At 42.5% G+C, this 288,358-nt stretch overlaps 1 protein-coding gene across 1 annotated transcript; it reads left to right on the top strand.

Annotated features, from left to right (window-relative positions):
- The first annotated feature begins 260,839 nt into the window (after positions 1 to 260,839).
- On the top strand, positions 260,840 to 263,761 carry LOC127547166 (60S ribosomal protein L34-like). Its single transcript, XM_051973986.1, has 2 exons — positions 260,840 to 260,857; positions 263,444 to 263,761. The coding sequence occupies exons 1-2, from the start codon at positions 260,840 to 260,842 to the stop codon at positions 263,759 to 263,761; spliced, it is 336 nt and encodes a 111-aa protein (XP_051829946.1).
- Positions 263,762 to 288,358: the final 24,597 nt, after the last annotated feature.

The following is a 288,358-nucleotide window of genomic DNA, read 5'->3' as shown; positions in this document are numbered from 1 at the left end:
AGGGTGTATAATCCCATTGATTCAGCAAAATCAGATATGATAATTACATTTATTCTGAGATGGGTTGATTTGCAGTATAAATTTCACTTATTTTATAGTAGATGGGGATACTGTTCTCTTGGTTCTGTTTTCTTTGCTCAGCAAGTTACTTTGTGACTTTCTGAATTCTTTTTGTTACCTTATAAAGTCTCAAAACTGTTGGTGAATTAGGGGAATGTCTACCCAAGCATATGAAAATTTTCCCTGGCAGAAGAGTCAGATAGCAATTTGTTCCAGGTTGAAGCAGGCACTATGGAGAGCTTAAAGACTGGTCAGACACTGAAAGACTCCAAGGTCATCCACTGCATCTTGGGCTATTGCCAGTTAGCCTCACTTTTGGGTTGCCATTGGACTTCAATCACTGTAGAAGAAAGAGTGAGCTGACAACTTTATGCAACTCTCCATCACTTAACTCCCATTCATGTATGAATCAAGACATTACCCCATCATTAGTTCTCTTCAAAAATGAAGGATGAATAACAACAACGATAAAAGATGCTAAGATTCCATTATAGTAACATTCTATAATTTATCAATCAATAGGTCCCCATTTTCCTTCCCAAGGCTTTTAGCTATTACAAAACTACACAAGACTTTTTCCTGTGTTTTATGTTCAGTACCAGTATTAACAGATCAAAAGTTATGAATAGTTTAGTCACTTTTCTAATATAGTTGTGATCTGTTTCCTTTATTTCTTTTTTTTAATTAAAGCTTTTTATTTGTAAAACAATGCAGTAATTTTTCAATATTGACTCTTGCAAAACCTTGTGTTCCAAACTTTCCCCTCCTTCCCTTCACTCCCCTTCCCTAACTAGCAGGTAATCCAATACATGTTAAATATGTTAAAATATATGTTAAAGCCAATATATGTATACATATTTATATAGTTAGCTTGCTGCACAAAAAAATCAGATCAAGAAGGAAAAAATGAGAAAGAAAACAAAATGCAAGCAAACAACAACAGAAAGAGTGAAAATGCTGTGTTGTGATCCACACTCAGTCTTCACAGTCCTCTCTCTGGGTGTAGATGACTCTCTTCATCATAAGATCATTGGAACTGGCCTGAATCATCTCATTGTTGGAAAGAATCATGTCCATCAGAATTGATCCTCATATAATCTTGCTGTTGTGTACAAATATCTCCTGATTCTGCTCATTTCACTCAGCATCAGCTCATGTAAGTCTCTTCAGGCCTCTCTGAAATCATAGACCATAACTTATTCAGCCATTTTCCAAACTGATGGGCATCCACTCACTCTCCAGTTTCTTGTCACTGCAAAGAGGGCTGCCACAAACATTTCTGCCCGTGTGGGTCTCTTTCCCTCCTTTAAGATCTTTTTGGGATACAATCCCAGTAGGAACACTGCTGGATCAAAGAGTATGTACAGTTTGATAATTTTTTGAGCTTAGTTCCAAATTGCTCTCCAGAATGGTTGGATCTGTTGTGAACTGTTTTCTAAAACAATGATTGATCCACTTTATATCTTGACCAGGGATGTATTCATGTACTTAATTTCTTATAGTCCCTCCAACACTATTTCCATCTTTGCCAATTTAATGGGTGGGAGATAAAGCCTCAAAGTTGTTTTAATTTGTATTTCTCTAGAACGTTTAAAAATGTGGTTGTGGGTAGTTTGCATTTCTTCTTTCAGAAACTCTTTGCTCCTATTATTTGACCACTTATTTTTTTGGGTGGGAGAATGGCAGTTGGCCTTATATATTTCCTTTTATGTCTTTGACATATTCCATATTTAAAATGGATGATTCAGCCTTCTATTTTATTGAGAATATTGAGATAATCCTATGTGAACTCATAGGGTCAAAGGGTTAGAACTGGAAGGGACCTTAGAGATCCAAGTGTAACCTTCATATTTTTAAGATGAGGAAACAAACTAAGGCTCAGAGGGAATGACTTGCCCAAGATCACACAAGGGATAAGTGGTAGAGGTCAGATTTAAACCTTGCTGACTTTAGAGGCAACCTATTTCCTAACCTTTCTCATTATTGCCAACCTCTTTCTTCTCTCTCATCAGAAGTGAAGAATATCCCTACTTATCTCACCCATTAAAATGTAAGCATCTCATGAGTACAAATTGTTTAATTTTTTTGTACTTGTGCCCCCAGTGCCTGACACATAGTAGGTGCGTCATAAATGTATTTGTGGCTTTCTATCTATCCATCCATCCATTCATCCATCTCTCTGTCATCTTTCTATTTACCTACTTATCCATCTGTTTGTGTCATTGTCCAAATCACCCCATCTCTCTGGCCTCAGTTTCCTCATCTGTAACATGAAGGGGGTCAGACCAGATCATTTCAAAGACCTCTTCCAACTCTAAATCTTAGGTCACATAGGATTTACAACTGCCTGCAGGCTACACCCACCAGGCTGCCTGAGTGGGACCTTACGTTCAAAGCCAAATCAATTTTCTTTCTTGAAATATTTGTCTTTTTCTGGCTTTGCCATTTCTGTCTGTGACATCATCAGCCAACCACCCCTGTCTCCCATATTTGTAAACTTGGGCTTGGTCTGGATTATTTTCTTCATCATACAAAGGGTGTATGGGCTTAATTCAGCAATACCATTCTTATCCTTCCCCTTCTCTTTATTCTCACTACCTCACCCTAGCTCAGGTCCACAGGGCTACCTGCCTGGACCATTGCAATAACCTCCTAACAGGACTCCCTCCCACCCTTCTTTCTCTGCTCCAAGCCATTCTTTATACTGCTGCCTAATCTTTGCCTAAAAAACCTTCAGTGACTTCCTATTGCCTGCTTAATAAAGTCCAGAATCTTTTGCCTGTTATTCTTCAGCTCCACTATTATTCCAGGCATAGATTACACCCTTCAGGAATTCTACGCTCAGACCAAACTAAGCAAACCAGGAGTATGGTTCTGCTTACTTCTCTTTCTAGAGCTGAGTGGAAACCTCTCTCCCTAGAACCCAAAGACAGAGTGGTGTTTAATGGAAACCCCTCAATCCTTCCCCTAAATTCCTTTCCTGCCTTGGAGACTACGCTTTAAATCTTTTTGGAGGAGAGGAAGCAAGGAAGCAAAGTGACTGAGATTTACACCAAAGTGCAAGTAATTGATGCCAGACCTATTTCCAAGAACAGATTTGAATGTAGCCCTGATGTGGGGTGGGAGTGCAGAAGAAGAGAGAAAACTGATGCAGAAGTCGGGAGAAGGGGGTAGAATGCAGAAGTCTTGTTTCCTTTCACTGTAGAAAGGGGAGGATAGAAAATCTTGTCTATAAGGTTGAATTTGGTTGATGGGCCACTTGCTTTTGCTGAATTGGGTCCTTCTTGCCCTCCACATTATTCTTTATTATAAGGGATAGATCACTGAGAGAGGGGAGAATAGATTAGGCAATATAGGCAATATAAAAATGAAAGATATCAAAAGAAATGCCATTTTTTAAAAAGAGAATGGTTAAGAGGGAAGAATCCGGGGCATCTGTTATTCTTCACTCTGTGACTCTATTGGAGGTTTTCTTGGCAGAGATACTGGGGTGGTTTGTCATTTCCTTCCCCAGTTCATTTTACAGCGGAAGGAAACAGAGGCAAAAGGGTTGACTTGTTCAGGGTCTCGAAGCTAGTAGGTGCCCGAGGCTGGATTTGAACTCGGGAAGATGCATCTTTCCGACTCCAGATTTAGCATTTTATCTACGGGACCATCTGGGGGGCCATGAAGAGGAATCTTGCAGCTCATCCCAGCCTGGATAGATCAGTGAATGTTAGAGCGAGAAAAGAACAACTTAATCCAGATGCTCATTTATTTTAAAGAGGAAGAAAGTGAGACCCAGAGAGGGGAAGTCAGTTCTTCAAGGATACACGGCTAGTCAGTATCAGAGTCAAGACTGATGCAGGGGCCCTGCTGGGTCCCTGGGTCCGGCCGCCTTCCGTCCTGCTCCTCCTTCAGCCTCCTCTCCCCTCCCGCCCTCCGCAGACAGCTGTTAATGCAAAGCATCCCCATCCCCATCAGCCAAAACCTGGCCCCCGGCCAGACGTTCACTTGTACTTTATTGATTTAATTAAGCAGGGGCCTCCGAACACTCCCACCTAAAGTGGGGAAGGCAGGGGGCTGGGAGGGCCAGCGGAGAGCCAGCTGCTGGGTCACTGGCTCCTCGAGAGAGCGGTCTCCAGGATGCCGTGATTTCAGTGACCTTGTCTCCTCCCCTGCACTCCGGTGGGAGAGGAACTCCGCTGTAGTAGCGGTTTAATAGAGGCTTAAAGGGAGGGAGGAAGGGAGGACTATTTTAAGACCTGGCAGCAGCTAGGGAAGGGCAGACGAGGAGGAGGAAGGGGAGAATATAAGGAGGGTGGAAGAGGAGAAGGATGGAGGAAGAAGGGGAAGAGGAGGAAGGATGGAGGGAGAGAAGGATGGAGGAAGAAGGGGAAGAGGAGGAAGGACCCTGGAAACGCTCAGGCCGCTCCCCTCCCTCCTTCCCTCCCTCGGATCTTGCCTCCAGCGACTTCATCTTTTTGCAGGTGACTCCCCTCCCATTCACTTAATACCAGCCCCGAGGCTCCCTAAAGGCCGAGGATTCCCCCCCCCCCCCTTCTTCTTCTGTTTTAAATAGTGGCTGCTATTCCAGTGCCTGGCCAAGCGCTCTCCCGTGTCCACTCTTCCTGGCCCTTCCAGCTGCCATGAGCGGAGTGGGCATTTACTGCGCCGACAGAAGGGGCGGCCGGGACTTTAAGGTGACCCGCGAAGCCCTGGTCCCAGTCTACGTCTGTCCAGCAAGCGGAGGGGGAAGGGAGTGGCCCAAGGAATCCAAACAGCAAAGCAAGGGATTCGGTTCTTAGGAACATCAAGCATCCAATCTCACGTTTCTGACTCTTTACAAATCCTCCACGTGAGCTCCCTGCGAGCTCCTGAAGGATGCACAAGTAGTAGCAGAGAGAACTTTGGGAAGAGAAAAAGGAATCTTGGGCTTTCAGTCAGAAGACTCGGTTCCTTTCCCATCCAGATCAGGTGTGACCTTGAATTTCATGTCTTCCATCTCAGTGTCCTCATCTGTAAAATGAAGGGCTTGGACCGGATGGCTTCCAAAGCCAGGATCCTATTCTTATCATTTCCCAGATGAGGAAAGCGAGGCACTAAAGGGAGGTCACAGAAGCAATGGAGCCAAATTATGGCAAGCCCATTTTTCTGAATCCAAAGTCTGTTGTGTTGTCCAGTTTTGTCTTTCCCAGTTGGACCAACAAGTTCTCTTTTCTCTAACACGGGGATGATCATTTCTGCTCCATCTACTTTGTGTGATTGCTCTGAAAATGGAAAAAGTTGGGGAAACTCGCCTCCTGCCCAAGAGGTGATGGATGAGACACAGTAGGAAATAAACCTTATTGGCCATGGCCAAGGTGGGCTTTGATTCTGTTGGCCCCTGTGAATTTGTGCTGATCGGTTTTTCTTTTTTTTAATTACTCAGTTAGGAAGGGGGGAATAGGAGAATAAATAAATGCAAGATAAATAAATTAATTAAAGATAAATTGCTAGTGAAAATGTATGAGGAAGAACTTTGTAAATGCTAGGGAAAGTTACCAGTTTAAAGTATGATATTGGTTTTCTAAATGCACCTTTTTTCTTCTTCTTTCTTCTTACAGTTCTCCCTCTCATTTGTCCCATTCTATCCATCTCCAAGCAGAGAGAGCCCAATTAAGGGAGAGCAAGCAGGAACCTTCTTTCACTGAGAGGAATGGCTCTTATTCTTAAGCCTCATTTCCTAGAGAGACAGAATCCTGACAATACTGACTTCTTTACATTTTAAGAAAGTAGATGATATTGTTGCTAGAGCATGGGACTTGGAATCGGTGAAATTTGAGTTGAAATTCTAATTCAACATATTAGTTTTGTAAACTTGTAAGCCTAGGTTAGTCACTTAAAAAAATCATCTCAGTCTCAGTTTCCACATCTATAAAATGGGAAATAATAATAGTACCTAGTTTGCAAGATTGTTTTAAAGATCAAATTAGATCATGTGAGTGAAGCATTTTATAAGCCTTAAAATGGTACATAAATGTTGGTTATTATTATTAGCCTGAGTTCTCCATGGCTGAAGGTCTAGCCTTGAATCCTCAAGCACCTTACTGCAGACAAATGCTGCTGGCCTCCAGAGAATCACAGAGCATTGAAAGGGATCTCAGAGCCCAAACCTTTATTTTTCAGGGGAAGGAACCCATAACTGAGCATACAAGATGAAAACTGAAAACGGAAACGGAGCTCATAAGCGATATAGAAGGATCCTTGTGATTGGATTTTGATTTAGAAAACCACATGTTAACATTGACTTTGTGCTAACATATTTTTATTCGTTCTGATAAATATTTTTCAGTTACATTTTATTTTGGTCCAGGTTGTACTTGGAAGCATTCAGGGACAGGGTTCGATACCTCTGCTGACTAGAAATGTTCAGTATTGCATTCTTGACAACTTGACAATCTTTAGTGGTGGGGACTCATTACTTCCCAGACACTCATTTCAATTTCAGATGGTTCTGATCATTAAGAGAGATTTCCTTGCAAACAACTCAAGTTTCCTCCTGAATATTTTCTGCCAGTCCTTCTATGGCATTAGGTGACAGAGTGGACAAAATGCTGGGCCTTTCATGTTGTTGATTCCAACTGAGCTTGCTATCCACTAGAATCCCCAGCTCTTTTTCACACAACTCATCACCTCAACCACATCTCTTTCTGAATGTGTAGGACTTGGCCATGTAAGCAGAACACAGGTTTGGACAGGTCTGACCACGCAGGAGAAGACTGTCAAAGGACTGGCCAATCTAGGCTGGAGAGGTTCATAGTAAAGTTTGTCACTGGGTGATGAACTTGAGAGCTGATCAGATTTCTTAATAGTGGAAGGGATATGATCTGCTTTAGTGAAGAGAGTGCCCTTATAGACAGCACCCCAAATCTTGGAGAATCCAGAATCCAGAAGAGCTGGCTTTGATTCCCTCGTGGGAGGATTTGGGCATATTACTTACCTGCCTGGGGTCTTAAGTTTCCTTATCCACGAACCTTGGAGGTTGGATACTGACTCTGTGATCAAAATACTACAGAAATGTGGGTTTTTTGGTATTCATTCCTATTAAATCTCATCTTAGATTCAGTCTATTGTTCCAATCTGTTGTGATATTTTTTGGACTCAAATTCTATTGTGTGTTGTGTAGACTTTCCCTCCCTGTTTCACATCACCCACAGATTGGATGAGCTCTGCAATGTCTTTGCCTTCATCCAAGTCATTGGGGGAATGGAGGTCGAGTTCATTCAGCAGGGAACTCCAACAATCTTGACTGCTTTGACAGGTCATCAGATGGTTGAGTTGGAAGAAACCATTTTATGGGGACACCTCATCCAAGCCCCTCATTTACAGAGGAGGAGTGGATTGTTGCTCACGTGGACATAGTGGCAGAGCCTGGGCATGGACCTTCTGGTGGCCGGCGCCTCTCCCTAACATCGTCCCCACTTGCTGATTCCCTCCCTTCCTTCCTCTTCCCTGGGAGCCAGGAATCATTCTGGGGTGAGGGAGGCGCGAGGCTTCCAGTAGTATGGGGAGAAGTCAGACCTGCTGATCTTCTGGGGAGGGGCTGCCCTCCACAGAAAGCATTCAACTTGTCTGTCAAGGCAGCGGAACAGAGCTGCTATTGCTGCCAGGGAACTGTCAGCCCGCCGCTGTAGTGTTTGTGTTCGTCAGCATCTCGTGAGTAACACCCCCCACACAGCTGTTGGCGAACATCTGCTCCGTCTCCCACTTTGCCCCCCTCCCTCTTCTCTGACTGTGTCTGTTTCTCCATCCCCTGCCTCCTCCCAGTCCCATCCCTACCTCCCCGAGCTGGGTGGGGTTGTGGGGGCAGGTGCCCATCCCGCTTTGGGGTGCTCTTCTGGCTCTGCTGGCCCTGGCTGGCCCCCATCCTGCTTTGGGGTGCTCTTCTGGCTCTGCTGGCCCTGGCTGGCCCCCATCCTGCTTCTGGCTCCCCTCCTGCTGCCCATCTGAAGACTCCAAGGTCAGATAAGCACCCACAGAGATGTTCTCCACTTCTTTGTCAGAGAGATCGATTTCTATCTACATTCCTTTTTTCTTCCCCCTGTAATTTTCCTTGTCTACATTTCAACATCTACAATTGAGGGGAAATTCCTCAGAGAAGAGTTTTGCTGCTGCTGCTGCTGCAGTGCGTGTGTGAGACAGAGACCAGGGGTGAAGGGGCACTGGATAAGCTTCCCTACACTTCCCCTACTTTTGGGGGGAGGAATTGCATGTCTGAAGGTTGGGGCCAGGATGACAGAAGGAGCATCAGAAGTGGGACTTTGTACAGAAGGTCTGGGCTCTGCTCCCAGCCTCTCTGCCAATGGCTAGCTGGGGGACAGGGGCCAGCTCATTTCCTCTCTCTAGCCCTCAATTTCCTGCTCTGTGAAATGAAATGGTGAGATTAGATCATCTCGGAGGGCTCTTCCAGCCTTGATGCTCTATAGATCCATTCTTCCCTCTCCTCCTCAAGTCCAGGATGGGGTGGGGGAGGGCTAGGTTAGCTCTAGGAGAGACATTTTGTGTGCTGCTCCCTAAAGCCCCGAAGGCCTCCATTTTAGTATGGCTCTCAGACCGGGGTGAACCCTGGAGAGACACTTGAATCCCCTTTGCCTTGCTCAAGTCCCACCTCCATTGGGCTCATTTTTTGATTCCTTGACTTGGTCATCATTGGAATGGAAGCTCCTGGTGGATAAGACTTATTTGCTTGCAAATGTATCTCTAGCATGTAGCATGGTGCCAAGAAAATAATAAGTGCCAAATTAGTACACGTGCTCTCTCTCTTTCTTTTTTCTCTCTCTGCCCCTGTCTCTTTGTCTCTCTCTTTGTCTCTGTCTCTGTCTTTGTCTGTCTGTTTCTTTCTCTCTCTCTGCCTGTCTCTCTATCTTTCTCTCTGTCGCTCTGTCTCTCTTCTCTCCGTCTCTCTCTGTTCCTCTGTCTTTCTCTCTGTCACTCTGTCTCTCTGTCTGTCTCTCTTCTCTCCCTCCCTCTCTCCCTCCAAAGAGAGGGACTTTTTAGAGACTAGCTGATCCAACCTCCATGTTTTACAGACATAGAAACTATAGTTTTTGTCATAGAATGCTGCTGTAGCATTAGAATCTCACTGAAGGGGTCAAAGAGACTTTGGAGGGAATATAGGATCATAGATCCTGTTCTGTGAATTCAATGATTTAGAGCTGGGGACTGAAGTGCAGAATAGTTAGTGACTTGCCCAGAGTCACACAGCTACTAAATGACTGAGGCAGAATTTGAACTCGGGGCTTTCTGACTCCAAGCCCAGCATCCCATCTGCTACACTCTGCCATTTAGTTTATTTTGCTGAGGATAAGAAGGAAGAAGAGACTGGTCTTGTTGAAGGAACTGGGCGTATTTAGCTTGGAGAAGAGAAGGCTCAGTGCAGACAGGAGAGCTTTGTTCTAATACTTGAAGCCCTGCTTCTGCTTGATCCCAAAGAGTAGAATCAAGAACAGTGGTGGAGGGGCCCTATTTCAATCAAACACACTTAGGATTGTCAAGCTGAATGTCCTGAGAATTCAAGCTTCCCCAAAGTGGAAGGGGCCAAGTCAGGAATGAGCCTCCCAGGAGGTCTATATACTGAGTCTGGACGACCTCTTGTCTGCTGTATTATAATGAACATTTCTGGGTAGGAATTGACCTTGACGGTGGCTGAGGTCTCTTCCTACTCTGTGATTCTATGACTCCTTAGCCATGAGAGTGGAGCAAAGGCCATTTCTGGAGAGACTGGACTATTCTCCATTGATCTGGCATGGGGCTAAGGAATGGGATTGGGGACTGAGATAGGAAGGTTAGGACCATTGAAGTGAAAGTCAAGACAGATCTGGAAAGTATATACAGGTGAGTCTGACAGATGATGGAGCTTCTTAGGAAGATGAGTGGGCAACCCAAAGAATCACAGGACTTAGGGCTAGAGAAGCTAGAAGAAACTTTAGAATTAAATAAGTGCAATCCTCTACATTTATACATCAATAAGCAGAGGCTCAGAAAAAGTGAGTCACCAAAGTCATTCAGCCAGGTAATGTCAGAGCTGGGATGAACATGAGTCTTTAGCCTAGTACTTTAGCCTAGTACTCTCTAAGAAAGATGGAGGGGGCTGGGTCCTACTAATTCACTGTGTGCCTTTGGCAGGAGTTCACTTAAATTTCTATGATTCTACTGTGAGATGTCACAAAGGTAGGTGATAAATAATTGCCTCAGACAGTCAGGGCAAAAAGAGATGAGACAAGGGAGCCATCAGAGTGGGTTTGGGGGCAGTCAGGGAAGGTTTTGTGGAAGAGATGGGGCTCAAAAGGACAGACCCTTCAGAAGATCAGAGAAAGACAGGTCAGCCAGCTTGTAAAGGTTTGCTCCTGGCCAGAGGATTCCCTCTTCTCAGTTACCCTTTGGCTCCCGAGCTGGAGAAGAGTCAGGGGGAGCCAGAAATGGCTTATAGGAGATTGAGTCCAGGAAGGGACTGTCAAGATCATTTAGGGCAACTGTTTTTTAAAAAATCTTTTTAGAGATGAAGAATGAGACATGGAAAAGTTACGTGCTCAGGGGCATCCAGAAAAAATTGAACCCAGATCCTTTAGCACCAAAGTCAGCACACTTTCTGCTGAGCCACATTGTCTTCCAAAGGGCTCCTTAGGACCAGACTCTCCTTAAACAGAAATCATTGGAGGAAATGTTAATAACGAAGCTTCTGAGATTCCAGCCTTCCCAAACACAAAGCCTCTGGTATCTTCGAGAAGATGGAGGAAAGAGGAGTGCTCCCATATCTGTTTCACAGTCTCTTTTTGAATCTCTGTTGGAAGGGACTTTAGCCACTATTAGTGGAAAGAACACAAAGAACATAAGGCTGGAAGTCAAAAAACTTGAATTCAAATTCTGATTCTGCCATTTATTGGTTGTGGGACCTTGGATAAGTAAACCTCTCTGAACCTCTGTTTTTTCCTCTCTAAAATGGGCAGACTAATGATCACATTGCTTGCCTCATAAGTTGTGGTGGGGAAAGTACTTTGTAAGCTATTTGTTTGCCATTATCTCATCCGATGGACTTGATGTTAGGAAGATCTGGATTCAATCCTGCCTCAGACCCTACCTATATCACCCTCGACAAGGCACTTTGCTTAACTTTAGTTTCCACATTGGCAAAATAGGCTACAAAAGCACTTGACCTCCCAAGGTGATCATGTCACGTATCCCAGTCTGGCCCCAGACCTTCCAGGCACTGCCCTCCATCCAGGGCACCATCTAGCTGCCTCTTAACAAATGTGCCTAATGCAAAACAAGCTCCCTACCTTTTTCCCATTCCAAAATGTCCATCTCATGTTGTGTCTTGAGTCTGCAGCTTCCTTGCCAAGGGGTTGGTCGAGTCATTGATCCATCCCTGGTTTACCTCGAGCCCTTTAGGATCATAGTGAGCACCACTGATTGAGATTCTGAAGTCTTTCAAAGTTGTTTATCTTTATAATGTGGTCGTTATTGAATACGTTGTCTCCTCAGTTTTGCCTTCTTCATTCTGCATCAGTTCGTCCAAGTCTTTCCAAGTTTTTCTGAAACTGCTGCCATCTTTTCTTATGGCCCAACAGTAACAGACCTTTCATGTAATGGACCTTGATCAGCCATTGCTGAAATGATTAAAGCCATTCCTCTTTGTCTCCAGTCTACCTATCTCCGGGCACCTTTTCTGGCCTTCAGTTTCCCATCTGTAACAGGAGGGGATCTGGTTGTCCTCTAAGTTCCCTCTCATCTCTACAAACAGCCCCAGCCTCAGAAGGACCTGCAGGGCTTTTTAGGTTCAGGTCCAGTGCTTTGTGACTCTGGGCAAGTCACTGACCTGTTATGCTCCTAAATGCAGAAATTGCTTGGGAGGTGCTGATCAGCATTGGTGGAAGGAGTGTCTTCATTAGGAGTTCCCTTTTAACCAGGGAAATCAGAGATCCCATTAAAAAAACCCCCGACCCTATTAATGTCAGAATTTCACTCTTCTTTTGCTAAATGTTATTTGTATACTTGGGTCTTCTGGTTCTCAGGAAACCAATATGGTTCCTAGCTGTTCTTAGAATGTGCTTGCCACCCTTCTCTCCCTGCCCCTTTTCTTCACCCACCCCACCTCCTCCCCCCAGCTAACTTCTTCCTTCCTTCACTCTCCTTCCCATCCCCCGGTTGGCATTCTTAGTGCAAATTGATCTGCTAACTCACCAGTTTATTTTCCCCCTGGCTTGATTCTGCTGAGATGCTTTCTCATGGGTGAATTGTGCGCCTTTTTTTAGTATTCATTTTCCCCCCTTCTTCATCTATTTGTCAAAACCTGGCTTTTTTATGTTCTCTCACTCACAGCGGTGCACTGTGAAGCTGTCAGGAAACAGGGGAAGGAGGCAGGAACTCAGCAAACAAACCTCCTTGGGCAGCGCTTTCCAGCCCCAACAGTCCCTTTGCCTTGTAAAGTTTCTCTGAAGAACTTCTTGGTGTTGGAGGAGAGGAGGAGAGGAGGGGTGGGGAGGGAAGAAAAGAGGAGAAAGAAAGGGAAAGAGAGGTGGGGGGGGAGAGGAAGGGAGAGGAGGGAGGGGAAGCACTTAGTATAATGCCTGGCACATAATAGGAACTTAATAAATGTTTATTGACTGACTGGGAAAGGAGAGAAGAAAGGAGAGAAAAAGGGCAGAGAGGATTGAAGAGGAGAAGGAAGCTCATCTCTCAGGGGAGTCTCATTGGATTAAAATACTGTCTTTTTATAAGAGGAAAGTTATTTTTCTTCCTCTAACCTAGGTTTCAGCTTTCTTACCTGTAAAATGCAAGGTGTGATCTAATTGACCTTCACAGTCACTTATAGTTCAAATAATTAATGAAAGTAGGAAGCAAGGAGATTATTTGAATTATCGTCTTGAATTGAATTATGGAATCTCCTAAAAGGGAAAAACCACAAGAACAGAACCTACAAAAATTTGGAATGAAAATTTTTTCCAGCTTAAGATATAGCAGAAGGACTTCAGGAAAAAGTCTGTGTTAAAAGGGAGCTTGACCCAGCTAGGGAGGGGTGCAGGAAGCCTAGCTGGAGGCTCTTAGCTGTAGCATAGAGCAGACCCCTCAGTCCTAGCTCAATGGGCCAGTAGCTCTCAGCATGCCAGCTGTGATAACTCCAACTCAAGCTCAGAAGGCAAATTGCAAGCCAGTCAAACCCTGGCACTACAAGTGGGACTAGGCGGGTTAACCTCGCACAATGGGAAAGGTGGCAGCACCTCTCTGTCCAAGAGCAGAAAGCCAGGGAAAGGGTCCTAGCCCCCTGAAAAAGAAGCTTGGGTCAGTCTCCCTTGTACCCTAAGAACAGAGCAGAAATGAGCAGAAAAGCAGAAAAAAAAATCCCTGACCATAGAAAGTTATTATGGCAACAGGAAAGATCAGAACACAAACCCAGAAAAGGGCAGCAACAGCAAGATGACTATATATAAAACCTCAAATGGGAATATCAATTGGTTTTGAGTTCAAAAGTTTGTCTTGAAAGAGCTCAAAAAGGATTTTTAAAATCAGGTAATAGAGATAAAAGAAAAGTTGGGAAAAGAAAAAGAAAAGAAAGCTTGACTTTGAATCCTGGCAAAATTAAAAATTCTACTGTGATTTTTTGACTGAGATGGTTTATAAGCCCTTAGAAAAGGGAGTGGTGATCAGTAGGAGCCAAAATGGGTCCATCAAGAACAGGGCATGCCAGATGTTTTTTGACTGAGTTATGAAACTAGTAGATCAAAGCAATAAAAAATTTTAAGAAGGTATTAAAAAAAAACAAACAAACAACCCTCTAGATATAACTGTGGACAAGATAGAGAGATGTGAACTGGATGATACTACAATTAGGACACAATTGATTTAGATCAGGTTGGATAACTGGACTCCTAAAAAGTAGTGATTAGCAGATCAATGTCGTTTAGAAGGATGTCAGTTATGAAGTACCCTAAGAATCTGCAGTTGTTCCAGTCAACATTTTTGTTAATGACACCTGAAATTATTGAAGGAAAGGGAGGAAAAGATAGGCTAGGAAATAGAACTAGTAAAGCAACAAAACCAATCCCAATTGTATCTTAACTGACAGGAACGATAGGCCAATATTTCAATCTCCAATGTTCCAATTCTTCAATAGAGTATTAATATTTAATAGAATGAAATAAATAGTTTTGTGTCTAAAACTCTGTAGTTGAGTTTTAAAAAATCAACTGGATGGGGCAGCTAGGTGGCGTAATAGACAGAGTACCAGCCCTGAAGTCAGCAGGACCGGAGTTCAAGTTTGATCTCAGACACTTAACACTTCCTAGCTGTGTGACCCTGGGCAAGTCACTTAACCCCAATTGCCTCGGCAAAAAATAATCAATTGGATGAGCATTAGATATTGAAAGCATTGAGGGACTTAGATATATTTAAGGTGTCTAAGGAAAGGAAAGATATCAAAAGAATAGGGAAAATGAACAAATAATAAAGATGGACAGAATAAACAATCCATGTCTCCTGTGTGTTTTTAAATCTAGGAACTGGAATTGAGCTCAGAAGTTATTTAGTCTACTGTCCTCCTTTTATCAATGTGGGAATTGAGGTCTAGTGTGGTTAAATGATATATGTCTATTTGGAATTGAGGAATGGAGGCTGGATTGCTTTAAGGGAACTGCAGAATGTCTTTTGTTTGTTTGTTTGTTTTTAACAATCCCAAGTTGCTCTGAGCAGCCAATACCTACTTTAAAGAAATTCATGATTTCCCATCAATGAGGTATGATTACAAATCTTGATATCTCTGAGGAGGCAAGATTGTGGATGCTGACCCAGGGGGCAATGAGATGCTACATGGTGAGCATGAATATGCTGTAGCACATTTCCAGGAATGAGCTACATTCAAGAAGTAGTGGATGAGGATGGAATGGCAATGAGGAGATGTGTGATTGGGGGAAAATGGGCCTGTTATGGGCCAAGGGCCTGAGGGGTCCCCTGGTGCCCAGAAAATATAAGATCTGAGGAAGCCTCCACCAGGTTCTATGGATCTATAGGAGAACAGGGATAAGATCACAAAGGATGAGAAGGTGTGGATGAGTTGAGATCTATATAGATGGAATAGTCCAGCACCCTGAGCCCAAGAGCTTTGGGAAAAGCAGTGTCCGCCAGACTATTACCTCTGCTTCCAGTTGGCCCCCAAGGCCAGTGCTTAGCATAGACTAAATGCATAACAAGTGTTCATTCATTCATTCCTGCTGACTAGTGGAAGTGAGGTGGCACAATGGATAGATCTAGAATGAGGAAGACCTGACTCAAATCCTTGGCACTATTACTTGTATAATCCTGGGCAAATCATTGAGCTTATGTTTGTTTCAGCTTCCTCATCTGTGAGATAGAGAAAATAATAGTATCCATTTCCCAGGGTGGTCGTGAGAATCAAATGAGATGATATTTGTAAAGCATTTAGCAGAGTGCCTGGTGTATAGTAGGTGCTTAATAAATGCTTATTTGTTCCTTTTGTTTCCTCCTTTCTCTCTCTCTCTCTCTTTCTTTCTTTCTTTCTTTCTTTCTTTCTTTCTCTCTCTCTCTTTCTTTCTTTCTTTTTCTCTCTTTCTTTCTTTCTCTTTCTTTCCTTCCTTCCTTTTCTTCCTCCCTTCCCTTCCCTTCCTTCCCTTTTCTTCCCTTCCCTTTCCTTCCTTTCCCTTCCCTTCCCTTGCCTGTCCCCCTCTTCCTTTCATTCCAGATCTATGACAGTATTGAATCATTAAAACATAAGTAAAAGACAGGGGAGGTATAGCCAGAAAGCAGTTCACCCAAAAGAGACCTCAGCATTTGAGGAGGCTGCAAGCTCAATACCACAGGACCTGGTCACTAAAAATGGATTGTTTCCTGAAGGCTGTTTTGACAGAAGCCTGCTCTCCACGGGCAGGGAGTGACGGCCCCACTCACCTGGCCCTGCTCAGACCACATTTGTCATTATGGGGGTAAGTTCTGGGCTCCGTATTTTAGGAAGGGTATTGACAAGCTGAAGTGCAGTGTAAGAAAGGCAGCTTGGATGTGGGGGGGATGTGAAACTGTGACATCCAAAGATTGATTGAAGGAACTTGAGAGGCTTAGTTTGGAGCAGGGAAGACTTGAGGGAGATGTGAGAAGCTGTCTTCAGGTATTTAAAGGGCTGTCATGTGAAAGAGAGATTAGCCTCATTCTGCTTTGCCCCAGAAGGCAGAATAGGGGACACTGGGTGGAAGGTACAGTTAGATTTCTGTTCAAAGTAAGGAAAAATTGCCGAATAATTAGGATCAAATAAAACTCCAGTGTTTGTGATTTAAAGCCCTTCACTCCTTGACCTGATTCTCCAGTTCCTGTCTTTTTATGCCTTTGTGCTGATAGTCCACATACTTGGAACGTTCCCCCCCCTTCTCCCACATCACCTTCATCTTTCTCTTGTGTCCTTGCTTTTGTTAAAAACTTGACTCAAGTACCACCTTATCCACGAGATCCTTCCTAGCGCCCCAACCCACTCCTTCAAATACTTAAAAGAATGATTTATCTTCTCCACTCCTAGCCCCCAGTCCTCTTGTTTTCAAGCTAAATCTTCCTGTTTCTTTAATTGATCTTTAAATGGTAAAAACAAACTTGAGCTCTTTCACCTGGATACTCTCTAGCTTACCAAAACCCTTCCTAAAATGGGGTACCCAGAGCTGAACACAACACTCCAGAAGAGAGTTTGGGTTGAATTCAGCAGACTCTGAATGGCCATAGGATGAATGGCCCAGCTAAGCTAACTCGCCTTTGCTGGGGTTTGCCCAAATGGATGAGGCTTTACAGTGGGAAAGAAAGAAAGTCTGTTGGGAAGATCCCCATGGGTATTATCACTAGAAGGTCCAAGAGAAAGCTTAAAAGTATAGGAGTAGTGGTGGTAGTAGTGGAAATTGTAGAAACAGTAATACTACTAGTAGCTAACATTTATATAATGTTTACTATGTGCCAGACACTGTGCTAAACACTTACAAATACAATCTCATTTTATCCTCACAACAAATCATTAGGCATATTCATTTTACAGATGAGGAAAGTGAAGTAGACATAGTTAAGTGATTTGCTCATGATCTTATAGCTAGTAAGAATAGTAGTAGGAGTAGGAGTAGTAGGAGTAGGAGTAGGGGTAGGAGTAGTAATAGTAGTAGTAGTAAGAGTAGGAGTAGTAGTAGGAGGAGTAGGAGTAGGAGGAGTAGGAGTAGGAGTAGGGGTAGGAGTAGTAATAGTAGTAGTAGTAAGAGTAGGAGTAGTAGTAGGAGGAGTAGGAGTAGGGGTAGGAGTAGTAATAGTAGTAGTCGTAAGAGTAGGAGTAGTAGTAGGAGTAGGAGTAGTAGGAGCAGTAGGAGTAGGAGTAGGAGCAGTAAATAGTGTTGTAGTAGTAGTTGTAGTAATAGTAGCAGCAGCAGCAGTAGCAGTGGTAGCAGTAGCATCAGTATTTGCAGTAGTAGTTGTAACAATAATATTTCTAACAGCTAGCATTTATATAACATTTATTATGGACCAACACTGTGCTAAGCACTTTAAAAATACAATCTTATTTTATCCTCATAACAACCTGGGAGATAGATGCTATCATTACCCACATTTTACAGATGAAAAAACTGAGGCAAATAGATTAAGTGACTGGCCCAGTAATGATAGTAATGATAACAACTATAATAGCAGCTAACATTTTTATAGCACCTACTTTGTGTCAGACACAAAGCTAAGTGCTTTATAAATACAATCTCATTTGATCCTCACGACAATCCTCGGAGGTAGGTGTTTTATTATGTTCTTTTAAAGATGAGGAAAATGAGGTAAACAGATCAAATCATTTGCCCTGGGTCCCATAGCCAGTCAGTCTTTGAAACTGGATTTGAAGTGAGGTCTTTCTTGCTCTACTTCCGATGTTCTGTTCCTTATGACACACAACCAAATATAAATGTCAATTATTAAACGAATGTCATTTATTTTTGTTCATTAGAGGCAAGACTGTGGTGGGAAGAAAGTTAAATTTGGCTTAAGGTTAAATAAGAGAAGTAGGCTTTAGCCCTCACTATGTGAAAGTTCCTCTGTGTGTCAGTTTCTCCATCTGTTGAATGGGGTGAATTATCTCTCCTTCCTCTTGCTGGGTAATTTTAAGGATTCTGTGACAGGAAAGGCTTTTAAAAAGCACGAAGTATTCTGCAAACATTTCAGGACTTTTCTTGAGTCAGGAGCACTGGAGGACTGAGTACTTTTTGATCCTGGGCCAAGGAGATGTGGATAACAGCACAGGGTAAGAGACTGACAATTAGGCTTGGGTCCAAGCAATTCAATTCCATTCAAGGAATAATTCTTGAGAATTTACTCTGCTAGGTCTTGAGAATGCAAAGATATAAGCAAAACAATCTGTTTACTTTCTCCTGGAGTAATACAACTGTGTGCTATGGTGTAAAAAGCACTGGATTTGGAATCAGAGAAGGAGGCTTTGAATCCCATTTCCACTGGCAAGTAATTTCTTCTCCTCAGTGCCTTGGTATCTTCCTCTGTAAAATGAAGGGTTTGGCCCAGATGGTCTCTAAGGGCTTTTCCAGATCTAAATCTTTGATCTTATTTATACAAAATCTCATCCCAAACCAAAGGACACAAAGAGGAAACGGAGTCCCAAAGAAGGAAAAGTGATTTCCTGGGATCACCTAGCAAGTTAGCGGTAGAAGTTTGAGTCTCTTGTCTTCCAGTCAAGTGTTTGTCAAACGATAATGATCGGTCTCCTCAAATGACAATGCCAGCATTTCTTTGATGTTTTCCCCTTTCTGTTCTCCTTTCTCCTCCCACCTGATTATGAAAGTCATTAGCCTTGGAGATGGTGGACTTAGCCACCTCTATCAGTCCTTAGTCTGCTGCTACCTCAGGGCTCTTCAAGAAAAGATTTGAGGGTCAATGAACAGACCCTGTGGACAGTGAATGGACAGTGTATGAACGTAGAGCTGTTCCCCACAATATTAATTCTTACCCCAGCATCCTCTGGGTCTGACCAAGTAGGCTAGAGCCTCCAGGATCAAACTGAGAAGGGAGGGGAGTGGACTGCAGGGGATGACAGCTCCCATTCAAATCCTACACAAATACCTGCACCATAAAGAAGAGAATGGAGAAAATTACTGGCTGGGAAAATTGCTTTCTGTTAGACCGATTCCTTTCTCTCTTGGGTTGGCAAGGAGTGAAAACCTCCTTTCAGAAACCCAGGGATTGGAGGCTGAGGATGGGCCCCATCTGGAGGAGTGTGTAGTGAGGGAGGGAGGCAGGGGGTGGGTCCTCCTCCTCCTGTCTTTCCATAACAGCCATAATAACTGTCCTCAATCCTAGAGTACTCTGCTCTTCAAAACCAATGAATATGGGCTCACAGGAACAGATTTCTGGAGGTAGAAGGAAGCTCAGAGGCCACCTAGTCCAACCTCCTCATTTTAAGGATGAGGAGGCTCAGGGCCAGAGGTGAAATGATTTGTCCAGGGTAATGCAGGTAATAAATATGTAGTAAACTTGGAATACAGTTTAGTGTGTGTGTGTGTGTGTGTGTGTGTGTGTGTGTGTGTGTGTGTGTGTGTTCGGGGGATGGGAGTGCAAGGGTGAGAAGTAATATCAGGAAACTGGTTTTGATAATTTATTATTCAGTGATTACTTTGGGCAGATGACTTAATCTCTTGCAGCTTCAGCTCTCCCGTCTGTAAAACAAGCAGTAGCTAGATGGTGCCTAAGATTCTTCCCAGCTTTAAATTCATTCTCGTTAACCTCATGTCAACTTCGCATTAGCTCTGAATTATTTATAGCAGGTGTCTTTGTCTTAATTTTACATAGGAGTAAACTGAGGCATGGAGCACACAATGGAGTCCAATGTCATTGGAATTAGAACTAGGTATTCAGGCATGTTGGATAAATTCAGGCACAGCACCTGGGGTGGGGGGTTATTGGTGTCTAATGGTTACTACCTTGGGGATGTTGGCACGGGAACGCAGCCCCATGCGAGTCCCTGCTTTATTAAAAAGCAGAGATGAAAAACATTTTAGGATGATCCAGACCAACCTTATCATTTTACAAACGAGGAAACTACTTGGCCAAAGTCACACATATGGATGGATTTTCATGGGACCATAGCCTTACTTCAGGGAAAAGCTAGGATCTAGGTTTGGGCACTTAGCACTTTTAAGCATCAGAGCATCAGTGTAGTGCTAATGATAGAGAAGTGAATAATCAATAATGACACTTCCCAAAGTGTGGACAGGCAGTCGGAGAGAGCTTCAGATTTGGCTTTGACTCCTGAGGGGCTCCAGCCCTGAAATAAAACATACTGCAATCTCACCTTCCTGGAACTAGTTAGCAGGTCTGGGTTCAAATCCTGGCTCTGATGATATTACCCATGGAATCTTGAGCAAGTTTCTTCTTCTGTCTAGTCATTTGGATTATTAGAGAATGAGGTGTTTGAACCCTGGATTCTATGGTTCAGCGTATGGTCACTAGTGGTGGAAGATCTTATTCACTCTTCCCCAAGTGCCCCACTAGATAGAGGTTTAATCAGTTCCGGCAGCCTCTGTGAGAGGCTGGACCCTGTCAGTGAGATCTCTAGATACTTTCAAGAGGGTTTTTGTTTCATTACTCATACACACAAAAGACAGTAACCCTTCCCCTAACCACTTTTCTTCTTTCCTGAGCACAGTGAAGGGGATCCTTGGATGGGGAGGGGTGAAGTGATGGTAAGAGACCTGAACTCCTGGGGTTCAAAGTCTTTGTCCCTTCCCTAACTGAAGTTTGACATGGGGGTGGGGAGTGCTTTCTACCATATCTTGGAAAAATTGTGAAACTGGTCTTTGGTGTCTTTCATTTCCCTTTCCATTCCCTCTTCTCTGTCCTTGCACCCCTCCCTTCTCTCCCCACTCCGCCACGTCTCCCCCACCTTCTTCCTATGAGCACGTAGACTCGCTCAACCAGCTGCCACTGGAAAGGTTCCCATGAGCTCGGTTCCACTAAGGTGTCAGTGACTGATGACTTAGATGTCAGTGACTGAAGGCTTAATAGGTTCTTGGTGGGGGCCCATTTCAACAGATGGTGAAACCTTGACCCAAAAGGAATGAAGCTCTAATGGTAGAATTAAGGACATCAATAAATAGCTGGCAAGGAAGGGTGTTTTGGGGAGAGGTGGATGGAGGGAGTGAATATTTAGGATTCTAATATCATATTGTCAGCCACATTCTTAGTATGGAAGGGCATCCTGAAATGCTTTTGCTGGAACAACTGGGGGAGTTGGATCATGTTTAAAAACTCTGTATTCTCAACCTCTTCCCTCTCCCCAAATAATCAATCAGGGCCAAGCATTTATTAAGCACCCACTATGGGCCAGGCACTATGTTAAGTGTTAAGGGTACAGAGAAAAAAGTGAAACAATTCTTGCCCTTGAGAAGGTTACTTTTCATAAGTGGAGACAATATGTACATGTGTAAATATAAGCCCCACAACTTTCATCAGTCACACTCTCAACGTGGTCATTTCTTTTTCATATTCTGTTAAAACAGCGGGCAGAAGGTATGGCATGTCATAGGAGGCAACAGAATGATTTAACAATCATGCTTAGCTGATTCCCAGCATGAATACATGGGCCCTTTTGGGAAGAAAGCTTGTCTGGTACTTCTTGGATGGTGGGATGGGGAGGACTTGGGGCCTCCTTTTTACCTTAGATCCAGCTACAGTCTGAGCTGCAGCTCTGGAGAGTTTGGCTGGTGGTGGGGGCAGAGTGCGGACATTTTTATGGCTCTAGGAGAGGATTCTTACCCTGGGGAGTAGTAGGGACTTCCTCCTCTGAGGCAGCTGGGAGTTGGAGTCTCCAGGAAAGCAGACCATAGGGTGGAGGCAGTGAAAGAGAGAGGGTCAACCCAGACTCCTGGATTCAGACCTCAGTGCTTTCTCCACAAAGTCCCCTTAGTCTGCTCTATTGCCCCCAATTCTGTTCTTACAGGCTCCAGGATTACAGTTATAACAATAAGAGCTCTTACTATGTTCTAAGTGAACCCTGGAACATGCTAAGTGTTTTACAATTATATCTCAATTCGAGTCTTAAAACAACCCTGGGAAGTAGGTGTTATTATTATTCCTGTTTTACATATGAGGAAACTAAAGCAGACCGAGCTTAAGTAATTGGCCCGGAGTCACAAACGTAGCAATGGCTGAAACAGAACTTAAACCTGATTCCTGATTCTGTCTTCCTGATTCCAAGCTTAGTGCTCCGTCCTCTGAGTCTGCCTAATTGTACACATAAAGAAACCAAGGGCCAAAGGGGTAACAGACTGAATGGACATGGACTAAATGGACACGGACTAAGTGGCAGGACAGGTTAGAATTCAGATCTACCGACTGTAAGTTGCAGTACATGTTCCTTTATTCCATGCTGCCTTGGGGAAGGACAGCATCTGGATTCAGTTGGATCCCAGGCAGGATTGAGATCCCACAGGGTACCTTTGGTGAGCAGCCTTGCCGGGAGGTTCCCATGTGTACTGTATCATGGGAATGCACAGCCAACACCCAGCATGTCTGGCCAAAGGACATGTCCCGAGGGCTCTGAGAACACACATCCATTCGTGTCTCCAAGAGCTTTCAATGCAGAGGAAATCACAGCTCAGCTCAATTATTCAAAAGACAATATTTATGATGATCTTCATTCAGCCCATCCGTTCTCCATAGGAGCATTAGCAAGAGCAAGAGGAATTATGAGGTGAAGATCTTGCCCTGAGCCTAAGAAACCTGTGGCTGACTTCTGGCTCTAGAGGACAGCTTAGAGAAGAGAGGGACAACTGTTTGAGCCTGCTTAGAAGGGGTGGGCTTGAGCTGGGGCTTGACAATTTACTTAGTCCCCAAGGAAGAGTGTTGCAAGGCATTCTGGGTGGAGAACATGACTGTGTCTTAGTTAATGTATACCATGTTTATTTTCATGCATGTTGTTCCTTCTCCAAGAGACTCCTTGGTTCTTGAAAGCAGGAGCTATTTTATTTTTGTCTTTGTGGCTCCATCACAATCCCTCTTGGGAAGAGTAGTGGTTTAGAGACATGACTTCTGATGTTTGTTCTACCACTCTACCACTCTATGATTTTAGAAAAGAACTTATCCTTGGATCTCAATTTCCTTATCTGTAAAATCAAGAGTCAAGGACTTTTAAGCAAGAATTGGATACAAGACATCTATCCTTTTAGTCCATTCTGGGCTTGGGTTGACATTCTACTTCTGAGGTTTCCCAGCTGTCTGACACTGGGATTATGCTTAATCTAAGTCTCAACTTCCTCATCTGGAAAATGGAGATAATAATCTTTGTAGTATTCACTTCACAGGTTGTAAGGAAACCACTTCATTCAAGGCTTACCCAAATGAATCTGTGACTTCATTGATTTGGATGTTTCCTTCAATGTAGTTAGATTATGAGAGCATCCATGACTGCCCATCCTATGTGACTCTTGCCCACATTCTCTCATAAGTGTGACACAGGGAGTTTGCCTAAGATGCTAAAGGCCTTCCTTGATTTCTCCTGACTTGGTGAGGATCAACCCTTGCCCTTGTCACATGACTAGCCTGTCTTCCTGTCATCCTCTTCTTTGATGGCACTTTTCCCTCTCTCTCTCCTTCCTACTTCCTCATTGATTCAATGACACAGTTCACTCACATTCGCCATGTCCCTTTCCATTGTCTTCTCTGTGATTTTCATTTTCATTTTTGTCAGCACTGATATATTCCATGTCTCACAGTCATACCACAACACCTGTATCATGTTGGTAGTTAAAAGATGAACCTCTGTTTCTAAGAGGAATATAGGGCAAAAAGGAACTTCACAGTTTCTTGAAGGCAAATGAGTCTGATTCTCTTTTCCTGATTAAATCTTGGCCCAAATAATTCTTCATTTGTACTCCTTGAACAAGATATGAATGGAAACCGATGGACAGTTTATTAATTAGGTTCCTATCATAATCTGGGCAGCATACATTCTTTATTCCCTTTTCCTGTGTGGCTATTCAAGTCAAATGCTTGCTCATGAATTTCTTTAAGGAAGCTCTGAAATGTTCCACTCTAGTCAGTAATTTTCTCACTATTATTGCCTTTTCATATTACTAGATTGCAGGATCTTAAGCTTTTACTCTGAGTTTCTCATTTACTCACTCTATGTCCATAGACTCTTTCTTTTTCCCTTTTTTAAAGACAGAACATTCCAAACTATTTTATGAATCTTGGGAAGAAATACTGGATTTTGCCCTGGATGTATCTTGCCCCAGTTGTATTAAGACTTCCTGCTATTCATGTACTGACCTCTAGATGGCACCAAGTTCTCTAAGGTTGCTCTCTAAGGTGCTGAAAAATGGGTGGTTTCTAAACACAGGCAGAAGGACTTGGGATCAATTTGGACTTCTCTTATAAGAGGAAAGGAAAACATGATCATTATCAGGCCCAATCAAAGAGGTATCAAGATAATTCATTGACTTCTAGATTGTCCTAGGACTCCCTCTATGAATTTGGGTAAATCTAGAGATAATCTAGATTTAGAATATTGATTCTAAGCCTAACTGTCTAGGAGTTTAGATTTTTCTTTAATGTTTTACGAGCCCCCGATGTCTTCTTACTTACCATTTGTCCAAATTATAAATATCCTAGATTGGAATTTAGGGGGCTAGAGTTCTATTCTTGTTGCTTTATTTGATCTTAGGAACCCTATGCTAACCTTCATGGATGCTACAAACAGGGAATTCCTGAGCTATGCTGGGCTTGTCGTGCTGGTGCTCTGGGAGTAATTGTGAGCAGTTCTACAAGTGAGGTGCTAGAAGGTGCTTTTCCACATCTTCTCACAAACACACATCCTCTCCCTAGATCTACCCATTCTCCCTTCCCTTTCTACAGCTCAGTCTTCCCAGACTCACTCCATCTCTTCACGAATAAATGAATTAACATTTATAAGGTTCTTACCACATGTCAGGCACTGTTCTAAGTGCTGGGGACACAAATACAAAAGAATAACAGTTCTTTCCCTCAAGGTGTTTACATTCTAATAGGGGGAGACGATCCATATTAGGAGTATGACTTGGGAAGGTGGTTTGGTCTGGGAAGTCATTAGAGTATTGAGTGGAGCCAAAGTGGCATAGATTGACATGTGTTTTCTGGAAGCAAGGTTAATAATATGAATTTAAATAGAGATTCTTGAGCAAATGGAGAAGAAGGTGGGAGGACATGTCAGGAAGATGTTTATGAAGAATGACTTTTCAGCAATTATAACAGTTCCTCAGAACTTCCTTATATTCCCATTGCCACTTTCTCCAGACCTTCCCTCTTTCCTAATACTCCAGTCTCCCCAAGATTTCCTAATATTCCCAGGGTTTTGTATCTCCAGATAATTCCTATTTTATTCCCCTTAGTTTCAGGAAAAAGTGGGCTTTTTTTGGTAAGAGGTCCTAAAGAAGAGAACTCAGCTCAATTGGGATTATTTTGTCTTTCACAGCTCAGAAAAGCCCTAAAGAGGGCATGTATAGTTTTCCTTCCTCCTGGCCTCATCTATCAGTGTGCCCTTGATTCCGGATAGTGTTTTCCCCACGGGCTGCAGAGAACAAGCTCCTGAGCAAAGCTCAGAGTGGTGAAGAGAGCAGTTGGTGGCCCAGGAGTGCCCCCAGATCTCATTGTAGATCTGCTATTCTCTTACTTTGTGACCTTGGCCCACTTTGTCCTCCCGTGAAAGATGAAGGATTTGGACAAGATGGTCCCTTGAGGTCCCCTTCAGTTCTAACATTCTAGGTCTGTGAGTTTATGAGCTTAGTTTGTTTACACTGCCCTGTGAGAGACTGACTTGTTCTTTTCTCCAGAGACATTAGCAATGAACAAGAAGAGATGATGGTTGTAGGATGGAACAAAAATAATGGGACCAGAGGTACACACTAATTTTGTGACCTTTAGGCTTTCTAGGCCTCAGTTTCCCCTTTTGTAAAATAAAAGGATTGCCTTTATGGCTTTTGAGATCCCTTTTAGACTCAATATCTATGCTTTTTTTCAAGAGAAAACTCCATTATTGTAAATGGTTACTCTGGTGGGGATAGGATATTAAACTCAAAGGAATGAATTAGTGAAAAGATAGGATTTCAATCAGGACTAGGGCAAATAATTTTTTTGGAGGGGAAATTACTGAGCCGCAACTCTCTATTCTGCCCCAGACAAAACCTGCCCCACCTTCTGCCTCTGAAGTTCCCCATTGCAGTGTCCATGGCCCCACTGAAGCCCAACAGACAGCTCTTACCTTATAATTCTCATTCCCAGATAATCTGGGCATCTTTGGACATAGAAATGACTTGTTCTTCAGGTCTCTGCTCAGCTTTGCTCCTACTGGGAAAGCATTAATAAAGAAGTAGGAAGTAGGGGTGTAACTAGGTGGGAATGTGAGGGTAGCTGCCCCCAGGATAATCATAAAGGGGAGTGGGTATTGGGAAAGCACTTTTATCTTCTGGATACTGCAGTCACCTCTGCTCCTTGCTTCAGTATGAACTTGTTTTCCCTCCTTCCTTTCCCTTTCTCTCCCAATCAAACTTCAGAGATGGCAGAGAGCTTTTATTTCATTGGATTTAGGGCCAAAAAGAATCTTAGAGATCATTCTGTCTAACCCTTTAATTTTATCATGAGGAAGATGAGGCCCAGTCAATAAGCTTGTATTAAGCACTTGCCACGTGATGGCCATTTTGCTCAGCACTGGAAGAGAAATTACTTGTCCAAGGTCACTTAGATAAGATTTGAGCTCAGAACTCTATCTCCAAATGTACTGTTCCCCTTTACACCCATAGGGCAGCCCTCCCCTTTTTTTGAATGAATTTACTAAATACTATGTGCCAAACTCTGTACTAAGAACAAAAGCAAAGTTTGTGCTTGCCCTCGAGTTTACATTTGAATGGGAGGAATAACACACATGAGGGAGCAGTGGCCAAGGAAGCAGCCTTATTTTACAGAAGAAAAAAACTGAGTCTGGGAAGAGCAAAGTCACCATTTCCACAAAGGGAATTCATGGTCTAACTGGGTCTAGAACCCAGGCCTCCTGACTCCCAAGTCGAACATTCTTTCTAATCTGCCCCTTTAGTCCCTGCTCTGTTCCCACCAGAATCTCCTATCTCAATCAGTCCAACATTAGCCATATCATCATAAGGAATATGGCTCCTTCCCATCCCCTAAAGAAATTTCTGTCTCTCAAGGCCCCTGGGAATCTAGCTGATGATGCTATGGGTTTTGAGGTCTCTAGACAGATCCAGGCACAGCACAGAGTTTGGAATTGCTGCTTGCTAAGCAGATGAAGGAGCATCTAATGAGATGGAAAATGACTTTTCCTTATAAGAGAAGACATGCCAGTCAGACACCCTTCTCTTGTCCTCCTCCTATCTCCCAGCTCAGCCTAGCCAAGGATTGTAAGGAGAGAGAGGGAAAAACGAGGGAGGGGAGAGAGAGAGGAAGAGAGAGAAACATAAACAGAGAGATACACAGAGAGAGAGAGAGGGAGAGAGAGAGAGAGAGAGAGAGAGAGAGAGAGAGAGAGAGAGAGAGAGAGAGAGAGAGAGAGAGAGAGAGAGAGAGAGAGAGAGAGAGAGAGAGAGAGAGAGAGAGGAAGAAAGAAAAGGAGAGAGGGAGGAAGAGAGAAAGAAAGAAAAAGAGAAAGGGAGAGAGAAAAACAGAAAAAGAGGGGAAGAGAGAGGAGAGAGAGAAGGAGAGAGAGAGAAAAGAGAAAAAGAAAGGAAAGAGAGAGAAAGAGAGAGGGAAGGAGAGAGAGAGAAAAGAGAAAAAGAAAGGAAAGAGAGAGAAAAGGAGGGAGGGGAGAGAGAGAGAGAAAGAGAGAGAGAGAGAGGAGAGAGAGAAAAAAAGAGAGAGGAGAGAGAGAGAAAGAGAGAAAGAGAGAAGAGAGAGAGAAAGAGAGAAAGAGAGAGAGAGAGAGAGGAGAGAGAGAAGGAGAGAGAGAGAAAGAGAGAGAGAGAGAGAGAGAGAGAGAGAGAGAGAGAGAGAGAGAGAGAGAGAGAGAGAAGGCCCTTGAAAATCTCTAGACAATTTGGTGGCTTCACTTGAAAGACTCTGAAAACAATGGGGTCTAGTGAAAAACAGTGGGTTGAATGAAAAACCCTGCTGTAAGCAAAACACGACATTTTCTCTCTGAAATGAGTCAGATGCTTCATATCCCAGTTCTGCCACTTGCAACCTGTGTGAATTTTTTGTTTTTTAATTACTTCCAGCCATGAAATCTTTGTTACAATCTTTGTGACCCCATTTGGGTTTTCTTGGCAAAGATACTGGAATGTTTTGTCATTTCCTTCTCCAGCTCATTTTACAAATGAAGAAACTGAGGCAAACTGGGTAAAGTGACTTGCCCAGAGTCACACAGCTAGTAAGTGTCTGAGGCTGAATTTGAACTCAGAAAGATGAATCTACCTGACTCAGGACTCATGCACTTAAGCAACTCATTAACTTGAACTTCAGTTAGGAAGATGATCTTTAAGGCCCATGATCTCTCTGGTTTGATGGGTTTGGGAGGCCAACTCTGGGGCCAGGATTGTGTTTGCTGGGATGAAGAGGCTGGACTGGGTTAGAGTAGACCAAGATTGGAGCTGATGGGTGGAGCCTGTGCAAACTTGGCAGGGCTAATGCTTTTTGAAGACCTTTTGCCAGATTCTTTTAAGATATTTGAATTGACTGTCTATCAATCATCAAGAAAAGTGGAACTCCTCTAGAGACTGGCCCGATAGGATACGGGGAAAAGAAGGAAGGAAAAGATGGAGAGACTATTGCAGGAAGTGGAAGCTCTGGTGAAGGAGAGATGATGTGGATCACTGCTTTTTGTCAGAGACAGACTCTTAGACTAGGGGAGCTGGGAAAAGCCTATGCAAAGGCATGGAGGTGGGAAATGTTCTTATGGTATCTAGCTTCAAGAAGATTAAATGTGGGAAATACTGAGGAGAAGTAGAAAGCGAGCTGGACTGAGGATCTGAACCTCAGCCACCAATTAATTAGCTGTGTGACCTTGAGAAAGTAGTTTTAAATCTCAGGGGATTTAGGAGGCGGGGTGGATTCAATGATTGTTCAGAATGTTTTTATCTCTAAGAGCAATGATGGAAGGGGAAATACAGTGGAGCAGTAATGCACAGATGTGACCAATTTCTTCCAATTTTCAAGGCCCAGTGTGAGGATGTGGCCCATCCCTTTCAGAGAGAACTACTCTCTAAATGGATGGGACTAGGTGGGCTTTTGGAGCAAGGCTGCTGAATAAGCCACCTCTGATGCTCAGTGCATGTCTTACATGCTCAACTCAGGTAGCTGCCCCCTTCCATGCAAGGCCAATTAGGACCTATTATGTGCCAGCAACCATGGATTCATTGATTTAGCAAGTGCTCTGTGTTTTCCCTTCCATCCATCATCCCATTATATTTAGAGATGAAAAGGTTCTAAACGCTCATTGAGTCCACCCCTTCTCCAACTGGAGGCCGGCACTTACTCTGGAACTTAGTCTTGGAGCATTTCTAGGGCCACTAAGGAGGATAAATGATTTATCTAGCCAGTCTTGGTCCTCCCCACTCAGAGGATGGTTCTCAATGCGATGCAGTTGTCCAGATGAATATGGCAGGGACTGGCTCCTATATAATCCCCAGATTTGGAGTCAGAGTGGATTGACTTGGATTCTGTCATTTTTGCCTCTGTAAACCTGAGCAAGCCGTTTCACTTCCGGGGCCTCAGTTTCCTCCTTTGGAAAATGAGGGGACTGGACTAGAAGGTGCCTAAGGTCACTTCCGGAGCCAGATCTACGATCCTAAAAGATGATGCTGAAGTGAACAGACCTCCCAGGCTGTAGGTCTGCCTCCCTTCACCTTTCTAGGCAAGATGAGATGAAGCTGCTCTTCTCCTCCCATAGCCTGGTCTCCCGCCCATCCATCTTGCTAGGCAGTGCTAAAACCATGGGTTTGCAAGAAAATTGCTGCTTTCCCAGCAGTACATGAAGGAGGACCCAGCCTGCCCCTTCTGCCCTCCCCCACATTCACTTAAAGGGAGCGAGGAGAAGATTCACGAGACAGGTGAGTTAGTTTAAAGGAACTCGTGGCCCTTCTATCACCTTGATGGGTGGAATGGATTTTGTTTCTGAGAATATCTGTGAGACTTTAATTAAATCAGCACTTCAGTCTCTGCCAGGGCTCCCTGCTGCTTATCAGCTTCTTAAGGTAGTGATTCATTACCCAGGATTATTGTTTTTCAACCCTGAAATAATCTTTAAAGGCCTTCTATCAGGGAGATTAAAGCCATAAGTCATAAACATGGGAATCTCAGCACACGGGAAGTGCTGGTGGGGCCCCTCTCCAAACAGGTGGGGGGCTTGTCATCTGCTCTAATCCCAGTAGGAGGAGATGGCCTGGTCTCTTCATCTGATCTTCTGTCACTGGAAACCAGCCCTCCCTTTCCAACTTAGTGTTTTTTTTTGAAAATTGCCTTCCTTTGCCTGTTTGGGATGGTAATGAGTAAATGACATGGGACTTGTTGCTCTGGGTGGGGACCACATAGACTGAGCTATATGGACACATTCTCTTCTTTCCTGTCCATTCCTCTCAGTAGGAGATAAGCTGCTCGAGGGCCCAAAATGTTCTATGTTTGTCTTGGTATTCCCAGAACCTAGGACAGCGCCGTACCCATAGAAGGCACTTGATAAATAGTCTTTGGTTAATTTGAGTTGAAATGGACCTTGACAAAGAGCCATTCATCTTTTAATCAAGAACTTCCAGTGACAGGGAACTCATTGCCTTCTAACATGGCCTTTTTTCATTTTGGAGAAGCTTTAATTGGAAGCTTTTAGGAAGAGTTTTGGAATTGAAAGCCAGTTCTCTGAAATTCCCTCCCCTTGCTTCGGATTCGCTTTCTGAGACCGAAGCGAACCATCCTCATCCCTTTCCTCTGTGGCAGTCCTTAAATATTTGGATATGTGTCCCATATCTCCCCCTCCCCAATTTTCTCTCCATATTTGACCAATAAGCATTTGCTAAGTGCCTATTCCCCTAGTTCTGGGAAAGCAAAGGAAAAACTGAGAAAGTCTCTGTCTTCCTGAAGATAACATTCTGCTATGAGGATGCATGATGTTCATAGGTAAATTAACTGATGCTCAATGCAAAATAAAGACAGAGTGGCCCCTTCAGAGGAGGGGCTCATTAACAACTGGGGAAAATACGAAAGACCTTTTGTGGAGATGACATGTGCTGAGGCTTGAAAAAGAGCTGGGCATTTCCAGAAGCAGTGAAGAAGAGGAGGCAAGTGTGGGGGAACGGCACAGGATGAGGCATGTTGGGGAGAGATGGAATGCCACGTGTGGGGGAAAGGAAGCAAGCCAGTTTGGCTGTAGCAGAGAGGAAAAACAATCCCAATTTCTTTCACTGATTCTCGTTGTTGTGGCGCTCCTCCAGACATATTCTAGCTTGTTAATGTCCCTCAAAAATGTGACAGTTCTGAAGAATTCAGAACAGGATCGTAGAACTTGATAGCCCAAAACAAGGTTCTTAATGGCCCTAGAAACAGATGTTCTTTGATTACACGAGGGATCCAGCACATCTCCATTGTATCTATTCCACTGGATCCTTGCTATGTAATAATAGCAGACCTAATGCTCACATGATTCAGCACAAAACTGAAACCTGTCAAATCTGGAAAAGGAAGAGGTTGTATTAGATGACCTCTAAGATCCATTTCAGCTTTAAAATTACAACCTTTTTAGCTCTAGGGAGTTTGGGAGACTAAGTCTTGTACGAGGCAGTAAGGAGGATATTTGCTGAAATGAGGAGGCTGGGTTGGGCTAGAATGGACCAGGACATGACAGGCAATCTCTATGCAAACTTGGCAGGGCTAATGCTTTCTGAAGACCTTTTGCCAGATTCCTTTAAGATATTTGCATTGATTGTCATTTCATCAATACTTAAGGAAAGTGGAACTCTTGAGACACTGGTCAGTAGATATAAAGGGAAGAGTTTGACTGACAGGCTGTAAGAAAAAAGAGGAGGAAGCGACCTGTTGAATTAGGTCTTCCAAGTCCTCCTGCACTATATACAGAATAGTTCACATGTCAACTTGCCATTTTTCAAATATTCTAGAAATGTCTTCATAGAGAGCTTTGAGAATTTTTTTTCTTTAACAGTCAGATTTAGGTAGGCTGAATAATGCTTGATCTGGGGACCACATAAACATTACCTAGAGGACGGTTTCTTTTTTAAGGGAAATGGAGGATATTTTGAGTGACATCAATAATCTAAATAGCTTTTGTCTAAGGACCAGCCCTGCTAAATAGAGGCACAGGGTGATGAGTCTTTTAGTCACAGCAATTCATGAGGACCCTCCACTAAGGGGTTGTGATTCATTTGTGGAGGGAGACCCTATATGAATGGGAGGAAAGGCTCTTGAAGTACTAAAGCATGTGAAGGAGAGGCAGGGGATTTTAGATTTTAGGGATTAGGGATTTTACAATTAGAAACACCAAATAGAGAGGCCACGTGCATGGCTGAGTACTAGAAAAGTTAACCTTGGCTGGAGAAAGATTATTGTGTTCATCACTCAACAATTTGTACTAGGTATAGATTTATGGGTTTTGTGTTGGGATATGACCACATGGGAACTGTCCCACTGGATTGTGATTTGCATGGGAAAGATGGTGACTGACTTGGAGCCAAAGATTTCAATTCATTTTTAAATAAGGAGACCAAGTGCATGCTTGATACCGGACCAAACTGGTGATAAGACAGAGGGATTTAATTAATTTTTTAATTAAAGCCTTTTATTTTCAAAACATATCCACAGGGGCAGTTAGGTGGTGCCGTGGTTAGAGCACCAGCCCTGAAGTCAGGAGGACCTGAGTTCAAATATGATCTCAGACACTTAATACTTCCTAGCTGTGTGACCTTGGGCAAGTCTCTTAACCCCAATTGTCTTAGCCAAAAAAACCCAACAACATATGCATGGATAATTTTTTCAACATTGACCCTGTAAAGTCTTGTGTTCCAATTCCCCCTCCCCTTTTCTCCACCCCCTCCCCTAGATGGCTAGTAATCCAATATATGTTAAACATGATAAAATATATGTTAAATCCAATATATGCATACATATTTATATAATTACCTTGCTGCACAAGAAAAATCAAATCAAAAAGGAAAAAAGTGAGAAAAAATAAAATGCAAGCAAATAACAACAAAAAGAGTGAAAATGTTATGTTGTGGTCCACACTCAGTTCCCTCGGTCTTCTCTCTGTGTGCAGATGGCTCTCTTCATCACAAGATCATTGGAACTGGCCTCAATCATCTCATTACTGTAAAAAACTACATCCATCAGAATTAACCATCGTATAATATTGTTGTTGTTATGTACAATGATCTCCTTGTTCTGCTCATTTCCCTCAGCCTCTGTTCGTGTAAGTCTCTCCCAGATCTCTCTGAAATCATCCTCCTGATAATTTCTCATAGAACAATAATATTCTATGACATTCTTATACCATAACTTATTCAGCCATTCCCCAACTGATGGGCAGCCACTCCATTTCCAGTTTCCTGCCACTACAAAGAGGGCTGCCACAAACATTTTTTTCACATGTGGGTCCCTTTTCTTCCTTTAAGATCAAGAGATTTAATTCTTTCAGATTTTCTCTGAGTTTGAGAAATACATCATAGACACATTTCAGAAATTTCCCATAAAGCACTATGGTAGATGATTTGCTTAGTGTCATACAGCTAGTATGTGTCTGAAGACTTGAAATTATCTCTCCTTGACTCTGAGACCCACCCATCTAGACACCATACTATGTTGCCTCTCATAGAATGTGTATACAAAATAAATCTAAGAGAATTTGGGCAGGTTAAAATTTATATAGTCATTAAGCTGTGATTGGGGAAGACAGTGAGGGTATTTAGATTCATCCTTCCTTTCTCAACTGATTTCTGGGATCATCATCCTAACTATATTTCTTTTTTAAAAATTATAACTTTTTATTGACAGTACATATGCATGGGTAATTTTTTACAACATTATCCCTTGCACTCACTTCTGTTCTGGTTTTGCCATTCCCTCCCTCCACCCACTTTCCTAAATGGCAAGCAGTCTTATACATGTTAAATAAGTTATAGTATATCCTAGATACAATATATGTGTGCAGAACCGAACAATTCCCAACTATATTTCTCTAGAACTTTAGAATCAAACTTTTAATATTAGGAAAGAGGATTAGAATTAACGTATTATTCCTACTTCCCCTTTTTATAGAGGAGGAATCTAAGCCCCAGAGAGGGCTTCACAATCATTAGGGGAAAGCTGCCATTTGGGAGAAAAGCATCATCACTTTCTTATCCCCTGAATCAAGAGAAATGGCATGATGATCCAAGGAACCACATGAGCCAGGCACTGTTTCCATAGTCACAGAATTTCAGAGTGATTTGTGATCTCACACTCCATCTAATCCAACCTCGACCTGCTAGAGAATTCCCTCAATATCATCCCCTAGCCTTTGCTTGAAGTCCTTCAGTGATGGGGAATTCACTTTCTCCCAAAAAAGCCCATTCTGATTTTGGACAACTCTAAGCATTAGGAAACTTCCATTTTAAGCATCTCCTTGCCTTTTATTTATTGTTGCTAGCCCTATCCTCTGGAACCAAGAAGGAAGGAAAATACTTATGAATCATTATCTGTCACATACTGTGCTAAGTGCTTTAGAAATATCTCATTTGAACCTACAATAACCATGAAAGGCAGGTGCTATTATTCTTTTTATTTTATAAATGAGGAAACTGAGGCAAAACAAAATTAAGTCACTTGCTCAGGATTACATAATTACTGAAGTGGGATTTGAACTCAGTTCTTTTTGAGTCCAAGTTCAGTGCTCCATCTGTAGTATCATTCAGGTGCCTCATGTATGACACTCATATTGAATTCACTAAAGACTCCATGTTTTTTTCCTTTTCCTTTTTTTTTGCACATGAACCTCATCCTCCTCTTGTGAAGGTTTTTTTCCTTCTCAATATTTTTTCTTTTGAGGGGAAAATTTCACAAAAATTTCACATTAATCTCTATTAAATTTCATCTCATTGAATTTGTTCATCTTTTTAGCTTGTCATGACTTTCTTGCATCCTGAATCCAATGTATTAACTATTTTTCCTGATTTTACAGCATCTGCATGTAACAAACACACAATCTATCCCTCCATCTAAGTCATTGATCAAAAAAAAGTCAGCCTCCAAGCTTACATTCGGCTATTAACAAATGAAAAAAATATTTGTTAAGTACTTATTAAGAGTCAGGTACTATGCTAAGCTGCAGATGCAAAAAAAAAAAAAAAAAAAAAAAAAAAGCAGTTTTTGCCCTTGAGAAGCTTGTATTTACTAAGGGAAAGCAATACATGTAAATGAGGATTTTTGTCTGGGAAGTCAGGTAGAGATGCAGTCTGGTCTTTGGATCAGTTCCTAGCCCACCTAATCTTACTGATGTTGAGACCACACTACTTAGTCACAGACACAAGAAGAGCGTTGAAGATTTTGTCAAATAGTTAGCTGAAATTTAAGGATTCTCTGTATTCCTTCTAGTTAATCTGCCCCCTAAAAAGAACTGAAAAAGAAATAAAGTTAAGCAGGTATTACCTGTTCTGAATGGAGCCAATTGCTCTAGGACTGTTGCTTCCTTTTTTTTCCCCCCATAGCATTTTATTTACAAGTTATATGCATGGGTAATTTTACAGCATTGACAATTGCCAAACCTTTTGTTCCAATTTTCCCCTCCTTTCCCCACCCCTTCCCCACAATGGCAGGATGACTAGTAGATGTTAAATATATTAAAGTATAAATTAGAAACACAATAAGTATACATGACCAAACCGTTATTTTGCTGTACACAAAGAATTGGACTCTGAAATAGTGTACAATTAGCCTGTGAAGAAAATCCAAAATGCAGGCAGGCAAAAATAGAGGGATTGGGAATTCAATGTAATGGTTCTTAGTCATCTCCCAGAGTTCTTTCGCTGGGCGTAGCTGGTTCAGTTCATTACTGTTCCACTGGAACTGATTTGGTTCATCTCATTGTTGAGGATGGCCATGCCCATCAGAATTGATCATCCTATAGTATTGTTGTTGAAGTATATAATGATCTCCTGACCCTGCTCGTTTCACTCAGCATCAGTTCATGTAAGTCTCTCCAGGCCTTTCTGCTTCCTTTTCTAAATGTATATACACTACCTCTTTAATAATATGTCTACACTTTTGTTAAGAATTCGTGTCAAGTTCATTTTTGTAGAATTGATACATGAGTTCTTTTCCTCTTTGAAGATTGGTTCCTTTACCTTTTTTCAGTCTTGCAGAACCTTCCTGAGTCTCTTCCTACCTTTCTGGTCTTCTCACTACATACTCTACCATCCAATGTCACCAGCTCTCTTGCCGGTCCTTGAAGAGCACACATCATCTCCCAATTCTGCCTTTTCCTTGGCTCTCCCCTATGCCTGGAATGATTTTCCTCCTCACTTCTCCCTCCTGGGCTTCCCTGCCTTCCTTCAGAACTCAGCTCCAAACTTCTATTCCTGGTCCTTTGCAGCTAGTATCTCACTTCTGGGATTGCCGTCCATTTACACTGTATATATCATGGATGCACCATGGACCCAGTCCCATTATTGTGTGTGTGACTGTAAGACCTTTGAAAGGCAGCTAGCATGTTTTTGCCTTTCTTTATATTCCTAGCACTTATACACTGATTTTAAGTAAGTGTTTAATAGATGTTTGTTGATTGACTGAGACATTTTCAGAGACCATTGTCATTGTTTATTAATCACACCTGAGGGCCATTCAGTCTCCTGGCATAAGGGATGGCATGTAGTGGGATTTTTTTTTGTTGCCCATAAGAGGCGATTCTTCAGGGTCCGCTGATCTGATTTCATTGAGGGCAGCTAGCTACCTTCGTATTTTTTCCTGACAATTTCTCTCTAACGATTTTGTGTTTTATCCCTCCCAGTCCAAAAATGATTCTCAAACAGAAGCGATAGAAAAGGTTTCTTTTCCAGGAGTTATGCCTTCTCTTCATTGTGTATTATCATCACCTGATCCACCTTAGCAGCGGGCTTATCCATTCTCTGATCTGTTGCTTGCCTCCAACAAAGTTAAACAATCTCCTTGTTGTTGACTCGAACATTTATTGCCAGCCTCGGATTGTACTGAGCATTAGTGCCCCCAACACCGTCCTTACAAGACTGCACCATGCTTCTGTATTAAACCTGTTCCCAGCCCTCCTGCTATCTCCTGCTCACGTCTTCTTTAAATCCAAACTGGCTGATGAATTCCCCATGTCATCTCATCGCTCTCTTCAGACAGCTCCTTCCTTTTCTTCTTCACCAGAATTGTTTCTATTTGTGTCTTCAGAATTTCATTCTCGACAGCTTCCCATCCTTCCCGTGTCGAATTTCCTTGTAGGAATTTAGGCCATGGGATCCTCCCTGGCCTTTCTCCTACCATCTGCCCCGTAGAGGTCTTTTTCTTTCCCTGAGGATACGGTATCCTAGATTTAGGACAATCCAATCCAACAAGGAAGGGAAGAGTGAGGAACAAAGACTTGTAACTTGCCCCTGTTTATATAACTGGTAAGTATCTGAGACAATATTCAAACCCGGATCTTTCTGTGCCCTATCCACCACACACTGCTGTCTCTCAACTTCTCTACTGGGGAAAATGACCACTTCTCCATTCATCTTTAGGGGCTAGAATTACACTCGCAAGTCTCCCTGGTTTCATATAAATAAGAGTATGGATGAAAGAAAGTTCCTTTGTTTCCTAAGGATCCCCAAGCACAGCCCGATGTCCTAGGACTGTTGGGAAGTGGGTGAAGGTGGATTGCTCTGCGCTTGTGTTCGTAATTGGAAGATAAGCTATATCTTTTGCCAGAGGGATTCTCCTTTCACATAGGTGACACAGCAGAGAGAGTGCTGGACCTGAAATCCAGCCTCAGATGCTTGCTCTGTGTGTGTGTGTGTGTGTGTGTGTGTGTGTGTGTGTGTGTGACTCTATGTAAGTCATTTAATGTCTCGCTACCTCATTTCTCTCATCTCTAAAATAACACCTCCCAGGGTAGTTGTGAGGATAATATGAGGTAACATTGGCAAAATATTGCAAATACCACCTGGCACATAGTAGACACTTAGTAAATGTTTTCTTCCTTCCTCAGAGTCCTGGAAGAGTGAAGTCTGGGGAATGAGGTTGAGAGGTAAGGAGCGGTTAGAGAGAGAAGAACATATTGTTTGGGGAAAGAAACATGTTTGCATAGAATCATAAATTTTTATATATGGAAGGACCTGAAAAACCATCAGATTTGTCTTTTTCCTTTTGTTCAGAGGTGGAAACTGAGGCTGAGAGAAGGGATATGATTGCTTTAACATGAAAAAGAAAATTAATAGCAAAGCCTGAACTGACACCCAGATCGTCTGATCTTTTGTCCAACATTTTTTCTCTTATATCCTACTGTATCAGTGGGGCCAGGGACAGGGCATTATAGACTCAGCTTCCTTATTTTTAAAGTGGCAATCATACCATAAAATTGTAGCCCTTGGTGCCCCAGGATTTTGTGAGGCTTAAATAAAACCATGCATTTGTGAATCTTTAAACACTACAGGAAGAGCAGTTATCACAATTCTTCTTCTTCTCCTCCTCCTCCTCCTCCTTTTCTTCCTCCTTCTCCTCTTCCTTCTCCTCCTCTTTCTCCATCTCCTCCTCCTGTTCCTCTTCCTCCTCCTCTTATTCTTCTTCCTCCTCCTCCTCCTTCTTCTCCATCATCATCATCATCATCATCATCATCAATACTTATTTTAACTGACTTATGGTAGATAAAATCTTTCCCTCACAATCACCCCTGGAAGTAGATAAAACAAGGACTCCTTTTTAGAGAGACAGGGATAAGTTAGCATAACGACCTGTCTAGGATTGCTGATCTATTCAATGAATGATTTGGAGTTCAAACTTGAGTCTTCTGACTGCTCAATTTGGGTTCTGCCCACTATTCCCTATTATTCTTCCATCTCACATTATATATATATATAATTTATATATATTATATATTATAAATATATTATAAACATATACATGGGTAATTTTTCAACAATGACCTTGTAAAATCTTCTGTTCCAAATTTTCCTCTCCTTCCCCCACTCTCTCCCCTAGATGGCAGGTAGTCCAATACATGTTAAATATATTAAAATATATGTTAAATTCAATATGTATGCATATTTATACAGTTATTTTTGTTGCACAAGAAAAATCAGATCTAGAAAGAAAAAAATCCTGAGAAGGAAAACAAAAATGCAAGCAAACAATAACAGAAAGAGTGAAAATGCTATGTTGTGGTCCACACTCAGTTCCACAGGCCTCTCTCTGGATGTAGATGGCTTTCTTCATCACTGTACAATTGGAATTGGTTTGAATCATCTCATTGTTGAAGAGAGCCACGTCCATCAGAACTGATCATTGCATAGTCTTACTGTTGCTGTGTATAATGATCTCCTGGTTCTGCTCATTTCACTCAGCATCAGTTCATGTAGGTCTCTCCAAGCCTCTCTGTATTCATCCTGCTGGTCATTTCTTACAGAACAATAATATTCCATAACATTCATATACCATAACGTATTCAACCATTCTCCAGCTGATGGGCATCCACTCAGTTTCCAGTTTCTAACCACTAAAAGAGGGCTGCCACAAACATTTTTGCACATGCACCTCACATTATATTTTTCTTTAACATGGCAGGCTCTCAGTCTCCTCATCTGGAAAATGGGGATGACCACACTTGATTAGCCCATTTGTAGGTGAAAGGGGGGAGGAATAGAGTGAGATTATAGCTACTAAAGAGCATTGGTGAAGTTAAAGGCATTATTCAACCATGAAGGATTATTATGATTACAAGTAAAAATAATAATTTATTTTTCCTCCCCACCCTCAACTGATTCCCCGGTATACTAATTCTACCAGTGATTAACAAAAAGAAGAAAGGAAATCCTGAAAAACACTTCTGGCCTCAAATTATTCATTCCTTCCCTATTAAATTCCTGCCTGCCTTCTACCTCCTGTTGAGGCATTAAATTTGCCTCTTGCTGTTACCCCCCTCCCTTTTCCTGTTGCTCTTTCAAAAGTTCCAAGGCTTTTGTTTGCTTTTTCCTATTTAAAGGTATCATGGCCCAGGAAGGCACCATCGACCTGATCAGGATGGGAGACAGCCTGTGTTGACTCTCAGAGGAGTAGGGACTTAGGTGCCCAAAGATGCAATTCAATTCAATTCAATTCAATTTTGAAAACTGTATTATCTGAGATATAAAATACTATGCTTTGAATTTTTTTCTTGACCGGTGATTTTCTTGTGTAAGGAACATGAGGTGTGGAAAATCTTTCCAAAGATGCTCTGAAGTACTCTGTGTGTGACTTAGAGAATTTCCTGCTTCATATAGATAAGCATGGAGAGGGCAGGATCCAGGGAAATCTTTGGCAGCTGAGGTTAGGGTCCAGGAAGACAGACAAGGGCCAGCAGAAAAGAGACTCTGAGGGATAAAGCAAAGTGCATTCTCTGAAGACTAGAGGGGTAATTAGGAGATCCAAAGGAATGGAAGGGAAAAGGACTAATGACTAGCAGATTATTGAACCCTGGATTCTGAGGGAAAATGTAGCTCCTGCCAGAAGTCTCTTCTCTACTTTCTGTTGGGAAACAAACTGGCCATTCTGGGGCCTGCATATTGGACCTGGCTGGACAGAGTATGAATCTGAAACCTAGTAACTGGAAGGAGGCAGGGGATGTGTGGATGGTGGACGATGAGCCATTTGTCCCCTGTCCCAAATAGGTTGTCTTCCAAATAAGATGTCACCTTCCATCACGTCCCTCTTTTCCTTTAAAATTTAGCTGGGCCATTAGCTAGGTCCTGGACATAAAACTAATTTTATAATTTGTAAACGTAGCTGAGTGGTTTTTATAGAGGAATGTCAGGAAGTGATAAAATATCATCAATAGATTTACAAAGCAGTTGAATGCTGCTCTCTCTCTGGGTCTCTTTCTTACTCTGTCTTTCTCTGTCTCTGTCTCTTTCTCTCTCTGTCTCTCCCCTTCTCCCTCTCTCTTTCTGTCTCTGTCTTTCTCTATTTTTCTATCTCTCTCTCTCTCTCTCTCTCTCTCTCTTTCTGTTTCTCTTCCCTATCTTCCCATCTTCTTTTTTCCCCTCCTTTCCTCTTCTCTCTTCTCCTCTTCTTCTTCCTCCCCCTTCTTCTCTTTCTCCTTTTCCTCCTCCTCCTCTCATTTCCTCTTTCTTTGCCTCCTCTTCTCTCTTCCTGCCCCTCCCACTCCCCTTTGGTTTCCTTGAGTCACATGCTCCTGAAACGAGGGGCTCAGAAAGGCTTTTGTGGCAGATGTCCAGGTCTTTAATTTGGCTTTTACAAGACAGGTTTACAACCTGGAGAAAAATGAAAAATTGGGGTCTGCTGCAGTCCATGGGTAAGGCTGTGGCAGAGAGCTGGCATTGGTCCAAGATAGTGATGGTAGCTCTGGACAGCTTGGAGTGGGTAAGGCTTCTTCCCCCCTAGGTCATGGCACACCAGGGAGGCCCACCTTAAATTCTGGGGAACCTCTGAGGGTCATTACCTAAAGTCTGTACCAAAGGCTCACAATACTAACAATGAACTTGTCTTTGCCACTTTCAGGTTCATTGAGCTGTTTCTCTATAGCAGCCTTGTAAGGGCATTCATGTCCCCATTTTACAGATGAAGATGTTGATGCTTAGTGAGGATCACCCAGCTTGTAAATACTAGAGTCCAGATTCAAAGCTCAGCTAATCAGATTCCAGATCTTGAACTCTTCCTACTCTGTGCTCATCTTTCTGCATAGCCTTCCTTCCAATCACTCCCTTCATTCCTCTTTTTCATTCTCTTCCTCAACCAGCTGTCATGTATGGAGTCATCTATGGCTTCTATTAGCCCTACATTAGTTGCCTCAGTGAACTGGGGACTAAATTACAGGGTCCTGTTTACTACCTACCCAGAAATGATCCCAGGGATACATTTCCTGGAGAGCCAAAGAATGTTTCTAAGTGAATGCAGACGTCACCAACAAAACTTGAAGCACTTTTCTATGAGAATGAAGGTTCTTTGCGATGAATTGGGTGTTAGGATGAATTATTTTTTGGGGGGTGATAAGAAAGAATCTTCCTCAGAGTAGATCAGATGTATACATAGAGAACTGTTGGTTCCTCTATTTTTACAATATCTTCCCAGAAACAATTCTAAAATAATTTGAATCATTTGGTCCATTTGCCCCAGAGGAAGATGGGAGTGAAAAGTCAAGTGAGAAGAGCATGAGACTGGCCTTTAAAGCTTGTGGTTGTTATTTGTTCTTTGTTCCTGAAGAGGATCATGACATCAGGGATATGATGCTGAGACATAAAGTGAACTGGATTTAAGTGAGGGAGGGCTGTACAAGGTTATCTGCCTCATTTTCCCCTCCAGAGCCATCTGGATCTCACGGCCAGATTATGGAGCAAGACAACTGGAGTCCTGGATGCAGTGGGAGATCTGTGAAATCTTAACAGTTTACAGAGAGAGGAAGAAAATGAGACTGACTCATCATGGCGTTGAAAAGAGATTCATTCAAGGGGTGAAAGGAATATTCCAACAGCCTCTTGACTGCCTTTGCTGTGAGAAGATAGGAGATGCTGGGATGCGAGCGAATAACAAAAGGAAGTGGTTTGGCGGAGAGGCGTATTTTGAACTATGAACACATTCATCAGAGAAAAGAAGTTCTGCACCTTCCCCCCCAAATGAGAACTGATCCTTTAGGGAAGATGATGAGCATCATCTGTCAGGGGATGACAAACTTGTGGAAGTCAGAAGAGAAGCTGAGCTATAAGAGGACAGAGCAGAGACCATGGAAAGATGCTCCAGTATAAAAGAAAAAAAATCTGGCTTTCTTTTTTTTCTTGACTTGCTACTCAGGGCAGTACTAGAAGTCTCAAAATTAAACAGGCCCCTAAGCTTGGTGTGGAGGTGTGGGGGAAGCTGGGAGTTTTGTTGCTTGACCCTAGGGATCTATTACTTCTGAATATATTACTTTGTAAATAATACTTCTGTGTTTTGAGCCTTGGAAGTCTGAGTACTTGTATGAGAAGCTCATGGGTTTTACTGAAGAGACTGCCAGATATGAAGTGATCTAGGTGATCTGGGTGCCAATAATGACTCAAAGAAGTGGAAGATTCCCAGAGTATACTGAGGAGTAATAAATCTCCCTTCCATAAACATGAGGATCACAAATGTAGTAATATATATTTTGGGACATCTGTTTCCTCCTCTCTGATTAATCTGTCAATCGATGAATAAGTACTTATTGTGCCAGACCATGTTTTAAACACTAGGAATATAAAGAAAAATTAAAAACAATTCTTGCCCTCAGGAGGCTTACATTCTAATGGTGGAGTCACCATATACATAAATGGGTACATTGGTACATATAATTAAAGAATAGATGGTAGGTAATGTTAGAGGGAAAGATACTTGAAGCTGAAAAGTTCTCCCAAAGGAAATGGTGCTTGAGGTGAGACTTAAAGGAAAGCAAAGATTATGAGAGGCATCTAGGTGGTATGGTGGAGAGAGTGCTAGAACAAGAAAAAGTAAGAGTCCTCTTCCTGTGTTCAAACCTGGCCTCAAATACTTCCTAGCTGTGTGACCTTGGGCAAATCGCTTAACCCAGTTTGCCTCAGTTTCTTCATCTGTAGAATGAGCTGGAGAAGGAAATGGCAAGCAACTCTGCTATCTTTGCCAAGGAAACCCCAAGTGGAGTCATGAAGAGTTGGATATGACTGAACACCACTGCCACCACCACTAACACCTCCAATACCACCAACCCAACAATATTGTTAGAACAGATAGAAAGGGCAGGATAGCGTGCTAAATCTGGAGTCAGGAAGACTCACCTTCGTGGGCTCAAATCTAGCTGCAGACTCTTGATAGTTTTGTGACCCTGGCAGGTTTGTTTCCCTCAGTTTCCTCATCTGTAAAATGAGCTGGAGAATTTGCCAAAAAAAAAATCTCAAGTGAGGTCACAAAGAGTCAGACAAGATTGAAATGGCAGTACAATAACAAAAGGATTTTAAGAGTCAGTGATTTGCAGGGAAAATGTTCTAGATTTCTAGAGAAAATCACCAGGTGCTCCCTTATAATCCTTGGCTTCCCTTAAGTCTTAGCTCAAACACCATTTTCTTCAGGAGACCTTTTCAAATCCTACCAGCTTCAAGTCTCTTTCCCTCTACTACTACTTACTATTTACTCTTAAATTATCTTTTATGTACAATATTATTGTAATATTTTATGTACAATATATGTAATAGTAACTCCATCATTAAAATGTAAGCCCCCTGAGGGCAAGGGCTGTTCTTTCTTTTTCTTTATGATCCTAGTGCTTAGCACACGGTCTGCACAGCAAGTGTAACAGAGTGCTGTTGAGGCGCCAGATAGACTATAGGAGTCTGGGCAACAAAAGCTTATCAATGGTGGCAAAGTAATATTATGTGGTTGGAGCATCAGAACCTTGTCAGCGACTGGCAGCCTCTCGATCAGTCAGGTGTGAGGTGAGATTGTAGATGAGAGGTGGGGGCTGTGTCCAGAAGGACCTCGAGAGATGATCTCCCAGTAGCAGAGGGGGACTGGAGAGGAGACTTCTCATCATTTTGAGAATAATCTTGGGGACACAGGATATGGCACTCAACTCTGTTCAGGGAATTTGAGCTGAACGTGATGTATTAGCCCAATCTTAACCAGGAAATGTTTTGATATGCCTTTTCAATGCCTCCCAACTCTTTATTTCTGAATACTCGTTTTTGGGGGCGTGTTCTCGGTTTTGACTATCCTTCTAGGAAGTGGTCCAAGTAGATCTGTGATTGACCTGTAACAGAGAGCTGCCCTGCACACTGAAGGGGAAATAACAGAGCTAGAATGAGTCAGGGGCAGGCCTCGGACCCTCATTGGGAAGCCAGCTCTTTCCGCAATGCTGATGGTGTCTCTCCTCTGATCATTATTATCCTTTATAAACAAGCGTATGCAGAAGATTCACTGAACTTTGGCAGAGGAGTGACAAGTAAAGAGGGAGTAGGGCTCGGACCTCCAGGACAGTGACAGGGGACTGATACAGGGAGTCAGGGATCAGGTATGATGGTTCTCTGAACTCAAGGAACCATGTGGGCTCAGAGCTTGAAGTGATCAGCGGGCCTGGAGTTTCTAGTCAGTAACTTGGACCACTGAAGATCAGTATATCATGATAAGAAGATTCCCTTTGTCAGATTTTCTCTGCTTTAATTCCAGTTCCCTGAGAAACTGAGACCCTCAAGCTGGGGGATTCAAGTGAATTCTAGTTTACAGCCATGACAAATGGGTGAGCCTCTTACCTGCTGTTCCAAACCGAGGCTACTCCTGAGGCTGCTGATTGTAGGGAGAAAAAACTCATTACACATAAAGACAATAGATGGCCCACTGCCTTGCTCAAGAAACTCCTGGGGCTCCCTAGTACCTAATGAAAAAAATACAAAGTACTCTGACATTTAAAGATCTTCATTTTCTGATTTTAGTCCTTCTTTCCAGGTTTATTGTTTCTTCTTCACTCACTCATGTTCCAGTCAAATTGTATGCTCACTGTTTGTCATGCATGACATTTATTCTCTTATTGCTGCCAGTCTTTTCCCCATGTCCACAATGCTCTCTGTCCTTCCCTCTCCCTTATAGAATTGTTACCTTTTAAAAAATCTCAGCTTAAACATTGCCCCCTAAAGGCTTGTCCTGACTCCTCTCTACCCCATTCCCCCTCACTGATATTACTTGGTCTATATTTCATATATACTTCTCTATATACAGATAATCATTGCATCATTATAATGACAAGAGCTAGTGTTTATATAGCCTTTTAAGCTTTACAAAGCATGTCACATATGTCATTGCACTGGATCCTCACAAGAATTTGCAAAGGTAGGTACTAGTCATCTTACAAATGAGGAAACTGAGATTGAGAGAGACTGGGTGACTTAACAGACTCACACATTAATAGGCATTTAGAGCTGAACTTGAACTCAAATTCCTCTCTCCAAGTCTAATGTTCTAACTATAGTGCCATATTGAGAGAGAGAGAGAGAGAGAGAGAGAGAGAGAGAGAGAGAGAGAGAGAGAGAGAGAGAAAGAGAAAGACAGGCAGAGAAAGAGAGACAGAGAGAGAGAGAGAGACAGAGAGAGACAGAGAGAGACAGAGACAGAGAGAGACAGAGACAGAGGGAGAGAGAGAGAGAGACAGGGAGAGAGAGAGAGAGAGAGAGAGAGAGAGAGAAAGTTGAAAAAGACCTTAGAAGTTGTTGAATAGAATCCCTTCATTTTAGAGATGAAAAATTGGAAGCAGAAAGAAGTTAAGGACTTGTCATGTCCATACAAAAGAAACATTCACATTCAGGTTGCCTGAGTCTTAAAACCAGCACTCTTCTATAATGCAATATTACCTCTTAATCTTATACCCTTCTCATCCCTAACTTCCATAGAATATAATATCTTGAAGTAACAGAATTAAAAACTTACATTACTAGCACCTACTATTCTAAGGATAGAAAACTGTGCTATTCAGTCATTCAGTTGGTCTGACTCCACTTGACCTCATGGATTTTGTCCATGGAGTTTTCTTGGCAAAATCAATGGAGTGTTTTGCCCCAAGAAAACATAGGAGGTGCTTAAGAAGTGCTTGCTGAATGAATGAATGACATCCCTGATGATCTCAAGTAAGCCTTCTCAGGAAGACATACATAATGTACCTGAGATGACTTGTTAGAAAGGACAAAAGTTGGGGGAAGGGAATGAACAAGCTATGGGCAAGAAGCCTCCATTGTGGCATTCTTCCTTGCCTAAAGGAATGGAAGCAGGGAGCAATACCTGTGAACTGAGGTGGTCAGGGAAAGCTTCATGAAGAATATAGAACATCAAAGGATATGAACACAGTTTTCAGATGAAGAAACCATTTCTATTCACATGAAAATATGCTCTAAATCAATATTGATCAGAGAAATGCAAACTAAGGCAATTCTGAGGTACCACTTCACCCTTCTCAGATTGGCCAAGGCGACAGAAAAAGATAATGATGAATGTTGGAGGGGATGTGGGAAAACTGGGACACTGATACATTATTGGAGAAGCTGTAAACTGATCCAACCATTCTGGAGAGCAAGTTGAAACTATGCCCAAAGGACTATCAAACTGTGCATACCCTTTGATCCAGCAGTATCTCTACTAGGCTTATATCCCAAAGAGATCATAAAAAAGAAAAAGGACTCACATGGGCAGAAATGTTTGTAGCAGCTCTTTTTGTGTGGCTAGAAACTGGAAACCAAATCTATTTCTATCAGTTGGGAAATGACTAAGTTATGGTATATAAATATTATGGAATATTATTGTTCTATAAAAATGATTAGCAGGATGACTTTGAAAAGACCTAACATGAATTGATGCTGAGTGAAGTGAGTAGAACCAAGAGAAGACTGTACACAGTAACAGCAAAATTATGTAATGATCAGTTCTGATGGTTGTGGCTCTTTTCAACAATGAGGTGATTCAGGCCAATTCCAATAGATTTGTGATGGAGAGAGCCATCTGCATCCAGAAAAAGAACTATGGGGACTGAATGTGGATCACAATATAGTATGTTCACTTGTTATTATTGTTGTTTGCTTACTTTTTGTTTTTCTCAATTTTTTCCTTTTTGATCTGATTTTTTTTGTGTGTGGCATGATAAATGTGGAAATGTGTATAGAAGAATTGCATATGTTTAACATATATTGGATTATTTACTATCTAGAGAAGGGGATGGAAGAGAGAGAGGAAGAAAAATTTGGAACAATAGATTTTGCAAGAGTGAATGTGGAAAACTATCTTTGCATGTATTTTGATAATAAAAAAGCTATTATTTAAAAGGAAAGGAGTTGGGAAAATACAAAGTGTGTTTGAGAGACAGAGTTGCCTAAATTTGTCTGGGCAGGGGTGCCAGACTCAAAGGGTCACATATCTGATGCTTCTGAATTTGAGCCTCAATTTGGGGAGGCAAGGTTGAGAAGGAAAGTTGGGGTCAGACTGGGAAAGGTATTGAATCTCCTGGCTGAGGCATTCAGACTTGATCTTATGGACAAAGAGAAGCCATTGAGGCATTTGAGTAGAGTGGGATTCTCTGAGCTGTGTATTAAGATTAATTTGGTGGCAGTGCGTAGGATAGTTGTTATTAATTAAATGAGATTTATTAAATACCCCCTTGTGTATATTTGCCATGGCAGGGTGTGTGGGGAAGGGGCTTAGCTGGGCAGTAAGGCACATGTGTACCATGTATCTGTATGATGTATGCATGACATCATGGGTACACTGGTATGTTTTGTTCCTTTGTTTGCTTTGCCCCTGTTCACTCAGGGAAATTTATAGTAGATGGGAGAAGCCAGTTAGTCCCTGGAGAGAAAAGGAAAAGGGAGGAAGGAAGGAAGGCAGCAGCACCGTCTGCTGGGGGTGAATCTTGGGGACAAGGTTCAAGGCTGGAGGGCGTCATGCTCACGTAGCTTCTGCTTTCCTGTCTCTATCCCTCTCCTACCAGGTCAGGTAGAAAAATCAGCTTTATTTCTGCATTGACAATGCAAGGGAGAAGACAGCAAGGAGCCTTGGGCTGCTAGCCACTCAGGTGGCACTTCCCAACTACATTAGCTAATCTGGGTATCATAGACTCTCAGCTTTCAGAGTTGGAAAAGGCCTTAGGAGTCACCCAATCCATGGCTTGGGGGATTTAACAGAAGATGGGGAATTAGGAAGAACTGAGCTCCGCTCTTAGCTTTGCTGTTTACTATCTGTGTGATCCTGGGGAAGTTCTTTGGCCCAAGTTCCTCATTTTCCCCTAGGGCTTTGTGGTTTGTAAAAAGTTTCCCTTCCTGTCATGTCACATGTCACATGGGAAAGGGACTCAATGTCTTCACTTTGCATGCAGGACGCACGCCTGTGTGTGTGTGCCCTGTCCATATGCCTGGATCTGTGTGCATGCATGTGTGTTTCCCTGGAAACAGATATTCCAACTCTGAAAAGTTAAGTAGTGTGCACATAAATAGCCCTTGCATGGAGACGAGGGAGATGAGAATCATAGAACAAGGCCGCCCAGCTTGGGAAGTGAACCAGGCTGTCCAGAATCCATGTCCAGAGAGCTTTTTCCTGGAGCTCGGCACTTCCCAATTAAAAGGAAAGGAAGTGGACCTGAGGTCTCATTAGTCCAGGGAATGCCTGGGGAAGGAAACAAGTCAGTGTGGAGCTTTTTGTAACTTATCATTTTGGAGATGATACACAAGATAAGGTCAAACACCAGCCCAATAGACCCTAACAGACACTCCTAAGGGCAGCCCAAACCAGATGAAAATAGTCTATTTAATAAAATAAAGAATACCAGAGAACATAGAGAATGTGAATTTGTGGTTTTCTAGGTCAACATGGGCCCACAGGGATCTTTAATTGTGGCTCAGGAACCCTGGTTTTCATTGAGATTGCTGTCCCTGTCCTAGATCGTTGAGAAGGCGAATGACTTGGTTGAAGTCACACAGGTAAAATGGGGGGCAGAGTCAGGATCCTTTGAGTTCAATATAGAACGCTGTCCAATGTACCAGCCCCACTGAGCACCATGAGCAGTTACTGAATTCTCATCATTCGCCGAACACCACCTAGGTCAGCTCCTCTCCTCCCTGCCCCCCATGCCCCACATCTACAGCTCTGGCTCAAAGCATATGCAGACCCTCTGCCCTTTAAGCTGATTTCTTCACATGTTTTTTGTTCCATCTGTCTCTCATTGCTTCCCTGAGCCCGGCTGGCAGGGCCCTTACCTGTGCCCCAGCTTGTCTCAGTAACATATATTCCTGTCACTGCCTTCCGGGCTCTTTCCCTCACCCCAGATTGCTGTTGACCCCGGCTCTCTCTCCCTGACAACCAGAGACAGACACCTGGAATGGGCACTGAGGGAGGGCACATCTCTGTGGAGGCTTCACCTCTAGTTGTTAGTGTGTCTGGGGGCTCCGTGACTTGCAGTCTTGAAGCCAAGAGAATTTCTTTTACTTTTCACCCCTTCATTTTCTGGCTCCCAGAACTAAGTGAGGGCCAAAATCACACTGTACCTTGGGAATCTCTGTCAGATTTATGCTCGTAAAATATGTATTTCATTTAATGTTGAGTTAATAATCACATAGAGATGACCTGTTGAACAGCTAAGGATTTTACTGAGGTAAAGAAAGAACTTTTAAATACAACATCCATTTTCTGAGATAATTCAATCCAATAAATGTTTACTAGGCACTTATAATATATCAGGCATCATGCTAAGTGCCAGAGATACAAAAACGAGGCAAAAGGCAATTCTTGACCTTAGGGAGCCTATAATCTAATGGAAGAGACAACATGAAAATAAATATATACAAAGAAAGCTAGATACAAGCTAAATGGGAAATAATAGATGAAAAGCACAGAAATTTAGAGGATTGGGAAAAATCTTCCTGTCAGAGATGATGGGAGCACAGGGAAAGGGAGTTTTGGACTTGGTCACGAGAATTCTAAGGGCTCAAGTACTGCTCCTGCCCCTGTGCCATATGACAGGCTTAGCTTCCTCCTCTGAAAAGTAGGCACAATAATATTCTTGCTACCTGCTGCCCTCCCAGAGTTGTACAGAGAAAGCACCTGGAAAACCCCAGAGCTGTAGAGCAATGTGAGATACAATAATTAATGTTGCTGCTGCCGTTCCCTGAATAAGCTATGCTGTCTCTGAACCTCAGTTTTCCCCTCTGCAAAATGAGGGGACTAGAATAGATGGCCTCCAAGCTCTAAATCTCTACCATCTCCAAAGAATTAGAATTGGGAGGTCACATACAGAATGATGGAGAGATGTATGCTAAGTGTGAGCAGCCTGTAACGTATTACCAAGAATAGAAGCAAGGATAGAGAGGGTGAGAATAAAGACCCAATGAACAAAACCTGGAAGATCTGGTTCAAATCCTGCCTCAGAATCACTAGGATTATTTACCAGCTATATCTATGCCTCAGTTTCCCCATCTATAAAAATGCAGAGATAGGACTCAATATTTTCTAAGGTTGCTTCAAGCACCAGATTCAGTATTATATATGGGAAAAGCAGATGTGCTGGACATGTGTCAAAAGGACTAACAACAGCCTGTGTGATCTAGGGGCACCTGTATGGTCTCAGGAGACCAGGAGAAGGCCCTCAACCCTTTCCCAATGTCTTTCCCCTTCCCCTGTGGGATATAAAGACATATAAAAACAAGAGTCCTGAGACACAAAAACAGGCTAGGGGCCTAAATGTTTGATTAGATTACAGAGCCGAATCACCAGCTACTCCACTATGTAGCCTTTGCTAAGTACCTGTTTGATGGCTGGTCCTACGCTTACCCTCTACAGAGGGTGCAGAGGGAAGGACAGGGAGCAGTAAGTAAGGCAGGAGACCTGAGTTCTAGCCACCAATTGCCATTCCCTTGTTCTGTGACTTGGGTGAATGACTCCCCTGTCCTGAGCCTCAGTTTACTCACTAGTCAATTAGGGAGTTGAGCTAGGTGATCTCCATCTCCTCCAGCTCTGACATGTTGTGATTCTAAGGAACTCACCTGCTAGTTGAAGCACCAGGGGAATACTTATATGTGCACACACACATACAAGTACACATGTACAATGGAGAGACAACTGAGAAACTGCCGATGCGGGCTACTCAGACACTTACTAGCTGTGTGACTCTGGGTAAGTCACTTCATTCTGTTTGCCTCAGTTTCCTCATCTATAAAATGAGCTGGAGAAGGAAATGGCCGGTATCTTTGCCAAGAAAACCCCAAGTGGGTTGGACATGACTGAAAACAACTGAACAACAACACAGAGAGAAGAATCAATCAACAAGCATTTATTAAGCACCTACTACATCCCAGGCACTGTACTAGATGCTGGGGATTAAAAAGACAAATAAAATCCAAAGGAGTCCCTGTCCCTAAGAAACTTACTGAGTTGCATGGTATAATAAGAGAAAAGGATAATGTGTGTTTGAACAGTGTCTGTGTTTCCTACTTTATGAACGAGTTGTGTTCCTAAAGTTTGTAAGCTGGAAAAGCAGGGGCAGGGGGCTGAGGGGTATAGAGCAAATAAAATTGGTGGAGCCCCAGAGGGGTCACTGGGAAACTGCTCATCTGTGAGCCTCTGACCTCTGTTCTCCTTGTCTCCTTCCTCTCCCAGAGTGATTGACGGATGACCATGTTTCACTCTGGCCCCAGCTCAGGAAGACAGACTTATTTCCCTCCAGATATGTGAAAATTCAGGCCATAATTTAAAATCCCTTCAAAAGGATAAGAAAGTTACATGTAGTGAAGAGAGGAAGCAAGAAACCAGAAGAAACCCTGACAGTTTGAGGAGAGGCATGTGGGACAGTGGATAGTGCTCTGATCTGGACATCAAGAGACCTGAACTTTAGTCCTGATTCTGACAAAGACTCACCTTGTGACCTCAGTTTCCTCTTCTGCAAATCATTCTTTTGTCTCTGACACTGTCAGTTTGACAACTAGGCATTTAGCTTACCTTAGATCACCCTGCCTAACACGAAAACTTGAGAACTCTCCTTTGGGGTCTGAGAAACTCCAAGGCTGAGGGTGAGATCCATCCAAAGAGGACAAGTCCCAAGAGGTGAGTGGGACTAAAGGAAAAGACCTATAAAGAAGCTGTGACACTGTGGGCCATTGGGAGATTCTTCCTTCCATTAACAGGTCCCTGGCTCCCTCTATATCAGGGCAAGCCAAGGTGAGGTCTTTTTAGGGCACAATTCTCCTATGCTCAGTAAGTGGGGGATTTGGAATATGGAGAAGGATCAGGCAGAATCCTTCCCTTGACATGCATTCTCAGCCCATTTCCATCAAATCTCCATGCTCTTTAAGACCCAACTCCAACACTACCTGCTCTGTCACAGTCCTGCTAGTTTGCCCAATGGTTAGAGTGTCAGATATGGAACCAGAAAGACCTAAGGCACTTAATAGTTGTATGCTCAGCAAATCATTTTTATTTCATATTTTTAAAGAATGTTTTTATTTTATTTTTTCAATTACATGTAAAAACAATTTTATAATTTTTGAGTTCCAAATTCCCTCTCTCCACTCCCGTCTCCTTGAGAAGGCAAGCAATTTGATATCGATTACACACATGCAGTCATGTGAAACATATTTCCATATTCGCCATATTGCAAAAAAGAACACAGACCCAAAAAAGCAAGAAGAATAAAGAAAGCCAAAATGTCTGCTTCCATCTGCACTCAGCCTCCATCAGCTCTTTCTCCGGAGGTGGATAGCATTTTTCATCATGAGTCCCTTGGAATTTCTTGGATCATTGTATTGCTGAGAATAGCTAAGTCATTCACAGCTGATCATCTTACAATATTGATGAACAAGCCATTTAACTTTTCTGTGTCTCTCTTTCCTCATTTGTAAATTGGGGATAATAATAGCCCCTTCCTCACAGAGGAGTTGTGAGGATCACACACAGACAGAGACAACACACATCTACTGGGAAGATTGGAATTGAGTTTGTTGACTTCTTGGAGGGTAATGGGATAGGAGATCCATCAATAGCTAGAGCTGAGCAGGTGACCTCAGGCTTCTGTGACACACTTCCCTCCCTCTCCTCTCTCCTTCCCTCCCTCTCCTCTCTCCTTCCCTCCCTTCTCTTCCCTTCCCCTTCCCTCTGCCCTCTTCTCTCCTCTCCTCCCTTCCCCTGTCCTTCTTTCCCCTCCCTTCTCCTCTCATCTCTCCTCTCTTCTTCCTCCATCCCTGCCACCCTCCCACAGACCCCATTAAGCACAAACCATTCAAATCCAGACAAGACGTCCAACTGTCTTTCACTCATTCCCCAGGCTCCCATTTAACCACTCAAGGTAATTAGCTAAATCAATTAACTGGGAAAGTCTAGGTCTTCTCCCCTCTTTCACCCTTCATCCTCCCTCCCCTAGCCCAGAGCCGATCATTCATCTTAGCTCAGCATCCGAGCGGAGTTGGAGTGAGTAGAAGCAGCAGCATTGACAGGATGTCGGCCTTTTCATCCCCATCTCCAACCAAATCCTCCAGGATTCCAGAGACAAGGTGACATCCCTTTCCTTCATCGGCAGGCACGGGACTGGACCTATGATTTCATTATTTAGAATTCCCTCTACCAGTGTAGGTCACCACCTTTTCAGAGAATTGCCCAGATCTCAGATACCTTAAGTGACTTTCCCAGGATCACCCAGGGGGACTTGATTTGAGGTTTTCCCAGTTTGAAGGTCATCTTTCTGCCTCTTACTTATTGCCTGAACTTGTGTCTCCACTCCTTTTCACAATGGCACAATTCACATAGTTAACCATCCATTTAAGTAAGTTCACTTTCGTGAGTGTGAGAAGCTGATGATAAAAGGAACTACTCATGGGACCTATCAGTAACATCTCTCTCTCCAAGGGAGCCCACACTCATATATATGTACCTCTAGGTGCCTACAGGAACAACAAACGTATTTGTACCCCTCAAGAGAACACTTGTGTACACCCAAATATGAACACAAACTCCCTCTCGTAGAACTGAGTTTGTCCCTTCGATCCCTACCCTTCCAACAAATGCCCTCTCACATCCATACCCTGATGAACACAGACTCACACCTCCTTCAAAGAAACGTGCATTCTCAAATGGCCCTAAGAACTCATACTTACACACATATAGGAAGGCAAATTTACATGTCTGCTCAAGCAAACAGGCTGTTGCTCTGTCCTCCTTGCTCCTTCCCTCCCTCCCTTTTTCTTTCCCTCTCCCTCTCTTCCTTTCACTCCTCCCTCTCTCCCATGACATCTCTTTCTCAGTGCCTCTATCTCTCTCTGTCTCTCTCCCTCCTATCCCTCTCTCTGTCTCTGTCATACAAACATGCACATCCATGATAGTGAGGTCTTGAGGGCCTTGTGCACAGGAGGCTCCAAGTGGCAGATGTAAGGAGGGCAAGGACCAGGGCTTGGAATATTATGGTGAAAATCCAGCCCTGGGAGATCTTAAGCAGGAGGATAGACTGGGGAGGGTTAAGGAAGGCATATTCTGCAGCATCTTGGGCTAGGAGAAGGGGAAAAAAACCCAAACACTTCTCTCTAGTTCCTGCTGTGGGCTCCCTTAACAACCTCCTAATAGCAACTGCTGGATCCAAGCTGGAGAACCGGGATGACAAAGACAGCAGGAGGGGGTCATGGGGACTTTGTCAGCTGCAATTTGTTTGTTTACTGATTTTTTACTGACTGATGTTAATTTACTCCTGTGTCTCCCAAGAACTCTATTCTTCTCCCATAGCCAATTTGGCTGACCTGACAGATTGAGATGCAGCAAGAAAATCTTGGCTATTGGGATGCTCATCGCTTCCCTTCTGTCAGGAGAGAGGTAAGGGGACCACTGGCCTGGCATATCACATACACTCTCAGTAGTGGCTGCTGTGAAGGTTACTTTTGCTCATTTGCTGTTCTTGGGCAGTAGGATTCTCTTGGAGGGGGCAGTTATTGGGAAGTGACAGGAGTTCATTGAAAAATGGAAAACTTTAAGGAAAAAATGTATTGGAAAAACTCTAATTTGGAATCAAAGGGCTTCAATTCTAGTTCTTATACTTGTCATGTAACCATGAGTAAATCACTGAAATTCTCTGGGCTGTGGTTTTTTTTAATCTGTAAAATTGGAGGTTATGATAATAACACTTTTTACCTGAGAGAGAAAAAGTACATGTACTTTGCACATATTACTATCACATTTGAACCTCATAAGAACTTTATGAGATAAATCTTGCTGATATTATATTCATTTTTACATTTGGAAAACTGAGGCTTAAAAAAGGATGAGTGACTTTTCTAGAGTTACACAGCAAATAAATATTGCAGATAGTATTTGAAACACCTCATCCCGACTCTTCCAAGGTCAGCTCTCTGTTGCTGATTGATTGGTGGAGGGTTGGGGGCAGCTATTAGCTGTTAAATCCTGCCCCATCTTGACACTAATCTAAACAGTCTTAAGCAACATCAAGTCTGAGAATCCCCCAGATACCCCTTCATGGCACTGCCAATTGATCTTCTATGCCAAGAGTTTGCTAATGCTGCCAAGTGAATTGTAACATTCTGCTAGTAGAGAACATGGTGGCCAGAAGATCTTGACTCCAAAACACCAATGATGTTTGTTCATCCTTGGAGGAGGTGGTGATGAGCAAAGCATGAGGAGGTGAAGAAAAAATGGAAATGGAGCCTTGCTCAGGTCACCCCTTCTTCTCCCCTTGTGGACGGAGGCATTTTATTCTAATTCCAACACTTTCCTGCTGTGTGAAGTTTGGCAAACAATTTCACTCTTCTGGGACTCAGATTCTTATCTCTCAAATGAAGGCTAGATAATTTCAAGATCCCTTTAAACGCTAACAGCCTGGGGATGGTACCTCGGCAAATCTGTGACCTCAACAGGCTCTTTTGAGATGCCCCAAGAATCTCTGTCCTCTGCCCCTTTTATGGTGGCAGTCCTGCTACTCTCTGCCAAATTTTACTCAAATCCTTGAGTTTTACTGTGGCGTAAATGATTGGCAGCTTATAGTATTATCCCTCTCTGCAACCTTTGCATGTTAAAGAGTCAAAACTAAACAGATGACGCTTTGATACTAGAGCTTTGGGCTTCAGCCAGCAGAGAGAGGAAGGTTTTTTTTTCCCACCCACTTACTGAGCACTAAAGTCTTTCTCATACCCCTCAAATAACATCTCCTCCGTGTATTTATATGGTTTGCTATGACAATTATGAATCTATCATGATTCTGATTAACCTTGGAGATTTCAGCTTTTTCACCTATAAAATGGGGAGGTATTTCCCTTCATCTTTCCTTATTTATAGGATCTATTTCCCTTCTCTTTCAACAGCTTCTCCATAATCACTGGAGGAAAAAGATGAGACATCCTGATATTGATCAATTGGGTATTTATTGAATATCTAATGTGGGGATGAGGTCTGTGTCAAATCAAAACAGCATTTTGAAAGCTTCATGGAATCCTGAGATCTTAATATTGAAAGGGAACTTTGAGGCTTTATGGTCCAATCCTCTCCTTTTAAAGAATAGAAAAATGGGCAAGAGAAATGAAGTCATCTTTTCCAAGGTGACGCAACTATTGAAGGTCAATGTGGAAAACAACAAAAGAGAAAAGAGAGACAAATATTATGAAATCTTATGGTGCTGGTTGGCATCTTAAAGGCAAATACTAGAATCAAGAAGCTACAGATGGCATCATATATTTAGAGTTAAATATACCTTAGGGTTTCCATCCTGGCTCTGTGTACTGTGTGACCTTAGGCAAATTACAGTCTGTCTCTGAACCTTGGAATTTTCATTGAATTTAAAGCTAGGAGGAAACTCCATCAATAAACCTTTCTATGCACTAGCTATACAAAACAAAAGCAAAAATCTCCTTTTTTAAACTATTAATGTTTAAAACTGGACTAAGACTTTTGGGACACTTTATCCATCTATCATCTGTTTATCCATCTATCTATTTATTTATCTATCCATCCAACCATCCATCTATCCATTCATCTATTTATCCATCCATCCATCCATCCATCTATCTATCATCTATCTATCCATCCATCCATCCATCTATCATCTATTTATCTATCATCTATCTATCTATCCATCCATCCATCCATCTATCTATCATCTATCTATCTATCCATCCATCCATCCATCTATCATCTATCTATCTATCTATCTGTCAAAGAATAACACATAAGGAAATCCTTTAGTCCCCTTCAGGAAAAGTAACTTAACCAAAATCACACTGAGTAAGGAACAGCATTAGTATATGAATTAGTATGTGAGACTCAGGTCTTTAACTTCAAGTCTAGTGCTCTTTTTCATTGATTTCAAGACAACACGTGTTTATTTAGCGCCTCCTGCTTGCATGCATGGTGACAGGTACTGAGTTTGCAACAGTAGAAAGGAAGACAGATGAAGTGACTGACCCTACCTACCTCTTCTGGTTGTTGGGAGTAAGAACTGAATGAGGAGCATTTTATCCCACAAATGTAGGCCGCTGCTGTTACTTTAATTTTTCCCTGAAGGGCTGGGGCAGAGATGAGGAGACTCAGGCCTCATCTGGTGCTGACACCAGGGGAGGAAAAGGGGTGGGCAGTATTTATTGGTTAAAAGGGAATCTATCTGATTGCTCTATTTTTGCCTTGAGTTTGGAGGCGGCTAAGGGTGTTTACTGCCTCCTTTTTTTCTTCAGCTTTGATTAGGCGGCTGGAGAACACAGCAGCGGGGCATGACACAGGGGCTGTCCCTCTCTCTGTTCCTTTGGTTTTCTACAAGGGTGCAATTAAGGGTCCTGAGTGGGGTTCCACCCCAGAGGCCAGTCCCAGAGGGATTGGGATTGGGGGAGGTGCCATTTAGGACCAGCTGCCAGCTTTCTCTAAGATACACCAGGATGGCTATGGCAGCGGAGGGGAACAGATTCAGCCCCTGTCCCAGGTCCTTATCACACTGGTCCAGCCCGATCCACCCTGGAGGTTCAGAGCCCTCTCTGTGCTGACTCTTTTCCTGTGCTATACAGATGCCCCTCATCTCTTAGGGACATTTGCCTCCATCTCTTTTGTCAATCCCAAATGAACAATGATTTGTTATTATTGACAAGTGGAAAGGCACCAGCCTACCGACATACATAAAATGGTACACAAAATTACTGAGTGCTAACCCATTATTAAAAAAACAACAGAGTCCAGAGCCAGAGACATTATTTATATTTTCTCCCTCTCAATACAATTGGTTAGAAAAATGAACTTACCACGTGGGCCTATGCCTGCTCCCTCTTTAGGAAAGGGACTCTCCCAACCGGGCATCTTGCTTTCAGGGAGCCATTGTGTCCGCATCTGCTTTCCGGCTAATTTCCAAACTCCAAAGCCTCCCTGCTCTCTACCTTTCTCTTCAATTCTTCCCTATCCCTCTATTTATGTCAACAGTGATCATTCTCTCCAGGAGATATCACACAAACAGGCTCATGGTGTTATATGACAATACCTCTGCACCTTTTTTTGGTTTTGTTTAGAGGTTACTTCAATTTCCCTGAAGATTTGAAATTATTTTAGATGGAGTTTCAGGGGGATGAAATCTTCCTCAGTAGAGTATGGAGAGTTACCACAGGACTTCACAATTCAATAGAGATTCTAAGAATAGTAGAAACATAAAGCAGGATATCAATAATTGCTCTACCAATAGGTAGATCTTGATCAACTGGTTGGTGGCCCTTCTCCTTGAATATCTGACGGTCTGGGTAAAATATTCTTTTATTCTCACAACCCCGCCCCTCTCCCTACCCTTTCTAGCAGGGGTTGAGACAGGTAGAGATACTGGAGAGGTTACCTTTGGAAAACATGGCAGCTTTCCTTAGTGACCATGGCAAAAGAGAGATGATATTGTAGAGACAATTCATGGAAACAAACCAATGTTTTGATGTATGCACATGTGTCTGATAATGCTTGCTTGTTTGCTGGGTTAGGTCTAAACAAAGCTGTGCAATGGAGTATATAAAGGGCATTCTAGAACTCTATTTTACAGCCTTGCTAGGATCTATTTAAGAGGTCCTGGCAGTAATTTAGGTTTCCTTTATATAGTATTTTAAATTTTCCAAACTACTCAATGCATTTCATTTCCTCTCCAAAACAACTATACACGCTAAGACCAACAGATTATTATTTACATTTTATATTGTGTGTGTGGTCCATGACTTGTTTAAAGGTAGTCCATGGGGAGGTATTGTTATTTATCTTGCGCACCCCTCTTCAAGGGAGGTTTGGATCCCTTTCTGGAAGGGTGATGGAGAAAGGGCAGCAAGGTTAGCTTCTTTGTTCTTCTCTAAGACAGTGGATACTATAATATAGTTACATTTTTTGCCCCCCTAAATAATACTTTTTTTTAAAAGGGGGAGTTTCTACTCAGAGGCTTGACTCATTCCCTTCAAATTCTGGTTACACAGAAGACCATCACAAATAGTGAATGGCAAATGTATTCCTTTACCCAAGCAGATAGCAAAGAGAAATTGGAGCTGTTATACAGATTAGGATATGCTAGAAAATACAGACTGAATGAGCTCTCCCACTGAGAGTAAGATATCTCAGCTCCACCAATAGAGAGCCTCTAGTCTCACCCAAGGGGAAATTCTTCAAAAGTCTCCAGGGAGATAAATTGGAAATCAGAGACATTCAGGATTTGGTTCTTCCCTACCTGGCTTTCTTCTGAAATCTTTTTCCCCTTCTCTCTTTTGAGTCGGCCTGAAAGAGTAGAGAGCTGCAGATTGCTTGTCTAGAAATAGAAATGAAGAATTTCTCTCCTCTTCAAAACCCTTGAACCAGCTCACATAAGCATGCAGTGTCAAGTCATCATTTCCTCCACCAATTAGCTTTATCCAGGCTGAAACCCAGGGAACATTTTGCCCCCCACTCCCACCCTTCCATTAAAAATTTTCATGGTCCTTTGCAAAAATGCGGCTAAACTCGAAACCTATGACTATACAGCGTAAACACAAACATTAGCACTTTAAACACAACAAGGGTGATTTTCCGGGCGCCTCCAGGTAACCAACATACAGTATTATTTCTTCGTTGCTCTTAAAACCAAAATAAAATGAGTTTCTATTAGCAGTATTTAGTAGACCTGGTACTTTAGATTTCCTTCACAGAGAGATCTGTGAAGAGGAAGAAAAAGATACGGGCAGCACCCATATGTTCTTATTAATAGCATCCCTAATTTTGGCAGCTTGGCACAGTGGAGTCAGAGGGCACCAGTGGGGTCAAGCCATGGCTCCATCACTGAGTTTCTCTGGCCACAGGTTTCTCGTCAGGAGATGGGGTCCCTCCGAGGTCCCTCCCAGCCCCATGAAAACATCTGGTCTTCTGGATTCGGTATCCTGGGCTTCTGTGACCTCTGACTTGTGGTCTCCCTCAACTGCTGATTTGCTTTCACTTCATGTTTTTCCTGGCCAGGACGCTTCCCTTCCTGCTTATCTTTGGGTACCCATATAGCTGGACCCCACCTCCGTGAGAGGGGCGTGTGGTGGGGCTGGGGGTGCAGCTGGCTTGGGTCTGCTCTCTCTCCTCACCTTCCCAAGCAAGGACTGAGAAAATGAAGGGCAAAAGCACTCCCCTCCCCCCAAGCCCTTCAAAGCCTGCTGTCTGAGGGGCCCCGGGGAATCCCACAGGACTTTAATCCATTTGGCCTCAGTGTCTCTCTTCTCGACAGAAGCTGACTGCATTAGAATTACGACACTCTGGGGAGCCACTGGCTCACCATCTTCCAGGGGTGAGTAACCAGGGAGAAGGTGTCCTCCAGGCTGGCTCTGTGTAAAGTCTTCTTTCATCGCGAGGGTCATCTGTTCTCACTTCTAGTCCTTCTGGAGACTTGGGATTCCTGTCCCGGTCTGGGGACAGTGGGAAGATCAGGGATCGAACCCGTGGCCAAGGTGACAGGACTGAAAGGGCTGGACAGGGGAGACATTGAGCAATTGAGGAAATCGCCCCCCTTCAGCATGCTGCTGCAGCAGGGACCCCCATAACCCAAGGGAATCAGCTGGAGAGATCGTTGGGGGATGGGATTTCTCCCTGAGTGGGTCAGACTTGATCTGTGTCTGGTAGAATTAGCTAACCTCTGGGAAGGGAGGGCTTTAAGCACTTGGTCCTGATGGAGTCTTGGAGGCAGCTGAGTGATTGGTTGAGAGGCTTCTAAGGAGAGGAAACCAAAGGCCAAGGACTAATGGGAGTTGCTGCTGTGTGATTATGGAGATGCTGGGGGCATTGTGCTCTGAGCTGGAGAGGGGGACCACGGTGGGGAAGCTGGGGAGTTCAAAAGGAGGAGGAGGATAGCGTTGGCTTTCCAAGGGAGAGAGAAATGGGCAGAGTTATGTTGGGGGAGGTGGTGGGCTCAAAGTTAACAAAATAGCCTAGAAATGCCATATTCTAAGCCCTCCCACCTCCTCCTCCCTGCTTAGCCACATCCATCATTTCTCTTCAAGCACCACCTCCAGGAAGACTTCCCTGACTGGTGGTAGCGCCCACATGGATCATACCCTTGCTTTGTCTTCTCCATTGCTTGACTGTGTGATCTAGCTTCTCTTTCTGAATTTCTCCCCTCACTTTAAGGAGAATCACAGCATTTTAGAACAACACCCCTAACTGGGAGCTCATTACTTCAAAGAACAGCACATTCTGTTGGTGGATAGCCCTAAGTGACAAGTTCTTTATAATAGTGAACAGAAATCCTTCTTGTTAATTCTCTCCCTCTGAGATTACCTTTGATTTATACCACACACACACAGACACATGCACAATACACACGCATATATGCAATTTTTGCCGTCTGTCTTCCTCATCTGAATGAGAACTCCTTGAATTTAGGGACAATTCTTTTGCTTTTCTTTAGGCCCCCATGCTTGGCACACAATAAGTGCTTAATAATTGTTGATTGAATGCAACTTTCTGGCACTGGTCTGAGTTCTGCCCTCTGGCACTATCCAGAATCCTTTCCCCCACACGTCAGCCCTTCCAAGATGGAATCACAGCTCTTGGGGTTGGAAAGCCACCTAGTCCAACTCATATACTTCCAAAAAATCTCCACTATGAAATACGATTAGTGGCCATCCAAGCCTTCCTTGAAGGCTGTCAATGAGAGGGCACTCTTGGTCGTTCTTGGACAGTTCTCGGTGCTGGAAAGCTGTTCCTAAGAGCTAATCTAAACTGGTCTCTTTGGAACTCCCTCCCTTCTTCCCTCCCTAAGTCACTCTAGGTTCTGTTGCCTGGAGCCCTACCTGCAAGAATAAACCTTCTTCCCCATGATAGTCTTCCAAATACTGGAAAACAGCTCCTATGTCCCCCTGAGCCTTCTCTTCTCCAAGCTAAATAATCCCCAGCTATTCCAACCTACTAATTTACTGGGGGGAGGGGGGAATAAATAGACCAGAATTCTAGTCCCAGTTTTATTATTACCTAGCTAATGTGAACAAGTAAATCTTTCTCTCAAAGTCTCAGTTCCTTCATGTGTAAAATATGGGGGTTGGATTAGGTAGACTTGAGTGAGAGTGGGGAGGAGAGAGAAATCACTCAAGTGAAAACCAAATCAGTCCCTTGCTGGGCTGAAGTCCACTACCTCTGTGGACACTCCCTGAGTGTGCTGTCGAGGGGAAGGAGAGGTGATTTGGGTAAATGGTGCTTCTGATTCCCTACTGCTGTCCCAGGTTTGCCCAGATGCTATTTTGGAGTTAATCTAAGAAACAAGCCCCATTCCTCTTGGCCTCTCACTACACAAGCTACTTTGTGATTTCCACCTATAATCCTGATGGTTCCCTCAATATTCTACGAATTCTGGACAACAAACTGCTTATTCGTGCCCCCCTTTAATTTGGGACTGAGATGGCTTTTCTCCTATATGTTAACTTTTCTAGGGGAAATGAAAATTTCAAGAGGAGACCTTTTAGATTCCCCCAGGTGCGGAGCTGCTGGATCATCAAAGCAGCCCTTCCCTCTGCCCCTCCACCGTTTTCTCAGTAAGATGAAATGTGTTGAAAAGGATGGCCTGAGTCTGAAGAATGGAGGCTTGCATCTGCCCTGAGTTTCACCATAGTCTGGTTGGTGATGATGAACAAGTCACTTCCCTTCCTTAGACTCCTTTGTCTATTCAATAAAAGAGCCATACTGAGAGGACGTCTAAGGTTCTAACATCCTGTGGTTCTGCAAATGGGGGGAGAGAAAGGATGTGGGGAGAATTAGTGCTGGCAAACAAGGTTACAGAAGAGAGGAATGGCTTTCCTAATGTATCTGGGGAGAAAGGAGACAAGAGGGAGAGCAGAGCCCCTAACAAATGAGATGGGGCATGAAATTAATGAAGACTTGAAAATAGCTGGGATCAGGAACTCATTTTTTAAATCTGTCTTTTAGCAAGAAAAATGAAGGAAAGAAATTTGGGCAATTAGGATGTAATGAAGACTGCAAAAGTAGCTATCGACCTACCACAGGATGGAGAAATGGGATGTGTGGAAAACAAGGGACAGAAACAGATCAGCAGGTCTGGGCTGACCCCTGGCAGCTCAGGGAATGGAAAGAATTAGGAAAATAACTCACCCTCCTGACTCTGTGACAGTGATTTTTGGAAATGACTGTGAGGCATCTCTCTATCCTCTTCTTATAGTCAAGTTTTATGATCCTTCTATCTTCCCAGCTCACACAAGCATGAGTTTAACCCTATGGAATTTCACTTGGTTAGATTTAGCCCAATGCTAGCCCATCAAGATATTTTTGAATCCCAAGTCTATCATCTGGAGGTGGTAAAGAGAAGAAAAGACAAATAGTTGTTAAGGACCTACTATGTTTCAGGTAGTGTGCTAAGCACTTTACAAATATCATCTCATTCAAAGAACAGCACATTCTGTTGGTGAATAGCCCTCAATGGCAACAAGTTCTTTATAAGACTGAACAGAAATCCTTCTCCCTGTTAATTTTATGCCTCTGAGATTATCTTTGATTTACACTCCCCACACGTACACATGCACAATGCACACACATACACATCTTATTTATACAATTTTTGCATGCTGTCTTCCGCATCTGAATGAGGTAGGTGCTATTATTATCCCCATTTTACACTGGAGGAAATTGAGGTAGATAAACTGTTAAATAACTTAGGCTCACAAAGTAGCATATGAATTCAGAGATTCGGGCTTCAGATCCAGTGCTCTGTCCATCATACCTTTTCCTCTCAGCCTCTCTTCCTTGAGGGAGAATGGTATGGTGGAAGGACTCTATTGGTAGTCTGAGAACCTTGATTCAAAACAGCTCTGTTATTTGCTACTCATGTGACTCAGGGCAAACCACGTCTTTCTAAGCCTCAGTTTCCTCATCTGTAGAATTAGAAAATTGAACTATATTCCCCTGAGACCCCTTCTGAATCTGGTCCCCAAATCCCTGCCCTTGCACACACTGCAGTGCAGTAAGCATCAGTCTTGGAGTGAGGAGGGGCTGGGTTTTAGTCCTATCTTGGTCACTAATTAACGCCATAATTTTAGATTAGTTACTTTCTTTCTATGAACCTCAATTTTGTCCCTCTGAAGATAAATGCTATGTTATAAAGTGGCAGTCATCAAAACTATTTGGTACTGGCTAAGAAACAGAGTGATAGATCAGTGGAATAGATTAGGGACACAAGACACAAGAGTTAATGACTATAGTAATCTGCGGTTAGATGAACCCAACGGCTCCAACTTCTGGGATAAAAACTGCTGGGAAAACTGGAAAATAATATGGCATAGACCAACATCTCACACTCTATACCAAGATAAGGTCAACATGGGTGCATTATTTTGACATAAAGGTGATGCCATAAGCAAATTAGGAAGCAAGGAATAGTTTACCTGTCAGATCTTTAGAGAAGGGAAGAATATAAAATCAAGCAAGACATATGAACATTATGAAATGCAAAATAGGCAACTGTGATTACATTAAATTAAAAGTTTTTGCACAGATAAAACCAATGCAACCAAGATTAGAAGGAAAGCAGAAAGTTGGGAAACATTTTTTTTACAGTGTTTCTGATAAATGCCTCATTTCTAAAATATATCAAAAACTGAATCAAATTTATAAGACTACAGGTCATTCCCCAATTGATAAATAGTCAAAGGACACGAACAAATAGTTTTCAGGTGAAGGAATTAAAGCTATCTATGGTCATATGAAAAATGCTCCAGATCACTATTGATTAGAAAAATGCAAATTAAAACAACTCTGAGGTACCCACCTCACACATATCAGATTGGCTAATATGACAGAAAAGGAAAATGCTAATGTGTTATTGGAAGAGTTGTGAACTCATCTAGCTATTCTGGAGAGCCATTTGGAACTATGCCCAGAGGGCTATAAAACAGCACATACCCTTTGATCAGCAATACTATTACTAGGTCTGTATCCCAAAGAGGTCATAAAAAGAGAAAAAAGGGCCCATATCTAGAAAATTATGTATAGCAGTTCTTTTTGTGGTAGCAAAGAATTGGAAATTGAGGGGATGCCCATTGTTGGAATACACGGGAGCCATCTGACAGTGGCTGCTGGAGAGCCAACCCAGACCTGCGGAATGGATTTCTTCATGTGAGAGGATGACACAAGGAGACTGAGAGGCAATTGCTGTTCTCTGACCTCTCTGATTGAGAGGCCGTTGACTTGTCTGACCTCTCTCCTTGTCCCTTTGCCTCCAATTTATCTCATTCCCAATCCGCAACATCTGTGTCAGCAAAGGCTGCCCTGCAACTCCTTCAGATGCTATCATCCACAGATGTGGAGGCTCTCAGAGAATCAACCTGTCCCTTAACAGCCCATCAATTGGGGAATGTCCAAACAAGTTGTGGTATATGATTGTAATGAAATACTATTATTCTACAAAAAATGATAAGCAGATGAATATCAGAAAAATCTGGACAAGACTTCCATGAACTGATGCTAAGTGAAGTGAAATGACCAGGAGAACATTGTACATAGTAACAGCAATGTTATGAGATGATCAACTATGAGAGATTTAGCTTTTCTGAGCAATGTAATGATCCAAGACAATTCCAAGAGACTCATGATGAAAAAATACCACACCTAAGGAAAAAACTATGGAGTCTGAATGCAGATCAAAGCATACTATTTTGTGCTGTTTTTTCCTTTCTCTGGGTTTTCTCCTTTGTTCTTATTCTTCTTTCACAACATGATTAATGTGGAAATATGTTTAATATGTTTAACATATATCAGATTGCTTGCTGCCTTGAATAATGGGGAGGGAAGGAGAAAAAATTCAGAACTCAAAATCTTACAAATGGTAATTGATCCTGCAGGAGAAAGGGAAGCTGTTGATAATCTCTTGCCCAGGTTACATAGTAAGTATCTGAAACTGGATTTGAACTCAGGTCTTTTTTGCTTCATTTTCAGCACTCTATTCATTATACTCCCTATATTTGATAAACACATTTCTGTGTTATTAAATCAAAGGGATTGTATAGAATGAGTGAAGTAGAAGAGGAGTCTCCATTTTTGTAGAGAGGCTCAGACTGGCCTTAGTTCCCCTCCCAGCCCTGTTCTTGGTCTCCAAACTTCAAAATGATGTTAATGTCTCATTATGCCTTTATTAATGTCTCATTGTGCCTTCCAATGGTATCTGTGTCTGTGTTTTGCTGATCACCCTATCTTCTGGGGATAACAGTTGAGGCATCCATGCTATTTTTATTTACCCGACAGCTTTGGTATTGTGATGTTAGCATCCCAGAACCTTTGGAACTATCTTTAGGGAATAACCTCGGAATGATCCTTGATCGGTTTTAGTGATCCAACTATAGATTCTTAGCCTACTATCCCATATCACAGAGGTAGCCAGATTCTCAATGGGTTTGGTTTAGATCAGACATAACTTCAGCTGGGCACCTTTATGACTTGAACCAACCAGAAAATAGTCGCTGGGCAGGCCCAGAGAAGCACCAACCAATTACAAAGTGGGCCTTCCCAAGTCCGAGTAATTTGTGTAAGTTGGCTCCTCAGAGATCAGGGTATGAGCCCTATTTGTCTCTGTATCCTCAGCTCTTAATATGGTGTCTTGCATTATAGCTGGAGCTTAATGAACGTAAATTAAATTGAATGGAATTCACCAGGCTCTACCATATTTCTGGGGCCATGATGAGAACTGTAAGAATCAATTCCCTGGAGGACTGATCTCCCCTCTGCTAGGTCCCTGTGGTCACCACAGACATACATACAGGGCATACCTGGGGTGATTCCCCCTTATCTTCTCTCTGTCCTCCTGGTGAAGGACACCTAAGTCTATGGGGTAATGAAAGAGATTGTCTATGTTACTATGATAAAGATTACACATCTCCAGTTTTCTGAAAGACTCAGTGTAAACTTTTATCATCTGAATTTCAGATGCTCAGGAAAGCACCTGAACATTTATTACATTATTTCAAGGGAACTAAGTGCCCCTTGCAATTATATTTTGCCTTATATCATGTTTTCATGTAACTAATTAATGACATTATTAGAAGAGGATTAGGATCTTGGGTTGGAATAAGCACACAGAGGAGTTCAATGGGAAGCATGTCAAGCAAAAACAATAGACAAGAAGCCTACATTTACTGGATAAGAATGAATGTTTTCAGAGAAGTTGAAATTTAAGGCAAGATATCCAGTCAAGAAGCTGGATTCCCTGATATGTTGACAACTTCACTTTTCCACAAGAGCTGGTCACAGCAAGGGAAAATGGTTCTGGTCAAATACTGGCTGACCAGGACAAAAGGAAGAAGAAGGAGAGAAGAGACAAATGCAGTTAGGAAAAGAAAGGTGTTTTAGAACTTTCTAAAGGGATGTTTTAGCTAGTCAAAGGCAAATTATGTTACTGTTAAGTTGTAAACTCCCAGGATAAAAAAGAGCTTTAAAAAACCAGATTTATAATTTTATTGAAGTAGAGAGCTCCTAATGGGGAGGTGTCAAAGGAGATTGTTACCTGTTCTTTAATCTATACTTTTAGAGATGTTCCCAGGACTTTGAGAGGTTAAATGACTTTCCCAAAATAGTCTAGTGAGTCAGAGGTGAGACTTGAATCCTGATCTTCCTGGCCAAGCAATCATCATATTGAACTATCACAACAAAATGTAGCAGGATCAGAACAAAGGATGAAGAGATACCTCTTCTGTAATATATAATAATATTATATATAACATTATAATATATAATGTATAATGATATATAATACATAATATAATGTATAACAATACAATAATAATATAATAATGACAAGCATTTATATGTGCCAGGAATTGTGCAAAATGCTTTGCAAATATTATTTTATCTGATTCTTAAAACAACTCTGGGATATAGATGTTATTATTATTCTAATTTCACATATGAAGAAACTGAGGCAAATAGATATGAAAATCAATTAGAAATGACTTGCTTAATGTCATACATTTAGTGGCTAAAAATTTATTTGAACTCAGATCTTCCTGAGTCTTGCTCTTTATCCTCCCCACCCCCTGTTTTTTAAATGGGAAGTGCCATCATTTCTACTGGTATATACCAGTATGTAGTAAAGACAGGCTTGGAGAATGGGCTTCTGCCCATAGAGGAGCACATCCCATATTCTACATGCTGACTTTTTCAGGTGTGAAGTTGGAAGGGATGTTAAATCTCACTATCTCATTTTATAGATGAGGAGACTGAAGAGTCTAGAAGTCCAGTGACTTGATCATGATCCCACAACTATACCCCGGGGCTGTGTTGTAACTCATAGGAAACTTAGAGTTTGGAGAGTTGCCACAAAGTACTGAGAAATGGTCAGTCTAATAAGTATTTTTAAAGCAATTACTATATGTCGGGTATTATGTGTCTGGTCTAATATGGAAGTCCTCCATACCCTAAGGGATTCAAAATTATCTGGTCATGTGCATGGGAATGCAAAGAAAGGCAAAAAATGGTTCCTGCCCTCAAGGAGTGCACATTCAGTATGCCGTTGTTGATGGTTAGATAGTTCTCAAGTCATTTCCCTTCCTGAGACCAGCACCTTGGGTACCATGCCATGCTATCTTTCACATCTTACTATAAATTCAGAGGGCTTCTCACCCAATCCCTCCCTCAGATGCAGGGGCTGTTTCTGTAATATCCCTGCCCAAAAGGGATTCAACGTCTGCAATTTGATTTTAAATTCTCTGAGGGCACGGCTGTCTTTTTCTTCTCTTTGTATCCCCAGGACTTAGCACAGTGCCTGGCATATAGCATATGCTTAACAAGTGTTTATTGGATGACTAATTGATCTCATCTCCAGGCAGGGAGCCATTGCCTCTTTAGGTAGCTCATTCTACTTTGGACAGCTCCTCCTTGGGAAGTTCTTACTTCAACTCCAGTAAAATCTACTTCCTGCCAATTTCCCCAACACACCCCTGCTGTCTATTCTGCAGTAAAGCTTTTAAGTACCTGAAGGCTGCTATAATAGCATCTCTAAGTTTTCTCTTAGGGACAACTAGGTGGTGCAGTGGATAGACTGCTGCACTGGGAGTCAAGAAGAACTGAGCTCAACTTAGCCTCATACATACTAGCTATGCAACTCTGGGCAAGTCACCTTACTCTGTTTGTCTCAGTTTCCTCATCTGTAAAATGAGCTGGAGAATGAAATGGCAAACCACTCCAGAATCTTTGCCAAAAAAACCCAAGTGTTGGACACAGCTGAAAAGTGACTGAATAAAGAGTTTTCCTTTTTTTTTTTTCTTTTACTAGTTAACTAATCCCAGATTCTTCAATCGATTCTTTTATAACATAATTTGAGTGATACAGTGGAGAGAGCTGAATTTAAAATCAGAGGGACTGGTTTGGAATCTATCTGTGTGACTTTGGATGATCCACTAAACTCCCTTGGTCTCAGTTTCCCCACCTATAAAAAGAACAGAAAGGGTTAGATGAACCCTCAGATTCATTGCAGCCTTAAATCCACGATCCTGCTGGCCTTAAGAACTTGCAGAGTAGAAGGAGTGGACTTCAGAGGTCATGTGTGGAGTCCTACCCAGGTGCCCGAGGAGTGAATGCTTCTCTGGCTGCACTTCGCACGGACCAGAGGAGGAGAATGCCTTTGTATAGCGCTGCCCATGCAGCTGCTGTTGCTGCCCTCGGGGTTACCGGAGCACCGTGGTCTCAGGTAACCAAAGCAGATGGTGACAGCCGCAAGCAGGAGCAGGACAGCACATCTGCCTGAATCCTGCTCATGATGCTGAGCTCAGTGGCTGGGTTTCTCCCTCCCTATCTCTTGTCCATCTCTCTCATAAATACAGCCTTGGGGAAAACCAACAAGTCTTTGGGATAGGAGAGGGGAGAGGGAAGACACACACTGAAGGTGTGTGAGAGAGAAGGAAGGAGGTGGGAGGGTCGGGGAGGAAGCTGAGGAGGAGCTGGCTGTCTCAGCCAAGTCCCCTTTCCCCACCCGCCCTCCCCAAAGCCGCAATGCTGCCTGTGGAGGAATCTGGCCTGGATACAGCTGATGCATGGACTGGAGAGGCAGTTTCAAAGGGATATGACAGAGCTAAGAATATCAGACCATCCTTTGCCTTCCAGCCTATCCCTAGTCTTGGCACCCTCCGCTCAGCGGGAGGGGCAGTGCAGTCTCTCTTCCCATCCAGGAGACACTCCCCGCCCCCCATTCCTTATGGCCATCTCCTTCTACTTGGCCCTTGGGAAGCAGCTGAGCCGAGACCTTGCATGAACCACTACTGCTCTCTTTCCTTTCTTTTATTTAAAGCAATCTTTATTGCTATCTTTTCCTTTTATATCATCAACATCTCCTAATGTCTCTCAGAGAGGGATAAAACAAAGAGGGAAAAATCAGTTCAGCAAAATAAACATAGTGAAAAAGCCTGAAAACATATGTACTGTTCCACACCCATGGTTCTCCACCTCTGCCAAGAAGGAAGGAAGGAAATGTCTTCTCATTTCTCCTCTTTGAGGCTGGGCTTGGTCTTCATTACTTCATAGCACAGTGTTTGGCTTTGATCTCTCACTCCCACCTGGAGACTTTACCCAAATTCTTCACTTCTTGTTACCCACTGCCCAGCCTGAAGAAATTTCTGCTCCAAGGCCAGGTCTCCTGACTACCATTTTTCAAGGGGCTCCAGCCCTGTTCTTTTCATTCTAAACTCTGCTCACTCAGAACTTCTCCACCTCCTCATCAGCTTCCTTGTCCATGTTTGGGTCCCATTTCCCCCACTCCTTTTCAAATCCCCTATTAGAATGTAATGTCTCTGAAGGTAGGAGAAATATAGCTACATTTGCTATGTTTTTATTCCTACCACTTAGCACAATGCCTGGCATAAAATGCTTAATAAATGTTCTGTCTGCGTCTCTGGGTCTCTTTCTCTCTTTGTTCCTTCCATTTCCACTCTTGTAGTCATCATGTATACTATTTTTCTGGCTCTGCTTACTTCATGTTGCATCATCTTATGTGCCTTCCCCTGCTCTTCTGTATTCATCATATTCATCATTTCTTACAGCCCCCATAATAGTCCATCATATTCATATTGCAAAACTTGTTTAGTCATTTCCTGATTGATGGACATTACCCTCTTTTCACATTCCCCTTCCTGTGGGCTTTTCAGAGGCTCACTGACTAGGAGAGGCTGAAGAACTAAAGAAAATCTCAGACACTATTCCTTTATTCCCTCATCTCTAGGCCCCTCCCCAATGGTTCCTCTTCTGCCCTTAGACCCTCTGCTCTTCCCCTGGCTCAGGGAAAAGCAAAGATTTGGAACCAGAGAAGCTGAGTTTAAATCCCAGCTCTGATGCTCATTCTAATTCAATCCCCTTCTCTAGATGTCAGCCTCCTTATCAGCCTTCTGTTTCTAGAATTCTCTCCCTCCTCACCTCCATTTCATAGAATACACGGCTTCCTTTAAAGCTCAGCTCAAGCATCATCTCCTTGGGAAAGCCTTGTCTGCTCCCTCTGGTGATTTGCCCCCGCCCCCCAATGCTATATGATTTTGTCTATATTTTTCTTTTCCTTGACACTCTATATGTTGCCTCTTTCTAGCAGAACGTCTGCTCTTCGGAGGCAGGGATTATTTTCCTTGCCTTCCAAGCATTTTAGTAAAAGTTTGCTAAATGAATGAGTGCGTGAATTAATGATTCAATGACCTTTCTCCAAGAAAGTTAGAGTTGGAAGAGACTTCAAAGATCTCAATGAGAGGGGGGGGGAGGGAAAGGAGGGTGAGGAGGGAGATAGAGACAGAGAGGGACAGAAGAAGAGAGAGACTTCTTCTAACCTCTAACTCTCAACCAATGGTCCGAGCCAGGGAAATGGAGAGGGAGTTGAATTTCACAAAGCTCAGAGATGAAAGCCCCATCAGTCTTGGGACAGCCCTTTATGATGTATCTGGTGCTTGAATGACTCCGGATAGGATGAGTCTGACCATACCATGATCCAAGTCCAGATGAACTTTGTCCTTTCTCTTCTTAGTGTCCATCTCAGGCACTCCACCAGGTGGGGCCTGCCGTGCTGGCCAGTGCCTTTCTGCTGACCCTGATTACCACAAGCTTGCTCTCAGATGTCACATCCTGGGCTTCCAATCAACAATATTTATTAAGTACCTACTAAGTACCTGAGTGCCATAAAGGATGCTGTAACAGGCACTGTGGGGTGCTTAGAACTTGGTCAGACATTGAAGGCCAAGGTCATCCACTGCATCTTGGGCTATTGCTAATTGTCTTGACTTTGGTTCTGCCATTGGACTTCAGTGATGGTGGAAGAGAGAGTGAAGCTGACAACTTTTTAAAACTCTGCTTCCCCTAACTCCAATTCATGAGAGAATCAAGACATCACAATGTGATTTCATTGGCCATCTTTGAAAGTGAAGGACGAACAATAACTGCAGAAGGCAGCGTGTAAGGGCTGGGGATACAAAAGGAGGCAAAAGACAGTTGTTGCTCTCAGGAAAGTTATAGTTTAATGGGGGAGACAACATGCAGGCATATATATACAAAACAAGCTATATACAAGACAAATAGGGAATAATTAACAAGGAAAGGTACTGGAATTAAGAGATGTTGAGAAAGGCTTCCCATAGAAGATGGGGATTTTAGCTGGTCATTAAAGAAAGCCAGGGCAGTAGTGGGAGCAGAAAAAGAAAAGCATTCCAGGCATGGGGGACAGGCAGAGAAAATTACGGAGCCTAGACATGAGTGTTTTGCTCATGAATCACCCAAGATGTCAGTTTCCTTGGATCAAAATCTCCTTCTCTTTATTCATAAAGCCACTGATCCACCCTCATCCTCTCTTTCTTAGGCTATTCTAATGGATTTTTAATCCATTTTCTGTTCCCACTCTCCCTTCTCTTCAATTTATTCTCCACCAACTGTTAAAATAATTTCCCTAAACCACAAGTTTAATTGTTACTTTTCTGCTCAAGAATTTTTACTGGCTCCCTATTGTGTCAGTGACAAAATAAAGCTTCCTTGGCCTGGCCCTTAAACTGCATCCTAATCTGGAGACTTTCCAGCTTTATTTTTCTTTACTCCCTTTCACTTGTTCAAGTTTCAGCCAAAGTGACCTACTAGAATTCAGCATTCTATTTCCTGCCTGCTTAGGCTATACCATTAACCTGGATGTAGACCTATTGACTGTACTTTCTTAGAATCTTTAGCTTCCACCAAAGCTCACTCAAATGTCACCTTTTACATGAAGCCTTTTCACCTCTCCCTAGTTGTTACAGCTTTTTCCCTCCTCAAATGACTCTGTATTTACTTATCTCTGTCTTTGCATCTCCCTTCCCAAGATTATAAGCCCACTGAGGGTAGATAGTGTTTTTGGTTTTTATTTCTTTGTTGCTCCTATCCCTAGTTCAGTGCTTTGGTTATAAGGCACATAGAAAGTATCTCAAAAGAAAGGAGGGAGGTACCAAAGAGAAATTTTTCTAATGTCACTTTTTGGGTATGGGTGAGTCTTCCCTCTCAGTACTTCGATTACTTTTTATATTTTCAGAAGGATCAGAGCAGGGAGGTCTTAGGTTTGCTGCACTATTGATAGCACCGGGATGGTCAAAAGACATTCTTGGTGTCTGCCCTCAGGTAGCTCACCTACTCATAGGGAAAACCAAACAGACCTATGGGAAATTAATACAAGGATAGAAGTCTCAAGGAGCTTTAAATCTACCACAAACAATAATAGTGAAGATGCAAAATGCATTAAAAAATTAGAGCTACTTGTTAAGGAGTGAACTCCTTTCACAGAGGATATTCAATTGGGACTGAATGTCTCCTTTGTCAGGAACATAGTGGAAGGGACTTTTGCTTTTCTCTGTCTTTTTCTCTGTCTCTTTCCTCTGCTTCCCTCTCTCCATCCCTCCCTCCATCTCTCTCTCTCTCTTTTTTTTCTCTCTCTTTCTCCCTCCCTCTCTCTCTCTCTTTCTCTCTCTTTCTGTCTCTGTCTTTCTCTCTGTCTCTGTCTCTCTCTTTCTGTCTCTGTCTCTCTTTCTTTCTGTCCCTCTCTGTCTCTGTTTCCTTCCTCTCCCTCCTTTCCTTCCCCACTCTCTCTTTCTCATTCAGATCTTTGAAGCCTCTTCCATTTCTAAAACTTTATGATTCCACGTGATTCTCAGATTGTCTCAATGATTTCTATGACTTATGGGCATTACTCACAAAGTTGACGTGCACAGAAAGGCAAGAAGCAGAGGCTGAGTCATGGTGGTGTTCTAAAAGAGAAGGGAGTCAGATAAATCTATGAATGAATGGGTAATAGTTATTGCAAAGGATGCTGAGCATCTGGGTGGGTGTCATTGTGGCTGAGGGCTGGTGGGGAATGGTTTTACCACTTTGATCGCCACCTCCACACTCCCTGGGCACAGGATAAGAAAGCTTAGCAATGCTGCTGTTCCAATCTTATTGTTAGCTGCTACATGTTCTTGTGACAGGATGCCTTTAAAAACAAGACAAGAGGAAATAAAAACTCCCCACAATGCCCAGAATCATAGTTTCTTGGAATTGGAAAGGGCCATTGGGGATCATTTAGAGTAACTTTCATTTTACAGAGTAAGAAGCTGAAATTCAGAGAGGGGCAGGGATTTGCCAGAGGTCACACAGAAAAGTTCCAAATCCCTTCTCTGTGTGCTTAATTTTCCATAGTGTTGGTTCCCTACAGGGAGTGAGGATGGTGGTGGGACTGGGAATGAGGAATTACAGATTTCGCTCCATTGGATGGGGAGCAAATTAGCCTGTATTTTATCTTCCAGTTTCTTGCACCACTAAATGGGAAGAGAGCTGCTCTCTCCCTTCTTCCTTTCTCTGACATTAGCCCTTGAATAACAGAAAGCAGTCCGTCAACAAACATTAAGCACTTACTGTGTGTAGGCACAGTGCTAAATTATGGGAATTGTTGATGTTGGGCCTCCTTTGTGCTTAGTGAGGAATAATGACATCAAAAGGGCTGTCTTGACTTGCCTGAAAATGGGACTCAAGGGAGGCTCAGCAGTACAAAGTCATCAGCCTTACCTTCTCCTCCAGAGTCCTCCAGTGCTAGGCCAAAAGTTAAGATAATGGTGCAGGGTTTTAGTGGGTGGCCTTGGACTTTCTAAGTGAATGTCTTTCACAAAGCAAAGCAAAAACAATCCCTGTCCTCAAAGAGCTCAAAGTCTATCTGAGAGTCAACATTCAAACAAATATGTACACAGACACACACACATACAAACACATGAAAAATTGGAGGAAATCTCAAAGGGAAAGCATTAACATTGAAGGGGATTAGGAAAGACTTCCCGTAGAAAGTGAGATTTAACTGGAACTTGCAGGAAATCCAGGGAAATTACTTCCAGGTATTTTATCTTTATCTTCCCACTGACATGCTGTGTGTCCCTTAACCCAGTCTTTAAATGTTTCCTGTACTTTAGTTTCTTGGAGAGGATTAAAAACCAATTTTCCAGAGTTAACGTGGAAAAATAAGCATCTGAAAAACTCTAAAATTCACTTCTAGATGGTGGCTCAGAGAGGTGGTGCTGGGAGAGATTCTAGAAATGCCCTTCATTTTATTTTGAGGGAAGTCAGGTCCAGAACGACTGAACCCCCTTGCTCATATAGATAGGCAGTGACAGAGTTGAGTTCCGAACTCAGGGCTTTTGGCTCTAATAACAGTTCTTTTTCCTCTTCACCATGCTGAAAATAGCTGTGTTTGCTTCAGCCAACTGGCTGCTGGACTTTTCCTGAATGGGAGATGTCACAAGCTCAATGGGTCTAGAACCCTTATTATATTGCTCTCTAAATCTGTTCCTCCTTCAAACTCCCGTATTTGTGTTGGGGACATTCTTATCTTTGCAGTCAATGAAGTTTGCAAATTAGGAATCTTCCTTTACTTTGACTCTCAATGTACCTCTCCCCAATTCTGATTCTTACTCTCCGGACATAACCAGTGTATCTCCAGACATTGAGGCAATTCTGCCTCCTCAATCTCTCTAACATCCATCGCATTTATTTTTGAATGCCCATGGTCTAGCAGAGTGCTCTGCACTTAGTCAACAAGTCAGTCAAGGAGAATTTACCTCCTACTTAGTATTGCTTACTTAGTATTTAAAGGCAGCCTCTGCCCTCAAGGAGCTTACATTAATGGGGGAAGATGACACATAAAAAGGAAACTAAAAATTGAGGGATGAAGAAGGAAATGGCAAACCACTCCAGCATCTCTGCCAAGAAAATCGCCAATGGGGTCATGAAGGAGTATGACTGAAACTCACCACAAAAATTATGGTGTGGGAGAGGGAGCTGGGGGACCAGGTGGTAAAGTCCGGAGAGTAAGAATCAGAACTGGGGAGAGGCAAAAGGAGGATGGAGGCTCTGGGAGGACCTCACCAGTGGGAGGAGGGAAGCCCACAAAGGGAGGGAACCTTCAGGTTAGAAGGCAGATGAGGCTTGGTAGTAAATGAAACCCAGAGAATCAGAAATAGAGCAAGGAGAGGAAAGAATGATGGCTTTCCTTGTACAGAATAGGTGCTTAATGAGGCTATGCTGAGTTGAATTTCCCCCTAGCAATGAATTATTTCAAAGATCTTGATTTAATTAGGAGAACACTGATAAAACTCCCGGCAGTGTGGAGGCTGTGGTAAGAATGCTGCTGGATTTGGAGGCAAGGGGAGCTGGGTTCCGAACTTGGCCCTGCTGGGCACTTGCTACCTTTCAATCCCAATCTCGGTAGGTTCTGATTTTCTCATCTACAAAATATGGGGATTACACTAGATGACATCTATCCAGTTTCGAATCTATGGCCTCCTGGAAGTCTCCACACCTTGGGCCATCTGTACAAACCATTGAGCCATTTCAGTCATGCGTGACTCTCCGGGACCCCATTTGGGGTCCTCTTGGCAGAGATGCTGGGATGGCTGCCAATTTCCTCTCCAGCTCGTTTTTACAGATCAAGAAACTGAGGAAAACAGGTTGAAGTGACTTGACCAGGGTCACAGCTCGTGAGTGAGGCTGCCTTTGAATTCAGGGAGATGAGCTTTCTGGAGCCCAGACCGGGCACTCTGTGCCCCCTGTACCACCTCCTGCCCTTCTTCAGCGCCCCCAGGCAAACCTTTAGGGCCTAGGTCACATGGCAGGTGAGGCTCTACTTCAGTGGAGGGAGCTCCCTATACCAATGAAGGGAACGTTCCCTCCCTCCCACCAGCCCTAAATGAAAAGAATGGTTGGACCCCAAGCTCAGACCATGGGATTCCACAGCCGCTAGGGCAGGAGGAAGAGGCGAGTGCTGGGTGGGAAGCTTCCATCTCTTCCAACCTGGGGCAGGATTCCCACTTTGGTCTTAGTCTGGACCCTTGGCTCTCATCTGCTTGTGACCCAGCTGGAAGGACTGACCCAACAGTCCTGACAGAGGGACCCCAGCCGCCAAGTTGGCCCCTGGCCGGCTCTAGCCCTGCTGCAGCTCCTGGCCCTTTCCCTCCCTCGCTGTCCCCCACTCCCTACGCTTGGGGTCTCTGCCTTGTCCTCCAGGCCCAGCGAGGACTGGCCTTCTGGGGGGAGATGGCGGCTCCTCCAGGGGCCATTGTACCATCCTGATCCAGCCCCTGCAGCTCCGGAGGCAGAGAGGGGGCCTCCTGCCAGAGAGAGCCGCTTTTCTCTGCACAAAGTGGGGCTATTTTCTCCCCATCCCTGTGCTTCACCCTGAGACAAAGGTGACCCCTGATTTTCAGAGTTTTGTTGTTCTTGAGACAATACGTGCATCCAGAGCAAAACCAGTAATTGTGACGCCATTGATTATGGATTCAAGTCCCAGCTTTGTAATTTACTACGGAAGTCCATTTGCTCCCCCGAGCCTCTGTTTTCTCATCTGTAAAATGGGAGGCATGGGACTAGATGACATCAGACTTTCCTTGCAGCTCGGTATCTAGGATCTTATGCCTTCTGAGCAGTGCAGCAGGAGATCCAATCCAAGGACATCATGCTCTTCAGACCAGCTGGCTTTAGGAAAGCATCCCGAATCCTCAGCTGGTGGCAGATACAACCTGGGGCTGAGATCAGGATGTCAGCATATGGCCGGGACTGAGGAGTCTGCTGGGCTTGAGGAACGAGGGTTAGGGGGTCAGCCAACGGCAGAGATTAGGGGGATCTGTGGCTGGGATCAGGGGTCTGCGTGGGTCGGGGGCTGGGGGTCAGCCTGTGGCCGAGAATGATGGTTCATCCTAGAGAGTTAGCCATTGATAAGGGCTAGGACTGTGTGACTCGGTTAGATCTCATTCGCCAGCCTGGGCCAAACATTCTCAGTGTGATGTTTGGAAATCAAATTATACCTCATTAGTCTCATGCTCTCCACCTCTGAGCTCAATATTTAATGAAAACCTGTTGTGATGGTGGTGCTCGGTCCCTGTCTTGTCCCAGGCCCTGGCAGAGCTTCCCAGCCCCCCACCCCACTTTCAGCGGCCTTAGCAACGGCCCCCCGAGATGGTCACTCATTACTCTGTCATTCCCAGGAGCAAGAGGATAGGATAGGAACATCTAGCCTGTGGTAGCAGGCATCTCACTTGCCCTCGGGGCTCTGGATACCCACTGGGGACTTACACCAATGGCCCCTTCCTCCCCTGGACCCCCAAAAGGCCAAGGGAAACTGTGCTTCCCCCCACAGAGCACCTCAGTGGGAGGCCATCAGAAACTCCTCACTCACTCTCCTGTTAGGAAGCTGACATTGCAGCCACATAAAATTAATTTATTTAGTTAAGGGAGGTGTTAATTAAGAGTTCTCATTTATTGTGTCTTTGCAGACAGCTCTCGGGCCTCTGGGTTGTCAGCTCTGGTGACAGCAAAAGCTAATGGTATCACAAGTTATTAATAGCATGATTCATGGGGAGGGTTGGAGGGAGTGGGAGCCGAGATTTCAGGAAAGATGGAGGGGGGCTGGAAGGAAGCACAAAGGGGTCCAGAGGGGGCCTGGCCAGCTGGTGAAGAGGGCCACACTTCTGTAATTAATCAATAAATTACTTTAATGACGTCTGCCATGTGACCAGTCCTGTACTTGACACCCAAGATGTACAGAAGAAGCATCAGCCCTAGGTCCCAGCCTCGAGGAGTTGACAGTCTGGTTGGGAGGCAAGCACCCGTCAGTGGCAGAGTTACTTACGGAAGGCAGAAGATGGGCTTAGTCACTTCTCTCTGTGAAGCAGCTGAAGATGGCTTCCCGGAGGAGAGGAGGAGAAGGGAATGGTTCACATCCAATATGGCGCCCACTGGCTCTGGAATCAAAGCTCTGGGATGGAGCCTTGGATGCGCCCTTTACTGGGTGACCTTGGGAAAGCAAGTCCACTCTTCTGAACCTCAGCTTCTGAATCTAGTTATCCTCTGAGACCCCTTTCAGCCCCTATTCTCTGATTTACTGGACGGCTGCTTTCTCTATTGCAGGAGCCTTGATGATAAAGATTCCAGGAAGAAAAAAGGACCTCAGGCACAAAGGGAAACTAGTCCAAGTTGCTTGGACTTTTCCATGCTTATCTTACAACCTGTCTTATTATAAGATCATGTGATTTTGAGTGATCATATAGGACTCCCTAATTTAAAGATGGGGAAACTAAGGCTGGCAGAGGAGATGCCATTTGCCCAAGATCACCCGTAACATAAATGGTAGACCTGGGGTTGAAACTCATTAATTTCTTCCCTCCAGCAATGGCTGTATGACCCCTTCCATAGTGTTATAACTTGTCTAAATTGACCAAGATGCTCCCATTCCTTTCTCTAAGGTTATTTCAAGAGTGAGAGATTTGCGGGGAACTCCCCTCAAAAACATTACTAGTATTTATAATGGAAAGAAGCAAAGGTTCAACAGGTTTACACAGTGCTCAGAACTGCTGAGTTTCAGAGCCTAGGGCACCTTTCACCTGGAATTCCTCCTTTCCAAATTCCCAAACTTTTCCAAATTGATCTCCAGCACCTTTATGGTTCCAAACCTGCTTGGTTCCCTGAATTTAGGACCTCTGCTGCATCCAACTTCTTAATTACCCACTCCTCCAGCTGTTGCCACCATCACGACACTTTTTCTTCTAGCAGCCACTTCCTTTTTTTCTTTCTCAAGCCTGTGTCTACACACCCTAGATCACAAGAGTACATTTTTTAGGGTTTATTTACAAGTGTGAAGAGAATATACAAATCCAGGAATATTATACCAGGGTAAGGTAATTAGAAATGTTTATGAAAAAAACCCAACTAAATTCCAAGCTTAAAAGCTACTTCAGCTTTCAAATCTATTTTTTTTGGGTAGGTTTCCACTGATGTTTCTTTTTTTTTTAATAGCTTTTTATTTACAAAACATATGCATGGGTAATTTTTCAACACTGACCCTTGCAAAAACTTCTGTTCCAACTTTTCCCCTCCTTCCCTCCACCCCCTTCCCTAGATGGCAGATAATCCCATATGTGTTAAATATGTTAAAGTCAAATCTCATTTTTAACTTGAGCCTTTTGGGGCCCAGCTTGGCCCACATGACTCTCCTAGAGCAGGCTCAGTCCCCCATCCTGCTTTTTGGCTTTTCTACAAATAGCCTCACTTGAGTATCCCTGTACTGATTGGCGTTTCACCAGGGAGCACTGAGCTGAGTTCATTTGTCCATCATTTCTATGTGTCGATCATTTCCTGCCTGATAATCACCGCCTGCCCCCAGACTTCACCAACCAGGCAAATGGCAAAGAAATCCAAAGAATTCCTGACTTCAAAAATCAGAATGCTTAACCAAATTCAAAGCTCACAAAAGATAAAGCAACATGTCATAGTGGAATGAGTCAGAGGAGCTGAGTTTGAATCCCATTTCCTGAACAAGTCATTTAATTTGTCTTGGTCTTACAGCAGCAGAGTACAAAACTTCTAAAATTGTCGGGGATGCATAACTGAATGTAGGATCATGAAATATCTAAATATCGGTCATCTCTGAAGAACACTGAAGATGCTTTACATCCTACAATATCAAATACCCAATCAAGATTTAATTCTTTGTGAAAAAATAAACAAGCACATCCATTTCAATTATAAATTATTTTTAACCTTTGTCTGCCTCAGTTTCCTCATATGTAAAATGAGAACTCTATGGCCTTCTAAATCTATCCTCTACTAAATTTTCCTACCAGATTTTAAGCCAATTAATTCCTCATTTTCCAGCTTAAAAACCATTTTTGAGACAAATAACAATAAAAATAAACCCTGCATCTACATGTTTTACTCAATCAACTAATAAATGTTTTTTAAGCAACTACTATGTGCCAAGCACTGTGCTTCCTCAATGGAGTCTCCTTCAGTCACTGTTAGTGGCAAGCAGCTGGTCTTCGGTTTTTTAAGGATATGTAAGAACCTGAGCTTTTATCCAAATGAGCCTGTTGTCTAAGAGCAGACCTAGCTAAGGATGAAGTAGCTCATCACTCAGTTGATTGTGGGGAAATTATTTTTTTTCTGCCACAGCAGCTTTCAAAGATCATTTTATAAGAGTGGAAAGGTTGGATCTGCTTTACAAAGAGAGTATTCCCCCCTGAAGAAATCATCGATCTTTGAAGTATTTAAACAGTTAGAATCCAAGGACCTCCTTCCTTCCCAGATTATATATGGATTGCCCCCAACCAAGGTTAGCCCAGGTTCCAAGGACTCTGGGGTTTTCATCTGCCTCCATTAAAAAGCTCAATTCATGATCTCCCACCAATGTATTTACTTTGTTGGTCCACCAGAAGCCATGATTAATTCAAAGTCAGTACATTTAATGGAATAGCACCATAAGTAATAATAAAACATTTCTCATCCTCACCTCTCTCCTTACTCTGAGTAAACATTGGACATGCTTTCCCATAAATACGTACGTTTAGAAGAAGGGAAAAAAGCCTGTGTGGCCAAGGGAAAAGGTGTTAGAAGAGCAAGTGAGAGGGTCTCGCCAAACTGATGCCTTAAGACTTAACTCACTTTTTCAAGATCTATTTCCTGGTACCCAAAGACAAGGTTACCGTTAGAGGTCTCTGGCTAATTGTTTCTCCTTGCTAAATCACCTTAAAAATGTATATTTTGTTTTTTTCTAGTACTTTCATTTTTTAATACATCCCTTCTCAAAAATGCAGGCGGACAAAAATAGAGGGATTGGGAATTCTATGTAATGGTTCATAGTCCCCTCCCCAAGTTCTTTCACTGGGTGTAGCTGGTTCAGTTCATTACTGCTCTATTGGAACTGATTTGGTTCATCTCATAGTTGAAGAGAATACATCCTTTCTCTACCAAGAGATCTATCCTTCATAACAAAGAACAAAGAAAGAGGAAGAAATCTAGTATGATCAGTCAACTCATAAACAGTCTGAAGATGTATGTGATATTTTCTACCCATAGTTCCCCCAGTCTCTGTAGAGAATCTTTGCTTAATTTCTGGACATTCAGATGCTCCTAATCAGCATCTGGTCAGAGGTGACTTCCGTAAAGCTCCAGTGGCTTTTTGGCTTTAGGGTACCTCAGTTTCTCAATCTTAAAAAAATAGTCTTTCATGCCAGAAAGTGAAAAGCAACAGAAATCACTAACCCTAGGAGGCAAAGGAAGCAAGACAGGATTTCCCTGACTTCAAAAATCAGAATAATTTAACTAAATGGACAAATCAAAATGATCCCCTTTCCATCTCACCCAAGATCACAAAAAATGTGCAAAAAGAGAAAAGGTGTAGTGAAAAGAATAGGATTAGAAATCAAAAGTCCTGATTTCAAATCCCCTCTCTGCTGCTTTCTATATGTGAGGTTTTCATGTCTTTCCTCTACCTAGTCGCCTTTTTAGTCACATTCCCACCTTTAATACATATATGGGTGCTGTACATGATTGTATATGTATAACCTATATATCACATTTGGAACTCAAAATCTTACAAGATGTATGTTTACATGTAATTAGAAAAATGTAATTTTACATGTAAATGACATGTAATTAGAAAAAATATTATTAAATAAAAATACATATGAATAATGAAATTAACAGAATTGCTTTATACATATAGTACTTTTTTATTCTAGAAAAGGAAATGATTTAAATGAAATTAAAATCTTTTAAAAACAATCACAAAAAACCAGTCAAATTTAGATTTTAAAATCTTGATAAGATCTTGAAAAACCAAAGCAAGATCAATAGGCTACAAAGAGAGAAGGGGAAATAAACTGAGGGCAGATGAAATGTCAAGTGCCCATTGCCACCCTCCCCCTTCAATGGTTTATTCCAGTGTCTTATGGAAATCGCATAGCAGCGTTCAAATTTTACGGGTGTCCTCCCCCATTTCACTTGCTGGTCAGGTGGACATTATGCATGTAAGAAAGTCAGAGAATAGACTATGGAACTGGAAAGAACCTCAGAAGCCATCTGGTCCACCCCTTTTATTTTAGACAAGGAGACACTGAGGTGCAGAGAAATGACTCATCTAAGGTGACAGAAAATGGCAGTCAGGATTTTAAGTCACATTCTCTGACTCTGGATTTAATGTTCTTTCCACTATATCATTCTGCCACTCAGAATGCACAAATCAAGAATAATATATTATATTTACATAATTTATATAATATAATTATAATATAATGACATATAACACATATAATATGTTATATATTATAATAAACACACAACCATATACACATCTCACATCCATCTATTTATAAAAATCATACATATACATATATTCATATATACATATACCTCAGCTATATATAGTTTTTCAAACTCATAAAACAGCCATATATATTTACATGTAATGCCCACAATGGGATTGTCTTCCTCCAGGATGTACATGAGCCATGAGTTTCAAACTGATTAAGAATTCTCCAGCTAGAATACCATCATAAGACAGAAGGGATAAAAAAGACACGTGATTCATAAAGTTCAGGAAGGTTTGCTCAGTAATGGACAACTTGGCTCAGAAATTAGTAGTTATTTTCTCTTTTATACATAGTGAGATAGTCGTAGGACCTTTTTGGCAACTATTCAGAAGTAAGTTTTTTTTTTCCCCAGGAGGCAGCATTCTGTTGTGGGGAAGCTATCTGGATTTAGGATGCCTTTCCCCATCCAGGAAATTCCTTTTAAGGTTACTTATAAAAAAATAGTAACACACATGCTATATGTAGTAAGAGAAAGGCTATTTCTTCACAGGTACGTTTTCCAGGTCCCTAGATTCATGGGTATTGCAGTGAGGTATGGTTGGAGCCAGCTCTTAAGATTCTCAAACTCACTGCAGAATAAACTCTCTTTGTGCTCTCACCCTGGCCATGATATTCCTCCATCTTTTTAATATGAACCAATGGACAAAGACTCTGAGGAAGAAGTTACTTTTTCTCCTAAGAATGATGTTGATTCACAGAAGTTATTGAGTGAGAGCTCATTCAGTAAGAGACAGAGAAAGAGAAAAGAGACGACAGCTGGTGAGCCCCTGGATCAGGAGCACCGAGGCAGCTCTATGTGACCTGCTAATAAACAATACTCTCTTCCTAGGTCATGTATCTGAGATATAAAAGAGATCCTCCCATGTATCAAAACAGATGTCAACCACCTACTTCTGAAGCTCCACATTTACCCACTTCTAGAAGGAACCCCAAACATTTTACCAGTGATTATTGAATCTTGAGCAAGAAACTAAAGACTAGAGTCTTTAGTCTCCAGAGGAACACAAATTGCTTTTCCCTCCCTGTTGCCCCCAGTGAAGGCAAGGGATGAGGAAGTGAAAAATTAATTTAGGAAGTGAATAGCTGGCTAAGAATATGGTATCAGAGAATGGAATTTGCATTTCTGGATTGCGGCTTACAATAAAAAGTTGACAGATTCCTGGCCAGAGATGGAACTTAGCAAACAAATGCTGGTAAGAATGAATTTGCCAGGTGTCTTGAAAACAAAATCAAAAGGATTTTAAAATAAAAAAAAATGGTTCAAGAATTGGGGTTTGAATTAGAAATAAAATGTCAGAAAACATCCTTTGTATGCTTCCAAGGTTAGAAACTATAGAGAGAAGGTACCAAGAGGTACCTGCTGCTGAGGGAATCAGAAATTCACAGGAGACAATATTCAAGAAATATAGTAAAACCTGTGAGCTCCAGTGTCTATACAAAAATACCCAAAGTTTGGATAATAAACCAGAGGAAATTCAAGGGGGTCAAATTTGACTTTATGGGTCATAGGAGTCATTAAAATTCAATGGGATGAACTCGATGATTGGATTATGGTTCAAGATGGGTATAACTTATTTCAAAAAAAGGGCTAGGTAAAAGGAGGGGGTAAGATAGCATTGCATATCAGGAAGGTATACTTATATGTGAAAATCTGGAAACCACAGGGGGGAAAAACCTGATGGAGAGTATTTGGGTAAGCATCAAAGGAAGGAGAAGGGTCAAAGAGTGAAATTCTACAGGCACACAAAGAGAAACATTTTTGGTAAGGAGGAAAAATGGGATTTGTTTGAAGAGTCTGATGTAGAGCTCCCCATCTTAAATTCTAAAAGGAATGTACAGAATATGGAAACAAGACAAAGAACAGAAGGTAAATGTTAGAATGTGAGCAGTCCTATCAGAACAGTTTCAAAAAGCTCTAAATGAGCTGAGGCCTTAGATGGAAGCCAAAGACAACAAAAAGGATTTTTTGTTTTGCTTTATTGGGAAACAAGGAGAATCAGCAAAGGTCTGAGATCTTGTTTGGGATAGATGGGGCAATAACAATGGAGAAGAGGCATAACTGCTCAATACTCATTATGTTTCTGTCTTTTTTGCAAAGGAGAATGATCTTTTGCACTGAAAATGACAAACTAACAGAGAGCTGATACCCAAAGATTTAATAAGGAGATGGTCAGAGAATATGTAGGTGCCTTTGTTGAATTCAAGTTCCTAGGCCCAAATGTACCACACCCTCAAGATCTGATGGAAGAGGCAAATGTGATGACTGAGACACTCTTATTTACTGCATTTGAAGGCTCATGGAAAACAGAAGAAGTGCCACATGATTGGAGAAGAATAAATGTCCTGCTTTTTTTTTTTTAAATAAAAACAAAGAGAAGTGAAGAGAATAGGTTCCTGAAAAAAAATTCCTGAATAGATCATTAAAGTGATAGTAAACATCTAGAAAAAGAAAGGGTGATAACAAAGAACCAGCAGAGCCAGATGGAAACAGAAGGTTCTATCAAGAACAAGTCATGCCAGACTTTATCCTTGTCTTTTTTGACAAGATTATGGAACATGAAGTACATGAAGGGAAAGTCATGTATATAGTTTATATAGATTTTTAGTAAAGCTTTAAAGAGTCTCATACTATTTTCATGGAGAAGATAGAGAGATTTAGACCAAACAGTTGGGGAGTCAGATACATTCAGAGATGGCTAGCCCCCCAAAATAATTAATACCTCAAAGTCCATGTAGCAGGAAGTCTCCAATGGAGTACTCCCGATCAGTGCTTGACTCTATGTCATTTTTGTCAATGACTTGGATAAAGTCATCATACTCATCAAACTGCGAATGACACAAAACTGGGAGGAATAATTAACCCAGCAGATAACAGCATTAGAATCCAAAAGAACAAACTAGAGCATTGAGATGTAATCCCATAGAAATAAATGTTAAGTCTAATAGTTGTGTACAAAATATCATCTTCACAAATAAAATATGGGCAATGGATGGTCAGAGAGCAACTGTTCTGAAAGAGATCCAGGAGTCAAAATGAGTCAAGAATATGATGTGATGGCCCTGAAGCTAATGAGATCTTGAGCTTCATCAAAAAGGATATTCTAGGAATTGGTAGGAGAAAGTTCTATTGTTCTCTGCCGTTATCAGATCTTATCTAGAATCTTTCACTCAGGTCTGAGAACCATGATTCAAGGAGGACATTGATAAATTGGAGAGTTTCCACAAGAAGGTATCTAGGATGACCAAGTCCTTGTCATATGAAAATTTGCCACTGAAATTTGAAGGGCTGTTACATGAGGAAGGAATCAGAGGACAGAACCAAGAGCAAAGAATGAAGCTTCAAAAAGGCAAATTTAGTCTAGAAGTTGGGACAAATACTCAAGCTATTGGAGCTGATCAAGAACATTGTGTTACTTGGAGAGAAATTCAGTTTTGCTTCCTTGCACAAAGTCAATAAACAGCCTCAGTCTTTCTTCTAGGTCAATGCAAAAGTCAGGGTGACTGGACCTGGGGAAAGACCTCAGCCAGAGCAATATTCAGGAGGGTGAGAGGTCCAGAGGCTGGCTGATGGAGCACTCAGCAGGGGCTGCCCCCTTCTGGATTCGTGCATTTAGTGCCTTTAACCCTGCTCAGGGAAGGCAGCCTAAACACAGACTGGAAGCTGCTGCCCCCCTTCCCTTCTTCTTCTCTCCCCTCCCCCATGAGAGTCAGGATGTAAAAGCCATCTGAGATACATTGAAACCACAAGATGACTCAGTCTGGTTCAGACGTGTGAGGGCCCGTTTCTCTATTTTCATATTTCCATATGTAAATCTCAGGAAGAAGATTTGCTCTCCAATCCCAAATCCAGCCAGTGGGATGACTATCAAAACCTTTGCATTGACTGTTTGACAGGGTAAAGTGGCCTGGACAAGAAGCCAAGACTCTCAGCTCTTCCCTCCAGACACTCCAGAAGTCCCAGCTCTTCCCACGGGACCCTGCTTTTCTTTTCCCCTTTTGTTAAGTAAAGGGATTTAACTAAATGATCTCCAAGGTCCCTTCCGGCTGTCTAAGGTCTTTTCTGAAAGCTCACTGACCCGGGGCACGGATGTTAATCCATGTTAATTTCCCTCCCCGCCTTCTTCTTACAGTCATTGCCATCATCACTGACATTTATATAACGGTTTTAGTTTTGCAAAGTGCTTTGCATATATTATGAAGCCTTTCCTCCCAGATACTACTGCCACCCTCATCCAGATTCCCCCATGTTTACTTATACGCACTTAAATGTGTACATATTTTCATCTGCCTCCCAACAATGGGAGCAATTTGAGGTGTTTTTTCAATTTTTGCCTTTATGCCCTTAGATTCTAGCATAGTCATTGGCATATTATAGCTGCTTGATAAATGTTTGTTGATTGATCTCATTTAGTTGGAATCAACCTTGAAAGGTATTATATACAGAAGAGAAAACTGAGGTTCAGAGTAAAGTTAAGTGATTAACCTAGAGCCCCTCTACTAGTAAGGTTCATGAGTCAGTCTTGCCTGGTACCAAGGTCAGCGTCTCGTCACAAGGTCTCCCAACAATATTAAATCTCCCCAGCCAGCTGAAAAGATAGGATCACAAGGAAAATGAGCAAAGAGCCTTTGGATAGCCCAATGGAAACCCATCTTCAGCACTGTTGTTGGGAAGGAATGGGAACCAGGGCAGAAGAGAGTTTAATAAAGAAAATGCTTCAGACATAGATGAATTTATTGTCGGGTTCCAGGGGGAAATAGAGCTTAGTTTAGGGTTCAGCTGAATCTTACGTTTATCTCAGTTTTCATTTTAAGGGTGAAGTTTGACCTCCGACCTGAAACCTATGACATAATGAGGAGACAAAAGTTTGATGGGGTGGTGATGGTAAAGAGCACCAAAGTAACCTGAGAACAAGGGGTTGGAAAGGGATTTAGTGGAGATAAAATATAAGAGTGGGATCATATATGTGAAGTTTTAGGGAAGGTAGAGAGTGGAAAGACAGAGACAGATAAAATAAACTGAAGAAAATTAAAGAGACATGATAGGAACCTTGAGTGAACAGGGAAGAGAAGGAAGAGAAAGGAATGGGAGGGGAAGGAAGAAGAATGAAGAGAAAAACAGGGAAGGAAAAGAAAGAGAAAGATCAGGAAACTGAACGAGAGAAAAGAAATACATTGAAAAGAGTAGGAAGAAATGAGAGATTCTGATCCCATAATCATATGAATAAAAGACAGAGGAAGAGACATAGTAAGAGATGCATGAGCCTGGAAAGAGAGGAGAAAGAAAGGAGAAAGGAGAAGAGAGAAAAGGAGGAGCAGAAGAGAGAGAAACAGAGATGCACATAGAGACAGGCAGACAGAGACACAAGAGAAAACAAGGAGAGAGACAGACAGACAGACAGAGAGGGAGAGAGAGAGAGAGAGAGAGAGAGAGAGAGAGAGAGAGAGAGAGAGAGAGAGAGAACTGGAAATTCAAGGGTGTGTAAGTGGAGGGGGGAGGTGAGCGGGTAGGGAGCTGAGCTGCATTCCATCCCGGAGGGGCGCAGCATCTGCATAACAGATAAATACCATACAGCTGCGTTTTCCCCCTCCCTTTAATTGACATCTTTGAATCTGTCCCCGCTTGACAAATCAAGCTACTTATTATTAGCGATGACATGGATAAATATCGCAGGCATTCATTTTACATCTGGGCCTCCTGATAATAGAAACCAACATAAAACCTCTCCTCTCCCCAAAGGGACAGATTCCCTCTCTGTCCTTCCAGGTTGGATTATTGGGAGCTCTCCTCGAGCATAGTGCTGAAATTTTGTCTTCTCACTGAAAGTAAAAAGTAATAAGATTGCAGAGGTTAGCATATGTTCCCAAGGCTATATTCATTTCCCATTGGAGCATAAATTTGTTTCTTGCCCAGGATCTCAAAGCACCAGCTGTATCGTGGCTCAAATTCATCATCTATCTGATAAAGAGATAACTTTATCATCTTTATCAACTACCTTAGGACCAGAAGGAACTTTAGTGATCATCTAGTACAATTGCCTTATTTAATACTTTTAAAGGCCTCTTTCCTTTTTAATTCTCTTTTATTCTACACCAATTCCACCCAGAAAAACATTCGATGACTCCCTGTTGCTTACTAGCTCAAACTAGTTAGCCTAGTTCCACAATCCAGTCCCATCTACCATTCTAACCTTGTTTTCTATAACTACTCTACCCACTTTACTTATTCTCTTTAATGGTCCCTCACGGACTCTCAAATGCTATATGTTAACATCCATCTATGAACCTTTGCTCTCACCATCCCATCCGTTGACATATAGAGAGGTAAAATATAATGGAAAGAGCACTGGAATTGGAATCAGATGATGTGAATTTAAGTCCCACCTTTTTCATTTACTAATCACGAGACCTCAGACAATGGACTTAACCTTTTGGGGATTGGTTTCTTCATTTGTAAAATGGACTATATGATCTCAATATCCCTTTAAGTTCTAGATTGTAATCTTTTCATTCTTCTTCTCTCCCTCCCTGTACCCCCAGTCTTGCTCATCCTCCAGGACCCAGTTAGGCAAGTCACTTAATCTCTGTCTGTCTCAATTTTCTTATCTGTAAAATAACTATAATGACAGTACTTATCTCCCTGGGTTGTAAGGATCAAATAAGATATTTATAGTCTGTAGCGTAGTGCCTAGTCCTTAGGAGTGCTTAATAAATGCTTGTTTCCTTTCTCCCTTCCTTTCTCACTTCATTCTTCTCTACTTCCTTACCTGACTTTTCTTTCCTTTTCTTCCTCCTTCCTTTCTTCCTTCCTCCTTTCCTTCCTCCCTCCCTTCCTTCCTTGTCTACATTCACTTTTTTCTCTTTCTAAAGGACTTCCTAAAGTAAAGTTTAAGAAGAATCAACTCTTGTGAACTGATTCAACCATTCTGGAGAGCAATTTAGAACCATGCCCAAAGGGCTATCAAACTATACATACCTTTTGACCCAGCAGTATTTCTACTGGGCTTGTATCCCAAAAAGATCATAAAGGAGGGAAAGGAACCCATGTGCAAAAAAGCAGCCCTTTTTGTTGTGGCAAGAAACTAGAAACTGAGGGAATGCCCATCAGTTGGAGAACAGCTGAGTAAATTATGGTATATGAATATTAAGGTATATTATTGTTCTATAAGAAATGAGCAGCAGGATGATTTCAGAGAGGCCTGGGGAGAATTACATGAACTGATGCTGAGTGAAATGAGCAGGACCAGGAGATTATTATACAAGGCAACAGCAAGATTATACCATTATCAATTCTGATGGACATGATTTCAACAGTGAGAAGATTTAGGCCAGTTCTAATGGTCTTGCTATAGAGAGAGACATTTGCAACCAGAGAGGGGACTGTAGGAACTGAGGGGACCACAACATAGTCTTTTCACTCTTTTTGTTGTTGTTTGCTTGCATTTTTCTCTCATTTTTTCCCTTTTTGATCAGATTTTTTTTCTTGTGCAACATATTATTTGTGGAAATATATATTATATATGTAGGTGAATTGCAAATATTTAACATGTATTGGATTACTTGCTTTCTAGGGGATTATTCTGTACCTTGTCTTCCCCCGTAGCTTATAAGGTGCTTGAGGGCAAATGATATGTCTTCAATTTCTCTATATCCACTGCAACACTTAGTAGGGGGAAAGACACCTGGTAGGTGCTCAACAAATGAATGTTTCCTGACAGATTTGCATATTGATGGACAGATTCATTACCTTTTATCTAGGAAGGAGAAAAGAATTGGAGCTTCAGGTTAATGGAGGTGTCCCCATTTCTTCTTTGGAATAAAGGAGTTTCCTATCTATAGTTCATGAAGTGAGCATGTGTGAAGGGCATGGGCTTCTTTGATCCATCTTATAGAGTAGGAAAAAGCAAGCAAGGGAGATAGCGGGTCACTTACAGACACACAGATGCCAGCACACATCTGAGCTGAGGAGGGAAAGTGAGTCCTTGGGGCATGAAAGTGACTCTGGAAGGATTCCCTTTTTTAAGGGAACTAAAAGGCTAACTTGCCTCTTGTTCTTCTTCCCTGGGGATACAAAGCAAGGAATACCTGTGAAATAACACATCACAGAATTGCAGAGCATTTGAACTATAAAACACCTTAGAAGGCATCTAGTCCAATACCCTCATTTTTTGGAGTGGGGTGGGGGTGGGGACGCAAAAAGGGAAAGTGACTTCCCTAAAGTCATATAGCTAGTAAGTAAGATTATGAACAGAAAAGGAAGATGAAAATAAGGCTATGGAAACTGCTTATTCCTCCCCACCCCTCACCCATTCCATTACTCTTTCCCTCACTCCAACAATGGCCAAGTAGAGATGGGATGCAGGTGGGGTGAGAGGGGGTACTGGCTCTCATCACCTGTTATCACAAGGAGCGTGTTTATAAACATATGGATCAAAAGTACAGGTTGAATTAAAATGCACCTCAAAGAGAGGAAGCCATGGGATGAAAGAGGGTCCTTAGGTTGTCTCTCTCTGCCTGGGTCATCTGCTAGAGTCTTACTGATCTTACATGATCAAGACCGTGCAATCTATTTGGGGGATGATGGTGCAGCAATGGGATTGAATAAAGAGATCCAATAGATGGCTAGGTGGTACTTTGATGGCCCTTGTGATCTTGCCCCAGTCCAGTCCTTTCTCTTCAATACAGATGGGATGGGAGATTGGGAATCTATACTTACAGATTTCTACAAATCATGAAATGCAGAAATAGAAAATATCTTAGAGATCATCTGTTTCAACTTTCTCATGTTGCAAGCTGAATGTTTTCATTTCTCAGTTTCCTCTTATCTGTCCGCTCCAGGTGGAGTTGTCTTACCCTATTCCCTAATGCTTATCCTGCATCTGTATTCTCCGTCCCTACTGAGGGGGTAGGTGATAAAATTCACAATGTTACTCCTGCTAAGGGAGATAGTTGTGGGGAGGGGGTAAGATGCAAGACTGGGAGCCAGGAAAATCTGGGTTCCCATTCCACCACAAACATTTTCTAGCTGGCTGATCTAGGACAACTTAACCCCTCGGTGCATGTTTCCTCATCTGTAAAATGAGAGTGTTGGGATCGATGGCTTCCCAGCATCGTTCCAGCCCTCAGTTCTCTGATCCTATGACTGGGTCTGTTTCCCAGCTCTGCTACTGATTCCCTATGTGACCTATGATAAATCTTTTCACCTTTTGGGCCATTTCTTCTGGAATGAAGAGGTTGAATAAGATGATTTCTTGAGGTCCATTTAGGTTCTAACATGTCTTTTCATGAGAGAATGGATGTGAAAATCCTTTGTAAAATCTGTAAAACAACATACATGGTTAAGATATAATTGTTATTATTTTTTAATTGTGGAATCCTGGAGTCTGAAAAGCCCTGCCAATCCAGAGGAATTAATCACTAGAATTTTAGGTAGGAGGTGTTAGTGATGGACTTAGAAGTAGATAGAGTAGGTGGAACTTGAGGGATGCCAAAAAAGTATCTTGCCACCATATGTATCCCTCCCAGCCCAGTATACACCATCTCTGGTGGCTACAGCTTTAGCCTGAAGGGATGCACATAGAAAATCTTCCCAGACAGCAGCTAGGTTCGCCCCTTGGCTATTCTTGGACTATCTCTTCACTTGGAGAGGACCTAAGATCGATGGGGAAGTGATTCTGAGGGGTGGGGGAGGAACTGCAAGTGGCAGGCCCTACATTTGTCTCTGTAATGTGGAGAAAGGGCTGGGGTGGAGCTAATGAAGCCTTCTCCCAATGACATTCTGGGTGACAATGACAGATGCCTCCTGGGGAGGAGACAGGTGCTGGCACACGGCCCATTGGGCAAATCAGAAAATGTGCCCTTCAACGTCACTATGGATCAGGGAGTCTGCTAGGCCCCCGGGGCGGGGGTGGGGGGAGCAGGCCGACCTAGCTCTTAGGGAAGCTGTCTTCACCTGGGGAACACAGAAGATGGACTCAGAAAGAGGCAAGGTTCCCCATGTCTCCAGCATTGGTTTCTTGCTTAGGAAAACAATAGGTGGATAAAAGAAAGGGATTCTTGAGAAAAAAGATGTCAGACATATTATTGTCCTTCTCTGCATGGGGAAAATGAGGCTAAAGCTGCATTTTACCTTTTTTTTTTTTAAATTCAATAGTATTTTATTTTTCCAATTACATGTAAAGATCATTTTCAACATTCATTTTTGTAAGATTTTGTGTTCCAAATTTTTTTTCTCCCTCCCTCCCTCTCCAAGACAGCAAGCAATCTAAGTTATACATGTACAATCATTTCAAACATATTTCCATATTAGTCATGTTGTGAAAGAAAAATCAGAACAAAAGGGAAAAAGCACGAGAAAAAAAGCAAACCAAAAAAAGAGGTGAAAATAGTATGCTTTGGTCCCCATTCAGTCTTCATAGTTCTCTCTCTGGATGCATATGCCATTTTCCATCTCAAGTTAAAGCCTTCCTTGTAACGGGCAAGGCTCATCATAATTTCTCCCTGATTTAAATATTGCCTTATTTTTACAGAATTGATTAATCAGTCCATTGATTAGCATCCACTAAGCACCTATTATGTGCAGACACTGTGCTAGGGTAAAGATTGTGGAAACACTTGTGTATATAACAGCCTTTAAGGAATTTACATTCAACATGGACCCATCAGGGAAGTATATTCAAAACACATTCAAAGGCAAGTCGAGGTTATTTTGGTTGGAATGGGACCCTAGAAGATAAGGGGATCAGGAAAAGGTCCTTGAGCTGCATTGTGAAGGAATCTCGGCGATCTGAAAAGGGAGAGTAAGGAGGGAATGTATTCCAGCTGTGGGAGGTGGCAGAGGCCCAGAGATGGAAGGTGGAGCCTCCCTGGTGAGCAGCAGTAGTGAAGAGGGAAGCCATAGCCCTGGGAAGGAAGTCTTGAGCCAGGTTTGATGGGATTTAAATGCCAAAGGGAGACGTGTGTGTTTGATAATGGAAGCAATAGGGAGCCACTTATGCTTATTGGGCAGGGGAGTGCAAAATCAATGGATTTGGGGATTGGCAGGAATCTTAGGAGTAAGTGAATCTAACTATCTCAATAATTGTAAACTTCTGAAGGGCAGTGAATTTTTTTCTTTTATGATCCCATTTTGGTCTTTGTAATCTCTTACCTTGCCTATGTTTGATGCTTAATATCTCTTTGTTTAATTGAATTGAACTTTACAAATGGGGAGAAAGGGGAAGCATGGTTTTGGGGCTAGAGTGCTGGACTGGAAAATAGGAATAGGTGGGTTCAAATCCCACCTCCAACACCTACAAGTTTGTGACTTTGGTTAAATCACTAACTTTTCTAATTCCCATTTTCTTCCATCTATAAAACCAGGGGGCCCTAAATCTAGGATTCCATAAACAAAGAGTTTTGTACGAAGAGGATCTACTCTTAACAATCATTTATTTATTTATTTATTCATGTGAAACAATTGGAGTCAAGTGCCTTGGTGAGGGTCACACAGCCAGGAAGTGTTAAGTGTATAAGACCACATTTGAACTCAGGTCCTGCAGACTCCAGGGTTGGTGCTCTATCCGTTCCAGGGGTCCTCAAACTTTTTAAATAGGGGGCCAATTTACTGTCCCTCAGACTGTTGGAGGGCCGGACTATAGTAAAAACAAAAACTTTGTTTTGTGGGCCTTTAAATAAAGAAACTTCACAGCCCTGGGTGAAGGGGACAAACGTCCTCAGCTGCCGCATCTGGCCCGCGGCCGTAGTTTGAGGACCCCTGCGAGTGATTACACCATCTAGCTGCTCCTGCTCATTACAGTTGTACAGCAGTGAGACCTTTTGAATCCCACTGCCGTCCTTGGCCAAGCAGGGTCTTTTAGTATTAAGGCTTCTTCTATCTGGTGCCCCCTTGATAGAGCTTTTTCTCTACCCCACTCTCTGTCTCTCTCTCTTTATGTCTCTGTGTGTTTCTCCCTCTATCTTCTTCAGTTTGACTAAAGTTAGCCTAACTTCTCTAGAAAATGGGACTTTTTACATCTATTAATCTATTGTCCCTAATGCTTGCCCGGCCAGCTAACATGGGGGGAGACAGAGACAGAGGCAGAGAAAGAGACCGACAGAGACAGAAACAGAGATACAGAAACAGGGAGGGGAGAGAGACACACACACAGAGAAAGAGACAGACAGAGAGAGAGAGAGAAAGAGAGAGAGAGAGGGAGAGAGAGAGAGAGAGACAGAGACAGAGACACAGAGAGAGACAGAGAGAGAGACAGAGACAGAGAGACACACAGAGAGACAGAAAGAGAGACAGAGACACAGAGAGAGACAGAGAGAGAGACAGAGAGGGAGAGAATCTGGGACAGAGACAGAAACAGAAAGAAAGGGAGGGAGTGAGGAAGGAAGTGGGGGAGGAAGGGAGAGAGAGAGACAGAGACAGAGACAGAAAGAAAGGGAGGGAATGAGGAAGGAAGTGAGGGAGAAAGGGAGAGAGAGAGAGCTCTGGTGGAAGAACAAAGGACTCTCTTCTTGTAGCCCTTGTCCATGTAGGACACAGGCATCTAGCGGTCCCTGGGACCCTACTTAGACACTATTCAAAGTGGGAGGCACTTGTATTGTCCCAGTGCTCTCTCTTCCAAGTAAATCTGGGCTGGGCAAACTTTTGGCTCAGTTTTGGGCTCAGCTGAGACAGAGAATGCCTTCCATCTCAGGATAAAATTCATAAGAACTCACAGTTGTCTGATGCATTTTACGCAGGGTTGATCCATAAAATAGGCACATATTCAATGCTTGTTGAATTAAATGGACTTTCACAAATGATTTTGTTCCTTTGATCTCTATTGATTCTTACAGCAAGTGCCCCACACTGACATCATCAGTGTCCATTTTATGGATGAGCATACTGAGAACCATAGAGAGGAAGTGATTGATTCCAGGTCTCTGACTCTGTTCTGGTGCTTTCCCCAGAAGACTTTGCTGCTTTCCTGTTGAAACTTCTATGGGCTGGGATTAGGGGGAGTGGGAGTGGGAGGAAGTGGGAAAAACATTGAACTGCAAACCTGGTCCCTTTCCTTAAGATCATCTCACTTCACTATCAACGTGCCTCTCAATTAGATTGTAAAGTATACAAGGTGGTGGTGGTGGGGAACACCCACCTCCCAATTCCTTTGCATCCCCTTACCCTTCCCTTGCCAGTAATGCCTATCTATAAAATATAGTATTTGTACCTCTACCTTAGGGGATTGTTTGTGAGGAAAGTACCTTGTAAAACTTAAAACCTGACAGTGCTAAATAAATGTGAATTATTATTATTAATAAGAGTACACAGCATGATCTGGACCCGTGGTTTTATTGGTGTGGGCAATTTCTGCTGAGGAAAACTGCTTTTTCCAATTTAGACGGGCAACTCGGTGGCAACTGATAGCATTAGGGTGTCGACGGGGATGCCAAAAGGTGGATGACCTGCCTGGGGGCTCCCACTGTAACACGGTATGCCACAGAAGGGAGCTGGAAGCCAAGAGCATCTTCCCTCTAAGACTGGCTGCTCCCCCTTCTTCTGCTGTCCTGGTACACAGCACAGACAAGGGCTATTCTTACTTGTTAATTGAGAAGGAAAATGAGAGCGTGGTTGCCAATCCTAACTTAGTGAGCCGGGTGAAATGGTGGAGAGGGTATGAATAAAGTATAGGATTTGACATCAAAAAGCTCCAAGTTCAAATTTCACTGTGACCCTAGGCAATTTTTCCTGTGCCTCAGTTTCCTTATCTGTAAATTGGGGAAAAGAATAATACCTACCTAACAAGGTTCTTGTGAGGACCAAGTGAAGTTATATGTGAGTATACCTATATGTAATATATATATGCACATAGGTATAAAAAATTTTGCAGACTTGAAGGTAGTATATAAGTGAATTTTATTTTTTCTGAGCTATAACATTATACTGTGTGACCTTGAGCAAGTAAGATTCTTCCTCTCTGACTCTCAATTTATGCATCTGCAAAATGGATAGATTGGGCTAGCCAAATCTTGAAGATTCCTTCCAGTCCTCACATTTTGTAAGTCAGTGATTCTGTGAGGGGAAGCATCTTGCCTGCACTCATAGTCAGGGAGTGCTTCAGGCTTAGGAAAGATGCTGCTAAATTAATAGAATCAGGGAATTGGAGAAGTCATCTTAGCATCCACCTAATTCAACCATACTGGGAAAGGAATCCCTGCTATAATACACTCAACAAGTGTGTTGCCTCTACTGGAAGACTTCCAAAGAGGGGGAACCCATCACCTTTGGAAGCACCAGATCCCACCTTTGGGAAGTTCTGATGGGGGGAGGCAGCAGATCCCACCTTTGGGCAGTTCCCAGATCCCACCTTTGGGCAGTTCTGATTGCCTAACCTAAACAGGCTTGAAGGCAGCCTCCAGCCACCCCTAGCTCCTGGTTCTGGCACCGGTGGCTAACAGTTTTTGACTTTGAGCTGAGGGTAGCAGGACCAGGCAGCTCCATCGCAGAGACCCTGCCGAGCCCCCCTCCTACCCCACCCCATCCCCACTCCTTCCCTGCCCTGCCCTGCCCCCCACTTCTTCACCACACTCACTAAATCCAGATTTGTCTTCCAAAGTAGTATCATTATAAATGCATCAGCCTCTGCCGGCCTCACGCACACAGCTTTCATTTAGTCTTCTAAGCTCGATTACATCTGAGGCTGTCTCGGGGTAATTAAGTAATATTAGAACCTTGTGCCTCTTTTAATGCCGTTTTCAAAGTGCCAGGCTGTGGCAATCACCCACCGGAGCCCAAAGCTCTGAGGCTTGTGTCCTCTCTCTAATGCACCTCGTGGTGAATGAGAGCTAATTACCTTTCAGAAAGACATCATTACCAGCAGGTTCAGACTGGATTGATGAGGAACCTGTTCTCCCCTCCTCCCTCAACCCTTCCCACCCTCCAGGCTCCAAGCTGCTGGGGTCAGGCTGGCCTTCCTCTTCCTGGGCATCCTTTCACCTTTCTGAGCCCCATGGTCTAGGGAAGGGGCAGAGCCGTTTCTCCAAGGCAGGGGTCTTAGTCTGGGGGTCCTGGACGGGCTGTCCTGGATCCAGCTCAGGAGAGTTGTTAAATCATCCACGCCTAAAAAATGAGCAAAGCTATATAAATTAGGACCTGATTGGTTGTTTTGTTCATTGGCTTTGCTTCAGAAAGTAATGGAAAAAATGTAAAGCAGATTAGAATTAAAAGTGCATCTGAGGGGCAGCCACATGGTACAGTGGTCAGAATACTGGTCCTGGAGTCAAGAGGATCTGAATTCAAATTTGACTCACTAGATATGTGGCTCTGGATTTACCCTAATTACCTCCCCCTCAAAACTGTATCCTGCCTTACATTCCCCAGAGAATGGGTTGGTAAACATTTACCAGCATAGCACTACTCTTTCCTCTGCGAGGTTGAATGCCCAACAGACACAGATGGGTGAAATTGTTGGAGAAGTGGCTTCCGAATTAGGGAAATCTGAGTTCAAATGCTGCCTTTGACACATTTTGATTGTGTGATCCTGGGTAAGTCTTTTAACTTTTCAATGCTCCAGGCAATTCTCCATAAAATCTGCAGAGCAGATTGTAGATCTACATTGGTAGAAGGAATTACCACTCTGAAAGTTCCATATATTTATGAAATCAAAGACCTGGTTCCAAACAAAAAAGATGAGCTCCCTCAAATATTATACTTTATGAAGATGAACATTGGGCCCATACACAATAGTCATTCAGCTGAATGAATGAATGAATGAATCATCCATATATCTTAGTTTTGCTTTCTTCTCCCATTAGAGTAAGAATAGAAATTGTCTATTATTTTGAACTATGGCTTGTTTGCTTTCCTGTCTCTGGATCTTTGCTCGTGCCAGTCCCTTCACCATGAAAGCCCATTTCTATCAGTGAATACTATCCACCCTTTAAGGGACAATTCAACTCTCTTGCGCTTTCCTTTCCCTCCCCAAGAATGTCTCCCTTTCTTGAAACTCATATAGAATCTCTCATTAGCACTTCTCCTATACTGATGTGCTGGGGTACTTTGTATATACATTTATCTTCCCTATTAGATAATGAATGAATACAACCATAGCATACACAAAACATATGCAAAAATGTTTAAGATATAGATAGACACTATTTTTATAAGCCTCTTGAAGGAAAGGACCATGTCTTCTTTACCTATGTATCCTCCATGTTCTGGAACATGTCTTGCACACAGTAGGTGCTCAGTAAGCATTAATAAAACTGAATTCTCTTCTAATGTCTGAGCACATAGTAGGTGGTCAATAAAGACAGGATAATATAGCTGAGTGAATGGGATTAGAACCTGTAATCTTGATTCCCTTCATCATTCTAAGGGTGGGGAGGATAGAATTGGTTGTGGGTTAATTCTGAGGAAGACCAAAGATGAGGGAGATGGATTTTGTGAGAGTCCTTGAGACATGGGGCAGTTTAGGGTGGTCTGGTCCAAGCTCTCCCTTAGCAAGATCCATCCCAGCTAAGTTTCATGCTGATCCCATTTCTCATGTTGACCATCAGGCCACTTGGGGTCAGGCCATATCAGCAGTATCCTGCTAACTTTCAGGAAGGTGCTTCACATTTTAGGAAGGACATTTATGAACTGAAGCAAACAGAAGAGTGAGGAGTTAATTGGAGGAACGAGTCCTATGAACCTTGGGGAGAAAAGACTTAATGGGAGGGGACATTATAGCTTCAAGTATTTGCAGGGCAATCATGTGCAAAAGGGATTAGGTTTGGGCTGATTGGTCCCAGAGAGTAGATTTAGGAGCCAGGAGTGGAGGTCTCAGAGGGGTGGACTTGGGTCCTATGTAAGGACATTTCTAATAATGGAGGTCATCCCAAAGTGGAATAGGTTACTTGGAGAGGTAGGGAGCTCCCATTACAGGAGATGAGAGCTTACCAGGAATGTTGTAGAAGAGAATTTTACTCAGAAATGATTTGAATTAGATGACTTGGGAGGTATCTCTGGAGAGTGGAGAGAGCCCTGAATTGGTAGTCTGACTATCAGCATTTGGATCCCACTTCTGCCACTTATTATCTGGATGACCTTACATAGATCATTTAACCTCTTTAGGTTTTATTCATCTGTGAAGTGAGGGAGAGATGTATATTAGATTGATGTATTGGACTGGACTGAATGCTCAGCACTCAGATTATTCAATTCAATACATCAATCAATATTCCAAAGAGCCCCTTCAGCTCTAGATCTATTATCTGACTCCTTCCAGTTCTGTGACTCTATGTGTGATTTGATTTTTCCAATGAACATTTAAACAACATGCTACCATCATCACTTTGTGCCCACCACTGGTCATTCACCACCAATTGCTCTCCATGACCCCACCCCCAACCTCCTAGTGCCCCCCTTATAAAGCTGTCGACCTCGGGGGCTATTTGGTTTTATGTCTTTATCTTTGTACTTTTGCTTCTGATTTGGAGTGGTCTTTTAGGGGGCTGCAACATTCAGGGGAAATAATAGACAACTGGAAGTCAGAAGACATGAGTTTTAGACGAGGCTTGGCCACTGGTTCATTTTCTCTGGGGTTGGGCAAGCATTTTCCTGTTTTCTGGACTGGTTTCCTCATCTGTCAAATGGGAATGAGAATCCTTATTTGTCTTCTCATAAATGGAGTGTGTGTGTGTGTGTGTGTGTGTGTGTGTGTGTGTGTGTGTAGCTGTTGTTAGGGTATGTGACTAAAATGAGAAAATGGATGGGGGAAAGGACATAGATAAAGAAGCAGCCACTCGGACCTCATGGATATCATTTGTGGGATGTTGCCATCAGAAGCAGCTCTTTCTTCTTGAACTGTCCTCCTCTTGGCCCTAGCCTCGCAAGCCTTAAAATCCATGAATTTGGAGTAGATCTAGCTCTTGGGAGTGGAAATTCTGCCTTCTTTCCCAGTCCCATTTCCCAGAACTCATTTCTTTGCATATCTTCTCTCCCTAACTTCTCTTGCTTCTTTGCAATGGGCTGGGGAGAGGGAGAAGCCACAGGGGGCAGAATCAACATACATGAGATATTTATGACAATTATAATAATTATTAGAATAGCCTTTTTCTTTTGCTGGAGCACTCAGGGGGGTCTGTATAGGGAAAGAAGCAGGACACAGAGAGTAATAGAACATAGAGAGAAAAACAAACCGAGATAAAAAAGTGGGCTAAAAATCAGACAAAATTGGGGGTGTTATTTACATCACAAAAGACTCATGGGAGCTCCTTTAAATAGCCAGAAAGTGTTTATCCACAATGTATTACTTTGGGGAATGGAATAGTCAGAGATTGAAAGTTGAACAGCTGGCAGTGACCAAAATCCAAATCATCTCACCAGGCATGTGAGGGTCCATCTGCCTTTTCCTGCTTCGTCTCCCATTCCATCCTCACATGCACCCTCCTCCATCCAGGTTTGTCTCTTCTAGGACCTCATATATGTCATATTTCATATGGAGAAGGTTGGTTTATATGTAGGAGCTAGATTACCTGATCTGAGTATCACAGAGTCTCCGAGATAGAAGAGAATCTGAGAGAACATCACGTCCAGCCCCTACTTCAGCAGGAATCCCTCTGATAGCATCCATGAAAAATGCTTTGCCCATCCCTTGTCCACAAAACAGTTCTTCAAGCACCAAAACACAGCTCTTTAATAACACTGGCTGATACTTGCAGTTTACATATATCATCAACATATTTGATGCTTAAGACATCCTCTCGGGCTAGGCAAGATTGTTCCTCCCATCTTACAGATAAAGAAGTAGAGACACGGAGATGTTGAGAGTCTTGTCTAGAGTCATACTGCTAATAGTAGTGGTAAGATTTAGACCTGATTTCTCTTCATTCCTAATCCAGCTTTTTCATCACATAGTAATAATCTCACAGCTCCAGTAAGTCTCCTCTTTTTTTTGTTGGATTATTCCTATCGTGGGGTTTTCTTGGCAAAGATACTGGAATGGTTTGCCATTTCTTTCACCATCACATTTTACAGATGAGGAAAATAGGGTTATATGACTCACCTAGGATCACACAGCTAGTGTCTAAGGCTGGATTTGAATTTAGAAATTTGATTACAAGCCCAGCTCTCTGTCCAATGCACACCTAACAGATTTTCTCTAGTATAAGCTAAAGACCCTCAGTAGCTTTTATATGACACCATATAATCCCTCTCCTTGGAAGGAGCTTCTTCAGCTTGTTAATATTCTTCCTAGAATATAAAGCCCCAAAGGCGGCATTCAGACTACAGGCTGTAGAATCAGATAATGAGCTTTCACTCTCATCCCTACTACCTGTGTGACTTTGAGGGAGCCAGTTAATTTCCTTAGGCCTCAGTTTCCCCATTTATAAAACGACTTCCAAGGTCTCCTCCAGATTTAGGTCCACAATGCTTTGTCTCATAATTCAGATTGCGATTGATATGGACCACAGTTCCTTTGAAAAGTTACCTTTAAAGTCCCTGAGGTCGGATCCCCAAGCATACACTTACACATATAATGTAAATAGAAAAGAAAGATATAAATAGATACAGACCGACAAATAAGAAAGCATTTATTAAGTGCTTACTTACTACAGGCACTGTGCTACGTAAGCACTGGGGATATAAGCAAGCGAGATAATTTTTATCCATAAGGAATTTATATGCTGGTGGGGAAAGATAGCATATATTGTGGTGCTGGAAAGTTGGGGGAGAAGACTGTGGCTGTGGTGAGTGAGGTGGACTCTAGAGAAAGTAACAAAAGAGAGGGAGATGAAGCTGGGGTCCTTCTTCATATGGAGGTCCAGGGGAGCAAGCTTTCTTCTGTATCACATTTGGGAGGTATCAGCCATTTTGCTACTAGAACTACCTCTTCCCTCCATTCTTCTGTGGGCTCTCCCTTGGGTTCTCCTGGCCAGGCTCTTTCTCTCGCCAGTTTCCATAAGCCTGTGACCCTCCACCGATGCTTCTGGGTGGGCACCTCCTCTTTCCCACTCTCCCTATTCTTTGATGAGTTCTTTTAGTAGCAGCAGCAGAGTATATGTTGCTAATCACATGTGTTAGATTAGGGAAATTACTTGCAAAGACTGCTCCTCAAATGATCTATTCAGTCACCTCTCCAAGGATCAGGTCAACTGTAATGGAGCTCTAAGGGAAGAGTGAAAGTGGGCGTCTGACCCGGATCTCCTTGAAAGATCAAATACCCTCCTTCTCCAGTTAAGTTCTTTTCTAGGTTGACTGAGGGCAGCATTGCCCTTGAACTGGTGTCCAGCGAGGGTCACCTCTGGCTCCCTCTAACTCGTGTGCTCATAGCCCAACCTAGAATTGGGGATGTGGGAAGGAGGGCTTTCTTAAAGCTTTACCCCTCCAGTTCTTTGGGGGACTGCTTGCTCCCCATCCCCTCCTGCTTCCCCTAAGTTGTTTCTCAGTTTTCTCCCACGAGAATGCATTAATAATATAACGTTTCAAGCTGGAGAAGGAAATGGCAAGCTATTACAGTATCTTTGCCAAGAAAACCCCAAATGGGGTCATGGAAAGTCGGACATGCACCTGAAATGCAACATCTCAAGGTTGGCAATATCCTTTACACACACGGTCTAATTTAAACCTTCCTAAAGCATCCTAAGCCTGTATTTTTGGTACTCCTATTTTACAAATGAGGGTCCATTGCAGATTTTGGAATTGTGACAGGGGGAGGGAGAGTGAGTCCCCAGCTCGCTGGCAAGGAGATGATCTGGAGCAGCATCCCTTGGCAGAGTCAGGGCTTCTTAACAGTGACAGAATGTTTGCAAGGGAGGAGAGAAAGCTGGGGGAGAATTTACAGACTCTGCCTCATGTAACCTGCTTCCCACTGAAATCCTGCATCATATGGCTGCTGCCACTTTGGATTTTGCCATCATCTCTTTATTACTCCCTGGAAAAGCACAGCTGGGCAGAGGGCTGCCTCATGGTGGAGACACAAAGCACAGACTGATGGAGGAGAGGCTGAGGTCAGGGAGACGCCGAGGCTAGAGGAAGGCTGGGAATCAGATACTTAGATAACTAGGCTGGGGCAACTGGAGCTTTGTCCCATATGCGTCCTGACGTATAAGGAACATAACTTTGTCCCCATTAGAGTGCTCTGGCTCATGATCCTCTACACCTGGAATGACCACTCTTGGTCCCCCTGGCTCCCAGGGTCTTATTACCACGGAGCCCCTTCTCTCTTCAGGGCTTCCCCTATTACGTGGTATCTCTTTATCAGCTGGAGATTTCAGGGACACTGACTGACTTCACTGAGTTGCTCCCTCTCCCACGGTGACTGTCCCAATACAGCCATCAGGCAATCAGCATTTATGGAGCTCCGGCTACACGCTGGCATTTTGGGAGCTCCGAAGCCCTATAGAGGGCCCAGGCTCTGCCCTGGAGAAGCTTGTCTTGCCTGGTTGCTGAGCCAGCACACAGACCTAAGGGGAGCCGTGATTCACTCGCCCAAGGTTAGTGAGTTAATGGTAGAGATATTCAACCAGGGTGAGCAGGGCAGAGCGTCAGAGCGAACACCCTCACAGGCTCATAGCTATCCGGCGGGGAAAGAACTTCAGAGTGTGTCTAGTTTATACTGCCTCGTTTAGAGAGGAAAGAGCTGAGACCAAAAGGAATAAAGTGATTTGAAAATCATCAGATGGGATTCGAACCCTGGTTCTCTGCCCAGAGCCAGTGTTTTCTGCTCTACCATGACCCATTAAGAACCTACTCTTCAGATCCCCGAGAAATCTTCATTATGTTTGCCCGTAGCTATGGTTATACAGGCCACTGCCAATGTCTATCCCAGAAATTCATTGGTAAGAGCTATGGGTCCTACAGCCCTTTCCCCACAACAGTGCAATGAAGTAGATTAGGCAAGTTATCATCCCCATTTTACAGATAAAGAAACTAAAGATCAGAGAAATTCACAGATTCGGAAGTTTAGAGCTTCCCAGGGCTCCCTAGTTTTTGGTATGGAGCTCAGGATTGAGTTTATATTTTCTTGCACCCAAGTTTCTACTATAGAAACCTCTGTAAACATCTTCCCAGGGGCCATGGCACTTGGAGAATGGGTGTGTCCAAGATCCTGAATGCCTTCTTTGTAGCTGACTCTCATCTTTATTGTCCCCTGATCCTAGAGATTCTCTTTCCTTCTCCTCTCCACTGTCCCCCCTTCGTCAGGGAAGGCCCATCTTCTAGCAGCCTGGGATGGGACGGGCTTGGGATTCGGGCTGGCACTGAGAGAGATTCCTCTTCCTGGCAGGCGTAGGTCATAAAGGCAAGTGGGGTCAGGGGAGAGGGAGCCAGGGGTGACGGCCAGGCAGCAATTCAGAAGAGTGTCAGGGGACTAAAGAGACTTCAAGAATGCTGTGTCAATATCTCGGGGTATCACAAAGGAAACTATTCCCTCATCTCCCTACTTCACATTAAGGGATGTTGACAGAGTCTCTTCTGGTCCTAATTTTTACAAATAAAGAGCTCTGAATTGCACTCTACTCCACTTAATCCAATCCAATCCAATTCAATTCAATTTAACAAGCCTTTATTAAGTGCCTATGGTGTGCCAAGCATTGCACTGGGCATTGGGCAAACACAGAATGGTCTTCCTTTCTGTTTGCCCAATGCCCAGCACAAGACTCCTTGGACAGGGGAAAGGGGAATAATTATATATGTACAGATTAGAAAATACAGAATAAACACAATTTGTATAAAGTCACTGTTAGCTGGGTGAATCTCCAAAGATCTCCCAAGAACCAGTTCTCGAGCTGAGCCTTGAAGGAAGCTAGGGTTCCAAGAGGCACTGAAGGAACTGGCATCCCAGGGATGGGAGCTAGCCTGTGGGGTGGGAGATGCAATTTCAGTGGGACGGGGAAGGTGGCAGAAGATGTGAAAGTGTCTTGGAAAGATGGGCAGGAGCCCATTATATTATAATTATTATAAAGGGTTATGTTATAAATTATATTATATAGGGTTTTATACAGGGTTATAAAGGATTATATACAGATTATAAAGGGTTAAATACAAAATCAGAGAAATTTGCATTTTGTTCCAGAGGAAATAGGGAATAAGGGACTATTGTTGAACTTGCAGTCCCTACCTACCTTCTCCCTTAATCTTTTGTAGACAGCCTGCTGTGTAGCTACAACAATCTCACCTTTTACTTTTGAAATTAGGGTTTTTTTTTGGATTGTAGTGTTATTTAGCATTTATTTCTCTCTACTAAAGTTCACTGAGGGCAGTTATAAATCCATCTTCAGACACTTAACTAGCTGTATGACCCTGGACAAGTCACTGAAACTATTTTGCCTCAGTTTCCTCATCTGTAAAACGAGAAGGAGAATGAAATGCCAAGACACTCTAGTATCTTTGCCAAGAAAACTCCAAATGGGGTCATGAAGCATTGGGTATAACTGAAAAAGACTGAACAACAACTAAAGTTCATTATCAATTTTGACATGACATTCTAGGCTGTCCACACTTTTTGGGATCCTAACTGTCATCCAATACATTAGCCATCCTGCCTAATTTTTGTCATCTGCCCATTTGATCCACATGGCATCTGGTCCTTCAATCAAGGCACTGTTGAAAATGCTAAAGAGCCCAGCACCAAGTAGATCCCTGGGGCACTCCACTGGAGACCTCCTTTCAAGCTCATGTTGAACTGTTAATGACTGACTACTGGTGGGTTCAATCATTCATCCATAGTCAATCACCCAATTATATCATTGCCCTTCCCACCTCCTTTTCCTCAAAGAGTCTAAGAACCTTTGTCAAGTGATTTGCTGATGTCTATGTAAACTGTATTTGTAGCATCTTTCTTAATTTTATTTAAAAAATGCTTTACCAGTGCCTTTCCCCTTCTATACAGTGCAAGCCCCTGTAGCTCAAGGACCTGCTTTGTCTTTGTGCCTGACACAAGAGGCAGAACTTAATAAATACGAGTTAATTGAACTGAACTGAATCTACCATTCTAATGCTATTGTTGAGTCCTTTTTTTTAGTTGTGTCTGATCCCATTTGGAATATTCTTGATAAAGCTACTGAAGAGGTTTGCCAATTCCTTCTCCAGCTCATTTTACAGATGAAGAAACTGAGGCAAACAGGTCTAAGTGATTTGCCAAGGATCACACAGCTGGTGAGTGTCTGAGAGTAGATTTAAGTTCAGGAAGATGAGTATTTCTGACTCCAGGCCCATTGCTCTATCTACTTAGCTGTCCCCCTTTCAGTCTAGTAACTTTGTTTCAAAAAAGAAAGAAATAAAAGAATGAGGGCCAGTCTGGAACGTTTGTGGATGAAGCTGTAATGACTAGGCTGTGCTTTAATAGGTGACTCAGTGGATAGAGTGCCAGATCTGGAGTCAAGAAGACTTGAATTTCAAGCCATTCTCCAATTGATAAATGGTCAAAGACATGAAAAAACAATTTTCAGATGAAGAAAGTGAACCATTTTTAGTCATATGAAAAGGTGATCACTATTGATCAGAGAAATGCAAATTAAGACAACTCTGAGGTACCACTACACACCTGTCACATTGGCTAAAATGACAGGAAAAGATAATGGTGAATGTTGGAGGGGATGTGGGAAAACTGGGACACTGTTGTGAATTGATCCAACCATTCTGGAGAGCAATTTGGAACTATGCCTAAAGGGCTATCAAACTGTGCATACCCTTTGATTCAACAGTGTCTCTACTGGGCTTATATCTCAAAGAAATACTAAAGAAGGGAAAGGGACCTGTATGTGCCAAAGTGTTTGTGGCAGCCCTGTTTGTAGTGGCTAGAAACTGGAAACTGAAAGGATGCCCATCACTTGGAGAATGGCTGAATAAATGGTGGTATATGAATGTTATGGAATATTATTGTTCTATAAGAAATATTCAGCAGGAGGATTTCAGAGAGGCCTGGAGAGACTTCCATGAACTGATGTTGAGTGAAATGAGCAGGACCAGGAGATCATTGTACACGGCAACAACAATGTTATACAATGATCAATCCTGATGGATGTGGCTCTCCAACAATGAGATGACTGAGGCCAGTTCCAATTATCTTGTGATGGAGTGAGCCAGAGAGAGGACTATGGGAACTGAGTGTAGATCACAACATAGTATTTTCACTCTTTTTGCTGTGGTTTGCTTGAATTTTATCTTTTTTCTCATTTTTTTACTTTTTGGTTTGATTTTTCTTGTGCATCAAGATAACTATATAAATATATATACATATATTGGATTTAACACATATTTTTTATCATGTTTAATATATATTGGATTACCTGCCATCTAGAGAAGGGGGTGGGAGGAAGTGGGGAAATTGGAACACAAGGGTTTTCTTTTCTTTTTTTTTTTGAACACAAGGGTTTTCAAGGATCTATGTTGAAAAAATTATTCTTGTATATGTTTTGAAAATAAAAAAAAGCTTCAATAAAAATGAAGACTTCAATTTAATTTCAGCCTCAAACACTTATTAGCCATATGACACTGGATAGTCACTTCATCTCTGTCTGCCTCAGTTTTTTCAGCTATAAAATGGGCAAACTACGAGCATCTATTTCCCAGGCTTGTTGTGAGATTAAGGTGAGTGTTTTTCAAACTTTAAAATTCTTTGTTACTGTTATCATCATCATCACCATGATCATGATCATCATTATCCAATTCCAGTATTTTGCCAAGAATAGAAGTCAGGCTTATTGACTTCTATACACTATTATTCTATACATTATTATTGACTATATATTATATTGACTATTATATACATACACATAGATATAGCTGTAGAGAGATAGAGAAATAGATATTCCATTCTCTTCCTTTTTTTGAAACCAGGACTTGACCCCAGCCTCACGGTACCTCTCATTTGATGGAATCTTTCGGAGGTCACACTAAGAGTAGCTCAGCAATCCCCAATTTTGTTAGCAGCCTGAAAAATCAAATAAGATGATAAATAAAGCATCAAGCATGTTTTAAGACGCTACTTAATAATCTGCTATTATAACAACTGCTATAACTAGTGCTGCTCTCGCTCCTAACACTACTGCTGGAAATTCCCAGATTTAGAGTCACGAATGGGTTAAGCTCTAAGGAGGGAATGTTGCCTTCAGAAGACCCTCGTGAAAATGCACTGGTTATGCAGGAATAGTCAGTTGGCCCCCTCCCATCAGCACAGATTGGTTTTTCAGATTGCTAGTTAACATTTTGGAAGACAAGACAATTTTTACCCCAAGAAGAAGAAGAAATTAAGCACATGTAAATTGCAATTAGAGATTGGGAAACGGCGCTTCAAAATGGCTCAGAGAGCCCCTGGGTTGGGACACATGAGGATATCGGCTTGGGGGGAGGATAAGAGGGCAGATCCAAACAGAAAACCTGTAGTGTTCTGGGAACAGGAAAAAGCCTTGGCCAGCTGGTGAATTTCCTGGGTTTGGCCCTAATAGGAGTCCCAAAATATGTAGCAAGTCACCTGTGCTTCCCAAGTCTGTGGGTTCCACAAATAGGCTTCCTAGATAGGAACGCCAACACCCCACCTACTCCCCTTCAGTTATCTCAAGGCATTTGATCTAGCCCCATTAGACTCAATTCTATTTTACTCAGCTCCTGTCTGACCCACCCCACAGATCACTGGCTTTGGAGCCATAAGCTGCAGGTCAAGCCCTCACTCCTCTGCTTACTAGCTTTGTGACCTTACCTTCATCTGTAAAATTAGGAGATTGGGCTGAGATGATCACTAACAACCTTTTCAGATCTGTTCTACAATTCTCTTATTGCAATCCAGTTATTTGCAGTAGTGTTCACTAGCCCAGCCTTGCAATATCTCTGTGGGTGATACAAAAGTGAATAAGGCATAAAATGAATGAGGCACCTAGGTGGTTCAGTGGATGGAGAACTAGCCTGGTGTTAGGAAGATAGGTCTGAATTTAAATTAATTCTCAGATGTTTATTAGCTGTATGACCTAGGACAAGTCATTTGACCTCCATTTTTCCATCTGCAAAATGGGGATAATAATAGCATATACTTCTCAGGGTTGTTATAAGGATCAAATGAGATAATAATTATAAAGTGCTTAGTGAAGTGTCTGACTCTAATATGCGTGGCTTTTCTCATAAGATGTAGTTTTTGTTTCTAAGGAACTCAGATTATAGTCAGGGAAAACAGGATTGGTACATATGAAACCAGAACTAGGTTAGTATGTTGGCAGAATAGGCAACCGCTTCATTGTATGGGATAGAGAAAGTCCCCATCCTCCTGTCTCCCATGAAATCCTTCTCTGACCTGATTTCAGATTGTCAAAATGCCCTTAGCAAGGGACAGGGTGTTGACAAGGGACAAAGCATGTATATAGGGGTGAGGGAAGGAGACAGAGAGTGACATTGATTAGGGTTCTCTGGGTCCAAGGATCACAGATCGGAAGTCACCTAATCCAACCTTCTCATTTTACAGATGAGGAAACTGAGGCACAGGAGATCAAAAGACTTAACCAGAAAGGGAAACAAGGGAGAATATTGGGGTAGAGAGCATGTCTACAGAGAGATTTTAAAGGCTAGACTAGACACGAAAAGGTCTTTTTTTTTTCGGTCCTCAAGAAATTCCTGATTCACTAGGGAGCTCCAAGTCAAAGTCACTCCAAATTTCTGGATGTCACATCGCCTTTCAGAGAGAACAATGGACTATTCTTTCTCTTCTCCTCAGCCAATAAGGATGATAACTGACAGCAACGGCTTATAAGCATGCAGCACTTTTTTGTTTTCCACATAGCGTCTCATTTGATGTCCACAATATCCGTGAAGTAGATAGCACAGCTATTACTATTCCCATTCTACAGATGGGGAAATGGAGGCTCAGAGAGTAAAGTGACTTGCTCTGAGTCGCACAACTAGTAAGTGACAGAATCAGGATCAAAAGTGAGGGCCTCTGCCTTCAGGTGAAGAAATGTTGCAAAAGAAGCAAGTGCTCTTGAAGCCCCTTGGAAGGAGAGCCTCTTCTGAGGGTCCCAGTATCGCTAGGAGAGGGGTTACCGTTCGGGCTGTGCAATGGAAGCTCAGATAATGCAGGCAGGAAGGAAGGGATTCTGCTGACTCCGATGGTCTCTTTCTCTCCTTTCAAACATGCAATTATGTTCCTTCCCACCTGCATCTTCAATCGGCCTCTGTACTCCCTTTCAGGGCTGGTGTGTGTATATGTGTGTGTGGGCGCTGGTTCGCTAATGTGTCCAAACACTCTCTTTGTCCGAGACTGTCAGAAACAGCTACCGCACGTTCTCCTGAGCGGGCGGCGTCTCTGGAGCCCAGGGTGGTGCTTTGGAACTGGGGTCAGGCAAAGGAAGGAGATCCCCAGGACCCGGAGCCTCGGCTGCTCCTGATAGAGTCTTCCCCCCAGCCCAGAGCTCTATTTTCCTAGAATATGAACCCAGAATCTCCAGCCTGCCATTAATCATCTCTTATTAATTGCAGTCCTATTCTTTTTTTTTTTGTTGTTGACAAAAGGTGGCTATAGGATTTGAACACTGCCCTAGAAATTTGGGGATAACTCAATATCTGTATCACGTTACTGCTCCTGTCGTTCTGCCTTTTGATCTACCTGTCTGCTTCAGTAAGAAGACTTGTTCCAGCCTCTGACCCCCATCAGGGGTAGGAAGCTCACCCTCTCTGGCTTTAGATGTTCCAGGAAATACGGAGAGAAAGGCTGTGGGGGCAAACTTCTCCGTCTTCCTCATCTTCCAAAAATTGGGCTGTTCTCACTGGAATGACAACAATCTCCATACTTCCAGAGGTTATTTTGCTTTTCTACTCCCTCCTCTGAGTCTTAATATACCTATTCTGACTTATTTCACCATTTTCATGAAAGAAAAGAGAGAGAAGGAAAAAGTACATATTCCCTTCACCTTCAACTATTCAACTATTCAACATTTCTTTCCATCCCTCTTCAATCCTGGCAATGCCTGGGACTTCCTTTTGTTGCATTCCTAATTCCCATTCATGCTATTCTCTATGTTCAAGAAACTCATTGTTCTGTAATGCTGCAGCTCCTGTTCTCTGCCATCTCCTCCCTCCCCCCGAGGACCAAGCCAGAGCCATCTCAAACATTGAGGAAACAAAGAAACATGGTGGAACGAGCCCTGGATTTGCAGTCAGCACACCTGGGTTTGAGTTCAGCGTCTGCCAATGGCAAGCTCTGTGATATTGGCTAAGTCATTTCCCTCCCCTTCTGTTTGAAAAGGCTGGACTGTATAATCTTTAGCATCTCTTCCAGAGGCAGTATGTTTTGGTGGGAAACATGCTGGAATTGGAGTCAAGATTCATCTTTGAGTCCTGGCTCCAGCTCTTCCCATGTCGCCCTGGGAGAAATCACTTTACCTGTCCAAGCCTTGGATTCCTAATTGTAACGTGAAGATAATACTATTTGCACTACCTACCTCAAAGAGTTGTTAAATCAAGCAAGCAATAAGCATTGATCCCAAGCCCTTGGCATAGTGCCTGACACAGTTGTTGCTCAGGCATGCTAATTGTGTCTGACACTTTGGGAACCTATTTGGGGTTTTCTTGACAAAGATGCTAGAGTAGTTTGTTATTTCCTTCTCCAGATCATTTTACAGAGGAGGAAACTGAGGCAAACAGGATTAAGTGACTTGTTTAGGGTCACACAGCTACTAAGTGTCTGAGGATGGATTTGAACTCAGGAAGATGAGTCTTCCTGACTGGCACTCTATGCCCTATGGCACCACCTCACTGCCTTCCTGGCACAGAGTAGACATTGATAAATACATACTGACTGGTTAAATACTTACTATGAGCCACTGTGCCAAATGCTGGGAATATAAAGACAAAAATGAAATAATCTCTGCTTTTAAGGAACTTATATTCTGGGTAAAAAATGACTCCCAACAAGTCAAAATGGGCTAAATGTAAAAGAAATGTATAACGACTTTATTGTTGGAGGTAAGATCACTAACTGAGGAGGGGCTTCTTGGAGGAGGTAACTTTTGCCTGGCATCTTAGGGATTCAAAAGGTGAGGCACTGAAGTAGGAGACCAGTAAGAGAGTCTGTTTAGTTTTAGATTACAGATTTAGATTTAGATTACAGAGCACGAGTGGAGAATACTGTGCAGTCACCTGGAAAGGCTGAAACAGGGCCAGATTATGAAGTAAACAGAGGGTTTATAGTTAACCTTATGGGTTCCGAGGAGTCACCAAAAGTCTCTTAAATAGGGCAGTGACATGGTCCGATTTGTGCCTTGGGAATATTAATTTAGCAGCTGTAGAGAGGCTGGTTTGGAAATGAGGAGAGATTGCAGGCAAGAAAACCATTGAGGAAGCCAATGCAATAGTTCAGGTGAGCAGTGATGAGGGTTGCTATGGAAAATGCTTTGTAAATGTCAGTTGTTGTCATAATTATTTTCTGGCTTTGTAAAATAGGATTCAGGATAAATAAGGTAGATTAATGCCACACAAAGGATTTAGCCAGTGATGTGAAAAAAGGACAGAGAGCTGTCTGCATGGAAACCCACGCCAATCCCCTCCTTCCTTTGTCAGTCCTTTGTGGTCTTTATCTGCTCTCCCCCTTTAGAATGAAAACTCCCTAAGAGCACAGACTTCATCATCTGCCCCTTTAGACTGTGGTTTTCCAATGGATCCCATGCAGTCGGGCTTGCTGGGGAAATGCTTGTTGATCTCCTCAAAGAAGACAAGATGGTGGACTGATGTGGCTGGTTAGCTTGCAGTCACTGACTGGTTTGGAGGAGCTGGTGCAGCGTGGTGGATCAGGTGAGTTTCCACACTCTGGCCATTGGTATATTTGTCTGAGAGCCAGGAGACTTGGGTTCTAGCCCCAACTATGGGAGTAACTCACTCTGTTCCTCCGTGGGCCTCTATTTCATCCTCAGTAAATGAACTTGGATTCCATTATCTCCAAAGCCACCCCAAAAGTGGCAGTCTGTTACACTTTGCCTTAATGATGAATCATGGGAGGATTCCTGGAGAAATAAGGACTTGAGGTAAAGAAGAGAAGCAGTTGTTGGAGGGCTATTCTTAACCCAGAGAATGGTGAGAATACTTCATCAGGTTTTATCTGGAGTTTGATAACCAAATAGATCGAATTTAATTTGTGTGTGTCATTGTTGTGTGTATTTGTCTGTTCCTTATTCCCCTATTCATGTCCACATAGTCCCTCAGTAGAATGGAAGCTCTCTAGAGTTCTGAACTGTTCTGCTTTTTAGACATCTTTAGCATAGCAGTGCTCAATAAATACATATCGGTTGGTTGTTGAACCCACTACCTGAAGGTTTTTCATTAGGGTTCACAAAAAACTTCTGAACAGAAAGTGATGCTGTCTAATTTTATCCAGATGACCATGAATAGTCCCCTCCCCTTTCTCCAGTAGGAGCCATTGAGTGGAGTTGGGAGGAAAGTAATATTCTGAAGGGTGAGAATAGAGAGTCTAACCATGGACAAAGAAGATGGCGCCCTAGGAATGTCCTAATACACCAACATCTAGATTGGTTTAACTACTCTCTAGGCCAACTTTTATTTATGTTCAGAGGAAGAAACTGAAACCAGACAGGGAAAGTGACTCATCTAAAATCATCTAGTTAATTAATAGCCAATTAATAGGACTAGAATCCAGCCCCCAGACTCTAAGCCCAATGCATATTTCACTGCAGCGTGGAGGGGGCAGAAATTAGGGGTTCAGGTCCAAAAGGAAGCTCAGGGACTTCTAGTCCAATTCTCTAATCTACAGAGGAGGAAACTGAGGCTTAGAAAAAAGTGGCTTGCGAGTTGTAAATAAGAGAGCTGAATTTGGAATTGAGATCCTCTGACTACAAATTGGATCCTTTTTACACCTCAAGGAAGAGAGGCTGGGATAGCTGGGTCCTAGTCAGGCTAGGGGGGTGTAGTAAGAGTGATAGACTTTAGAAATAGTGTGTGTAGAGCACACTACTGTGCTTTGTCCTGAAGACCTCCCGACAGAGGCAGTACGAGAAGTCAGGGATTACTCTGGGAGAAATACTGACGTAGTACTATTTCTCTAGGGCAGCTAGGTGGAATGAATAATGGATAGTGCAAAATCTAGTCAGGAAGACCTGAGTTCAAATTCAGCCTCAGACACTGATTAGCTGTGTAACCACAGACAAGTCACTTCCCCTTGTTTGCCTCAGTTTCCTCATCTGTAAAATGAGTTAGAGAAGGAAACCATTTCATTATCTTTACCCAGTTGGGGTCAGAAAGAGGAGGACATGACTGAAAATGACTGAATAACAATACCCTTTCTCTTCTCCCCAACTCTCCGGCCTTAGTCTCCACAAAAGCCTCCATCCTCTCCATGTACCCCAGCTTGCGTCTGCGCCTGCAGAAGAATGAAAGAGCAAGGCTCCAACATCCAAACCTGGAGTGGCCGATCTCATGTTTCCACGGCAACCGCAGCCTTAACAGCTTCCAATAATGACATTATTTGGCTGAAATGAGCATGCATGATCTTTTGATTACTGCTGGAAGTATAAATTAGACTGCTCTCCTTTCCCCCCACCATTGAGTGCCCCGCCCTCGAAAAAATAAATGTAGCCCCTAAAAAGGAGGGGGAAAGAAAGTCTTCCGGCTCCAGGGTAAATGGGAAAAAATCAATTTTTGCATTAATGGAGCCGCCTGTTCAGCGTTTCTCCTTTTTTATAGATTTAGATAACATGCTCGTCAGGGATATCTTCACCTCCCAGAGCAAAGAAATTAATTACTCACTAATGGCGTAATTCAGAAATTAATTTGTGCTACCATCTTAAATATGTCATTATTAATCAATTGGCAGCCAGGGCCCTGAGTGGGAGGTAGCCCCCCACAGCCCAGGCTGGCGTGACTGGAGAAACAGGAGACAGTCTGTTCTCAAGAGGACCAGGGCGCAGTAGGGTAATAGTCTACCTGGGACTGAGAGGTCTGAGAGCTGAGAGGAGGGGCAGCGCTGAGTTTTACCTCCCAGAGCCTTTAGACCAAAGCTTGATCTAAAAGGAATGGGAATAATGACAGCCTCTAGGGGTTTGAAAGGTCTCTGAAAAATTCTAACCTCCTTTCAGGCTCTGCTCCTGAGTAATATGAGGTCTTGGGCAAGTTCTTTTTCCTCTGAACCTCAGTTTCCTCTTCTGTAAAATGAAAGATTTGGAATAGGATAGAGGGATCAAATTGTCCTCAGCGTACCTGAACTTGATTGAAACATAATTGGGAAGGGTTTAATAAAGTAAATAAAAATACATTACAACACAGACAATGTTAACTTGTGATTTTCTAAGTCAACATGTGACTATAAGGATTTATTTCTATTTGATTTTGACCATCGGACTAGGGGATTCTTTAAGATCCCGTCTATCTGACATATGTTGTGACATTGTTCTCTTTTTTAAAATAGTATTTTATTTTTTCTAATAATATGTAAAGACAATTTTTAACTCTCGTTTGTTTGTTTGTTTGTTTGTTACAAAATTTTGAGTTCCAAAAGAGCTGGTCAGCCTTATCAAATCACATCAATCAGTCAATATTTAACAAGGGGGAGACAGTTAAATACCTTTCTCTTCCGACATCCCCCCTCTCCAAGAGACAATCACTGAGCACAGAGGGAAGCCTGAGACAGTCCCGCCCTGAGGGAGTTTGCAGAGACAAGACAAATCCACAGGAAACTGCTGAAGAAGAGCACAAGGCAGACTGTAATTAAAGACTAATCTGGGTAGCTCAGAACTCTTAATAGTGTAGGAAAACAGAAGAGAGATCAGTGAGGGTAGTCAGTAGAGGCTTCCTGGAGGAGGAGGATCCCAAACCCAGCAAAGGGGAAGCCTTCTTATTGAAGGGCAGTTTAAGGGACATTCTAGGCAGAAGCAATTGCTTAAGTAAAAATTCATCAGCTGAAATAATAAACATTTTATGGGAGACCAAAAGTGAAAAGAGCGACTTATTTGAAAGAGCTACATGGAAGGTCATCACTGGTCTTGGAGAGAAAACTGTCATTCACAAGAGTAATGATAATAACTACCATGTATGTAACACTTTGTAACCACTGTGAGATGGGTTTGACAGCTATCATTACACCCATTTTACAAATAAGGAAACTGAGGCACAGAGAGGGTTTTTGTAACAATAGCTGTTACTTGCCTAAAGTCACACAGCTTAAAAAAGATTAAAGGTAGGATGTGAAACCAGATCTTTCTGAATCCAAGAGCAGTGATCAATCCTTCATGAAGTGAGAATCACTCGGTGTGACTTAGAAGAGAGAAAAGGGGAGGAGAAGGGAAGATAGAGAAGGAGAGGAAAGAAGAAGGAAAGATAGAAGTGAAAGGAGAGGGAGGGGAGGAAAAGAAAGAAAGGAGAGGAGGGAAGAGGAGATGGATTTTACTCAGATCAGGTAAACAGGGGACTTTAATGCTCTCTTAAAGCCAAGTGATTTGGATATGACTCCATTCTGTTAATATTGACTTTCTTAATAAAGGGACCCTGAAATGAGAAGGGCAGAAAATGGCATCTTCTCTGGTTGTTGGAAGTGTTTTTGAGGAGATCTCAGGAGGTGCCTTATGGAATCCCCCATGACTAGGGGGGATTCTGCCATCTCTTCTCACCTTCATCTAGGGAAGTGGTGGTGAGGGATGGAGCAAATGGGTCACAACTGAGGAGAACCACAGGGATCATGCGAAATATTCAGAACCTGAAATGATCTGATTTATGCAGAAAGCAAGAATGTGCAGCTCCTCTTTCATAGGAAGCCAGTTCAGGGCTGGGTGTGGAAAAGAGAGGGTGAGATGGGTAGGGGGCAAGGGTGTCATTGGATTCCCCTCTAGGAGGTCACCTGGAGCAGTAGATAAAAAACCGAGTTGAGGATGCTTTGAATGTAAGGGTAGAATTTGCCAGTTTACAATTTCATCTTTTTTCATTTAACCACTCAATTGTGTCAAGAATCTTTTTAGATATATGTAAAAAAGGGAAAAGGATTTACAGGCGCAAAAATATAGCAGTTCTTTTTGTTGTGGCAAATTACAGGAGGGGACGCCATCAACTGGGATACTAGTGGAATACTACTGTGGAATGGAATACTATTGTTCCATAAGGAATGGTGAACAGGCAGATTTCAGAAAAACCTGGAAAGATCTGGACAAATCAATGCAAAGCAAAATCAGGAAAATGAGGAAGATATTGTACACAGTATCATCATCATCATCATCGTCATCATCATCAATATTGTGTAATGATAAACTATGACTGATTCAGCCTTTCTGAGCAACACAATGATCTAAGACAAGTACAAAAGACTCACAAAGGAAAACACTATCCATATCCAGATAAAGAACTGATAGATTCTAAATGCAGATTGAAGCATGTTTTTTTTAACTTCATTCTTTCTCATGGGTTTTCCCCCTTTTGATTTGTTTCTTCTTTCACAACTGTGATTAATATAGAAATATGTTTTGCATGATACCACATATATAAATTCTATCAAACTGCCTACCTATTTGGAAGAAGGGAGAGGATAAAAAGAGGGAGGGAGAAAAATTTGGAACTCAAAATCTTGAACAAATGAATGCTAAAAATTTTCTTGACATGTAACTGGGGAAAACATAAAATCCTATTTTAAAAAAGAGGTTTTTTAGATTTAGGTTCTGTCACCATTTTTAGTTAGTTTTCCTTACCTCATATCATCCAAGTTGGTACCAATAATCACCTCTGACCTTTTCTAGTGTACTTATGAAATCATATTTTACATTCTAGCTATCTATGCTGGTGTCATATTCCTCTCTAAACCACAAATCCCATGAGAGCCGAGACTTTTCCTTAATCTTCATATCTGTCTACCACAGTCTTCTGCACACAGCAGGTACTTAATAAGTGTTTTTGGAATTGAACTAGATCATATATTCTTTCATCACCTGAAAACTGAGTCTTCTGTTTGGTTTTCCCATGTGACACTTCTGGCCCCACATTCTGATTATCTGTATGCATCTTTTTCATCCGTAGCTGTAAGCTTTCTGAAAGCAATACTACATTTCATCCATCTTTGTGTTTTCAGAATCTCCTTATTTGCACATAGGGGGTGCACAGTTATAGGATCAGGACTTGGAAGGGGTTTTATTAAATGATTGAATGAGTCAAGTCAACAAATATTGGCTAAGCTATGTGTCAGGCACGCTGTTCAGTGCTAGGAATACAAAAAATGGCAAAAACAGTTCTTGACTCCAAGGTGCTTCCAATGTAGTGGGAATGAATGAAAAAAACAAAACAGTAAGTCCTTAAAATGTGCCCACTAAATAAATATGAAAGTAAAGACAATTCTTTCTCTTGAGAAGCTTACATTCTTTTTTTTTCTTTTTATAAAATAATCAGGATTAAGTACTTGCTCAAAGTCACAGGACTGGCACATGTCAAGTGTCTTAGGCAGAATTTGAACTCAGGCCCTCTTGACTCCAAACCTGATATGATCTATCCACTGGGGTACCTAGCTGCCCCTAAGAAGCTTATATTCTGACAGAAAGAAATACTATATAGGGGAAGGGTACCGACCATTCTGGAGAGCAATCTGTAACTAGGACCAAAGATACAAAATTGAGCATACTCTTTGACCCAGCAGTGCCATTACTGGCTCTGTATCCCAAAGAAATCATAAAGGGGGGAAATGTGCACAATTTTTGTAGCAGCCTTTTTTTGTGGTGGCAAAGAATTGAAAATTGAGTAGATACCATCAGTTGGGGAATGACTGAACAAGTTGTGGTACATGAAAGTAATGGAATATTATTGTTCTATTAAAAATGATGAACAAACTGACTTTCAAGGCTTGGAAAGATTTACATGCAAAATCAGCAGAACCAGAAATACACTGTACACAATACTAGCAATAATATGTGATGATCAACTATGAAAGACTTGGTTCTTCTCAGTGGTTCAGTGATCCAAAGCAATCCTAATAGATTTTGGACAGAAAATGCCATCCAGAGAAAGAACTAAGGAGACTGAATGTAAATCAACCCATGCTATGTTCACTTCTTTTTCTGTTTTTTATCTCTCCTATGGTTTTTCCCATTTGCTCTGATTTTTCTCTCAACATAATTCATAAAACAATGTGTATTAAAAACAAACTTAAAAAAACATAGGGGAAAGGTATTTTAATTTGGAAAGACATAGGGATGGTGAATGGAACCACAGAGGTGTTGACACAACTTTTCTAGTATCAATGACATATCAATTTGGGGGAGGAGGATGGTAAATTAAAGAGAGAGAGTGAGCAATCCAGAGAATAAAAAGATGACAGCATGATATGAAGATTCAGGGAGAGAGTAAAGTGAACCGTGGCTGGATCACTGACCATAAGAGCTATTCATCGATCAGGAGAGTGAGGTGCTAGGACTGTTCTCCAGGAAGGGTCTCTGGTCTGCAGGGAAGAGGAGAAAGGGGGTAGTAGGTGGGTAAAGAGAGAGGATCCCAGAATCCCAGAATCACAAGGGGCTTTGGAGACCAACTTCAGCCCAAACAGCAATGAGAAATCCCTTAATAATATAGCAACTATGTGGTCATCTAGCTTTTGTTTAATTGTGGGATGGGGAAGAGTCCTTGAGTTTCTAAGGCCCCCATTTTCCTTTGGTTGAGCTCTCACTCTTAGGAAATTTCTTTTTAGATTAAACTTAAATGTGTCTCTGAACATCTTCCATCTATTATTCCAAAAGTTCAGGCTTTTAGAACCAAGCAGAACCAGTTAAAAACTGGAAGATGGGGGCTCTGACCCCACTCAAGTCTTTCCATCTCTGAGATAAGTAACTCTTGGCCCTGTATATTAACCCTCAGCACACTTTAGGGTTCCCTTGCCACTGCTGAGGTCCACTTCCGAAAGCTCCTCAGCTTAGCAATTTCCTTTCAAAAATTAATAGACAGGTTTGAGTCTTGTGTTCCAGCTGAGGTCGGACCAGAATGGAGGATAATGGGGCCATCATTTTCCCAGGTTTGGACTCAACCAAACCCTTTGATGGTGCCTCAGGGCACATTTGCTTTTCCAGACTTCATACAACACAATTGATTATAGATAACCATTGAATCAGTGGATTGAGAGCTACACTTGGAGACAGTAAGACCTGAATTCAAATCTAGTCTCACTCCCAGATGAATCACGTGACTCTGGGAATGTCATTTCATCTCTGTCTGCCTCAGTTTCCTCAACTATAAAATGGAGGTTGTAACAATATTGCCTTACAGGATTGTTGTGAAGATCCAGAGATATTTGTAAGGTGCTTAATAGAGTGTTTGGCATGTGGCAAGTCCTTAATAAATGCTTATTCTCCAATGTGCACATGCTGTCTAGTCCCACCTCTTCATTTCCCCTGTGTCACTTCCAGATCCAGTGTTTTTGAACCACTTCATTTTGTCCAGAACAGCTGAGAGAATGAATGAATGAGTGAGTAGGATTCTCTAGTGGTTCAAAATGCTGGAAAAACAGTGAGGGGGGATGTCCTTCTCTGCACAAACAGAATCAGAGAGAACAAAACCCACACATGGCCCTTGAGATAATCAGAGACAAACCCAGTAAGATCAGAGGCAAGGTAGGGTAGAGAGTTCTGTGCTGAATTAACTAACAGAGGAAGAAAAACTCTCCCTCCATACAGGGAATCATCTAAATGAAGGAAGGAAATGGAAAGTGCAGACAGCCTCAGGATAAAGCGGCATGGCCGAGGGGACATGTTGAAGATAGAGAAGAAAGAAAAACCTCAACAAAAGAACTCCTGGGAGGGAAAACAGTTTATCTAGGCCCAGAGGAGTTGGAAGGAGGCCACGTGAAGGGAGGAAGTGGAAGATTTGGAGCCAGAGGGCCCAGGTTTGATTTTAGTGATGGTGCTGCTGCTTGCCTTGTATATGACCCTAAGTATATCACTTAAATTCTTTGGATTGCATTTCTAGGCAAAGATTGGAGGGTTTTACCATTTCCGTCTTTGGCTCATTTTTTACAGATGAGGAAACTGAGGCAAACTGAGTTTGCCCAGGATCACACAGCTAGTAAATGTCGGAGGATGGATTTGAACTTAGAAAGATGATTCTCCCTGACTCCAGGCTCAATGCTCTATCCATTGTACCTTCTAGCACAGTGTTCTGTAAAATGAGGGGTGGCTTAGGTAACCATCAAAGTCAGTCCAGAGCTAGATGTATAGATATCAGTTGAAGGGAAGCAACAAAAGATGTAGGCTTCTGGATTTAACTGTGACCAGTCCTGCCCTGATGCTCCAGATGCACCTTAGGGTTTGATCCAGAAGTGGCAGGTCCTCTTGTTTCTGTGTTTATTTATCATGTAACAAGACACCGACATCTCAATTTCCCTTTTTGTTTAAAAAGGGGGGTTAATATTTCACTTCCCTTCCTCATCTTGCTGTGATGTGATAAACAAATGAGGGAAATATCTAAGAAGGCACTTTAAAAAGGGATAGCCATTATCCCTTTGCCCAACTATGCCCAGATATGCCCAAAGGGCAATGGTCTAGCTAAGGGGACTCAGGCAGAAAGCGGAGAGCTCTTTTCTTCAGGACTGGACAGCTCCGCTCCACTCCAGCTGGTCCCACTGAGTCATCAGACAACCACTGCTATCTGTTGAGGGATGGCCATGTCACCAGCTCTAATTTCCTTTCTAGTGGAGGAGGAGAGGGTGAGCACAGTTGATGTATGATCTCATTTGCTCCTCATGATACCCCATGAAGGCGGCAGGGCAGGTATTTTTAGCCCCAGTTTTTCAGAAGAGGAAGCCCAGGCTCAGAAAGGAATGATTTGTCTAGGAGAGCATAGCAAGTTAAGGGCAGGACTGGGACTAGAACCCAGATATTCCCATTATAAAGAGGAAAGGCCAGACCAGGGGGTTCTAGAGCAGCTTGGTGAAGGTATTGGGACTGAGGTCTGAGAATTTCCTTTCTTTTTTCACATCCCAGTGATCTACTCTCCCCACCCCATTCCCCCACTTCCTATGTTGCCAACTCTCAACCTCTGTGGGAGAAAAATGAGAATGAATGAAAAGAGCATTTTTAGAATGCCTATTATGTTCCAGAACAGAGTTTTTAAAAATCTTAACTTGACAACTGTATTTCAACATAATTGATTTCCTTCTTAATCCTATGTATTTTATTTTAGGACAGCTAGATGGCACAGTGGATAGAGTGTTAGGCCTGGAGTCATGAAAATTTCAGTTCAGATTCTGACCTTGCTAGATCTGCGATTTTCAGCAAGTCACATATCCTGTCTGCCTCAGTTTCCTCATCTGTAAAATGAGTTGGAGAAGACAATGGTAAACTATTTCAATAATTTTATCAAGAAAAGCCCACATGGGATAATGAAGAACCAGAAACTGAACAATTAAAAAGTTTATTTTATGTATTTAAAAACATTATTCTGAGAAGGGATCCATAAATTTTATCAGATAGAACCAGATTTCTGTTTTCTGACCTCGAGAGTGGTAGAGTAAACCAGAGACAAGCAAGAGAAAATGAATGCTCCCCAATCAGAGCCCAGGGTTATGTGGGAATGGGGTCAGCTTCCAGTTAGGAGGTAGATAGCAGATAACATGATAGCAAGATGGGGCAGAAATAACCTGGCTCTGCAGGCCCAGATTGAACAAGTAGGAATGTTCTTTGGGTAGGTTCTAGCAGGAGCAGGAGCCAGGGGTTAGGAGGCTGAGCCAGATTCCACAGAGCATTTATGATAATTGTCTACACCTAATCCCTCTATAAGCAAACATCACCCTCCTTTAATTAGCTCTTGATTGGAGGCAGAATAGTTCATAAATGGTCCATAAAACATTGGAGACAGGGAAGGAAAGGAGAGGTGATTGTTTATTTGGGCCCACCCCTCTGTCTTTAGAGGAATGGGAAGTGTTAGCCAGGTTCTCCATCTACCCACCCTCCTTTTCCCATTGTTCTGTTCCCTGCACTTAGTACTTTAATGGGGAGGGGCAAATCAATCGAGGAAGAACCTGTTTTTCCAACTTTCTCCCCTATCTCCAAACCAGGGACTAAGATACTAGGATACTAGCCTGTAAAAGAACCATCTCTGTGTCTGTGTCTGTGTCTGTCCCTTTCTGTGTCTGTCTCTCTCTGTGTCTGTGTCTGTGTCTGTCTCTCTATCTCTGTCTCTCTCTTTCCCTTTCTCTCCCTCTCTCCTTCTCTCTCTGTTTCTCTGTCTCTGTCTCTCTGTCTATCTCTCCCTCCCCCCTCTCTGTTTTTCTTCTCTCTGTCTCTATCTCTATATCTCTCTTCTCCCTTTCCTTTCTTTTTGCTTTCTTTCTCTCCCTCCCTCTCTTTTTCCTTCTCTCTCTCCCTTTCTCTCCCTCTTTCTCCTTCTCTCTGTTTCTCTGTCTCTGTCTCTTTGTCTGTCTCTCCCCTCCCTTCTTCTCTCTCTATCTCTCTCTCCCTCCTCCCCCCTCTCTCTGTCTCTCTGTCTCTGTCTTTGTCTCTCTGTCTCTCTCTTTCTCTCTCTCTCTCACACACACATACACACCACATCTATATATTTAATCTTTGGGGAAAGACAACTAATGTCTTTCAAATAGTGGGGATCATAGGTAGGAATGCTCATTTACAAAGCCTCTTTTAGGGACTTTTTATACCTGGATTATAGAGCATGACAAAAGCAGGGCAAAGGGATGTTAGTGGATGGGCCATACCTAACAGTACAGAGAAGTCATCCCTTGGCTTCTCTGTGAAATGGCAATAGCCCCAAAGTGAAAGCTAAGCTGGTTTTCAGAACCTGGAACCTATTACACCCATTATGCTGTGTACTCCCTAATACCTTGCAATCTGAATCTACATCTGAGTTTGGTATGATAGCCTGATGGAAGGATTGCTGTATATTAGGTACCAGCTTGAGTCCTCTGGGTTCCTCTCTTCCCTTGACCTTCAAGCTCCATAGGCTGGGGATATCTTCACTCCTCCACTCCTCCTGTCCAGGAAGGAGTTGGCTTCTGGCCAAGGGATGAATAGATGGCTGCTGTCAGCAGGGGAGGGAGTTCACTGATTTTTCCAGGGATTGAGGTATTCAAGGAACATCCCCAGGCAAGAGGGCAGCCGCTGTGGGTGCTGGTGACAATAAAATACATTGGATTTACCTGGCATTTCTGAGCTCCATCCTGTAGCCAGCCAACACTGTTATCTTCATAGTTCAGGGGCTCTGGAGACCTGAAATGCTTTCTGACTTTAGCATGTCAAGAATGGACAGGGAAGAAGGGATTCCAGCTATGGATCAGAGAAGAGGTGGAGTGGGGTGAGAAAAAGAAGAGGGGATGGGAAAGGAAGAGAGAAAGAAATAGAGAGAGAACATGGAGGAAAGGGTTGAAAGGAGAGGGAGGGAAAAAGGATAGGAAAAAGAAAAAAAGGAGAAAAAGAAAAGGAGAGAGAAGAGAGAGGAAAATAATAAGGAAGGAGGCTGGGCACTGTAGGGGAGAAACAGAGAGAAGGAGAAAGCACTATCAAAGCTCAAATTCATACAGGAACATTCTTGGAATGAAGAGACATTCTTGTCTGGGGTCAAGAAGGACCTGTGGGGTCCTTAAGAGGATCAGGGGCCATGGGAACTTGATTTAAGGATTAGGTTAAAAGGCTTAGGTGCCACTTAGTCTGGGACTGGGCAGTTTTCTTTCATATAGCTTCTAATTACCTTACCTTAGTATATCATTTCTGAATTTGTATAATCTCCTTTCCCCTTGTAAATAAACTCAGTAAAATACAGCCCTGTGAAGACAGCGGATAGAAAGAAAAGAAGGAAATGGGTGTTAGGATGGGCCCCAAGAGATAGCCACAGCAGCAAGAGCAAGGCAAGTGAGATCCCATGGTGGTAGATGGCAGGGAACTTAAGCAGATCAAAGGGGAGGAGGCAGGTCCAAGAGCCTTGTGTTTGAGCTTTGGAATCATCAAAGTCGAAGGTGAAAGTTCTGAGGGCAAAGGCAAAGCTTCTTGTCAGCTTGGGCCGTGGCATAAGACTCAACATCCCTTTCAGTTCACTTCCAAGCAACCTCTAAAAGATCTTTACATCATTAGGGCCATTACCTCCCCATTACTTTGTCCATATTTTTCATATAGTTTATATTTAATCTCTCGTGTCCATGTTGTCCAAATTTTCTTTTCTGGAAGACTGTAAGTTCCTTGAGGGCAGGATGTATTTCTTCTTTGTCTTTATATTCCCACAGTCTAGCACAGTGCCTGGAAGTGGTGAGTTTTTAACTATCCCTTCCCCGTGTGACATAAGCTCCTGGTTTTTAAATAGCTGGGAATAGTAATGGCCCAGTATGTCCCATTTACTTGCATTGTTGACTTGTCAGTGTGATCATGTAGCTAAAAATCCAGTCAGTGGATCTGAATTAGTTCAGAGAACAGTGACACGGGCTGTGCTCTCTTGATGAACAATTTGATCTTTTTGGTAATAATGAGAAGCTCCCATTTATATTATGCTTTAAAGTTTGCAAAGTAATTCACCTAATTCATCTCACTTGAGTTTGACAAGAAGCCTGTTGGATTGCTACTTCCATTAAAGTTTAGAGAATTTAGGAGACTTGACCTGGGCCAAATAGCTACTCTGGTGGGAGTCAAACTCAAGAGCACTGACCAAAAAATGACTTTTCTGGACTGATTTAAGTGGTTATTATAACTGTCTGTGTCGGTGGCTGATGCTCCTCCTCCTGAGGCTGTAATCTCTATGAGGACAGGGATAGATTGTTGTCTAAACTCTGTATATCCCTTAGCACATGACCCAGTGGTAGATGCTGATTCAATATTGTAATTGTTATTGTCCTCTGCATTTTATTTTCCTCATGCAGCATCAAGATAGTAGGAGGCGCCCTGTTTTCCAGAGCTAAGACTTAGCAAACAAGCTGTGCCCCAAACTTGGCATAACAACAATCCTTTGTGCTCATCCTCTGGATGATCTCACCCTCTGGCAAAATCATATAATTACTGTATTGCCTTGATCAGCACCAGGTGTTCTCTGAGCTTGGACAAGTGCTGGAGAAGAATTCATCTTCTGATCATAAAGCCCTGCTATGAATCAAACATCTGATTGCTGCTGTTACTCCTCATCGTTGGGACTACAGCCATTGGTATAAGTATTTAAGTGTCCTCATACTGCCTTGGGTCCCCCCACTGGAGCAGGGCCTTGACACAGTGTCCTTGCTTGTAAGCCATTTTCCTCACTTTGAAATGAAACTTTATTTGATTATTTTTTAGATTTGATTATTTGACTATTTGGCTCTGGTGGCCATCTGCAGATTAGAGACTGCTTTGATCCAGTAGACATTAAAAAATAAGAGGGTTGGAATGAGTGAATCCAAGATTCTCCCTATCTTTATTAGTCAGTTGAACAATAGCCAGGCAGTGGGGGGTGGAGAGGAGTGGTTAAGAGTCAGGAATAACTGCATTTGAATCCGTGGACAGGATTCATATATCTTGGGCAACTCCTTGGGACTTATTGACAAAGTTATAAACAGCCTGTGACCTTTTAGGAGTGAGTGCCATAGCTTCCTTCTGACAAAAATCACCAAACTTTGTTGTGTTATAACCAAGGACCTGAGAGGCTGAATCACCAGCTTGCTCAGCAGTGCCCTTTTTAAGGGTGAGTCCTTTAGGCACCCGGGCTCCTTTTTTTAGTGCTAGATGAGCCCATGGTAGGATGTAAAGCTACTGGCTCAGTTGGCCACATCCCTGCCCATTTTTTGCCAGCTCCTGACATTGGTCGAATTTCAGTAAGGACTTTCTGCCTCTGTCTGCTCTCCCCTCCTGTTTGATCCCTGTAATGGAGCCATCATCAACTGTTTCCAAGATTACAGTCTATTACCATGGAAATGAGCCCCTGGGCACAGAGGCCGAGTTGGGCTGCTCTCCCTGGAGGAGGAGCAAGGATGGAAGATTCCACTGGCTGGCAGCCGCTGGCAGAGGCATGAGGAGGACTAAGTCTACAGAAACACCCTTGGCAGCCCCCCTAAACCTAACGGACTCTCGTGCCCCGCTCTGTGATTAGTTGGCTAGGGCAGGAACTGACGGTGAAAGTACAGAAAACGGGGAAGTCTGAGACAAGTCCTGGGGACTCAACAAAATGGGACACTTGCCCTTGGCACCTTCCCTTATGCCCTACTCTCAGTCCCCTATGGGACATCCCACCTTGGCTTGAAAACTGTAACCTACCAGGTTGAAGCTGTAGAATCAGCCTCTTAACTAAAGGGTCACACAGCTAGGAAGTGTTATGTGTCTGAGACCACATTTGAACTCAAGTCCTCCTGACTTCAGGGCTGGTGCTCTATCCACTGCGCCACTTAGCTGCCCCCAGAGACCAAATCTTTAAGCTTCTTAAGGGTCTTTTTTTACAAATGTCTGTTAGAATGGAATTCTTCATTATTCTCCTGCACCAATCCCAATTCAGCCAGCAAACGCTACAGTGTGAGTATCCAATTAAGTTTAAGAAGCATTTGTAAAGCATCTACTATGTGTAGAGCACTGTGATAGACACTATACATACAGAGGTAAATGACAGTCCCTGCTATGTGCCTCTAATGAGCAACCTTATCTATCGAAATCATCTGTTCCCTCAAGGCTCAGTTTGGGGGTCACAATTCCCTCTACTTCTATTTGCACCCAGTTTAAAATATTTCCACCCCCTTCCCTGTTTTCCATAGAGTACCAGGCATACCATTTATTCATTCAACAATGATTTATTAAAGTGGCAACTCTGTGCCAGGTTCTGGGGACACATTGGGAGGATACATTGGGGAGTGTCTGGGGAGATTGTGTCAATGAAAGAAATAAGGAAGTTGATTGGAGGCCAAAAGGGTGAGTTCATTCTTGGAATAAACTGTTGGATTTGAGATGTTGGGGATCATCCAGGAGAGATATCTAATAGGCAGCCGGAAATACAGGACTGGGACTTTGGGAGGGATTAGGTCTGGACATAGACATTTGAGACTTACAGGTAATAATTGAAACTGGGGAAGCTGATGAGGAAATAGAGAAGAGGACCAGGGTCAGAACCTTGGGAGATATCCACACTGGACAAGTATGAAGAAAATGACCTGATGAAAGAGACAGAGCAAGTGGTCAAATGAGTAGGGGAGACTAAGGCCATGAAAGACAAAGGAGGAGGGAGAATCTCCAGGAGAAAGGTTGGTGATCAATAGTGGGAATAGTGGTCACCAGTGCCAGATGCTGCAGAAAGATCAAAGAGGATGAGGACTGAGAAAAAGTCATTGTATTAGGCAATGAAGAGGTCATCTATCATCACTGGGTGATTCACCAACATCTTTGGGTGACCCGCCATCATCCTTGGGTGATGATCTACCAGCATCCTTGGGTGATCTACTATCATCCTTGGGTGATCCACCAGCACCCTTAGGTGATCCACCAGCATCACTGGGTGATCCACTGTCATCCTTGGGTGATCCACCAGCATCCTTGGGTGACCCACTATGCCTGAGATTTTCCCCTCCTTACATCTGTCTCTTAAAACTCCAACTTCCCTTTAAGGCTCAATTGAAGTATCACTTCTTATTTAAAGGATTTCCCCTGTAAGTACATTGTTTTAAAAATACTTTATAGTTACTTTTGGTAACTATAAATATATATTTTTTTATCTATAGAAATATTATCTTTCTCCAGTCCTTTCTCCCTAGGAGAATGTTATCTCCTTAATCTAAAAAAGAAATAGCCTCAGTGCCTAGCCTAATGATGCCTGACACATATTAGATGCTTAATAAATATTCAGTTGAATTGAATTAGCATCTGGAGAGATAGGGAGAGGACTCAAATAGTGAGAACTCCAGGAGGCAGCTAGGTGGTGCAGTGGTGCTCTAACCACTGGACCTGGAGTCAGGAGGACCTAAGTTCAAATGCAGCCTCGGTCACTTAACACTTACTGTGTGACCCTGGGCAAGTCACTTAATCCCAATTGCCTTGCAAAAATCCAAAACAACAAAAATCCCATTTCTAGTAGGATCATATGAATATAGATTCTGAGTCTCAGAGGTCATCTAGTCTAAATCCCTCATTTTTAATGATAAGGAAACTGAGTCTCAGAACGGTAAAATTACCCATATGAGACTACTCAGGAAATAAGTGGCAGTGGTGGGATTTGAATCTGGGCTCCTAGAATTTAAATCTGTGCTTTTCCCCTAGCGCCATGCTGCCTTAATAATGGAGGGATCTCTGGACTAGGCGTCCAAGTGCAATTTCCTCCCAGTTCATCTAGCTGAAGGATTTCAGGCAAATCCCTTTATGACATGCAGTTTCCCATTTGTAAAATGAGAGCTTGAACTGGTCAGTGCCTTGGATGAAGGCCCTGATGACACACCCCAAGGACACGAAGATAGGAGAAATAGCAATCACAGGATCCCTAAAGACTTAACAGGCTAGAACTACGGCTTCAAACCAATAAGAAGAAATATAATGAGGATAAAGGTAAAGACCTTTGCCAAGCTTCCCGAAATAACTGTATAGGAGGGAGCAGACACGGCAACAGTTCACGTGAGACCAGCTTAGATGTTTTTGTTGACTACGAGCTCAATATAAGTCAATAGTGTTATGTGGCTGTGCCCAGAGCTATGGGAATTCAATCACGGGCTGCATCGACAGAAATCCAGCATCCAGAACAAGGAACATTAATAGGATGGAGACTACAGGTTAAAAAAAAGAGCAGTTCCAATGGTGAAAGAATATGAACTGTCATGGGTAGGGGCTGGTGGGTGGTGGTAAAGGTCAATTATCTGCCTTCCAGGCCCAGCTCAGCAACCTCTTTCTTCCTGAAGGTTTCTTTGATCACTGTAGTCGTGGGAGCTCTCTCCCTCATCAAAGCACCATGCATTTATTTTTGTTGTTCATCTTTCATTCTTGAAGAGGACCATTGACATCAAGAGGGTGATAATTTGCACATAGATTGGATTTAAGTGAGCCAGAGTTGTGCAAAATCATCAGCCTCACTCTGTCCTTCAGAGTCATCAAAGTCCAGTGGCAGGAGAAAAGTCAAGACAACTAGTGATGGCCCAGAGTGGAGTGGATGACCTGAGTTTTTCTAAATTAAAATATTTCCCAGATCTCTGTTTGTTTGAAAAAGCCACCAGGCATTTATACTTGGCTGGGGAAGCATTGTTTCCATTTCCTCCCAGCAGAATGGAAGCTCTGTGAGGGCAAGCTTTATCTCATTTGTTGTCCATGTGCCATCCCCAGCACCAACCTTGTATGTAGGTGTGGGGATATTCAATCAACTATTTTATTTGGATAGGAACTTCCAGGTGAGGAAGTGCCTCTACTAAGACAGGTAAGTCAGCACCTTTCCTACAACATAAAGCACTTTAGATAGTTTTCTAGAACACTGAAAGTTTAAGTATCATGCACAGAATTATATATCTAATCTGTCAGAGGCAAGACTTGAATCCAGGTCTTCCTGACACTGAGATTAGTTTTCTATCCATCACTCATGACTACTTCTACCTTGCAAATTATATTGCAGAATAATAATGATGATGATGATGATAAATAACAATGACATCTAGCATTTATAAAGTACTTTGAAGTTTACAGAATACAAGTTATCTCATTGATATTATTATCATCCCCATTTGATAAATGTGAAAACTGAGGCTTAGAAAGGTTAAATGACTACCTAAGATACAGGTGGAAGAAACATCAACGATCATTTAACCTAAGCTTTTCATTTTATAGAAGAGGAAAGTGAGTCCCCAAAGAAGTAACTCAACTGACATTACACAAATAGTAGATAGCAGAGCAACTCAAGTTTCCCGATTTCACATCCTAGAATTCAATCAATCAATAAACATTAAGCTTTTAATAAATGTTTATTGTATGGTGGGCATTGTGCTAACCATGGGGGATACAAAAAGAGGCAAGACAGTTCCTGCCCTCAAGGAATTCTAATCTAATCTAACGGTGTGGGAACACAACATGCAAACAAATATGAACAAAAAAAAACTATTTATGGGATGAATAGGAAATAATTAAAAGAGCAAAAGTACTGGGATTCTAAGGGGTTGGGGAAGTCTTCCAGAAAAAGAAGGGATTTTAATTAGGATTTAAAGGAAGCTAGAGACATCATCAGGGAGGTTTAAGCAGAAGGTAGAATAAAATCAGTTCTGAGAATTACTTTAGTATTTTATAATTCTAGGGCTCCCTTTCATCTGGAATATGCTGTGATTTTGAGTTTTGGGGTTTACCACTTGCAGGAAAGCTCTATGTCACCATCATCAGGATAGGCCCAGTAGAGTCATGGTGGGATCAAAGAGTATGCACAATTTGATAGCCCTTTGGGCATAGTTTCAACTTGTTCTCCAGAATGGTTGGATCAGTTCAAACTTCACAAACAATATATTAGTGTTCCAGTTTTCCCACATCCCCTCCAACAATCATCATTATCTTTTCCTGTCATTTTAATCAATCTGAGAAGTATGTAGTGGTTCCTCAGAGTTATCTTAAATTGTATTTCTCTGATCAATAATGATTTAGAGTATTTTTTCATATGACTATAAGTGGTTTAAATTTCTTGATCTGAAAATTGTCTGTTCCTATCATTTCACCATTTATCAATTGGAGAATGGCTCAGATTCTTATAAAGTTGAATTAATTCTCTATATAGTTTAGAAATGAGGCCTTTATTGGAACCCTTGAATGTAAATTTTTCCCTCCAGTTTATTGTTTCCCTTTTAATCTTGTCTACATTGGTTTTGTTTGTACAAATTTTTTTTAACTTAATATAATCGAAATTATTCATTTTGCATTCCATAATGTACTTTAGTTCTTTGACCACAAATTCCTTCCTTCTCCACAGATCTGAGAGATAGACTTTTCTTTGTTCTTCTAATTTGTTTATAGTATCTCTCTTAGTATTTATTTCTTTGTTTATTTATTTTTATTTAATTGTCTTTAAATTTATTGGTGAGAATTCTTTAAAAATGTTTTTATTAGAGCTTGCTTTTTATTTACAAAATATATGCATGGGTAATTTTTCAACATTGAACCTGCAAAACCTTGTGTTCCAAGTTTTCCTCTCCTTTCCCCCACTTTCTCCTCTAGATGGCAGGCAATCCAATACACATTAAATATGTTAAAATATATGTTAAATCCGATATATGTATACACATTTATACAATTATCTTGCTTCACAAGAAAAATTGAATCAAAAGGGAAAAAACTGAGAAAGAAAACAAAATGCAAGCTCTATGTTGTGGTCTAAACTCAATTCCCATAGTCCTCTCTCTGGGTGTAGATGGCTCTCTTCATCACAAGATTATTGGAACTGATCTGAATCATCTCATTGTTGGGAAGAGCCACGTCCATCAGAATTGATCATCATATAACCTTGTTGTCGTTGTATAGTATCACTCTTTATGTTTAAATCATGAACCCATTTTGACCTGATCTTGATATAGGGTATTAGGTGTGGATCAATGCCTACTTTCTGCCATAATAATTTCCAATTTATGGATGTACTCTTGAAGCAAAAATTGGCATTAGATAAACTGTCATTGTAAAAAGAGTTTATGAGAGTAATGTGTGGTTTGGAGTGCTGGACTGATCATAGACTTATCCTCTCTGAGCTAAACATTGACATTCAACAAAAGTAGTGGCTCCAAAGTGAGATGATTACCAGAAGACTCAATTTCTCTGAGTAGGAACAGCTTGTTGCTAACTTAGAGGGAAAGTTATGCTAACATATGTTTAGCAACAGTGGAGCAGAAAAGAAAGGGGGCAGTCTTAAGTTCTAACAATTACAGCACCACATTTATTCATCTGATCAGAACACTCACAAGCATCAAGATTGGTTTGACAAAAATGAGAAGCTGCTAGTGAAAAATGAGAACTCCACAGGATGTACCAACAGGATAGCTCACACATCTCTAAAAGGTAGTCCAAGCAAAACTTAGAGAGATTCGGGAATCTTGGCTAAATAAGAGGAATAGAAATTCACCTTTACAATCCAAAATGCTTTTATGATGTCCTGAAGGCTACGTATGGACTAAAGACCTATGATGTGTCTCAATTATTCAGTGCTGATGGAGCTACATTGATTATTGACAGGGACATCTTGGAGAGATGGGATGAACACTTCCATTGTGTTCTCAACAGACCATCATCAATCAATGCTAAAGCCAGTGACCATATACCTCAAGTTGAAGTCAATTGCTCTTTAGTCAAACATCCAACTGAAGAAGAAATTCTGAATGCTATTACATTCAATTCATGTGGAAAAAAGTTTTTGGTGCTGATTCTATTCCAGCTGAGATTTACAAGGTGGGGGATCCCCCCTTGTATTAAAAAAAAAGCTGACATAAATTGTCTGGTTATATGGTAAAAGGAGATTATAATCCCCAAGGAATCCAGGGATCCTCCATTGTTCATCTCTATGAAGGAAAGGGAAATAGATTGTCCTGTCTCTTAATCATTGCTGGTGATCTTACTAGAATCTTCCTTAGTAGGCTGATCTTTCACTTGTAAGATGGCCCATCCACCTGAGAGCCAATGTGGCTTCAGAAAGGGCTGAGGGATGATCAAGATGGTATTTGCTGCTTGACAATTCCAGAAGAAATGCCAAAAATGGAACAGAGGTCTGTATATAATTTTCCTAGAACTAACTCAGGCCTTTGACTCTGTCACTTGTGAGGGCTTATGAGAAATGATGGCAAAACTTGGTTACCCAGAGAAATCCAACAGTATTGTACAATAGTTTCATGATGGCAAGCTTGCCTGAGTTCTAGATAATGGACAATCTACTTGTGCTTTTTCAGTCACCAGTGGAATGAAGCAGTTCTGTGCTCTTGCTTTCTAGGATGATATTTTTAGTAATGTCATCAAACATCTTCAATGAGATTGAAAACGTCATCAAAATCAACTGCTGCAATGAAGGTAAATTTTTTAACTTGAAAAGTTAACAAGCCAAGACTAAAGTGGAGGGAGAACTAGTGCACAACTTTTTGTTTGCAGACGATTGTGCACCCAGTGTAATTTCTGAGATTGAGAAGCAACAAAATATGGATTGATTCTCTGCTGCTTGAGGTGATGTTGTTCTAACAATTACAGCACCACATTTATCCATCTGACCAAAACACTCACCAGTATCGACTGGTTTGACAAAAATGAGAAGCTGCTAAGTGAAAAACGAGAACTCCATAGGGTATACCAGCAGGATAGCTCGCACATCTCTAAAAAGGTAGTCTTTGGGGCCGCTGGATGGTGCAATGGATAGAACATCAGCCCTGAAGTCAGGAGGACCTGAGTTCAACTCTGGTTTCAGACACTTAACACAGATACCTCATCAGCCAGCACCACACCATTCATAAGTGGAACCCTCAGTTACAACAAATGGAGAAATTTTGAATGCTTTTCACTTACTTTGGCAGTAATGGGATGTCTGCATAGATCATGAGGTTGATACAGTTATTGTAAGAATTAACTCAGCATTTGGGAGTCTCCAAAAGAAAGTGTGGGAGAGATGAGGTACTAGGTTCCCTATCAAACGGAAGGTCTACAGAGCTGTAGTGTTGACCTCATTGTTGTACACCTGTGAAATCTGGAAAGCATACCAGTGCTGTGCCAGAAGCTGAATTAATTCTATTTGAATTGTCTTAGGAAGATTCTGAAGATTGCTTGGCAGGAGAAAATACCAGACATTGAGAGCTTTTCTTAAGCTGAACTTCCAAACATTGAAACTCTCCTGCAGAGAGCACAGCTCCTGTGTACTAATCTCACATAAAGCAAGTGCTAAGATAGAGATCAGAAGAAGCAATTCAAGGACACTCTCAAGGTATCACTGAAGAACTTTAGAATCAGTTGTGAGATATGGAAGACATTGATAGGCACGGGACCTACCGGCATGGACTACCCACATCAAAGAAGGCATACTCTATGAGCAAAGCAGAATGGCAGTAATTCAAAAGAAACTTGAAATGCACAAATTTAGAGAGCTCTCTACTCCAAATACTCATCTGAACTATCTGTGCCCAACTTGTGGTAGAACATTCCACGCTCATCTTGGTCTGATCAGACACATTGTACTCTGACTCCAACATTTTAGTTCTCCTTAGGAATGATTTACAACAAGTTGGTGTTACAGTGGATAAAACACTGGTCATTCAGTCAGAAAGATCTGAGTTTAATCTGGTGTCAGTCATTAGCTAGCTGTGTGATGCTGGGAAAATTACTTCACCTCTATCTGCCTCAGTTTCCTCAACTGTAATATGGGAATAAGAACAGTAGCTATCTCCCAAGGTTGTTGTGAGATAATGCAGTGCCTAGTATACAGTATTTATATTTAATAAATGCTTGTTTCTTTTCTTTCCTTCATTTCGCAGATGGTTTTTTCATTTACTGAGGCTCAGAGGGGTTAGGTGAAGATGGATTAGGTGGTAATGATTATTCATACTTGCTTAAGTTACGACTATCTCTTTTTAGGGCTGATCTGTTTGACTCAACAAAGGTGAAGTTAGCATTCCCATAGTCCTCTATTTGCCTCAGCTCCCAAAGGCGAGAATGCAAAAGGGCAGCATTTTTTCTGGGAACTATGGTGGTTCCAATCCATCAGCATGGCTGGGGCCCCTTCCCTGACCTTCCCCAGCTCCATTCTCTTGCTGTCCATCTCCACCCACCTGCTTTTCCCCCTCTGCCATTCCAGGTCCCTTCCCCGCTCCCCTGTTTATCCTTCCTAGATCCTGGGCTGATCCTACTCCTGGGCTGGCTCCTACCCACCCTATTCCCACCTATACAAAATACGTAGACGTACAACCCGACTCTACTGGCCGTACACATCTACACATAAAGGAGTAATATGTAATACAGACACACAGACCGTGTCTATATCCAGAAACACAACACAAGTGCACAATCTGCACATAAAAACACACAACACATTCACAAGACGGATGCACATCTGTACATAAACACATGCATATAAAGACACAATAACAGACTGGAGAATTAAAAATTAAGCGTACTCGGGTTCCTAGAGGGAGGGTCCCCGAGGGAGGCAGGGAATCGGGTTAGCAAGCATTTATTAGTTGCTAAGTCCAGGGATACAGAGAAGGACAAAACCCCCCATAGTCCTTGCCCACACACAGCACACAGTTTTGGAGCAGACTTATGTACATACCAGATAGAGACAGAGAGGACTTTTGTGCTCTGTAGGAAGCTGGAGATTCTGGGAGGGACAAGGGAGAGGCTTTGATCCCGGGGTCACACTCACCCCTTCGGGAGTGGGAGGGATAGGGTCATCTGCCTTTTGTGGGCCCCCATTACTAGTTACCTCTGGACCCAGCTCCGTTAGATCTCAGGCTTTTTCCAGCCTCCCCAGCCTCAAGGCTTCAGCCCAGGGAACTCTGGAATGAGAAGTGAGGCTTGAGGAGAGGCGGGCTCAGCTGGGGGCTAATGTTTCCCCTCATTAGGTCATGGAGACCTTCATTTGCCCTGGACGCTTGTCAAGGGGGCCTCCTTATTCACAGTCGAAGGCCTGAAGGTCAGCAGCAAAGGGGCCTTATTGGGCAGACAAATCCAGCTGGGAACCCCGACCCTCTCTCCTGGTGGGGGGTTTGGCTGTTTCTGGGCCCCAAATACCAGCTCCCCTCCGGCCTCTTCTCCACTTCAGCCCAGCCTGGTTCCAATTAGCGGCCTCTGATGGAGCGGAATTTTAATTAGTAGCCCAGTCAATTATATCACTGGGCGGCCTTTGCCCTTTTCCTCCCCTCCAGCCTGTGTCTCCCACCCGGCCCCCCCAGATGACTACAGATGTTAGTATCTGTAAGGGCAGACCTGTCACTCTCCCGGTGCAGGGCTGGGCAACAGGTGGGGGTGGGGAACCACAGAGCCTGACTTCAGCCTCACTTGAATTTGGGGGAATTTCCCCTTTACTTTATGTTCCTCTGTGGGCACCCTGCCTTGCCTTTATCCTGCCTCAACTTCCCCTTCTTTAACTTTTAGAAAAGGCTGTGTAGTGTGGCCACAAGAGCACTGAGCTGGGAGACAACGTATGCTTTTAAAGTGCCTACTATGTGCCAGGCACTCTGCCAGGGCTGGCATATCAGAAGTAGAGCAGTCTTTGCCTTTGAGGGGTTTACATATTATTGGGGGGCAGCACTCCCTCATCTTGGTGAATATAAAATTGATACAAGATTACCTGAGGAGGGGTGCACCAAGTATCTGGGGAGTAGGAGATCAAGAAAAGCTTTATGATGAAGGAGATGCTTGAGCTGAATGTTGAAGGAAATTAGGGATTCTGAGAGGGAGAGATGAAAAGAGAATACATTCCGGCAACAGCTGAAGGTTCAGTCAGTCACTCAGCAAGGTCTGCTGAGCTGGATTCTAATTCCAGGTCCGCCACCAATTGGGTAAATCACTTGGACTCTCTAGGCCTCAGTTTATTAAAATGTAAAATGAAAGGCTTGTACTAGGTGGTCCTGAACTTCCTTTCCAACACCAGGATGCCAACCTTATTATTGGACTAAAAGAATCAAACCACAAAAATTATTTTAAAAATAAATTCTCATTGATAGCTTTTGTTTTATGTAAACTTCTCTCTATCCCTCTCAGAGAGCCATCCCTCATAACAAAGAGGGGGAAAATCATCCGCAAAACCTATCCTTTCTTTTTTTTCCCCTGAGGCAATTGGGGTTAAGTGATTTGCCCAGCCATACAACCAGGAAGTGTTAAATCCCTGAGTTGAATTTGAACTCAGGTCCTCCTGACTTCAGGGCCTGCACTCTATCCACTGCACCTTCTAGTTGCCCCCATTCATTTTTTAAAAAGAATAATATATGTTCCTCCTCCTCCACTTCTGCAAAGGGAGTTGGGTGGAGAGGAGGGGAAGTCCACCAAACATTTTGCAAACATATCTCATGTTGGTTGGGCACCGAGGACACAAATACAAAAGAGAGATGGGTTTTTGCCCTCAATGAGTTTACATTCTATTGGGAGGAGGGTAGAACCCTAAGTCAGAGAGGGGACTAGACCTCAGGGCATTCAGTCTCTGTCTTTTTCTATTTCTCTATCTCTCTGCCTCTCTCCAGTAAAGATGGGAGATGTACAAAATAATTCTAGATCCTAGAAATATTAACAGTAGGAGGTAAGGGAGAACCGGCCCTTCTGGGTTTGGGGATGAGGGCCCAGGCAATTCTGATTCTGGGTGGTCCCTCTCTCCCAGGATCTCTGTGGGCAGAAATCCTTTTGGGCCCCAATATCCCTTCTTCCTTTTCCTGTCCCAGTTCAAAGCAAATGCACCCTGAGACCCCAGCCTTCTTTGCTACTGGAGGCTCCCACAGAAATTAGAATCTGTGAAGAATGAGGGTGCAGAAGAACAGGGTGAATTTCTCTCGGGAATCATTGCCTGATTTCCCTTAAATCTGTTGTCTGGTTTCTTTTCAGTGATTCTCTCTGGAGTGTACATGGGTTCCAGGGATTGCCTTCTGTGCCCTGTGCATGAGGGATCATGGGCTGCTGCTTTCTCTGGCTCACCTTCAAGACCTCTCTGAAGCCACGGTCCAGTCTAGCTCCAGCCAGCCTAGCTTGGCTCCCAGCCTCCCATGTGGTCCTGGTGAATGCTAAACCTCTGACCTCCTGGCCCAAAGGTGTGAGTGCACTTTCCTTGACACAGGGGCTCTGGGAACAGCCTCATTAGAAGGTGTCTGCCTGAGAGCCCTGACATGGACCGGCACGTCTTGGCTTGGATGCAGGAAGAGAAAGTTGGGGAGGGTGAGGAAGGAGGGGAGAAGAAGAAGAAGAAGTGAAAAACAGAAATGACAGGAGTTGGGGGAAGGAGCATGAGGGGGCTGGACGCCAAGGAGAGCCTGTGGGGGAAGGGGAGTGTTGGACTGGGACCTCATGCTTCATCAGCCACTCTCTGGCACTCATACTAAAGTATGCTTGAGGATCAGAGTTCTGAAATCTTTCAGTGTTGTTTGTCTTTAGAATATTGCTGTTATTACACACATTGTTCCCCAATTCTGCTCCCTTCACTCTTCTACGATTCACACGAGTCCCCACAGGTTTCCCTGGGACCACACTTTCAGCCATTTTTAGGACATCATGATATTTCATCACATCCATATGCCGTAATTTATTCTCAGTTGATGGGAACCCCCTTTATTTCCAATCATTTGCTACAAAAACAACAACAAAAATAAGATGTATGATAGAGATTTGTGGTTTCACATATAATTTTTTCCCCTGTTCTACTTTATATATTGAAATGTTATTTTGGGAAGGATAGCTGTTAAATTCATAGTGAAAAAAATGAAAACACTCATCTGGGATTCAGGACACCTGGTTTTCTTATAGTCAGAGTGATTACCACATTGAAACACTTGGAAACTTCCAGGGCCCCTACTTAGAAGTTTTCCCCTCCCCCAATCTCAATTATTTACATTTTTTATTTTTATCTCTAAGACTCGCCACATATTTGTCAATTAGTAAATAATTATTATTTGATAGATTGATTTTTATATGCATAGAGATAATGATCCAGGCCCCTGTTGGTATAGGATTCCTGATTATACCTGATGCTTGTTTCTAGTTCTGTTACTAACTTGCTGTGTAATCCTGGACTAAACATTTCACATCTTTGGACTTCAGTGTCCTCTTCTATAAGACAAGGTAGGACCATATGGTCTCTAAGTTTTCTCTTTGGTTCTAATATATGGTGTCTGTAGAGTAAAATTTGTTGGAGGGAGAGGGGAATGGAAAGAGAGGATGAGGATGGAAGGGAAGAGAATCTGTGTTGAGGGGAACAAAACACCAAAAAAAAATCTATAATTAGTGAATTGGTACATTTCCATGGTACTTCTGTAGAACTTATTTCATGGAGAGATGCTTCCCTGCCTCTGCTTCTTTATTTGTTTCTTCCTTCTTTACTTGAAATGCCCTTCATGCCTTCATTTCTTTCTGCTAACTGGCACTCAGTCCCCCATGCCTTTCATTCAGCTCACCCCTCTCACCGCCACTGCTCATGGGTTTTTCTGAAGTTAGCTTTAGCTGCTGTCTTTACTTCTGGGGGTATTTGTTTCCAGAACCTTCTTGGCCCAGCCCTACTTCCCAGGGGATGAAGTCAGCAGGTTGCAGTCTAGCTGGGGGATTGGTCGGACACGGAGGACGCCAGGTCCTCCACTCTGTCCCTGACCATTGCTCAGCTCTTATCCTGCCACTGGATTAGGATGGCTCTGGAGGGGACAGTGAAGCTGGTGACTTTGGGCAGCTCTGTCTCATTTCAATCCAATTCATGTGTAAGTCAAGACATTACCCATGATATCATTAGTCCTCTTCCAAGTGAAGGATGAACATGTGAGACCTCAGGGAAATCACTTTCTTATGTCTGGCTTTAACTTTGCACTCTGTAAAGTGAGGCATTTGGGTGTTAAACTCCCCTCCCAGCTCTAATGAGTCTATGCTTTCCCATAAGTCCCTCTAGCACCAACACAAGCAACTTCCCCTCTATGGCTTTAGCTTCCTCGCTTGTGAAATGAAGACTTAGATCAGATGATCTCTAATGCTCCTTCCATTTCTAAATTTTGTGGATAAGATCCTCAAGGGTAAAGACTCTGATCTGTATTTTTATATCTCTAACATCAGCCATTGTGGGATGTGCTGGTGAATGTTTAATGGTGGGCTCTCTGGGGGGGAAATGTAGCATGATATTTTAACCTGCTTTATTAACATTTTATTCATCATTTTCTTAAGTCTTTATAATCAACAAAACAATAAATCAAGCTCTGATTTGTAGCATTCTCTTTCTGATCACCCTGAAAATTTAACAATCGGTTCCCCCACCTCAGCTTTGGTTGTTTGGGAAACAAAGCCTACTCTAACCCAAATTCTGAGACAGATGTAGTTGGTGCTTATTAAGTGCTGGTTTATGGGTAGCGTGGTCTCCTCGAGGCAGTGTGATATGATTAATAAGGTCCTAGATTTGTAGTGAGGAAGACCTGTGAGACTACCTATTACTTGGGTGACCACTGGTAAGTTAATTTGCTCCAGAAGCCTCAGTTTCTTCATATGCAAAGTGGAGATAATAATAGTACTTACCTTACAGAGTTTTTATGATCAGATAACATCCTAAGCCTCGTCATAAACCTTAAATCATTATATAAACGAGACTTATTATTATGATTAATGATTTCTCGCTTGCTAATCCCCCTCTGAGGAAGGGGGAGGGGAAGAAAAGGGAGGCAGAACAAGAATCCCTTTGGTTCAATGCTTCTTGAGGTTTCTCAGCCCCCATGACTGATGATTAGTCATAGCTTTTGACAGGGGCCTGGCCCTGGGATGGCGGCCCCCAGCAGGACAGAGACCACAAGTGGACTCATTAAGGCTGCAGCTGTGGAGGCACCCAGGCAAGAAGATTCTCGGACACAGGGGGTCACCATGAAGGTGGAGGGATAGAAAGGGAGTTTCTGAGAGAGGGTCAGACAGCAGGACTCAAAGCCTTTCACGAGTTTCCCTCTCCTCAGAATTCCATCTTGTCCAATCCCCCGCCTCCAAGTAGGGTTAAAGTTGTAGATTGTTGAAAGAAGGTCTCAGCCTCTTTCAGGAACCTGCTATTAACTTATCACCTTAACAAGTTGGATAGTGTCTGAACTAAGTCACTAGATGTAATAATCTCTTGTCTCCATGAACCCAAATGCACAAACCCTCTGCAATTGAGTTTTTCATAATACAACAGTCATCATTAACTAAACCAATCCCTCACTTTTTCCTTTTCCCAGAAAAGGAGCCCCAGTTCTTTTGGGAGCTTAGTAATTCCTAGTTCCCCTTGTGATCCTCTGTCATCCCTCACTCTGGTAGTCAACCAGCCAGCTGTGGCTGTTGGTATCTGCTAGCTGCCCCTTCCTAGCCCATGGTAGCACTTCTGGGCTGTCCCTGGGTACCTAGCTTCCAGGCGCAGTTTTGCCAACCTCTCCTTCTTCTACTTGAGACATTTAAACCCTGCCCTTTACTGGGAAGAGGGTTAAATTTGAAATGAGTAGACTTGGGCCAGAATATCAAGTCTGCTATTTGTGACTTGTGTGCCCCTGGGTTCTGAGCTGTAACAAGCACCAAGGAGGAGGCTGAAGACATCTAGGAAGGCTCCAACATAATACCATAGTATTCTTTTTTCTTAGGGCCTGACTTTCCCTTTTTAATGGACAAGAGTCCCATTCTCAGATTTCAACTGCATCTGTAACCTGACCATACTCTGCCCTGACCACCCCTCTTGTCCACAACTGAGTTTTGCCCCAAGTGCAAATGTGGATAAATCATTTCCTCCTGATCTGTAAAATGAGAAGATTGAACAAGATGGCCCGAAAGATCCTTTCTGCTTCTGGCTCACCTTTTTCCTTGGCAAAATTCAACTCTTTTAATCTAGTCTAGTGGATAATTTATTTTCCTGAGAGTTAGAATCCTTGGTTTCTATTCTGGGCTTTGCCATAGCCTAGCTATGTTACCATAGGAAAATGAATTAACTTCTCTGGCCTCAATTCTCTCATCTGTAAAATGGGTACAACACTTAGACAATCTGGGTTCACATGATTATTGTGAAGAAGATGTTATATACACTGTAGCCATTTTTCTTTTCATAAGAAACTAAACTAGGAGGAGAAATTCCACAAAGACTGGAAATGGAAGACACAAAGCTAAAATCAAACTACAAACTGGTTTGATTGGCTTAATTTAAGAGAACCAGGTTCACTTCACTCTTTTCTTTCTACTCAGTATGAGAAACTAGCCCCAAACCCATCCCCATTAAGCTCAGGGACTTCCTTCCCTTCTTAATCTGTTTTCTTTTATATTCTCTTCACATTGTATCTAAGGATCAAAGGAAATGATATTTGTAAATCACCAGCACAGATTCTGGTACAAAGTAGCTACATAAAAATGCTTATTTGTGCCCTCTAAGAATCCTAAATGGTGTTCTGATGGGTAAGAAGAATAGTAACCCCTAAAACTTAAAGGAATATTGTGACTCTACTATTAATTAGCTACATAGTCTTGGTCTAGTCCCTGATGGTACTAAATCTCATTTTCCTTATCCGAAGAATAGGGCTTAAAATAATGATAATAGCAACAACAACAATAATACCTCTGCTACCTATCCCCTAGGATCAAAGGAGACAGTACCTGCCAAGTGCTCTGTCACCATAAAGAGCTGGATGATGCTAAGTTCTAATGATTGTTATGGGCTGTGGGTTTCTGCTGCCTCTGGGCTCTTCTGAGCTAGTGATGGATGATACCATGTCGAAGCATTGCATGTCTTCCAGTGGGGTTATTTCTGATTGAGGAGGAGCTGATAAAGATGAGTTGAGGTTGGGAAGGTAGAGACACCATGCTTAGGGGATGGGGGATGTCCTAATAAGTGACTGCCAGGACCAAATGAAAATGGGAGTTCACCTCCATTACAGCATTTTTTGTCTCTTATTTTATTTTTTCTCAATTACTTGTAAAAAAAATTAACATTCTTTTTTTCTCCTTAAGTTTATTTATTTTCATTTATTTTCATTTTTTTAATTTAATAATAACTTTATATTGACAGAATCCATGCCAGGGTAATTTTTTTTACAACATTCACTTACAGCACTCACTTAACATTCATTTTTAAAAATTGAGTTCCAAACCCCTTCTTTCCCTTCCCCCTCCTTGAAAAGGCAAGCAGTGTGATACAGATCATACACAGGAAGTCATACAAAACATATTTCTATACTAGCCATGCAAATGAAAACAGAGACCAGAAAAAAATCCAAGAAAAACAAAGAAAAACATTAAAAAAATATGCTTCAATATATAATTAGACTGAGTTTTTTCTCTGGAGGTGGGTAACATTTTTCATCAGAACTTCTTCAAAATTGACTTGGATCATTGTATTGCTGAAAATGGGTAAGTCATTCACAGCTGTTCATTTTTCTAATAATAGTTACTTTGTACAACATCCTCCTGGTTCTACTGACTTCATTCTGCATCAGTTCCTAGAAGTCTTCTCCATTAGAGCATTTGATAGCTATTTGTAGCAGAGCAATTACTTCTTCCTGGTGCTGGGACCTAGAAAACTTTACTTGTAACTGCCATGTAATTTAACTCATTTGACATCATTATTTAATAAATATGATAACCACTGAGAGTGGGGATAGAAGAGGCCTGGAGTTCTGAGCTCTTTTTTTCATTTGTTGAGGATGAGCTTGGGCAAGCTACTTCCCCTTTATGAACCTGTTTCCTTAAAAAGCTTAGTTGATAGAATATAAGATTCTTTTATCTCAGTATTATGGCTTTTAAACAGACATTCTGTCAACTGTGCCTATCTTTTAAAAATTACCTCTCATATTTTTATTATTTTTAATTATTAGAAGTATTCTTATTTTCTTATCAAATAGGAGATTTAGAAAAGGTGCCTTAGGAAAATACTTTTTTCAATTTTAAAAACATTTTTATTTAAAGTTTTGAGTTCCAAATTCTATCTTTTCCTTCCTCCTTCCCCTCTTATCTCCTTGAGATGGTAAGCAGATACAAGTTATACAGGTACAATTATTTAAAATATTTCTACATTAGTCATTTTGTACAAGAAGATTTGAATAAATAAAAAAGAAAGTAAGTAAAAATAAAATGTTTTAGTCTGTATTCAAACTCTCAATTCTTTCTGTGGAGGTGGGTAGTATGCTTTATTGTTAGTCCTTTGGGATTATCTTGGATCATCATATTGCTGAGAATAGATAAGTCATTCACAATTTTTCATTGAACAACATTACTGTTACTGTCACACTGTTCACTTCACTGTGCATCAGTTCATGTAAGTCTTTCCTGGTTTTTCTGAAAGCATCCTGTCTGTCATTTTTTATAGCACAATGATATTCCATTATAATCATATACCACAGTTTGTTTAGCCATTCCCCATTTGAGGACATACATTTGATTTCTAATTCTTAGCCACCACAAAAAGAACTGGTATAAATGTTTTTGTACAAAGAGGTCCCATTCTCTCTCTTTTGGCTATCTTTGTGCTCGAGTGTGTTTATGTTTTATAGTGGTCCGGAATAGTGGAAAGAATGCTGAATTTGGAGTTAAATTCCCGTCTGTGTCATGCTGGACTTGTCCTATCACTTCTTTGGGCCTCAGTTTTCTCATCTGTAAAAATGTGCTATCTGATTTCTAAGTTCTCTAGATTCTAGCCCTAATTTTATGATCCTCTGACTGTATCATTCCAGCTTGGACATTTAGTGTTTCTACAAGTCCTTTGTCACTATAAGTAGCAGTCATGGGGCAAACTGACCTACAGCATTTCTGGAATTGGTTACTGTACGCTTCTCAGGGAAGAACCCCATCTTGGGCTCTCCATATTAGAGTCATCAGGTATAACACTAAGGGGAAGATATTACTGTGTCTGGATACATTGTCCCCATCACATAAATGTTACAATATTTACTTGGGGAAAGTAAAAGGAGGAGTTTTGTGGGTGGGAGTTTAAATTATTTTTAAAAATGAATTACAGAGCCAAAGAAATATGTGTGGAATCACTTCTCCACTCAAGGGTGAAAAGTTGGGTTCAAATTACAGAGTATCAGGGAACAAGTCCTCCAGATCACTTCCTGCAATCTCCTTTTCGTGACTCAGTGTAGGTATCCTTTTCTCCTGCTTTCTAGCATTTCTTTGTGCATTGTCTTTGCCTATTAGAATGGAAGCTTCTTGAAGGAAGAGATTGTCTTGTTTGCTTGTACTTGAATCTTCAGCACTCAACTCAGTGGCTGGTACATAGTATGTGCTTAATAAGCAAGCTATTATCTATCCATCTATTGTCTATATGTCTGTCTGTCGTCTGTCCATCTGCCTGTCCTTCCATCCATCTTTCTGTCTATCTATCCATCCACCCACCTTTTGGGGGTTAGATGGTACTTTGGAGAAAGTGCTGGCCCTAGAGTTAGGAACTTATTCTTGTTTAGTTATTTTTCAGTTGTGCTTGAATCTTTGTGAACCCATTTGGGATTTTCTTGGCAAAGGTGCTTCACCATTAGACTGACATGGTAAGCGTTGCTATCTTTAGAGAATCAAAGGATAGAGGAATTCAGCTCTTTGAGAGCCACAAAGAGCTTATGTTTCCCCAGAGTATCCACCAGGTATTGGAAATAATATATAACTAATTACTAGGGCAAGTTTGGGACTTCCAGTCCTCATTAGTGACAAGATCAAAAGACTGAGCAGAAGTCTCCATTGCTTCCCCAAATCATCATTAGGCAAATGAGGAGATTGGGCTAGATGATCACTTCCACAATCACTTTTGTCTCTAAATCTATGATCTCAGCTCCAAACTCAACCTGTCTCACTCTCTTATCTCAGCCTTATATGGAGAGTCTACCTTCCAACATTTGCTCCTGTCCTGGCACCCCAAGCTTTACTTTTCTCACACCACATCCCATTTCTTATCTCTCTGTGTTTACACTGGCTATTCCCCATTTCTGAAATTCTTCCCCCCTCACTTCCATGTTTTTAGGATGCTAAGTTCATTCAAGCCTTCCCTTGTTAGATTGGTTATTAGTATCTTCCCCTCTGTTTCATCATTCTACTTTCATCTACTCTGTAAATCTGTAAAAACAAACTTTTTTCCTGCCAATGGACATTTGTAACATCATTCTCCACCAGACGTTTCACTTCTCTGCTATAGATATACTGATTTATAAATATGTTGTCTCCTCTATGAGAATGTAAGCTCCTTGAGGACAGGGACTGTTTTTGATTTTTTTAATTTTCAGTTTAGCATAGTAATCTACCCATAGCAACTGCTTAATTGATGATTATTGATTGATTCCAATATGCAAAAGGAAACATCTTTTTAGGTAGTGGCTTAGACTTCTTCCCACTTGTAATTTCACTAATGCACCTGGTGGTGATGGAAATGGGATTTCAGGTCAGTCAAATGCCCTACAACCCTTGCTCCCTATCTACCTATCTTTCCCCACCATGAATGCCTTTCCTTCTGCTCTTAGAGTTAGCTCCTCAGGTGCACGGTTATTTTCCTCCCGTCTGTTTCTGCCAGCAGCCAGCTTTGTGACGGATGAACCCAATTTATCTCTTGCTTTTCTCCATCTGCAAAGAGAGGATGAAAAATCAGGACCCGTCTCACCAGAGAGTCTGGGAAGAATTACCACCAGGTGCCAGCCGCCTGCCAAGGACCCCGGAGGAGGGGAGCGAGCAGGGCTAATCAGGGTTTGGGTACACAGGGGAAAAACAACAGGTTCTCTGAGTAATGGACCAGGGGCACACTTAGGACTGGAAGATGGCAGTGTGTGATTGGTCTGCCAATTCTGTCCCCTCTCCCTGAACACTCCCAGCCTTTGACCTTCTTACAAAGTTTTCTTGGGCCCCCAGGCAGTCCATTTACTGTGCAGCTGGTCATAGGAGTACAGCAGCAGGGAGATGAATCATGGGGGCCCAGGCAGTCCAGCCAAGGCAGTTATGAGAAAGCTGACCTGGGAGAGCTGGTCTTTCCAATCAGAGTGAATTACTCTTGGCAGTTTCTATAGGGAGTGAATACCACTCTGAGGAAGGAAAGCAATCCCTCCATCTCCCAGTTTTTATCCCAGAATCTTTTAAGAATGTCCCTCTAACAGTCTGTTCTGATATTTCCTCATGGCTTGGAGGTGACATTGTCTCTCAAAATCTATGTGGTGGAACAGAACTTCAGACAGATCACGGACTCACAGAATCTGGGGGTTAGAAGAGGCATCTGGGGCAGCACATATGGGAGCATCACCTCTGTACAATCAAATGGTTTGGTCATCCACCTTTTGCTTAGAGACATTTAATGAACCCCTCCTATTGAAGCCGAACCACCCCATTCACTTTCTGGGGAACCACAAATTTTTAGAAATCTCTCTTTTTAGTAAGCCTAAATTTTCCCCCTTTGAGGCTTCCATTCACTGAATCTAAGGGAACACCCTTGGAGGTCAAAGAAAACAAGCCTAATCCATCTTTCAAGAGAAAGACCTCCAAATACTTGAAGTCAGCTATCAGAAGTCTTCTCAGTATTCTCTCCAAATTAAATTCCTGAGTTTTTCTTTTCTTTTCTTTTTTTTTTTTGGTCTAAAATCACATTCTCTTTCTGGGGCGCCCAATCATTATCAGCTTACAGTTCTTTAAAATCTTCAGTTCTATTCGGATGTATTACTGTCTGGTCATATCTCCCCCTGTCTTGTATCTTGAAGTTGAGTTTTTGCACCAAGATTTAAACTTTACATTTATTTTTGCAATTTCATATTTTTTAGAATTGATCTAGCATTCTAGCTTGTCAAGAGCTTTCTTGATTTCTGACTTTCTCATCCAATATGTTAGCTAGTCTTTCCAGTTTTAAATCATCTGATAATTAGATATGTATGCCATCTGTGCTTTTAGCCAAGTCATTGATAAAAATGTGAAATAGCAACCAACCAATTATAGTTCCCTGGGGCATTCTACTGGAAACATTTCCCCAAGTTGGCATTGAACCGTCGGTAATTACTCTTTGGTCTTATCCATTCAACCAGTTTGCAATCACTTTAATCCCATATTTCTTCATCTTATCAATCAACCAACCAAGCAGCCAATCAGTCAATCAACAAGTACTTGTTACATGCATACTCTGAGCCCAGAACTCTCTTCACTATGATACTGACACTCCTGAACGTCAGGATGGTAAAGTGACCTTTTTGTAACCTAGGATTAGCTCTCAGATCTGCTGACTTTCTAGTCTAGTGGGTTCTTGGTCTTCTCTTGGGCAAGTAAAGGGACATTAGCTCAGGACTCATAGGTGGAGATACCTCCCAATAAGCTCCCAAAGGTCTTTGCTTTAAAGGGAATCAAGGTACCAACCCTAAAGTCATAGTAGACGTTACCCTTCCCCCCATTCAAGGAGAACCTTTTGCTCTACCTAAGGCACATTTCCATAGCATTTTTAACTAAATCCTCTAAACTTATAGCTGTGAAAAGCTCCTTATTATTGTTGGAATGTTGTGTTATTTATATGGTGTATTTAATATATATGTATGTAACTACACACACACACACACACACACACACACACACACACACACACACACACACACACACACCCCTCCTGTGTTTTGTTCTCAGCCCTTTGACTTTTCACCTTTGGTATAACTAAGTACCAGGCAGATTCTCAGTCTGTCTCAAAGAGATATGGCCCCATGTCAGAAGACTCTGGAATCTCTGTTTAATGTTTTCTACGAGGGCTCCTGGTGGAGTTTCAGGTGTTGGGCTCTGGGAGGAGCTCCGGAGGCAGTGAGGGACTGGGACTTGGCTTTCCTCATTTCTCTGTCATCATCAGCCCAAATCTCAATCCTCACAGCCTAGCGGGCCTTTTCTCATTGCTCAGTTGCCTCCTCTGCCTCCAGCTGGGTCAGTGGCACAGCAGTCAAAGCTAGAATCCAGAATCCTGAAGCTGTGAACTCTGCTAATTATTAACTAGCCAATAATGGGCAATGAGGCAAAGTCAGCTTCAGTTTCTCCTTCTGTAAAATGCAAGGATTGGACTGAATGATCTCCCAAATTCTAGTATCCTCAATCGATGTTGGGCTCTGGGCTGAATAGATCCATCTCTCTGTTTTGTTCGTGTGGGCTGCTAATACCCAATTTTGGGTTTGTCTCTTCCTCCCTGGCTCTCTCTCTGCAGGAAGCCTAGATTCCCACACATATGTGTATAAGCACACATAGACCAATATATTCATGTAAATGTGCACCCACCAACGCAGGTCTGCATGTAAGTATGAGGCCGTGGGGAATGCTTTGGATAGAGCACTGGGCTTGGAGTCAGGAAGTCTTGAGTTCAAATTCTGCCTCAGACTTTTTCTAATTATGTCATTCTGGTCTAGAATCACATAGAGACACATAGTGACCCTAGTCACTTAACCTTCATCTGCCTCAGTTTTCTCAACTGTAAAATGGGGATAATAGCACCTGTTTCCCAGAGTTATTGTGAGGATCAAATGGCATAATGTCTCTAAAGTGATTAGCATTGTTTCTAGCACATAATAGGTATTATTAAGGGCTTATTACACTTTTTCATTTCCCCCTTCTCCCCTCTCTCCTTCCCCTTCCTCCCTCCCTCTCTCCCTCCTTCCTTCCTTCCTTTTTTCCTTCCTTCTTCCTTCTTTTCTTCCTTCCTTCCTTTCTCCCTCCCTCTCTCCTCCTTCCTTCCTTCCTTTTTTCCTTCCTTCTTCCTTCTTTCCTTCCTTCCTTCCTTTCTCCCTCCCTCTCTCCCTCCTTCCTTCCTTTTTTCCTTCCTTCTTCCTTTTTTCCTTCTTTTCTTCTTTTCTTCCTTCCTTCCTTCCTTCCTTCCTTCTTCCTTCCTTCTTTCCTTCCTTCCTTCCTTCCTTTTTTCCTTCCTTCCTTCCTTTTTTCCTTCTTTCCTTCCTTCCTTCTTCCTTCCTTCCTTTCTCCCTCCCTCTCTCCTCCTTCCTTCTTTCCTTCCTTCCTTCCTTCCTTCCTTCTTCCTTCCTTCCTTCCTTCCTTCTTTCCTTCCTTCCTTCCTTCCTTCCTTCCTTCCTTCTTTTTTCCTTCCTTCTTCTTTCCTTCTTCCTTCTTTTCTTCCTTCCTTCTTCCTTCCTTTTTTCCTTCTTTTCTTTCCTTCCTTCCTTCCTTCCTTCCTTCCTTCCTTCCTTCCTTCCTTCCTTCCTTCCTTCCTTCTTTCCTTCCTTCCTTCTTTTCTTTCTTTTTTTCTTCCTTCCTTCTTCCTTCCTTTTTTCCTTCCTTCTTTCCTTCTTTCCTTCCTTCCTTCCTTTCTCCCTCCCTCTCTCCTCCTTCCTTCCTTCCTTTTTTCCTTCCTTCTTCCTTTTTTCCTTCTTTTCTTCTTTTCTTCCTTCCTTCCTTCCTTCCTTCCTCCTTCCTTCTTCTTTCCTTCCTTCCTTCCTTCCTTTTTTCCTTCCTTCCTTCTTTTTTCCTTCTTTCCTCCCTCCCTCTCTCCTCCTTCCTTCCTTTCTCCCTCCCTCTCTCCTCCTTCCTTCTTTCCTTCCTTCCTTCCTTCCTTCCTTCCTTCCTTCCTTCCTCCTTCCTTCCTTCTTCTTTCCTTCCTTCCTTCCTTCCTTCCTTCCTTCTTCTTTCCTTCCTTCCTTCTTTTCTTTCTTTTTTTCTTCCTTCCTTCTTTTCTTCCTTCCTTTTTTCCTTCCTTCTTTCCTTCCTTCCTTCCTTCCTTCCTTCCTTCCTCCTTCCTTCCTTCCTTCCTTCCTTCCTTCCTTCTTTCCTCCTTCCTTCTTTTCTTTCCTTCCTTCTTTCCTTCCTTCCTTCTTTTCTTTCCTTCCTTCCTTCTTTCCTTCTTTCCTTCCTTCCTTCCTTCCTTCCTTCCTTCCTTCCTTCCTTCCTTCCTTCCTTCCTTCCTTCCTTCCTTCCTTCCTTCCTTCCTTCCTTCCTTCCTTCCTTTTTTCCCTCCTTCCTTCCTTCTTCTCTTCCATATGTATGTCCACAAAATACCCATGGGTACCTACAAATGAGCTTGTAGACACACATACACAGTACAGAGATGTATAAACCACCACATATTCATACCTCTCAATGGGCATAGGAATAAACCTTCACGTGTCATTCAGACACGGGCCCTGCAATATGCACTTACCCAGCTGGCTTGTGCTTTGCATGTGCACGCTGAACACGTATGGACCTGGGAATATATACTTGGACGTCACACCCACACACGTATCATCTCTGTGTCCACAGTCACCCTGGGCGCCTCTGCTGTATTTCCTTGCCCTATCTCTTAATAATGGGAGGGTGTCGGGGAATCGGGCATCCGAGAAGCTCAGTAAAAAAATCCCACGGGGTCTGGCAAGTGCCCCACACCTTGCATCTGGCCACATCATCCCATGCTATTAGTGTGGCCACGTCAGGGAGGAAAGGACAGAGGGAGGAGGATGCAGAGAGAGAGCCAGAGAGGAAGAGACAAACCCAAAATTGGGTATTAGCAGCCCACACAACCAGAAGGGGTCTGTTTTAATCTGCTTCATTATCTCTTCCCTCCTGGGGAGAGCATTTTCTTTACACAATATGGAGAGTTGGGCCCTTTTCTCCTTTCTTTCAAAGAGAATCTGTGACAGGAATTGGGAAGGATGTAGGGAAAGGTGAGGGGTAAGTGTGTGTGCATGTATTGTACACACATGCACATGTATGTATATGTGCTTGTGCACATATGTGTGCTGTGCAATATGTGTGTGTACATGTTGGGGGGCCTTGGAGAAGCAGTTGTTTGGAGAATGCTCTGAGGTATTCTCGACCACACAGAACAGGAGGAGCTGTTTACAAGCTGGGAGCTGAGCGGGATCTCAGAGCACTGAACACAAAGCTCTGGTGTTGGGAGGGATCTTAGAGCAGGGACTATCAGAGCTCCAAGGGCCCTTTACACCTGACATTTCAGCACCTCTGCAAGGTCTGTATGACAAGCCTCCTTCCCATCCTGGAGGCAAGTGCTCTGGCTGCTGCCATCACCCATTTACAGAGGAGGAGACTGGAGCGCTGAGAAGTGAGACCATCAGTTAGTCCTGGGTCACTTGGGTCTTGGGCAACCATAGAACTCTGTTCTTCCTGAGCTCAAGCTCAATGTTCCATGTATTCCATCATTTTAAAGCTGAGAGGCCCTTTGGACAAAGAACATAGAAGGTCAGAGCTTGGAGAAGTTCAATATTTATGGGAGAGTGAGGAGGCAGAGAATCAAAGCTCAGAAATGAAAATTATCTTGTTCAAGGTCAAATAATGGATTAAGATTGGAGGGAAGGATTTCCTGGACTCTTCTGGTTCTGCCATTCAATAGTTATACTATATTAACCTCTGAGTTCCTTCAGCTCCCCAACCCTTCTTCAAGCCTTGGAGTCAGGACATCTGGGACCTCCTCTTGGCTCTACTATGTGACCTTGAACAAGTCACCTCAGGCCCAGCTTCCCCATTTGTTATGAGAATAATCTCTTTCCCTACTTTCAACTTACTTGAGAAATAAAAGATACACATATACTTCTATGTGCATATCTGTGTGTACACGTATACTTATATAGACATACGTGTGTCTGTTGTTCAGTCATGTCCAACTTTGCATGATCCCATTTAGGGTTTTCCTGACAAAGATACTGGAATGGTTTCCCTTTTTTTTCCCCCAGATCATTTTACAGATGAGGAAACTGAGGCAAACAGGGTGAAATGACTTGCCCAGAATTACAAAGCTAGTGTCTGAGGCTGAATTTGAACTCAGGAAGATGTTCTTTCCTGACTCCAAGCCCAGCTCTATCCACTATGCCATCTGGCTTCTCCCTCCCTCCTTTCCTCCCTCTCACTCTCTTTCTCCCTCTCCTTGTCTCTTCCCCTTCTCTGTCTCTGTCTCTCTGTCTCTCTGTCTCTCTCTCTCTCTGTCTCTCTCTCTCTCTCTCTCACACACACACACACACACACACACACACACACACACACACACACACTGAAGAGGAAATCCCAAGAAGTTAGTTGATTTGTTCCATGTTGCTCATTCAAAAGCTGGTAAGTGGGGATAAGAAGGAAGGTTCCCTCCCTGAGAATCTGGGGGTCCTTCCATGATGCTAGGTAGCCTGAGGGCCTCAGATTGAACTCTGCTCTGTCTGTCATAGCAGGACTTCTAGACAGATGGGGACTGAGGCTGGAGAGATTGTCAGAATGTGGCTTGAGGCCAAACGAAAGCCTAGCCACGATTTTAACTTCGGGGATGTGGGACTCGTGCATCCAAATTGTTTTTAGGAAAAGATTTGTTTCTTAGTACCAAGGATCTCCAAGCAGCTGAATTGGGGCTCATATTTATATTTTCACATACCTTGTTTCTCATGAGCTGCTCTGCATCTCTGTACAACAGCTAACGTGTGTATGATTTTGTTTTTATGGAGAAACTGAGATTTGGGGAAGTCACCGGCTTCCTATAGGTCTCCCAGAAGTGGTAAAGTTCATACTGGAACTGAGGTCTATAGGGTTCCCTTCCAGGGCCCTCACAACTCCAACTACACTTTTATGTTGGCCTCTAAATTTCTGAAGTTGCTACCTTTGTAGTGGGAGAACTGAGATGAACATAGGAGGAAAGCTATATTTGAATTATCAAAGCATCCAAAGGGAATAGCACAGGCTTTTGCAGTGTAATAGAAAAAATGAGGAACTTGAAGTCCCAGGTTCAGAGTTCCAATCCTGTTTCCATCTTTTACCATCTCGGTGACTTTGAACAAGTGACTTAAATGTCTTCCTCTCTAAAATGAGATGGAAAGTTGAAGGGTTGGATTACGAGATCCCTAAGGTTCATTCCAGGTCTAAGTCTGGTTCCCAACAACACTGTTCTAGCCACAGAACCGCCTACTCCCACACTGTCCATCTGTCTCACTATTGGGCAACCAGGAAGTTTAGCAAGTTAGAATATTGAATTTAATGAGAACTAGTTCTGATCCCATATACATCATTTAACCTTGCTCTGTTCCTGACCAGGGTGAGAGCGCTAACTCTGGCCAACTGTCTGTTCCCAAGTGGGTAAATCTGATCACGAGGGGAGAAAGTGTGGGAAGAGCTCGGCCCAGATCCATCCCAGTGGGTAGCGTCCTTGTCAGGGTGAGGGGCTCTTTGTACAGGGTGTCATGTTGGGTGATGAGACAAGGCTGCATCTCTGCAGACTTAGAAAGTGTTTGGGATCCATGGAAAGGATAGCACGCTCATATACAACGAGCTCCAGCGCTGATTGTCTACACAGTGATTGTCTATACTCTGCAAAGAAGTCAGTCATTGCCTGCTCTGCTTATAATATGCACAAGACATGCTATGGCTCCAGTCAAAGCAGGGGCTAGTGTTATTTTGGGAGAAGAATTAGCAAATGTTATGAGTCAACCTTCCTGAGCTTCAATTTCCCTAATCTGTAAAACAGGGATAATAACACCTAATACCTCCATCCCAAGGCTGTTATCTAGAATTTATAATTATAATAGCACGATTGAAAGTTTTGTAGATCATTAGTCCTGAAATCTAGAGATCTAGGTCTGATCCTAAATCTGCCGTGTGAATTTGCATCCATAGGTCATAGGTGAAGAACCAAAAGGGACCAACTGAAGTAGAGTAGTTAAGTTACAGATCGAGCCCAGGGCCCTGATCCAAAATCCAACCCACTTTGCACTGAATCTAGCTGAGCATAAACTTGTAGAACACTTAGTAGGATCACAGTAGGATCCTTCATTTGCAGAAACTGAAGCCTAAGAAGAGGAAATAGTTTAAGGTGGGAAGTGAGCCCAGGGCTCTTGACTTGAGACCCAGAGCCATTCCATGCTGCCTCTCAGCTTTAGATGGAACCCATCCTATGTCCACAGAAGAGGCCAGCTGTTCATTCAATAGGGAGGGGTGTTGATATTTCTCTTATGCAATGGATATTATATATATGTAAATACACTAGGGGTTAACAAATGCTTGATAAATGAGAGTGGGATGAATGGTAATGACATTAGCTCATATTTATAATATACTTTACAGGGGACACCTTTAATTCATTTGAAGATTGAGAACTTTTAATCACTTATCCAACTGGCTCTGGTTTTGTCTCCTTGGCAGTCATTAATGTCTGTCACTTAAGAACTCTATGAGTCTATACCAATGTTTTTGGTTTTTACAGATGTAAGAGTGCCAGATCAGAGTCCAGGACTTGGGTCCTACTCCTAGTGCTGTCTGTGAGGCAGTTAGTTAATAAATACTTATTAAGTGCCTACTATGTGCCAAGCATCCTGCCACTTACCAAACCTTTGAGACACTGATCAAAATAAAGATTTTTTCCCCAATGCATGAGGATCATAAGTGAGAGATGTTAAGGATTAGAGAGCCAAGAAAGCCTTCAGGATGAGAGCTGTGGTAAACTGGGAAAAGAGAAAGAAGATGAAGGGGTTTTGCCCTCATTTTAAAAGGGGAGTGAGAGAATGGCAGAGAATGATGAGTCTTCCCTTTTCTAATGGTTGAGATTTCTGGCAGTAACATGAATTCTGGAGATCCATGATGACAATTAACCTTTCTAGCCCTCAGTTTACTCATCTGTAAAATAAGCAACTTGAACTAATGACCCACTAAAGTTCTATTCTGGGACTAAATCTCTGATCCATAACCAGTGTGTGCCATTATCGATGGAGAGAGAAAAGGGTGAAAGGAATGAAGGAAAAAAGAAGGGGAATGATTCTTATCACAGACATGAAACAATTGTTTAAAATTTTATAAATGTAAATTATCATTATGGGCACTATTAGTTGTGGTATTGGACATCAACCAGGTCCTTTATAAGCTCTTCTTTCCATCGACCCAGCCTCTTGAACAGGACACCATGGAGGGGAGAGAAGACTTCACTCTGAGGGAAGAAGATTCCTCTTTCCCCACCTCGCTACCCTCCTGGAAGTCTCTACTTTGAATGGGTGCCTGGGAATATCTGCTCCAATCTTCACTGTGAAAGCTATTTGAGCTGCCACTGGCTTTGGAACACACAAAAACACATAGACATGGGGTAATGCGGTACAAAGGATAGAGAGCCAATCATAAAATAAAGAAAAGTTGAGTTTAAGTCTTTGAAACATAAACCCATCAGAACCCAGAGCAGTCTCACAATCCAAGGAACTCTGTAAAATGGTAAGTTGCAAAGAAGGTGTACTTCTGTATTGGTTTCTTTACTGGGAATTCCCCATACCAGTGAAACCATCCATCCGTCTATCCACTCAACCATCCATTCATCCATTCATCTATGCAGCCACTCACCCACCCAACCATCCACGCCAAAGCTGGAAGTCTCCTTAGAGTGCCTCAATGGAAAGTTCATTGTTTTCAGAGCTAGAGGACCCAGTTCAAATGCCATCTCTTGGCACATAGCTAACTACTTATATGCTCTTTGGCAAGTCATTTAGTCTTGATGGGTCCTCATTTAAAAAAAAAGGTTTTTTTCCATATTTAGAGTCATGATCATTTAATCCAAGGTGTCTTAAACTCTTTAAAGCCCTGCCACAGTGTCTGATAAAGCCTATGGACCCCCTTCTCAGAATAATGTTTTTAAATAACTGGAGGAAATGCTGAATTTTAATTAGACATTAGAGAATGTATTATTATTATTTTTCTAACCATGTTTGTTGATTCCCTGAATTTTATCCATGGACAGAGGAGTTCAGGTAAGCATCTCTGATGTAATCTAAGTCTTCCATTTTACTTTATGGGAATTTGGTACAAAGGATAGAAAGCCTTCTATTCTATTCTCAGGTTCCTAAAGCCTGTCCCAAGAGCTGAATTTGAATCCAGCTCTTCTGACTCTGAAACTATGGCTCTTTTTAAGTCACTATGCTGCTCAGAAACCATTGGAGATCGCATAATTCAGGGTGGCCACACAGACACACACACACACACACACACACACACACACACACACACATACACACACACACACACACTTTCCCTGCTCAGAAAGAGAACTAGCAAATCAAATTTTTTTTTTTTGGTCTTTTTTGTCTTTTTTTTTTTTATTACAAAGTACCTGCAAGTGTCCTTTTAACATTGCTTGAATGGACTCAACCTTCCAGCACCTCTGCATCATTTCACATTCATTTCATCCCTAGGGCCTCTTCTGCTCTTAACGCTATTAGACGTCTGCACTCTGGCTAACCTAATGAAGAAGGAGGCTGTGTGTCTCCTAGCTGCCCTCCTGGTCAAAACCCTCCCATCTGCCCGGGGAACAAATCAAAGCTTTCTGGAGCTCAGCTTTTTGGGTTTTTTATTTTTTTAGCCAGCCCAGACGGTAAAAAGATGACTGATGAACGTGGGGTTTGCAAAAGCAAGCAGAGAGTGATAGCCCCAGGTAGAGAGCAAAGGCAGGGAAAGGGAATGGTATGATAGACAGCTGGCTCTGTCCCCGAACCGGGATCGCAGGAAAAACACAGAAATACTGGCTCAGGGCAGTTCCATCTGGGAAGAACAAAATGTCCATGCTCTCCACCAAAAGAGTTCGAGACCCTCTTCTGACATGAAAGCCCTTGGAACACCGTGGGGAACGATCAGGGAGTCCTAGATGAATGCTACGAGGGACCTGGGGCCGCGTAATCCAACCCCTCATTTGGTAGGTGTGGCTCTTTTTGAGCCGGCGGGCTGCTCGGAGACCACTGGAGATCCCACAATTCAGGGACTGATTGCCCGAGGTCACACAGCCAATGTCGGATGCAGGATTTGAACCCGGGGTTTTGCTGCAGTTTTTTATCTACTGTCATGCTGTGTACTGAAGCCTGGCTCTGCAGTTCATTACCTGACTCATCATGACTAGTTTGGGTCTCATTTTCTTCATCTATAAAAGGGGTGGAGGGGACCAGCCGAACTCTGGGATCCCTCCCAACTTGAAGTCCCAGGATCCTATTTTCTGAGTTAACAAATTCAGCTGCTTCAGCTTGGAGGCGTGTGTTTCCCTCATTCTCTTCCCAGTCCAGTTTGTCAATGTCCTTCCTAAAATATGGGGTCCATCACTCTAGATGTGTCCGGCAAGGCTGAGAAGTAACAGCTTTGGGGACCACCAGGCCTTGTAGAAAAAACGGGACTATGGGTGGGAAGGATAAAGGCCCGGTTATTGGGCATCAGAGCCCAGATGGCCCCCTGATGTTGTCCTGGCAACACTTCCTCCTTCCCCCTGCCCCCCAGCTAGCCCTTCCACATGCATCCTTTGTCCAGATGTGGGGTCTCTCCCATAGAACGCAAGCTCCTTGGGGTAAGGGCTGTTTTCCACTTCTCTGAGGTCCCAGCCCTCAGCCCGTGCCCAGCGCATGGGGAGGGCTTGGTAAGAGAGTGACTGGCCCAGACACTGCGACTGAGAGTGGGGGCGCGCTGCTCAGTCACGCCGGGCGAATGGCTGCCCCTCTCTGAGCCTGCTTTCTCCCTCTGCGGATCAGAGATGAGCCCTCGGCCTGTTGGCTGTAGTGTGAAAGTGGTGTGATTCTAACCTCCAGCCCGAGCCCTGACTGAGACAGGGCCGCAGTGAGCTGGTACAGAGAAGCGTGGGACCGAAGGCGGCCTTAGAAGGCAGCGGCCAAAGGAACAAGAGAACCCTTGGGAGGGATGCTGAGGGCATCGGGCAAAGTGTTCGAGGCCTGCGGGTCCCTAAGTGTTCCAGGGGCTCCATGTCCCCTTCTGCTCTGGCTCAGGGGCCGGCCCCTCTGCCCTGATTTGGGGACAGTTTCCGGGGCCTTCTCCCAGACCCTTCCCTTGGCTACTCTCTAGGCCAGCAGGCTCAGATGTTTCCCTTTCCAAGGGGCAGAAGGGACTCTTTGCTATTTGCTCAATTATCAGATGGGCAAACATGACTCTGCAAACGCCAGGGCTGGCCACGTATGGCCCGGAGCCAGACAATTTCAAGGCAGTTTCATTTGGAAATTAAGAGCAATTAGAGGCAGTGGAAGGGCAGAGATTTCAATAATCCTGCCTCATATTTCTAGGGTAACGTTAACTTGCCCAAACACTTTTATAGGCTTGAGCTTGGGATAGAGGAAAAATCTGGACCTGGGGCTTACTTAGCTCTGGGATCATATCCCAGCTCTTCCACTTAGGGGACAACCAACCTTGGAGAAATCAGTTCATCCCTGAACCTCAGTTTTTCCATCCAGAAAATGGGGATAACAGTAGTCCTGGTGCTGACCTCAGAAAAGTTATAATAAGAAAGACACTTCTTATGCTCTAAAGTGCCATGTAAATGTGGACTTTGATGCCATCTATTTCACACGATTATTATTATTCCTATTTTACAAATGATGAAATTGAGGAGCAGAATGGTCCAACGCAAGATCATTTGCAATAATTTACCCAGAACTACACAACTAAGTTAGGGTTAGGCAGGAAGAAAACGTAGGTCTCATACTCCCAGTTCAAAGATTTTTTCCCTAGAACCCACAGTTGCTCACCAGGCACTGGACCAGTGGCCCTTCAAAGTGGCCCCCAAATAATCCTCAGTTAAGAAGGTTCAAGCTCTTACATGTAGGTCCTCTACTCAGTTCCCCTTCCCCTCCTTTTCTTTGTGTTTCCAGCTGCCTAACTAAGCCTCTTAATTACTAGGCCCTGACTCCTTGTCCAGTTACAGGTTTCACTCCAATTTCTGTGTCTACAATGGAGCCTTCCTCGTGTTTCAGAGAAAATGTTCCCGTCAGTGGGCTGGGAAAAGAGATATTGAGATTTGAAAGCTTCAGACCATAAATTCCTTGCCACTTCTAAATGGAAACTCTGATCCCTTCCACCACTAAAGGATCATAGAACTACAGGATCTAAGTCAGTTTCATAAAGGTCTTTTGTTTTACATCATTGTTCTTTCTGAATTTGTCTCTGTTCTTTGCCTTGGAACAAAGAAACATAAATTAAACAAAACAAATTAATTTGTCTAACATATCTGATAGCGTGTGCAACATATCATACCCATAGTCCCCCACCTCTCACACAGAGGAGAAAGCTTTATTGCTTTATTTCTTCTCTAGAACCAGGAATGATTATTATAATTACAAAGAGTCAGTTATAGGAAGGGATCGCTGCAGTTGTGTGTTAGCTTAGAAAACTACAAATAAACACTGTTTTATTGTGTTTTGTTTATTTTGTAAAACATCCCCCAGTTGCATTTTAATCTCATTCAAACTCTGCTCAAGAATTTTGTGGGCCTCTCGGAACCAGTCCCATCTCCTAATTTTCTAGATGAGAGCCCCAGGGCACAGGGAATGAAGGTAGTTGCCCAAGATCCACCTGGGAGCGACGGGGGCAATGGCACGAACCCTAGGGATTGAGGATGTTAGAAAGGAAGTGGGTCTCCTTTCATGATATGCCTTTCCTTAGCCCCTTGAGGCCGAATCATTTGTCTGAAGGACAAGATAAGGTGCCCCTGGAGAACCTCAGAGTAGGCAAAATTCAGAGCACATCATATCATTCCATTTCATTATCCTCATCAGAGAACTTAAAATGCATTTTTATTGCCATTTTAACATTACCTGTATTTCCCAAAACATTGCTCCCACCTCCTCTTCCCCAAAGAGCCATCCCTTGCAATCCAATTCCGAAACCTGGGTGTTATATCTGACTCCTCATTTCACTCATCCCACTATCCAATCAATTGTTAAATCTTCTCATTTCTGCCATTTCAGAATCCTCCCAGTGCACTCCCCTTCCTTTCACTCATCCAATCTCCACCTCAGTTCCAGAACTCACCACCTCTCAACTGGACTTTTGTCATCATTTCCTGTTTGAAGAAGGAAACAGGTCTCTCCTTGGGGTAGGGGATGCCGGTTTAACAGAAGAGGAAGTTTTTCATTTCAAAAGGAGAAACTGAGAAAATGGCAATCCAGGGATGATGTGGAAAGCAGGCTAGATTGGAGCCAGTTGGAGATTGAGTTCTAATTCAGTCCACCAATTAAATAATAAACATTTATTGAGCTCTCATCATCTTCCAGGCCCTGTGCTAAACACTGGGGAAACAAAAAGAGATAAAAGACGATCCCTGTCCCCAATTAGATTACAATCTAATAGAAGAAGACAACAAGCAAATAAACAAATACAAAACAAGTGAAGGGAAGAGTTAATAGGAAATAGTTAAGAAAGGGAAGGGCTGGAGTTCAGAGGGGCTGGGAAAGGTTTCCTTTAGGAACTAGAATTTTAGTTTGAACTTAAAGCTAGCCAGGAAGGTCAGCAGCTGGAGTGGAGGAGGGAGAGCAATCCAGGCTTGGGGATAGCTAAGAGACTCCTGGAGCCAGGAGATGGAGGGTCCTGTTTGTGGAACAGCCAGGAGACCGGCATCACTGGATGGAAGACTAGATTGTGTCGCTAGTTAATAGTGTTTAGTTTCTGTGACTCAGTCTCCTCAACTAGGGATGCTATTGATTCCCCCACTGTTCTGCCCCACTCACAAGGTGGCTCTAAGGGTCCACCGATCACTGTGCGTGAAAGTGCTCAGCGAATATAAAATGCTGTATGAATGCAAGGTTGCATTATTAGAGAACTGGGTCTCCTTAGAAGGGGATCTGGGAGCTCTCTGTTGTCCTTGCAGCTCAGTATTAGTAGCATTAATAATGGCGCTGACATCTCATATTTGTAGATGGCTTTTTATTTCTGCCAAGGCTCTTCTCTGCTCTGATTTCATTTCTCCCCTTTCCTAGCACTCTGGTGAGTAACGGGTTTCTGTGTCCATTGTAGGGAAGGACAAACTGAGGCACAGAACAGTTGGACTGTTTGTCCAAGACCATCCCAGTGGCTCTCCAGGGTCCCAGCTTAGGGACTCTGTCCTCCAGATCATTGGCCCTGAAGCATCCATCCTCCTTTATCTCTGTCTCTGCCTCTGACCTCATCCCCCTCATTCCCACCCCAAGCCCCCCAAACTGAGATCAGAGGGCAGGGTCCTCAGCCCTTAATTCTGCTAGGAGCTCAGCAGTTTGAGCAGAAGGGAGGGAGGCAGGAGGGAAGAAACTCATTTCTGTCCAGTGTTGACAAGAAAGTCACCCGTAGCCTCAGGTACTAATCTGCGGCTGAGTGGGCAAGAGCTGCCCTTTTTGTTCCCCGGGATGGGGGAGGGGGCGGCAAGGTGCTTCAGTCACAGCGGATGAAAGGGCTGCTTGGGGCCGAGCCGGCCGGCCGCATTGGCTGATGGTCGGGAGAGCGCTGGCTGTTTTCTGCTCTGACCTCCCTGAGAGGCGCCAGAACTGGCAGTGCCAGGCTGGGAATCAAAGGCTACCTCCTGCTTTTCCTCTGGCTTCCTCCTTCTCCCCTCCCCCTCTCCGGCTCCACACCTACTAGTACTTGGCTAGGAGAACTCTGGGTCCTTTGGCGCGGGGCCGGGCTGGGCTGGGGGAAAGCAGAGGGAAAAAGGCAGAGGGAAAACGGCAGCCTCACCCATCGTTCCTGCGGCCGGAACTAAGTCAGGACAGTCTCGTGGCCGCCCCCAGCCCGGGACTTTGCCCCTGGCCGTCCGGGAAGGCCGGGAACGGGGAGGTCGAGGGCATCCCCCTTCACTATGTTCTTTTGGGCTCGGCTTAGCCCTTGGAATTCATCTCTTCCTCTTTATTAACCACAGATCACAGGATTTCAGAGCTGGAAGAGCTGATCTCCTCCCACCCATTTTCTACAAAAGGGAAACAAGCCCAGAGGGGAAATGACTTGTTCACAGTCACATTGTTAGCCGGGGTGACACGAGCTCAGGGTTACAGAACCGCACTCGGACCGGGCTTGGATTGTTGACTCCACGCTCAGTGGGAGTCTTTTGCTCATTAAGGATCTGTCAGCTGGGGAGGGAGGTAGCTGGATCTTCTGTAGATCTGTTTGAACTTTCCGCTCTGACTAGACTGGCTATGGCCAGTGCTCGGAACTCGACATACTTTGATCTCACTCCTCCCCCATTCAGATTCATGCCCTGCTATCAAATCCTACCCGGAGCCATCATACAAGCTAGTCTTTATATAGCACTTTAAGTTTTGCAAAGCGCCTTATGTGTTAGCTCATTTCCTCCCCACAACACTCCTATGGGACAATATTTATTATGACTCCCATTTTTTAGATAGGAAACTGAAAGTTAGAGAGATCAAGTGACTTATTTAGAGTCACACAGTCAGTAAGTGTCTGAGGGAGGATTGGAATCTAGGTCCAAGTCCAAAGCTCCATCCATGGAGTCATGGCGGACTTCAAGGTCAAATTCAAGTTTTGCTTCCATTTACAAGATTTCCTTGATTCCTCCAGCCCACAGTGAGCGACTGCTAGCCTTCTTGGCCCTTCTATATAGTCAGTCTTTTCCTTTATTTGACCATCAAACCCACACCACCCAGCACTGTCTGTCTGAGTACATGGCGTTTCCTCCCCAATTAGACTGTGAGCTTCTGAAGGGCAGAGACTCTGTCTTACACGGCTCCCCATAATACATTGTCATCGTATTCTCCACATTCCCCTTCATAATTCCTGTGACAAATGTTGATTGATTGACTGATTGAACCTACAACATCTAGAGACCAATTAGCCAGTTTGTGGTTCAGCGAGGGTCCTGACTTCTCCCCCCAACTCTTGACGTTCCATTTTCCATTAAACCCTACCTTAGGGAGCATTTAGAAGGGAAAAAAGCCCAGAGCTGCCACTCACCCAGCCCTATCTGCCCATTTGCCTGGTAGTTCTGGGGAAAATACGGGCTCTGGTGAGATTTGGGGCTTTGGGCATGGATTCCTAACATCTCAGCTTTCCTCGCCCACCTTGAGGAGTGAGTAATTGACAGCTTGGCAGGGAATGGATAGGAGGGAGATGCCAACCACCACTGGCAGCCACCCAGCGCAGCCAACACTGGGCTCTCTCCAAGGTCAGGAGATCTCAGGCATGGTCCCTGGCGGCCAGGGGCTCTCTCATTCTTCCCAGAGGATTTGATTTAATTCACAAAAGCATTGATGAAGCACCTACTATGCGTGAGTCCCCATGGCTAAATGGCGTGAAGTTACAGAGACAGATAGAATTTAGACCTTGTGCTTATGAAGACTGCAATCTAATTGAATCACACAGAGCCACAGAATGTCAGAGCTCGAAGGCACCTTGGGGCTTATCTCATTACAGATCATGGGATTCTGTATTAGGAGGGACCTTAAGAATTGTTCAGTCTCACCCCATCATTTGACAGAAGAGGAAATCGAAATCCAGCTAGGGCACACGATCTACCAAGGGTGACACAGGTAGTAAATGGCAGAAGTAGAGCCAAAACCCAGGTCCTCTAATCTTTAGTGCTTTCCCCTCTTTATGAAAGAGGAAGCTGGGATCAGGAGTGGAAAAGTTACTTGCCCCAGGCTTCAGAATGGAATTGTGGGAAAAACAGGACTAGAATTCAGACCTTCTGACTTCTCAGGTCAGCTTTCTTCACATGTGAGTACTGCTATCTCTGACAGTAAAAAAAAATGATCTAAGGCTGAAGATCAATTTGGTGTGAACAGTCTGGGTTCGAGGGTGAGGCACCTTGGAGGTTTAGGATTACCCTGAGACTTCAGTTTTCCATCTGAACATGGAAACAACTAGACCTCCCATGACACAATAGTCTCCACATCCCTGCTGTGCTATTTGCTTTCATTGGTTCCCACCTAAAAAAAAAACAAATTCCCTGGTGAAGACAAGATACACATTATTATTCTTGTTTCCCTCAAATACTTACATGGATCTATAATCTCATCACTTTGGATTATTCCTGCAACAATGCAGCTCACAATTCATCCTTTGGGACTCTTAGTCATGACTTCCCATTAGTTCATCACTGATGAATCTACCCAGTGATCTGGGAAACTGAAACCCAGAGGGGGAAAATGACTTGTCTGAAGTCATACAGGTAGTTGATGGTAAAATGGGCCTCAAACCTATGGTTATTGGGTTCCCAGAACTGGGTTCTTAATATTAGATTAACCCCATTGCCTGGACCCTTTAGGGTTTGTCAAAGTAAAAAACTCAGTTCTCTTTTCCCTCCATCCCACCCCCAAGATAAATGGCTATTGTGAAGATGTTAGTGTCTTACTAAGAAAAGGGAAGAGATTGACAGATAGACCCAGACCAGGTTCTGATGGACTCCACATGTGGTCTCTCCACTTAGGGGTGACAAAGGATACCTAACATCACCTATCGGGTTGCAGTGTATGACTGAAAAATAGGAAAAATCCTTGGGGAAACCTAGGAGATTCCCTCCAAGATGTTTCTTAATGAGAATTCCTGGGACTGGTGGTGATGAGGAGAGATTGGCAGGACCCTTTATGCTTAGCTAAATCCTCCTCTCCTTCCTCGTTTTCCTCCTTTTAATAATAATAACAGTCCATATTTACTTAGTATCTTTAGGATTGCCAAGCACTTTACTTATGTTATTTCATTTGATTCTCATAACAATGCCATGAGGTATTGGTGCTATTATTATGACCATTTTACACATAGGAAAACTGATCCCCAGAGTAGTTGACTTGTTCAGGATCACATAGCCAATAAGTCTCTGGGGGAGGTTCTAAACTCAAATCTTCCCTTCTCCCTTCTCTATGAAGATTTCTCTAACCAGCTCCAGCCCAAAAAGCCTCTCCCAAGGCACTTCATTGTCCCAACCACTCATTGGAACATCCTGGTTTTGTTGGCCATGTATATCTTCCATCACTGCACAGCAAAAATGACCAGGAGGCTAGGAACAGTCAGAATTGGGTTCAGATCCCAGCTCTATGACTGTGGGTAAATTGTTGAACTTTCATAAATCTCAGTTTCCTAGTCTACAAAATGGGAGGGGTAGTCATGATATAGTGGAAAAAAATTCTGAGTTTTTAATCAGAGGGCCTGGATTCAAGTTCCACTTCACCCAATTACTGCCTTTGTGGCCTTGGATAAATAATTTAACAACAATAGCACTTTAATGCTGGTAAAGCACTTTATATGTACGAACTCATTTTATCCTCACAATCCTGCGAGGGAGCTGCTTTTGTTACTCCCACTTTACAGACAAGGAAACTGAAGTATTAGGCATTTGCCCAAGGTCACATAATAAGTGTCTGAAGCAGAATTCCAACTCATGTCTTCCTCATGATAAGTCCTTTGAAGGATAAAAAGGGGTTGGACTAGTACAGTGGCATCAAACATCCAGTCCGCAAGCTTGCAGCCCCCCAACACTCCCTAGGATGGTCTGAATCAGATTAAAATGCAGTCGAGAAATATATGACAACATAAATAAAAAGCAATACAACTTAGACTATGTTAATTTGTAGGTTTTAAAATTTAAATCAATATGCTGTCCACAGGGATCTGCTGCTTTTTGAATTTGATAACAATGACTTCTAAGGTCTCTTACAACTCTTTATCTGTGATTTTATGAGTGAAAGATCTTTGCTTATCAGGAAAGTCCCTCCCAGTCCTAGTATTCTAGGAATAGAAGCAGTCTGAAGATAGAAACCAACTCAAAGTAGAATGGACAGTTTCAAAAAGCAGTGGTTCCTCCTTATGAGAGGTTTTCAAATTGATACCAGGTATGTTCCTTGTAGAAGCTTTTCCTGCTTAGGTCCGGTTTGGACTAGAGGTTTTGGCCTCTGAAAATCCTTCCAGAGCTGAAATTCTGATTTTATATCGCTTTTCAGCAGCTGGCACATGATTAGGCACATGGGCAGGCATTCAGTTCGTGTTGATTAGCTGGGAAAAAAGTGCAATTCTATTTTTGAGAGAGATTCTAATAAAGGGTAAGTTAGAGGCACTGAGGAGTCCTGAGTGACAACCCTGGGGATAGGTGTAGAAATAACAAGAGTGAGAAAGACACTCCTACTGCCCATTCCCTCCCCCATGGCCCTACAGGGCCATTAAGGCAGGTCTCTCCTGGTCTCTGGAGTTCCTTGACTCATGTTGCTTAGTCTTTCCCACCTAGGACAGTGTTCAGCACCCTGGACAGTGCCCTTGCCTTAGGAAGAACCCCACAGAGTATTACCTCCTGGGTTCCCAAGCAGTGCAAACCAGTTGTTGATGCCCCAATTCATCACTTCGTAAATATCCCTGCTTTATTACATAAGCAATAAGCACTTTGTCGGAAATTACATAAGTTATAATCCAATTAAACAATAATTACATTGTAATGGCTTTGTAACTACAGCATTAATTAACTTTATGGCCTCTGTAAATTAAGCTAAGTATTGATAGGGTACTGGAAAGGGTTGGTGGAATCAGATGGCAAGAAGGGAGGGACGCACAGGCTCATGCACACTTCTGAATCCTCTTGCATTGGTCAAAGGAGCTCCTCAGTGAGGTTCCCTTACCCACAAATACATCAGGGAAGAGAAAGCAGCACCTGTGGCCAAGAGGCTGGGGGGAGGGCAGAGTGATTGGCAGAATGAACAATATTGGAAATATGGTGAGAACTGGCAACGACTGGAATAAGATGATGGGATTTGGAGCTGGGAAGAACTTTAGAGATACCAATTCCAATATCTCCTTTTCACAGATGAGGGTTAGAGACTCATTCAGAGTCACATAGGTAGGCATGAGAAGATCTGAGATTGGAAATCAGCTCATTTGACCTCAAATCTGTAACATTTTCCATTCTATCATGGGATATTGGTGATGTGTAGGGTATGAGAACCCTGTTGACAGAATTTCCCGTTTATAGCAATACATTTGAGAAAATCTCTCATGCTGTCTTGGGGATGAGATGAAAACTGTGGACTAAATAACAGTGAAGTTAGTTGGAGTGGGAATAGGTTGAATGGATAGAATTAAAAAAGAATTATTCATGATCTCTTGTCATTTAGAAAGAGATCCCCAATGGAGTGCCACAGAGATCTGTGCTTGAGCCTAGGCTAAATAATACTTTCATTAGTGACTTGGATAAAGGCATGGATGAAAGCTTATCAGATTTTAAGATGACAGAATTCTAGGAAGGAGAGATAGCACATGGAAAGATAGATTCGGAATCCAAAGATAGCTAAACAAATTACAAAATTGGTCTGAAAGTGAGGAGATGAATTTTAATAGGAACAAATGTAAAATCTCACACTTGATTTCAAAGAATCAACGTGGCAAGGAACGACTAGACAACTATGTTTGTAAAACTATTGATGGAGAGCAAGGGTTTGGTGAACTCCACGCTCATTATGAGTCAACTCTATAGGAGCCAGAAAAATTAATACAGGGTATACTGTGAAAGGCATCATGTCCAAGAAAAGGGAGACGACAGTCCCACTATTCTTCAGACTGTGTCAGTTCTAGGCACTACTTCAGAAATGCTATTGACAAGCTAGAGACCAGAGGAAGACCATCATGATGGTGAATGATCATTTGAGAATCAGTTGGAGGAACTGAGAACATGTCGACTGGAAAAGGGAAAAAAAAACTTATGAGACATACAGAGCTCTGAAAGATTATGATGCAGGAGAGAGAATGGAATTGTTTTGTTTGCTTGGCCCCAAAAGGCCTGACTAAGAGTAATGGATACAAGTTGTAAAGAGACAGAGTTAAGTTTAATGCAAGGGAAAAAACCTCCTAACAATTAGAACTCTCTAAAAGTCAGATGGACTACTGGACCTCTTCATTAAACACCTTCAAGTGATGAATGCGTACCCCCTTATCTAATGCCTTATCATAGGGATTTTTCCTCAGGCATTGCTTGGCTTTGATGGGCTCTTTTGTCCCTCACAGACCTGATTCTTTAATTTTGTGATTCTGTGGCAGTGCTGGCAGTGTTTAGAGTATGGGTAATATTGGCAGTGTGGGGAATGGAGGGTACTGGGGAGTACTGGCAGTGTTTGGAGTTTGGGAAGTATTGGCAGTGAGAGTGTATATGGTTAGGAGCCCTGGTGTATTCTGGGTCTTGGAAGGAACTATTTGGTCTCTCAGGCTTTGCATAAACAGGCAAGAGGGCTGTTATTCAGGAAGAGAAAGAAGCCAACTCTGTGAATGTTAATTTGTTTGTCGGTACATGTGTCCCCAAGCCATTGGCGAGGGACACATTTATGTAAATCTAAGTAATCAGAAAATGCTTTTCTTGACATTTACTAGGGAGTCAGGGAAGGGATGGTTCACAGTAGGAGAGAGTAGCAGTCCCCAGACTTAAGACATGGAAGATGTCCTGAGCCAAGTTTTCATTCCAGGCCCCAGCTAAATCTTAATGGCAAAGGTAGCCGCACCTTCCTCCTGAAGTTGATAGAGGCAGTGATTCGATTCAACGAACATTTATAAAGCACCTTCTGTGTTCAGTTCCTTGCTAGGAAATAGGGAAGGTGCAAAGTGGAAAAATAAAAAGACACGGCCATGTCCTCATGGAGCTTATTGTCTAATGCGTGGGATGATAGTGATACTGACACAATCAGGATTCTGAGTATGAGTGCAGGAAAAAGTTTCTCATGAGAAAGAATGTGCAGTCTCTGACACACACAATATGGTTTCACACACACACACACACACACACACACACACACACACACATGAGCAAGGGGCAGCTCCGTTTCACTCCCTAAAGAGAGCTTCCTTCCCCAAATCCCTGACTCCTTTCCCCATTGGCTGGGGTTTCTAAAGTACAGTTTCTAAAAATGTGAGGTCAGAAAGCATGAAGCTATCAAATGTTTAACTGAGAAGGATGTTTCCTACTCCATCCAGTCCCTGACCCCAAGGGGCTTCCATTCTAGAAGGGGAAGATAACAGTGGAAAGCCAAAGACAATGAACAAAAGATTCTTTTCAAATCTCAGACCACCACCCCGGTTACAAAACCTGGTCCCTGTCCCTAAGGAGCTTAGGTTCTTATGTTCTTTGGGGAGACATAACCTCCACTCCAACCACCCTTGGGTATCCCTGTGGGTTCCAACTCTCCAAGTCCTACTTCTCAATTCAATCTTTGCAACTATGGAAACTAAACAAATGCCTATCCATTTCTCACACTAGTAAGTAAATATGTCACATGCACCGATAAATGCATCAGATAGGTGAAAAGTTGGGGGGAGGGAGGTGCTATTGCTTAGAGGGATCAGGGGAGGCTCCTTGGAGGAGGTACTTTAAAAGAATGAGTAAGAATCCAGGAGAATGGAAGGGGAGGCATCTCAAGCGTAGAGAAAATATGGGCAAAGGCAGAGAGGCAGAAAAAAATTGGGGATGTAGGATCAATAAGGAATAATACAGTAATCTGGAGTCTCATTGGCCATAATGTCAAAGAAATCAGGCAGGACTGAATATATATCCAGCATGGGAAGTTGTCACTAAGGTAGTTAGAGCACCAAAATGATTGGGTGAGTTATGTAGACACCAGACGATGGTAAGCACCACAAGTTGGGTTCGGTCATGTGAAGAATTCACAATGGCCATTCTCTTTGACAAAAGGTAGATTTTTTTTAAGGGAAGGGGTTAGAGACAAAATGAAGGGATACAACAGACACAGGAAAAGTAGAGTGGGAGAACACATGAAAGACAAGTTCCTTAGTGGAAATCACGATTACCCAGTACAGAAGGAGCAATCCATGAGACTGGGACATGTCCTTAGCTGGCAGGCTAAATCCTGAAAGAGAGTTAGCACCCTAAAATAACTAATTAGTTGTAAGGAGGAGAAGCAGGATCGGGAAGCATAGGGGAATCAGGAGAGATACCACATGGCATGGGGGAAGGAGAAGGGGAAAGACATCATGAGACAAAATGCTGTGTCAGGCTGACCCAAAGGAAGGTAGCAGCCATAGGATGGCCCATAAGTAGATTTTATATGGAAAATTTAACCTCAAGGACATGAATGAGATTTCTGACAGGACATGGCAGCTTTGAGACTGCTCAAAACCTCTCTTGAGGGTGAGTCTCAGGGGTCTGATATAACTTGTATTTCTGACTGGACCATCTCCTCAGAGGGTGAGGGACCAAGGAGCTAACTGATCTCTTATCAGTGCCTTCTCTCTGCCTGCCTTGGGGATTAATTTTTATCAATTCCTCTGCTAACCACATCTAACACTGAAGAACTCATCAGTCACTGCCTTCAATCATTCTCTAGCCCTGTCTCCAATGAACTATGGCTAGTGGGCTTCTTTTAGTCAGTGGGACACTGGCTAGGGGAAGGTAGGAGGGGAACATTTGGTTAGCTGGTAAGCTTTGGAATCTTTCTGCCAAACTGCATTAAATCTAGCAGGTGCCTTCTGGCAGTCTCTTCTGGAGCACAAGCTCACTCATGATGGTTCTTTTCTCTTCAGAATTTAATCAGAAATGTCAGAATTTAGTCTTTATATTTCCCCTTAAACACATCCTTCCCACCTAGCTTCCCTATTTCAGATGATTGCACCACCCTTCTTCTAGTCATTAAGTTGTGCAACCTTAATTCATTTCCATTATTCTTTCTTAGTCATCCACCATATGCAATCAGTTGCCAAGATTCGATTCTTCCTTTACAACATCACTTGTATATCTCTGCAAACACCTTAACCACCCAATTTCAGGTTAACCCACCTTATTTCTGGACTATTGCAAGAGCCTCTCAATTCGTATTCTTTCATTCAAACTCTCACTCTCCAGTCCATGCAGAGCTGCCACTAAATTGATATTCCTAAATCTGATAATGTCACTCCTCTGTTCAAGAAAATTTCATTAGTTGCCCCTTTCCTCTGACTAAATACAAACTTCTTCTTTAAAGCTATGGCTCCAACTTCTTATTAATAACCTCTGATTAAGCCTTACTACCCTGGAAAGCTTTTGTTTCTAGCCAAATTTGCATTATGGTGGTTCCCCATGCATATCTTTGCACAGATCATCCCCCTTGCTTCAAATGCCAGAGATCTCCCTCCCCCGCCCTCTTTCCTTCCCTTCTTTCTTTCCCTTCCTTTCTCCTTTTCTTCGTCTCTCTCTCTTCCTCCCTCCCTCCCTTTCTCTTTGTCTCTTTCTCTTTCCCTTTCTCCTTCCTTCCTTCATTCTCTCTGTCTCTCTGTTTTTCTCTCTCTGTCTCTGTCCCTCTCTGTGTCTCTGTCTGTCTGTCTGTCTCTGTCTATCTCTCTGTGTCTGTCTCTGTCTTTGTCTCTCTTTACCTTTCTCCTTCCCTCATTCTCTCTCTTTCTCTCTCCTTCTCTCTGTCTCTCTTTCTCTCTCTTTCTGTCTCTGTGTGTCTCTGTCTCTCTCTCCCCCATCCTGCTCTTAGTCTTAGAGCCTTGACATGCCAGAATAGGGATGGGATGTCCATCCATACAGGGTCTTCTTGCTGTTTCTTGCACGGAGCATTTCATCTCTTACTACAACACTTTTTCAGAAGCTGCTCCCCAGGCCTTCAATGCCCTCACTCCTCCCATCCACATCTCAGAATCCCCAGGTTCCAGCATGAGGCCCTTTCTGATCTCCCCAGAGGCAACCCCAACTTACCTTGCATTTCTCTTTCATGTACTTAGATGTATGTAACATATTGTGTCCCTTAAGAGAACATTTCTTAAAATAGGATAGAAGTTCCTTGAGGGCAGGGGCTGTTTCATTTTTGTCAGCACCTCCATAGTACCTGCCACATAGTAAGAGCTTAATGCATACTTGTTGGTTAGTGGCTTGACTGGGGTGATTTAGGGGTAGAGTAAATTGGGTAAGCGGGGAGCCAGAGGTTATCTTAGAAGCACAGAATCTTTAAGTTGAAAGGTACCTCAGAAATGGTTTAGTCCAAATTTCTTGTTTTATAGAGAAGGCTCAGGAAGGAGGGGTGATTTGCCCTGAATAACTCCTCATTATTGACCAACAGAGCACTAGAAATTTAACTTGAGATTAGGATTTGAAGTCTTGGGAGCACCCCTTGATGCTCCTCTTGACAGGCCTTTCTCAGCAGCTTGTCTGGCCCCTCCTCTCAGCTCCGGCATCCTTCCAGGGGTCTGTTGCTCTCTGCTGCTTAGGAGAGGCAGGGACAGAGCCGCCGGGCAAAGAAGGGCACAGAGACAGTTAGAGGTGAGTAGCTCATGGAGGGGACAGGCAGGCCATCCATCATCTGCACATCTCCCCAGCAAGCCCAGCACTCTCCTGGAGGCGGCACTGAGTAAGTGCACGGTCTGTGAAAGCTCTTGGTTCTGCATGGCTCCCTGGGCCTTTGTGGGTCAACAGTCCATCTTCTTCTGCTTCCCCATGAGGAACAAGGAACTCTCCAAGATTAGGATGGGAGGAGGTGAGGAAAAGGAGGAAGGGCACATAGGCAAGAGGATAATCCTTGGCACTGAACAAGGAGAATAGGAGAGAACCCACTTTCTGTGAAACTGGAAAATTCTAGAGCCCTTGGAGTTTCTCAGGTAGTGAAGAATGATGGAGAGGTAGGCAGGGTTTGGTGTGTAAGGCCCACCATTTGCTACCTCTGGGGCCTTGGGAAAGTAAATCCAGTGCTCTGAACTTTGGTTTTCCCATCTGTAACATGGGAAGGTTGGACTAAATGATCTCCACACCCCTGCTCTAATCTGTTTCTTTTCTATGGTTGAGTAACTCACACCAGCTCTGAACTTGACATTTGCTGAATCTTGTCCCAATCTGTGTCTCCCTAGATCAAATTCCTAGGTCAAATATATACTTTATATAAAAATTTATACTTTATATAAAATTTGAAAGGGATCTTGTCGTCTCCTCTCCATTTTACAGATGAGAAGGCTGAGGCTTGGCCACTGTCTCAGCTAAGGGTACAGAGGAAGTAAGTGGCTGGTCCAGGACTCAAATCCAATATTCTTTTTTGTTACAGGAACATTAACTTACCAGTCCAAATAACTGTACTAAACTTCCCGATCCATGTCCTGATGCCCAGAACCTCTACCCTGGCTCCCTTCCTCTTCGGCTTTCCTCACTTAATCCATTCCAAGGCTTTCATTCAGTACCCATCCTGCCTCCCTCCACCTCCCTCCTTGGCCCTGTACAATTAGTTCTTGCCCACAATTTCAAGCCTATATCATGGCCCATCCTTCCTATTAGGAAATTATTTCAGAAAAATGTGCACAACATAAAGATTATTATACCCAGAAGTCCTCTCCAAGTGTCCTAAAGAACACAAAGAAAACCTATTTCTTTACAATCCTTAATAGACCGACTTTATCCACAGATTGGGTAGGAGGATTAATAGTGTAGAGAGGAGAAAGGGAAGGGAGTTGTAACTTATGAAGCAATCCCTATGTGCCAGGCACTGGGCTAAATGCTTTACAAATATTTCATTTGATAATGGGAATGAAAACCTTTAATGCTGACTTCAGAATGCTTTCCCCATTCCATTCATGATTGTCTGAAATCCCATTGTCTAAAGATTCCCTCTTTTTCTTCATCCAGATGATCCAAATGTGACTCAAGAAGGTCACAGATATTGGTCCTATACATGGCCTGAGTTTATTAGGTCATGGGATCATAGATTTCAAGTCAGAAGAGACTTTCCTGGCTTTAAATAATTTGCCCACTGTGCTTTCCATGTACTGACTAAAAGCAGATTTTGATAGGCAGGAAAGGGTTGGTGGATCTGGAGAACTGGAGATGCCGTGTCCTTGGACTGGGGACAATCCTAATGAAAAATCTGGGGATTCAGGGAGATACATTTGGTTGATTTTGAGATCTTTCCAAGGAACAGCCTTGAAGTTTAGAGGTTGGAAAATAGAAAGAAAATCATCTTCCTTAGACCTGTTCTCCACCATTCTCCATAATCACTAAATTGATTTTCTTAAAAGAGCTGGTTGAATCAAGTCACTTTTTTCCTCCCCAGTAGACTGAAGCAAAATCCCTATTGCCTTTAGAATCAGCTATAATTCCTGTTCGAGTCTTTGTAACCTGCCCTTTCCTACCTTTCCAGTCTTCTTACAAATCACTGCACTGCCAGCTCTCGGTTATCTAGCCTTAACTGACCAACTTGCTGTTTTGCACAGAGGGCATCCCTTCCCTCTGTCTTTGCTCTGGTTCTTCCCCCATGCCTAGAATGGAGTATTTATCCCTCAGATTCTTAAATATGGGGTCTCATTACTAAATGTGGGGATCACAAAATTATGACATTTCTAGTAAATGTTTGATTTACATACCTATTTTATATAGCTATATATCTGGGATCAAATAAAAATTTCTTGGCAAAAAGAGGTCTTGAGTGGGAAAAATTTGTTAAGCCCTAATTTGTCCTTTGTTAAGGCTTATCTCAAGCATATCTTCTCCGTGAAGCCTTTTCTGACAGCCCTCCATCTCTCCATTTCTCTGCATGCTCTCCCCAAATTATCTTGGATCCATTTTGTATATATTATGACAGCGTTTAATATGTTCTTGCTATTTCCACTACTAGGATCCCAGAATGTAAGTCCCTTGAGGTCAGGGACTGGTATATGGCCAGTGTTGAATAAACACTTCATGATTGTTTGATTCTAGAGAGTTGGACCTCTATATTTGGACACTTGACCCATCAGTTGCTGCCCTGGTCAGCCCCAGGCAGCCCCAGGAAGTGTCACAGCAGGGTCAGGAAAGGAGAGGAGGCTCATTTGGCCCAACACCACCTGATTTGCAGAAAGGAAACCAGTTTCAGGATACCAGCCAGTTCCTTCCTGAGGGGACAGGGAAAGGGAGGGGATGTGTGCAGTGTGGTAAGGGTGAGGGAAGAGAATTTGCCTTCTGTCCTGGCACTTAGCCCTGGTCCTGTGGGAGCCTGTCAGCTTAGGAACCTTATTCCCCAGCTTGAGGGTCTACGGTTGTTGAAAGAGAAAATTCATTCACTTGTAGATTCTATGGAAAACCCACAATAATACTAATCATTTCCCACTCTCCCCCATAATCCTCCCCCCACTTAGATAAATAGTCTCCAAAATCTCATAGACTATCAGGGCTGGGAAGGACTGCAGAGATCGTTTATGGCAGTGGTTCTCAAACTTTTGTTCTCAATATCTTTTTTGTCACTTATATTTATAGATATTTATCATATGAGAAATAAAAACTAATTTTGAATTTATAGACCCTCTGAAAGGGTTTCAGAGACTCCCAGGATTCTCTGGACAACACTTTGAGAACTGGTCTATGGCATGTCCTTCACAAATATTTATAACTTGATTCTAGTTGACTTTTAAGGACATAGTACAGGTTACTCCTCTTTAAACAGATTATATTCCAGCCAAGCTGGAACAACACTTATCCTTATAATCAACTTTTCATTTCCTGCCTCCATGCTTTTTGCCTATTCCTGGAATGCCCTTGTACTCATCTCTGACTCTCAGAATCTCTAGCACCCTTCAATCTTCAACACGGGTATTACCTCTTCCTTTAGGCTGTTACTGCTAGATGGATCAATGGTTAGTGGTGGACTTGAAATCAAGAAGGTTTGAATAACCCTGTCTTTAGATACTTTATTGACTGTGCCTTTTCCTCAGCCTTTCTTTTGATAAATGTATGGACCTAGTCACAAGGGGAAGTAGGTGAGAGAGTGGAGTTGATTTAAGGCTAAGTTTTCACCATCACTGGTAACCAACACAAAATATGAGTGCTCAGTGGGCCAGGAACTTCATTTCTATACCTGTAAAAAAACATAAATATCTATGTCTCCAAGATCAGGAAAGGAGAATTAGATGGCCCTTCATTAGGTCCACAAGGATGGATCTGAAGACCCTTCCTCCCTGCCACTCTTGATAAGCTAATCAATAAATCAAGAAGCATTTATTAAACGCCTATGTACAAGGCATGTATTTCATATTATAATTCAGGTTTTAGTAGCTCTCAGAGGGATCCATGGTAGGGAATTCCTCTCTATCATGATCCCAAACTAATAACTACTTTCTTAACTTAATGGTCTAATTTGTATCACAAGCATTCTTGATGAAAGCACAAGAAAAGAACCCATGGGATTATCATAAAGAAAATGCTCTATAAACTTTGTGCTACCCAGCTTTTGGCAGATGATTCGCTAGAGCAGACCACATCTGGATAGTATACACTTTCAAAGAGGTATGGCAGGTATGAGATTACTGTGGCCTTTTTTAAAAGATAAAAACAAACCCTAAACAAAAAAATTGATTCATTAGAGCAAAGCAGCCCCACTGTTTCTTCTCCAACATGGCATCCCTTGTGATTGGTTGCTCATATAAGGCACGAAAACTTTGTTCCAGGGTCAGTGTTAAGTCAGCCATCAAGCAGAGTGAAATTTCCTTGCGAAAGCTGTGAGGGGAAAGTCTCAGAGAGTCCACAGAGAAGAGGAGCTCCTGACATATTGTTGAATTTTTCAGAAGTTCTTATGTGTGTATGTAATCTCCTCGAGGACAGGGATTGTCTCATTTTTGTATCTGTGTGCTCGGCACTTGGCCCATTGCCTGGCACATAAGAAATCCTCTGGAAGCTTGTTGGGTCTTTCAATGCATAACATTGTGATGATTTCAATGAAAGACAATGTGATTTAGGGAAAGACTCAAATTCAGGAAGAGTTGGGTTTAAATACTGTTTCAGAAATTGATTAGCTTTATGACCCTGGAAAAATAACTTTCTTGAGCCTCAGTTTTCTTATCTGCAATATGGGGATAGTAGTAGCTGAAGCACTTATCCCACATGAGGGTCAGATGTTTGTAGAGTGCTTTGCAAGCTCTGATGAGCTTAATGAATGCGAATTATCTTCGTCATCATCGTTTATCCCTGGGAGGCTACAGGACTTCCTTGGCCACCCAAAAGAATCAGTGGTTCACAAAGGAAAAAACAGGAGGATGGAGAATGTGTGTTGTCCAACTTCTGACATGCTAGTGGTTGGACATCCCATTGAGTGAAATTTTCACTACATTTACTGAATAGACCCTGCAGAGACACGGCGAAGGGGACTCAGAATTAAGCAGGAGGCCAAGGTGGTTGATGGGATCACATCTGGGAGCTGATGCAGCAACCATGATGATCCCATGCTGCTCGCCTCCGCAAAAGCTCTTCTTTCCAGTACCAATATTTTCTCACTAGTGCCATAAAGAAAGGAACCCTGGAGCATCCCAATCTCAAAAGAATCCAAATTGCAGATGACCCAGAGGGCAACCGAGAGAAGCCTGCTGGGCTTCAGGAAGCTGCAGCCTGTTAGCAGGGGTGATTTGCATTCTTGAAGTGCCTTCAAGGATACGGGTGAGAGGAAAAGGAGATGGTCCCTGTGAGAAGCTCCGGTGGGAGATAACAGATGGACAGCCTGACGGTTGTACAGGTAGCCACAAAATCTTAAAAGAACAGGAGGAAAGCTGGTCTCATGGTGGAGTGGAGCCCGTGCTGGGAGCTGGAGGGTGGAGGTTGGCTCCTCCACTTCCCAGCTCTGTGTCATTGATTAAATCACTATTTCCCACATCTGTCAAAAAAGAAAAATTAGTACCGGCATGCCCTGCTTCGGCAGGCAGCACAGCATAGTGGATACAGCTGATCTGTAAGCCAGAAAGAGCTGAGTTCAAGTCTAGCCTCAGATACACACGGGCTTGTGACCTTTAGGTAAATTATATTAATTAGCTCATTGATACCCTAGGCCACTTTCTAAGAGTGTAAATTGCAGAGAGGCATCAATACTGGTGGAGAGTTTTCTACACTAGTGAAATCATGGGTCCAGTCCCCATTTCTCCTACTCGTTTCCGAAGACTGTTGTGAGGAAATTGGTTTGTAAAGCTAAATTGTTGTTTGTGTATTACTGTTATTATCCTCCACGGAGGTTTTATGGAACAACCACTAGAATCACCCAGGAATTGGCTTAGATGACAAAGCATTGGCTTGGGAGGATAGGATGCTGAAACAGAGAAAGTCGTCTACTACCTTTTCTCTGTTAATTATTTCCTATTTGTTCCATCCCTATTCTACTACCTGGTTCCCAAGGCTGTTATATAACTTGTTTTGTACGTACTTATTTTCTTTGTGTTTCTCCCATTAGATTGTGAACCCTCAAGGGCAAGGACTGTCTTTTGCCTGTGTTTGGCTCTTTAGTGCTTAGCACAGTGCCTAGCACATAGTAGGTGGTTAATAAATGCTTCCTGACTCTTTCATTCTCTACTTGTCCCTTACTAACTTACTTACTCCCTTAGGCTGTAAGCTTCTTGAAGGTAGACTTTCACAGCTGATTTTGCATCCCCGGTCCCTTGCACATAGTAGGCTGTTGATATAAAATGAACGTTGATTGGCTGATAGGATACACGGTCTGGGAGCTCCACATGGTACCCTATCCAACTTTGAGCTTAGAGAATTCTGATGGATTGGATAATTGATGGGAGGAGGAGTGGGGATGTGGACTCCTTTGGGGCACATTCAATTACCACCTTGGCTAGTTTGGAGTCTTCACCTCAGAAGCCCTGTATAGATGGAAAGACAAACTACCAAAATGTCAGATAAATTATTTAAATCTGAGGTTAGAAAGGGCCTGAAGGGAATGACCAGGAAGAGAGGAGTGTTCTAAATCCTTCAAGGACAGAACAAGAAAATTCTGCTCCTGATATCTGGCTGCAACAAAAGCAATTGGGCCCCACATAAGGAGATATTGAACCAAGTCTTTGATCTGGAGGGCGCTTTGGAGACATTTACTCTAGTGTCTTGGATTTGCAGACAAGGAAATTGGAGGCCAGAGAAAAGAGATTGAGTTAGTCTTAGAGATGCTTCTTCTGATCTCTACCCACTAAGAGGGCTTTGCCTCTTACCTGGATTTCTTCATCAGTGGTGATGACAGTCCAATCCTATAACAGGGAATCCTGACTCTGGAACTTTCTGTGCTCTCCTCCTGCTTCTGACACTTGTGTGACCTCAGGCTTGCTCTGTGCCTCAGTTTCCCCACTTGTAAAGATAGATGGCTTCTAAGGTCCCTTACAACTATAGATCTATAGTCCCATGAACGCTCTCCAAATATGGTAGGGAAATGGACAGCTCCCTCTTCTTCCTCCCATCAGTTATCCAATCCACCAGGATTCTCTAAGCACAGAGTTGGATAGGGCACCATGTGATACCTAACAAAAAGGGAGCTCCAGGACCATGTATCAATCATCCAATCAATGTTCATTTTATATTAACAGCCTACTATGTGCAAGGGACTGGGGATCCAAAGTTTAGACAGCGGTGTGACTTGGGAGCCGGAATAAATAAACTGTAGTCCTCCTGGCCCCTGATGCTTCGTACTCCTCCCCTCCCCAACCCACAGCCCACCCCCTGCCCATTCCAGGGTCTGGCAGAGCCCCAAGGAAAACTCCCAATACTTAACAAACTTCAGCTCCAGGAAGTCCAGGTGGGAAGTCAGCGATTAATCTACATTAGAGTGAAATTAGCCAATATTAAAACAATGGGAGGGGGTACAAGGGAGAGATTAGCTCAGAATGTCCTCATTAGCAGTGGTACAGCTTCTGGATGAGCCTGCTTCTTATGACACCGGCTCTCCCGTCTCACTTCATTAGCACAGGGTTAATTACCACCAAGAAGGTAGCGAAAGTATCAGTGCTTACAGGCTCACCCACCCCCTCCCAGTTTAACACCTTCCCTGAGTCTCCCACCTCCAGTCACTGGCCCTCCAGAGCCCCACTAATGGCTTCTTATGAGCCTCGATTTGTAAAGGCAAGACAGGTAGAACCAATCCATTCTTCACAGGGCAGGTGGGGGGAGGAGCTCTGGCTAGGGAAGGAGCTGAGGTGGGGGTGGTCCTGGGACAGATGGAAATGGGGGAAAAGAAGGAACAACGTTATCCTTCCTTGGGAACTTCTAGAATCTATTGGTTTATCCTACATCCTCTTAGCTCATTGATCTGGCAGTTCATAGCTCACAGAGACTAGATAATGTGAAAAAAAAAAGAATATTTTTCTCTTGTATTTAAGAACTAATGTTGTATTAGGACCAAGGTTTTTTCCCTTGTCTACTTCCCCATCCAGAAATCAGCTAGTGTAAGAAATCTCTCTTAAACATTTCCCCAGTCCAAGATATTTACACACAGGGAAAGAAATTCTAAGTTTGGACTAATGCATGTATTTCTGCTCCTTGTCAGATCTGGGGAACTGTTGATTCTCTTTTCTAACTTATGATAAAGAAATTGATGTCCCATTAACCAAGACACGGATGACATGGATCACCTACCAAAAGACCCTTATTTTAATATAACCTTTCATTTTCATATGCTCTTCATCTTTGAAGGGCACATAAACTGTGAACCCACTGCTCTTCAGGATCTTTGGTCTAAGAGGGATGGTCAATGACCATCACAATCTGGAAGGGATCTTAGAGATTATCTCACCCAGAAGAGCAAACTGAAGTCCCAAAGGGTAAAAAGTATCTTGCCTCAGTTGCCTTTTCTCCTCATCTCCATCTTTCAAACAAAACAATACAGAACAAGAGGCATCATCTCCATCTTTCAAACAAAACAATACAGAACAAGAAGCAATGTAATGTATAAAGTTAGAGGTCTGGACTTGGAGTTAAGGGACTGGGTTCATGTCCCAACTTTCCCATTCACTTATTATTTACATAATCATTGGCAAGGTACTCACCTCTCCAGACCCAGAGGTCCAGAGTTTTAGGTGGGCTCTGAAACAAGAAAACTTCTAAAGATTTGACTCCAAAGTTAGTGTCTGATTGGTCTTTTTTCCTTTTTTGCCTTTGGATTTTTCATTTATGGAATTTTAGGATCATTCCTTCTCTTACTCCTCAATGTTCAAATGTTCCCTTTTCAGTCAAGTTTCTCTGACTTCTGTCCTCTCTTCAGCCATTGCCATCAATCTGGTTTAGACCTAAGACCCTTTCACTTTTACTCTTTCGAAAAAAAATTTTAAATATTTTAATTTTTTTCTCAAGTTACATGAAAAACAATTTTCCTTCCTCCCAAAAAGCTTTCAAGAAAAAAGAAAGTTAAAAAAAAGTATGCTTCAGTCTGTATTCAGACACAATCAGTTCTTTCTCTGATTGTGAATAGCCTTTTTTTCCTCATAAATCCCTCTACGTATAATCAAACCATTGTAGTGCTGAGAATAGCAAAGTCATTCACAGCTGATCATCCCCAAACCTTGCTATTACTATGCACACAGTACATTTCACTTTGCTTGAATTCATGGAGGATTTTCCAAGTTTTTTCTAATAGCATCCTGCTCATCATTTCTTATAGCACAATAATATTCCTTCATAATGCCATACTACCAATTATTTAGTCATTCCCCAATTGATGAGTATCCCCTCAATTTTTAATTCTTTTACCTGAGAAAAGAGCTGCTCTAAATATTTTTGTTTTATTTAACATCCCCTCCCCCAGTTACCTGCAAAACAACAAAAATTTGTTTCTAAAATTTTCGATTTATCCCTATCCACAATTAAGAAACTATTTGTGAATTATGCAAAACATTTCCATAAAAGGCAAGATGTGAAAAAAGCAGCATAGATCTCTCATCCAAATGAAAATAAAAATCCTCAAGAAAATGATCTCCTGGTTCTGCTCACTTCACTCAGCATCAGTTCATGTAAGTTTCTCCAGGCCTTCTTAAAATCATCCTGCTGATCATTTCTTTTTTTTTTTTAATTGAAGCTTTTTATTTCAAAACATACGCAAGAATAATTTTTCACCATTTACCCTTGCAAAATCTGGTTATCCAACTTCCTCCCCTTCTTCCACCCCCTCTCCTAGATGGCAAGTAATCCAATATGTGTTAAACATGGTAAAAATATATGTAAATCCAACATGCATTTATACAGTTATCTTGCTGCACAAGAAAAATCAGATCAAAAAGGGAAAAAATGAGAAAGAAAATAAAATTCAAGTAAACAACAACAGAAAGAATAAAAATGCTATGTTGTGATCCACACTCAGTTCCCACAGTCTTCTCTGGGTGTAGATGGTTCTCATCATCACAAGACCATTGGAACTGGTCTGAATCACCTCATTGTTGAAGAGAACCATGTCCATCAGAAATGATCATCATATAATATTGATGTTGCCGTGTACAATGATCTTCTGGTTCTATTCACTTCACTCAGCATCAGTTCATGTAAGTCTCATGAATGAATAACATTCATATACCACAAGTTATTCAGCCATTCTCCAGCTGCTGGGCAGCCACTCAGTTTCCAGTTTCTTGCCACAAACATTTCTTCACATGTGGGTCCCTTTCCCTCCTTTACTGTCTCTTTGGGAAACAAGCCTAGTAGATTCTGCTGGATCAAAGAATGTGCACAGTGTGATAGCCCTTTGGGCACAGTTCCAAATTGCTCTCCAGAATGGTTGGATCTGTTCACAACTCCACCAATAATGCATCAGTGTCCCAGTTTTCCCCCATCCCCTCCAAAATGTTTCTTGACTTGAGAGGAAATGATTGTAATTTCATTGGAGTAAAGAACTCTTGCGAGGGACTTCCCATACCAATATTGACCAGAACATTTTTGTTTGTTATTATTGCTGTTGTTTTCTTGACTTTATAATGTTGAAGAATTGATTGGGGGAGTAGAGAAGTTAAAAAGACTTGCTGAGGTCGTACAGAAAATAAGAGTCAGAGGCAAGACTTAAAGCCAGGTTTTTGCTTTGAGGCTCTCAAGCTCCTTTGCCCTGCTCACCCTGGAATAGCATCCTTTCCCATCAGGTATTAATTTTGCACCACCCATATTTGTAGAACCAATGAGAAGCCCCCTAATACTGTGATGAGAATCCTAGGTCATCACCTGTCCCAGGTGAATTGGAGAAACAGTTTCATCTCTCCCTGTCCCAAAGACCTTGACCTCCAAGGTTCTTTATATTTCTCCTTAAGCCTCTGAACAGATAATGATCCCAAGCATCTGGATCAAGTCATTACAGTCAAGCCAGCAGCATGCTGCCATATGCCCACAGCACCTGAGGGTATCCGGGAAAAGATCTCCTTGTGGGTTAGATTGCTGTTTGTCCTTCATTCTCAAAGAGGGCCCGGACGTGATTAAATTGGATTTAAGGGAGGGAGGCTGTGCAAGGTCACCTGCCTCATTTACCCCTATGTGGGTCCAGATGTGGATCTGGAAAAGAGTAGAAGTGGTAGGCTCATGGAAGAGACAGATCCAGAATTGGAAGAGGCCTTAGAAGCTTTCTATTCCAACCTCCCAGCCCCATTTTACAGATAAAAAACTGCGGTTTAGAGAGCTTTTAAATCAATTTTTGAGGGTTACATAGCTAGCAAGTACCCAGACCTACATCTCTCTGATCTCTGCTTTACTCCCATCAATCTCGGATGCATGGGAAACTGTGTAGCCTGGCTTGGGAAAAATCTTACTCCTCGAGGAAGGAAGATGTGGCCACCTAAGAGGAAGTGGCCGAGGAGAGGGGCTGTTCTTGGGGGGTGGGGAAGACATTGAGTTCAGCCTGAATGGGGAAAGGCTCATGGCCGGGGCTGTGCCAGGGAGACCCTATTGGCAGAGAGGTGTGGGGAAAATTCCCTGAGCCTGGTAGTCTAGACACCTGGATTCAAATTAGGGTTTTTAAACTTGCTAGCTGTGGGACCACATGCAAGACCCTTGACCTCTGCTACCCACCTCACAGGTGCTCAGAAATGTACATCTCATCATGATGTAGAAATGGGTACAGGGTCTATTCTCTTAAGGAAAGAGATAAACTATGGCTTGAACCCCTAGAAACTCTGGCTGAAGATCTGATCATGACTAAGTCATGCTACCTGGTAGATTCTTTCTACCGCCAATCAACAAGGATTAATTACATGTTTATCATGTGCCAGGTACTGAGCTAATTAATGGGGGCACAAAGAAAACATTTGATTTTACTTATTTATTTTTTTCTGAGGCAGTTGGGGTTAAGTGATTTGCCCAGGATCGCTCAGCTAGGAAGCCTTAAGTGGCAGATTTGAACTCCCTGACTTCAGGCTGATGCTCTAGCCACTGCCCCAAAGAAAACATTTTAAAAAGGACGGTTTCTGTCCTCAAGAAGCTTACATTCTACTGCCAACAACATCTGTCTCCAGATGGGCAGGTCTGGCCCAGCCTTCCCGTAAGGGTCCCAGATGAAGCTGAAAAGGTTCACTTCCACTCAGAGATGGGCCTCTTCTGGGGGCTTCATGAGGAGGATGGTGAAGGAGCTCCAGGCAGTGGGCGTTTCTCCTTGACCTTTTCCCTCCCTGAGATTCTAGCCTGCTGTTTGTGGCCACCCTGCTCTTCTCCAAGCCCGATCCCATTAGCCCCCTGCCTAGCATGCTGGAGTGGGTATTGATTACACCCAGCTCTCATCCAGAACCATCCTCAAACTCCCTTTCAGTAAATAAAAGCCTGAGAATTAGCTCATTATTCAGCTTCTCTAATTAGCTAATTACTCAGCCCAGCTCTCCAATCCATCTTCCACTTGCAAATGCAGCTTTATTTTTTCTTACTTTTCTGTAAACATATCCACTTGGTAGAGAAGTGAGAGAGTCAGTTCTTACAAAGCTCAAGTTACAGCATCTGTCTCAACCAGGCCAAGAAGACCACCAGATCTTTACTTTTTGCTACTTTAGCTGGGTCCAGGCTGCCTGATTGAAAAAAAGTTTTTTTTTTAAATTAGATAACTAGGTAGCACAATGGATAGAGCACCAGCTCTGACATCAGGAGGACATGAGTTCAAATTTGGTCTCAGTTGTATGACCCTGGGCAAGTCACTTAACTCCAATTGCCTCAAAAAAAAGTGTTTAGTTGATTTTGTTTTGTTTTGGCATCCTAGTCATTTTCAGATACGATTCACACTCTCCTAGCATCAAACTTTTTTATGTAACAAGAAAAATAAACAGACAAAAGAACTAATCCAGTGATGTTTCCTAACTGTGCATACACCACTTTGCCCCTGCAGTCCCCCACTTCTCTGAGTAGAGGGTCACTGATTTTGCTAGAGTTGAGTTTCTCTTGGTAGAAGGTTATGATGTAAATTACAGAAGACGCATCACATGCTAGCCACCTCTTGACAGAGAGTTACTGGATTCAGAGTGTAGATTGAGATGGTTTGGGACATGGCCAGTAGGAGGATTTGTTTTGTTTTGATTACACATGTTTGTCACAGGGATTTTATTTTGCTTTCTTTCTCAGGGACAAAGAAGGGAGAAAAGGCAGATTTTTTTGACTGAAAAATAAAATAATAATAAAAATGTAATTAAAAGCAAGAACAATGTAATGTAGCAGATTTTTTTTTGACTGAAAAATAAAATAATTATAAAAATTTAATTAAAAGAGAGAAGAATGTAATATAGCAGAAAGAATGATAGACTGGAAGGCAGTAAATTTGCCTCATCTGTAAAATGGGGATAATGTACTGCTGTAAAACAAGAGATTTGACATCCCTTCTAGTTCTCGGAGTTATGATCTCATTTGCATTCTTTACAATTCCTATCACAATCTCACACCTTCTCTTAGTAATACTTAGGAGGTGTTAATCAATATTTCCAAAGCAACTTGGTATAGTGAAAGATTCCTGAACCTGAAGTTTGAATGCTGTCTTCTTCCCTTGTAAATTTTATTTCACCTCTCCTCAACTGTAAAAAGAGAATAATGGTTTGAAGACTGTAGGACACTTTACATATATTAACTCATTTATTCCTTACAACGATGATGATGATAACTAATATTTATATGGCGCTACTATAAACCAAGGCTACTTTACAAATATTATCACATTTGACCCTCACACCAATCCTGAGCAATGGATTCTGTTATTATTCCTACTTTCTGAGGAGAAAACTGAGGTAAGAAAGGGTTGAATGGCTGGTTCAAAACCACTGAGCCGGACTTGAATTCAGATCTTCCTGACTCCTGACTAAGCCCAGCACACTGTCCATGGTACCATTTATGACCCTGGGGTGAGGGAGGAAGTGCTACTATTTTACAGGGGAGAAAGTGTTTTCTGAATGGTTAAGTGATATGGCTACACAGCTAGTCAGTGTGGAGGTTAGATTACAAGTCAAGTCTTCTTGACTTTGCACTGTAGCATTCACCATCTCTAGCTCATGGGGCCATTGTGAGGAAGGTGAAAGTAAGCCAGAAAGGGCTATTGTGTGAATGAGACATACTATGGAATTCGTTGACATGGGGGATTTGAACACAGAAAGACAAGTCTTCCTGACTCCCGACCAGATGCTCTATCCACTGCGCCACCCAGCTTCCCCATCCTGCTGTCTAAGGAAGTTACATTGCCTGGCAGAAGAGAGGGCAATTCTGCTCTCCTTTCCACTCAGACTTTTCCTCTCTGACTTCACGTTCCCATCCCCTCACAGCCAGGATGATTTTCAGAGAGATTGGTATTCCCCTTGGATAATGTCTGGTGATATCCACGGGCCCCTTTCCAAAATTATGTTTTTAGAATGTATAAAATAGAATTATAAAGAATAGATGTGATTTTTTTTCTTCATACAAGTTTGTGGACCCTTTAAATCTTCCTCCAGATTTTTTGGGGGCATCTGCTCAAGACTCTTTGGTGAAGAGTTTTAGCCTTTGCAAGTTACTTTCATTTTCATTCTCTCCTTTGATTCTTTTTTTTTTTTGTTTTGTTTTGTTTTGTTTTGTTCTTGCTATCCTTTGTACTTAAACTTTCCTTTTTTTTTTTTATAACTTTTTATTGATAGAACCCATGCCAAGGTAATTTTTTACAGCATTATCCTTTGCATTCACTTCTGTTCCGGTTTTTCCCCTCCCTCCTTCCACCCCCTCCCTGGCAAGCAGTCCTTTACATGTTGAATAGGTTACAATATATTCTAGATACAATATATGTGTGCAGAACCGAACAGTTTTCTTGTTGCCCAGGGAGAATTGAATTCAGAAGGTATAAATAGCCCGGGGAAAAACCAAAAATGCAAGCAGTTTATATTCATTTCCCAGTGTTCTTTCTTTGGGTGTAGCTGCTTCTGTCCATCTTTGATCAATTAAAGCTCTCTTTATCAAAGAGATCCACTTCCATCAGAATACATCCTCAAACAGTATCATTGTTGACGTATATAATGATCTCCTGGTTCTGCTCATTTCACTCAGCATCAGTTCATGTAAGTCTCGCCAGTCCTCTCTGTATTCATCCTGCTGGTCATTCCTTACAGAACAATAATATTCCATAACATTCATATACCACAATTTACTCAACCATTCTCCAATTGATGGGCATCCTTTCATTTTCCAGCTTCTAGCCACTACAAACAGGGCTGCCACAAACATTTTGGCACATACAGGTCCCTTTCCTTTCTTTAGTATCTCTTTGGGGTATAAGCCCAGTAGAAACATTGCTGGATCAAAGGGTATGCACTCTCCTTTGATTCTTACAGTGACTCTGAGCGAGGATCATAGTGATTAGGACTGGAAAGGACCTGGGAAAGCAAGGAGGATCATAGATTAAGAGTCAAACAAAACCTCAGATATCTAGACCAGCCCCATTGTTTCAAAGATAAGGAACATGAGATCTTTGTTGTTCCATCATTTTCAAGTTGTTCTGACTCTTCATGACCCCATTTGGGGTTTTCTTGGAAGAGATACTGAATGGTTTTCCTTTTCCTTCTCCTATTCATTTTACAGATGAGAAAACTGAGCAAACAGGATTAAGTGACTTTCACAGGGTCACACAGTTAGTAACTGTCTGAGGCTGCATTTGAACTCTGGAACAGGAGTCTTCCTGATTCTATCCACTGCACCACCCAGCTGCCTCAACCTGAAGTCTAAGGAGGTTAACTTGACTTCCAGAAAAGAGCAGAACCCAAACAAATTCAGGATTTCTGACTCCAGATCTACAGTTGGCTCTGCTGAATCAATGCAGTCATGGAGAAATCAGGACTCGTCCAAGGTCTTACAAGCTGTGTATTTTTGAGCTGATTTCTGAGCCAGCCCCCTGAGTCCCATTGCAGGACTATTTCTCACTACTCTCATTTTCCAGAAGAGAAAACTGAGGCTCAGTGATGTAAGGAGTCTGGCTGAAGGTGACACAGCTAGGAACTGTTGGAAGTAGAGACATAAGAACAGACTCTGCATCTTCCTCAGAGAAGCCCCCAATCTCCATCTTCCCCTCCAAGCTCACGTGGTCAATTCACTTTTGCAGATGGATTAGTTCCAAAGGTCTGGCCAAACATCTCCCCCAGCTTTTCTCACTTTCCCATAGCAACAATGCTAATCAGATGATGACTTGGATAGCCCCGGAAAAGATAGTTTGAGCTCCAGGGCTGCTGTTGAAGGTGAATTCAAATCCCTCCTTGACCCTAAATGCAAATTTATTTTAAACTCTGCCTATTTCCGTCAGGCCCAGGGCCCAATTTGCCTGCTTCACAACCACACCTACCCAGTTGGCAAACAATGGCAGGGCTAAATTACAGCTTTGCTACACAGTCATCCCTTTTTCTCCAAGATCTTGTCATTTAGCAGGGAAATAAGTTACATGCAAAATTCCTAGAAAACAATGCAGTATGCTAAATAGGATCGGACTCTGAGTGAAATTATTAGGGATGGTCGGCCAGGAGAGGAGATGTCTGCGAGTAGGGAGCCAATGGTGAGCCACAGGGATAGGGAAGATCTTCTGCATATCTGAAGAGTTGTCACATAATAGAGATTTGACTCATCTTTCCTAACTTTGGGTGCCAGTACCAAAAGCCAAGGGTGGATGTGGAAGAGACAGGTTTAAGAGACATGAAGGGGAAAGAACCTATTAATAATGACTGGAACCTGTGACCTTAGGAGGAGGGAGACCCTCTTTCTCCCTGTTGGTCTCCAGGTAAAGATCAGATGGCCACTTGGGTTTATTGTAGAAAAGATTCTTGTTCATGACCTGGAGCTTTGAAGTCCAGCTCTGAAATTCTGTGACATGATAAAAGAAAATGCCATGAAAAAGGTTAGAACAAGAGATTCTTTACTCTATTTTTGAGGGTTGTGGTATCAAGCAAGGAAAACTTTGGGAAAGAGGTACCCATTGGACCCTAGACTTAAAAGATAGGACTTCATCACGGGACACTGCTAATCAATCAATCAATCAGCACATATTAGGGAAGCAGAGGAATTATTAAGACAAAAATGAAACAGTCCTTGGCTCAGGGAGATTGTATTCTATTTACCACCATATTAGTATTCAAGCCAGGGAGTGAAGGAGCAGGAAAAGAAGAGGAAATTGGACTCCAAATTTGGGGAAAACAACAAGAAAGATATTACAAAAAAATCTATACACAGAGGTATAGATTTGGACCTCAAAGGCCATCTATCCAACCCCTTATTTTATAGATGAGTACCAGAGAGATTAGATAAATTGCCCAAAGTTATACAAGTAGTAAACATCAAAGAGGGGATTTGAACTCAGATCTCCTGACTCTAGAACCAGTGCACTTCTCACTGAGGTAGTCTTCTTTCTACTTTGACACAAAGCAAACATGGCTTCATAAGAGGAACAAATGGATTTTGAGGAGTTTATCCCAAAGGAAGTAGCCAGAACTGGGCCCACACTAGGATAACCCAAAGGTTGGAAGGGAGAGTAGATGTGGATGAAAGTTCATATTCTTTGCTTCCCAAATCCTCCTAGTTCAGGCTGAGTGGAGGTTGACCATATCAATCCCCTCGATGCCAGACTAGCAGGCAGTATTTCCTGTAAGCTGTAGAATTTTGGCAGTATCTTGGTTGATGTGATTAGACAGTCATTCTGAACGAGGGCAAGTCACAGATGGGACAGGCACAGAGATCTCCCATTCCATCTCAGCAGCAGAATCCAGTTCCTGTTTTTGCTACCCAGAGCACTGAACTGTCCTATGATTCAGGAAACTGTCCAGAAAGGCATTGTATCCTTGTTGTAAAATTCTGGAGCTTTCACTGGAAGCCTGAGCACTAGGAACTAAGAGTGATAGTTGTAAACAGACATAAGTCCTTTCTTTTTAATTTTTTTTATCTTCTTTTTTTTATTTTCTTATTATAGCTTTTTATTTACAAGATATATGCATGGGTAATTTTTCAGCATTGACAATTGCAAATTTTTTTGTTCCAACTTTTCCCTTCCTTCCCCCCATCCTCTCCCCCAGATGGCAGATTGGCCAATACATGTTAAATATGTTAAAGTACAAGTAAAATACAATATAAGTATACATGTCCATACAGTTATTTTGCTGCACAAAAAGAATCGGATTTTGAAATAGTGTACAATTAACCTGTGAAGGAAAACCAAAATGCAGGCGGACAAAAATAGAGGGATTGGGAATTCTACTTAGTGGTTCATAGTCATTTCCCAGAGTTCTTTTGCTGGGTGTAGCTGGTTCAGTTCATTACTGCTCTATTGGAACTGATTTGGTTCATCTCATTACTGAAGATTGCCAGGTCTATCAGAATTGATCATCATATAGTATTGTTGTTGAAGTACATAATGATCTCCTGGCCCTGCTCATTTCACTCAGCATCAGTTCGTGTACGTCTCTCCAGGCCTCTCTGAAATCATCCTGCCGGTTATTTCTTACAGAAAAAATAATATTCCATAACATTCATATACCACAATTTATTCAGCCATTCTCCAATTGATGGGCACCCACTCAGTTTCCAGTTTCTGGCCACTACACAGAGGGCTGCCACAAACATTCTTTAAGCCCTTTCTTATAGGAAAGACTCCTAACAGGTAAAGCTATCCAGTAGAACTGAAATGATTTTGAACAAAGTGATAAAGAAGTCAGAAATAGGAAAAACTGAGTATCCCCAGATCTTCAAGCAGAGGATGAGTTTTTTCTGCTCAGGAACAAGTTAGACCAGCTAATCTCTAAGGCTCTTTTCAAACTGGAGGGTTTATGATTCTGTGATTTTATTCCCAATGCTCTCTTCTAGCCCTCTCAAGGAAAATCGTGCAGTCCAAAGGCATGTGTTCTAATCTCAGCTTGGCTTTTCCAGGCTGTGACTTTGGACAGACTGGACCCTCTTTCTGATTTGTTCTTAAAATAGAATGAGAACTGGGGATGGTGGTGAAGAGTAAAATTGGAAATAGAGCCTGAAGAACTGACAGTCCCTGGGGGAGCATCAAAGATCAGGGCATAAAATAAGTAAGCCCTTCTCATGGGGAAACATCTAAAACCAGAGAGAAAACCAGAGAAAGTCCATCCTTGCCCCTCCTCTAACTCCCCATTGTTCAATTAAAAGTGAAGTCCGTACACTGGATCCCTTAAGTTTTTTAGGTGCTTCAGGGTCCCCAAATCCTTCAACATATGAACAACTGGAAGTTGATTTATATTCATCAAATCTTTTGGACAATCCAGAACTCTTTATAATTGCCTGCACTTCCCTTTGTCTCTTCAGCCTGAATTGGAGTGAGCCATAGGAAGAGACACTAAAACTAAGTTATCTCACTTCTGAACAAGAAAATACTCAAATCAGTGGCCTCCCTGTAGGGGACAGCGGCCTCAAAGGAGGGACAGCTGATTGATTTCTGTATTACTGATCATTCTGGCTAACTCTGCCGACTCACCATCCCCACTGGCCCTCACCAAGATGAAGTTAATATTTGTCATGTCATTTGTGTGTCTGGTATCCAGGAATTGTGGAGGGTGGAGAGAGATGAATGGGGCTGGCCAGGAGATGGATATGGAGGAGACGTGAGATGGGCATGTAGCTTGGGAGAAATAACAAAATCATTGACAACTCAGGGTCCCCGATTTCCCTCTTCCCCTTTCTCTCTCCCCAGAGATCCTAGAATCCCAGAATCCAAATTACTAAGACATATAAAACCCAATGCAATTTAACGAGGACTTAGTAAGCACTCACTGTAAGCCAGGTGATGTCCCTGGTGATGGTGACACAAGGACAAAAGGTGAAAATCTTAACCTGCCCTCAAGGGTTTATACTCTAATGGAGATCATATACTGAGTTAATGGCAAAAACCAGACTCCTGATGGGTACCTTGCCTCCCATTTCAGCTCGATATAAGGACAGAAAAAAATCTATTTTAACAATTAGAGCAATCGTGAGTGGAATGGAATTCTGTGGGAGGTGGCAGGTTTCTCTGCATCGAGGGATCTTCAAGCAGAGGCTAGAGGACCACTCACTGGGGACAGGGGAAAGGATGGGCTTTTTCAGGTATATAGATTCTGATGGAAATTTCTGTGAAGCTGATTTCAGGAATAGTTGCAGTTCTCATTTAGAGACTGAAGCCTGGACCCCAGGGTCCCAGCCCAAGTAACCCCTCTCCTTCCCATCCTCCTTCCCATCCTCCTTCCCATCCTCCTGAAGCCAAGTTTGGAAACTGAGCCAGAGGTCATTGGGGATGGGATCACGGGTTGAGCAGGAAGACAATTTTGGGGTCTGGGCTATTTTTTCCCCCAGAATCAGTTATTTCCTAAGGATCTAGGTCATTCTGAGGGAAGCTGAGCCAAGTATGCAGCTTTTTCCAGCTGCAAATGGCAGGTGGTATGACCCCATTTTGAGTATAGGGGAAAAGGGAGGGAGGCAAAGCTCATGGCCTCAGGCCTACAGCTCTTAGATGGGGGAATGGATCAAATGATGCTGTTCACATTCTAATTCTGCTTCACTCCCATCTTCCCTAGGAAGGAGAGATTGGTGATCCAGAGGAAGGAACCTCAGATTTCCAGATTCCAACCTTAGAGGCAGCCCAACCAATATACCCATAACAGTCCCATGAGAGGCCCTCTCAATTAGCTATGGAAACCTCTGCTGTGTTACTACCGCCTGAGACAGCCCCCTTCTGTTTTCCAATAACAAAGTAAGAGTGGGAAAACAAAGGATTCTGGGCTTCAGTTCCTGAACTCAATTCATTGACAATCAAAGAAGGAAGTTGTTTGGTAGAGTAGAAAGAGCATGAGTCAGCACACCTTGTTTCTAATCCTTATTCCAGGGACTCATCTCTCTATCTATCTATCTATCTATCTATCCATCCATCTATCATTTATCTATCATCTTTATCTGTCATCTATCATTTATTTATCTAAATATAGATATAGATGTAGATCTATAACTATCCATCCATCTATCTATCATATCTAAAATCTATCTATCATCTATCTATCTAAATATAAAAATGTAGATAGATCCACAGACACCTATCCATTCATGTATCTATCTATCTAAATGTAGATATAGCTGTAGATAGATAGCCATCTGTCTTTATCTATCTATTCATCCATCCATCTCATCTATCATCTATCTAAATATACATAAAGATAGACATCTATCTATATCTATTTATCTATTCATCCTCCATCTGTCTGTCTATCTATAGATATAGATGTAAATAGATAGACACATCTCTCTCTCTTTTTCTCTCTCTCCTCTCTTTCTCTCTTCTTCTCTCTTCTCTCTCTCCCCTTCTCTCTCTCTCTGTCTCTCTCTCCTCTCTCTCTTTTTCTTTCACTTTCACTCATATTCTGTGTGTGTGTGTGTGTGTGTCTCCTGTCTCTCTGTCTCTGTGTGTGTCTGTCTCTCTTTTTCTCTCATTTTCACTCATATTCATTCTCTCTCTCTCTCTCTTCTCTCTCTCTCTCTCTCTCTCTTCTCTCTCTCTCTCCCCTTCTCTCTCTCTCTGTCTCTCTCTCCTCTCTCTCTTTTTCTTTCACTTTCACTCATATTCTCTGTGTGTGTGTGTGTGTCTCCTGTCTCTCTGTCTCTGTGTGTGTCTGTCTCTCTTTTTCTCTCATTTTCACTCATATTCTCTCTCTCTCTCTCTTTCTCTCTCTCTCTCTCTCTCTCTCTCTCTCTCTCTTTCTTTCTTTCTCTCCAGGAAGTTGACCTTGTTATTGTCCAGTCATCTTTAGCTTTTTTAAGAAAAGGAAACTTTTGAAGCAAGCAGAATTAAGTTCACACAGCTAGTAAGAGCCTGAGACTTGATTTGAACTGAAGTCTTCCTGATTCCAGAACGCTATTCAATGGGCCACCCAGCTGTCCCAAGTTAACCTTAGTGACTATCCAGTCTGAAACATTCTTTATATAGGTAAGAACACTGAGTCCTAGATGTTAAGTATTATCCAAAGACATGCAAGAGGTATGTGACAGAATGGATTCTCTTCAGGGAAAGAGCCAGCACTCAGATGTACAAATGTGCAGAGACCTAGGGCTGGCAAGTTCCTCTCTCAGGTCTCAGTTTCTTTATCTGCCATATGGGAGGGTTGGAGTTCCCTTTCATCTCTAAATGGAGCTGATCACCAGTCTGGTTGTAGTTGGGGATGAGACTAAACTCTTTGTCCTAAGGCTACTGCTTGTTTCAATTTCTTCATCTGTAAAATATCTCTGTGGGTTATAAAAAATGAATAAGGCATTTGTGAATGAGGTAGCTTGGTGACACAGGGGAAAGAACACTGGACCTGGAGACAGGAAGAACTGAATTCAATCTGACCTCTGATTACCAACTCTGTGAACTTGGACAAGGCACTTAACCTCTGCCTCAGTTTCCTCATTTGTAAAATGGAGTTAATAATAGCCTATCTCTCAGGGTTGTTTCGAGGATCAAATGAGATAATATTTGTAAAGCACTTAGCACAGTGTTTGACATATAGTGGATGATTAATATGTGCTGAGTTTTTTTCTTTCTTGAGTCCAGGGACATTTTTTTTCTCGAGTCCAGGTGTATAATAAGCATTGATTTTTTTCACTTGATTTCAAGTTTCTCTCATGTTTGGGAACTCTTTGAATTGCTTCTCCATTTAGTTAAATATCTCCTCTTTTTTTCCTATTTAATTTTTTTCTCAGTTACATGTTAACTTAAAGATTTTTTTTTATTTCTATATTCTCTCCTTCCTTCTCTTCCCTCCTTCTTGAGAAGGCAATCAATTTGCTCTAGATTATACAGTGCAGTCATGCAAGGCTGGGCATCTTCAAGAGCCCAGCTGTGTGACTTTGGCCAAGTTTCGCCCCTTCTCTGACCTCAGAGGTTATACTTCCACTATAGCACTGGTCACCCATCACTTCTTTTGATCTTCATCACAACCTTACGAGATCAGTACCACTAACAATGCTATCCCCATCATGCGGCTGAGGAAACAGAGCCAGGGACATCGTAAGATCATAGAAGTTAGACTAAAAGGGACTATGGAAATCACTTATTTCAACCCCTGATTTTACAGATAAGGAAACTTAAACCTATAGATGTTAACTGGCTTGGCCAAGATCACATGAAGTGATAATTAGCAGAAGAAGTATAAGAACATGGCTCTTCTGGTTCCCAGTCTAGGGTGCTTTCCGCGGCATCAGGGTGCCTCTCATCTGTCAATGAAGATGACCTTGAAGATCCTTTCTAGCCCTATTATTCTGGATTTTATCTAGGGCAAAGTCAAGAATTATGTGAAACATGGCTACAAAGCAATTGTCTACTTCCATCTTTGGGCCAAAAGGGGTCTTCCAGGAAGGACTGTGTCTTGTGTTAGACACAACACGGTCTTTTCCCTCAAATAATTGCAGATTGGGTGTTTTCTCTCTTCTTTAGGCCTCAGTTTCCCCACTTGTCAAAAGGGGAGTAAGAAAGTACATACTATTATACTGCCAAGTTCCACTAGATGATGGGTCATGTTACAAGGAGGGGCCAGGACAGACACAAAGTCAGGGTGGGGAGGGCATCTTGGAGATCGTTTCATTTAGGTCCCCGGATACAGACAGGCCGGTCCGACGATTCAATGGCAGAGTCAGGATTTGTCCCAAGGCCTTCCATCTCCTAGTCCTCTGCTCCTCATGGTCCCCGATGTTCTGGGTTCCATGCAATCCAGAGTGATTAATCTGGCCAGAAGGTGGGGAATGCTACTTAGTAATCGGCCCAGATTGTGTGTTAGGGCAACATGAGTAACTAGCAATAAGCTTCTCTGGTCTTCTTTGTACTTGGTGCATGGAGAAAGCCTCCAGGTATTCCTCTGAGAAAGAACAAGTTATTACACACCCACAAAATAATCCCTGCACCACGCTATGACTCCAGGCTGAGGGCGGTGTCCCTGAGGCCCAGGCTCTTGGTGGGTGGCTTGCTGAACTGAGTTAATTAAAGGGCCCCAGTGCTGGGAGGAGAAGGAGAAGGAAGTGGAGGAAGAGGAGTAAAAAAAGGCAGAGAAGAAGGATGAGAAGGAAGAGAAGGAAAAGAGGGAGGAAAACAGAAGGCAGAGGAAGAGATGGGGCAATAAGAGGAGGAAGAGGAGGAAACAGGAGCCCCATCCCTATGCTGAAGCATACCTCCCCCCAGCTTCCCAGGGCCAACCCCCTGCTTCCTCCAGTGGCAAAGGACACCCTCCCAGGGCCCACTGAACAAAGTTACAGACCCATCGCTCAAACCTGCCTATTATTTCATCTCTAACTGGAGCTGTGCCTGTCACGGCTTTATTATAGATGCATTTTTATACCCAGCATATATAATAGATAATGAAAGGCTGTGGCTCTGTCTGGACACTTTCCCATGGTCCTAGAGACTTTCATCAGAAACCTGGCTTCAGTGTGAGCATGAGGAAAAGTGCTGAAGTCCACCCTCTCCCCCCCTCCCCGCACAAGGCTGTCAGGCTCTGGAACTGCCTGTGGTTAAAAGGGCACAGGAGAAAGCCCACTGCCCCAAAGCATCCTCCTCTGGTCTGTCTCTAGTACCTGAGATTCCCCCATTGGAAATCCAGTCCTTTGGATCGAGCAGCACCTTCTGCTACAAAGCCAATGCCCTGGTGAAGGGGGCACTTTTAACACTTGAGAGAGAATCTTAGACTGAAGAATCTGAAGAGAACTTAGGAGACCAATCGGTCCAGCCCTCTCATTTTATAGCAAGGAAACCTTGGTCCGCAGAAGTTGCCCAACTTGGTTTGTATGTAGCACGACCTGAGACCTTAGGAAGTGGGAAAGCAAGGATTCAAGTCCTTTTCACTCCATCTCGGTCTGTCAGAGCTGGGTGAGGTGAAGGGGTTCAAGTTCCTTCCTCTTCTAGATGTGGAACCTGAGGTCCTTGAAGGGAAAATGACTTGTGCAAAGTTGCACAATATGTTTATGCTAGAATCCAAGGAACATGGAACTGAAAGATGGAAGGGGCATCAAAGAGCAACTGTTCTTGTCAAAAATTATCTTCAGGAAGATGAAATTCATTTAGTCCCATCTAGTACCAATTATTTAGTTAATTAGTTTTTCAATTTATTTTGAACAAATATAAAATAAGAAAAGAGAAAAATTATCCTGTACATGACAGAACCTCAGAGAGTATTCCGTATAAAATAATAAACTTCCACTTCAAGGAAACCTATATAATAATTACTACATATTGTTTTCAAAGCTGTCTCGCTTTGTTTCCTTAGGTTTTAAGGAACCTTTTTCTCTGCTATGTTTTTTGTTCTCTGCTATGGTTTTTTTTAATGTTATTTTTTCCTTCTCTTCCCTGTCCTCCCATCAAGAAAGCTACAGTTAGGTGCAGATATACACCCACCATACATACATACATATGTGTGTGTGCATGTAATTTTAATGTGTGTGTATGTATTATACACATATATAGATATGTAGATTTCTATAAACATACATATATGTAAGACTGTAATATGCTTATTTCCACTTGTCATCTGTTTCTCTGAAAGCGAATAGCAAGTTCCTTCATAGGTCCAAATCTGTCCATGGTTTTTCCAAATCAATCAGCTCATCATTTCCTACAATCTTCCAGTCCAATCACATTCATTTAGAGACTGTCTATGAAGTTTTCCCCCAATTTTCAGCATTCCTTCTGTTTTTGGCTGTATAGGTTTTATTTATACAGGAAAATTTAAATTTAAAATAATCAAAATTATTCATTTTATACTTCAATAATGTTCTCACCTCATATCATGGTCTGATAATACTGAATCTGCTTTCTTTACATCTTTTCCTCCTCAGTTCCTCCTTAGAGTTCCTGACCTTTTGTTCTTCCAAATGAACTTTGTTATTATTTGTTTTAACTCAGAAAGACATTTTTTAATTGGAATGACATTATATAAGTAGTTTAAGTAAAGTTGTCTTTTAAAAATTATATTGACATTATCTACTCATGAACAATAAATATCATTTCACTTATCTAACTTATTTCTATAAAAAGTGTTTTCTGTTTATGTTTGTATAGTTTCTGTGCCTATTTTGGTAGGTATACTCCCAGGTATTTTATGATAATTATTTTTAGTGGTCTAAAACGATATTGATTAATGTGGTTGACACATAATGTAGTTGCCTTTTCTCTTTTGATAAAATCCATTTTATCTTTAACTTTGTCTGAGATGATAATTACTACCTTTGCTCTTTTTTACGCAATAAATTCTGCTCCTGACTTTTATCTTTGTCTGTCTATCTCTTTCTTAGCATTTCCTGAAAGCCACATATTGTTGAATTCAAAATTTTAATCTACTATTAGTTTCCATTTTATGGATAAATTCATCCTATTCACATTCTAACTCACAGTTATTTCTTGTGTATTTTCCTCCTTTCTATTTTTCCTCACTATCCTTCTCATTCTATTTACCCCATCCCTCCCCACTTCTCTGTTTTAATTCTACCTGCTACTTTGCCCTCCTATTCCTTAACCTCTCCACCTCTCCAAAAGTCCCTCCCTTATTCTCTCCTCCCCATCCCCTTGACCTTATGTTTCCTTCTCATTTTAGACTTTTATACCTTTCTGGATTTTTGGGTATTTATACAAATATAAATACATATATTTACATTATGTACATACACAAACATTGTTCCCTCTTTAACACATTCCTGGTGAGAGTTAAGGCTCTAGCACTACCTGTCCTCCCCCTACTAGCTTCTCCTGTATTATTTTTTCCCTTTTTTTGTTTCACTGCATGAGATAATTGCTCATTTTTATCTCTCCCTATACAGTGCTTCACAAATGCTCCTTTATTTGTCAAAATGATCCTTACAGCATTCGCTACAGGAAAGACTGGACAGCCATTATTTGCCTTTATTTTACAGATGGAGAAATAGTCTGAACATGAAACCCATCCCCTAGATCAGTGTTGCCTGTTCCAACCCACTCAAAGCTGTCATAATTTAATCCATTTTCCTGGAGCTATAGTCTATTCAGACAGACTTTCGCTGACCACGTGGACCCCCTGTCCTGGTAACTTTGGCCATAGGAAGCAGAGATCAGTCAGTCGGTCCATTTATATCGGTACCCTAAGGTTGCTGTGACAAGATACTAGGAGCAACCCTGGTTTTTAGAGCTAAGCTGCACCTGACCTTGGCGTAACCACAATGCTGTGCGTTCACCTTCCGGGACGGAAGATCCCTGAGCTCAGGTACTCATCAACAGGTCCCGGCACGAAGCCCTGCTGTGAATGGACTTTTTGTCACTACACAATCCGTCTCACTGCTGCTGTTGCGCCTCACTCCTGTTGCTACACTACACTGTTTGATTCTGTCTAGTCACAAATATATAAATCAAGGTTCAGCCACTAAAGCCGGTCTCCCGACTAGGGGTGGGGCCCGGGCCCCTGTGTCTAATCTGTCTTTTTGCTTGAAAGCCTTTCCCCTGGCTTTGAAATTAAACTTGTTTGATTCCTGACTCTCCTTTTTCTAGCCTGCTTCGTTCAGCTCCAGCCACCCACAGGTTAGAGACCAGTTCGGTCAGTTGACAGTTGATTGTCGTCCTTTGTTCTTGAAAAGGATTAAAATGACATCACTATGTTGGAGTCAAGGGACTGTGGGTCTGACTGTGGCTGATCAGACCAAGGTGAGCTCAAAACGCTCTACCGCAAGTTGGGCACAGGTAGTTCATGTGAACATTTGGAGCGGAGATGTCTCTAATCCCCTGTCTCATTTCCAACTGCCACTGAGGAAATCAGAGAGGGAGGCAGGGGAGGATGTTGCCCGGTCGTGTTCCCTCCCTAGTAAACTCAGTCCTGGCCACACTCCCCCTCCCACCCCACATCCCCAGCAAATTTACCTCCAGCCCCTCCTTAGTTGTTGTTTCCAGCTCTCCTCTGTTTTCACTTCTCTTCCTCCAAGATTTCTTTTTTCCACCTCTCTTCCATACCCTGGCACTCACTGGATCTTCAGATACACATTCAGTCTCTTGTGCCATCCCCAAGGCTGGCTGCTCCTTTTCCCATATGCCCTGCACGCAGGGTGCCATTGGCTCCCCGCTCCTACCTTCATAGCCTCCCTCCTTCTCAATCCAATGAGATAACAACTTAAATATCTGCTGGTATTATTATTAGCATTACTGTTATTCCATCAATACCTCACCAGCCTCCTTTGACCTTTGAGGTTCATTCCATGCTACCCAGACTCCAGCTGCTGCCATTCACGGACCTTCTCTCCCACAGGCTCAGTATCTGATGTCTATCCCCTTCCAATTCCTGGACCTCCTCAGTGCTCATCACTTCTTTCTTAACCAAGTCTACAATAATTAGACACAGTTAACATATTAGAACCCCTCCCCACCCCCTCTCTTTCACTATCGTTGGAATTTCTAGTTACAATTCTTCTTGGAGATGTCGTAAGGTATGGGAAGCTAGAAGGAATCTTTGGGCTCATTTAATCTGACTGCTCTCATTTTATTATTGAATAGTTTCAGTCACCTCTGCCTCCTTGTGACCCCATTTGGGGTTTTATTGGCAAAGATACTGGAATGGTTTACCATTTCCTTCTCCAACTCATTTCACAGATGAGGTAACTGAGGCAAACAAGATACAGTGACTTGCCCAAGGTCACATAGCAACTAAGTGCCTGAGGTGGGATTTGAACTCAGGTTTTCCTGACTTCAAATCTAGTGCTCTATGCACTGTCCGACTTGAGACAATGAGAGCCTTAATGTCTTGCCACACACCCAAAACCTGAGACTCACCAGCTTACAGTGACATCCCAGGACTGGCAGGCCAGACTTCTTTCCACTGGACTAGAAATGATTTTATATTTACTTTCTATGTACATGTTTCCTCTTTCCCTTCCTCCCCAATATAATGTAAACTCCCTGAGGTCAGAGACATTTTTATTTTTGCCCTTTTATATGTAATGCTTAGCACAGTGCCAGGCACACAATAAGTGCTTACTAAATGCTGGCTGGCTGAACTAATGAGCACACATCAGCCCTGGAAGCTATCTCTGGAGTCCACAAATAAGATGGGTGAGAATGTTGGGAGGGGGAGGCCCTCTGCTCCCTGTGTCCCACCCTCACTATTTCCTCTCCTCCTCTGGCCAAATGCTGCTGTTGGCTGCCTCGGGGAGGCTGGGGAGCTGTGACGAAAAGGGCACACAGGCAGGAGTGGGCTCCTATGCCCTCAGTCCACACAGGGCTCCCCAGGTAATTATGCATTAAGAGCTAATACTAATAAAGCCACCAAGAAAGGCGTTTTAATTCCAAATATCATCGGCAGATTATTGCACATGAGGGAAATAGCAGTTCCAGAAACAGTCTCAGTTCCTCGTCTTCCCATCTCTGAGCAATCTGCCTCAGTGCTTATTAATTCTTCTTGCTGGTATTCTCAACTGCCACAGAGAACAGAGGGGAGATGGGGGAGGGGGGTTGGGGAGGGGAGGGAAGGAGATTTCAAGAAGGGGAGCAGGAGAGGTGTACAAAGATCCTTTTGGAACAAAGGATGAGGCAGGTGGAGCCTGAGTTGAGCTGAGGCTTTAAAGAGTCGTTCATAAACTCCCTGTTCCCCCCTCATGTCTAGTCCCCTCAGGTACCAAGGCTACCCCCTGAGATCTGCAGGGCATAGGAAAGATGGAAGGTTCCAGCCACCAAGCTCCATCTCCAGTTTCCCTATCTAATTACTCCAACCAGAAAAGTCTTTTGCCTCCTCAGCACTTAACTGTCTTCTTTTTCTCCTCCTCCTTTTTTCCTATCCCTTTTCCCTCCTTCTTCCTCCTGTTCATTTTTTTCCTTCCTCATCCATTCCCCTTCTGCTCCATTCCTATCCTCCTTCTCTTTTCTTCTGCTTGCTCTTCCCTTTTTCATGCTTCTCTCAAACATCTTCACATACCTGTTTCCCTTTTATTTCTCTACAATGCCTCCATTTCTATGTCTATTCAGCTCCTTTCTCCCTCCCCAGAGCCTTCACCAGCACCAAAAGGCCACCTTCCCCCAAGGGCTGATATAGGGGAGACTATGATAGTGCTTTCTCTCCTTTCTTCTGTGTCCTCCTTGCCTGCCATCTTGTATAACTACCATCTCTAGTACCATGATGTTGTTCTGTCCCTCTCCTGGGGTCACTCTCCTCCCTGCTCCGGAGGGAATTTGGGCTGAACCACTGAGGGTGCTTGACCTAAAGGTAGATTGTCCTTTGCCCTTCTCTCTTCAACTTTTTGTTATCTTCAACCTTTAATGAAGATCCCAGATCTTTGTGGAAGAACAGTAGAAAGTCAGAGGACCTAAATTCAAATTATGGCTTTCCTTTTCTACTACTTTTGTGACTTGGAATAGGTCACTTAATCACATGGTTTCTCATTTGTAAAATGCCTCCACATTTGTAAAGGGAATAAGTTGGATTAGATGTCCTCTAAGACCCCATAAAGATCTAGATCAGTTGTCCTGTACTCCCATGATACCTTTCTCCTCATCTCTCTTCTCTGACCTCTTCTCCAATAGCCCTTCCCCTCTTCCTTGATGCATTGTACAGTGACCCCACTCCTAGATCATTTCAGCGCCCTTTTTGGAGCTAGTGAGAATTTTGGGGTCATATTCTTTGAGGAATAAAGAAGAGAAATTCTATCTATTTGGGTAAAAAATTAAGAGGCAACAGAAAATCTGGTTCGTGGTTCAAGTTCTTGCTCACGAGATTATAATTCCTGACCATGGTCAGTAAATGAGAAATAAGAAAATAACATTTGATCTAGTTGGTGCTGGACAAGATAGCCTGCCTGAATCCAGAAGTGGGGCAGTTTTGGGCATATTTATCTATGTGAGGTTTGCCCTTTCCCATCCCCTCTTGTCCCTATATATTCCTAGAGAGAGCCTCTTAGCCTGTTGTCTTCTTGCTATCCAAGGATTCCTAGTATCTCTTGATTCCAAGGGGACCTGACACACTCAGAATTAGGAGTTGATGGGTTCAGGGAACTGGAAAGATTATGATAAAGATATGATGAAACTGCCCCCACTGCATCCCTAAGGCACTGGGAATCTTTATTTGGGTACAGTTGGGGGAAGGGGAAATTTTGTACTTAGACAAGGATATATACATTTACTATTTACAACTTACTTTTCTGTAAATAAATCAGTGAAAGTTATAATATTATCCCTACCTTGAAGATGGGGAAACTGAGGCTCAGAGAGAAGAGGTAATTTGTAAATGGTCACATCACCCACAGATGATAGAGCTGAGACTTAAGTTCTGGTCTTCTGAGTTCATGCCCGATATTCTTTCTGCTAAAATACATTGCCTTGGGTTCGTTGGGATCTATGCCATATTTATCTCATAAATTTTAAATATGGTGTGTCTGAGTGTTTGGCTGGCTCCCAAAGATGTAATTCATGTTGGTTTCAGGTAGGAAGGTGATTTTTTGCTTATTTACATCCCACTTCATATGAAACTAGTTATCCAAGTATGGTTGTGCCCATTTTACAGAGGAAGATATTGAGGGATGGCTTTGCCAAGATCTCATCACTAATAAATGATCAGGAGTACTAAGTTCCTTCCTCTTTGGCTACTCAGAAGTTCCTCTAACCTTCATGGGCAAGGTCAGAAAAGGGAAAGTGAGGCCATGAGAAGTAAATTACACCCACCTCACAATCTTGCCCAGAACCATCCAAAGAATTTCTCTCTACTCAGATCCTCCACGTCTCTGAGATAACTAGGCATAGACCTCCCCATTTCTGAGGTTGCCATTTAAACCCATTTGACCAAACAAGGCTTCCCCAGTGACCTGTGACATTCAGTTGGTGGATAAATGTCTATAGGACAATTGAGCTATTTGTCTTTCTGACTATACTATATGTTTCCTAAAAGCAGGGTCAAGCTCTCAGAATTACTCTATATTCTATCTTCCCTATTCTACCCTTCCCAATACCAATGGGAGACCCAGATTATGCTGAGTTATCAGGGGAATTCCCTTTGACTTTGCCCAGGTGCAGTCATGAATGCATGCCCCCTTCTATCCCTCCTTTGCCTCTTCTTCCCCCTCCACCTCCTTCCCACACTAATGGGAATACTGTGGAATAGTAGAAAGAGCAATAAATTTGAATTTAAAGATGAGGATTTGAATTCCAGTCCTTATGCTTACCAGCTAACTGACTAGAGATTAGTCACTTGAGTTCTGGGGCTGATAACACTTGCACAGCTTGTCTCATGGGATAGTTGTGAGAATAGTGTTACTCAGATGTGAAGCCTGGCTGGTTTCTGGCAGATCCCTGGCTCAAGGTCTTGACAGATGAGCTGACAGGTTGTAAAAACACCTCTTTGGAAAAGGCAGCCTTCTCCAAGGACTTTCCAGAGCACCTGATCATAGGATATACCAGGAGTTGATTTGAGAAAGAGCTGTCCAATCCAAGAGGTGCTGGAAAAATTCGTGGGGGTCCATCCAGAGAGAGTCATTGCAGAATGTCCCACTAGGATCAGCATCCATGGGAAGGAAGAAATATAAGGGGGAAGAAAAGGGGATGGAAGCATACCACTCCACCTCAATCTTCAGGGAAATAAAAAAGGCACAAAGTCCAGGGAACATTGAGCAATTTAAGTATCTGTAGCAGGTACATGCTGTTCTGCCTTCCAACTCGGAGAGAGTGGCTGGAAAGAGATGTGATTGACAGAGAAGAGGAGAGGAGGAAGGAAAAATGGAGGGGGAGGTAGGAGAAGGGGACCTTACTGAAGATATGGATCAGACAGAAGGAGAGCCAGAGGGAAGGGAAGAACTTGGAGTCGAAGAGAATTTCCAAAAATCCATGTTTTCTGACAATCAGCCAAGGCTCCAGCCTATTAGTTTGTCTATTGGTCAGCACATAAGCAAATCTGTCAGTCATCCAGGATGTCAGGATGTTTGGCAGTCAGGTGACTGGACAGACAGGTGGTTTGTCCATTCAACCGTCAGTCAGTCAACCTGACATATAGTTAGTCAGCCAGGCAGTCCATCAGTGGTTCTGCTCTCCAGTCAGCAAGTCCCTTAATTAATATGGCAGCGAATCCACTGGTCAGTCAGTCTGTTACTGAGTCATTTGGTCTGTTATTCAGTTGGTTCATCAGCCATGTTTATGGATCACGTAATGTCCTGAAGCTAATAGGCAAAATCTAGCTTACAAACATGAAAGTTTTCTGGAAGACAGAAACTACAGTTTTGAATATGGCTAAAGAGGCAACATGGTATATTGGAGAGAGAACTGTCAATGGAGACAGTTGGATTCCAGTCTCACCTTTGACGCATACTGGCTGCTGATCATGGACAACTCACTTAATCTCTTAATGGCCAAAATAAGTTCTTGGGACCTGAAGTTGCAGAAAATACAACAATCTATTTTAGCATGAGTTTCCTCACCAGAGTATTTCCCATACCAATCACATCTTAGATGGGTAAAAAAAAGTAAAAAAAACAAACAAAAGCTACAAGAAATCTCTCCAGCTTTGTCAAAAGGGAAGAATCTTGTAGGTGACCTGCCCTTCTTTCATCCTCCTCCCTCATAAAGAAGGTCATCTACCTGAACCATGAAATCCACTAGATTTTAAACTCCAGTGCAGAGACAATCTTTTGCTTCTTTGTCTTTTGCTTTCCTTCATAGTAAGAGCTTAAGAAACATTGATTAATTGATTCATACAGAAGGGGGATTTCTTGGGGCTTGGGATGTCAGAGAGGGATGAGACACAATTTATAATGGACTCTAGGCAGAGATAGTTACCGCCCCAATTGGCAAAGTTAAATAGGTGTGGAGGTATCATCTAGTCCTAGCCCCTAATTTTACAGATGAGAAAACTGAGCCCAGAGAGGCTAAGTCAAATATCCAGAATCACACAGTAAAAGAGCCAAGATTTTAACCCAATTTCACTGAAGTCCAAATCCAGTTATTTCATTTCCATCCAGAGCTGCACCTGTTATGACTTTATTACTGATGCATTTTTATATCCAGAATATATAATAAATAATAAAAGGCAACAGCTGCGTCTGGCCACTTTCCCGTGGTCCTAGAGAGTTTTATTAAAAGTCTGGCTTCAGCATAAGCATGAAGAAGCTGCTGCATCGCAGCCCTTCCCCCCACAAACCTGGCTTCATTTCTCAGAGCTACATGGGCCCTAGGGAGGATCATGGGATGGCTAGAAGATTCAGTATGGCAAAGGACTAAGGCCAGTCTTTACAACCCCTTATTTTACAGATGAGAAAACTGAGGCCCAAGGAGATGATGGGACTTCCTGAAGTTAGACAAATAGTAAATATGAGAGAAGGGATTTGAACTCAGATCCTCTGACTCTAAAGTGATTGCTTTTTTCATTTCCACTGCTTCTAGGGATCCTTAGTCCTCTTTCTAAAGAGAAAGAATCAATTTTAAGTCCAAATGAAAGCAGGTATGGCAAGTATTTCAATTTCCAGCTGCCTTCTACTCATCAACCAGTTTCTGGCACCACTGGAGACACATGGCCCTCTCTATTGATTAAACTTTCTCGAGCTCAATTTCTATTGGCAGCATCATTATTAAGAGGATTCTTTTAGCCAACACCTGTTTAGCTTTATAAAAGGGAAATCTGCTGTCCAAGGGCCCCTATCCTACCAGGGTGAATCCCCTACCCTCAGAGAAATACAAGATTTGAGTCTTTGACCCTGCAGGAAAAACATCCTTCCATTCCTCTTCTCTAGTCATTCATTATACTTTCATTCATTCCCCCCATTCAGTGGTGAGTTCCTTGAGAATAGGGGCTTTCTTTGCCTCTTTTTGTGTTCCTGCCATTTAGCACAGTGCCTGGCTGGTAGTAGGTGTTTAATGAATGTTTTTTGATTGATCATGTATTCAATCATCATTCATGTAGTCATTGATACAGCAGGTATTTATCATTTGGTGTGCAAAGCCCTAGCCTTGTGCGAGGAGAAATACAAAATTTCCATAATAATATGGTCCCTTCATGAAACTTAAAGTCTGGTTGAGAACAGTTAAGATCCCAATCTAGATAACATGTTTCATTTTATATTGGGCAGCTAAGGAGCACAGTGGATGGAGTGCTGAAATAAGAACACTCCACTTTATCAGTTCAAATGTGATCTCATCACGTTCTAACCAAATTAATCCTGTTTGACTCAGTTTCTTCATATGTAAAATGAGCTGGAGAAGGAAATGGCAAATCACTCCAATATCTTTGCCAAGAAAACCCCAAATGGGGTCATGGAGAGTCAGACACCTCTGAAAAACAAAACTTAAAATCATTTTATCCTATATTAAGCAGATATGTGTAAGGTGCTTTTCTATTATAAGGCAGTTCACACATGATCCTCACAACAACCCTAGGAGGGAGATGTTACAGGTGTTACCCTTTTCTCCATTTTAGAGATGAGAATGTTGAGGATTGTTTTAAATGATCTAAAAGGACTCAACTTGGAGTCTGAGTCTCCAGAGCTGGAAGGGACCCTAGAGGTCATTGGGTTCATCCCTATCCCAATCCTTTAATTTACATTTGGGGAGACTGAAGTCTTGAAAATTGTAATAACTTGCCCAAGATCACATAGTAGTAAGTGGCAAAGCCAGGATTTAATTTTAGGAGTCATCTGGTGCCAAATTCAGGGCTCTTTCTGTCATACCTTCGCATCTCTCTTCTCCAAGAGAAATCTCTAAGATTTGGGAAGGCAAAAGGATTTACTCGCCAAGCCCCTCACTGGGAGAAGGCTCATGTTGCCAGTCAGCCTTGGCTGGCCTTAGACTTAGAAGAATTGAGGAGAATGAAACAGGGCTCCAGTTCTCTAGAGGTTTCAATACTTTCAGATGTAGTAGCTTGGAGAGAAGTCCATCATCCCTTCTAACTGCATGGTCTTTTTGCTTGATGGGCCCAAATGAATGGAGTCTTGGGAAGGGAGGGGAACCAGCCTGCTGGGGATGAATGATACTCTGAGTGAGGACATTGGCATTCCATTTGGCCCAGGGCAGAGCTAGTACATTAACCCCTCTCACCTCTCCTTGCCCAGGAGGCTGAGACCCAGGAGGACTGAGTAATGGGAGTGACCTAGAGACTTATTTACAAACAGGGCAATTTACCCTTCAGATCCTTGTTAAAGCCCCACGGTTGCAGCATATAAATGAGAATCAATAGGCAAGTTATTAAATCGTAAATATCCCTTACCTCAGGCAGGAGGAGAGCTAGCCTGGGCCTATGGAGAGCAGGGGAGGCCGAGTCCTGCTAGGAAGATGTCGAGACCATTAAGCAAGGCTCTGTCGGAGAAGATGGCAGGTTCGGTTGTGCTTCATGTCTGTGGCCCCTGAACACCAGCAACCAGTCAGCTTCCAAGTCAAATTAAAACACTAGCAGTTTGCCTAAGGTAAGAGGCAGGAAAATGGAAAGTCCCCTGACCATTCCCTCCAGGGCATCACATATGGATGATTCTTTATGGATAAGATCCACTTGAGGAAGATACAGTACCAGGAAATCCACACCTGCAGCCTTGACAAATGGAAATGATTCTTAATTATTCAGGCCAAACGGTAGAAGTATGAAGAACCTCCACTCTCTCTCTTAAAATATGCCCAGGTCTTAGGATATACTTGCCTTGGGGGGAGGTGTAGTCATTTTACATTTTAAAATGTGGGATTTGCATCTTGTAATTCTATAACTGGATAAGCACCTCTGACACAAACCAGCTCTGGGACTCTGGGTAAAATCTAATTTCTCAGTGCCCTCAGCATTTCTCTAAGACTATAAGAACAGGGCAATTGTCAATCTATATTAGTGCAGGGAGGTACCTCAATAGGAAAGAAGAAGATATGAGTATCTTGGTGCACCATACTTAATATGAGTCAGTAGTGAGCTGTGGTGATTAAAAAATAATAACATAATTCAATCTTGAGCTATACTAAGAATGGCACAGTTCTGAAGAATAAGGATAAAATTTTGTCATTGAATCATTTCAGTTGTATCCAACTCTTTGGGACTCCATTTGCAGTTTTCTTAGCAAAATTATTAGAATAGTTTGCTATTTCCTTTTCCAGCTGCTCATTTTACAGATGAGGAAACTGAGGCAAAGAGGGTTTTAAGTGACTTGTCCAGGGCCATACAGTGAACTAAGTGTCTGAAGCTAGATTTGAACTCATGAAAAAAAGCCTTCCTGATTTCAAGTCCAATGTTCTAGCCACTGAAACACCTAGTTGCCCACAGAGGATAGAATCCCTCTCTACCTTGCCTTAGTCTAATTACCAGACTTAGTCTATCTGGAGTGTAATGGAATATCCATTCTGGGTGCTATAGTTTCAGAAGGGCATTGGTGAGCTGGAGAGTGTTTGGAAGGAGGTGCCTAGGATGGTGAAGTGTCTTGAATCTATGCCATTTGAGGAGCAGCTGCAGAAACTGGTAGTGTTTTGATTATGTTGGGGATTCCTTTTAGGTTTGGGTTGGACCAGTTGGCTGCTGAGAGCCTTTTTGATGATCAAATTCTGTGAATATGGGGTTCAGTTAGAATCCACTGAAGAAATCAGAGACAATCTCCTATCTTGCTGCTAAATTCTCATTGCCTGCTGGGTAATTATACTTGGACATCCCATTGCCATTCCAAATGTGGCAATGAAATTCGGAAACAGAATTCACAAAAATCACTCCTTAAGACAACCCACACTCCAGACTTATATATTTTTGTCTAAGGCATCTTTCTCCTCCCACTCAACCAAATTCATAATTTCAGTCATACTTGTCTCTTCGCTCTCTTTCTTTACTGTCCTTTGTTATCAAGTCTTGTTTATTCTTTCTCCACTCCACTTTCTCTTTTCTCCAATTACACAGATACCACCTCATCCAGGCCCCCCTCACCTCTTACCTTGTGTATTGTCCCCTTACATATTTCCTTTTGTCCTGCTCCTCCTACTTCTAATCTAGCCTTCATCTGGGTTCCAAATGATTTCTCTTAAAGCAGAGGTTTGATCATGTCATTTTCCTGCTCAAAATATTCAAGTGCTCTTTATTTCAAGGCTAAAATACAAGTCCCTTAGACTAATATTTAAAACTCTTCAAAATGTTTTTGATTTACCCTTCCAGATGTATTTCTTTTTTTAAAAAATGTTTGTAGAACTTAATTTAGTTGAATAGCAGTTTATTAATCAAAAAGCATTTATGAAGCTCCTACCATTTACCAGGCCCTGGGACTGCAAAGAAGTGAAATATGTCCTGCTCTCTGGGAGCTTACAATTTTACTCAGGGAAAACCCATACATATATATAGGGAGATACAAAAAGAGATTACCATAGAGGTGGGACAGAAAGCATCAGCAGCTGCGGAAAACAAATGAATCCCAAACGTAACTCCAGACCTGACATTCAATTACATGGGGGAAGGGGAGGGTGGACATTTCACTTTCTTTTCCTTTGTGCACAATATGTTTTAACTAGACCGGTTTACTTCCCATTCCCTGAACTCAATGTTTCATCTCCCACTTGGGTTTCTTTTCACAGACAGCTCTCCAAGAGTGCAGCTCATTCTGTTCTCATCTCTATTTCTGACAAGGTTTAATTTCTAGCAAGATCCATCTCAAATGCCACCTCCTACAAGAAGCCTTTCATGATTCCTTTTCACTACTTGTTAATACTTTCTGCCTTCTTCAATCATCTTATATTTACTCATCTGTTTCTATATAATATATACTCCAGAAGAATATAAGCTCCTTTAGGGCACATACTGATTTTTGTCTTCATGCCATTGGTTCTAGCACAGTGCTTTTCACAAAATAGCTTTTTTTAAAAAAAAGTTTATTGGCTTTAGTTGAATTGAAGCAGCTAGAAATATTGGTCTAGATATCGGGAAAAGGAGATGTTGGTGGAATTAAGTAAGAGACATAAACTAAGAAGACAGGAATAAATAAAGGGAAAATATCCCTTGTGTAGTGATGAGGAAAAAGATAATTTGATTTGGAAGGATACACTATAAGATATAAGAATATAAGATCTGGAAGGGACCTTGGAAGTCAGTTAGTTCACCCTCCCTAGAAACTTATTTTCACAAAAGTGAAATCATTTGTCCAAAATCACACAGTTAGTATATGGGACTCCAATCTAGTTCTCCCAAGTAGTTTTTCATATCTGGCTGACTTGCAGTGGACAGGGAACACATCTGTTTTCTTTGGATAGTCCAGGTATACAGTAGATGGTCAATAAATATTTGTGGATAGGTGAATGAATGGTGGATGGATGAAGGACTGAAAGAACAAAGGGTTGAGTGGATAAGCATCCTTTCTAGTGGCTACTTAGAATGCAGTTTGATTTGAACTCAACATCTAGAAACAAGATAGAAAATAACCTTTTTTTCCCCTTAGCAACCATTACATTTCAAATTGAATTGAATTAACTAGGCAGCTTATCGATGGTTTGACTACTGTAGAATATGCAACCTAAACTCATAGTGTTGTGGAGGCAAGATGGACTTGGAGCAAGGAATTCCCTTTCTGACATTTAGGTGAATGAATGATACCTCAGCTCCCAGGGCCTCAAGAAGACAATTTTAGACCATAATCCACTAAGTCATAAACAACTTGTAATCAGCATGGGTGCAGGGAGCTCCCCATGGTGCTGAAATCTCAAATCCTTGGTACATTTGCTATGTGCATTAGAGGTGCAAAGTAAAAGTCATTCAGCCCTACTAGTGACAGAAGATTACAGTCTTTTGACAGGTGGGTCTGTACTAGGGTCATTGGCAGTAGAAATGGATGGAAAGGGCCAGAGGCATTTTTTTCAGGCCTAAGGACCAATGAGGGTGTGCAGGGTGTAATTACAAAGACAAGACCATCAAGGACAGCTTTCAGTTAAAGGCTTGATTTAACTTTTCTACATAGAGAGACCTCTTTCAAGATCTTTTAGTCCAGCTGACCCTTGCACCAAACTCTTTTTCTCTATTTCTTGGAGGTGCCAATATCCTTCAATTCAAGCTAAATTATACAGTCAAGTCCTCCAAAGGCATGTGACATATGGAAAGAATGCTAGATTTGGAATAAAGAGAGAGCTGGTCTTGAATGCTATCTCTGACACTTATTAACTATAGAACTATGAACACACCCTTTAATTTCTAGGAGCCTGAATTTATCTACAAAATGGGGATAATAATAGCACCTAATTTCTAGGATCATTATGAGGATAAAAGATAATATTTGTAAATTGCTTCATGCATCTTAAAATATTATATAAAAGTTAGCTATTTATTATTATTGATATTATTATAAGACCTAATTATTATCTAATAATTAAGATTATTATTATCTAGTATTATTATGTCAGGACACAGTTTCCAGCTAGAGTATTTTATTTTTAAAAAGTCAAACTATGCCTGGAATTTGGCTCTGCCTCTGAGATTATCACCAATAGAGTCAACAAACACATATATTTTTTTTCCCAGGTAGTGGAGATAGATTGGAAAGAACATCTCTGCTCCTCACTAGGTGTGCCTTGAGGCAAAGCGATTAGGTACATATGGCTTACATATTTCCACAGCTTGTTCTCAGAATCCTTCTTTCACTCAGTTGCAGCCTGATACCTTTGACTAATGCTTCTGCAAATTCCTGAGGCTAAATAGCAAAAATGACCTTGAAGCTGGGTCATAAAATAAAGAGAATGAACTGATGGGCACGGTCCAGGCCAAAGGACTCCAGTCAATCAGGAAATTATAGATTTAGAGCTGGAGGGGGCCTCTGAGGCCATCTAGCCCAAACCTCTTATTTTTATAGGGGTCCAAAAAGGTTAAATAACTTGCACAATATCACATAGGTGGTAGGTGACAGAAAAAGGCTTTGAGCCCACATCTTCTTGACTCCAGATCAAAGCAGTCAATGTATACGAGAGAACTAGTCCCTGGATTCATCAACAGGTCAGAATGGGACCCTCTTTCTAGCAGACTTGACAAATTATGTATATTATCAGGGTATCAGAGAGCTAGAGCTAGAAAGGACCTTATAAGCCATCTAGTTCAACCCTCTCATTTTTGCAGATGAGGAAACTGAGCCCTCCCCCCTGCCCCCAGGAGATGAAGTGACTTGTTTAAGACTCACACAAAAAGTTAATGGAATGATGCCTTTCAGTCTGGTCCATTGCTTTTTCCATCACATCATTACACTTGGCAGGGATCTCAAGGATAGGACCTTGGGGGCCTAATGGCATTCTAAGGTATTAGTCTCCAAACATTTTTGATCACACATGCCACATAATTTTTGAGCATGCACCACTAATATGGGAAAATTTTAAAATAAATGATGCCATTGTGTTACTGTGCCATCCAAAAGAAAAAAGGAGGGGAAAGAACATGAGGAGTCCTTCCTAATTAGTCACTATTCTTGATTAGCAGCATTCTGAGGGTCCTTTGCCACAATCACACAATTATCTGAGGTGCAGGGATGAGCCTGCTGGGGAATGGGGGGTTTTCCAGCAGTACCTAGAGCTGTTGGTGTACTGTAGCCAAGAGGAGCAGACGGTGATAGAGGAGGCGAAAGAGAAAAGTGTTTAGGAGCTTGCTTGGAAGGAGAAGGAGGTAGAGTGGGAAAGAAAGTTTTGGGAAATAAAGGATAAAGACTAGGTATGGTGTTGTTGAAGATAATTCCTATAATTGATTAGTATAGAGACAGTGGGATTCAATCTCTTTCTATTTTGATTCCTTGATCATACATCTTTTGGAGTCACACCATGGTCCCCCAGGGACCCGCAAGTACCATTTTAGAAGCTACTGATTTAGTCAAGGACCCATCTCTGGTGACACTTAAAATCCCAGGGCAGGTTGCATTTTTTGATAGTTCTTCAAGGGAGATCTGAAAAGACAAGAGATAGTGGGGAAGTCGGCAGTTGGCTCAGCTGCGGGCAGCCCAGCACCATTAATAAATGGCCCCAGGTAACCAAGGAACGGGAATCTAGCTCATTCTCACTTGCAAGGGAGAGAAAGCTAGAGCCCGTGCCCCAGAGGAGCCTGAGAAAAACCATTTGCACCTTCAGAGAAGGATTCCAAACCAAAGCTAAGGAAGGGCAGAGGGTAAAAAGGAAAGGAATAGAACACCTGGGACTAGGGATTGCCAAGCATCATCTCATAGCTTTGTTGGCATGAGTTCAGGGTCACCCTTTATGTCTCTGATTGCTGAACCTAATCTTCATGGTATCGTTTCTCACAGTGATGACAGACAGTCTTTCTCTGGGCTCTTTCAGTTTATTATCTCTTCCCTTCCCTTCTAGGTCCCCCTATCCCCATGTGTTGCCCTGCATTGTTGATTACCCAGAAAATGAATTTCCTAGAATGGCAGGTTGCATTGACCCAGGTGGGGCCCAAACACACCAGTAAAGCACAGCCTTGGCTTGTGTGCACGCGAATTCATGCATTTGTCAGTAACCTTCAACATTCGAGCACTTATGGTTTCATGGCTATTGGTCTCCCTCCATGGATGCAGATGACAACTTTTCTACTTCTTAGTAGGCATGGTCTTAGAAAATTGCCATGGCTGAAAAATTCACCACTTCATGTCAACCTGGGGATAGGCCTCTGATTGGCTCAATTGGCTCAGTCGGTCCTTGGAAAATAGAAATATCTGCCATCACCAGGCCTGAGGAGGAGAAGTCAAGGCTTGCCTTATTATTCTAGCATGACTTTCAAGAGCCCAGAGTCACTCTCCATGCCACAACATTGGAAGCCTCTGTCTAGCAGACTTGGCAAATTATGTATATTAACATAGAGATTATGTATGTATCTCTATCAGAGAGCTCTCTCTCTCTCTCTCTCTCTCTCTCTCTCTCTCTCTCTCACACACACACACACACACACACGTACACACACATAGCACATATATATATATATATATGTAATGTGACAAATTTGAGGGGTGGTGAGGGGATGAGAAAGCTCCTGCATCAATGAATGACTTGTGTGTTAGCTATATCCCTCCCAGCATCTTATCATTTACAAATCTGAAAACATGTCATCTAAATCTTTATCCAAGTTGTGACTAAAATGGGCAGAGGATCAGCATAGATCTAGGGCACTCCACTGGAAACCTCCTTTTATGCGAACATTGAACCATCATTGAACATTGAACTACTCTTTGAGTAGGTTTAAATTCAACTAATTGTACCATCATCCAGGCCACATCTCTCTATATTTTCCACAAAGATAATGTAAGATAAAACACCAAAACTCTGTCTGTTCCAATTCCAGCTCCAATCTGAGCTTCCATGGACCTTGGCTAACTTGGAGCAGATCTGCTTTGCCATCAAGCATGTCAAGTCCAATGAAGCCTGGTCAGGGACGTCACCAAACATTTTGAACAGAAAAGATTCCACCTGAGAAGCATTAAGTTCCCTTGGGATTCATAAAAACAGCTGAAGCAGAATTATATTGACATGAAGGTCAAACTGTTTTCCCTGGGCTTATGAAATATCTAAACTCAGAATATGTTGAGGTTATCATCTGAGAAAGTTTGAATGTGGTGGAAATAGGCAGAGGGATGCCAGGGAAGATGAATCCAACTGATTCCAAGCCAGATGCCACTTGTGGGGACTTTTGCATTCAAGCTGGCAGCACATCATTCAAGGCAAGGGATTCTTGAAAAAGTGCTGAGAAGGAAATTAGCCTGTGGTTAAGTCCAAAGAACTGGTCAGCTTTAAGTCTTACATTTATGACTCAGTCTATGAAAAAAGATTTTTAAATTTCTCCCCTTATAATAACCCTGTGCGTGTGTGTGTGTGTGTGTGTGTGTGTATAAGTATGTGTATGTGGGTCCATCCTTGAATACAGCTTTCCATTCCAGAGGCTTGAAAGCAATAATTCCTTTCTAAAACAATCTTCTATTCAATAAAATCTTGAAAGATGGGGGAGAAGGGTAGGAAGAGAGAGGGAGATGAAAAGAATAATTTGAGAGCTTTTTCAAACTCTTTGCCAATAACTAAATGAATTGTATTTACAACATATCTCTGATCTACCTGACAAGTAATTCAAACTGGAAGTTCATTGGGAGGTGAGGGCCCATCTACTGGCACCTTAGTCTGCGGCCCTCAGAACTGCTCACTGCGCAGTCCACTTGTGTCACAAGGGCTGGCTGATATGTATACTTCACACAAAAGGCAACTTCTAGGTTAAGTCTCAGTGACCGATCGTAGCTCAGTTGAGACCAAGATGAATTAAGTGGTTTGGAAATTTTCCTTAGCCACTTCTACAAAGACTGCTTCAGTGACTGGGGCTGTTCTCAGAATGAATAGTTCTCTGAAATTCTCAGGAGGATGGATTCTTTTGAGAGGAGATAGTGGACATGTCCACACATTAAAGGTTCCAAAGACTCACCACTCAGTAAAATCATAGAGTTAAAAGAACTTCCCTGATTGACTAAATTGGTCTAACTGTACTATTATTTAGGCTATAGATAGGAAGGGAGAAAGTGTGTGTGTGTGTGTGTGTGTGTGTGTGTGTGTGTGTGTGTGTGTATGTATATAGTATAGTTGTTTTCAGTCATGTCCAATTCTCCATGATTCTGTTTGCAGTTTTCTTGGCAAAGGTAGTACAGTGGTTTGCCATTTCCTTTTCCAGCTTATTTTACAAATGAGAAAATTGAAGCAAAATTGAGTGATTTTCTCAAGGTCACATAGCTAGTAAGTGTCTGAGACCAGATTTGAACTCAGAAAGATGAGTCCTCCTGACTCCAGGTCTGCCCCTCTATCTACTGCCTCACTTAGCTGCCCATTTATTATATGTGTGTATACCTGCACACATATTTATAAAGGTTCATATTTTATATATATATAAATGTATGTATGTATGTATGTATGTATATATATATATATATAAATGTATGTATGTATGTATATAAATGTACATATATATATATGCTATACACACTTTTTTTTTCTAATCTTCCCTGTAATTCCATAAGTCTCTCAGGCTCCCAGTAAAGAACGTCCTTCACCAATGCCAATCGGTGCCTGCTCTGAAACTTTTCATTTTAGACAGTTCCCTGGGGGAGCTAGGAGAATACTTAAGTGACTGGCTTAGGCTTGTATAACTCATATGCACCCAAGGTCCAATTTCAACCCAAACCTTCTTAACTCTTTGAAGTCATCATCTCTATCCAGTATGACATGCTGCAAAGTACACACATACATCCATGAGAAAATGCACATAGTATGGGGCTTTCTTTAGCCAGAGGCTTGTTGGATGACTTCTCAGTGTGATACAGGACAGAAGATTTCACAGCTCAAAGATGGTTCAGAGTTCAGAATTTAATCCCTTGCGTACACATCCAGTAGGAATGTAAGGAGGGCTTCATCACCAGAGCTGTGTGTTCCGATTTGGGTACCCATGAAAGTTGCATGGGCCTTCAAACCAGCTTTGTATTTCATAATGTGAAAAAAATATGAGTACCATTAAGGCAAATTCAGTTAAGAAGTGGGCTGAGTTAGTGGCTTAAGGAGTATTCTTTCCCATAGTCCTGGATTTCAAGACCCTGAACAAAAGCCTCATTTATTCACGTGGTTATGGCTCTGCCTTTCACCTTCAAGGACCCTGAGCCTTTGACCTCAGTTCCCACCCAACTGGACAGAAAACCCCAAGTTAAGCCTTATTCTCCTTCATCTACGCCACACACAATGAAGACTGAGGCTCAACTTCTTTTATAACTTCAACTTGATCATCTTCATTGACTCAGTCACAGTTATTAAGGACAAGTTATGCAAATAACAGCTAAGTGGCCCAGTGAGAATGCTCTTGGTTGGAGTCAAGAATACGTGGGTTCAAACATGAGCTCAGATGCTTCCTTAGCTGTGTGGCCCTCAGCAAGTCATTTAAGCTCACTCATAAAATGGGGGCAAAAATAGCACCTACCTCCTAGGGTTGTTGTTGGGATCAATAATAGTGTATTGTAAAGTGCTTAGCACAGTGCCTGGTACATAATAAGAGCTATATAAATCTCATCTGCCATCATCATCATCAACAACAACAACACCATCTTGGCTAGATCCATTAACCTCTCTCTTTCCTTACTTGTTTACTGAGAAGCAGTTTAGACCAGATAATCCAGTAGAAGTTTCCTCCCTACTCTAAATCCCATCAAAGGAACCCCACAATGTCTCAATCCTTCCTTTGGTGGGAAGTCTTTTCTTTAAAATAGAGGTCATTCTGTTTCATTCTGACCCAGAGACACTAAGGAAGCAATAGCTAAACCAAGGATTAAAACTCACAGTGACAGAACTGTAATAATACCATAATCTAATTCTCTAACACTGATGTCCTCCAAAAATGCTTCGCTGACACTATTTTTTTTTACCACCTTTTGCTTAAAACTGGAAATTAAGATACCCTAGGAAGTCTTCAAAACTCCATTCTGGGTAGATTTTTCATCTTGCTAAGTTCCATTTGCTCTCTGCACCTTCCTTTGTTTCAATCCCTTCCATTTCTGCAGAGGAAGACTAGGAACAATGGTGGAAAATGCGGAGGCAGATTTCAGCTTGGTGGAAGGTTACATTTCCTGGCCAATAAAGCCCATAGAAGTAGAATGGCTGGCCCAAGTGATAATCCCCTGCACTGGAAGGCTTCAAGACTCAGTGACCAATTCTGTTCCACTTGATTGAATTCATCTCAATTCAGCTCAGCAAATGTGTATGTTAAGAGGCAAAATGCCAGGCATTGGGGATGTTGACAAAGAAGGAAAGTGGATTCCAGAAGTTTCTTGGGGATGTGGGATACTTGTAGAAGAGGGCTGTGGCTAAGGATTAAGGTGTATGTTAGCCTAGATGATATTTGCCAGGGCGCCTCTTCCAAACTGTGAGGGCCAGTGAGTTGGTGGAGCTTCAAAGGCCGGGGTGCGGGCCCCGGATGGGGTGGCGTGGGCCACCCGGTGTCCCCCTGCTTCTCTAACCCCAGGCACCACAGCACTCTGGCATCCTGCCTAAAGCCATGTATCAGCAACAGGCTTTTCTTGAAAAGGTCCCCGAGCTTTGGGCTCTGCCTGGAATGGGTTATTTATTGCAGTCATTAATTAGTTTTGTTGGCCATGAAAGAGAGGTCCCCGAGGGAGGCCAGTGCATTAGAGACCATTACTCCATCATTGTTCTGGATGCTCTGGTAAAAAGGAGAAAAGTATGGAAGCTCTCCCCACTCTCCAACTCCATCACGGGTGGCCAGTAGACAGGGCTAAGCTTTACAGATCATGAACACAGCTCCCCTTAGAGGGCCCCTCCCTCAACCCTTCCTGGCTCTTCAGAGCTCCCAGCTTATATTTTCCCATCCTGGTGGAGACCTAGGTCTTGGGTCAAGCTCTCTCCAACACCCCCAGCTCCCTGGCTATGCCCCTGCTTCCTTTTGGGGGACTGAACATCCCAGGCTCACCAAGCTCTAGCTACCAGAGTTTTGAATTAACTACTTCCACTACCACCAACCCCCCATCACTGATCAATCCATGTACCCTTAGTGTGTAGCCAAAAGAATCCCCTCTCTACCAACCCCAGCCATGGTCAACTAGTCTCTCCATGAAGATCCCCAAGGAATCATAACTCCTTGCAACCATCAGGCACTTCCTCTTCCTCTCCCACTCCCCAATTCTGCATAGAGGGGATAAGACCCTTGTCCAATATCACAAAATGGATTACTGCCATCCTTGCCTGGAGTCTAACCCTCCAGACTTGTCCTTGGCAAGTATTCTTTTATTTAATCTGCTTCTAATAACCACTCCATTTGCTTTATGTAAATAGCCAGACTTCAAGGTATATTATCTTCTGTTACATATCAGTCTAAGGAACCTTAGAGAGCCTTTGATTTCAATCCTGAAGGGGGGAAGGAGCTTCCTAAATCCATTTGGTTAAACTGTTGTTGAATCTTCTACTTGACCTCATTTGTTGTTGTTTTGGCAGATACTGGAGCGGTTTGCCATTTCCTTCACCAGTTTGACATGAGGAAATTGAGGCAAAGAGAATGAAGTGACTTGCCCTGAGTTACACAGCTAGTAAGTGTCTGACACTAGATTTGAACTCATGAAGAGGAGTCTTTTTTACTTCAGGCCTCGCACTACTCACTTTGCCATCCCTGCCCCATGGCTAAACCAGTCACTGCTTAGTTATAAATACCTACTTAAATCCTAGATGTCATCTTCATTTTGTGCTGTATCTCAGGCTGCAGGTTAGACCAGACTAACAAGCCAGAGTCCCCAGTGAGGTAAGGAACAAATTCAGGAACTGTGCTTCTATTTGGCATATGATTCCCAAAGCCAATGTTTGTTGGACTAAAGAGACATTGAGGAATAAAGTGATCAAGGGATGTGAGGGAATAAAGTCGGCCAGCGAGTCAATGCCAGAGACTGGGCCCCAGATAGATACTTCATCTATGAAATAAAAGCATTAGACTGGATGGTCTGAGATCCCTTCTAGCTCTGACATTCTGTGATTCAATAGCTCAACTCAAGGGCTGGGATTTCTCAGTAGAGCATATTTCTCAATTTGCTGCCTTGCTATCCTTTCCAATCTCTCAGTTAAATGACACTTGAAAGGATACCTCTGAGCCCAGGCAATCAGAGCTAGGTACTAGAGGCTATGGCAAGGAAGGAAAATATTTGGGAAGAAAAAAAATGAACAAGATATAAAGTAATAAGAAGACTGGGCATCCAGATAGTTCTCATCCATCCATAGCCCCTTGGGCCATCTCTAGATGATCACAGGTTGTTTTAAGATCCCCAACTGGACTTTTATATTCAGAATGTAAAACTCAGTGGTAAGTGTGTCTATGCTTCTCCTGGCACTTGAATTTGAAAGCTTCAGAAAGGGCACTGGCCCAAAAGTCAGGGGGCATCCCTAGTCCACTAGATGGTAGACAGGTACTTCATTCTCTCCAGGTCTCAATTTCTCCTTCTGTAAAATGGGGGCAGCTACAAAGAGGCACGAACACTCTTCCAGCTCTAACATTTTAGAATCTGAGCTAGGATAGAGTGATGGGCCTGAAGCCAAGAAGACTAAACTTTATGAGTTCGAATATGGCCTCAAACACTTAGCAGCTGTGTCACCCTGGGTAATTCACTCAACCCTTTTTGCCTCAGTTTCCTCATCTGTCAAATGAGCTGGAGATGGGAATGGCAAGCCACTCATGGAGAGGATTTGAGGAGTCTGTTCAACACACACCAGATTCCGAAAACCATGGGTCGATGTCATTCAATTCAATACAACTCAGTAAACATCACTGAAGCTTCTACTTTGTGCAAAGCATTGTGCTAGACACAGGAGATAGAAAGACGGAAATAAAGCATGTTCCTATTTTCAGACAGCTTTCAGTTTATTGAAAGGTGAGGGAAGGGGCTATAAGATACACAACTAGATAAAAACAAAAACATTTCAAGATGAGAGAATAACAGGCAATCAGGGAAGCCATCATTTAGGAGGTAGCATCTGAACTGTGCTCCCAAAAAACTGGGGTGGGCCTCCCCCATAGGGCAAGGCGACCGGAAGGGGGGAATTTTGTCCAACTCCTGAGCCTCATGGGAACCTGCTGGGCTGGCTCTCTGGAGGTTGCTCGATCCTATAATAATTAAGTGAGCTGCCCAGGGCATGAAGCTTTCAATCTAAAGCAATACCCACAGCACAGAAGGACTTCAGGCCCTTGGGGTATGATCATTCTCTGCCTTGCCATGGTCAAGGTCAAGTTAAGGTGCAATGTTTTTTACTTATTAGCCATAACTATGCCCTCAGATGGCTCAACCCTTGCCCTACCAGGGATCATCATAATGCTGGGTTCTTCCCATAGCTGGAAGGCTGTGCTACTGTCCAATTCCATGGTACAGAGAAGTTAATTAAACCCTTAAGAAACCATTTGTTAATATGGGAAAGAAAACACTGGCTTTTTTTTCAATAACAGCAAAAGGTTGGTCTTAAGTAATGAGTCTTTCTTTAGCTCTTAATAAAATTCCACCCAGCTTTGAAGGATAGTCTTTAGAAAGCTGATAGTTCCTTTTTAATGTCATGCATTCCCTAGAATCTTATGCTCCTTCTTTCCTCTCTCCTTTTTTCTTCCCTCCCTCCTTTCTTCCACAGTTCTCTCTCTCTCCTCTCCTCTCTCCCTCCCTCTTTTCTCCCTCTGTCCCCCTCCCTCTCTCCCTTCCTCCATCCCTCCTTTCCTCCATAGTTCTCTCTCTCCTCTCCTCTCTCCCTCCCCTCTCTCTGTTTTTCTGTCTCATTTTTCTCTCCTTGTGTCTATCTCTCATTCTCTCTCTGTCTCTGATTCTTTTTCTCTATCTCTCATTCTCCTTTTCTCTCTTTTTTTCATGGTTCCCCCTAGCTTTCTTTCCCCCCTCTCTCTACCCCTCTCTTTCTGCCTCTTCTATCTCTTGAAACCTCTTTTCTTCTTTCTTTATACCAGGGGTTCTTTACCTTTTTTTTTTGTATTCTGAACTCCTCTAGCAGTGCCTGATGAAGTCTATGGACTTTTTCTCAGAATAATGTTTTTAAATGTGTAAAATAAAAGGCACAGAATTACAAAGGAAAATAATTATGCTGAAATACCAGTTATCATAAATATTTATAAAAGCAAGTTCAGAGACCCCACATTAAGAACCCCTACTCTATACTATGCCATATGGTGATTGAATCAGCTCCTATGGATTCCATCATCATTTTTAAGCCTATGATCCCCAGATTTACATATCCAGGGCTGGTTTCTCTTCTGGGGGATATCACCCACATTACCAGCTACTTTTTGTCCATCTCCAGTGAAATGTCCTGTCAATGTCTCAAATTCAACATGTCCAAATAGAACTCATTGCCTTTCTCCACAAATTCTCTTCTCTTTCCACCTTTTCTGTTACTTTTTGTTTTATTTTCAGACTGAACCTCCCGATTTCTAGAAATAAGGCCTCCACTAACATGTCTGACAGCCATAAATGAGCATAGGAGCATTAAATTACTCAATTTTCTTTTATTTTTTTTAAAGTAAAGCTTTTTATTTTCAAAATATATGCATGGATAATTTTCAACATTCATTCTTGCAAAACCTTGTGTTCCAAATTTTTTCCCTCTCTTTGCCCGCCTTTCTCCTAGATGGCAAGTCATCCAATATATGTTAAACATGTGCAATTCTTCTATACACATTTCCCCAAATATCATGCTGCACAAGAAAAATCAGAGCAAAAAGGGAAAAAAATGAGAAAGAAAACAATGTAAGCAAACAACAACAAAAAGAGTGAAAATACTATTTTGTGGTCCACATTCAGTCCACAATCCTCTCTTGGGGTGCAGATGGCTCTCTCCATCACAAGACTATTGGAACTGGACTGAATCATCTCATTGTTGAAGAGAGCCACGCCCATCAGAATTGATCATCATATAATCGTGCTGTTGCCATGTATAATGATCTCCTGGTTCTAGTCATTTCACTTAAAAGCATGAACTCTCAATCTTTAAACCAGGTTGTTTCACCTCCTCCTTAAACAACTTTCAAGAGCTTTACCAGATTGATACTGGATCAGTGCAATTACTCAATTGACTGTATCTGACTGTAGCACAGAACTCCCAAACTCAAGCAATCCGCCAGTCTCAGTCTCCTTTCAAACAGTAATTCCAAGTATGGACCACCATATTGGAACTTTCCTAGTACTGTTGCAGACAGCAACATTCCCACTTGTCCAGGCTCTCAACCTCAGTGTCTCCCACCTCCTATTCATGCTACGTCACAAGTTTTATTGTGTTTTAAAATCTTGTTTTGTCTATCTTCCCAACTTCTCTTTGCAGTGATACAGTAGATAGAGTGCCAAGCCTGGAAACAAGAAAATCTGAATTCAAATCTGGCCACTGACATTTACTAGCCATGTTATCCTGAGCAAAGCGTTAACCCTGCTTTGTTTGCCTCTCATTTGTAAAATGAGATGGAGGAGGAAATGACAAGCCACTCCGGCATCTTTGTCAAGAAAGTCCCAAATGGGGCCGTGAAGAGTTGGACAGGACCGAAATGACTGAACAGCAGCAAAATAAATGTTTATTGATTGAGTGATTGGTCGACATCCCTGCCTTATTTCAAGACAATTCAAATCCCATCTTCTGGAGGAAGTTTTCTGCCTCTTTCCTCTCCGGGGCTTTTCCTCTAAGATTTTCTCCCATTTCTCTGTACTTATTTTTAACATGCATAGTTAGTATTCAATTGTGACTGGTCATATTATCAGTAGCCTGTGAGTCCCTTGAGAACAAGCCTCATGTTTATTCCTTTCTTTGTCTCTCCAGGTCTTAGCAGAGTGCCTGGTACACAGTAAGGGTTTAATAAATGTTTGGTGGCTAATTGATTCTCTCCTCTTTTCCAGTACTGGTATTGATTGGAGAGTAAGAGCTGCATATAAGATATTGTAGAATTAGAATCAGAAGATCTCAAAGAAGAGAGGAGGGCATGGGCAAAAGGGCAAATGTAGAAATGGACTCACTCTCTGGTTTACAACCAGGAAAAGACCAGGACTCAATAAAGATCATTTCTTTTTTTTTTTTCCAGTGGGGAGGGGTGGTGATGAGGTAATTGGGGTTAAGTGACTTGCCTCGGTCACACAGCCAGTGAATGTTAATTGTCTGAGACTGGATTTGGATTCAGGTCCTCCTGATTTCAGGGTCAGTGCTCTAGTTATTGTGTCTCCTAGTTGCCTCAATAAAGGCTATTTCTGATATTTCTGATAGTCCAAAGAAGATGTCCTGAGAAAGGAAGGAAAGAAGCAAGTATTTATTGAGTATCTACTATGTGCCAGACACTATGCTAAGAACTTAGGGAAAAAGAGAAGGGGATATTTATTAAACACCTCCTGGATGTCAGGCCCTATGCTAAATGCTGTACAAAAATCTCATTTGATCCTCACAACAATCCTGGAATCTGGTTGTTATCATTATTCTCATCTTGCAGATAAGGTAACTGAGGTAGATAGAATTAAATGACCTGCCTAAGGTCACACAGTTAGTAAGTGTTTGGGACAGGATCTAAACTTCCTGACTCCAGGCCCAGAGCTCTATCTACTGAAACACAAAGGTGTCCTGGGTGATAGAGCAGGAAGCACATGTCTGGATCAGGGCAGAAGGAAACCTTTTTGAGAGAGATTGTAGTCCCATGTCTACCACTGGGGGAGCTCAGCTGACTCACTAAAAGTCTCTGGCTCTTGTTTTTCTCACTCTGGAACATGGGAAGAATTACATCCAGTGGAGCCAGAAGCAGCAGTGTTCTGGTCAATGTTTAACAACTGGCTCTCCAAAAACTCATGACACATTTTAAAGCATGATCTGCATTATTAATAGTTTCTTCATCACTTTCAAAAGTGTAGACAGTCAATAAAACAACCAATCAAGCTCTGATTGGTTGCATTTGGCTGATTAATGTTACCTATTAAATTCTAAGTGTTAATAAATGCTCTCCCAGTTCTCTAGAGCAGCTTAAGTCCAGTGATCTTTCCATTGTGTCAGCTGTTATTATAGTTTTGTTATTATCATGAGAAATAATAGCTGCAATACCACTGGAAGTAGCAGCAATGGCAGTGGCAGCAGCAGCAGCAGCAATAGTAGCAACAGTAGCAACAGAAGTTAATAGTAGCAGCCAGCAGCAATAGCAGAAACAGTAACAGCAGCAGAGCAGTAGCAGTAGTAATAATAGTAGTAGCAGCAATAGTAAAAGTAACAGCAGTAGCAGCAATAGTAGCAACAGAAGTTAATAGTAACAGCCAGCAGCAATAGCAGAAACAGTAACAGCAGCAGAGCAGTAGCAGTAGTAATAATAGTAGTAGCAGCAATAGTAAAAGTAACAGCAGTAGCAGCAATAGTAGCAACAGAAGTTAATAGTATCAGCCAGCAGCAATAGCAGAAACAATAACAGCCGCAGAGCATTAGCAGTAGCAGTAGTAGTAATAGTAGTAGCAACAATAGTAATAATAGTATTAGCAGCAGCAGCAGCAGCAGCAGCAGCAGCAGCAGCAGCAGCAGCAGCTCTGCTATAAAATATAGGGCCCCCAAAGGTTTGCTTGCAGAGTGCTTGGGAAGCAGCCCCGGATGTTGTTGCTAAAAAAATCAGCACTTGAGTTTGAAGCCTGTTTCTTCCCTCCCAGAGTTCACTGGTCTCACACTCTTTGTCATTTATTGTTCTTTCTTGGTGGACACTGGTTCCCCAAGTCTCACGTTCTCTTCTCTTATGGGACTGAGGAGAAGAAATCTTGGCTGGGAGTATGTGTGAATGGGGGAGTACCTTAAGCAGGTGGCTGCCACCATTCTTTGAACAGAGGGGAAAAAAGGGAGCTATTCATTCTTTCTGATGGTCCAGAGGACAAGCACACCTTGATTGGGCCAACGTAGATAGTCGCCCCACACCTGTGCAGGCACCAGAGGAAGTCTGGGGGATAGATGCATGTGTGGGAGAGGGGAGGTTGCTCTAATCAATCTGGTTGGTTAACCCGATCCTGCTGCTCATCAGCTGGCTCATTGTCTTGGAGGGCTGCTGGCTTCAAAGCCAAGAGATTGCTGGGTGATAGGTTACTCTTCATCCAGCTGGTGAAACACAAGAAGAGATGAAATAGAAATGGAGGGGGGGGGGGAACAGGGAAAGGGAGGACTCTTCCAGGGAGTAAGTTGTGGCTTGGGGATATAGGTAAAAGCAAAAATGTCTTGGAACACTCTAGACCCAGCATGTGAAGGTGTCTTACAGATCATTTGGTTCAAATTCACCATTTGACAAATGGGGAAACTGAGGCCCAGAGAGCAAAAGTAACTTAGCCATCCATAAAACAGCAAGCCCAGAATTTGAACCCAGACCTCCAAATTCAAGTCCAATTTTCCTTTGCTAATTTGTGATTATAGGGAAGACAAAAGAGGGAGGGACAATGTAGGATGTGTGTAGAGGTGGGGGGATGTGTATGCATGTATTTATATGTATATGTGGATGGTGGATGTACATGCATGTACTTAGAAGCATGTGGGTAATTTCTATGCTGGAAACTGGATCCTGGCATTGTCTAGCCTGCTTTTGGGGAAATTAATAATAGCAACAATAACAACAATAATAACTCATATTTACATAGTATTGTAAGGCTTAGAAAGCCCCTTCATTAGCCTTGAGAAGCAAATAGCGGCTATATTAATAATAGCTGGCATTTACATAGCATTATAAGGTGTGCAAAGCACTTCCCACACATAATCTCATTTGAGCCACACAATTCCAAAAAGTAGATACAAAAGTAGATCCATTTTATACATGAAGAAACTGACTCAAACAGATTCATCTTGAATCATAAAGAGACAATATATGATCACATTTGTTGTTGTTCAGTCATTTCAGTCATATCTAACTATCCGAGATTCCATTTGGAGATTTCTTGGCAAAGATACTGGAGTGGTTTGTTATTTCCTCCTCCAGTTCATTTTAACAGATGAGAAAATGGATTAAGTGACTTGCCCAGGATCACACAGCTTCCAAGTATCTGAAGTCAGATTTGAATTCAGAAATAGCCTTTCTGACTCCATGCTCTGAACTCTATCTCCTGCAGCACCACTTAGCTGCCCATATGGATATATAGCTAGAGTTTGATACGAATATAGTTCTTCCTCAGTCAATAATAAATAATAGCAATAAGAGTCATGGCAACAGCAACAATAATAATATTGAGCAGTTTGGTAGTGCTGGATCTAGAACAACTGAAAATTAAATTCAAATATTGCCTCAGACACTTATTAGCTATGTGACCCTGAGCAACTCACTATTTCTGTCTGCCTCAGTTTCTCTATCTGTAAAATGGGGATAAAAATAGCATCTCCCTGTAAAGATTTTGATGAGGAACAAATGAGATAATACATACATAATTCTGAGCAAAACTTCAAGTACTATGCAACTGTTAGCTGTTATTATAGCTAAAACTATTTATAGCTAATGCTATAACTAATATACTGCTATAGTTAATGCTAATCACTATAGTTAATTCTATTAGTATAGCTAATGCTATAACTAATGCTATTACTCTAGTTCATACTAATCACTATAGTTAATACTATCAATACTATTACTATATTAATGCTATGACTGATACTATTACTCTAGTTCATGCTACTCACTATAGTTAATACTATTTTTTTTTATTATAGCTTTTTATTTACAAGTTATATGCATGGGCAATTTTACAGCGTTGACAATTGCCAAAACTTTTGTTCTAATTATTCCCCTCCTTCCCCCCACCCCCTCCCCTAGATGGCAGGCTGACCAATACATGTTAAATATGTTAAAGTATAAGTTAAATACAATGTATGTATACATATCCATACAGCTATTTTGCTGCACAAGAAGAATCAGACTTTGAAATAGTGTACAATTAACCTGTGAAGGAAATCAAAAATGCAAGCGGACAAAAATAGAGCCATGTGATGGTTCATAGTCATCTCCCAGAGTTCTTTCGCTGGGTGTAGCTGGTTCAGTTCATTACTGCTCTATTGGAACTGATTTGGTTCATCTCATTACTGCTGATTGCCAGGTCCATCAGAATTGATCCTCATACAGTATCGTTGTTGAAGTATATAATGATCTCCTGGCCCTGCTCATTTCACTCAGCATCAGTTCATGTAAGTTTCTCCAGGCCTTTTTGAATCCTCCTGCTGGTCATTTCTTACAGAACAATAATATAACATAACATTCATATACCACAATTTACCCAGCCATTCTCCAATTGATGGACATCCACTTAGTTTCCAGTTTCTGGCCACTACAAAGAGACATGCCACAAACATTCTTGCACATACAGGTCTTTTTCCTTTCTTTAAAATCTCTTTGGGATCTTGTTAATACTATGAATACTATTACTATAGCTAATACTGTAACTAATACTATTACTGTAATTCATGCTAATCACTATAGTTAATACCATTAATACTATTACTGTAGTTCATGCTAATCACTGTAGTTGATACTATGAATATTATTACTATAGCTAATGTTATAACTAACACTATTACTATAATTCATGCTACTCTCTATAGTTAATACTATTAATACTATTACTATAGCTAATGCTATAACTAATACTATTACTATAGTTCATGCTAATCACCATAGTTAATACTCTTACTATAGCTAATGCTTTAATACTATTACTATAGTTAACATTATTAACATAACTACTGCTATTATTCTACTTAGCTATTAGTAACACCAAAACTAGGGTTATAGGTTTTGTTTTTGCTTTGATTTTTAGAGATAGGGTACATAATTTTAGTAATTTTTATAAATGAGATAACTGAATCCAAGTGAGATAGATCACACAATCACTAAGCGTCAAAGGTAGGATTTGATCCCAGATTCTCTCCAGAGTAGGTGGGCTTTCCATTACACCACACTACCTTCTTTGTCTAGATCTCAGCATCTAGCCAGTGGAGGAACATTCAGCTGCCTCTCCCATTCAGGCCCCGGGGAGGTGAGTATACCAAACAGGGGAGCAGGGGGCTAAAGTCAGGGGAAAGGTATGTGTTGTCAGCCCCGGAATGACAAAAACGATGGGCGTGTATGAGGGGTACCAGAGGGAGGGAGGATGGGAGGAAGGAGACTGAATCCTAGCAAAAAAGACTGATTTTGGAATCGGGAGACAGACCCCAGCTCTTAACAGAGCCAAGTCACATAGGGGACCGGCTTTATGGCCTCCAAGTCCTTTCTAGTTCTAAACGTATGGTTCCAGTCCTAAGTCACTCATCTCTGAAAAAGGAAGTGTTCAGACAAAACAAGTACTGCAGTGCCTTGTGATTACTTCGGACCCAGCATCAATAGAACACATTCCTTGAGTTTGGGTTTTTGGGGACTAGACATCAGCGGTGAGGTGAAAAATCATTTCTTTTTGAGCAGAGAGTGGGCAGGGACGAGCCTCCACCCCTGGGATCCCTCCACACCAGAGGCAGAGCCTCTGAGCAGTTAGGGACGCTGTCCAAGGTCCTTATCTGGAGCAAGCGCCACTTAGCCCAGTCAGCCCATCCCCCTCCGCCCTTACTAGCCTGGAAAGGGAGCTGGCTGTGTCAGGAGCGCGTGAGTCTTTTTCACTGTCTCACGAGGGGTTTATAGAAGCCAGAGCCCCATTTGCTGCCTCGAGATGATGGTTGCTAGCAATACCAGCGAGGGGGATTCGGTCCCCGGCATATGAAAGTATATATTTAGCAGCTGTTTCCAATAAGTGCCTCTGACTCAGTCCCCCCCAGATCGAAAGCAGAGCTGAGCACGGGTTGCTAGGAGAAAGAGAAGTTCTGACATTGCCCGATTCCTTTGATGCTGCCTCCTCTGCTCCTCAGCGGCGGTGATGTGGTTGGGTTCAGAGCATAATTCCCTTGTTTCCCCCCCTTTCTAAAAAAGAAGCCCTGAATTTAGTCTGAGACCCGGTGCTGGATTAGGAAAATGGTCACTGAATCCAAATGGCAGAAGGTCAGAACTGGAGGGGGTTGGAGAATCTCTGTCTAGTCTACCCCATCTCTAAATAGAATTTTTTTTTAAACAACAGCCCTGTCTATAGAGGCCAGGGGAAGAACACTGGATTTGCCGTTGAGGCATCTGGGTCTGAATCCTGGCTCTGACGCATACTATATGTCCTTACACAAGTCATTTTACCTCTTGGGATCTCTGCTTCATCAGCTGTAAAATGAGAAGGTGAGGCCAGAAGGTTTCTGTGGTCCCTCCCAGCTCCAAATCTGATGCACAGGGAGAAAGCTAAAACCTTTGTCCTAGACACTCTTCACAACCCTTGGGGATGGCGTTGTGTCCAATACCCTGAGACAGCTTTAAGTGCTTTCCTGAAATGATTAGATTTCTTGAATGGGATCATCACACCCTTCTGTTCTGAATTTGGACCCATTCCTCAGATAGCCCCACACTGACTGAGACTATAAAAGAGTTTGGCAGCCTTCCAATGTGGTGTACCCAAAGTCCCAAACTCAAACCTCTGTGCAAAACTAAAAAATTTATGGAATATTCCATTTTTTTAAAAAAGCTCTTACAATATGGTTCTGTCCTCATTTTCCAGTGTCCTTACACATTACTGTCTTTCACACACTTTACTACTCAGCCCTATTGGCCTACTTTCCATGTCTCAAATATGATGCTCCATTTTCCATTTCCATGCCTTGAATGCTCTTCCTCCTCACCTCCACCTCATAGTGTCTCTCTCTTTCTTCAAGATACAGCTCAGGTACCATTTTTCTGCAAGAAGCCTTTCCTAGTTCCCCTTTATCTCTCCTCCAGAATATCCATGCTTAACTGTTTTGTAAATATTTCTACTTATTTACTTTGTATTTTTGCTGAAGTTGAGGTAGCTGGCTGGCACAGTGAATGGCGTGTGAGTCTGGAACCAGGAAGACTTATCTTCATGAGTTCAAATCCTTCCTCAGATACTGACTAGCTTGTGACCCTAGGCAAATCACTTAACCCTGTTTGCCTCAGTTTCCTTATCTGTAAAATGCTTTGGAGAAGAAGACAAAGCACCTCAACATCTCTGCCAAGAAAACATCAGATGGGTTTCAGAGATGACTGAACAATAGCATTTATGCTGAAAATATTTTTTTAAGTGGGAGTCATCCCCCTCATGAGAATGTAAGTTCATTGTGTGGAGAGGTTGTTTCATTCTGTGTAGTTACCCAGTGCCTGGCAACTAATAGATGCTTAATGAATACTTGGTGAGTGATTGCTTGATTGCACTCCCTATTCCCTAGTGCTGAGATGTTCTCTGTTCTCTTCTTTTTATTCCTGGCTTCCTTTAAGAGGGCTCAAATATTTCCTTCTACAGGAAGTTTTCTTGTTCCTTTTAGCTGCTGGTGCCTTTTAATCCAAGGTGATCCTGAGTCTCCTTTGTATGTGATTTATAGACATTTCTATGTGCACATATACAGACAGACACATATACATGTATGCATACTTCCATATAGATCTATATATTTGTATGTGTGTATACACACACATATATATCACATACATATGTATGGAGATTATCTCCTCAATAGAATACAAATTCCATAGAGCAAAGGACTTTTTCTGCTTTCATCCCTGCACTCATTACAGTGTCCGGAAAATGTTGTTATTCAGTCATTTTCAGTCATGTCCAACTTTTCATGATCCCACTTGGGATTTTCTTGGCAAAAGATACTAGAGTGGTTTTCCATTTTATTCTTCAGCTCATTTTACAGATGAGGAAACTGAGGCACACAGGATTAAATGACTGGCCCAGCATCACACAGCTAGTAAGCATCTGAGGCTGGATTTGAACTCAGGGAGGTGGGTTCTCTTAACTGCAGGCCTGACACTCTATTTCACTAGTTAGCTGTCATTTGGCATACAGGAGGTGTTTAATAAATGTGTGTGGCTTAATTGATGTGTCTATTGCATAGGACAGTGAGTAGAGAGGGATCGATTTTTGCTAATAGAATGAGCATGAGTGCCCTGGTTGGGAGGAGAGGGTGGTAGTGGTGGTTTGAAAAAGACCTGGCCCTATCTCTCTTTGATTTTTAAGCTCCATGAAATTAGAGTTTGCATTTCAAATAACCTTTGTGTCTTCTTGGTGCTTAACATAGTTCACCAGACACAGCGACCCCTTAATAATGGCTTATATTTCTATAACATTTCAACATTTACAAAGTACTTGCCTTATAACCACTCTGTGAATATTTTTAATATCCCCATTTTACATATGTCCAATCTGGGGCAAAATGATTTCTTGATGGCAGAGAGTTGGTAGCTAGGGCAGCTAGATGCTGCAGTGACCAGAATGCTGAGCTTGGAGCCAAGGAGACTCATCTTCCGGAGCTGAAATCTGGCCTATCTGGCCTCATAGACTTACTAACTGGGTGACTCTGAGCGAATCACACCCTGCACTCTAATGTTGTTCTGGAACTAAGCTTTTTGGCCTTGATTTACCACTGGTTACTTATGTCAAGGGCAGCCAAGGCCTTCAAGATCAAGCATTTGGGGATGCATCAAACATGGCACAACCCTGACAGACTTGGAACCAGCTTGGACAGACTCGACGTGCACACGAGCCATTTCTCCCGAGCGAGCCAATTACCTCCCCTGGGATCAGTGAATAGACAGCACAATCACTCACTTTCCAGGAGATGGTAAAGGTTATGGAGTGATTTCTTGGTAACAGCCCAATTACAGATAGTATAGGAAGTATCACCCCACTGAAGTTTCTGTCTTCTTACCTGTCAAAAATGAATCTAACCGTTCATTGTACTGAGGAGGAAACTGAGGCAAGGAGCTGTTATGTGACAAAGGCCATGTAGTTAGTGAGGATGTAAAGTAAAATTAAGGTGCTCTTTTTAATATAAAATTACCAAGGCTTAGGGTCACACAAGTAGTAAAAATCTGAGGAAAAATCTGAACTCAAGTCCTTCTGATCCCAGTTTCAGTGTTCCAGCCACTGTATCATGGAACTGCTCAGATAAGAGTCAGCTATAAAATGAAGTGATTGGAGAACATAGTCTCCAAAGTTCTTTGGAGTTATCATTCCACCATCCCTATTTTATAGATGAGCAGACAGAGGTTTCCCTCTCCTTATTTGTAAAATGAGGTTGGAGGACTTGGTTTCTAAGATCTTTTGCAACTCTAGAGCTGTCATTCCACAATCCCTATTTTAGAGCTGTGTAGACTGAGATCTCCTCATCTATAGAATGGGGTGGGGGAAGGTGGACTTCTAAGCTTAAATTTAAGGAGTAAAGACTAAGACTTTCCAGCTCTACATCTAGGAAAAATTAATCAATCAATAAATCAGAGCCTAAATAATTTGTCCAAGGTCAGACAGCTAGTAAATGACAAGAGTTCAGCTTTGAACCCAGGACTTCTGATTCCAAAGGTCGATATACTACACATGCAATAGGATACCTCCTCCTTCCTTTGGCGTACATGTTTTCTCGCTCTAATCTCTCTAGGGACCTGGAAGGACATTTATTCTCCAGGTCTGGGAGCTCTAGCTGTCCACCTGCATGGATGTATGAGCGGAGATAATTTTGCTGATATCACCTCCCCAGAGATATTAAATATTGATATGGCAATAAATATTCCCAATGCTTATCATGATTCATATCTCTTCTTGAGTAGAAAATGTAAAACAAAAAAAGTGGGATAAAATGGCACCATTTAAAGGCAAACCGGCATTTTCCCCCTTTCAGCATCTTTGAGAATCATAAAGTCTTTCAACTGGAAGGGGCCTAGATAGGTCATTGGCTAAGTCTGAAATCAGAAGGACCTAAGTTCAACTCTGCCCTCAGATGCTTATAACTATGTGACCCTCGACAAGTCACTTAACTTGGTTTGCCTTAGTTTCCTCATCTGTAAAATGAGCTGGAGAAAAAAATGACAAACCAGTATCCCTGCCAAGAAAATCCTACATGGGATCATGGACAGTCAGACACTACAGAAGTGACTGAAAAACAACGAAGATAGGTCATCTTGTCCATCCCTCTGCATTTAGCTTAACTTTTAGAGGTTTGTTATTCTGTTGGAGTGGGCCTTGCCATTTCATTAGTGTATGGAATTCCCCTTTGGGGACACTCCCTATCAATGAACATTACTGTCTTCCAGTCTTAGAGTTACCTTGAGAATTAAGAGATTATAAATGACCTGGCTAGGATCACACAGGCAGGACTTGCACAAAGGTTTCCCTACTTCTGCATCCAGGTCTCCATTCACTGGACCACACCACCTCTTTACCTTGGTTTTAATGTTCTTTATTGCTGCAGAGCTCACCATCAATGGTTTCTAGTAAATTTGTACAATGCATTCTTCATTTAAAGCTTAAGTTCCATCCTTCAAGGCTCAACCTGAATCCTCATTCAGCTATTTATTCAAGTCCCTTCACCTTTCCAGAATTCTGTTTCATCATTTGTCAAAGAAAAGTGTTAGTCTAGAGGTCCCTTTCAGATTGGTGTGTCTGTGAAGAGCATATTATTCTATGAAGCCTTCTTTTTTATTGAGGTAATTGGGGTTAAATGACTTGCTCAAGGTCACAAAGCCAGGAAGTGTTAAGTGTCTGAGGCCAGATTTGAACTCAGATTCTCCTGACTTCAAGGCTGATATTCTATCCATTACAACAACTAGCTGCCCCTTGGAGCCTTCTTCAATCCCATCCCTTATCTTCCTGTGCAAGAAGTTATCTAACCTTCTCTTCAAAGCTTCCAGAATACTCCATACCTTTGGCATTATAGGAGCCCGTCATCATCATTGTTGTTGTTATCATCATCATCACCATCATCATCATCATCATTGCCATCATATAATTTCCATCATCATCATCATTCTCATCATCATTTCCATTATCACTATCATTATTACCATCATTATCATCAAATGCTTTAAAGATCACAAAGAAGCTACACCCAAAGAAAGAACACTGGGAAACGAATGTGAACTATCTGTATTTTTGTTTTTCTTCCCGGGTTATTTCTACCTTCTGAATCCAATTCTCCCTGTACAACAAGAGAACTGTTCGGTTCTGCAAACATATATTGTATCTAGGATATACTTCAACATATCCAACATATATAGGACTGCTTGCCATCTAGGAGAGGGGGTGGACGGAGGGAGGAGAAAAATCGGAACAAAAACGAGTGCAAGGGATAATGTTGTAAAAAAATTACCCTGGCATGGATTCTGTCAATATAAAGTAATTATTAAATAAAAATTAAAAAAAAAAGTTCTATATTTGGAGATAAAAAAAATAAAGATCACAAAGAGCTTTATAAATATTATCTCATTTTATCTTCACAACAACTTTCTGATGTAGATGCTACTTGATTTGGAGGAAACTGAGACATGTAAAAGTTAAATGATTTGCCCAGAGTTACACAGTGAGTGTCTTGAGGCAGGATTCATACTCAGGTCTTCCACTGTAATAATCATATTCTTTGTGAACTTGGGAGTCGAGAGATCTGTGATAAAGCTCTGACACTTCATACTCTTATGTTCTGGACAAACCCTCTACCATGCTTCAAGATTTAGAGTTGGCAAGGGCCCTGGGAGAAATTGAAGGCAGCTTATTTCCCTATCCATAGAATGGGCCAGATGATACTTGGACCTCCTTCCAAGCAGTTTCATAAGCTCATAGCTGGAAGAGACCATAAAGGTCATTGTGTCCAACCCCCTTTGTTTTACAGCTGACTCAATCAAGCGCCAAAGAGATCAGGGACCTGCACAGGATCATTCAGGCAACAAGCTGTAAAGTCAAATTCCCAGACTCCAAACAAAAGAAAAGACTCCACAAAATGAAGGTATTGGACACGTGGGGTCTTGCCCAGAGTAGACACTCAGTGACTATTATGGAGTTGAATTGAAGTAGAGAGTTCTTCTTCACATCCATCCTAAGTCCATTTTCTAGAGAAATTTGGAGGTGCTTGATTTGGTGAACCTCAGATGATATCCCCTGCTTTCCACCCTCTGGTGCTTCCTCAAACTAGGCTCTTAAGGATTAAGCAGCTAGATAGGGTCTGTATATGTGGAGGATGGGGGGGAAAGGTAGAAGGTTATGTCAGACAGGTCTTTTGCAAGCCACTAAACTCCAGGATGAGCCCAGAGAAAATCCCTGTCAGTGATGTTTCTCAAAAGAAGGGTGCAAGTAGTGGAACTGGGAGACAGGACCTGGCAGGACAGGTAAGCACTATGTTGGGAGGGAGGGAATCTTCACTTGCTCTAGCCTTCACACAGGCATCAAATGGGAGTCTAGCATAATGGAAAAACTCCTAATCAGGAGGATCTGAATCTTTCCTCCAATTCTTAGTAGCTGTGTGATGTTATATAAGTCACTCAAATTCCCTGAAGCTCAGTTTACCCATCTGTAAGATGGGGGTGATAATGATGCTACTTTATATCAGAGGGTTATGGTGAGGCTCACATGAGTTAACATTAAAAGGCTCTGAAAACCTTAAAGAGTTATATAAATGTCAGTTATTATTCCGAATGTGCCTCGCCTGCCAGTTCTGTACCCCAGTCACAGGAGTAAAGATTTAACTTTCAAAGAAGAAAGAAAGCTCATTTTTGAAGAAGAAAGAAGACTGGAGTTAAGATCTGCCTTTCCTCTCCCTCTTCACTTCCCTCCTCAGGCCTCTGGCCAGGCCTTAGACTCCTGATTAAAAAGCCAAGAGTGGATAGCTTATCAGTTACACCAAATCAATAGGCGTTTTCTTTATATTTTTCAATTAAAAGAGCCAACAGAGAAAGGAGAAAAACTGTACTGCAATAGCCAATCAATAGCTCTCCGAGTGCAAGACCTCGAAGGGTCAGTGAGTCTCGGCTATTTGTCAGTGTTGGGTCCTGGGTCCTTCCTCTTTATCTGTCTCTCTCCCCCTCCCTTATTCCCTCCTTCTCCTCCATTCCTCTGTCTCTGTCTCTTTCTCTCTCTCTCTTTCTATTCTCCTCCTTCCTTTCCTTCCTCCCTTCCTCTGTCTCTTTGTCTCTATCTCTGTCACGGTGTCTCTCTCTGCTTCTGTGTCTCTGTCTCTCTCTCTTTCTCTCTCTCATATCCTCTTTGCTCATGGTGATCAATCCCATCCTTAATGTACGGGGAGAAGGTGCCCACTGGTGGGGGACCTTGACTTGATGGTACTATGGAAAGATTGCTAGATAAAAGATCTGGACACTGAAGTTCTAGATGTTCCTCTATTACTAGCTTGATTTGAGAACTTGAGGAAATCACTTCTATGTTTCAGTTTCTTCCTCTGTAAAATGGGGATAATGGATCACAAGATCTCACAGGTCACAGGATCGAATATTTATAAGTGTCAGGGACATTGGAGGTCTTCTAGTTCAACCCCACACTTATTTTATAGATGAGAAGCTGAATTTCCAAGACTAGCTGTGAATCAAGGACACATAGACAATAATAATAATAATAATAATAATAATAATTCATATTTCTATGAAGCATTGGATACTCTGTATACCTTGTTGCATTTGTTCCTCATGCCAGTACTGTGAGGGAAGAGTTATTAGCATGCCTATTTTACAGATGAGGAACCTGAAGGTCAGTGTCAGAGTCAAGATTCCAAACCAAATCCTGTATTCTTTCTATTACACAGTGACACCTCCAGAGCAGCTGGTCCCCAAGTAGGGATTCGAACCCAAATTCTCTTCTTTCAAATTCAGGATTCTTTTTCCTCCACAGTTTTGACTTCCTATTTTAAAAATGTAAAACTCTGTGACAGCCTGTCCACACCTTCCTGCTGTCCTGGTCACAGAGGAAGCAATTTCCTGGGTCCTTTCTCTTCAATGATGCAAATGAATGTATAGGGAAGGAAGAAAAGGAAATGGGCTGACAGTGTGGCACTGAGATCCCTGTCAGACAGCAGAACTCCCTCCTTGTCCGAATTGGGAGGAGGGGGGTAGGAAAAGTTCCTAAACTGTATAAGAAAATGTATAAGAGAGGTTTGAAAATGGGGTGAAGGGAGGGACGAAGAGGAAAGGAGAGAGGAAGAGAAAGAGGAAAGGAGGAAGGGAAGAAGGGGGGAGAGAAAGAAAAATGGAAGAAGAGAGAGGAGGGGAAGATGAGAGACAGAGACAGAGACATACAGAGAGAGACAGAGAGACAGAGAGAGAGACACACACACAGAGACAGAGACAGAGACACAGAGAGACAGAGAGAGACAAAGACAGAGACAGAGAGAGAGAGAGAGAGAGAGACAGAGAGAGAAAGAGACAGAGAGAGAGAGAGAGAGAACAAGATAAGGAAAGAGGGAGGGAGGGAGAGGGAGAAGGAGGGAGAAAAGGTGGGAGAGAGGGAAGAAGGAAGGAAGGAGATAGAGGAGGGGGGAAAGTGTGAAGGACAGAGGGAGGAAAGGAATAAGGCAAGAAAAGAGGGAAGGAAGAAGGGAGGGAGGAAAGGAGAAAGAGAGGGAAAGAGGGAAGGGAAAGAGGGAAGGAAGAAGGTAAAGAAGGAAGAAGGAGGAAGGGAAGAGGGAGAGAGGGTGGGAGGGAGAGAAGGAAGGGCAGGAAAAGGAAAGGGAGGACCTCTATGAATGATGGCTTTAAACATGAAATCTTCCTTCCCAAAGAGGCAGGACCAGGATGAGCAAACATAGGCTGAGGTCTGCAACAAGAAGGATGTAGATTAGATATGAAGAGGCACTCACAAATGTGAGTCCTGTAGCTTCCTGAGGCTGGGAAGATCAGTGAGCTTTGGAAGCCCAGTATGGTTATCACGAAGCTATATGAACTGGGGCAAGTATGTTAATGCCTTTGTGCCTCAGTTTCCTCATCTATAAAGAGTAAATCCTAAGAGCACCTCCCTCTCAGGGTTGTTATGAGGAAAGCACTTTGTACCACTTAGAATATCATACAAATGGGAGCTATTTCCACAACAGAAGATCAATCAACAAACATGAAATGCCTATAGGCAATGCACTAGACACTGGGGATACAGATAGAAAAATGAAATAATCCCTGCCCTCAAGGAGCTTATGTTATTCAGGGGAGAAAACAGGTCATCTGTTGTATAAATGTATATTTTATGTATTTATGTGTATGTATATATTATATATATACCCTATATATTTACCTATGCTCTATATTTATATATCTATACTTGTTTATACTTATTAATATAAGCAATACAATGTTGTTAACAATGATAATAAAATAGCTGGCATATATATAGTACTTTAAGGACATACGAAGCTATTTATATATGTGATTTCACTTGATCCTCAGAACAATCCTGTAAGATAGGTTCTGTTATTATTCCTATTCTGCAGGTGAGAAAAGCTGAAGCAAACAGGGCTAAGCAATTTGCCAGACTCCCACAGCTTGTAAGTCAGATTTGAACTCACCAGCTCTCTACCCACTGAACCATCTAGCTGTGTATGGAATGTGTGTGTGTGAGCATATATACACACATGTACATATTTACACACATCGCAACCGTGTGTATATGCACATGTACATTTATATAGAGGATGTGTGTGTGTGTGTGTGTGTGTGTGTGTGTGTGTGTGTGTGTTTAGAGATAGGGGTTTGGCTGGTCTGTAGAGTGAATGAGAGGAGTAATGTCTAATAAGGTCAGAAAGCTTAATTGGAGCCATTTTTAAATGTCCCAAAGAGGAGTTTGAATCATGGCCATCCATTCATCCATAGAGCAATGGTTAGAGCACTAGATTTACAATCAGGAAAACTTGGGCCTCAGAATTCTGCCTCAGACCCTCCTGTGTGACTGTCGGGATATTTTAGTTTTCTGGGTCTGTAAATCAGGGGATTGGATGAGATCTAAAGATCTTTCCAGTCCTAATCAGCTTCCAGTTCCAAGACTTGATGAGAAGGAGAATTTGTTCCTCATCCTAGGGAAGACTCAAGCTAAAGCCTTTCTTATAGCCACCAAGAAAAATTTCCCTTTTCTTCTTCCCTGAGAAATGGACTTTGGACAATGGTAGTGAGAAATGGCAAATGTTTGTTATTTTCCTATCTAACGCCATTTGATTCTAGAATCATAGATTAGGGCTGGAAAGTCTACAGTGGTCACTGAGTCAAGTTCTCTTTATCTGAAAGATGAGGACAAAAGCGCTGAGATCAGGGCATCAGAGGACCATAGACTCTCAACTGGAAGAAGCCTTGTAGAAGATGCAGCTACTCCAGCCCTTCATGTTTTAGATGGGGAAACTGAGGTCCTGAGATGGCAAGTCTTTCCTCTAAGGTCCCACAAATAGTGTCACAGCCAGGCTTGGAACAGTCTTTTCTGACTAAATCCAGATGGATTTCTTCCTTGAGATGCTATATCATGACCTCCATTCTATAGATGAGGAAACTAGGATGTGTGTGTATGTATACATCTATTTATGTATATATCATTTATACCCTATATATTTATCTATACCTTATATTTATACATCTTATTTATATAAAAACACATCTATTTAGTTGTATACACACAAAAATATGTAGGTATATTTGCCTGACACTAAATAATATATATACATATATATGTGTGTATATGTATGCATTCATGACACTAAATAAATGTCACTTAATTCCAAGCATTCTTTCTCTGAAAGTCCTCACCTGCCCAAATGCCATTTGCTTTCTAAATCTGTTTGCCTCAGTTTCCTCATTTGTAAAATGAAATTAGGGCTGGGAAAGTCCACAGTGGTCACTGAGTCAAGCTCCCTTTATCTGAAAGATGAGGACAAAGGCCCTGGAGAAATAAATGGTAAATCACTCTTTGTAAAAAAAAAAAAAATCCCAGATGGGAGCACAAAGGATCGGACATGCCTGAGAAATGAGTCCACAACCAAATTTCTCTGCCTCATCTCAGTATCAGATGCCCTCCTGCCCGCCTTCCTACACACCTTCCCTCTCTAAGTATTTCCACACTTCCTTTCGCAGTCGGGATGGAGAGTGATGGAGAAGGCCCCCTCTTCCTCTGCCCAGCGGCCTTTCCCCTGCTGAGCTAGCTCATCCTTCACTCAGGGCAGCGACTGGAGCTGTCATGTGGCTCACGTTTCCCTGGCTCTGAAAGCCTTTTCAGAGAAGCTGGTTTTTATTTAATTTCCCATCTCAGAGCTTGAAGAAACTCTAGAATTGTTTCTGCCGGGGATATTGCTTTGGTCTTTCACTCAGAATCTCGGGCTGGATTAAGAAGGAATGAGACATCAGGCTGAGTCCTCCAGACATCATGGAGGGGGAATAAGGTTTTTGGAAGGTTTCTGTTTGGCCAGGGGGAGATTGAAGGCTGTGGGATTGTTTTTTCTTCCCTTGAGAGCATTTAAGACACGGTTTGATTCAATTCAACAAGCATTTATTGAGGGCCTATTATGTGCTGGGCACTGAGTTTAGTAGGGAGCTGTATGTATATATGTGTGTGTACGTGTGGAATACAGACAAAAATACAAAGCGATCCCTGTTCTCAAGGGATGTGCATCCTATTGAGTTTGGAAAGCAACATATACTTATATAAGTAAGAACACAATACATGTAAGTAAATTTCCAATGGAAGGGGGAGCATTGAGAGCTGGGGAATGGGGGCAATTTGGCCTGAGCCTTGAAGAAAACTGCTGAAGCTTCTGGGAAGGATGTGTGTGTGACATGATCAGCTTTGGGCTTCAGAATTGTCGACTTAACAGTTGAATGGAGGATAGATTGGAGACAAGAGGGTGTAAAGGTATCAATTAGGAAGCTATTGCAATAGTCCTAGAGAGAAGGACCTAAACTAAGATGGCAGTGATGGGAATGAGAGAAGGAAACAGGCGTGAAGGACAGAATCAACAAGACTTGACAATATTGATTGTGGGGATGAGAAGGATGGATAGACTTTGAGATTGTAAACTCGAGTGACTGGAAGGGTGATGGTGAGGGTTTAAGGAGGAAAGATAAGGCATTCTGCTTTGGGGACATTGGGTGAAGAAATCTATCAGGCAGTTTGGAGATAGGGGATTGTTGCTCTGGAGAGAAATGAATGAAGCTTCTCTATGTAGGCCTTGGAGTCACGTATAGAGTTGATAGTTATGCCCAAGAGAGCGTATGAGATTATGAAAGAAGAGAGAAGAGAGTCCATCTGAGAGCTGGAGAACGATCCCAATTAGCTGGAGGAACATGGAGGATGATACTAATATTAGGAAAGAGAATGGAGGAAGAGCTGCCCAGGGAGGAGAGACTCTCCAGAAGAAGATATTTAGCAATTTTCTCTAAAAGACAATGAGCCAGCCTACATTTCTACCCAGCTAGCACTTCAGCCTCAAGCATCACTCCAATTTATTAGGATGCCTTTCCTCTTCCTGCATCGCCTGGAGTCAGTTGGGTTGGGATAGTGTTCAGGAAAAAGGCAGGAGTCCCCAAATGATCATCTAAAAAAGAGTAATAAACTCCCAGACTCATTGGGATATGCAAATAGCATATTAAAGATAGACTGATTTCATACAAATACACTTTGGCCTTCCTAACTGTTTCTCCTTCCTGTACTAATTTTTGGGAAAATGCTAAAGGAAATTACTACTCTAGAACATCAGTGTCTGGCACATAATAAGCACTTAATGAATACATTTTTATTCATTCAAATTATTCATTCATTCATTCAATTTTTCTTTCTTTCCTTCCTTCCTTCCTTCCTTCCTTCCTTCCTTCCTTCCTTCCTTCCTTCCTTTCTTCCTCCCTTCCTTCCTCCTTTCTCTTTTTCTCTTTTCTTCTTTCTTTCCTTCCTTCCTTCTTCCTTCCTTCCTTTCTTCCTTCCTTCCTTCCTTTCTTCCTTCTTATTTATTTATCTTTTTATTCCTTCCTTTCTTCTTTGCTTTCTTTCTTTTTTCCTCCCTTGTTTTGCCCTCCCTTCTTCCTTCCTTTCTTCCTCCCTTCCTTCCTCCTTTCTCTTTTTCTCTTTTCTTCTTTCTTTCTTTCCTTCCTTCTTTCTTTTCCTTTTTTCCTTCTTTCTTTCTTTTTTTCTTTCTTTCTTCTTACCTCTCAAGAATCAGTGATACAAAATCAGAAGATCCAGGTTCAAATGGCAACTCTGACTTACTGAGGCAGTGAGGAGGTAAGTAGAGTCAAGAAGACCTGAGTTCAAATCCAACCCCAGACACTAGCTATGTCATCCTGGGTGAGGATCTCTGTCCACCTCAATTTTCTCACTTGTAAAATGGGGACAGTGATCATGTCTACCTCTCAGGGTTGTAGTAAGCATCAAATGAGATAATATCTGTACAGTGCAAACTTGAATGTGCTTTATATATACTCATTTTTGGTATTATTTCCTGTGAGATTCTGGTTCACTTTTGCCTCAGGTTCTTAATCTATAAAATGGGGGTGTTGGATTAGGTGCAATCTAGGGTTCCCTTTTAGTTCTAGAGCTAGGGTTTCCTCCTCCCTCCTTAAGGCTGGTTTTTATGTAATATTTGAATCAACAGGACCTCTGGAAGGAAGGGAGGCTATAGGAGCCTAGCCTCCCCCTGGGGGCTCCTTCCTGAATGAGACCTCCCTATGGGCTTCCTTCATCTGTTATAATTTACCAATATCCCATTGGCTCATCTAGTTACAGTAGAACTTATCTACTTTTTACTGAAAGTGTGAGGATTCCTGAGCTAGAAATGATCAGCAGCTTCAGAAACCAACAGTGTTCAAGTCCATCCTTGTCCAGTTTGGGAGTAAAGTCTTATTTCAGGCTTTTCTTGGTTCTGGATCTTTCTGATTGGTCTCAGGGGTTCAGCTCTTTTCTGCCAAGCTCTTTTAGCTCCTACTTAATGGAGAAAAAAAAAACATCAAAAGCTTCTATCTTCAAGATTCTCCCAGGTCAAAACCTGTACTGTCTAACTCTCTGGCTGTCTCTGTTTTGTGTCTTTCTATTTTTCTCTCTATGTCTGTCTCTTGACTGTTTGTCTCTATCAGTCTATCTCTGTCTCTCTCCCTCTTTGTCTATGTTTCTCTCAGTCTCTCTGTCTTTCTGCCTTTCTCTCTGTGTCTGTCATTATGTCTCTTACTGAATCTGTCTCCATCTTTGCCTCTCTCTACCTGTTTCTGGCTCTCTGTCCTGTCTGTCTCGGTGTCTCTTCTTGTCTCTTTGCCTAGGCCTCTGTCTCTGTCTCTATCCCTCTGTCCCTCTGTCTCTGTTTCTCTGTTGCTGTTTCTGTCTTTGTCTCTGTGTCTGTCCTTATGTCTCCCTGTTTCTTTTACTGTCTCTTTGTCTGTCTGTCTCCATTGCTGCCTCTGCTTCTCCCTCTGTATCTGTCTGTGTCTGTCTATGTGTGTCTCTCTCTGTCTCTGTCTCTATCTCTGTGTGTGTCTCTCTCTGCCTCTATCTCTCTCTCTATCTCTGTCTCTCTCTCCCCCCACTTTTCTCTCTCCCCCATCCCCTAAGGCCAGCGTGATCATGATTGGAGAAAAATTCAAATTTTTCCCATCTGTCCCCCCAACAGTAAATTGTTCCTCCTCTAGCTATACATGAGCCAGCAGGTCTAGGCTTGTGCCAAGTAAAAAAAACCCTCTTCTTGAAGACTCTTTCTCAACTCCCGGACCTCTGACCTAGCCAAGGTTCAAAAGGTCGCCGAAGAGCCCTCCTTAGGTGAGAGGAGCGTTCCTGGTCATAATTTGCGGATTGAGCCTGGAGGGAGCCCGGGGCTGGGGGCTGCTCCCGGTGATGGGTGGGAGGGAGCCCCCGGTGATGGGTGGGAGGGAGCCAGACAAAGCCACCCTGGCTCCCCCGAGGGGCTGCAGGCCACGGAGGGGTGGGGCGCAGGGCCGCGGAATCTCCAATCACAGCGGAATACCTCCATGCGCGCCTTGCTGCGCTCGGGCGATAATTCTGCACCTGCCTCTTCTAATAACCTCTCGGGCCCCAGCCCCCGATAACGCAGCCCTGTGTGTACTTAGGGAAAATCCCCTCTGCCCTACTGCGCTGCTCCCCCCCTCCCAATTTCTGCCTCTACTTCTTCCCCCTCCCCCCAACCCTAGTCACCAGCCTCAGGCTCCGTCACCAGCCCAGGCTCCGGCCCGAGCCTCCTCTGAGCTCCGTCCGCCCCTTCTCGGAGCTCCGTCTGCCCTTCAGAAAAGCTGGAAGGCGAGGGCCGAGGGACGGACACGTCGGTCAGGCCTCCAAAATCCAGGCGGGACAGCTCCTCACGCGACCATTTCTGGCTCTCCTGCCTTTTCTCGCACAGAGGCTCGTGTTTTAGTGTCGGGACCCCGGGGGAAGATGGGCACCGGATCGCGAATCAGTTTCTCTCGCAGAGATCCTCCTCTCTTTTCATAGGAGATGCCCCAGCCCTGCCTGCCCATAGGTAGGACAGGAGCTCTGGGCGCAGGGAAGTCTCCAAGTCATTGTACACATACACACATTCCTGCGTATATTTCATATGTATATGCATTGTGGATACGGATGCATACGCACATGTACATATTTTGTATGCATAGATGTATTGTATATGTTGAACGCACGCACATATATTTCACATGCATATGCGTATGTGCTCATATATGTATGCACACACCACATGTACATTTTATATGTATGCACACACCCATATGTATATTTATATACATGTGTATATGTATGTACATGTATGTGTATTTTATATGTATATATGTGTGCGTGAGTATGCCTACATGTATATTTTATATGCATGTGTGTATGTGTGCATATGCCTATATGTATATTTACATGTATGTATACATTTATGTGTTTATTTTATATGTATGTGTGCACATATGTGTATTTTATGTGTATGTGTACATATGCCTATATGTATATTTATATGCATGTGTGTATACACTTATATGTTTATTTTATACGTATGTGCACACACTGTGTATTTTATATGCATACATGTATGTGTGCATGTGCCTATATGTATGTATATGTATATTTTACATGTATGAGTGTATGTGTGTGTGTATATACACTCATTTTATGTGCATGTATGTGTATTATACGCCCATGTGTATATTTATATGCATATATGTATGTGTGTATATGTGTGTATACACACACACACACACACACACACACACACAAACACTAGGCTGGGAATCAGGTTGTGACCCGAAATGTTCTGTCTTGACCAAGACACTTTGTCTCTCAGAGGGTCAGTTTTCCATCTGCACAGTGGATTTGATCACATATGACCAGACTCCCTGGTTGTTGCTGTGAATTACAGAGCACCCTGTAAATTGTGAACTCCACATCTCTGCAGAGCTGCACAAAGGGAGCAGGTCACGATGCCCTCTGGTCCAGGCTGAGGCAGGATCGTGAACGTTCTGTGCCCACTCGCCAGGCCTTCAGGAGGTTCTCCCTGTGTCTGATGGACCAGAGCCGTTATTGCCTTTCAGTTATCCCCCTTTTCTTGAGATTATTGAGAGAGGGAGATGAAGAGACACTGATGCACTAGCTCCCAGTGAGCCCATTCCTTAATAGGGATTAACTTTATTACCATTACGATCTATTCCCCTTCATCCTGGAGCAGACTGTGTTCAGGACCCCCTCCCTAATTTGCTGAGCTATTAAACAGTCCAGGTCAGATCATCACCTCTGATGACGACAGAACCCAGGAGTGGGGAAGGAAGGTCTGTCCTGTCTCCTGACTTTGAACAAATTGCTCTAACTCATAGGGCCTCGGTTTCCCTTTCAACTTAAAAATGCAAGAAACATTAATTAAGCCCTGCAAGGGGAAGGTTCTCCCATTGGGTGCTAGAGATACAAAACTATACTGTTATTAAAAGTGTTGAGAATTTGTGGAGGGGTTAGGGAGACAAATATCCAAGTAGGGATGTCATACTGCAGGGGTCCTCAAACTATGGCCCACGGGCCAGATGCGGCAGCTGAGGATGATTATCCCCCTCCCCCATTTCTTTATTTAAAGGCCCACAAAACAAAGTTTTTGTTTTTACTATAGTCCAGCCCTCCAACAATCTGAGGGACAGTGAACTGGCCCCCTATTTAAAAAGTTTGAGGACCCCTGAGAGGAAGGGAAGAATCAGGTAAAATGATTAGAGACACGAGGAGAAAGAGAGCCACTCAAGAAAGCCTTGAATTGAAGCTTGAAGGATAAGAAGTTCAGTAAAAAGAGCTTTGGGGCAGAACAAAAATGGGAGTCAGAAGATGAAGCACCAGTTTAGTTGGAGCATGATACTTAGTTATGCTCTCAAGCATGTTGAGAGAAGGTTGATTATAGGCCCTGAGGGCCAGGACAAGCTGGTTAATGAGGATCCCAGCACTCAGGTGTGAACATGACAAGGCAGACAGTCCAGCCTCTTTCCTGACCTCTTTGTAGTGGCCAGAAACTGGAATCTGAGTGGATGCCCATCAATTGGAGAATGTCTGAATAAATTGTGGTATGTGAATGTTATGGAATATTATTGTTCTGTAAGAAATGACCAGCAGGATGATTTCAGAAGGGCCTGGAGAGATTTACATGAACTGATGCTGAGTGAAATCAGCAGAACCAGGAGATCATTATACACTTCAACAACAAAGTTACATGATCATTTCTGATGGAAGTGGCTCTTTTCAACAGTGAGGTGATTCAGAGCAGTTCCAACGATCTTGTGATAGAGGCAGCCAACTACCCCCAGAGAGAGGGCTGTGGGGATGGAGTGTGGATCGCAACATAGTGTTTCACTTTTTGTTGTTGTTTGCTTACATTTTGTTTTCGTTCTCATTTTTTCCTTTTTGATATAATTTTTCTTGTGCAGCAAGATAATTTTGGAAATATGTAGAGAAGAATTGCACATGTTTAACATATATTGGATTGCTTACTGTCTAAGGGTAGGGATGGGAGGAAGAAAAAAATTTGGAACATAAGGTTTTGTAAGGGTAAATGTTGAACATTATCTATGCATATGTTTTGAAAATAAAAAAGCTTTGAAAAATAAAAGAAAAAGAAAATGCTTTGGAGCAACTCTCCCATCCTCAGTTCTTATTGGCTGTCTGGGTGCTCAGACACTCAGTGAAGAGGGGGATCTTCCACATGTCCCCTTGGAGTCTGAGACTAGTGGCCATGAGGAGTTGTGGAGGATGCAGTGATTTCAACTCCACACTGAGACTGTCTTACAAAGTAGCCTCTTGCTATTGGACATTGGGATGAAGGAAGGAGGTTTAAATTCTTACTCCAATGAAACATTCCTGAGATACGTCACTTTCTTCTTCAGTGCCTCTGTTTCCCTCTCCATAGAATGGGAGTGAAAGCAAGACATCAGCCTTCCACTCAGACCGTAGAGAGAAAAAGTCCGAAGGCTTCTGGGAAATGTGAAGCCTCAGACTAAGGCGCCAAGGCCTTCCTTCCAGTAAGGAGATCATCAATCAACCAAGAAGTAATTAGCAATTGCAATGATGAGTTTGGCTTTGTGCTAAATGACAGGGAGGCACTCTCACAGACTGGACTAAGACGCGACCCCTGCCTTTGGGATCCAGTTTGGTTCAATGTCTGATGAGTGAGTACTTAAGAAGACATCAGGTTCAAGAATGGCCGTTCAGGGACCTGCTGTGTCTGATTTAATCAATAACATCCTGGGTTTAAGTCTCGCTTCTTAGATATACCACGAGCTCTTGAATCTTCCTCACAGTGCAGAATAAAGGACAATGGGCTCAGTGCTTTGCTGCTTGGGGAGGTCATTTCCCTTCTCTCTCCCCCTGCCTTCCATGCCTCAGTCACTATATAAACGTTAGCTATTATTATTAATAATAATAAAAACTGCTTTTTTGTTCGTTCATCAATTGCAGAAAATGCTTTCTACGGAGGTAACCCAGTGTAGTAAATGGGGTCTGGACTTGATGTCAGAAAAATCTGAGTGCAAATCTCCCCTCAGGCCATTCCTACCTATGTGACCCTGAACAAATTATTTCATTTTCCTCATCTGTAAAGCAGAAAGAATAATAATAGTAGCACTTGATGTCACATCCCTTTGTTATTATCGAAGTTCCTTTTAGAATTTCTCTAACTCTGCTAACTCCCCTTTAGGAGGGGAAATGGAGTACCCATTATATAGGTTGTTGTAATAGGAAACTGAGGCAAGGAACAATATTGGACCATCTTCCTCCATAAAAAGAGAAGATGGCATCCATGCACTCATTATGGAGGTATTCTGGAATGGGGAAACTGAGGCAAAGGACAATATTGGACCAGTTTCCTCTATAAGGAGGGGAGATGGAGCTCATGCTACCCATTATGAGAGATACTAGAAGGGGGAAACTGAGGCAAAGGACAATATTGGACCACTTTCCTTTATAAGGAGGGGAGATGGAGTTCATGCTATGGAGGTATGCTGGAAGGAGGAAACTGAGGCAAAGGACAATATTGGACTAGTTTCCTCTTTAAGGATGTCAAATTGTGACTCTTGTTACTTGGAAATCTGAAACAAGCTCAGTCCTGAAGAGTCCTGAGCCACAGCTGGGGTGGAGGCTGTTTTTCTCTTCTTCCTGGAAGATGAATCTAGGAGCCCTTTTGTCCCATATTCCAACCTCTTCCAACATCCCGGCTTCCCACCAGCCACCAGTAAGGCAAAGTTCAACAACAAAAGTCCGTCAGGCAGGGGGAGCAAGGGAAGTGTATAATTGCCCGGGCTCTGCTGCAGTCTGATAAGCCACTATTGATTTTCTGTTGGAAAAGTCGCCCGTGTGAGCGTGTGTGTGTGCATGTGTGTACGCACATGGGCATGTGTCCGGCTCTGTCTCTATTTCTAGCCTCTCACTGAAGCAGGGGGACTTGACATTTCTTCCACCAAACGGCCTCTCTCCACTGCCAGTCACTTTTTCAGGAAGATGAGACAGGTCCGTCCCTCTGTTTGTTCCCTGGCCCCCCTTGTCCCACCAGGCCCTCACCCCCATCTCATTTCGCTTTCTTGTTTGAGGCCCTTGATCTTGAGCAGCCTCCTGACTCGAGTCTCTTCTCCAGTCAGTAACTGGCCAACCATTAAGAGCCTTACAGACGAAGGAACTCAGGTTGGAAAGAAATCTGAATGCCCCAAAACCCAGGGTTCAGATTCTGCCTTTGGACTCACAAGATGGGTAACTGTCATCATGTCACTAAAGCCCACTGTGCCTCAGTTTCCTCACCTGTAAGTGGGGATAAAACACTCACTGCCTGCCTTACACGGTGACTATAACTCATCCGATAAGCATTTATTAAATGCCTACTTTGTATCACAGGGCAGCTGGATGGCGCAGTGAGTCATTTAATCCTATTTGCCTTAGTTTCCTCATCTATAAAATGAACTGCAGAAGGAAATGGTCAGTATCTTTGCCAAGAAAACCCCCAAAAGGAGACATGAAGCATGAGCCGGGACTGAAATTACTGACAACAGATTCTGTGCCAGGCATTGTGTCAAGAGCTGAGGAGACAATTAGTGAGAGACAGACTCTAAGCCTTGAGGAGCTCACAGAGTAATGGGGGAGACAACGTTTAACAACTGTGTACAAACTACAGAGGGGATAAATTGGAGACAAATGACTGACCAAAAGGACTAAATTTAAGAGAAGCGGGAAACGTTTCTGGGATTGGAGCAGAGACTGGAAGAAAGCCAGAGGAGTGAGGAAGTGAGGGAGATGAGGAAGTGGAGATGAAGAGTGGGAGCATTTCAGGCAGGGGGAACTTTCAGAGAGAATGCCCAAAGCTGAGAGGGGAAGGTCTTGTTCAAGTTCCAGCCAAGAGGCCAGTGCTGCCGAATGGAAGACTACATGAAGGAGGGGATGGGTATGGCGTAAGAAGACTGGGAAGGGAGGAGGAGGCTGTTGGGAAGGCTTAAAAAGCCGAACAGGATTTTTTATTTAATCCTGATGATGCTAGGAAGCCCAGGGTAATGGAGGCAGACCCTCCCTTTGCAAAGATGATTTTTGAGCGGGGGGGGGGCAAACTGGACTGAGAAGGGACAAGACAGGCAGACCCATATAGTCCATTTGTGAGTGTCAAACATAAAAGTTTTAAAAACTAAAGCATTATGTGGATGTCAGTTATTATTTTCATTTATTACAAGAGAAAGTATGGCTTAGTGGAGAGCGAGTTGGCCCTGGAGTCTCACCTCTGACTTTTCTTAGCTGTGTGACTCTGAAGTAAATTAACCTCTCTGTGCTCTCAGACAGCTCATCATCTGAAGGACAGGGGAATCTCCCTATCATGAATTCCCTATAGCCATAAAATCAGAGGACTCCATCTCATCCATTGTTATTTAAAATGATTCTCTTTCAGTAGACAAGGAGAAAAGCTGACAGGTCCAATGAATGAAGGGAGTAGGGGCTCCTTCCCTGCCCAACTGTTAGGTCTCCTCTTCCAAAATATTTTAAATTGAACTGTATTTGTCCCATAAATATCTTTGCGAGTGCGTTTCTATCCCCATGGAATCTCAGCTCCTTGAGAGCAGAGATTCTTATATCAGCAAATCAGCACTTTGCATTTAGCGGGTACTAAAGGAATACCCTTTTATTGACGATTTAATCCATGTGAAAATACCTTTTCCTGATCACCTTCAATATTAGCAATTTGTCCTGGCAGGACTGCCAGCTGGGAAAAGCCTGGGGTAGATCCCCCTTTCGGGCAGCCTTGGGAGACAAAATAAAACAAAGACAAAAATAAGGACAAGGACAATAATAGGGCAGTTAGGTTCCAGGGATTGTTGTTCATTACTCCTACAAAATTCAATCTGACAAACATTTATTGAGTACCTACTAAGTGTGCCTAGCACTATGCTAGGGACTGGCAGTACCCAGAGACAAAAATGAGATAGTCTGTCTTCAAGGAACTGATATTTACTGCAAAACATATACAAATCAAGCAAGCAACATGTATTAAGCACCTACTATGTGCCAGACAATGAACTAAGTGCTGGAAATTCCAAGACAAAAGTGAATTTCCTATCCTCAAAGAATTTGCTCAGGAAGCGGAATGAGGAAGGATACACTATGTATTATTGTTGTTGTGCAGTCATTTTCCAGTTGTTTCTATGTTTCAGTCAATGTCTGACTTTTGTTGAGTCTCTTGGGGGTTTTTTGGGCAAAGATACTGGAGATGTTTCCCGTTTCCTTCTTTAGCTTATTTTACTGAGGAGGAAATAATATGAATACAGATAAATATATATTAATATATTAAAATGTATAAGATGAATATATATAATAACATGTACATATTAATATGTATACAAATAAGCAAATTTATTAATATGTATATAGATATAATAATATGTATATATTAATATATTCAGATAAATATATTAATATGTATAAGATAGATTAATATATACAATAACATAGTATATTGCTATATGTGGATGAGTAAATGTGTTCATATATTCATGTTAAAATATATTAATTAATAAAATTAATATTAAAAGCAGCTGTGGAGGGAGATCAAGAAAGGCCTTTTGCAGGAGTTGGCAACTAAGTTGAGCTTTAAGGGAACCTAAGGATTTTCAGAGATGTGGGGAGGAGGGAGTACATTCTAGGCATCAGACACCAGCCTATTCAAAAGTAGAGAGAAAGCAAGTGACTATCATTTGTGGGACAAGTTTATCTGGAACAGAAAGTGCAAGTCGGTGGAAGCCAGAGAGCTTTATGGCTCAAACAGAAAGGTTTGTAAACAATCTGAGGCAATTGGGAGATACTAGAACTTCACAAATAGGGAAATGACATGGCGGCATGAGGAGTATAGATTGGAGTGGGAAGATACTCTCAAGTAGAGAGACTCACGAGGAAGCTATTGCAATAGTGGAGATTGAGGATCTAAATTAAGATGGTGGCTGTATGAATCAAAGGAAGGGGATAGATGTCGGAGCTGTTACAGAAGTAAAAGCAAAAAGACTTGGCAACTGATCGGATATGGAGGGGAGGGAGAGGGAAAGTGAGGCTTTAAGGATGACATTGCAATTGCTATCTGGGGTGACTGGAAGGATGGCAGAACCCTTGATGGAAATTCACAAGAGGGATGGGTTTAGGGATAAAATAACGAACTCTGTTGTGGACATGCTGGGTCTAAGATGCCCATAGGGCATCCACTTGGAAATATCCAATTGGCAACATCCAATAAGGGTGACGTGGGACTGGAGCTCAGGAGAGAGAGGGCTGGAAATACAGATCTGGGAGTACAAAGCAATACAAAGTAATTTCATGAGGGAGATTGGGATAATAACGGGGGGATCGGGAAAGGCCTCCTTTAGGAGATTAGCAAAAGCAGGATGCGACAGAAGAGATACTAATCAGGGCAGTTATTTCCCTAGGAATGATGTGAAGAGCAGGGGAACAAGAGGAGAGACTTCTTTCCAAACTCACAGTAGAGTCTGGGAGGAAAGTGTTAACAATTCAATTTAGAAATTATTTGACTTGAGGAGATCTTATTTGAGATATACCTTTATCTGACATCTCTTTAGTGCTTTGTGGGGAAGGAAGTCCCAGGGTTCTGGATATGGAATTAAGATCTGTATTCATGTCTCACCTCAGACACTTCCAGTGTTACCCTAGTAACGTCACTTCACTCATGTGCTTCCAAAAATGCATTTGACCCATTGGAAGGAATTCTGTGCGTGTATTAGCTCCCCATGTTGTTTGATCTTCTTACTTTTTTTTGTATGATACTCCATGAAACAGGAAATAACGAATATCACAGTCTTCTTAAGACCACAAAACACTTGGCAATGAAATTGTCAGGCAAGGTGGCCAATGTATCATCTCCATTTTACAGATGAGGAAGCTGAGGCTTTTTGTTGGTCAGTCATTTTTTAGTTGTGTCTGACTCTTTGGGTTTTTTTTTTTTTTTGCAAAGATATTGGAGCCATTTCCTGGAAAAGTTATTTAATGTCTCTGTGTATCAGTTTCCTCAATTGTTAAATGAGGATAATAATGGCATCTAATTCCCGGAGTTGTTGGGTAGCTCAAATGAGATATTTGAAAAGTGCTCAGCACAGTGCTTGGCACATAATAAGTGCTATATAAATGTAAATTATATAAGAATAATTGTTATTATTTGATGTTTGCTCCTTTCATTCCTTTTCTTTGGTGACATTTATACATTTATCTCTTCTACTTATTAATCCAGGTTCATGTGGTTTGTCTAGAATCACAAGCAACATAGTTCCCATTCCTCCTCATAACCTGTAGAGTCACACATGGATACAAGAGGAATCTATGCTGCTAAAGACAACTGGATCCTCGTGGGGCACAAAGGCATGGTACCCTCCAATGAAGAATCATAGGAAGTCTAAAAAGGTCATGGTACATGCATTGGATTAGGATTCAGGAGAATTGTGTATGATCACAGCTTCCCAATGGATGAAAGGAAGGATAGATGGATGGGTGGATGGATAGTTGGGTGGATAGATAGCTGAATAGATAGCTGGATGGATGGATGGATGGGTGTTTACATAGATAAAAATAGATAGATAGATAGACAGACGCATGGATGAATAGTTGAGTAGATAGACGAATGTATGGAGAGATGAAGGTATAAATGAATGGCTAAATGAATGGATGGTTGGATAGATGGTCAGATGGATGAATGGATAGATAGATAGATGGATGAATGGATGGTTGGATAGATAAAAAATTAATTGATGAGTAGATACATGGAAAAATACATCTAAACACAAACTTCAAAAGAAGGATGATTTCATTGTTTTTGACTTGTCCTCCAGCAACCCAGATTCCATCTCCTTCTTCCTTTATTAAATGACTTTCTAAGTTTCTGGGGCTGGAAAAATTAAATAATCCATGTATTTTCTGGCCTCTTAAGACTGCTGGATGAATGATAAAAGATCATTGTCAGGGAATGATTTGAAAATTAGGAAGCACTTTGTGAATGTGAGGGGCCGTTGCAATTGCACATGCCAAGAGTTTCATCTTCCGTAATGGCAGCTAATCGTCCAGAGTGGGATGAGACCTACTTCCCCCCTTCTTGTTATCGGGGCCGTTTGGCACATCAGTGCCTAACCTGATGCCAGGGGGTCAAGCAAAGAGCTCCAGCTCTGCCAGATGTCTGAGCCTCAGCCAGTCCAGGAGACAGCTCCACGTGATGGTTGCAGTCCTCTCCATTTGAGTTAACTGGGAAAGAAGGGGGAAGGAGATCCTAGGGTGGCACTGATAAGAGATTAGTTTGGGGGGCAGGGGAGGTGGGATGGGTTGGGGGGTGGGGTGGGGAAACTGCTGCCTGCCACTGTCTGAAACAGACAGGCCATCTTAAAAGAAAACCTTCAGCCTCCCTGGAGATATAATAGGCTTAGCTGGACTGCTTGACACATGTCGGATAAAATAAAAAAAATAAATAACAATGTTTATAAGAAGATTAGCACAAACGCCTCAAAAGCCTCCAAATTTCTCTAGGGAACCTCCCTGGCTGCATCTCGGAGTGACAGCTCCCACTGCCTTATCAGAGGAATAATGAGTTGCCAGGATTTGGGGTCATTAAAAGCCTTCGCGGCTCTCTCTCCCTTCTCCCACCCCCCACTCCATCATCCCCTTGCCCAACCTCCTTGACATCCCTTTGATGAGAGAACTGGGTGGCTCCCGGGCTGGGGGCACTGCACGTCCCCCAGCAGGCTGGCGAGTGTGGAGGTGAGATGTTGGGGTTTAACTTGGCGGAAGTAATGCGAGTCGACGATCCAATTTGTGTGTGGAGGCCCTCTAGCCAGGGAGCCGGTCTCCCCGGACCTCCCAATTCTCTGCCTGGGCTTGATCTCAGCAGCCGAAGTACATGTGTGTGCCTGTAGATATAGTCATGTATACAATAATGGAGGAAGAATTAGGTGGATTCACACAAACATGGAAGGAAGGAGAGGAAGAGAGACAAAGAACGAGTATCTCTCTTAACCCAGTGTATGTGGCGTATGGATGGCATCCCTACAGACCTGCTGACGGACTCTGGGACCGAGCTCATTAGTGTATGGAAAGGGCCCCTGCTCTTTAATCATTTGTCATCTTCCTTATCTTCAATGAGCTCAAAGCACTTACAGCCCTATTGATTTTTTAAAATCATCTCCACTCTTACTCCATCCCATGGGAGAAACTGAGCAAGTGAGGAGGATTACTCACATTTTGTACTCAAAGAAACTGAGGCACAGAGAATTCCAGGCCTTCGTGATGTGATACAGGGAACGACACTCTTAGCAAAGAAAGGTCTGGCTTTATTGTCATTTACAAATTGTGTGGCCACAGGCAAACCACCTCACCTTCGGAAGCAGCAATGACGTTTAGTACCTGTGTGGGTTCTGGGCCCCAGTCTCAGTTTCCTCATCTGTCCAAGGAGAACTGGAAGGCTTCTTGATCTAAACTTGTGGTCTTGAGTCTCTCAAGATTTTAGAAGTCCTGGGCTGCCTCTTTTACCCACAAAGTATCTCTGCTTCTGCCAGCGAGACTGAAGTAATATGTTTAGTTTTGTGACAATAAGTCTTTTAGTTTCCTCTTAGGAAAGAATTACAATTTACAGAGAGGAGTTAGCTTTTTTAATGGTGTGATTGTACATGGAAACAGACATTTCGGTTAAACAAACATCATTCTGAAAACTCTCAGCATGTCCTATAAGAGAAAGGCATTCAGCATGGCAAAGAGCCTCACCAGGGAGGGATCGTTTGGAAAAACTGCAGGCATGTAACCTGAAGCAGAAAAGGTTTAGCAGGGGCCTGATCGCTGTCCTCAACTATTTAATGGACTGTCATAAGGCTGTGAATGGAGGAAGTTGCAAAGAGACAAATTTAGACTTGAAATGAAGAAAAAAATTCTGAACACTCAGAGTGGCCCAAAAGTAGATGAACTGCCTAGAAACCACTATTGTTCTTTTGCTCAAGAGACCAAAGACTGGCTTTGTTTATTATGTATTTATTTTGTACATGATCATTTACGTAGAAATTGCCTTCCTTGATGAACCATAGGCTCCTTAAAGATAGGCAGGATTGATTTCATTGTTATCTTCTCATTTGTACTTCTCATAGTGACTAGAACACAGTAGATGCTTAATAAATGCTTGTAGATGGATGCTCTGAATGTCTTTGGGCTTCAGTTTTTGTATCTGCAAGATATGAGAACGAATGGAAATACTGGATTCAAAGATTCCTTCCAACTCCAAATCCCTGACATGATGACCCCATTTCTTCAGGTTGCTCATCTGCAAAATGGAATTGATAATACACTCCTTGTCTCCTTGGATAGTGTAACCAATGCTTGGTAATACTGAAAGTTCCTAAGAAAGTCACTTAACTGCCCTCATTTAAACTACAACATGAAGATGATATCATTTATGTTTCAGGATTGTTGGTACTATATAAATGTGATATATCATCATCATCATCATGGCACATCGTAGTCATGGATGACTAGCCTCTGGTGTGAGGGTTTGCTGAGCCCTTTTCGGAGCTGCTCATCCACCTTTGGTGTCCATCCAACTCTCATCTGTGGCTCCAAGAAGCTGGGACATGACTGGTGATCACTCCCTAATAAAACGTCTCAATAGATGGGCCAAAAACCAGGTTGAGGGGAACTGGCCAGCCTCAAACTCCTCAGTGAGTAAGAAAGACGTCTCCTCCATGTACATAAAGACATCCTCCAGTGGAATGAGTGGATGAGGGCGATTCGCTACAAGAGCCATGAAGGTGACTGAAGCAGGCACTGTGGCGTGCTCAGAGCTTAGTCAGACATTAAAGACGCTAGGGTCATCCACTGCATCCCTGGCCGTCTTGTCACTGGACTCTGGTGACTCCGCAAAAGAGAGTAAAGTAAGAGCTTTGCTCAACTCTGCCTCACTTAAATCCAATTCCCTAATGAGTCAAAAAATCATTAGTGGCGTCATCGATCCTCTTCAAAAATGAAGGACAAATGACATTATTGTTATAATATGTTTAGTAAATCTTAAACTATTATATATGTTCTGTTGCTATTTGATCTTTTTTAAAATGACATTTGGCTCTTCATGATTCCATTTGGGGTTTTCTTGGCAAAAATACCAGAGTAGTTTAGCATTTCCTTCTCCAACTCATTTTACAGATAAAGAAACTGAGGCAAATAGAGTTAAGTGACTTACCTAAAGTCATCTAACTAGTAAGTGTCTGAGGCTAGACTTAAACTCAGATCTTACTGACTTCTGGGTCCCCTAGGTGCTTGTTGTATACATACTAACTTTTATCGTCACAAAATAATGTAAAGCAAAACTTAAAATGCCATATGAATAATTCTTCCTTGTCCTCTTCTTCATCTTCTTCCTCCTCATCCTCTTTCTCCTTCTCTTCTTATTCCTCTTCCTTTCCTCCTCCTCCTTCGCCTTCTCTTCCTCCTCTCTTCCTTCTTCAGAAATCCTATCAGTAGTTTCACCTGGAAGCCAAGGATCCAGCTCTCCATGTTCTAGGTGCAATTAAATGGGCCAGGGTGTCTCTCTTGGTCATTACAGGGCCATAGGAAAAGACCAAATGCTTGTCTTTGTTTGTTCTCCTTTCCCCCATTCCTTTGAATTGAAATCGTGGTAATAGAATAGCCGAGCGGAGACACAAAAGATCATCCAGTCTAACACATTTGATAGAGAAGGAAATTGAGGCCCGGGGACCCTCAGAGAGGCAATAGCAGCAGGAATCTGGGCTCTCCGATGGGCTCATTAGAGAGGGTCAGGGTAAGGTTTTGCATTTCTACAAGCATCTGGCTTATTAGTAATCTGAGAGTGGTCATTTTACACCAGGTAGCCAGGTCAGTGAGGATTGTCTTCTGTTGAATTCAGCTAGTATTTCTTACTGGTTTGTTTTCAGTAGGAAATTATCCTGGGCCCTAGGAATACAAGATGAGGAAGGCTCTAGTACCTGCCCTCTGGGGGGAGGCTGGGGTCTAGAACTCCCCCACCCCCCATGTAGTACAAGGGAATGTGTTCAGTGCAATGAAATCCAGACGAGGTCCTAGGAGAAATTTGAGGGAAAGGTGGTTGTTTTTGTTGGGGAAGAATCAAACAAGACTTTATGGAGAACTGAGACCTAGAAGAAAGGATTCGATTTTTACAAATCAAATTTGGATGAGAGTGAAGGAAGTCCATTCTCAGCATGGCAAATAGCATGAGAGAAGGGAAGAAGCTTTTTTTTCTCATCTTCCAGTGATGGACCTGACAGAAATTAAAAATGGTTCAGCGTCTGTCATAACACCATAGGTGTCCTCCAATACAGCTTCTAACAAAACTCAGCTGTCACGAACCCCAGGTAACAGAATTGTTTACCTTTATGCCAACAAAATTGGAAAAACCCCAAAATCAGCCTGCAGCGTGTGCCCAGGAAAACTTCGAGGTGTTTGTGCAGTGAGACCTAATGTTCTTACGAGGCTATCAGAGACAAAAAAGCATGTCAGCAGGGTTTGTGGTGGCTCCGTGTGTGCTAAATGTGTCCGTGACAGAATCAAGCGTGCTTTCCTGATTGAGCAGCAGAAAATTGTTGTGAAGGTGTTGAAGGTACAAGAACAATCAAAAAAGTAAATAAAAATAGTCTCTGAATAATAAAGGAAATTAAAAGGGGGGGAGAAAGGGAGAGAAATGGGATAAAGTAGGAAAAGATTAGAGGATATGGAGTGGTCCTGTTTGTCTTTAGCATAGGAGAATAGCAAAGGAGAATAGTATGAGATAAGCCCACCCCTCCCCCCCAAAAAAAGATCAAAAACAGGTCAAATAGATGTAGAAAGAGGGTTTTTTTGTTTTTGTTTTTTCCACCAGGTAAATGGGAATCATTGAACATTTCTGAATAGAAGAATGCCAATTTCAACAGGGAATTGGAAGATTATTGTGCTATCTGGATGGGGAAAAGAATGGAGAGAATACAGAGTAGAGGCTAGGGGACTAGTTAGGAAGTTATTCCAATAGGTCAGATAAGAAGTGATGTAGGCCTGAGGTTGGATGGTACCAGTGAATGGAAAAGAGAGGAGGGATGGAGAAATTGTAGAAATAATATTTATTGTAGAGACCAAAAAAGCTGATTGATTGAATGTTCAGGTAACTGGAAGGAAAGAATCAAAAGTGATGGGTTTCAAGCCTGGGAGACTAGGCAGATACTGGAGACTCAATAGTAACAATGGAAAAAACGGGCAAAGAACAATTGTAAGGAAGGGATGGAAATCGTCCAGGTTTGTGTGGAACGTCCAGTTGATTACATCAAGAAGGAAAGAAGATATGCTCCTTGTACCTCCTTCTGTGCGGAGGTAAGAGGTAATGCATATAGAATACCACATATAATGCAAGATTTTTTTTAATATCATGCTAATTTTACTGAATTGTTTCTCCCCTCTCCCTTTTAATACTTTGTTATAAAATATGACATGGGAGGAGGAGGAGAAAAGGAAGCCATTAGGTTATAAAGATGATGTTAAAAACAAAAGATATGTTAAAAACTTTTTTAAAATCCTCCTCTGTCTCCTTTGTTCTTTCTCCCACTCATCCTTCTGCCCCCTAATTATAGAACTTCAATCCTCAAAAAGGGCTTTAGAGATCATCTAATTAGAAGTTCTTCATTTCATAGAAGATGAAGCTGGGATACACAAAGGAGAGAGACTTGACCAAGATCACACAGGTAGGAAATTGCAGAGCTGAGACTCTAGAAAGGATCCTCTGCCTGCAGCTTTAGTGTTCCTGCCACCGTGTTCTCCTGTCTCTCTCTTACATCCCCTAGACTCTATCTTTGGCCCCCCTTTATTCTTTTTTCATACTCACTTCCTCAATGATCTCATCCTTTTTCATGACTTTAATTATCACCTCTATGCAGATGACTCCCCAATCTATATCTCTGCTCCCAGTGTCTCCCCAGGGCTCCAGTCTCCCATTTACAACCCACAGGCAGTCCCCACCTGCACACCTGGCCACTCCTGTGTCCATCAAACGCTCACTAATCCCTCGCCAATATTGATGTGTGTATGTGTCAATGCCCTCGTTGAAACGGATATGATTAGCAGTAGAAATGACATTAAAGAAGATGTATTACCATCTGCTTTACCTCTGCATCCTGAGGACCAGGGGACCTTTCCATCTGACCTGCAGCTGAAACCAAAATGTGCTGTCTCCCCCATTAGAATGGGAATTCCCTAGACTAGAGACGGTCTTGTTTTTTCTATTTGTGTTCTCAAAGCTTAGTGTAATGCTTTACACGTAATAAGCACTTCATAAATGTGTTTTCCTTCCTTGTTTGCCTCTTTCTTTCTCTTACTCTCCCCTCCTCCTTCTTTTCTTCTTCTTCTTCTTCTTCTTCTTCTTCTTCTTCTTCTTCTTCTTCTTCTTCTTCTTCTTCTCTTCCTTTTTCCTTCCTTCTTTCTTTCCTTTCCTCCTTCCCTCCCTTCTTTCCTTCTTCCCTCCATCCATCCTTTATTCCTTCCTTTGCTTCTTCTTTTCTTCCCTCCATCTTTTTTCTTTCTTTCTTCCATCCTTGGTCCCTGCATCCTTTGTTCCCTCCCCTGCTTTCTTGCCAGTGGCTGGAATAGCTAACCTGGGCTCCCATGTTCTCCCTCTCTACTCTAAAGCAGATTGAGGTTTAGAAGTCCCTTTACACACCTTACAACATGGTCCAGAAGAAAGAGCTCTGTTTCTTGAATCACAGAGCATGGGTTCAAATCCCAACTCTATTTTATGCTGTTCTGTATGAATCTTGGGCAAGTAACTAGCCTCTGAGCCTCACGTTCTTTATCCATAAAGCATACCTCCTGTGGCTCCTTCTTACTCCCAGTCTAGGATTCTAAGATCTCACTTGGTTCCATTATCATTTTGTGGGGCAGGCACATGTTGTCACTTTTGTCATTTTATAGGCAGGGTCCAGCAAAGTATCTGACTCGTGTTCAAATCCCACTTAGCAGACATGTCACCATGAGCAAGATATCTCTCAGAATCTCAATTTTCTCCTCTGTAACATGGGCATAATAGAGTTGATTGTATCTTACTGACAGAGTGAGTGTGAAAGTCAAAGAAAGCATTTTGCAAAACTTGACCCATGTCCTAAACATCCATTGTAGCTCCATTGATTGGAAGCTCTTTTGAGGACATGAACTGGTTTTCTTTTCTTTTGTTCTGTCTTATTTATTTTTCTTTGTATCCTTAGTCCTTAGCACAGTGCTTGTCACATGGACCATACTCAATAAATGCAGAAGGACTCATGGATTGTTGCAGTCACTATTGCCTAAAGTCACCCTGTATGTTAATGGAAGAGATGTACCAGAAGCAGATTTTCTACCAAGTCCCTTTCCACCACACTCAAGGAAACAGCTTGTTAGAAAAACAAATTGGAATTCAATTCAGGAGACCTGAGTCTGACCCTTACCTCTAATAATCGTAGGCCAGTCATGTTCCTTCTTTGGGCCTCAGTTCCCACATCTGAACAATGGGGATAATAGTCTTGTATCATGTAACTCCCCAGGTTTTTGGAAAGAAAACTCTTATGAAACTCAAAAAGGATCTCTAAACCTGGATGGCAAGGGATACTTGGAAAACCATCTATCACAGTGAGTAGGGTACTGGAATTGAGATCATGAAGACATGAGTTCAAATCCTGTTTTAGAAACTTACTAACGATATAATTCTGGTTAAGTTGCTTAATTTCTCCAGATTTTTATTTCCTCATCTGTAAAATCAGAGATTCAAGAGTCTCTGAAGTCCCTTTGCTCTAAATCTTTGACTTAATGACATCCTTTTTCTCAGAGAGGGTCCTTCTTTCTTGTCTTGGTGAATTTTAGCCAGCCCAGCCCCATTTACAGCCCCAAGACCCAGAGAAAATAAAAGACTAATCTCTTGCATGTCACCATATGCAGAAACAACTAATGGTTCAAGTCTGTTTCCTGACGGAAAGGCCATAGTTGGGAGATGGATCAAGGCTGAGTAAAGGGAAAAATGGCTTTGATCTGAACCCAAGGATGTTGGGAAGGAGAGGTATCTAGCGGTATCTATAGGAGACTAGACCCCCATACCAAATTAAAGAAGGCAACAGTGAATTTGGAGACAGAGAGGTCTGGGTTCAAATTCTACCTTTTGGTTCCCTTCCACTTTCTGAGCCTCAGTTTCCTTATCATTAAAATGAGAGCATTGGACGGCTTCTAAGGTCTTTCTACCTCAAGATCAATGAGTCTATGAAATGATTGGGGGATTATCCTTTTTTTTTCCCGGGCTTAGTCTTACCTCTTCTCCCCCCTATTAAGGAGGATTAGGTCAGAATTTACTGAGTTATTTATTCACACATCTAAATAGATTATGGATTCACTGATGCTGCTGCTTGAGAAATCCGGTTTCATCCACCCGGTTCAAAATTGAAAAATATTTATCAAGTGCTCTGGATATTGTGCCGAGCCCTGGGGATACAGAAGATGGGAAACACAGAATTTGCAATTTAATGTAGCAAGAAGTGGGGGAGGGCCAGCATGATGTATGCACATTGTACACGATGCAAAGTAGATTATAATGAGGGCAAAGGAGAGATTTAAAGAAGGTACTTTAAGAAAAAATGAGAAGCAATAGAAACCCTTCACCTGGAAAGGCAAGATGTGGATCGGGGAAGACTTTGTAAAGGAAATAGTACCTGAATCCAGCCTTGAAGGATGAGAAATCCCAATATATAGATATAGGAGGAGAATGACCGTGGAGGCATAGGGACTGGCCTGCAGCAGTGCATCAGGGCAGGCAAGTGTAGGATAAGATCAGGAAACTCCAGGGGATGCAATTTACTTAGAACACAGAGTGCCTGGGGGGAGGAGAGAGTAATGGGAAATAAAGAAGGAAAAGGTGGCTGAGACCGGGCTCTGGAAGCTCTAAGTGCCAGGCTGTGTGACATATAAAAAGTTCAAGAGACATAGTTGTTGAGTAATTAATCATTTTATTAATCATGCCAGCAGCTAATAAAAGGGGTCAGTGGCAATCTTGAATGCCAGAGACTTCTTATGGAATCCATTCCGTGCTTCTATGCCTTTAAAAGAGTTCATGTTCCTGAACATGGCAATCAACTTGATTGGTTCCGAGTAATGAATGAATAAATATTATAATGAGAGGTGTGGGGGACAGGGCTCTGATCACTCAGTCTTGGTCAGAGAGATTTATCTATCCCCATATTACCCCACTCACGGTAATTTAGACAACAAGGGAAATCTACTTCTACCCACATCGGCCTGAGTAAAACACAATTGGTCGGAATTCGCCAATTCACCTCAACTAACATTTCTTTTGAACAGACCTGAGTTTTCCAGATGGATCAGTTTTACCCAAAATTTCATCTTATCATGACCTTTATTCTTTACAGGCTGCGTGAATAACTTACATGGGCTGATTTCTGAATAAGGAAAAGGAAGGGGGAAAACCTTAGTCCTAATTCAGTAATTGGCTATTCATATAGGAGAGAAATCATCATTTTTCTCAGCTGCCGTATTCATATTTTATCAGAGAGGTTCTTAACCTGGGATGAATGAATTTGTTATATATATGTATATATAAATATATATGTACACATACATATTTATGTACATACAGATACCTTAATAAATTAATGCCACTGTAACTGATTTCCTTTCTGAATTTCTATATTTTTTACTTTTGAAAATATCATTTTGATTAAGAAATTAATTTTTTTGGCATTTAAAAAATTCATAACCTTGTAGAATTCCATCAGCCTTGAGACTCCGCTCCATCACTACCTCTGTGTCCCTCTGATTGGAAGACAGCCATGAACTCCAAAACCTCCCTTTAAAGAGATTTCTCAGCTCAGAGCAGTTCTTCAGTTCTCACCAGACTTCCCTGCTCTGGAACATCCCTGACTTCTCTCCCCCATCCTTTATTTGGGCACTTTCTCTGACACTCTTTTCAATATCTTTTTGCATTTTCTTTCCCCTTTAACTCTCTCTCTCTCTCTCTCTCTCTCTCTCCTCTCTCTCTCTCTCTCTCTCTCTCTCTCTCTTTTCTTCTCTCTCTCTCTGTTCTTCTCTCCCTTTCTTCCTCTCTCTCTTGCTTTCTCCCTCCTTTTCTCTCCTTTCTCTCCTTTCTTCTCTCTCTCCTCCTCCTCCTCCTCCTCCTCCTCTCTCTCTGCCCCATTTCTCTCTCCTCCTCCTCCTGTTCCTCCTCCTCCTTCTGTTCCTCCTCCTCCTTCTGTTCCTCCTCCTCCTCCTCCTCCTGTTTTTCCTCCTCCTCCTCCTCCTCCTCCTCCTCGTCGTCGTCTTCTTCTTCTTCTTCTTCTTCTTCTTCTTCTTCTTCTTCTTCTTCTTCTTCTTCTTCTTCTTCTTCTTCTTCTTCTTCTTCTTCTTCTTCTTCTTCTTCTTCTTCTCTCTCTCTCTCTCTCTCTCTCTCTCTCTCTTTCTCTTCCTCCTCCTCTTCTCTCTCTCTCTCTCTCTCTCTCTTTCTCCTCTCTCTCTGTATCTCTCTCTCTCCTCTCTCTCTCTCTCTCTCCTCTCTCTCTGTATCTCTCTCTCTCTCTTCTCTCTCTCTCTCTCTCTCTCTCTCTCTCTCTCTCTCTCTCTCTCTCTCTCTCCTCTCTCCTAATAAATGTTTATTGAGGATTCTGAAAAGGGGTTTATTGATTTTACCAGATGCTCTCACAGGGGTCTCCGGAGCCTGTATCCTGGAGATAATAAGAAGCCACCAAAGGTTTTTGATGCTAGGATCATGGTCACACTTGTGCATTAGGACAATTATATTAATAGCTATGCAGAGGATGATGGGCAGAATGGAGCCAGGAGGCAGGGATACCTGGTCAGCAACTGATAGCAACAGTCCAGGCTATTCTAATTGTGATAAAGGCCTGAACTAGGGTGATACCTAGTGAGCGACTAGAGAGATGGGGACAAGATAATGGAGTTAATGATGGAGAAGCTGTGAGATTTGGCCATGACTGAATCTAGGGGCAGGGAGGATGATAGAGAGAGTCTCACAGGGTCCCAGTATGAGAGCTAGAAGAGATTTTGGATGTTGTCCAGTCTAATCTCTTCATTTTAGAGATAAGGAATTAAGGGCCAGAGGGACTAAATGATTTGACATCCAAGGTAAACACTGGAGGTAGGTTTTACTCCAAACTTTCTGTCCATGGTACTAGGACTCCAAGACTAAGAAACAACTTTTCCATTAAAAAAAAAACACCAAAAAGGGGCAGCTAGGTGGCACAATGGATAGAGCACCAGCCCTGAAGTCAGGAGGACCTGAGCTCAAATCTAGCCTCAGACATTTAACGTGTCTTAGCTGTGTGACCCTGGACAAGTCACTTAACCCCAATTGCCTCAGCAAAAAAAAAAAAAAAAAAAAAAAGACCAAAAATTGTCCACTGTACTGACTGTGAACAGACATCTAGCTTTCTGTTAATGTCTCTATCATTCTTGGAATCCTAGATTTAGAGCTGGGCAGACTTTAGAGGCTGTTGAATCCAGGATTCTCATTTTACAGACAAGGAAACTGAGACAGACAAAGGTTTAACTTGCCCGGAGACATGAAGTGAGTGAGCAGAGAAGGCAGAATTGAACTCAAATCTTCCTTACTCTAATCATTGTACCATCTTTCCTTTTGGCTCCCTTTAGGACCAGTATAAAAAAGAAAGAATTGATGGAGTCTGGATGCATATTGAAGGTATTTTTCTTTACTTTATTTTGGGGTGTATGTGTGTTTTCTATGACAGCATGATTTTTGTAAAACAAAGTGCTTTGTATAATCACACGTGTATAATCTATGTCAAATTACTTGTCTTTTCTAAGGGAAAGGGAAAAAGAGAGAGAAAGACTTTGGAACACAAATTTTTGGGGGAAAGTTTTCAAATAGTTTTTGCATGTAACTGAGAGAAAATAGAATATTACATTTAGTTTTTTGAAGACATAGGATAGAAATAACCTCAGCAATATGGCTACCCCACATATCCTACCAGCTCCTGGGTGGCGTCTTTGTTTCCATCATTTGTTCCTGGTTCCATTGCTATTAACCCAAAGGAAGCACGCCTGAATTTTGGTGCTGGTTTCTCCCCAGGGACATCAAGACAAACACTAAACCCATTAAAAGAGATCATTCATACCCCTAGGAATATGCTCATAAAGGTCTTACCCACCACAGAGCCAAGAAGTTCTCAGTTGCCTTAGTGGGAGTAGAGCAGAATGTTTGCCGTTCCCTTTCCATATTTGGGCCAGCTTCGCTAACAGAAGTTTTGTTCTCAGAGGATTTCAGGATCGAAGAATTCCTGAACACTTTTGTGGATAATTGTCGGTTTGTTCATGAAGTTCAGGAACTCATTAGTGTTACAAATAGATCCTTCACGGGGAGAAGTTGGGAGACCCTTCCTTTCTATTTCAGGAATCTCGGGACTGCTTTTCACCTTCTTAGATAAATTAGCATCATTTCAACCTGTCAGAACTCCTTACCTTGTTCTAGAAAATGGGCAGGGGGGGGGAGCTCCCACTAAACACAGGGACAGAGTCTGGCTGGCCCTGGCTCTGAACAGACTTCGGTCCAAGAAGCACAAAGCTGAGGTTCCTGTGCCGCTCTTCCTAACGCAGCCATAGCCAAGCACGTGATTTTCAGGTCGGAAGGGGCTTTAGGAAGGACGTTACAGCCGTTGGCCCCACAAAACCAGCAATGGTGAGGAAACATGGAGGCTTAGGTTTCGGTGGAACGACAATTAGAGCTGTCCAAAAATAGAACAGAGTCTGACCACCTTCAGCAATAGTAGGTGATCTATACTGGAGTCCTGATGAGGGGATGCTCCAAGTGTTCTTAAGTGCCAATGGTCCAGTCCCAAATTAGATTATCCACCCCATGGGCACAGGAGGGATGGTGGGAAACAGAGAAGAGCAATGGCAGGCTGAGAACTCTGGGCCCCCGTGTCTGACATGGGCAGCCCTCGCTATACCACATCCCGTTAGTGAGCATTCTTCAAAATGCCTACTAACCATGGTATGCCTCAGTTTTCTCATCTGTAAAATGGGGATAAGACTAATTACTAAAACAGGTCTCTTAACCTTTTTGATCCTTGAGTCCCTAATCTTAAAATAAAGATGTAACTCACAACTGCACGGTCAGATTCTGGTTGATATAAGCGTCGAGTGAGCCGGTACCTATAATGTATATTTTAAATCATGTCAAATTTTTCTGACTTCAAGTTTATTGCATTTTATAAATTATTACTTTTCTCTTGATGTTACATATACATATAGATGGATTAGATGAGATAGGTTAATTTGAGGAAAGGGATATTAGTAACAACTTGAGAGCAGAGGGGAAGATCAAGGAAGACCTCAAAAAGTTGCTTGAGCTGAGCCTTGGAAAAAAAGAATTCTGAGAGTCAGAGATCATAGCATTGTAGATTTAGAACCGACAGGGACCTTGGAGATGGGAAATCTGCCCTCTTCTTTTTACAGATGAGAAAACTGAGGCCTTCAGATGGTGAAGTGATTTACCCAAGATCACATAGTTAGTAATTATTAGAAGGAGAATTTGAACTCAGGTCTTCCTAATTCCCAGTCTGTTCCTCTATCCATTACTGAATGAAATGAGGCAGATCCACGGTAGAGCCCCATGTTTGAAATGCCCATACGTGGCATCCAGATGAGATGGCTTCCCTTTTCCGTCCTGCGTCTCCTGAGGACGGCGTGATAAGCAAGCTCTCAGGTATCCTTCTTTTTGAACAGAAGAAACCTTATTATAACTCTCTGCATTCTGAAGGCCTCCTGCCAAGGCTTTAGAAAAGGGCTGACAACCTTGGCTGAATCACAGAAGCTCGGGCACCTCTGAGGTCAGCTAATCCACCCACTTCTGAACACGAATCTGCTCAACAACAGGCCAGGCAAGTGGCCATTCAGTCTTTGCTTGTCCAGCCTGCTGGGAGAGTGGGGGTCTGCCTGCCTCAAAAGTGTGCCCTGCCCTACATCTTCCCATGAATCCCGACAGGAATTTACCTTAAAAATAAGTCTGATGATGTCACCCTTTTCCCCCCTACTCAATAAACTCCCTATTTCCTCCAGAAACAAACACAAAATACTCTAGTATTTCAAGCCCTTCCTGATCCAGACCCTATCCTCCCCTCCCCTCACTCCTCCACGTGTACTCTTTAAACCATGACAACGGTCACTGTCCCACAAACAAGATGCTCCGTGTCTGGGTGCTCTGAGTGTCCCCCCTGCCTGCAATGCTCCCTCTCCTTCACCATTGCCATCCCTGTCTTCCTCTAAGTCCCATGTTCTACCAGATGATTTCCCCACCCCTCTCAGTTCCACTGCCTTTTCTCTGCTGATCATTTCCTATTTACCCTGTATCTGGCCGGCTTTGTCTAGGTTTCTCTGCACATTGTCTCCCCATTAAATTGTAAGCTCCTTGAGGGTAGGAACTGTCTTGGGCTTCTTTTGTAGCCCCCACTCAGTGCTGTGCTTGACACATAGTAGGCACTTACTAAATGTTTATTGAACTGAAATTTCTGGCTCTTATTTGGATTCCAGCTCTCTAGGAGCAATTTAGTCCAGCTCCTCATTTAGTTTTCAGGAAAGTGGAGTGATTGGCTCAGTGTCACACAGGAAGTAAATATCAGGATGTCGACCCAGCTCCTCAGCCTCCACTTTCTTGACTTTGCACCTCATTTACCCTATTTTCAAGTTTCACTTTCTTGATATTCCTTAGAAAGAACTGTGGGAATAACCTGAAATAAGAAAGTACAACAGGGTGGGAGCTACTTTGAGGGTGGCGGGGGAAGGGGAAGCATCCTCTGTAGGACTGATTTGGGACTGGAGAAATTCCCTGGGATGTAGCAGTGTAAACAGAGGTACTCGATTCGATTCAAATAATTAAATCCTGGTTATGTGCAAGAAATGGTACTGGCGATGCAAAGACAAGCCGGAGGGAGCCCCTGCCCTCCCAGAGCTTACTGTCTAACCACGTGGTCCATAAAGGCCATCACATTGCTGGATGACAGCTTCAGGTGGGATGAGCCCTGCCAGAAGGCGGGGGAGTCTCCTCACGTTCCTCCTTGAGAGCCAGGACCAAGTTTTTGCCTTTTTCTGTGTCCCCAGCGGGGCTGGCCCATGGTGAACATTCAGAAATACTTGTTGATCAAACTAGAAGCTCCAGCCAGCATGGGGTGGGGAAGGGGGAGAGGAGAGGAGGATGGGGGAAGGGGAGCACAAGAATCCATGCTGAACTTGTCTCCCAGAGGGAGGAGACCAAGCTGCACTTTTCTAAATGCTACACACACACACACACACACACACACACACACACACACACACTTTTCTACATAGAGGCCATTTCCCTAAGACCACTTGACTCTCCATTCTGAGTGTGGGCTGGTGGTGATAGTAGATATCTGATGAGCAAAGGCAGAAATAAGAGAGAAAGATAAAGACAGGGGGGGAGGAGGAGGAGAGGGAGAAAGGGAGGAAGGGGGATGAGAGAGAGGGAGGGAGGGAGGGGGAGACAGAGACAGGCAGAGAGAGTGAGAGAGACAGAGAAAGAGAGACAGAGAGACAGACAGAGACAGAGACAGAGAGAGTGAGAGAGACAGAGAGAGAGACAGAGAGACAGACAGAGACAGAGACAGAGACAGAGAGAGTGAGAAAGACAGAGAGACAGAGACAGACAGAGACAGAGAGAGAGAGTGAGAGAGACAGAGAGACAGAGAGAGACAGAGACAGAGACAGAGAGAGTGAGAAAGACAGAGAGACAGAGAGACAGACAGAGACAGAGAGAGACAGAGAGGGAGTGAGAGAGACAGAGAAAGAGAGAGAGACAGACAGAGACAGAGAGAGAGAGAGAGACAGAGAGACAGAGAGACAGACAGAGACAGAGAGAGAGAGTGAGAGAGACAGAGAGACAGAGAGAGACAGAGAGAGAGGGAGTGAGAGAGACAGAGAAAGAGAGAGAGAGAGAGAGAGAGAGAGATCCTGCAGCTTTATTAGACTCCATTAGTCTCTACCAACTCATTTCTTTGGGCAAACGAGGTGGAGATGGAAAATACCACCCTAGGTCAGCAGCAGTTAATTAAAAAGGGAAATTAGCAGTCGGTTGAGTGACAAGACTGAAGCTTAAGAGCTGAGGAGTCTGAGTCATTGGCAGGCGCAGGGCCATCCCTCCCCAAACAGAGGCCGATCAATCAGTCCTTTGATACATTGATGGAGCTTTGCTTTCGCTGACATGGATACCCCCTCCTCGGTGCCCCTTTAGGAGCTTTCTCATTCATTCTATGCCATTAATGCCCAATGCCATCCCAGAAACCCTCCCAAAAGGTTCTTTCTTCCCCGTGCAGCCTTCTGGGCCCCCTTTACTGCACTCGGGTAAACCCTTTATTATTCCTGCCCCTTGGTTATTATTCCTGCTCCTCTTAATGGCGAGGTATGTCTGTGATGATGACCCTTCCTCTACTTCCCTCAGCGGTGCTTTGGGCTGTCCACTAGAACCCACTCGTGCCCCCCTACTGTGAGGCTCTCCATTGTCCTTGGATCACCCATAATTTTGATGCTTTGGAGATCGTGTCTGGCACTTTATATTCCCAAGAGACTATTGGGGTGGGAAAGACAGGCTTTTTTATCTGGAAATAGTTTGGGAACAATCAAAGTACAGCACAAATTTCCCAAATATAATCCAACCCGCTTCTTTCCTCTTATTCACTCTCAGACCCTGAGCACTCTTCACCTGCTAGGTGACCTACTAGGTCAAGGCTTGGTCTTCTGATTTCTTCCTATTATAATTCACTTCTTACATCCCTGTGTCCGAGGTAGGGCAATCTGTGACCCCTCCATGAATAGCCTGGAAGAACATGGCGGAGCCGGCAAGACTGACATGGGGGATGCTGTGGTGGTCACCAAATAGTTGTAAGATCCTGGAGGAAAGGGACTGGTTTTTCTTCTTTTTGAATCTCCACTGCTTAGTACAGTGCTTGACAAATAGTAAGCATTTAATAAATATTTATTGATTATTGATTGATTGACATTTAGCACAAGTGTTTAGCGCATAGTAGGCACTTAATGACTAAATGCTTGTTGACTTACATATTATAATATTTCAAAGAACAAGCTTGAACCCAAAGAAGGGACGCAAGATACCTCCCCTGATCTTTTATTGACTGTGTATATGGGAGAATAGATGAGTCATAACTGTTGGGCACAGCATGTATTGTTTGTTTTTATCAATGTATTGATATATTTTGATCATTTCCCTTTCTTCCTCTTTTTCTTTAAAAAGCAATCTATGGAATAAGAGATGGCTCTCTGAAAGAAGGAAGGGGAAAGGATTTGAGGGAAATGCAAGCAATATAAAAACAAAATATAGCCGCAAAATTAATTTTAGAATATTTAGAAATTTTAGAATAAAATTTATTTAGAATTTATCTTAGAATTTAGCCTTCCATGACCTAGCAAATGCAATCGATAAGATTGAATGTGTAGCATGGAGGAACAGAGGCAGGTGATGTTAATCAGGGAAGCATCTCCCTTTCTAGACAGAGGCCTCTCCATCAGTCAAAAGGGCCTAATTCAGCCAGGAAGCCTTGTTGTGCAGTGGCTAGAGCAATAGATCTACAGTCAGGGAGATCTGAGTTCAAACCCTGCCTCAGGCACTTACTAGCCATGTGACACTCTTGTCTGACTCAGTTTCCACATCAGTAAAACGGGGATGATAACACTAGCATTTGCCTCATAGCTTTGTCATGAGAACAAACTAGTATTTGTGAGTATCTTTGCAGACATTAAGGTGCTATATAAATGCTAGCTATTCTTTTTTTAATTCAATTAATTCCTACTGGTTGAGCCTTTAAAACTATCTGAACACCAGGCAGCCTCTGCAGGAGACTTAGCATGTCTTAGCGGGAGACTTAGAAGCCGACATGCTCAGGGAGCCAAGATGAGCAAATTTCATCCTTCTCCTCTCAATTCATCCTCACTTGCCTCTGGGACCTCCCCCCACCCCATCTGGTAGCTTTTCTCCCCATCCCTGACTCCAAGTTTAAAAGAAAATTTGCTCTGTCAAGCAAGGGAAGTAAAAGGCAGAGGCAGGAGATTAGCTGAAATGACCTCTGACTAGCAGCTGTAAGACCTGTTGAAATGCATCCAAGACAGAGAGGTCCTGATGAACCGAGTTTCCTGGGGCCAGTCCCAAGGATGGGTCAGCCTGGAGCAGCAATGTCCAATTGGCTCTAAATGTCAGGGGAAAGTGAAGGTCTCCAGATGAATGTTTAAATACCACTCTTTGTAAATGTCCTGAATCTCCAACACCTCATATTTAAATCTCACCCTCCCAAGACATCAGACTGTTTTCCATCCATTATCTCAAGATGAGCCTGCCTGGAGAAAAGGAAGGCGAGAGCAGAGTCCCATCCTACAGCCCCGACAGTCTTTAGCTGTCCTCTCAGGATCGCTGCAGGACCCCAGCCTCTGCAGGATGAATCAGAGCTAGTGCTGCACGGAGGCAGGGGAAAAGCCAAGGAGACCTTTCGGAAAACCTTCCCAGGATGCTCATTCAGAAATAGAACTAACTTCTCTCTCCCTATTCCCAGGCACTCCAGAGGAGAAAAACTGACCATACATTAAGCTGGAGAGGGGGAGACTTGGGTTAAAGCCCCATACATACTGCCCGCATGACCTCCGTTACCTCACCTATAATATACTTACGCAGAATATTTCCCAAAATAACCAAGATAAAGGGTGTGAACCACCCAGAGGGAGGTCTAAATAGTTCAACTCCTTATATATTTTTCTTGTAGTTATTGTTTTTCATAAAGTCACATTGATTTTTATAGAAGAAATTCTAAAGCCATAGATGCCAAATAGCCACCAGAGCTGAGACATCTTGAATCCCAGAACCATTCCCGAGCAGAGAGATGGAGGAGGGAACCTTAGGGTCATCTTTAACTCCTCCTTCTCCTTTGCCTCCCCATTTTCAATCAGACGCCAAATACAACCTGTTCTCTCGTTGCCTCTGACATTTTCATGTTCTCCTGCATTTCAGCTGCCCCTACATCCTTGCTTCCTGGAACAGCCTCATAATGAGTCTTACTGCACTTTCTGGGGAATATGGGAGAGTTCAGGGGGACTAGTAACAGAGGTGCTAGTCCTTTTTAAGGATGTTCATTCACCTTTGGTTTCCAATTTTCAAAATTGGGTGGATTTTACTTCAAAAATAAATTGGGTGTGGCTCTGTGGCTCCAAGAACTTATAGTGGCCATACCCAGGTAAAAGCATCTAGGCAGATGGGCTAAACCAAATCGAAGTAAGTGACAGGCCTCAAACCCCATCGGTGAGTTGGGGGGACGTCTACCCCAGGAATATGAAGATTTCTCTTGGCGGAATGAATGGATGAGAACAATCTGTTCCAATGGCCATGAAGGCGGATGAAATGTGGAGAGCTTAGAGTTCAGTCAGACAGTGTAGATGCAAAGGTCATTCATTGCATCCGGAGCAGTTGCCAGTTGTCTGGACTTTTATCCCGTCATTGGACTTCAATGACCCTGAAAGAGACAGGGAGGCTGCTGACTTTATGCAGCTCTGCCTAATTTAAATCCAATTCATGTACAAGTCATAGGGTGATGTCATTGATCCTTTCTAAAAACAAAGGATGAACAACTGCTCTCTCCCATGTGCCTTAAACACTGCTTCCACTGCCAAAATTCCCAGAAACGGGGCTTCCTTTATGTCATCCTCTGCTAAAAACTGTCAATGGTTCAGCTCCCAATGCCTAAGGTATAGGATCCAAACTCTTTCTCATGGCATTCAAAGCTCCCTAAATCTGATTTTTTATCTTTAATGTCCATTATTCCCCCTTCTATCAGAGATTCTTAACCTGGGAGATGTAAAGGGGCTTGTGGACAAATTAATTTCAGAAGAGTCTATGAATTTGGGTAGGAAAAATGCATCTTATTTTTACTAACCTCCGACTGAAATTTAGCATTTCTTACAATTGTATAACTTTAGAAAACACATAAGAAATGACAAGTAGTATGATTTCAGAAAAACCTGGGAAATCTTATATAAACCGATGCAAAGTTAATTGAGCAGAAGCAGGAGAACACTGTACACAGCAACTTGGCAATCATCAACTGTGCAAGGCGGTTATTTTGATCAATATAATGATCCATAACAATTCTAAAAGACTTACGATGAAAAATGTAATATACCTCCGGAGAGAGAGAGGAATGATGAACTCTGAATGTAGATTGAAACATATTTTTCCACTTTCTTTATATTTCTTGCTTTTTATTGTATATGTGTATTTTTTTAACATGGAAAATATAGGAATATGTTTTGTGTAACTTTACATGTATAATTAACATCATAACTCTTGAGTTCTCAATGGATGGGTAGGGGCTGAGAGAGAAAAAGAAAATTTGGAACTTAAATTTTTTTAAATGAATGTTAAAAATAAATAAATAAAATTTAAATCCCACGTATATGATTCAGAGAAGGGACCCATAGACTTCCAGATACTGCCAAAAGTACCTCAAAAAAAGGTGAAGAACCTTTCTCCTGCCTTGTTCTAGACGCATTTTTGTGGCCTGAATAATTCTACGCAACTCTCACAGTCACACAAGTTGTCCCTTTTCTATCTTTCCTCCCCACCCCCATGCTCTCATACATAGACTATCACCATTAAACACTGATTTTTCTCCAATAAATCTAGAAAAGCTCAGAGGATGTCTGCTTTAGACAACTAGTTAAATCTGATTAGCATCCATTTATGCTCACACATCTTCTATCCGGGGCGAGGGGTGGGAGTGGGGCAGGATTGAAGTCCTAGACTGCGATATATCATGATATATCATCTCCCTTTGATCCCAGCTTAACGAAGAACCAGGATATCATGTAAGTACTCTGTCCATTCCCCACAGGTTCATTTATTCTCTTCCAATTCACTCACTGAATACTCTCCTCGTTCACTTACAACTCAGTTTTTATAAGTGACATATATATATATATATGAAAAATGCATCTTTTTTTTAACTAACCTTCAGCTGAACATGCCTTCCAATTATAAACATACACAAACCTATGTGAACATGTACATGCATGCAAACGTGCATATATACATATATTTGGATCTGAGGCCTCCCTGTCTCATTAGCCCACTGTGGCTCAGAAAACTCCAGCCTCAGGCATATAGGGTGAATACGGGGAGGGATTACAGGTCCCACATATCTGGTATCAAACCTTCTGATTCCTCATGTCCAAACCTTCTTTCATATGTTTCATTTCATCTTCCTTAATGCCAATCGAATATCACCAATCATTTAGGTCCCATCTCAAATTCCATCTACGTTTTGAAGACTTCCCTGATTTTCCCAGCCCGCAGCCCAAATTCTCATTCCCCTCATCACCGATTTATCGAATGCATGAGAAAAAAGAACTTAATCCTCTGGGGCTACAACCAAGTCAAATACATGTTTGGTTCCAATCACACACACAAAGTGAACACTTAATAAATGTTTGTTAAACCCATTTTCTGAAACACCTAATCTGGGCCTGGGAGGCACTTGAGAGGTTGTTTAATCCATCCGTCTGCTTTCAAAGGGGACCCTGTAAAGAAAAGACCTCTAAGTCACCATGTCTAAGGTTCCCTTCTGCTCTTCAAGAGTTGTATCCTTGGGGCAGCTGGGTAGTGCAGTGGATGGAGCACCAGCACTGAAGTCAGGAGGACCTGAGTTCAAATCTGATCTCAGACATTTAACACTTCCTGGCTGTGTGACTCTAGGCAAGTTACTTACCCAATTGTCTCAGCAACAACAACAAAAAAAGTTGTATCTTAGAGCTGCTGGAAGAAGGAATACTTTCTCTCTATCAATACAGCCATCTTTCCCATAATTTCCTTTTTTTAAAATGTTTTAATTTTTTTTAATTGAATAACTTTTTATTGATAGAACCCATGCCAGGGTAATTTTTTACAGCATTATCCCTTGCATTCATTTCTGTTCCGATTTTTCCCCTCCCTCCCTCCACCCCCTCCCCCAGATGACAAGCAGCCCTTTACATGTTGAATAGGTTACAGTATATCCTAGGTACAATGCATGTGTACAGAACCAAACAGTTCTCTGGTTGCACAGGGAGAATTGGATTCAGAAGGTATCCATAATTTCCTTAGCAATACCTTGCCTCCCATCTAAATCATTCCTGGCAGAGACTCTCAGGACAAACCGCGGAGCCAGCCAAAATTCTTCATTTACAACCCAGATCTCCAGTTCTGGATGATCGGTGACTGCCCACAGGCTTGTTAACTGCATAAACAAGTTAAACTTTCACTGGGGTCTGGTCGAAATCCAACGCACATCCACAGGTCCATGAGATTGACCTTCCCCCGGCTTCGACACAATTAACTTCCCCATGTTCCCTAAATTGGGACAATTTCCAGATAATACCTTCAATCATTCAGTTAGTTCTTGAAATTCTCCCCCTTCCTCAGAGCCTTCCGGGGCTGGAGGGAGAAGTGACGGTGTCCCGGAGACAACCACATCTGGCTGTTCTTGGCATTCTTTCAGCTGCCCCAGGATTGTTTTGCCGCTGAAGGGACTGCCGGGAGAAATCCAGCCTCGGTCAGCCTTGGTTGGAGGAATTTTCATTCCATTTCTCTCCAGCATCATCTATGTTTGTGCGTCTGTTAGAGAGTGAAACCCAAGGGGGCCTGGACTGCTGCCGTTCCCTATTTGTCTGAGGGCTCAGAGAGGGCACTCTTAATAAAGATGTTCACACAGGGCCAATGCTGCAAAACAGGAACACTGTGTCTCCACACGCCTCCCCTTCGGCACTGCCCACTGTTCTCCCGCTTGTGATCTGGATTCTGCTCTCATCGTGGAGGGAAATGAATCTCTTTCTCAAAGGGCATCGATACTTCCTAATCATCGACAGCCTTTCATAAATCTGCATTCCCTATAATTTCTCTATGGCTTTTGGCATAGTTATTCATTATCTCCTGCTGAACAGTCTCCTTAACCCTAGTTTCAGAGATACTGCATGCTTCAGATTTTCCTTTTTCCTCTCAAACCATGTTATCTCTGTCTCTACATCATCTTTCTTAATGTGGGTGTTTCCCAACACACCATTCTCTCCTCGCATGATACTTCCTCCCTTGGCAAACTCACTCACTGCTAATGTTTCAATTTTCCCTTTTATATAAATATTCTCAAATCCATATCTATATCTATGGATGCATGTCTATCTAAATCTACAGATGTATCTCTATGTCTATCCTTTTAAACTATCTTTTTATCTATTTATCTGTCTGTTAGTCTATCCTATCTATTCTATCTTATCTGTCTAACTTATTTCTAAGTATTTATCCATTTTATCTATCTACCTATCATTGATTCATCCATCATCTGTCCATCTATATTGTCTATCTACCTATTCTATTTATCTACTCTATCTACCTGTCTATCTATTCTATGTCTATCTATCCTCTGTCTAACTTATTTCTAAGTATGTATTCATTTTTATCTATCTACTTATCATTGATTCATCCATCATCTATCCATCTATATTTTCTATCTATCTATTCTATCTACCTGTCTGTCTATTCTGTCTATCCTCTGTCTAATGTATTTCTAAGTATGTTTCCATTTTGTCTATCTACCTATCATTGATTCAAACATCATCTATCCATCTATATAGTCTATGTACCTATTCTATCTATTCTATCTCTCCTATCTGCCTAGTTCATTTCTATGTAGCCATTTTATCTACCTATCATTGATTCATCTATCATCTATCCATCTATGTTATCTATCTATCTATCTATTCTGTCTGTCTATCCTATCTGTTCAACTTATTTCTAAGTATGTATCCGTTTTATCTATCTACTTATTATTGATTCATCCATCATCTATACATCTACATTTTCTATCCTATTTATCTAAATCTTCTGTCTGTCTATCTCTTCTGTCTTTCTATCTATCTTATCTGTCTAGTCTATCTGTCTGTTATCTATCTATCCTATCTATCTAATTTATTTCTAACTATGTATCCATTTTGTCTATCTACCTATCATTGATTCCGCCATCATCGATCTATATCGTCCATGTATATATGTGTGTATCTATCTCTATCTCGCAGTCAGAGCTCAACACCGCCATTGTGAGCTGCTCCTGAGCTCTCCACCCCAAAGCTTCCCTCCACCGCTGGCATCTTGAGGTCAGTCTGTCCAAAGTTGAGTTTTCCATCTTCTCCCTAACCCTAACTCTTAGTAGAGACTCAGAGGGATGAGGATTCAGTGCATGCATTGGGGGTCTGACTAGCATGGGCGGCATGTGGAAGGCAGTCACAGAAAATTAATCCTGTAAGATAGGACAGTGCTAAGTGCTGAGGACATGTTTCTGTCTATGGCAGTACTGCGTATTCTCCCCTCCAAGTCTATAACTCAGGAGTTGGCTTTGCTGCCTCTGTCTCTCTGCTCTCATATCGGATCAATTCCTAAATCTTGTTGATCTCCTCTTAGCAATATCCGTTGCACCTGCCTCTTCTCTCTTCCCACCTCTGCCACCTGCTATGGGCCCTCATTATCATCCACCTAGGCTATGGCCATAAGTTGTCAACAAGTCTTCTTGCCTTCATCCTTCCTCCATACCCTCCTCCATACATACGATGCACCCTTGATATCACTCTGAGAACTCTTTCTTATGTATAGAGCTGGTCACTTTACTTCCTGCTCAGAATTCTTCAATAGCTACCTATTGTTTGACAAGTAAAGATCATATTCCTTTGTCCAAAATTAAAGGTTCCCCAATATCTAGCACAAATTAATTTAATTTCACTACCCTCTACATGCTGTCCGTGTCAGCCTGGTCTACTCTGTTCAAGTACTCTGCACTCTCATCCCTCCGATTCTTTATTTATGTTATTTTCTTTGTCTAGAAACTGTCCCCATGTTCCTCCCTCATTGTGTTGGATTTCTGTCCATCCTGTGAAGTCCAATATCAGTGCTACAGCCTACCTGATCTCATCCCAATCTTCCTCCTTACCTCTCACAAAGAATTCTCATGGCATGTTAACTCCGAGAACTGAGAGCCAGAAAGCATGTCAGAGGTCACCTAGTCACATGTTTTCATTTTATAAATGAGGAAACTGAGACTCAGAGACAATCAATGGGTCAGCAAGCAGCCGAGATGGATTGTGAATCCCTTTCACTTGGGACTCTTTCTACTGAGCTGAGCTGCTCCCATTGAGGTCCATACTATGACAGTCTGAACAGGACACAAAGGCATCATTATCCTCATTTTTCAGATGAGGAAATGGAAACTCAGAGTGACTTAAGCATCCGTGATTGGATTTAAACCCGGGACTTCTGGGTTCCAAGCCTAGAATTGTCTTCCACGATAATACACAATGCTTTTCCCTGATTGTTTATTCAACAAGATAGTTTGGGACTCCTTATAGAAGGTCATGATATTTCTTAGATGTGTAAAGTCATTTATTTATAATCATCTGATATGACAGGCCACCAGGACCTAAGGTGGCCTGTATTATAGGGTAACATCTAAATAGACATAATCAGGGATCTCCTCATCAGTCTTTGATTTCTGCTTTTGTGGGGGAAGGATGAGGGTCATGGCTAGCCACTCTCTGAATCACTCTTCTATCTCTAAAAGAGGATCCGGAGTAGAATTATATCTATCTATTATGCGTCAGACGTTGTAGTCTGGGGCACCATGCTCTTGGGGGTGGGAGGGAGCAGCAGTAGAAAAGCCACTTTTCCAGCTCCCTCCAAAGGGGAGAGAAGCAGTTAGCTTACACTGGGTCAGCTTAGCTCCCTTTCTTATTACACAAAAGAAAATCACAGGTAGTGAACAAACATTTATTAAAGCATGAAATAAAACAGCAACTGGGTGGATTATGCTGAGTATAGTTGCTAGAAAGAACAAGAATAAATAGGCTTTTTGACCCAGGTGGGGGATGAAATCTTACTTCACCCAAGGAGAAAATGATCTCACCCAAAAGTCCATTCTTGGAGTCTCTGGGGGTATACATGCTGAATCAAAGGACATATGGGATAGGGCAGAGCAGATTTCCCTACATGCTTATGGTTCCACGGAGGTTTCCTATCTGCCTTTCATCACAGGACTATTCTGCAAGAAAAGCCAACCTGGGCAAAGGTAGGACTGACTACTACTACTACTGCTACTACTACTACTACTAGCACTATTACTACTACTACTACTACTACTATTACTATTACTACTACTACTACTACTAGCACTACTAGCACTATTACTGCTACTATTACTACTAACACTGTTATTACTACTACTATCACTCTTACTACTGTTACTACTACTACTACTATTACTACTACTACTACTACTACCACTACTATTACTATTATTATTAGCACTACTACTACTACTAGCACTACTACTACTACTATTACTACTACCACTACTACTACTACTAGCACTACTACTACTACTACTACTATTACTATTACTACTAGCACTACTACTACTACTAGGACTATTACTACTAGCACGACTACTACTACTACCACTACTACTACTAGTACTACTACTACCACTACCACTACTATCACTATTACTACTTACTACTACTACTACTACTAGCACTATTACCTACTAGCACTACTACTACTACTACTAACACTATTACTACTACAACTACTACTACTACTAGCACTATTACCTACTAGCACTACTACTACTACTATTAACATTATTACTGCCACCACCACCACCACTACAACCACTATTACTACTACTACCACTCCTCTTCCTCCTCCTCTTCCTACTTGTCCTCCTCTTTGTTATTGTTCAGTCGTGTCCAACTTTTTATGACCACATCTGGAGTTTTCTTGCAAAGATATTGCACTAATTTGCCTTTTCCTTCTCTGGTTCATTTTACAAATGAGGAAACAGAGACAAATGGAATTAAATGACTTGTCCACAGTTAGTAAATGACTGTTAGAGGTTGTAAGTCCTCCTGATTCCTAGCCCAGTGTCCTACCCCACTGCCTAGCAGCCCCATTACTACAACTACCACTAGCTTCTACAACACGCCCCCAAATCCACCAGCCCTACTTGATCCCACTTCCATTTCGCTCAGCCACCGTCTGACTTATGTGACTTCTGAGAAGTCACTTTCCTGAGGAGGGTGGACTAGACTGCCCCTTCTGGTTCTGAGTCTGGGGCCTGGTGATGCTCCAGTGCAGCATGGAGCCATCACCTAGCAACCAGTGCATTGGACTGTTACTCCAGTGTCCCCTCGACCCCAGCGCCTGCACCTGTGTCCGTGTGCACACACAATATTAAACTCATATTTCTGGTCCCAGAGAAAGTGGGATTTTCTCTTCCCTGGCCCAAGGCCCCCTGCCTGGGTTGCCTTACATTTCTTTGCTGGGGATGAATACTGCCCATTTATATTTATATAGAGAAATTGGCACAGCTAATTAAAGCCCTCTTGGAGGATTGGGGGGGGGGCATTAATAAAAGAAGCTGGTAGGAAGCCAGCACAGAGCCCGGGAGGCTGGAGGACAAAGCCCATTTTGGCGATGGAGACCAGAATATTCAGCAAATTGCCTTTGCTGGGCTAACGAAGGTTGGGTGGGGGGAGTGTATGTCCCCAGGATGAATGGAGGTCCAGACAAAGTTGGTACAGGATGCTTGGCGGGTATGGGAGGAAAGATGTAGCTGATATTTGGAATGAAAAGATCTGCTCATCATTTCTCTTAGTGTAACAAGGATGGTTTTATGGGCACTTAGGTCACAGGCTTTGGAACTGGGGAGGACCTTAGAGACCAGCTCATTCCATCCCCTTCTATGGTCTGCTCTCCACTCACACGGGCCCTTTCCTGGTTTGGCCTTTTTCACCTTTCACCTGCTACTATTTCAGTAGCCTTTTAATTGGTCTCTAGTCTCTCCTCTCTCTAATTCATCTGCCCTATAACTATTAAATTAATATTCCTAAATTACAGATCTGACCATGTCACTCCCCTGGTCAAAAAGGTTCATGACTTCCTATTGTTCCCAGAATAAGGTAAGAGATCCTCAGACTGACATTAAAAAAACCCCCATAGTCTGGAACTTATCTCTATTTCTAGCATTACTTCATATTGTTCTAGCTAACAAACCCAGGAACACCTGGTTTCCAGACTTGTCTGTGACATTTACTGACTGAGTTACTTAACCTCACTGTGGTCCAGGGAGCTCTCCAAGAGCAGAGCAGGGACCAACCTGCATCATAGAGCAAGTTTCCTCCTCGGAGTTCCCTATAACAATGATATGCAGTCTAGATAGACCTTAACCCTAGTTCATATAACTCTTCATTGCAGTCAAATTGGCTTGTTAGCTTGTTCCCTGGTATATTCCATATTCTACTTTGACAACTTTTCCCCTCGTGTGGGGAGCATTTTTTCCCCTTTTCATCAGCCTCTTAGAATACCCAAGTTGCTGTTATTCCATCATATCCAATTTTTTCATGACCTTGGGAACCATGGCACACCAATGTTTAAAAATGAGGAAAAACAAAAGCACGATAGAGAACCAGGCAGGAATCAGGAATAGTCTTCTTCCTGAGTTGAAATCCAGCCTTGGGTGCTTTCTAGCTGTATGACCTGGGCAAGTCTCTTGACCCTGTTTGTCTCATTTTCCTCATTTGTAAAGTGAGCTGGAGCAGGAAATGGCAAAAATTCCAGTATCTTTGCTGAGAAATATGAAATCTGCCCTCAGACCTTTAGTAACTATGTGATTCTGGGCAAGTGAATGAAGTAGAGAAGGAAGTGGCAAATCACTCTAGCATCTTTGCCAAGAACATATAGAATATATGTGAAGAGGAATAGATCATGAATCTGCGTGGGGGGGACCCTACATGGAGGACAAATGCACTGGAGACAAGTGTGGGTGGATTTCACATGTGACTAGGACAACTCATACTTCTGATGTTACAGGATTGCTGATATCCTCTGGAGATGTTCTCATTCTGCTCCTTGCTATTGTTCACTGAACACTGTGTTTTCTGTTGTAAGTCATATTGTCTTTAATGAATATCTCAAGTCATTGTCTATCCAGGAAATGTAAGCTTTCTGAGGCCATTTTATGATACTCTTCTCCCATCTACCAAGATGTGGTGACTAGAAAGCCTCTCTCCAACAAGGGCAGGATAAGTTCTTTTAACCCATGGTTACAGGGACCAT

This window comes from Antechinus flavipes, chromosome 2 (genome assembly GCF_016432865.1).
Source record: "Antechinus flavipes isolate AdamAnt ecotype Samford, QLD, Australia chromosome 2, AdamAnt_v2, whole genome shotgun sequence".
NCBI lineage: Eukaryota > Metazoa > Chordata > Mammalia > Dasyuromorphia > Dasyuridae > Antechinus > Antechinus flavipes.
Note: the sequence above shows the minus strand (reverse complement) of the source record. Positions and strands in the feature narration are given on the sequence as shown.